Source organism: Tasmannia lanceolata, unplaced genomic scaffold (genome assembly GCF_043159265.1).
Source record: "Tasmannia lanceolata isolate RefF3 unplaced genomic scaffold, GAP_Taslan_0.1 ptg000023l, whole genome shotgun sequence".
NCBI classification, from domain to species: Eukaryota; Viridiplantae; Streptophyta; class Magnoliopsida; order Canellales; family Winteraceae; genus Tasmannia; species Tasmannia lanceolata.
The window spans coordinates 6,055,703-6,271,239 of NW_027518700.1; the positions used below are offsets into that span (position 1 = coordinate 6,055,703).

General features: G+C 39.0%; 8 protein-coding genes and 1 long non-coding RNA gene across 13 annotated transcripts; 6 read left to right on the plus strand and 3 right to left on the minus strand.

Moving 5' to 3' along the window:
• The first annotated feature begins 946 nt into the window (after nt 1-946).
• On the plus strand, nt 947-35,467 carry LOC143856129 (putative protein phosphatase 2C 11). 3 transcript variants are annotated; one of them, XM_077366214.1, is made up of 13 exons: nt 947-1,060; nt 16,681-16,776; nt 18,370-18,444; nt 18,538-18,660; nt 21,582-21,645; nt 22,035-22,143; nt 22,389-22,542; nt 23,486-23,611; nt 23,725-23,848; nt 23,931-24,007; nt 24,138-24,190; nt 34,498-34,552; nt 35,054-35,467. In XM_077366214.1, the coding sequence occupies exons 4-13, from the start codon at nt 18,544-18,546 to the stop codon at nt 35,234-35,236; spliced, it is 1,062 nt and encodes a 353-aa protein (XP_077222329.1). In that variant the 5' UTR covers nt 947-1,060; nt 16,681-16,776; nt 18,370-18,444; nt 18,538-18,543; the 3' UTR covers nt 35,237-35,467. The 3 variants fall into 3 exon arrangements, with proteins under 3 accessions (XP_077222329.1, XP_077222326.1, XP_077222327.1); XM_077366211.1 differs by lacking the exon at nt 947-1,060 and adding an exon at nt 15,419-15,679; XM_077366212.1 differs by lacking the exon at nt 947-1,060 and adding an exon at nt 15,738-15,935.
• Nucleotides 9,665-11,664, minus strand: LOC143856130 (uncharacterized). Its single transcript, XM_077366215.1, has 3 exons — nt 11,547-11,664; nt 10,478-10,565; nt 9,665-10,055 (listed from the first exon to the last, which is right to left on the minus strand). The coding sequence occupies exons 1-3, from the start codon at nt 11,598-11,600 to the stop codon at nt 9,820-9,822; spliced, it is 378 nt and encodes a 125-aa protein (XP_077222330.1). The 5' UTR covers nt 11,601-11,664; the 3' UTR covers nt 9,665-9,819.
• Nucleotides 35,468-39,194: 3,727 nt separating the features above from the next.
• On the plus strand, nt 39,195-49,552 carry LOC143855684 (uncharacterized). The gene is made up of 3 exons (XM_077365752.1): nt 39,195-39,452; nt 39,532-39,983; nt 48,530-49,552. The coding sequence occupies exons 1-3, from the start codon at nt 39,359-39,361 to the stop codon at nt 49,334-49,336; spliced, it is 1,353 nt and encodes a 450-aa protein (XP_077221867.1). The 5' UTR covers nt 39,195-39,358; the 3' UTR covers nt 49,337-49,552.
• Nucleotides 49,553-52,968: 3,416 nt separating this feature from the next.
• LOC143856543 (P-loop containing nucleoside triphosphate hydrolases superfamily protein) lies at nt 52,969-105,338 on the plus strand. Of its 2 annotated transcripts, XM_077366795.1 has the most exons (30): nt 52,969-53,236; nt 53,325-53,414; nt 55,039-55,157; nt 57,720-57,833; nt 57,933-58,014; nt 58,117-58,184; nt 58,593-58,667; nt 58,795-58,940; nt 59,292-59,394; nt 60,164-60,244; nt 60,697-60,765; nt 60,871-60,930; nt 61,027-61,188; nt 61,462-61,518; nt 65,876-66,127; nt 66,211-66,276; nt 66,356-66,541; nt 66,624-66,728; nt 88,145-88,231; nt 88,772-88,921; nt 90,160-90,273; nt 90,373-90,459; nt 90,540-90,743; nt 90,862-91,101; nt 97,455-97,661; nt 97,830-97,919; nt 98,019-98,159; nt 99,039-99,136; nt 101,540-101,618; nt 104,760-105,338. In XM_077366795.1, the coding sequence occupies exons 1-30, from the start codon at nt 53,113-53,115 to the stop codon at nt 104,997-104,999; spliced, it is 3,696 nt and encodes a 1,231-aa protein (XP_077222910.1). In that variant the 5' UTR covers nt 52,969-53,112; the 3' UTR covers nt 105,000-105,338. The 2 variants fall into 2 exon arrangements, with proteins under 2 accessions (XP_077222910.1, XP_077222911.1); XM_077366796.1 differs by lacking the exon at nt 58,593-58,667.
• A 1,941-nt stretch (nt 105,339-107,279) lies between these two features.
• On the plus strand, nt 107,280-111,647 carry LOC143856328 (APO protein 2, chloroplastic-like). Its single transcript, XM_077366521.1, has 3 exons — nt 107,280-107,692; nt 108,856-109,214; nt 110,324-111,647. Exons 1-3 carry the CDS (start codon nt 107,525-107,527, stop codon nt 111,150-111,152), a joined length of 1,356 nt encoding a protein of 451 aa, XP_077222636.1. The 5' UTR covers nt 107,280-107,524; the 3' UTR covers nt 111,153-111,647.
• Nucleotides 111,648-112,716: 1,069 nt separating this feature from the next.
• LOC143856520 (uncharacterized) lies at nt 112,717-113,222 on the plus strand. Its single transcript, XM_077366762.1, has one exon. It carries the CDS (start codon nt 112,774-112,776, stop codon nt 113,065-113,067), a length of 294 nt encoding a protein of 97 aa, XP_077222877.1. The 5' UTR covers nt 112,717-112,773; the 3' UTR covers nt 113,068-113,222.
• A 1,064-nt stretch (nt 113,223-114,286) lies between these two features.
• Nucleotides 114,287-135,981, minus strand: LOC143856094 (GDP-Man:Man(3)GlcNAc(2)-PP-Dol alpha-1,2-mannosyltransferase-like). The gene is made up of 10 exons (XM_077366150.1): nt 135,847-135,981; nt 135,355-135,700; nt 131,650-131,936; nt 124,021-124,207; nt 122,439-122,507; nt 122,150-122,343; nt 121,118-121,227; nt 120,744-121,030; nt 114,551-114,618; nt 114,287-114,505 (listed from the first exon to the last, which is right to left on the minus strand). The coding sequence occupies exons 2-8, from the start codon at nt 135,652-135,654 to the stop codon at nt 120,780-120,782; spliced, it is 1,398 nt and encodes a 465-aa protein (XP_077222265.1). The 5' UTR covers nt 135,655-135,700; nt 135,847-135,981; the 3' UTR covers nt 114,287-114,505; nt 114,551-114,618; nt 120,744-120,779.
• Nucleotides 135,982-143,107: 7,126 nt separating this feature from the next.
• On the minus strand, nt 143,108-162,581 carry LOC143856095 (uncharacterized). 2 transcript variants are annotated; one of them, XR_013238102.1, is made up of 5 exons: nt 161,809-162,581; nt 161,586-161,681; nt 151,384-151,484; nt 149,803-149,840; nt 143,108-144,306 (listed from the first exon to the last, which is right to left on the minus strand). It is a non-coding gene; the product is annotated as an uncharacterized LOC143856095 (long non-coding RNA). The 2 variants fall into 2 exon arrangements; XR_013238101.1 differs by having other exon boundaries at nt 161,586-161,689.
• A 36,701-nt stretch (nt 162,582-199,282) lies between these two features.
• Nucleotides 199,283-212,100, plus strand: LOC143856183 (transmembrane 9 superfamily member 8-like). Its single transcript, XM_077366298.1, has 7 exons — nt 199,283-199,649; nt 208,803-208,967; nt 209,065-209,174; nt 209,265-209,373; nt 209,458-209,570; nt 209,976-210,129; nt 210,285-212,100. Exons 1-7 carry the CDS (start codon nt 199,536-199,538, stop codon nt 211,440-211,442), a joined length of 1,923 nt encoding a protein of 640 aa, XP_077222413.1. The 5' UTR covers nt 199,283-199,535; the 3' UTR covers nt 211,443-212,100.
• The last annotated feature ends 3,437 nt before the right edge of the window (nt 212,101-215,537 follow it).

The window sequence follows — 215,537 nt, forward strand, 5'->3', positions numbered from 1 at the left end:
ATATGCCGCATGTGGACCAACCCTAAAAAAGAGGGACCCCAACTCCCCAAGGGGGAGTGTTAAAATATAAAAGATTAAATAACGCCATCTCAAATGGCTTAAGCTTTTGGAGTAATTGGTTGTTCCAAGGTGATCGCAGCTCAGAGTAGTCCTGATTTTTTATTTTTTTATTTTTTTTTTGAAAGATGACATATTTCATTAATATTAAAATAGAGTAGTCTTGATTATATGAATGGATATATGGTTGGAAAACTCATTCGCTTTTCTATTTTTACGAATTTTGTTATTGTTATTCTATTTTTCCCTTAGTATGGAGAAGCTGTTTTCAGTGTAGGAAGGTAAGTTGGGTTCTAATTCTCCAAAGTATTTTTATTTGGAAATATGGATCTGATTGTGATTTCTGTTTCAGGTGTTACTGGGATTTTGAAAGACTTGATTATTTGTGATAGTAAAATTCCTCAAATTGGGGAAAATAATATACCATTTCATTTGAGAATTAATTTGCAAGTAAGATTCAATTGAGACCCAAGATCTTATGATTTATCTACTATGGTATGGAAGTAAGTTACCTTTGACATAAAACTGCTGGACTTATGTATTGAAATTTCTTAATTAAGTTTGGCATTGGCCTTGACACACATTGTTATCGATGTGTTTCTCCACTTAATGCTAATCCAGAAATGATATTACCATTTCATTTGAGAATTGATATAGCTAATGACTTGTAAAGAATGCAGTGTCCTATTTGCATGTAAGATTCAATTAAGGCACAACATCTTATGAGTTCTCTACTTAACTTCAAAAGAAAACTGGGGACTTTTACAGATTGTAAATTCTTAATTTTGGCCAAGGCCTTGGCATGTGTTGGTTTCATTGTGTTTCTCCACTTCCTGCTAATCCTATTTTAAATTTTCCTTAATATGGCGACGTTGGTTATCGTGTAGGAATTATGATGTAGACCTGGTCTTTGATGGGGATGAAGACTGAGGCATAAGAAGCAAAGAGGCAAAGAGAGGGATGTACCTTGATAACTCATCGTGCTAGATCATTGGGGGGTATGGTAAGATATTGGTGTTTGTGCGGTGTATTGTATGGTGTTTGTGTGGTGTTCGTGTGATGCTATTGTATGTCATGTAGTATGGGGTTAGAGATGTAGATAGAGGAATAAGGGGTGTGCATCTTTAGTTTTCAAATATCTTTGGTGATTCTTAATTCAGAGCATGTCTCTGTTGTGCTAGTATAGTTTTCAAACTATAGTTGATGTCACAACCACTAACTAGTCTTCTTCCTTTGTTCGTAGTTCTCTGTGAACTAGAACAACAAAATCATGTAAGGTCTGCTCTTGTCCATTGAATTTAACCATCATCTTTCATAAAGGAGCAACGATCACAAAATTACTGTACTTTGTGACATTTTAAAAGCTTTGATCTTCTGATTGTTCATAGCACAAAGAGCAACAATGTCAGTTACATGAAAAAGAAGAAGAAAAAAAAAAAGCATTGTCTGATGCTCTATCTCCGCAGTTCAGTCTATGAAATACTCTTTTTTTTCCTTTCTTTTCTTCTTTCTCCTTTCATTACTTGTATTCCTGTGTTGCTGAGTTTCGAAACTAGCATTTGAACCTTGAGATCTAGCTCAGAAGATTTGTAATTTGAGAGTTTTATTCTGATTTTTCACCATCAAAGCCGGTCTACTCTTCTTTCAGCTGTAACTCTTCTTTTCGATCTCATCTAGTAGCCAAGATGACAACAGCACTTTTGACTTCACCAATTACTCATCGAGTTTCTTATCCTTGCTGAAATTTACTTTGAATCCATCCTCTATGTCACTCTGAGATAGTTGACCATTCAGAGCTTTAGTAACTCAAATCAAAGCGATCTGCAACTCTAAGAGATAATACTCTTAGAGAACTATGGAAAGAATGTTATCCTTAGTTTCCATGAACTGCTTTTTGACATTCCAAATGCCACTAACAACATTCTATGGCCACTAACAAACAGTTACTTGATCTATACAAATCATGCATAGGTCTGTTTATTCTTAATGAAAACTTGGCCTACTGCTTACTAGGAGCCAAATCCATGAGTTTTAGAACCATTCTAACCTGGAATTCTTACCTCAATTAATCTTGAAATTCAAATATGCTGTTGATTCTTAACTCCAGTCTGGAAGGTGAGGTTCTTTGAGTTCTTCCCTTGGAATTGCGTCAACTACCTTGGACAGCATCAAGTAGTTCAGGGATTTTCGTTCCATTCACACAATAAGAAGTTGAGACAATACCAGTGCTGCGGGACAATTCCTTTTTCACCATTGCTATTGTCTGAGTAAACTGCTGATTGCAAGTTGTCTGGACAACTCGATTAAGTAATCTGAGAACAAAAGTTTGCCACCACGACTTATGAACAGCCGTCTTTTACCTCGGATCAACGCTACTCTCAAATTCCAGCTACTGCCTACCGACTGAGGAAAGCCCCAATGCAAAAGCATTGAGTTTAGCTACTGCCACCGCTATTTCTTGAACCAGTCCTCTACATATGGCTCCTAAACGAGCAACTGTAGCAGATATTGAGGAAGAGTTTCCAAACTCTTCATATTCAGCACTATCCAATCCGATTCACACCTTGGCAGCTCGCCTAGAAGAGTTCCTAGCTCGTGAAGAGCAAAGGCAGCACCAACTAGGCATCATAATGGCGAGATTAGAGTAGCTGAGCATGCATTGACGATCACCATCACCTCCCCTACCGCCGGCATTTGGGGATGTTAGGGATGATGAGGAAGAAATTAGGACCCCTATGAGACGTGGTAGGGCGGGTCCCAATCTTCCAAGGCAGAATCCGCCTAATTTTGATCCTCCATTTGTTCGTCATGATCACCGGTGGGAACATAGCCTAAAGATAGAGATCCTGGAGTTCGATGGTGGGTGAGAACCCGAGGATTTATTGGATTGGGAGGCTACATTGGAGGAAACCTTGGACCTCAAGGATGTACCGGCCGATGAGGTCGTTATCTTAATGGCAACACACTTGAGAGGGCGCGCCTTGTCTTGGTGGCAAGCCGAGGAGTTCCAACAACACCAACTTGGAGAGCCATCCATTTCCACATGGGAGATGATGAGGCAGGAGCTACGGAGTGAATTTTTTCCGTATAACTTTGGCCACATGTTATACCAACACTTGCATAAGCTTGTGCAAGGGTCAAAGTCAGTAAGCGAGTACACCCAGGAATTTCGACAACTAGTAGCTCGAAACAATCTCCGGAAGACGGAAGAGCAGTTGGTGGCCCGCTGTGTGAGCGGATTGAGGATATCCATAAAAGACGCATTGGTTGGTCACTCGTTGGAGAGTGTCACTGAGGCCCAAAGTAAGGCACAAGCGATCAAGGAAGCACAATCGCGAGATTATAGCCGTCCCTCTTATGGTGGCCTTGGTAATGAGTCAAGGGAAAGATGTACGGTTGATTTTGCCCCACCTAGTACCCCTGCTCGAGCCACCACTAGCGTGCCACATGAACGCATCACAAGGTCACAGGCCACAGGCAAGCAGCCGCACCTCGACCTCAAAGTCATGGGGCCAACATTAAATGTTTTCGATGTCAGGCTATGGGACACTACTCTTTTGAGTGTCCAAAGGAAAGGAAACAATTGTATACTCATGAGGATGAGGAAGATGAGTATGATGGGATCATGGGAAGCCGGCAAATCCCTAGGAGGATATTGAAGAAGAGGAAGTTAGCACTGGCAAAGATACTAAAGGAGAGTGTTTGGTGATACGGAGAATATGCCTTGCACCAAGGCGAGAGGAAAATGGGCTTAGGCATGATATTTTCTCTACTAAGTGCTCCATTAATGGGAGGGTTTGCACCCTCATCATTGACCACGGCAGTTGTGAGAATGTTATCTCACAAACGGCGGCAGTTAAAGCCACCTCCTAAACCATACAGGCTCCTTTGGAAGAACAAGGAAAATGAGATTTGGGACCAATGTTTTGTGACGTTTGCTATTGGTGAAAAGTACCAGGATTAGATCTGGTTTGACGTCATTCCACAGGACGCGTGTCATGTCCTTGGGTGGCCCTGGCAGTATGACAGCAGCGTCCTTTATGATGGGTGAAATAATATATATTCTTTCGTTAAGGATCAGCGGAAGATAACTCTCTTACCTTAGAAAAGGGAGATCAATAAGCCATGCCTTGTGAAGCGGATCACTTACCTTTCTAGAGTAGAGTTTGAGGATTCTGTGGGGAAATCTAAAGTCATATTTGCCACTATCGACACCGCAGGCCATGTTGATACAAAAATGGTCACATTATTTCTTAAGGTAAAGAGGGCACTAAAGAGCTTCAGGATGAGTCCACAGAGTCGAGGTCCATGGAGTCTATTGAGGCACAGACTGATGCATTGGAACTATTGGCAGTGACTTGGTGACATGAAATATTATTGGCCAGGAGTCTTAGTGTTGACAACATTGGCCCCATGTGAAGGGCATTACTAAGGAAAACTACGTGTTTGACCCTGGCACCGAAGAGCCCTTCCTATCAATAAAGAAGGAAGCTTGAGGGCAAGCTTCTTCTTAAGGAGGGAGGATCATGTAGGCCTGGTCTTTGATAGGGATGAAGACTAAGGGATAAGAAGCAAAGAGGCAAAGAAAGGGATGTACCTTGATAACTCATTGTGCTAGATCGTGTGGGGGCATGGTTAGCTATTGGTGTATGTGTGATAAATTGTTGTATGGTGTTTGTGTGGTGTTAGTGTGATGCATTGTATGTCATGTAGTGTGGGGTTAGAGATGTAAATAGAGGAGGAATAAGGGGTGCTGTGGCAAGGGTCGTAGGAGGAGACCACAACCTCCATGAAGGGATGGTTGACACATGGCCATGCCATGAGTTCGGGGGGTGACATGTGGCCAAGGGGGACCACAAGACAGCTGGCCAAGAAGTTGTTGAGGTGGCATGTGGCGTGGGGACCACATGGGAGCCACCAAGGAATGACACTTGGAAGCTCATGATAAGCCGAGGACTCCTCCCTCCCTCTACTAATAGACGTCTCATTTTAGATCCATCTTTGTGAGTTGTAACATCTTGAGTAAGAGAGGGGGAGAATTTGCCTCGGAGTCGTGATCTTGTGGAGTTTTCTTTAGGGAAGGAATTCGACCAAAAGGGAATGGAAGAGTCTTTGGTTGGGTAAGACTTCTCCCTTTCTACCTTTTCTCAACTTGTTTTTCTAGTTGACGTTTTCTCCCAGTACAAGTGTTTTCAATTCCATATCCTTCTTTCATGTCTATTCTGTCATATTTCTTCCTTGCAATATTCTGTATCATTAAATTTTCAATTCATTTTCCATACCCTTCTTGCAAGTTTGTTATGTTTTCTTTCTTTCGTGCAAGTGTCCTGTTTCATTACACTTCCAATTCATTTCTTCCTAGTTATTTCCATTTACAACTGATTCGTATAGGAACCAAGGTTTTAAATTTCGGTTTCGGAATGCGTTTCAGTCCTCACCGAAACCGAAATTTCGGCGAAATCTAACGAAATCTTTCTACGGCTATTTTATAGGGTAGAGAATTTCGACCGAAATTTCGGTAATTTCAGCTGAGATTTCAGGATAATATTAAATAATCGAGATTTTTGGGTAAAATCCCTTAAATTTCGGACGAAATTTCGATCGAAAGAAAGTACCGTTTCGAGTATGGTTCATTTCGATTTCGGTCTCAACCGAAGCCTGAAATTTCGGATTTCGGTCGAAATTTAAAACCTTGATAGGAACTACCACAAGCTAGTAAGAGATTTGTTAGCTCTTAAGATCCAGTTTACATCAAATTACAACTCATCTTCATTCACTGAAAGGGAAAAAGAAAGCTAAATCAAACATCTTTTGTGATAATCAAAGGATTACACAATGCAATCAATAATCACCAGTTCACTAAAGAATGAACCACGCAGATGTAGATTTCAACCTTATCAAGAAGGATCGAGTCATCGATTCCAGATTCCAGGGATGGGCAAATGGGCAAAAACGCAAGCGGGGACTAGCAAATGAGCAAAAATGCAAAATCAGGTAGGTGGAATGGGGATTGGTTATGCTCAACCTGTGATTATTTTAATTTTAGATAGCGGAATCGGTGCCTGTGGTGCTACCAAGTCAAGCAGACTATTGCTCCCCCAATAGTCTCGCCTTCCGTCCCTGTTCAACCACAAAAACCATCGGCTAACACCGGTGATGAGGGTTTTTGGTGGCCTGATTCTGGGGTGATCTCGACAACTGTTGAGGAAGGGATCCTAACCTTATCTATATCGGGAAAGGATATGGAAGTGCGAATGGATATCTTAAAAGCGTGTCTGATCGGTAAGAGAAGGGATAACAACGGGACCCTAGATGATGACCTTTGGCAATGGGCTAAAAGATTTTGGGGCATCCCCTCCCTCACAAAACCATGTGCCCTAATAAAGATGAAGTTCTTTTCATGTTCGAATCAGTGGAATTGGCCACCGGGATTCTAAAGGGGTTTGAGGCCTGTGGAGACCAGTTGCTCTCTTTCTCCATGGCATAAGGAATTTGTTCAGGGAGCGAAATCTGGGTTAATTTTTATGGAATTCCGCTGCACGCTTGGGCTACTTCCACAGTTGAAGCTCTGGGAAAGATCTTTGGTCCAGTCCTGGAAGTAAAGATTGAAGGCAATCGTGATCACTATATGAGTTTTGTGTAGGTGAAAATCCTCACTCCTAGATGGAAGCTATCCCGGTCTTGTTCAAATCCAGATTTCGGGTGATTGTTTCACTATTGGAGTTGAAGCTCACAAATGTCTATCTAAAGAAAGCAACGAGTACCAATCAGCTCCACCTAGTGTTAACTCCCACAGTATGGCAAGCCTTGTTCCGATGAGTCTGTTGAAACCGCTGCCACTGGTTCAAGTGGCTGATTCGCCAGTGGATCGTAACTTTTTAAGACCGCCGGTGAATCCTGGGAGAGCCACGATTCGTTGACGGACTGGAGGAACCTCCGAAGGAAGACCGTTCATCTCTTGGGGCCCCACCATTCAAATTCAAAATTCAAATCCCCACAGAAAAAGAAGGGCGTTGTTCCCAAGAATCTTAATCGGCTTGGAAAACATGGTCTTTCAACTGGTCGGCATAGTGTACCTTGAATATCAATATTAAATGGCATGTCAACATCAAAAGGGGCTTTCGGTTAGGTAGGATCATCTCTAGATCAAGGATCAGAGCGAAAGAGATCAGCTAAATCTAAGTATTCTCTTGATCTGAGACCGAATTCAAAAAAGATCTTGGGCATCCTCAATAATAGGACCTCTGGGTAGCACCCCTCTGGAATGATCTTCAAGGTTCGAAATCCCAATTCCTGCTCTATATGGAAGCGGAGAGCCGATCAAGCTCTATCAGAGGACCAATTTGGGAGGACCTCCTCTGAAAATACAATCAAGAGTAAATCGGACTTTATCATAAAGCCACCTCCAAAAAGTCATTTGACGGCAAAATTGACTGAGTGGGTTTCAAAAACACCGATTTTTTCCCAATCTATTCCCAGGGCATGCGTCGCCCTTTGGTGATTGATACCTTTGAGGCTTCTCTAGTTTCTACCCCTAATGAAGCAGGATGGTGGTGGTTCTAGGTATTTGGGGGAGTAATAGGTGAAATTGAATATCACAGTATTAAAATTAGTGTTAAATTGAAAATGCTAAAATGAAAGGACTTATGGACTCTTGACGGGCCTCCTTATTATAGGAGGTGGGAATAAGGAAGATAAGGCATCCACGAATAAAGCAAGATCCGTTCGAAATATTTTTTTATGGTAAACGGCAACGTGAAGTCGGTGGCATCCTTGAATGGGATGTTAATCATGAATAGATATCTTTCTCATTAAAAGTGTCATAAAAAATAGCGGTATCTCTTTGAGATCTGTCAGAAATAATCGAAACAAGTCTCGTCCCATAAATAGTTTACAATCTAAGGGTGGGAAACTTGCTTCTCACGCTTCTGTGGTAAGAGTGGGGTAGCGCTATTGGACAGAATCGACAGTCTTTCTCTCAAAAGGTGTCTCTTGGCTTCACCTAGGAGATTCAAAAGTGTGAACTATCACTCTAAAATGGAACAACACGATACATCTTCCCTTCCCTCCTCCTCCTTGAGTCGGAAAAGGAGTTGGTCCATGGACCTCTTGGTTCTGGAGAATATTCTTTACAGAATGAAGACGATGGTTTGTGATGAAGAGAGGGCTTCTACAAATGATCCGACCCATAAGGAAATTACTAAAGATTTCCTCAAAAGACAGTGGAAATTGTTTAAGAAGGAGGCCCAATATGACGTTGAGGAGCTCTTCCGTTTATCTGGGTCATCCAATGTAAATGACACTCACTCGCCTTTGTATAAACACCCCTTCTTCATCAAAACTCTGGCCGATGAGAGGAGATTGAGGAAGATTCGAGGGGAGGATAATAAGGCAGTGGAAATTCGAAAGGTGGAAGAAAGGTTTGCTCGTAAAAAGATACTCGGAATTAAGGAAATGGAACCTGTGGATCCCTTTGACTTCACAGATGTGCTGGGCTATGAAATTAAGTATCTGTTGGGGGATTTGGAGCAGTGCTCCTCTTAGGGGAGAGTTTCCTTAGGGTTTTTTTTTTTTTTTTTGTTCATGTTTTTGTGGTGGAGGGAGGCTCTGTTTAGCTTCAAGATCTTTGGTGAAGATCTCAAAGGTTTCTTTTTGGGTGGTTTCAATCAAGGTTCTTGGGAATGATCTTCTAGGAAGATCGTAAAGATGGAACTTATGTATGGAATGGTGGGTGTAATGGGACAAGAGAATAGTTTTTTGAGCTCTTGTTTATCAGGGCCTAGAGTTATCTCCTAGGCCATCATACGATGAAGTTTTAGGGGACTCCTGGTCCCTCCTCTATGTAAATTTCGTATGAATATTAGTACAATCTGTCATTTTAAAAAAAAAAGATTTCTACCTTATCAGTAAAAGCATGGGAGAAAACTTCCTATGTGATTTTAATCTAATCATTTATTTCAGTTCTTGTCATCATATCTTATTTCAAGCTGGTGCTTCTTATTGTTGATTTCAATTGCATGATTTGACTTGAATGTACCATGTTTACAGCATTGTTGCAGCCAAAAATGTACAATAACAGATGTTAGGATTGAGAAGAGGGGGGTTGTGTCATGGACTCATGGGAGATCTAATGCGAGGCCTTTAAAATGGACAATTTAGATCAACCAAGCTCGGCTATAGTAAAAATAAAATCACTGTCAGTAGATGTCAATGATTCTTATTGTCTGATCAATTGAATCATGCAATATTGAATTTTTGGGTGGAAATATGTCATAAGCCCAAGATTATGATGGGGTGGGGTACTATTTCTCCTACCCCTTGGACAATTCACGCCCCTCAATTACCTCGCATGCCCCTTTCCTATGGGTGTCAATGGAACCCCTTCAGATCAGAACCACCTATGCCCTGGTCACGAATCACGATCACTTAATATCTATTATTGGTCCAACTTTTCAGTCCTTTTCACTGTCCCTTAGGATTCTCTTCTTTTATTTAGCGAAGAATCTATCTGAGATCAGTATCTTTGGTTTCATGTTCATCTCACCTTTTTTCGAATGGTCGAAATTTCATTAAAAAACGGACCGAGATGGTCAAGTACAAAATCAGATAAAAAGCAAAAAACAGGAATACATAAATATTCATCTCACCCTATTCTCTCACCGCTACTTACATATTAGAAGAATATTGATTACATGGGCTGTTATTTACTGATCTGATGGGCTACTTCACTATATTTTTTTTTTCCATTTTGAAGTCTAATGTCTAAGTTAAATTAGTACACTTCATTGTAGCAATGCATCTTGGGATAACTACAACAAAATACACATTTAAGAATGCAACATAGACCTTTTTCTGACCTTTTTTCTGAATCTGGTCCACGGATATTATCTTTGCTTCTCCTATTTTTCTCAACTCTTCCCAGACATGAATTACATTCATTGTGGCTACCATAGTCATTTTTTTATTCTTCAGATCAAAGGAAATACTACTTAAGATACCTGCACAACATATTACCACCATTTTATTAGATACAGTTGAGGGGTTGGAAATATCATTTCCCATCAGCCATGTTCAGGAATTTTCTAGAAAAAGTTTAGAAAAGGAAAATATTTTTAAAATTTCTCAATTTTTAACGAGATTTGCTAAGCAATTTCACAGAAAGCCATTTTGCGGCACTTCATATGAGAACAGCCACAGAGGCTCACTTTTCAGCAGATTTTGTCATATTCATTTAATTCATCTGAGGTGGTTGTTCTCTCATGCAAAGGTCAGCCGCGAAAAGGGTTTCCGCAAAATTGCCTAGCAAATCCCTTTTTTAACACTAGAAAAGATAACTTGAACCAACCCTGTACAATTTTTATATAGAGGGACCTTCAATTAATGACAATATCCATGTAAATTAAACAAATTTGATATATACCTGGTATGCCCTCAAGTGCCTCATACACTCTCTGCTTCACATCCTCGGTCGTCATGCCTGGGATGTTGAACTTAGCCTTCTTAAAAAACTTCAAAAGAAGAAAAGAAGATATTAATATTTAGTTAGCTAAATAAGATCCATACATTATAAAACAGGAGTTTTTATATGGTGTAAGCCCTTATAGTCCCTTATTTCTCAAAAAGCATTGTACGGACCGCATCATAGGATGATCCAAACCGTCCATAAGATGGAACACAACGTAAATAGGCTGTTCCCCAAAAATCATTTCCATAGGATGATCCCAACCCTCCAATCTATAGAGGAACTGCATATTACTTAGAAAAACCATTCAAAAAAATTACTTAGAAAACATTCAAGTTATGACAATATCCCTCTAAATTAAGCATAATCATGTCATTTCCCTCTAAATTGTGGAAAGAACAAAAAAATCCCAGAAAAAAAAATTCCATCTCAAATGTTTTTATTTTATTTTTGGAATCCCAACAGGGTATAAAGAAATTTTTGTTTCAACGATTTAGGAAATAAATGAGAAGGTTATGGTTAATTTGGAGGGATATTATAAATTTATAATAAATTGAAGGTCCTATTATTAAAAGTTGGGTCAATTTGTCATTTTTAGTTTCTCAAACAAATGGGAAATTTTAGAAATCTTTTTCTTTTCCAAACTTTTTCAAAAAAAATCCTGAAATCCAAAAACCAATCTTTTTCTTTACTCATTCTCACTTAATCTACAATTAAAAAAAAAAACACATTATAAAAAATCAATTACAAAAACCCATTACAAAGAATCCCAGTTTATTTTGAGCACCAAATACTTTCAGCCAAAAGAACACTGATTCAACAAAATGATTAATGGATTCAAAACCCAAGATTAAACTAAAAATTTATTCATATTCTTGAATAAAACATACCCAATCCCCTATTCCCATGTTACAAACCCTACAACTCTCAATAAAATGGTAAGAACAAATTAATAAATTGCCACCAAAACCCTAAATCTTAAACCCTGAACCCAAAATAATATCCAAAAATATCATAAAATGCAAACCTCTCGATTCATTCCTGCCTGGTTTTGCTGGTCTCCTTCTTGCTGGTTTGCCATTGCTCTCTTTTACTCTGTTTTGCTCTGTTTTGTTCTGTTTCTTCTGAGAGACAGAGGGTTAACATTTATGTCTAATAAGTCATAAATCATAATACATGATTTTGGGAAATGATATCTGCGCGACCTGTTTTGATGATGGAACGAAACACCTTGTTTTATACTTCACTAACTAGTTGCAATCCCGTGCGACTCCTACCTACATACTAGCTTAAAATACAGTGGGGGCCCACATTGTTTGGGTGATCCAAACCATTCATTTGAATGGTCCTCACAGAGATAGGGTGTCCACAAAAAATCAGATCCATAGGATCATCCCAACCCTACGATTTGTGGAGGTAAAATGGACGTGTATAAACCTTCACAAATTAGTCCATTTTTTGCCTCCATAGTTTGAATGGTTGGGATGATCCTATGGATCTGATTTTTTGTGGACACCCTATCTATGTGAGGACCATTCAAATGAATGGTTTGGATCACCCAAACAATGTGGGCCCCCACTGTATTTTAAGCTAGTGTGTAGGTAACTTACCTACACAGGTGTGTAGGAAATGTTTTCTCATATATATATATATATATATATATAAGGTAGTGTGTAGGTAACTTACCTACACAAGTGTGTAGGAATGTTCTCTCATATATATATAGAGAAAACGGTTCCTACACATATGTGTAAAGAGTTCTCTACACACTGGCTTAAAATATAATGGGGGCCCACATTGTTTGGGTGATCCAAGCCATCCATTTTAAAGGCCCTCACATAGATAGGGTGTTTACAAAAAATCAGATCCATAGGATCATCCCAACCCTACGATTTGTGGAGGTAAAATGGATGTCTTTAAACCTTTACAAATTAGTCCATTTTTTGCCTCCACAGTTCGAATGGTTAGGATGATCCTATGGATCTGATTTTTTGTGGACACCCTATCTATGTGAGGGCCTTAAAAATGAATGGTTTGGATCACCCAAATAATGTGGCCCCCACTGTATTTTAAGCTAGTGTGTAGATAACTTATCTACACATATGTGTAGGAACCGTTTTCTCATATATATATATATATATATATATATATAGAGAGAGAGAGAGAGAGAGAGAGAGAGAAAACGGTTCCTACACATATGTGTAGAGAGTTCTCTACACACTAGCTTAAAATACAGTGGGGGCCCGCATTGTTTGGGTGATCCAAGCCATCCATTTTAAAGGCCCTCACATAGATAGGGTGTTTACAAAAAATCAGATCCATAGGATCATCCCAACCCTACGATTTGTGGAGGTAAAATGGATGTCTTTAAACCTTTACAAATTAGTCCATTTTTTGCCTCCACAGTTCAAATGGTTAGGATGATCCTATGGATCTGATTTTTTGTGGACACCTTATCTATGTGAGGGCCTTAAAAATGAATGGTTTGGATCACCCAAATAATGTGGCCCCCACTGTATTTTAAGCTAGTGTGTAGATAACTTATCTACACATATGTGTAGGAACCGTTTTCTCATATATATATATATATATATATATATATATATAGGGAGCTGATATTTCCGCTCCACTTTTAGCCTAATCCACTCCAAGTTGGAGTGGATTGGTCTAAAAGTGGAGTGGAAATATCCAAAGCATAGGAGAGTTGATATTTCCGCTCCCCTTTTAGACCAATCCACTCCAAGTTGGAGTGGATTGGTCTAAAAGGGGAGCGAAAATATCAATTTCTTATATATATATATAACTGTTGGTGAGCTTAAGCGCACCATTTTTTTTGTGCGCTTAAGTTGTTATAACGCCTCACATTGGTGTGCTTAAGCGGGACCCAGCGAGACCCAAACATTTAAACAAATGGGCGGCGTTATAACAACTTAAGGGCACAAAAAAATTGGTGAGCTTAAGTGCACCAACAGTTTTCTCATATATATAACTTTATTTAATAGAGAGATTGTAATCCTTGATTTTAGGCATTTTTTTCATTCCATTTTAGGCTATTTAATCGAGAGAGATTGTAATCCTTGATTTTAGGCCTTTTTCTCATTTCATTTTAGGCTATTTAATAGAGAGAGATTGGAATCATTGATTTTACAGTAGATTTGGATAGAGATAAGATATATGATAAGGATTGCAATATTTTAGGAAAATATATTGGATGAAGAAATAATTTGATTGGATTTAGTGCCATGAAAAATAGGCAATAAATCATGCTAGAGGGATATCGATGCATAGGAAAGTTGAAAAAAAAAAAAAAAAACATTTTCCATATTAGCATTTTAAATTCTGGGTGCCACATCCCCTTAAAACGTTTTAAAATTACGTGTGGCAATGGCTATCTGAAGGCACGATTCTTACTTCTTAGCTCCCTTCCTACCAACTATTTTTATGGGACCCGTATGTCCCATGCATATGTGATTAAATCTGTAGATTCGGCCTGGGATTGCTTCTCGGGCCAAATGGCCTTGAGAACACCTTGCTTGGATTATCATAGGCCCCTGTTATAGATGGCCCACTCTCTGACAACTTTCACTCTAGTCATTGTAGTCATGGTTTTAAATTTTGACCGTTATCCAAAATTAGCAAAACCTTAAATCGTACCGGATTTTGGCCAAAATTTTGAAAATTTTGCTTTTTTATATTTCATTCAAAAATTTGAGAAATTCAACCCGAAAATATCAAATTCAACAGTTTCCCCGAATTTTCAGCCGAAATTTGGTATTTAATAATATATTATTTTTTGAGTAGAGGGTTTCTGCGCTTGAGTGCAAAAACAAGGATGGGCCCACATTGTTGGGGGGATCCAAAGCATTCATTTGGAAGGCCCTTTCGCAGATAGGGTGTCCACCAAAAATCAGCTCCATTGGATCATCTTAGGGTGTCCATTTGTGGGGTGAAAAAATGGGCAGATTAGTGGACAAACAATATTTATCCATTTTCACCCCCACAAATGGACACCCTCTGATGATCCAATGCAGCTGATTTTTTGTACACACCCCATCCATGATGGGGATTTTCAAATGAATGCTTAGGATCACTCCAACAATGCGGCCCCATCCATGATGCGCTCGAGCGCATGAACCCTTGTCTCCTATTTTTTTTAATGTTGTACCTGATTTCGGCCAAAATTTTGAAACTTTGGCCGAAATTTAGTGAGAGCCGAAACACATTCCGAAACCGAAATTAATAACCATGATTGCAGTTAGCCCTTTCCAGTTTCCACTGCGCCCCCTTCTTCTTCTATTAACTGCTCCACCCTGTGAGGGCTCTCACTCTAGTTGCCTCGTGTATCATTTTTCACAGGTCGTACCTTTCATCGGCCGCTCTCCTCTACGACTCAACGACTCAAACACGAGACGTGATGTTGGCTCTAGTACCAAATGTTAGGCACGGCCCATACACACCAACACTTTTGTCTACACTAGTCGCCTACCATGAAGATTGGTCATATCTCACAAATTACCGTAATTGTCCAATCTCGACCATTGGATCGCTAACATGTATGCACACTGAGAATAGGGACTTGCTCAATTTTGGAGATTAGTTCTTTAGAAGGCTGCTGATATTGGCATTCCCATGTTTTAATAACTGCACCTTGTCTTCTCTTCTTTAGTTGGCTTCTTGGGTAACGGTAATAACCTTTGATATTCCTTTAATCAATAAAATACAAGATGAGTTCGTGCAATCATCCAAACATGGTAGTGCCAATACCAATAGCCGTACTACGATAAATACACTCCGCTATGGCCCACTAGATCAATGATCCCATCATCCATAGAATGCCAAGTGTAATTTGGTAACCAAAGAAACTTCCCTACACCGAACAAGCTCAGATGCGAAGAAAAATCTCCCTAGAAAAGTCTTTTATCTTTTACTCGTTGTTTTTCTCCCCTTTGGATTATTTCACATTTTCCTTCCGTTTGCCCTAATTTGCTTTGGAGATTAGTTCCAAAAAAAACCCTAGACTCAAACCCTCTTTTTCTTTTTGTCCTTTTCCCCCCTGAAAATATCGGGATTTTAAGATTTTTTTAGTTACCTTGATCGATCTTGCATCGATTTCTTAGTTTATACACTGTACAATGGCCGATTTCTTGTAGTTTTTTTCTGGTTAGTTACAAAACCCTAGATCCTACTTTCTGGATTTGGAATTGGGTTGTTTTGTGTGGTTTTTATTTTGCGTGGACTAGATCTAGGGTTTGGTAATTCTTTGATCTGTATTTGTAGAGGAAATGTACACAGATTGAAAGTTTTGTGAATTTTCTCTCTGAGAAGCTCTCGGCTAGAAATTATAGTGATTTTTCGCCGCACGAAGAACCTTTTTGGATATTATCCAGGATTGTATAATTTTCCTGGATTTTACAAGGTAAAACATAAATTTTATCAACCAAAACCTGGATTTTATAATCCTGAAAAATGTACAATTCAGGTTTTAGCTTATAAAATCCAGGATTATAAAATCCTTGTATCAAATGGCTCGGAAATGTTGTTGAATTTTCTGAATTGAGCCTGTAATGATGATTCCACGAGAAGAATCACGTTGTAGAGTTTTTCTTGATATTTAACTGATGAATACTAGCTTTCTTTCAACAAGATATGTCCACTGATTTCTGAATTAATTATATAATTAAGGAATATATTTTTTAATGATAATTGTTGCTATTTTTGTTCTCCTAATGCTTGTTTTGTTTGTTTGTTTTGTTTTTGTAATTTGATTAGTCAATGATGTTCTCACCAAATTTTCTGCTTTTATTAGAAAGACTGGCGCGCTTAAATGACACAGTTCTTCAATTGCTCATGTCTCCATGTTCTTGTTATATATGTAAAATTAGAGATAAAATCATGAGCACACTTAAAATAATATTTAGTAGGCTGCCACGGTTTCGAATTAATTTAGATGTTATTGGTGCTTCTTGATTTTGTAAACTGTGTTTGTGGATATTTTCATTGCATTGGTTAACACGATATTTACTTGGATGTGCATGTAGGCTTATACTTATGCATGTATCAGTCATTTATTTGTGCTTCTAAACTTAGAAAAACATTGTCATTTATTGTGTTTAAATTATTAGTTGAATGGAATCCATATGACTAATCATTTTTTAGTATAGGTTGGCATCTATGTGCGTGGTCAAAGTCTGACGGAGTATTCATGAATGGGAGCCTTTCATATATACACCTGGACACTAGCTTTCTGAGCTTCAGAGGTTTGCCATTGACATTTTGTTTAACTGGACTCCATTGCTTTCCCATATTATATGTTGTCCCCTTTGCTATTCCCCCCCCCCTTTAATGAGCCCAAATAATCTTTCATTCATGTGCTTCTTGAGAATATTACGCCTGACATTATTCAGCATTCCCTCACTTATATCTGCTATTCCAAAAAAAAAAAAAAAAAAAAAAAAACCGTCACATAAATCTAATTTTTACCATGTTAGTTATAACTAGACTGAGTTGGTGGTAACCTAGGTGAGATATTCATGAATCAGGAATATCCTATGGTTTAGCGAACACTTTGAATTTATTGCAGACCTACATGTCGTGATGTGTCCGACATGACACCCATGTACACACGTGTCGACACTCCTTTAGACACTTCTTACGAATGCCCTACAAATTACAAACTCATTGTATCCTATTGGTCTCCCTTTCTTTAAATTGGGGACGAAAGAGAACTAGATTAAATTGAAATGCATTGTTATTTGATTATCTCATGTTTGTTTTAAATTATAGACTATGATTTGGCCGACACTTCGAATTTATTTCCGACATGCATGTCGTGTCATGTCGCGTCCGACACAACACCTGTGTCCACACGTGTCGACACTCCTTTAGACACTTTTAAGTGTACTGCTGGAAGTGTCAGAACTTTATATGTATGTATGTGTATGAGTGTGACACTATTTCTAGATTTTTAGGGGTTGCCACATCAGATACCTCATATCCGTGTCGAAACTCTGCACACTAATCCGTGTCCACAAATCATGATTATATGTTCTTTCTATTTAGCCGTGTCCCCATTTCTAAATTTTGGGAGTTCACGTCCGACACTCCGTGTCCGTGTCGACAGGCGACTATCGTGTTTGTGTCAACAAATCATAGATTATAGTTGATTAATCCTAAAGATTTATTAGTTAGTTAAATGAATATCGTATTTATATTACTGTAAATTATGATAGTTAAATACTTTTATATGTATGTAGCCGTGTCCCCATTTCTAGATTTTTAGGGGTTGCCATGTTAGAAACCTCGTATAGTCGACACACGAATCCGTGTCTACAAATCTTGATTATATATACTTTAGCCGTTCCCCCGTTTCTAAATTTTGGGGGTTTGCCATGTCTGACACTCCATGTCCTTGTCCACAAATCATAGTTATCTGTTTTCTTCACAATCTCAGTAGTTCCACTTCTGGTAGCTTGCGTACCATTTGATGGATGTAAAATGCGTCTGCAAAGAACATTATCTTTGGGTGGTGGGAGGAGAGACTGCCCCTCATTTGCTTTCGTAAGAGAACTGGAAAGTATCAGCTTCAAGCATAATTATGTTAATAGTTACCTCCATGATTTTTGCAAGAATTTTCTTAGAGTTAGCTAATGTGATTTATAGGCTATAAGCTACTTATTTTCTCATCTTCGGCCCATGTCACCACCTGTATTACTGCTGAAATATTTAGTTACGCAGTTTACTATTAGCTTTGACCACATGTTTCTATTAGCATCCTTTCAAATTTATAATCAATTTGTGGTTTTTAGTGAATGTGATATTCATTCATGTTGTGGTTGTCTTCATTTAAACAGAGGGGGCGAATTTTTCTGCAGTAGTTTTGAATAAAATTTAGCTGAATTGCCTCGCCCTCACATAAAGTTATACAGGTTTGTTACACCCTGTTATTCATTTTAATACTTTTTATGAAAATGTATTATTATGATGAATTCTAATTCTAAATTTTTTTATGCTGCTCTCAGATTGAAATGGGGATATATCTCAGTACCCCCAAAACTGAAAAGTTCTCTGAAGATGGCGAGAATGAAAAACTTAGGTATGGTTTGTCCTCTATGCAAGGGTGGCGTGCAACTATGGAAGATGCTGTGAGTACTCATTGAAACTTACATGTTCTCAACTTATTTTTTTTCCTCATTGGTGCTCATCATATTTTTTGACTTCATTGAAACTCACATGTTCTCAGCAGCTTATTTTTGCATACCTTTTCTCTGCCATTAAAACCAAAAATTGATGCTTTCTGTTCATGTGTTTAACGATGTTCTTTTTTTTCCCTCTTTTGGTTATGTAGTTACCATTTATTTAATGTTTAAAATTTCTTTTAACCATTTGTTGAGCTTCTGTTACATTCAATATGTGCTGTCAAACTTCACATTTGTTCAGTATAAAAAAGATTTTTATTGAATGTAGCATGTATAGGTGATTAATATGTGAGCCTAGAAATCTGTACTTTACGTTCTGGGTGTCATTTGATTCATTTAGATATGTTCATAATTGGGCATTCTTACTTACTATTGTTTGGAGGAGTTCACAACTCAAGAACACTTCTTTATTATTCTTTGAAGACAAATGTTAAACTTAGCTACACATTATTTCAGTTTACATGCTTATAAAGGTGAATTTTAGCAACAGAATTTAGTTTCTGTGCTCTTTTTTTTCTCTATATTTTCTCAGAAATGATCGTGATTCACTGGATAGAAATGCCTAGTTTTTTGTACCTACTTCACATGCATCTTCATTTTTCTTGTATCTTTGCATGACCATCTAGCCGAATAAAATTCCGTTAAATTGCTTTAGTCTCACGAAATTTCACGTGGTTTACTTGTCATGATGCTGTGTATAATACGAATACTAATAACAAAACATGTTTGATATTGTGATCCCTATCTTGTTAGGTCATTATAAAATCTGAAAGTTTTTGTCGTACTTTGTATCTTTTTGCATTGTGGGATGTTTAAGTTAAGCCATGAAATGTGCAGGACAAATTACGATAGATCTTTTCGAATCTAGTGATCTCTCTTTATGTTAAATATATTTGGTGAAATTCTCGATCTATATAACCTGGTGATTAGGTAAACATCTGCATATAGTTGCCAGAAATGACAAGTGGAATGGGTGCAAAACGTTGGGCAGCAGTTACATAGTTTTGAAAAGAGTTTCTGATTCATTGTTATTTTAAGTCAATTTTTTATTATAAAGAAATACTACTAAATCGTAAAATAAATGCAGAGCAAATTAGCAACAATTATAAAAATTACCATTATCTGTTTTACTTGAGACTATCTTTGCCCTCCTAATTTCGTAACTCCTCAAGCTAATATTATCAATCATTAAGAAAAAATCGTGGTGGCTGGTGCGCGTCATTGATAAAATTATTGGCACTTATAGAGGGCAAGAATTTTTTTCTTGCATATTCCTAGGAATGCTAACCAGTTAGCAGATGCTCTAGTCAAGAGTGGTGTTCAGTGGGACATCTTGGTAGTGGGGCTATCTCTTGCAGCCTTGCCCCCTTGTAATTTTTTTGGGGTTGCGATATTTTCTTTTTGTTACGGTCTGAAGGAAACTCATTATGCAATATTCATGAGTCAATCTTTTCATTTTAGAAACTGGATACTTATTGTCATACATTAATGTGTAGGATTTATATCAAGATACAATGATCATATTTTTTTTTTTTTTTGGAATGGGACGATCAGAATGTTATATAAATTTGCAATAGAAACAGAAGTTACAAAACATTTTTTTTTTAATTTTATAATTCTTACTAGCAGCACTATTTAGGTAGAGCAAGCCATAAATTGTATAGCGTTATGGAGTAGAAAGTTGGAATTTGGAAAACCAAACCGATGTCCTATAAAATAGAAATATGTCTCCTAATTCCAGGGGACATGTTCTTTAGTTTTTTTTAACGAAACATTTGAGAAACAGGTTCTAGAATGATTTTGCATGAAACAAGAATGATGGCCCAAAAGAATGCCTGGGGAACTATGGTTTTGCAAATTCGATTGATGATATAGTAACCAAGGTTTTAAATTTCGGTTTCGGTACCCATTTCGGACCCCACCGAAATCCGAAATTTGGTATTTTGGCTCGGAATTTCGGAACGAAATTGGTCCGAAATTCTGAAATTTCGGATTGAAATTCTGAAATTTCGGACGAAATTTTGTAACATTTTTTTTAATAAAAAATGGCATTTAATTGAAATTCCGGACCGAAATTCCGAAATTTCACGAAATTTCAAATTTCGGGAAATTTCGGTTTCGGTCCCCACCGAAATCCGAAATTTTGGATTTCGGTCGAAATTTAAAACCATGATAGTAACTATATGGCTCAAGTTACACTGTTACAGTGTATCATATAAAATATTGGTATCTCGTACCGTGCTTTTCCTATCTCCAAAGTAAACATCATTTCTCTTTCTTTTAATTAAGTTATCTTTCAAAAATAGAGTACAGTGTATTTTTTTTTTCCTAACAATAAAGTATATGAATGAAATCATATCGGGTTTCTGCACTTATTTATGGTTTGCCTTGAGTGAAATTAGTGATATATTATCCATTTACATCAGCGTTTAATGCCTAAATAACATAAGGGAAACATTATCTTTTACCCATCACAGGATAACAGGTAACACAAGCAACTATGCTTGCATTTTTGAGGCATGTATAATGATTTGCTTTATTTCTATACGTTATTATTTTATTGAAAAGATATCATTGCAATCTTGCTTAACTAATGTTATAGGATTCCAAATATAGCTGTTTATGTTACTCCAAATAAAGCTAACTGAAATTGTCGAATTAATACTACGTGTGAATTTGTTAATCTATTTATTACTCGAGTTTCTATTTTCCAAGAGCTTTTGATAATAATTTCCTTTTCGGTCCACTGCATTATGCTGATAAAGTGTTTCTTATTTTGATCACTATTTTCACTGATATATATCTTTTTTATTTAAGATATTTATGCCATTCCTCAAGTTTATACACTTATGTTGTGCGTTCTATAGCATGCAGCTTTACCAAATCTTGACAATTGCACGTCATTCTTTGGTGTTTACGATGGTCATGGAGGTATACACTGGATCATTTTATCTTTCTGATGTTCTCTGTGGATATTAAAATTTATTCGGGTTTTTGGCTTTTGCAATGGAGATATCCTCTTATGCTTCACTTTTTAAAGCACTGGTAGAAGTTTCTTGTGGGATTTTTTACTCGTACTACACAATGTAGCTTAATTTTATGTTCTGAACTAATTACTGTTATGGTGATCAGTGAATACTAATATGTTCAGGCTTATTTTCTGCTGATCCCTTTTTCTTTATCTCATTATTTGTCTTTGTATAGTTCTTTCCAAAGAACAGTCATTTGTATTGCCGTGTCGTAATATGTAGCAAGGGCTCATCTACATTGATTTTTTTTTAATGGTGGCCAATCTACATTGATGTTCATTTCTTTTGCAGGTAAAGTAGTTGCTAAGTTCTGTGCGAAATATCTTCATGCACAGGTCCTAAAAAATGAAGCATATTCGACTGGAGATTTAGGTGCTTCTGTACAGAAAGCTTTCTTCAGGTTACTTCATTTTGCGTATTTTGTATTTCATTTTATTCTCCATTCTTTTTTGAACAAAATGTATTGGTCCATTCTGAACCAAATGAAGAGACATTCTGGAGTTGTAAGTGAAATGAGAGGAGTTATTCTAATCAAAACGAATCCAAGCAAAATCCTTGTAATGCCCTAAAAGCAGAGCAAATAGTTCTCTGTAACTCGTAAAAGGAGGTGCAAATGCAGATATTTGCTTCTTTTTTTTCCTGCAGAATGGATGAGATGATGCGTGGACAAAGAGGCTGGAGAGAGTTAGCTATACTGGGAGATAAAATAAACAAGTTTACTGGCATGATTGAAGGTTTGATATGGTCTCCGAAGGGCGGAGAAGTTCACGACCAAGTTGATGACTGGGCTTTTGAGGAGGTAATGGCTTATTTAGAAATGCTTTAGTTATCTTGTTGCTGAGTGTCTATTACTTCCATTCGGATGTACTGGTGACATACTTTTAAGCGTTGGTAATATAATGATGTGTTTCTTGCCCTCTTAAGCACCATGCTCGAAATGCCCTTATGTCTTTATTAATGTCCTAAGTTGGCTGCTAAAATATCTTATGTAAAATAGTTAAATACCGTTATGTCTTTTTGTCATAAAAAAAATATTGCTATGTCTTTATTAGTTGATAACATGAATTTACCTTTTTCTTGTCTTAAGTTAATTCTAATTTGAAACCAACTTATGTTTTTAAAATTTTATGCATGTTTCCCGTATGCTTCTCCGTCGCTACAATATTGTTATTAATAATTTTCCTAGCATTTCTCGTTGCATTCCTCGAACAATTTATCATCACTTCCTTGTTTTTTGTTTCCCCTATTTCTTTACTGTTTTTTTATTTTTTTCTTTCCATTTGTTTTCCATATCTATTTCCTGTTCCTTTCCATCTTGGTAACTATGGTTTAGAGACTCTCTTTTTTAAATCGTTAACTGCATTCTTGTCTCCTCTTGTCCCTTCTTCAATCTTGGATTAGGAAAGAGGAATTAAGGAGCTGGCAGCAACATGGTATTTAACCTAGTAATTCTACTTGTGAGGAATTTATTTTTAAAGTAAGGCATGGTTAACAATATATTTCATTGCTCACACACAATAAAAATAGGCTTGTTTGTGCAAGGCTCAAAATTGTTAATCTGAAATTCATATAGTTTTGAAAGAGGAAAAAGGAATGCAGGTGTGTATTATTTTTATGTTGACATAAACATGCCATCCTAATAGGGTGTGCTTGCCAGATAGGTTGTAAGTTGTTTCATCTTGTTATTTAGGAAGCAAAATTTTTTCTCATCTTTGTAATTAGTCTTGTTTACATGGCTTCAGGGCCCACACTCTGATTTTTCTGGACCAACATCTGGATGTACTGCATGTGTTGCAATCATCCGTAACAACCAACTTATTGTTGCAAATGCTGGTGATTCTCGTTGTGTAATCTCAAGGAAGGGTCAGGTATATTTTTAATAACCCTTCTACATAGTTATTTGGCACGCAGTTTAAATGGTTCTACCTCTTTCCAAAAGAATATGAATGTGGAGTGCCTAATGCGGGCTTTCTTCTTACAGGCATACAACTTGTCAAGGGATCACAAGCCAGAGCTGGAGGTTGAGAAAGAAAGAATCCTAAGAGCTGGTGGTTTCATCCATGCAGGGCGAGTGAATGGAAGTTTAAACTTAGCAAGAGCAATTGGTACTTCAATCCTCTGCTTGTTATTTTTTTTAATTAACTCCTGATTTCTGAAGTTTTCTAATGCATTTCTGGGATATTGCAGGGGACATGGAATTCAAGCAGAACAAGTTTTTGTCTGCAGAAAAGCAAATCGTTACTGCAAATCCAGACATAAATATTGTACTTACTTGGTCCCTTCATCATCGATCATTTATCTTTTTATTTTCACAAGGGTTATAATTTTAAGACATCCATTTTTCCTATTCAAATTCTTTGTGATTTATCTCATATGGATTTGGTTGTGCATTAGGTCGATCTATGCGATGATGATGAGTTTGTTGTTCTTGCATGTGATGGCATTTGGTAAGCCTTCCATGTCTACTTTTCAATTCTGAACATTATTCTACCTATCGTATTTATGTTACTCATATAGGAAGCAAAGGTCACAAGCTTAAAATTTTCAACAAAAAAAAAAAAAAACATATCAGATAGTCTTTCTCCCGTAGCTAATCTGTATCAGACTCTTGTGGTTCATACTTTGTCATTAAAGATTGTCTCACTCATTCACTATAAGTTGGATTTGACTGGTACAGCATACAGATCTAGAAGATGATCTATTTTAAATCTTCTTACTTGTGCGGTAAGATGACTGACACACTGGTGATATCCTTTCACCATTCAAAAAAAAAAAAAAAAGACTGACACACTGGTTATGATGTCATTTCAAACAATAACTGATAAAAAAACTTAAAAGTGCATGATTTCGAATCATTTTGATAATAACTGAGAAAAGGTTCCAAGCAGAAATCTCGGGCACAAACCCTTGAAATGTTTATAAATGTTGAAACAATTCATAGACTTGGCGGCTCGAGGCTTACTTAATTGACTGCTTCCCAAAATTATCTGATCTCATCACTACAAAACTACCTCGTGTTTTGATAGAAGTAACCAACTGCACTGGATAGGTCGGACGTGGGTTCTTTAATCGCCATGTGACCCAATTTAAAGAAAATGAATTTTTACGGTTCATTCATTTGTAAGTTGCACCATTCAGGAAAAAAAATTCATTTGTAAGTTGCATCGGTAAATTCAATATTCACAGAAGAATTTTTGAAGAAATGTTTTTCAGCTTAGCTAACACATGCCCATAGAAAGTAATAGGAGGTTACCCCCAAGACAAATTCCCGTGACATGATATAAAAACAACAAATATTTCTCTTGGTGTCTTTGTACAGCTCCGAGGAAAATAAAATAAAATGGAATTTTTTTTCTCAATAACATTCTCCATCAAGTTAATATCTACATCACCAACCTGTAATTGCTATCCCTTAGTAAGTATATCAGCAACCTCTTTAATGGTCAGAGCATACAGGGTCTTTATCGGTTTATCCGACCTGCTCAACTTTACCTTTTACAAAGAAAAAGCTTATGACTTTATGTTTCTATGTACCACAATACAATGGGTTGAAGATATATTGTAATTTGTTGAGGTTAATTAGGCTCAGTTTTAGGTTCTTATGATCGTTGAAGATGTTCTAGTAGTTACTATCTTTGGTTCTTGAACTGTTAGCTCTATTTTTAGCTTCTGCACTAGATCCTGAAGTTTTTGCTTTCTACCATCACACATACCAAATTCTTTTTCCCAATATTACCAATTGCTAAATTTGGTCTTGTATATTTTTTTTTTTTAAAATTGACAATTTCATTGATACTGTGAAAATTACATTGGGGACCAGGGGTCCCAACTTGCATTACATAGAATCAATTAAGGGAGGCTAGGAGCATACTCCTACGCCAGTAACAAGCCCAAAAAAGATATTCAGGGTCCACCAATACAGTGAGGTCTACACTTCCATGCGCTGCTACCCTGGTGAATAACTGTTTCACTTCCCTTTCAAATTCTTCAACTACAACCCTTTATTTCTTGAGGTCCCACTCTCATCTTTTCAATAACAGGGAAAAGGCAAGGCATTCATCAAAATAGACTTGTCATCACCATCTAGATAGCCATTCAGTTTGTGTTTTTGGGAAAGTCGTCAAAACCGGAAAAACTTCCTCCATACTATGCTGGATCTGGGACTCTGGCAGGAAAAGAAGAAAAACCTCCGGAATCTTGTCCAGGAATCCTGGAGCTCTTCTCCTCGTAGGGTTTTCTTCCACCAGCCGGATACCCACCACCTTAGTCACATCCCATTTTTGCCTCCTCACAACCCTTTTTTCGAACCCAAGTAGCTTAAAGAAAGAGTGCTTGTACAACGGTGAATGGGTGTCTTTAATCAGGATAATCCCACAGAGTTTATACCCAGTGAACGGCCCGACTTGAGACTCTAGCCCGAGTAGATTCCAGACCGCACAAAGAAAGAATAGCCGTCTTCCAGAGCAAGAAGAGAATTCTCCTGGATCATCAGGAGTTGCCATTCCTCCTTTGTTAATGGTAGCCAGGAAGAAGAAGTCTTTCTTTAGGTTTGAAAGTCTCTTCAAAATATGAGGTTAAAGGTACCTTTTAATACCAAACCTAAGGCCTTGAAACATCCGCTTCTAGAAGAGAGCGCTAGAACAAAGGGAACTGAAAAGACGCGAGATGAAAGACCAACTTCCCGACTACCGAGAAGATAAGTTAATGGATGCATCCACGTACTCTTTAATTACTATAGCCTCCCTCAACCCCTAAAAATATCATATTTATGATATTTTTAGTCATGAAAATTTTCTAAAAGATTCATTAGCCAACCCCAACTAGTTTGGGGCAAAGGCTTAGTTGAGTTGAGTTGAGTTGAGTATATTTATGATATTTTCTCTAATTAGCAATTGTAAACAATACAAATTCTTAATGGAGTTTGTTCCTTTTAAATATCAAGCTATGATTTAGCCAACATTTTGAATTAATCTTTGACTTGCATGTCGACACATGTAAATGTACCGCTAGAAGTGTTAGATTTAATGTGGGATTGTGCTTCGATGTTGAATCACTCTCTAGTATTTCCCTTTGGGTGTGTTCAGTTGCCCTCTTTGGCATGGAAAGTAAAAGGAAAAGTGGTTTTCTTTCTGTCAAATTGGCTTACACGGTTGTTTAGTTGGTTTCCACGGAAACCTTGGCTGTGTGGCTTTTCTTTCATGTTGATGTGTCAAGTGATTTCGATCGACCGAGTTTCTGCTTGTGAGCAGTGGCAAGTAGTTTCTTTCGACAATCGCCTGTATCTCGACTTTTCTTCTCTCCTCTCTCTTTTGCGAAGATGGTTCTTGTTGCTGCTCGTCTCCATCTCCTTTCCTCGCTGCTGCTCGTCTCTGTGCAAGCTCGACTAAGCTCTCTCTCTCTCTCTCTCTCTGGTACAAGAGAATCCGTCAACTCCATATCCTCCCCCCCCCCCCCCGCCTCTCTATCTGCAAGAAACCCTCAAAATTGGAGGTAGAAAGAGGGAGGGCGAGATTTTCACCCTTAAGATTTAATTTCGGGGGGGGGGGGGGGGGAGGGGGAGTTCATCCTTACGAGTTTTGGGATTTTTCATCCTTTTGAGTTGGTAGTTGGGGGTTTTCTGGTGGAGTTCTATGCACGAGCTTTAAAGTACTTCCCATTATCTGTAGTTTTCCAAACAATACTGGCAGATCAAAGATTGCTGCACCGAGGAGATGTTTAATTTCAGCAAGGGATGGCTGAGAGAAGCATTCCATGTTCCATCCCTGAACGGTTATAAGATTCTTCGCCTTGATGGGCCAATGAAAGATGAAGTCTTATGTTTCATCCTTACTAGTTTGGGTTTTTCATTTGTGGGGGGTTTTTCATCCTTTTGATTAATTTTTTTCGAGGTTTTCCGCTATCAAGTAAAAAAAGTGAAACAGGGACTTTTATGCTCTTTTTTTCACAGGCATAACAACCTTGCATTCATCAGTTTTACAGTAAAATACCTTCCAAGGCTTATATTTTGGTGTTTGAATGCTGAAATTTCAGACTATAAAAACATATAAAAAAATAGCAGATTGAACCCTACCTTTTGAAATCAGTTGGTATAAACAAATTCTTGCATGATTTAAACAATCAAAAGGTATGGGAAATTGATTTATGATGTTTGGCTGCAAGTTTAGGGCTTTTCTGCTTGCGTTCGAGAACTTCTGTTTGTGGTATTGACTTAGCATGTTCTTGTTAGGATGTTATTTTATTATAGTTATTTTAGCATATTTTAGCATATTTTTTTCTACCATAGTTTCAATATTTTAGCAAGTTATTTTCTAGCATAATTTGTAGATACCATGTTTGGTTGTGATGACCAGATACATCTCTGAATCACTCGCTTATTTTACAAATTCTACCAACAACTTGGTTTATATCAGCATACTGAAATTTCTTAGATTTGCTTAGTTATGAATTAATAGTTAATTTATATCTTGATTCTTACAATGGCCTAAGTTGCGTAGTTATGGCTTTCTGTGCAACTAAAGCGTCATATAATATTTTTCTGTTTAGTTTCTGTGGGTTTCTTGGCAACTAAAATACCATATCACATGTTTTCCATTACAATTTCTTTTCCTTTCTTTTCCATTTTGCCGCATCAGTTTCCTTTCCCTTCAACGGAAAACAACTGAATGGACCCTTTAGGATATAATTGAAGAATTGGATCATGGAAAGCAAGGACTATATGCCCCCTTCGTGCCCTTTGGACACATGGGCGGCTCCTCAACCTAGGTGGATCACACTTTAACTTCGATGGGAATCACAAAATCTCCTATGTGGACGATGTTGAAGTTAGGATGGCTTGTTTTGGATGTAAAAATTCTCATGATAATATTGCTGTGGCGTATGTAGCTTATTGCGACTGGAGTCACACTATCAATTTAAAGGTTATGGCAGCCTAGAATGGCCTAAGGTTGGTTGCCCTCAAAAGCTTTGGATCCTCATTAGGTGGTTTGTGAGATTAGTCTTATCCCCCTTGGAAGCTCAGATATTATTATATTAGGGAGATGAGAAATCTACTTGCACCCTTAGAAGCAGGAGCCTTCTCTCGGGATGCCGCTCCCACCTCGGAACCTCGATTCGGCGCTCTTTAGGAAGGAGCTTCTAGGGAGCGCGACCCCAGAGAGTCGGAAACCACTCTAATAACGCTCCCAGTCTGCTTCTATTACTCTATAAGTCCCATCATCATCAACTTCCCTACGTCAAACTCCTCCAACTCTTCAAAGTACTTCATTGGAGGAAGCACAAAGGCTTGTGCATCTTCAGAAGGCACGAAGAACGAGTATACACAAATGAAGATGGTGAAGATGGTTAGAAATTAGCTTTTAGATGTACTTAAATTTTGAAAGATACGTATGAAAATGGTTAGAAACTATTATTTTTGATGTACTTGAATTTTGAAAGATATATAAAGAAAATATTGCATACACGCTCCCATGGCGCTCCCAAACTTAGACTCTTCTAGACGCCACGCTTCGCCGCCCCCACTCCCGCCTCCGCCCCCGCCCCCGTCCCCGCACCCGCTCCCGCACCCGCTCCCGCATCCGCTTTGTGCTTCTAAGCTTACACCCACCAGTGTTTACACTATCACTCACATCCATCGTGAAGGCAATAGCACGACGGGCTGTTGGCTATTTTTGGGGTGTAGTGTATTGACTCAAGGGTGTGGCATGGGATGCACATGAAGTCTAGTATTTTTCAAAAAGTACGGTGGGGGCTGATTCATAGGATGATCCAAACCGATTATTTGTTGGCCCACAATGTAAATAATCTGTACACCGTAGATAATTTCCATAGGATGATTCTAACCCTCCGATCGGTAGAGGGACTGCACATTATAGAAAGCTCTATAGATTGCACCTGTAACACCTAGTTTCACTGTTTCACTCTTTTGTAACCTTAGTTGCAATCGCTTTTCCCTTGAATTATGTGACTTGGTTAGGTCTAGAACCACATGGCTTGAATGCATTAGCATTATTAGGAGTTGACCTTAAGGGCCCGTTTGGATACCTCATGCATTTGTATTTTGATTTGGATTTGAGTTTTGGATACAAAATACATCCATCATCTTCATGAACATGTTTTAAGAGAGAGAGAGAGGGAGGGATGTCTCGCTGCTGCCGGAGCAACGTCGAGGAGCAAGCGACGGTGAAGGAAGTTGCCACAAATATTGATTTCCAAATAATGTCTCGCAGAACAGATTTCAAAATCGGAATTTTTGCACTATTGTAGCTGATTTGGAAATTTTTAGGATCTGATCCAGTTCAAAATGTCAACTAAATCCAAATCTAAATCTTGTGGGTATCCAAACGTGGCCTAAAATTTTACCCAAATCAACAACTTTTCGGACCACTGCCTATTCTGATTGGGTAGTAAACCCCCTAGTAACCGGCTGCCTCAAGTATTGCTCAATATCACTGGTCAATTGGAATGCTTGTTTAGTGTTATAGAGATGATGCTGAATCATCTCTCTTCGAATTTGGCATCATCTCTCTTCGAATTTCATCCCTTAATCTCATCTTAAAACGAGAAAGTTTTTAGGATGTCTCTTCCGTCACCTCACAACGAACATTAAGCTTTTAAACATGTTCGTGTACTGCACCACCATCATACTTCCTTGCCTAAGAATCACCAATTGATAATACAAGCACTCTAGTTGAGATCGTAATACTTCTTCTTCAAGCACATCTTCATCTCCTCTCAATTAGCAATAGGAGGCTGCCCCAAGCTTTGTATTTGGCTCCCAACACCAGTCCACCAAATCGTTTCTTACTCTAGACGCTTCATCATAGCAAACCTAACTCTTCAGTCATCTTACATCTCATACCAGCATGGTTTAAAATTCAGCCGACACGCATCAGTTTCAGCTGGCATGTGTCGACTTCTCTGGGGACTGAAGTTCAAAGTAACAAAAAACTCTATATATCCAGAAAATATTAATGCCTATTCCATTAATAAGATGATTCATTTTAAAAAGAAAAAAAACAAAGAAAAGATAGGATCATCTGGTTTCAAAACATGTGAAATTTTTATGTTTAGAATGAACCGTACTATTCCAAACAGGCACAATACTGCGTGCCACTGAATATTTTATCTTACGAAACCATTATGGAAGGCTTTCTTGCTTATGTGATGGTTTCTAGGTGTATATTGTGCTTCTTTTTTTTTTGAATGGTAGAGGTGTATATTGTGCTTATTCTAGCATTTTCGGAAGTTTCATCCTAAATCTCCATCAATTCCATAGACTTCCATTAACTTCCACGTTTTTTATAAGATTTCCATTGACTGTCATGAAGCACTTCCACTTCTGTGGGAACCATAAGTCCAAATCGTAATCGAAATTTGATTCCTTGTATATTACTCAAATTAGTGTTCTATGGCAGCAAGCCAATAAGAAAAGGGTTTATCTTCCCATTAAAATTAGAAACTTCAACCTGTAAATTTTTTGTGATGTCTCCACCAAAATCATGTTTTTCGCCTCTTTCTTCTTTCATCTTGTCACATGCACCTCTATAAGTGAAGCATGTGAAGTATTCCTTGCACTTGCAACCCAAGGATTAACTCATGGCGTGGAGGAGGTCCCTGCCCCAAAGGATTATCATTGTGAGTCACTTTTTGCTCATTATTAATGGCATTTCTAACATTCTCCTTGAGTTTCAACAGGTGGATTTTTCTAGGTGGAGGTAGACAAGCCTCAGTTGAACCCACATGTGCCTCCAAGTTGTTCATTCCTTTGCTTGTCAAAAAATCTTCCTTGAAAGGCTTGCCTTGTACGAGTAGATGTAGTGACAAACTAAGCTTTGACATGAATTTGATGTAGGATCTTAAGGAAAATGTAATAGAGGATTGGGGTTAGGTTTTTTGAAGAACTAGGTTTAATGGAATTAGCGTTTCAATGGAAAAGGACGGGGGTGCTAGGGTTTAACAAACTGGACAGGAGAAAAGGGGTTAAATGGAGGTTGGTTGGCTTAGGTGAGGATTGTTGGTCTTTTAGCATAGTTTTTGCTAAACTATGATGGACGAATGGCAGAGGATGAAGAAAAGAGTTTAGCTATATACGAAATATCTAGGGCTTGATGGGAAACGTGGTATAGAGTTGAGGAAATATGGTTTAGGTATTTACTGGTCAAATGGTATATATTTAACTAAAATAATAAAGAGTTAAAAAGAAGTTTGAAGAAAAGAGATAAAATTAGATTCATGCTAGGTCTAAGCTTTATTTCTAGGAGAAAGCTTCACATGTTCGATTAGTTTTAGAGAGATCTTAAGAGCAGCTAGAAACTTATTCATTATTCCTTGAAAGAAGCATCACATTGACTTATATAGTTTATCTCATGTTTTTGCTATGAATCTTACTCATAGAGTAAAACTATTTAAAATTATGAAAATAGACCTCAAATACCCGAAGTAACCCTAGGATAACCCTATAATATGCTTGGACACAAATTGTCAATGTAAATTAACCTGAAATCATAATGAAACTGAAGAAATATATTCCGAAACTAGAGGAAAGGCGTAGTGCTTAAAGTTAAAATACCAAAAGTCCCCTACTAGGTTAAACACGGAAACATCAAAATAAAGAACATTGGCAAGCTGGATTACCCAAGTAGTACAGCTGTTTCCCTATATTTTCATTCTTTTTTATCCCATGTAGATTACTCAACCTATCAGAGGTCCCATGTGACATGGATTATCTCCTTTGGGCCCGAATTCACAATTTTAGTATGAAGCCAGGGCCTGAGCCTGACTACTTTGTCCTTTGTTGCTCCTTTTGTATACTTGGAAGTGCTGATCCTCAAATCTTTCTCGAGAAACAAGAAACTTGATGGGAAACCGATCGACTTATCTATTGAGGTTAATCATAGCCGTAGATGAGGGGTCATTGAGTGGTCATCAAGAGTATTTAAATAGTGGGAAGCAAATTAACGTTACTATTAGGTTGAGACCAGATCTAGCACATCCTGGTGGTGTGAGCCAATTCTGTCTTGCCTTTACAGTTTTCCTCACTTAGAAGCAATTCATCAAAATTCTTCAGTATCTTAAGTCACATAGTGATGTTAATTGACAGGGCTTCGTGAAGCATTGGGCCAGAAATGAATGGGTCAAGTTTGACCAGTCCTAATTGCTTCGTCAAATTGGTTCATTGACACCTCTACTAGGTTCCCTCACATTTTGAGAGATGCTTTCCTATTGGGAGGACTGAAAAGAGGAGAGGATTCATGGTATCAGTGTCACATCAGCTTGACACTGATGCCAGCAGTGGGATTACCTTGTCAGAACTGGACAACATGCAAAGCATGCTGCTTTTATTTCCTCTTGATCATCCAGGTTTTTTTCCATGATTTTTGGGAGGAGTTTAAACCAAGATGTGATATATCTCTTTCTTTGGTTGGAGTGGAATTTGGTTTTCTTTAGCGAGGAACCGTTTCAATTTAATTATGTCTTGCCTTTAGAATTCAAGCAATTCATCAAAATTCTTCACACCTAGGTTTTCAGGGTTTTGCACCCTGAAGAAAAAGAAGAAGAACTTCATGCTAGAATTCCATTAGCAATCCCGATACATTGCACCGGAACCATAAGCATCGCACTAAGTAGTCAAGGCTTCACACCTTGGGAAGGTAGACTTGCACATCCGTGATTTGGAAGAAAGCAAGAAAAAACTGATTTTTCATTCTTTCATCCATAGCATCCATCATCATCACCATCATCTCATCATAACATAGATCCATTCAAGAAAATGCCCTGAGGTTTACAATATCTTTTTTTTTTTTGAAAGAGTGAACTAGATAGTTCTGAAACCGTAAAAAACATAACACTTTTGGACTAAAATACCCTCTGTTAAAGTATAAAAGATAAATAACTCTTTTCTCCAACAGCTTAAGCTTTTGGAGAAGTTGGTAAGCTAACATGTTATCAGAGTCAAAGGTCTTGAGTTCAAACCTCCCGGATAGCAAAATTCCATATGAGATGGTCGGCCCAAAGTGGGACTACATGTGCCACGTGTTTGCCAAGAGAGCCACACGTGCAGGGGAGTGTTAAAGTATAAAAGATAAATAACGCCATCTCCATCAGCTTAAGCTTTTGGAGTAACTGGTCGTTTCACACCCTCTAACGACTGAAAGACTGTCCACTTAAAATTTTCATAATACATGTGTGGCCTACTGAAAACGCTCATAACTCAAAGAAACCAAGTGATATTGGTTGGAAACGACCATGGTATCACTCCTATAACTTAATGACACAAAATTAGAATATGAACCCTAAGCTTATCATTTGTAAAACGAACAGTTTCGAAAGTAAGAAAGAAAATGTGCGAAAATCTTCATAGATTGGAGGTTTCGGATTGTTTAATGCAGGATCTTTTTAGTATTTAAACAGTCCATTATGAGGCCTAGCAGATTTGGATCACAGCCACTATGCCCAACCTATGTACTTTCACCATCTAGGAAAAATGGGTGCGGGCACAATATGATTATCTCTTTCAATTTCTTTTGTGAAATACTTACAATCTAACATTCAACCCAACCTCTAACTGCCTTGAATGAGTACAACTTGAGAAATATGATGAATGTTTATCTCATCTAGTTGTCACATTTGCCTTCTTAACAATGGTACTAACAATTGATTGCTTTAATTTTCTTCGTACTTCTGTTATGGAGCTGTGACTTAAATGTCAAATTTCTTAGTTTTCTTTTTAATGTTGATGTCTACATTTTTTTTACAGGGACTGCATGTCAAGCCAGCAACTAGTGGATTTCGTAAACGAGCACATAAAAGTTGTAAGTAGGCAATACCTCTCTTCAACTTGATTATTCATGTTTTATCAAATACAGGTTCCAGGATGTGTCATTTAGGGTCCGTTTGGATGCATCCAAAAGTTGGGAAAATCAAAGTAAAAATACACATTTTCATTTCCTAGCATAATTTGGTTGCCATCTACTCACATGGCAGTCCAAGGGGAGTAGAAGAAAAACAACTAAGTTGACAAATTTCAGACGAATTGGGGAATTTCGCCCATTTCATCCGAAATCCGGAACGAAATGGAAAGTATGGTCATTTTGTTCCGGAACGAAAAGTTTCGCTCATCTCAGGCTAAACGAAACAAAATTTACAACAGTGGTCTGACTTTACTCTCAAGTCAAGAGAAAAACGAAAGTAAAGAAATGGGAATCAACATTCCTTCTACTTCCATATTAGGGGCATCCAAACATGGAGGGAAAGGAAGTCTTAAAGGAACTTCTTAATTGTATTAGCATCTGATGATGAATGTATTATTACAGGAAAGCAATCTCTCCACCGTATGTGAAAGAGTATTCGATAGATGTTTGGCACCATCAACAGCTGTGGGAGAGGGATGTGACAACATGACTATGATTTTGGTGCAGTTTAAGAAACCCATAAATTCCAATTCAGGTGGGGCCGAACAGTCATCGCCATCTGCAGAAGAGACGGAATCAAATTAGTTTATACTGAATGGGAAAGAGAAATTAGTGGGGTCCTGGTTTCATGTACTTGAGCTCTGATTGATATTGTCACTGGTTTCACATTTCAGACCTGAATTCTCATCACATATATCTGTAAATTTAGGTGATTAGCATGAATGGGTATACTAGTTTTCCAAGAATTTTTCTGTTTGTGTGTAGATTTGATCAGTTTACTTGAATAAAGTGTACATAGGCCATTATTAATCCTCATTAACTAACATTTGAGTTGAAAGGATGCTTCATTACTCCATATAAGCCTTAGGCTTTTAGGAGAATCCGAATGGTGCTCCAAAATAACTATTTTGGAGTTTTAAAATGAGAAGGCTTTAAAAAGTATCATGTATAATGTGTTTTGAAAGGACTTTGTATGAGGCTTTAAAAATTATCATGTATGATGTGTTTTGAAAGGACTTTGTGTGGCCACTATGTTTCATGGAATATTTGTAGGTCCATTTACAGTTATGACAGATGAGGAACATAAAAAGCTCTTAAAAATCACCAAAGCAAAAAACCTAAGGAGATTATATATTCGCACCCCCTGTAGGATAATTCACACCCCTCCAGAGTGAATTGCCGTAAAAAAGCGTTAAAAGTCTGCCACATACCCTCCTTTTTTTACACCACTCTAAAAGGGTGCCAATTATCCCACAGGGGTTGTGAATTTATCATCCCAAAACCTATTCTATTATGTATTTTCTTTTCACTACTTTTGTTGAGAAAATCCGCTAGGCAAATCAATCCGATCGTACATAAAGTAAACGGAAAAGTAAAATAAATACAATCAAGCCAAAAGTTGTACACCAAGATTTTACGTGGTTCGGCCAAGCCTACTCCACGGGCAAGAAACACAATCTTCCATTATGAGAAAAAACAATATACAAGGATCACAATTCCACAAACTCGCAACCTTTTCCTTGCTTCTCAACACAAGACCGTACACCGAGAGTAACCCGAGAGAAAACCCTGAAACAAAACCTAAGAGAATACCTCGAGAAGAACCCGAAGAATAATCCTTTCTCTCTTTCTCCTTCTCTCTCTTTCCTTCCACCTGCGTAGAGGTAGCTGGCACACCTCACCACAAGCCCTCACTCTTGCTTCACACTGTTTGTGTAATCAAGGGCTTATATACCTTAAGTCTTCTGAAAACCCAAAGAACCGTACTTTCTAAATTTGCCACAATGCACAGTGGGAAATAAGGCAACCTTCCCAGCAATCTCCACCTTGGCTTATTACCTAGCCACCTGAAGATTATTTTGTTGATGTCACCAGTGGTTCGCTATTGCTGCAAACTACCATTAGCCTTCTGAAGTACCAGCTACGCACCCTCGATTCATCCTGGTTCCGACTCCTTTCAATTCGATCAACACGGCCAATGGACATGTGTAGCTGCCAACTTGTTGACTCACCAAGTCAACCTTAGAGACAGATCTCGATTCATCCTCGCCAACACAGGTTTTCTCATCATCTCACCATCGTCTGCAACCTGGAAACTTGTCTCTGCACTAACTACGAAAGAGAACCTACGTGTGCGCACACAATTACCTTGTTTCCAACTAGCCATCAAGATCTTCGGAACACCAGTCACCGTGACCAGACGATATAGTCTGCCACATTCCTCTCCTTTCATCAGAACCATACAACCGCGTGTGATTTTCATGGCTCCATCTGCAGTTGAAAACCTGCAACCCTTGGAGTCCAACCGGCCAAGAGATACTAGATTCTTCCGTAGCTTTGAGACATATGCCACACCACCCAAAATACGAACCACTCTATCAAACATTTTGATCTTCATTGTTCCACCTCCCGTGACGTCACAAGTAGACCCGTCACCCAAGGACACTACACCCGTCCTTGTCTCTTGGGATGTATCAAATTATTCTCTCCTAGAACATACATGAACAGAGCACCCTGAATCTAAAATTCCACTCATCATGAGAAGAAGTGTGATTACCCGTGGAGACTGTGAGAACGTCTCCAAACTCTTTACCCTACTCATCCGTTACCACCGTCGCCGTATTCGTAGCACCATTGTCCGCTTGGTGAGTTCGCTTCAGACAATCCCGCTTGATGTGGCCATATTCCTTGCAACGGTAACATTGCACGGCCTTTCCATCGACCCTGGATCTTGACCTGCCTTTTCTCGATCCGCCGTCAGAAGTTCTTCCTCTTTGACTCCCACTATGAACAACCAACCCATGCTCTTCACTTTTACCAAGAATAGTTTTCTTTTGCATCTCATTAGATAAGAGTGACCCCGTGACTTCCTCCAACTTTATCGTATTCTTACCATACAATAAAGTCCACCAAGTTATCATACAAATCAGGAAGCGAAGTAAGAAGCAAAAGGGTCTTGTCTTCTTCCTTCAACTTTTTCGTCAACCTTATGGAACTGATCCACAAGTCCGTTGAACACCGTGATGTGTTTCAAAAGATTCCCGCCTTCCTACATCTTCAGCCCGTACAATTGTTGCTTAGATACAATCGGTTGGCCAAACATTTTGACATGTAAAGCTTTTCCAACTTCTCCCATAATTTAAACCCCTCATCTTCTTCTATAATGTGAAACATAAACGTTATCTGTCATAGTCGAATTGTGCTGTCCACTTTCGACTCAATGTCTTCCCACTCGTTATTCGTCTTCTTCTCCGGCTTTCCATCATTTCCCTTCAACACCTTAGCCAATCTCCGATGAACTGGATGACCTTCACCCTCATCTGCATGTGAGAGCAGACAAACCGGCTCACTTTTCAGCAAAATTTATCGTCATTTACTGGTGTCTCATCAAAGGTGCAACTTGGGCCGGGTTCAACCCAAACCTGTCGAGTTGAACTTGATTTTTTCTCATGTTGGGTCAGACAATTCTCGGGTCGGGTTAGGGTTGATGTGTGGGCAACCTGACCCGAGGCACAACCCGATTATATAACTTTTAGCAAGAAAGCTTAAAAAGAGGATCGCTTTTGGCAATGGCACACGAAAAATATTTTATTTACTTCTATGCATTAATTTCTTTTTATTTTATGTGAGAACCAGCCTGTCTTTTCTCTACTTGTAAATGATTTATCTGACAACGCACCTTTTAGTGTAAAAGAATTATAAAAAATAGACTGATGAGAGCCGTCCCGAGTAAAAGAAAATATTTGAATATATCGCTCCATTAAATACTTTTTAGTTTTTGGGAGACCTAACAAATGTTTTCCTCCATGCACTTTTTGTCAGACAATCCATCTTTCCTTCTCTTCCACGCCTTCTAAAAGGAGCAAAACTTGGCTCCTCATCCAACCCCTCTAATAGCAAGGGGAGTGGAAGTATCAATTCCATGCTCACCTTTTGGTTTTGCAAGACTAGATACTTCCACACCCCTTGCTATTAGAGCTATTAGCAAGGGGTTGGAGCCAAGTTTTATTCTCTCTAAAGACAGCACATCAGCACTTTGTGTGAAGAAGCAAGCCGAATTCCAAATTTCTCTCTCTTTCTTCTCCCTGTTTCTTTTTTTCCCCCACAATTCGGGTTGGGTTGGATCGGGTTGAGAAAAAGGTAATCCGGGTTGGGTCCGGTTGACCTTGTTCGGGTTGAAGCTCGGGTGGGGTTAAGGTTGGAGAAATAGCCTCTCGGGTTGGGTTTGAGTTGTCCTCAACCTGACCCAACCCGACCCCTGTTGCACCCCTATCTCACATGCAACAGGCCATCTACGAAATGCCTTCTGTGATGGACACTAGCAAATCCCCTTAAATAAATAAGACAAAAATCTGAACCTATGTGGCTGTACTCTCATCCAACAACCGTTCCCTGAAATGCCTACTGTGATGGTCCCTAGCAAATCCTATTTTATAAAAGTTGGTGATATTGGCAAACTGTATGAGTCGAAGTTGAAAAGGTTTTCATAAAGTGAGGAGTGCCGTTATCAAATAAGGTACAACAGATGTCATTAAAAATCTCTCTTTTATGGTACGGTTACCTTTTCCTCTTTTAGCCACAACATCCGTGTCTTCTTCTTCGTCTTCCTTTTGTGCGAAAATTTAAAACCCTAACCCTAACCCTAAATCTCGCTTCAAAAAGACTTCAATTTCATCAGATCTCTCTCTCAAATTCCTCTCCTCTTCAATGGAATTCCGATTCAGAGCAGGCGAAGATCGAACCTCTTCGTATTTACCTTCTTCATCAGGAGATGGATTTTTCACGGCACAAGCATTACGAGGTTTGATCTAAAAAATCAATTTCTTTTTGTATGGTAAAATCCATTTCATGATTTTCGATTCGTTATTTTGATTTTTCAGCCGGAATATTTCCGAATCCTGTTCCTGGAAGAGAGGCTTTGAGAAGAGAACTCGAAAAAGAACGAATTCGAGAAGAAATAATCGCGAGAGAGATTGTGCGAAAGCGAGAACTCGAAGAGGAAGTTAGAAGGGAAATGCAATTGGAGCGAGAGATCGCAAGGCGGCATGCAGATCGGTTTTCTTTGGCTTCTTCATTGCCTTTAGAAAGGAGGGTTTTGTTGCAGCGGCGTGTATCAGAAGCTAGGGTTGATGATAGATTGTGTTTATCAGAAGCTAGGGTTGAAGATAGATTGCGTTTATCAGAAGCTAGGGTTGAAGATAGATTGCCTGTTTTGGTTCGTCATCGTCAAGTTGGAGCTTTCGAGAGATTGCCTGTTAAGGACCGACCAGAACCTTTGGAGAAGGAAGTGAAGCCGTTGATGGAGGTCAGCAAGGGGAAAGTTTTGTTCTTTGTGAGTTTCTAATCTTTTTTGTTTATTGGTTTCTTTTGCTTTATAAATGTGCATTTCTTGTAATTTGGGTTGCGGTTTCTGCATTATTTGTTAAGTTTGGGTATGTTGCTGTTTGAAGAAATGGCTGAATCTTGTGTGTGTAAAGGTGGAGGAGAGATAGGGGCTGCATCGATCTAGACAGGGACTGTACTAGCCACCTATATCGTGTGTTAAGGTAGGGAAGGTGCTGAAAGTATGAGTATGAGCAGCAGGGGCAACAAGGAACAGCAAGGTGCTGAATTCGAAGTGTACACGGCAGGACACGTGTGTCGGAAACAAATTCGAAGTGTCCGCTAAATCATAGTAAAATAGAAATATGCCCAAAATAGAACTTGGCCCCAAAATGGAAATTGGTCGAAAGAAACTACCATAAAATGGAAACTCTTCAGGGATGGATCACATCAGTTCCTTCCGTATGGGAAGAACTCAACTCTATTGAGCAAATGTTAGTGACTCTCTGAAACAGGTCCTCTTGAAGTCCTCGCAACTTAGTCTTGTCAATCTACGTGCAATTTGTTAGTATCCAATCTCGCCTACCAATAAGATATCGTTGATGTGGTCTTTGATGAGCGTCCATCGTCTTGATATCCATGATGTCGTTGATTTGGTCCTCTGTAGATGAGCTTGCTTTGAATGGTAAGGTGCTGTGGTCGTCGAGCTCCGGCTGGTCTCTATGAAACCGGTACAGGTCGGCAACGTTGAAGACATGATTAGTCATAACATCCTTATTGAGGTGCACAAATAGGCATTACGACCCAACCACTTGAGGATTCTTTAAGGTTCGAACTTCTTCCGCTTCAACTTATCCTATGCTCTAAGTGGAAACTGTCTCGTCGACATCACCAAACCTCAATACTGAATGATTGATCTCTCCGATGCTGATCAAAAGCTACTTTGTGCTTCTCGTCAGTAGCAGACAATCATTCCAACACGTCTTGTTGTACCTCCTTGATATGATGAACAAGGTCTTTGGAATGAGATCTCTGGCCTCAACATTTCACCGACCATGTTGGGAAAATGGGATACTATCCAAAAGGTGGGGAATGGGGTATCCATAGATGGTCTCAAAAGGTGATTTGCTAGTGAAACGATTGATGGAACTATTGTATGCAAATTTTGCTTGGGGCAGAGTTAAGTCTCATTGATGAGGTCTTTCGCCTGCCAAACTTCTTAGCAAATTCCCAAGGCTGTGATTGACCACTTCTTTCTATCCATCCGTCTTGGGCTCAGAAGCGTTGCTAAATTGAGGTGCACTCCCTATTTTGCTTCATAAAGTTCTCCTGAATTGACCTAAAAACCTAGTGTATAGATCAAAAGTGAATGACCCGAGGACTCTATGCAGACGTACTACCTCTCTAAAGAACAACCAAATAGGCTTTAGGGCGCAAGCACTTGAGGATTCTTTAAGGTTCGAACTGCTTCCGCCTCGACTTATCTTATTCTTTAACTTGAAACGCTCTCTACGACATCACCAAACCCCAATACTAAATTTCTGATCTCTCTGATGCTGATCAAGAGCTACTTTGTGCTTCTCGTCGGTAGCACGCAATCATTCCAACACTTCTTGCTGTACCTCCTTGATATGATGAACAAGGTCTTTGGAATGAGATCTTAGGACTTAACATTTCACCGACCAAGGTGGGAAAATGGGGTGCTATCCAAAAGGTGGAGAATGGGGTATCCGTAGATGGTGTCAAAAGGTGATTTGCTAGTGAAATGATTGATGGAACTATTGTATGCAAAATTGCAAATTTTGCTTGGGCAGAGTTAAGTTTCATTGATGAGGTCTTTCGCCCGCCAAACTTCTTAGCAAATTCCCAAGGCTGTGAATGACCACTTCGTTCTATCCATCCTTCTTGGGCTCAGAAGCGTTTCTAAATTGAAGTGCACTCCCCATTTTGCTACATAAAGTTCTCCTGAATTGACCTAAAAACCTAGTGTATAGATCAAAAGTGAATGACCTGAGGACTCTATGCAGACGTGCTACCTCTCTAAAGAACAACTCAGCAACATGTGATGTATCATAAGTTTTTTTTGACATTGTATAAAATGAGGCATTTTGAAAAGGCTATCCACAACGACGAAAACATAATCAAATTTCCTAGCTTTCTAAGGTAAACATATGACAAAGTCCATGCTAACATCATCCCATGGTCTACTAGGAATAGGTAACGGTTAATAAAGGTCCGTATTTTGGGCTTGGTCCTTGAAGGAGGAGAGTGGACTTCTTCCTATGCCTGCCTTGGGGGGACTGATTGCGACATGAAAATCCAAAAGTCTCATCCTCTTGTGCTCTCCATAATGTATTAAGTGTCTGGGATTCCACTTAAGTGCTGGGCCCTTTGTGACCACCAATAAGAAATAGTCTCTCTTAAGTTAATTTAGCTTAAGTGACTATGTTATAAAAAATAGTCTTCCTTTGTGACGACCGATAAGAAATAGTCTCTTAAGTTATTTAACTTAAGTGACTTAAGTGGTGTCTCAGGTGGGCCATGGCATGGGCATGGGTCATGGTGAAATGTGGGCCCTAGCTGAAATAAATGACCCCTACATTTAGAATAAATCAATATCAAAATTTAAAATAGAAATAATACCAAAATAGAAACCTGCCCAAAATAGAAAGTGGTCCCAAAATAGAAACTGGTCAAAAAATGGGAACTATCCTAAAATGGAAACTCCTTAGGGTTGAGTCACATCACCAGCTTGCTGCAAGGCCATAATTGACACCAACAATAAGCATCGAAATCTGAAAAGTTGTGAAAATAGCTCTGAATCCTCCACGCAAAGCATGGACAAATGATCTACAGTGTCTTTTGTCTCCATGCTTAGGACGTTTTAAACCAGGATTAGAGATTAGAGTGGTGGGTAAAAGCAAGTACAATTAAGGGGTAACCATAGTTTTAAAAATCCCCCTCGTCCGCGTCGACACCCCCCTAGTCGACTCCCTTTTACCTTGGCCGCGTTCCGCATTGAACCGCATCCCCGTTCCGTGTTTTGCCCTACAAAGTGAATAAAATCACCTTTGACTCTCCCGAATTATGACCGCGTCAACCGAGTACTTGGCCGCGTCGTGCCGAGTCGACTAGGATTTTTCGTCGGCCGCGTTCCGCATTTTTAAACGCTGGGGGGTAAGCTATAGTGGTTCTAGGTTGGGACTGTAATTGACACTAGTAAGTGGATGAATTTTTGTTCTAAGCACATATGATACTTGTTTCAAATATGAAACCCTCTATGATTTAGTACATGGTTGACAGTGAGCATTTTGTTTAGGATTGTCAACCAACAAAAGGCAATAGCCCTAGGTATGGGACCAAGAACACCACGTCACCTATAGTATACAAACACATATATCCCCACGACTTGTATTTTGGTTTGCGATCGCTGTATTTTTTCTTATCCATTTTTTTCGATTGCTATACAATGCTTGATATTTGGTTAGATTGCTATTCAAAATTACCCATTGTTGTTGGTTACTATACTCAGTGAGATTAAGATGGCAGATCCTTTCGTGCTTAATGTGTGACTTTTAAGTCACAGTTTTTTGTGGGAAAGGACAAGGAGTTAGAGGATCTTGGCTAGCATGGAGGAATTTTCCAATTTTTTTTGGGAAGCACGCTCTAATGGACTTGCCTCTTACGGGGGGCTCGGTTTACTTGGTTTGGCAATCAGGGTCAATGTGAAAGCAGATTGGACATGTTATCCTTTGCCCGAGTTGGAGCTCTTTCTTTTCTGGAGCTATTCAGATTGCACTTACCAAGCTGACTTCAGATCATTGCCCTCTTATTTTAAACCCTAATTCAGGTTCTTTGGACTTCGGATCATTGCCCTCTTCTTTTAAACCCTAATTCAGGTTCTTTGGGCCCTTCTCCGTTACTGTTTGACCTCAAGTGGTTTGGGTAGCCTAATATAAGGGAGCGATTGGGGAAGTGGTGGTCTAAAGTGGTGATTCGCCCAAAAGCTTTGATATGTCAAGTCTAAGCTTAGGCGGTGGTTGGAGGGGGAGAGAGGAGCTGAAGGCCAGAGGAAGGATATGATTCTCAGGAGGATCAACCTTGATGCTATGGATGATCCGACCCCTCTAGTCATGGAGATTCATCAGAGAGAATATCATTTAAGGAAGTCTACAACCGATCATCTTGCATGAGATTAAAGTGATGTAGAACAATCTGGGGGGAAGTCTTAGAAAGTAGGATAGAAAGTTTTAGAAATTTCCAAGAGTGCTAATTGTGTGGAAGATTTAAGCACTTAGGACCAAGACAAAGCAAGAAAAATCCAGGCATGGCCTAGGAATTTGGATTAAATCCGGTTGTTGGATTGAGTTGAATATATGATGTAACAATCCTTATGTAGGGAATAGGAAAACCCTAAAATTTAAACTCAATCTAGTTGTTGGATCTAGGACTAGGAGGGAAATGAATGGGACTGGATCTAGGGCTACCACAGTCCATGAATTAACAATGAGCAGGAAATTAGAATTAAAAGAAAGGGAGTAGTAATGCTAATAAAGAAAAAAAAGAAAGGGAGTAGTGATGCTAATAAAGATGATAGATGAGAGATCTTACTCAAACGATGGAAGGTAATTAAAGAAGATGCTGTTGGCTTCACACTAACTGTTCCAAAGGAATCACTTCAATGGATCTAAGTCTTCACACGCTAGAAAGTTCAAGGCTTCACAACTTGTGTAGGAATCACACATGAAATCCATGAGCAAGCAAAATTCTTCGTTTCATATATTTTTACCCCTATATCTTAATGTGGTACCACTCGATACCCTAATGAGGGTTTCCAAGGGTCTGGTGGGCCCTGCTTGGCGTTTCTTGGTCGATAATGGTCCCCATCATTCTTTCCTGCTTGAGGAAAACTTGACCTCTACGAATAGGATCTAGGGCGAACATTGGTCTTCAATTCTCCAAACACGCCCTACATGTTGACTTCCGTTGAATTTTGGATGTGGCTCCCATAGAACGTATGAAGAATTCAAGATCAATTCTGCTTGCGCGATGACAATTCTCAACGCAGGATCTCCCACATGCAATCCGTGAAAAAATAGAATGTAGATCCTCTCATCATAAGTACTCGGAAAGAAGTGAAGGCCTAATTTTACTTGACCCCAACGAATAGGATCTAGGTAGAACATTGATCTCCAATTCTCAAATCACTCCCTACATGTTGACTTCTGTTGAATTCTGGATGTGGCTCTCGTATAACGTATGAAGAATACATGATCAATTCCATTCCCGATGACAATTCTCAAGGCAAGAATCTCCCACATGCAATCCATGAAAAACTAGACTGTAGAGCCTCTCATCATAGGTAAACTTCTCAGAAAGAAGTGAAGGCCTATATTTCACTCCATAGGTTCATGGAGTTGAAAAGACTTTGGCCAAACATGTGCATGAATAGCCTGAATGACCTGCAATAATTGAGGCAACATCCTTGCCCTGACAGTCACATTGTCACATTTTTTGTTGAGAGAGGACAGCTTTGAACAGCACATGAGTTTCTCGCCCATTTTCATTTTCAAGGTTCCCAAACCTTGCGGTATCCATAGGTTGTTTTGTAGGGCAACAATTGCCACATTCACAATCTCCACTTCTGCAATTGATTCTTTTAGGAACCCTGGTGGTGTAGATGGCTTGGATGACTTTCGACGGTTTACCTTTTTTTCTTCCACGAGGACTTTAATTTGCTCTTCCATGTAGTCTAGTTTTCGTGCCTTCTTGAGGAGCAATCGATATCTGTTCTTTTATAATTCTTGCCGTGGAAATTCTACTCCCATAAAGACATCTCACCATAGCTCTGACACCAAGTTGATGTAGAATAATATGGGAGGAAGGCTTAGAAAATAGAAGAGAAAGTTGTAGAGAGGTTCAAGAAGGCTAATTGTAGAAGATTTAAACAATTAGGACCAAGATAATCGTGGAAAACCCAATATGGAAATAAGCACTTACGAGTCAAAAATATGAAAACTCAAACTTCTGCTTGTACTTAATTTTGAAACTGGACAGTTGTTTTGTAATTTAAATGCTAAAGTGATAGCATTTCAATTGCCATCTATATATACAAGTAAAGCTGAATGTGGGAAGCTGAGGCTGCGCCACGTGTCACCCCCATTGCATTCCAAAATTTAATAACGCATTAAGGGGATGTGGCACACCGTTTCACTCGTATTCCTCTAACGCACTGGAATTTAAAACGCCTAAAATCAGGGAATGGAAAAATCGCCAAAAATCAAGGATTGATTAAAATAATATCTCTCCACAGATTAAATCTCCTAAAATAGTAAAATACGCTTCTTCTTTTGGATTTGAAAAAAAAGGCTAAAATCAAGGAATGGAAATATCGCCTAAAATTAAGGGTCTATACACAGAACTGGCATGTATATTTTTCTCTCTCTTAAAAGAGATGATACATAGAAGTTGTGTCTGTAGATTAGATACACGCTATATTTATGGAGAGTAATGCCTATTGGACTTCTATGAATAGATACACACGAAATAAATAAATAAATTTGCAAGTCCGTAGATAGACGGAGGGTCATAGATAGTTTTTAGAATACTAATTTTTCTTCGTCCCGTGCGTCGCACGGGACTGCAACTAGTTTTGAAGGATTACCGAAATCTATACGTGTTGACCAAAGAATTCTGTTTTGGTAGGGATGGGAAAGGAAACATTTCGGTCATTCGTGAGGGTTTTGGTGGAAATTTAGAACCGTGATCTGATGTAGATTGATTGCAACCATCGATCAATGCTATAGGTTCTATTTGGTTGTTGGTATTTACCTCATAGAGTAGTGGTGTAAGTAGTCCACAGGGAGGAGTCAATTTACCTGGAACTTACCTTGTAGAATAATGCTAAGTAGTGTTTGGTTGTCAACCTCGTAGAGTGGTGGTAGGGAATGTCATTACCAATATAGAGAGAGAAGAGAGAGAGAGAGAGCATTATTCATAAGAAATCCAAGCAAAAAACCACCTTTTGTGGTTTTGGCTTGGATTTTCTAGGGATGAGACAAGGGTGACACAACAGCAGACAAGCAATAATTAACCAGAAGACATCCATGGTAGTCTATATTGGCAGCCGAACAAGGGGGGTTGCTGACGTGGCACCCAAATGCAAAGCAGAAACCCTAAGTTATTCCGGCTTTTGTGCTACCAAACACACCCCTGGAGAACCTTTCCGAGATATACAACAAGGCTTTCGAAAGAGGGAAGCTTTCATGAAGAATGAAACCGACGAGCAGAAAGCAAAAACCTTCAAAAAATTCAAAAAGAAAAAAAAACAGAAAATTCTACGTAGAAAATAAACGCAAACTCTTTGTTTATTCCAAATGCTGCATAATTGTTCCAAAACTAAACTCAATCACACACAAACTCAATGTCTGTGATTGAGTTTCTCAATGTGGTAAGATGAGTGAGAGATGATGATCACCACCCTTGGAGATTTGTGGATGCTATTTAGGAGATTATTCATGTGATTGAGGGTCATGATACACGAGAATCAACTTGTTTGGCATTCTGCCAACAGCGATGCTGACCGGCTAGCTCGCTTAGGTGTTGACAAAGATGAACTTATGAGTTTCAATTACTTTTACTCCTTGAGGATTGTGATATTTATGTTTTTCTCTAGTTTCTGTTTGCTTTTTTCATTTTGTTTGTTTCTTGATGGCTTTGTTCTTTTCATGGAGACCTCAGATTTTTTATTTTTTTTTGAAAATGTTAGCCCTATATATTAAAAAGCAAATTTAATACATTGCCATTCATACAAAACATTTTTTATATGATTTTATTGCCATTCATACAAAACTTTTTTTATATGATTTTATTGCCATTCATACAAAACTACTGACCATTCTTGTTGGCTAATTTACATTTCCTCTGCCAAGAGGCAAGGCCTATATTTGAATAATTGGCTGTTAGGTTTGCAGATATCAAAAGCAAGAGTAGCGGAGATTCTGAGACCCTGCATATCCTCTCTTTGATTGTGCTAAATATTATCGGAAAGGGGATCCTCTGAAATCGATCTTGATTGTGCCTGAAAAATAGGTGTCGGTGTAATTACAGCTTGGCCCCCTTTTAGGGGGTAAGCAGGAACCAAGCCACAGGTTCCCTTTCCCGCTTTCCTGTCTGCGTGCCAAACAGCCCCGTTGGCTTTTAGTTATTATTGGTGGTGTTGTTCCTTGATAGATTTCTATATTGATTCAATAGGATGTAGGAATCTTGTCCTTTGATCTATTTCTGCCCTAACTTGATTCACATTGCTATTGGTCTGGGGTTTCAATTCACAAGAATCCTATAGATACTGCGGGGGGAGCTGACTCCGCATTTGCCATTGTTTATTTTGTGTTGATGTTTTCTTATAGAAGACCAAGGGTGTGCCTACACAGACACCCATATTTATTGTCCCGGTTATTTTGCTCAATCTTTTATTTGTGCTTATACCTTTCAACAGATAATATTTCACGTGTGAGTGATCTTTGATGGGTTTGTACCATTTAACTTGATGTGCAGAGTAAGAATGCAACCGGTCCTAGTCTTGCTGGGACTAAGCGGAAGGCAGTGGCAGCGACATCTGGCAATGAAGCTTGGTTGCCTAGTTCGAAGAAAACCCAAAAGGAGTGGAGTTGTGCTCTCTGTCAGGTGAGTACCACTAGCAAGGAGGGTCTGAATGACCATCTTCAAGGAAAGAAACACAAGGCCAAGGAGGCAGAGCTGGGAATGAGTAATACTGGAGCAAAAAGTATGGGCAGCTCTGCTACATTTCCGAAGAAAGCTGACAAGTCCATGCTCGGAAAGAAGGGTGCGGCCACAAATAAACCAAAAGCAAACCGCAGGAAAAAACAGGAAGAAAAGCAGCAGCAAATCAAAGGTTACAAGAAAAGGTTTACGTTCTTTTGCAAACTTTGTCGAGTTAAATGCAACAGCGAGTTTATGAAGGCAGAACATTGTAATGGAAAGAGGCACATTTCCCGATTGGAAGAAGTAAAGAAAGGTGGTGGGAAAATGGACGATGTTAAAGCAGAGGCAGAAGAAGTGGTGACCAAAGAGAGAGATGAGGAAATGGAGGAAAATGTTGATGGGAATGGAGTGGAGCAGGTGGAGGAGGGTGGTGAGGAAGTGGTAGCAGCTGAAACTGATGAGCTGAAGGATGGGTCAGCAGTAGTGAAAGAGGAACAAAGTGAACAAGAAGAAGAGGAAACTGGGGCAATGATTGAGGAGGAAGTGGAATCAGGAACGGTATTGGCACCAATTGATGAAGCAGAAGAGGAAACAGGAGCACTGATTGAGGAGGAAGTAATGGAGGAGCCAGAGGACTGAGCAAGAGTTAAAATGAGGCTGAGCATGACAGGGAGGGGGTAACTTTGTTTTGTTTATCGAGGTTGAGACTCCTAGTCATATCACATCTGGTTTTGATGTTGATGCTGTGTCAGCTCAGATGTTTTGGGCTACTTGCCTGCTAGATTTGTAATGTTCATCTGGACCCTAACTAGAGACCAGAGTAAGTATTCTAAGTTATCTGAAGCATTCAGTGCATGTCTGTGTGTTTACTTATCTTAGAACATTGCTAGATTGGCCAAATGGGATTGGTGCTTGATCATTGTAAATCTACCATTAGGTATGCTACATCCCTATTGCAGATGGTTTAGTTCAGGTCAGGTGGCGATTTGTTTTCCAAGGCTAAACAAAACTCAAATCATTCAAAAAAACAGAACTCTGCAGCACATATCTACGTGACTAGTTCAGATAGTGGAGAGGGGGCATTCCTTTCGGGAACTATAACAAATTGGTTTCTTGGCGGATTGGATCCAAAAAATACAGGGGAATCACATACATGGTATTACCTCATACTTCTTGGGCCTAAACTGATGTAGTCTCTCAAAGAAGTTGGTCGTGGAGGATGACCTCCACCTAGCTAGTTAGCAGTGGCACTTGTGCCCACCATTTGTTTGTTGACTCGTAGTAGGGGCCTTTCGGCTCCCATGGGCTTATGACGTGGGTGACGACCCCCTATGTTGGTGGTGGAAATTCCACGGCGCCCAATGGCCTTGGGTGCAACTTGCGTTCAAAGACAGCAATTCACACCAACTTACCTAGTATTGAGGTGCAAGGAATCTGATTAGTGGAGACCCCCGAAAGATGTGAACTATGCTTAAGCGAGGCATCTCCTGTCTTAAGTTTAGGTTGTTTGAGTCTCTGAATCGTCGTCAATATTGAAAAATTCTTCATTTTAATGTGTAAGAGGCAAATCACAGAGCCGATCTGGCGATCTACACAAATTTGAATCAGAGGGCCAGGCCAAATGGAGGTGATTGATCAAGTTGATCTGTGCTAACGCCAGGTTACTGATTCGTGGACTCTTTGAACTCGGAGAGAGTTTTGGTGAATTTTAGGCTGGAAATTATAACTGTGGAATTTGGTTGAAGTCAAGAATCCAAGGATAGCTGGATAATCTAGGGATTTGAGAAACTTAGGTGCTAATGGCCTTGTTCGGTATTTGGATTTGATAATCCAGGGATAGCTGGATAATCACGATCTCCATGATGCATCCCTGGTTACCCTTAAATTGTTTGCTGCCTAATTAAAAGACACGTTTGAGCACACAAATTAGAAAGAAAATAAACAAAGAAAGCCTCTCTTCCTGAGTGAGTGAGTGAGAGAGAGAGATTTGGATCGGGTTGAGGCCAACGCTAGGCCAACGCTAGGCCAACGCCAAACCTGAGTTAGCATTAACCCAACCCAACCCAGCCTGAGCCTTGGGTTGAGGATGATGGTCAACCCTTACCTGATGCGCGTAGTTTACCCAACCCAGCCTGAGCCTTGGGTTGAGGATGATGGTCAACCCTTACCTGATGCGCGTAGTTTACGGGTGATTGCGACCGTAACATGTAGCGTAGGGATACTCTATTTCATTTAACAAAACAGAAATACAAGAAGAAAAAATATAACGAGAATCATGACAAATAAAAATGGGATTTGCTAGCGTCCTCGCAAAAGGCATTTCGCGGATGGTCTGTTGCATCTGACAGCAGCCAACTCATGAATGATGACAAAATCTGCTGAAAAGTGAGCCTGCGTGGCTGCTGTCACATGCAACAGACCATATGAGGAATCCCGAATACGGGCTCATGTTTCGAGGAATTACGGATTATGGGCACCTTTTAAAACAAGAATGAAACACGGGCTAATCTTCAAAATTGGGTGGTCAAAAGAACCTGATACCCTTTTGACATCGACAGAGTCTTTCTTTTTCATTACTGCCTCGTAAATTGGCGCGCTTCACGAGGCTTCTTTTGGTTCCTTTGAATGTGTATTTGAACCGACAGAACCTTGGATTCGTTTCTATCTTGGCCGTCGGAAATAACTAGAGACTGATAGATGCTTGACACGTATTAGAAAACTTTTTGGAACGTTGACAACCCAAAGTCAATCATCATTTTCTCACTTCTCTTTTGGCTTAGAACTGCAACGTTATTGAATACGTCTCTTTTGTCTTATAATCTTTTCACTTCTCTTTTGGTCCTCACTTCTCTTTTGGCTTATAACGGTAACGTTATTGAATATGTCTCTTTTGGCTTCGAACGACGACGTTATTGAATATTTTATTATTTCTCACGTCTCTTTTGGCTGAGAACGCCGCTGGATTCTATAGTACGCGGCCGGAATACTAAGGGGTACGTTGACGGAATATTAAGGGGTATGCCAATGAAAATAGGGTGTAAGCGGAAATAGGGCGTACGCTGGCGTAAATAAAGGGATACGCCTGCGGAAATAGGGTGTACACTGGTGAAAATAATAGGTACACGGCGTAAATAATGGGGTACACCAGTGTAAATATGGTGTACGCCAACAGAATTCATGGGTATGCCGGTGGAAATAATGGGTACGCTGGTATAAATAATGGGTAAGCTGGCATAAATCATGAGGACTAAAAGAGAAGGGGAAAGATTCTAAGCCAAAAGAGACATGTTCAATAACGGTACCGTTCTAAGCCAAAAGAGAAGTGAGAAAAGATAACGTCAGCGTTCCAAAAAGTATTCAATAACGTTAGCGTTCCAAAAAGTTTTCCAACACATCTCAAGCATCCATCTGTCTCTAGTTATTTCCGACGGCCAGGATAGAAACGAATCCAAGGTTCTTTCGGTTCAAATACACATTCAAACAAACTAAAAGAAGCCTCGTGAAGCGTGCCAATTTAATAGGCAGTAAAGAAAAAGTACTCTATCGATGTCAGAAGGGTATCAGGGGTCTTTTCACCACCCGATTTTGACGATTAGCCCGTGTTGCATTCTTGCTTTAAAAAGAGCCCGAAAACTACAATTTCTCGAAACATGAGCCCTCATTCCGTATTTTTCTCCAAATAAAATTAGACGACGGAGCTTGGGTCGGGTTGCCAGGGCCTCAACCCTAATCCAACCCAAAATTAAATCAGGCTGGCTTTTCCGAAGCCTACCCGAGGAAATGCCAACCCCACCTGAGCCAACATCAGGTGGAACCCGTCAGGTTCGGGTTGAGCCGGACCCATCTTTTGCAATAAAAGACAGTGGCCGAGGAAGAAAAAGGGGGCGAATATATAGCAAATGAGTCATCCAGTTATGTGGGGCCCACTGTTACTACATGACGGCCCACTGTATCGCTCTCTAAAATGTGAAAAGAGATTTGCACGGAAAACGGGATCCCGTTTTGTGAAAAAGGAACGGGAGTCGACCATTAGATCTCATGCACACTGAAAGACAAAGTAAGAGGCTCAAATCGCCGTAAAAGCAATAAATATAACCTTGAAAAAAAGCTCAAATCAACGGTGGTGTCACTCCGTTTTTATTTTACAAAACGGAATCCCGTTTTCAAAGTGTTTTTTCAAACTCCCAAAATCACACGTGCAAGATTGAAAATATCTCTCTTTCAAAATGGGTATATTCGTCATTTCAATCGCACGAAGTTCCCAGAGCGGGAAAATCATGAGAGAGAGACCTGAAAATCCCCTCTAGGAGAGTCTAGGCCGTTTTTGTGCCCTAAAAAATCCCCATCTAGGTCATTTTTGTGCCCTAATAAATCTGATCTAGGGCATTTTCTGTGCCCATTTCCTCATCCATTCAATGGAGAGAATCAACGTTGCAGTAAGAGCAAGACCTCTCTCTATTGAAGACGCAAAAACAAGCCCATGGAAAATCTCTTCCAATTCAATCTCTATTTCAAATCAGTCTACAAAATTCGAATTTGGTATTCTCCCTTTTCTCTCTATTTATCTTTCCCCTTTTTACTCAATATTTTCTTCTACAGATTTTGTTCCCTTCTCTTCATTTCGCAGATCGAATTTTCGGAGAAGATTGTAAGACCGCTGAAGTTTACGAAGCTCGAACCAAAGAGATTGTTTCCGCCGCTGTTCGTGGATTTAACGGTGCGTTGCCCTAATTTTTTAGAAGTTTGTTTTTGAGGATTTTTGTTTATTTTATCTTTCCCATTGAAAAGAAATCCGCATTGTTAGACATGTAGTCATGTTCTTATTCTAATTAGCACGACATCTATTAGGCACCCAAATTGGGCTGAGATATCTCCAAAAAGACCTTGTCGATGTAGCACCGTTAGACTCTGGTCTAGCCTAGAAATAACTCTAGAAAGACCCAACAGACATTCCAATTCCATTCCACCTTCATCATATCGGCCACTTTGCAAGATTTCTTCTTGCAAATTCGGTATAGAGATGGTTATTTGTCAGATAAGGGCTCATCGTCAATCATTCATCCTCCGATAATTGATAATATTAAGTCTAACTACTATAAGGAAACCCTCTGCGATCGAATTGGTGGATTGCACACTACGGATCCTTTACCTATGGGTAAATTTTTGGTGATCCAAGGGGACATGACTGCCATACTTCACCAAAACAACCTTACGTCACATTGCATTCGTTCCTCTCCATATCTCCAAAGACATTTGCCGAGGAGGGAACAATTTTTGTTGGGGAGATTATTGATGCTCAATCTCGCGCACTTTTTAGGCCTACTAGCCTCTTCCCAATTTATCATATTCTTCCGCTTCTTAAAGGCTTCCTTTCCATCCCACTTGAAAGTCTGCTGAATTCCCTCAATCTTCTTTACAATAGTAGGACGGATCTTGAAAATAGGCATTCAAAACCATTAAAAAAAGACATGCAATTGACTGGTAGATTGGCGGAAGTAGATTTGATAAGAGTGATTTGGCCCACAAAGGACAAATAACTCTTCATTTTCATTCTGTCCACTACCACCGGCCATAATGATAGAAGGGGGCCTGATGGCCAAAGGAAGACCAATGTAAGTTTTTGGGAGAGTATCCATCTTGCATCCAAAGGTATCAGCCATAAAAGATGATCTGAAAATTTTTATGTTGATGCCTATAAGAGAGTTTTTTGATAGATTGATATTCAACCCTGAAATAGCTTCAAACCACCTCAAAATGGCTCTTATATTCTCAACATCCTGCACTTGATTGTTAGTAACAATAATCACATCAACCACATATCGGAGATGAGAAAAAAGGAGGAAGATTATTAGCTCTTTTCACCCCATTGAAAAGTCCCTTTGCTTTGGACAACATCAAGCATCCCCAACAAAAACGAATATGAACAGAAAGGTATTTAAACTCTGTAAAGAAATTTACATTTATAAAATATTTAATATTAACAAAACTTTACACTTATAAGGTTTAAATAGCCTCGGGGCTACCCATGTTTTCCTATTATATAGTATTAACTAAAGCATTATGACTCATTACCACACCTGCTTATTGTCTTTCTTGCTTTACTGGTTAGAACGTTAGAAGGTAAACAGTTTGATGTGTTTTCTGTCACTTGTGTTAAAGGTTGATGGTTGTATTTTTATCATTTGGTGGGTTGTAATTGACATTTCTTGTGTATGTTTTTTTTACAACAATTACATAGTAAAGTAGATCTATCTTTTAGTCTTAATTTTTGTGTCCTTATCTGGAAATGTTGATTGTATCTTATATGTAACTTCTACCATCGTATTTTAATTTGCCTATAGGTACTGTTTTCGCTTATGGGCAAACTAATAGTGGGAAAACACATACAATGCGAGGATCGGTAGCTGAACCAGGGGTTATCCCTCTCGCCGTGCATGATTTATTCCACACCATACAAGAGGTAGCCATTTTGATGCTCAATAATAAGGGTAGATAGAAGTTCCATATATTTCCTTCCCACACAAAGAATATCTGCATGCATCTTTTTGTATTAATCGTGAACTGATTCTACAGAGTAAGTTGTATATTCTAAAACTTATGGACGCGAATGACACCAGATTTAGTGCGGCTGGTGGTTTTTTGAAAAATGAAAGTCAATTCTGTAATTTTGGAGGGACATGCTTAATAGTCTGCTTCGTGTCATACCATTTTTTGGTCATATAAGCTTAAAGAATATTGTTCCAATGGGCAAATAGTTCTCTTGGAAGATTGTTGTGTGTTTTTTTTTTCTCAGAGTGGGGTTCTTTTTGTTCATATTGTAGTTACTGAACCATTCAAAAAAAATAAATATTGTAGTTACTGAAACCAGTTCCTCAAAGGGATCCGGTCTTGAAACCGAATTCATAGGTTTGGAATCCATTATCAATTAAGATTCTTTACAATAAATATATGTTTATTGGTAAGAAATAATTCTCTGAAAATAAGTCCGAATTTATTGATAAGCTACCAAGCCAGCGCTAGGTATCATATATGCCCCAAAATAAGAGCCTTGAGTACTAGATGAAAGCAACTAAGGGCTAGAATCGACACATTGATTCTATTTTTTTTCCTGCAATTTTGATTTTTTTGAACCATATGCATCCATCCAAAGGTGCATGTGAGGTTCCCAAGGGATACAAATTCGCAAAAAAAAACTGTTAAAGTATAAAAAATAAATAACGCCTTTCTCCAAAAGCTTAAGCTTTTGGAGAAGTTGGTAAGTTAACATGGTATCAGAGCCAAAGGTCTCGAGTTTAAACCTCCCGGATAGCAAATATCCACATGCGATGGTCTGCCCAAAGTGGGACCACATGTGCCACGTGTTTGCCAAGTGAGCCACACGTGCAGGGGATTGTTAAAGTATAAAAGATAAATAACGCCTTTCTCCAAAAGCTTAAGCTTTTGGAGAAGTTGGTAAGTTAATAAAGACAAAACAGATGCTTTTGCTCCAATGTTTCAAACTTCTCCATTCCTTTGTTTCTGATGATTTTTTGAAGGATTGAATCCAAAGGTTCTTTAGATGCTCGTGGTTCTAAGTTAATACTAGCTAAAAGGGTTTTTGTTATAGTGTTCCTTATGATGGTCTGAGACAAGGTGCTACTTGTGATATCTTGGCTTTGGATGCATTTTATTTGGAAGTTTTTCTGGGTGTTAAATACCTTTGGATGACATGCCTGCAAGATCATATGCAGAGGCAGAATATAGCCCATTGTGTGAGATACTTGCTACAAATGCTACATATTGTTTTAGACTCACATCCTTTGTATTGCAACAACCAAAGTGCAATCAAAATCTCATTGACTTTTGTATTTCATGCTAAGCCCAAGACTAAACACACTGAGATAGATATTCACTTTGTTCATAAAAACTAAAAAGGTAGAAAGTGCAGAGGTGATACCGTGACATATATACCTAGTAAGGGTTAGGTGGCGACTATATTCATAAAGGGTCTGACTAGATTTTGTGTTTTTTTTTTAATATACATGGATTCTTCTGAATTGGATGAAGTACCCGTGTCGGATTCTAATACTTTAGGATTCATTGCGACATTTCTTAAATCTCTTTAGTCTATTTTTTTCCAATTACAACAACCGATTTACAGCATGTTTTGAGTTTTATCTATCCTAATGTTAAGTTTTTTTAATATTAAAATAAAATGTTTTTTTACTCAACCTACCCAAATTCTCAATATATACCCATGTTATCATGTTAAAGAATTAAAAGTAGCCGAATCAACGAATCCTTTTTTGGAGGTTGGCCGAATCCGACGATACCCGTGTCAGATTCCGACACTCTATATCCATACTCTAGCAACATAGTTAGAGGCTGGCTACATGTCACCATTTTCATCTACTTCGACAAGCTGACTTCAGCTGGAGGGGGTATTACCGAGAACCTTATTAGTCATCAAGGGCATTATTGTAATTATGTTGTTATTATATATAGTGTAATGTGATTAGGATTCATCAGTAGAATATATGCAACCCACACGAACTTTGTGGCCTTTCCCATTTCTCTCTTCTCCACTTCATTTTTTTAAAGCTAATGTTATCATTCAATATATATATATATATATATATATATATATATATATATATATATATATATATATATATATATATATATATATATATATGTAAAGCTAATGTTGGAAAGGTCGGAAATGGGGTGGTCTATTCAACTTCAAGGATTACCGAGAGTTCCTTTTAAACTCAAAACAATACGGTTAGGATGAAAATAACTACAAAATAGAGCTGGCAAAACGAATTGAAATGTACATAGAAAATTTATTTTTGTTCAGGTCCTACCTTCCCTGGAAATTTTCAACCAGCTTTCTTTCTTCTAACAGTAGCTTATTACATGGATAAGGGATTGTTTTATCAAATGCATTCTCAAAGGAATTTATGTTCTATGATAAACAAGATTACAAGTTTCAGAGGTTTCACTTGTGAAACTAATAGTTCTGATACTTCTGGATTATTAGGCTACCGATAGGGAATTTCTTCTGCGCATGTCCTACATGGAAATTTATAATGAGGAGATCAATGATTTGTTAGCTCCCGAGCACCGGAAATTACAGATTCATGAGAGTCTTGAGGTATTGTTTTTTGCTTCTGCAAGTCAACTTATATCCTTTACAAGTGTTGATCCCAATTCAAGTATGCTAGCTAACATGTCTTTTTTTCCCTTTTCAAAGCGAGGGATATTTGTTGCTGGGTTGAGAGAAGAAATTGTTGCATCCCCTGAGCAAGTTCTTGATTTTATGGAGTTTGGAGAATGTGCTTCTCTCCCTTTCTTTTATTTCCTATGTTTGCAGCTTCTGTTTCCAACAATTATTTTCTGGAAATTAATTTTTTCATTCATTTTTCTCAAATATGCAGCTCATCGCCACATCGGAGAGACTAACATGAACACCTACAGCAGTAGGTCACATACAATATTTCGAATGGTAGTCACCATCCCTTGGGTCTTTCCTAATTTCATGCAAGGTTTTAAATGTCAGTTTCGGTGTCGGTTTTGCCCACTACCGAAACCGAACATGTAAAATTTTGACAAAAATGTTCCTTTTTTTTTTTTTTTTTTTAATTTCCACCAAAATGCGTAAATTTTTGGTGGAAATCTCGGCCATTTCGTTGGAAATCTTTAACATTTCGATAGAATTTTTGTAAATAATGGTTAAAGACTGAAATTTCGGGGAAATCATGTAAAAATCCGATTCAATGTACTTTCGGTTTCGATCCAAACCGAAACCGAAATATTTCGGACGAAATTTTGGATTTCGGCCGAAATTTAATACTATTGTTTCATGAATATTTGATGAAACCTTCAGCTAGATCTTCCTCTACTGCAATTGCAGATAATTGAGAGTCGGGATAAAACTGAAGATGGCAATGTTGACAGTCCTTGTGATGCTGTTCGTGTATCAGTGCTTGTATGTGCTGGAGGAAAAAAACTATTTTTCTTGGCGCCCTTCCTCTAGTTTCTTCCCCCGTAGATTTCCCTTAAGTTATGTGGTTATCTTTTCTTGTTTTCTACTGATTGAACCTTACTGACACCAGAATCTAGTTGATCTGGCTGGTTCAGAACGTGCTGCAAAGACTGGTGCAGAAGGTGTTCGTTTGAAAGAGGGTTCCCACATAAATAAAAGCCTGATGACACTTGGAACTGTTATAAAAAAACTGAGTGAAGGCACAGAGATCCAGGGGTGAGTTTTCTCAATCAATCAAATACTTATCTTGAGCATGGTTTTAAATTTCAGTCCGAAATTTCGGATTTCGGTTGGGACCGAAACCAAAATTTCTCAAAATCCGAAATTTCGGATTTCCCAAATATTGTTCAGAAATTTCATAAATTTTGGCCGAAATTTTGAAAAATTGATTTTTTTTTAAAAAATTAGTATTATTCCAAAATTTCTGAAATAAAAAAATAATACTTTTTTTATTGGATTTCTTCGGGTTTTTGGCCAAAATTTCAGTTTCGGCAAGGCTGAAACCGAAATTTAAATCCATGATCTCAAGTGACTTTCTCCATCTAATGATATTCTATCCCGATGCAGTGGTCATGTGCCCTACCGAGACAGCAAGCTCACACGCATTCTGCAGCCTGCATTGGGTGGAAATGCCAATACTGCTATCATTTGTAATATTACTCTTGCACAGGTACTCCCTTTATAAACTTATGTTATCTGACGGTAATTATTAATCTCATAACAGCTGGATGCTGCTATTACAATATGACTGACATTTGCTGAATTTCTTTTTTTTTGCATAATTTTCTCTGTATAATCTTATGTTAATTTTTGTATATAATTTTTGTAATTCATGGTGCTTTTCATAGAAGATTTTGGATTGGTTTTACTTGTTCATGCTACATTCATCCTTTGCAATCAAATTATTTTGCAATCTTTTTATATGATTTATGACTGAAATATTCCCTACAGTCCAGTGCTCTGCTCTGGCTTGTTTAGCCAGTCAGGACTATGCCATTGTTTTTTATCAGAAGGAAATGTAACTTAAATGAATAAGGTCAGCTAAAGTAATGCTTCTTGTTAATAAATCAACAAAAGGAAATTAGATTTTGGTGAAGGTAGGAAGCTATCTTGATCAATTCGTAATATACTTTAATCCTGCTCTTGAAACATGTTGGATGGATTAAGGCACTAATGCACTTTCGGCCCTTATGAAATTTCTATCCTCTAAACATCTTGCTTTTAAGTTTTCATATGCCTGCTGTTACATTATAAGGGAAAAAGAAGTATATCAGGGCCTTGTATGTACTTTTTGTGAAAATATAACTTGATTTTATGCCTGCAATTTATGTGGGTGGTTTTGCCTCTGGGTTACTCTCCTTCATGCTGCATTTCTCCATACATGGTTACTGCTGCCAAGATCAACTGTGTTTCACTTGCTCACTTTCATTTGATGGCAGGTTCATGCGGATGAGACAAAAAGTAGTCTGCAGTTTGCAAGTAGAGCCTTACGAGTTACAAACTGTGCACGCGTGAATGAGGTTCCTGTCTGATTCATCTTTTATTGCTCACATTTTCCGTTTCTTTAATGCGGTATATTTTTCTGCCGTTATTTGTTTGGAGTCCTTGTTAGGCTAATAAGTTACTAGCTATGTCACTAATATCTCCGATATTTTCAAAGTATAGCGATTTTATTGCAATATTTTGATAGAACGACAAAATTCAAAATAATCCTGAGAATTTTAAAAATATAGCGATATTTTCATTTACCACAATAATATCACAATATTTTTATGATATTTTTTTATTTTTTTCTTAATTTATATATTTTTTAATAATTTTATTTTATATTTTTTCTCGATATGAACCCGAAAAAATAAAATAAAATTGTTATATCCCAAGATTTATCCTTGCCGAGAAATTCCTGAGAACGATATTTGTGACATAGGTTACTAGCACATGCACATAACTTTCGTCTACATTCCATGGACAGATTTTGACAGATGCTGCTTTGTTAAAGCGTCAAAAAACAGAGATTGAGGAGCTTCGAGCAAAATTGCTGGTTTGTCTATTTGTTCTGTTATATTTGGAATCTTTCCTTAAGGATTTGCACCAAGTTGCTAACTGGAAGTCTCAGCTTGTTATTTTCTCGTGATTTGTGTTTTAGGATTCTCATTCAGAGCATTTTGAAGAGGAGATCCTGAACCTGCGGAACACTTTGTTACAGGTCAGATATTATTTATATTTGTGATTTTATCATTGCACAAGATAATTTCTGGCTGTTCTATGAGGACAGTCTATAAAAAATGCTAATACTTTGTAGAGTGAATTGGAGAGGGAGCGGATATCTTTGGAGTTGCAAGAGGAAAAGAAAGCTCAAGCTCAACGGGAAAGGAGGCTTCAAGAGCAAGCCAAAAAGATAGAGAATTTAAGCTCAATGGTGTTATATTCAAAAAGGGATGAGAAAGACAATCATTCTAGAAAGGTTTTTACTATATTATATTAATTGATGTCTATGAGTTCCCTTATCTTGAAATGTAGAGATTTTAAATGTTGTAGGAATTAACCATGGTAAACTAAGCATGGATTGTTATTCATGCATCCTGTATCGATCACACTATTTGATTTCGTGTTCCTATGCTCTAGCTGATGTAGTAATTTGTATGTCCTTCTATTATTGTTTTTTCTAGCTGAAAGATTACGCCCTTTTTTGTATTTGATTTCTGGTGTTGCTAAAATTCACCATTTTCTTGATCAGAATAAGAGGCGCATTACGTGGTGCACAGGTGCTCTTTCAGGGGAGTCCCTTAGCGAGGTAATTGCATTGAGTGTTACAAGTAACACATCCATTACCATTCAAAAAAAAAAAAAAAAAACAAGTAATACATCCATTTTTGTTTATTTTTTTAACATATAATGAACCTTAAGGATTAACTATTGTTCTTACATTTTTTCTTTGTAAAACCATTTATTTCCTTGTGATGTACATGATGTCTAAATATATATCAAATGACTATTCTGAGCTTTAAGATTTCTAGGGTTTCTTCCTATGTGTTGTACCTTGGACTTGCAGTTCTTAATATTTTCTCTACTCCTATTTTGTCACCTGCTTTAGGAGTAGAGCTATCTACTGTTTCCCCTTGAATGTAAGCTGAGTACTATGGTTTGTGATGCGAACCAGCTTTTGATAGTGCAGTTTTGTCATATTTTATTGCTTCTCTGTGATGCAATCAGTTTCTAGAATTGTTATTGTCTTTTAGTGGCTTTACTTGGGATGGATTATCTTGCAAGACGATGATCCTTTCTTTTGAAGAAATGATTGAACTCTTGCTCATTGCTCGGAAGCATAAGCGAATTGGAGGAATCAGCTGTTTCTTCGAGCAACTTGTTTCGGTTGACATGTAAATAAATTCAAACTTTCCCTTTACTTAGCATGTAACTCCTTTAAAGTAGAAGAAGAGATGGATACTATTCAATCGAGTTTTCTAGAGTTGTCTGTCCACATGCATCGTGAAGGAAACTTCAAAGCGGACAAATTAGCAAATTTTTTCAGCCCAGTAGGAAGGAGCTTTGGTCTGAGCAGCTATGCCTGATTTGTAGTTCTTTTTTTTTTTCGTTTTGTTTTCCCCTCAGTTTTTAGCTTTTGTGGATTTGGGCCCCTGGTTGCATCCTATATGTATTCTGGCTGTGTGTCCATTAGAGTTTCATTTATTTTGTCCTTTTTCTGTTTTCCCTTTTTTCTCATGTTTCCATTTCTTTCCTTTTTCCCTTTGTGCATCTCTCTTTAATCCCATTTTGCATTAGAATACATCAATATAACATGGATGTGACTTTGCGTAGTCTCTGGTGGTATTGAGTTATAGAGTATGAATCACTCAAGTTGTCTTGGTGACTCTTGGTTTTTTCTAGCCCAATAAAAAAGATCTAAATCATAGGCCATAAACCTTTATTTATATACAAATACTGGTTTTTTATTGATAAAATCTGAATATACTGTTTGTGGTGGGATTATTTTGATCTTGAATTGTTGGAACATTAGAACTTGTACATATGGTAGTGACTAGCTGTGGGAGGAACAACCCATCTGTTTACCTAACTTAGTCTTAGTAGGTGAAAATGTTTCTTGCTAGTATGGTAATGGGCATCTAGTGATTTCTTTGTCTCATTAATGATAAAAATTATTAAATCTCTTGATGTAAGGCATCAAGAATTTTGGGGATGGAGAGTTTGGAATAACCATTCTTTAAGCTTTTGCATGTCTTTGGTGGTCAGAAAGTGTCGCTTTTGAGGATGGATTTGGAATCCTTCCATAGTTGGCCTGGAGGAAGCTATGCAGATTTAGTTTTCATTTAAGCTAGATAAATGATGTCATTTAGTTTTCAAAAATATGGCACGCTAATTTTAATAATTTTTCTTAAGGCCTTCTTTTAAGTCTTTAGGATGTTTGCAATGATTTGTGTGTAAATTATCACATCTGGAAGGGAAGAACATACTTCTGACGCTACAATAACATATTTATTGGGAGTAAAATTGACTCTACATATTATATATGGCTAAAGAGCTTTCTACTATTTACTCGTGATCCAAATAAAAGGTATAAAAATGTGTATGCATAAAGAAACAAACATTCACATGAATGGAAAGAATAAATTGATTGGGTGTGAATGGACGTAAATACCTACCATCATTTACCATCACAACGGTTCCATCGAGGTCACGTTTATTCCAACTTTTCATATTCACACTTAAATAACTACCACCATTTACCATCACAACGGTTCCATCAAGGACACATTTATTCCAACTTTTCACAAGTTGTAATTTGTGGTCTTTCTTCAAATCTAACACTCTCAAATCTTTGATTCTCTTATAATGCAATCGCTAAATAAGTTAACTTACTACAGTAAATCATATATGGACAATATTTAAAATTTCTAAGTATTGTTTTACTAAGCTTGCTATGAGGCTCTGGACTTTTTTAATATTTGCTGCTTCCCTGCTTCAATATCCAAATTCACTGTTGTTCTATCTCCTTCATGCAGCTACGAGCCTTTGAAATTCTCATACAAGTTACAAATTTTTGATTGCATAAGTTGTGAACAATGGTTCATAACCATGGTAGCCAAAAACTCCATGGGCGGGTGGGAAACTGGCTTCCCCTAAAATGCGTTTCGGAAACGTTTCCGAAACGTGATGAAAAAATTAGGTAAACTTTTCTGAAACGCATGGGAAACACATGAGAAAATTATGAGAAACTTGTATGAAACATGCGTTAAACATGTGAGAAACATATGGAAAACTCGTAGAAAATGTATGGGAAACATGTGTGAAACTTACGAAAATCGTTTTGGAACAAACACACCAACAAATTGTGGAATAGATATTAAAAAGGAATACAATAGCATATTTTGTAATAAAAAAATAAAAAAAAGAAATATTAAAAGAGAAACTTGAAATTAACAAATTTTAAATCTATAAAACCATATATTTCATTTCCCATCTTTGGTTTAGATTTAGAAAGTTTTACAACTTTGAACCATTCAAAAAAAAAAAAAAAACCATATATTTCGTGTTTTCCTTGTCTTTCATATGTTTACATAGATGTTTCTCCGTCGTTTCTTAAACATTTCTAATGTGTTTCCTAGGACCTTTTCCAATGTATTTTTCTATTGTTTTTCCATTTTTTCCTTTCCCCTCTATTTTCTCCCATGTTTCCCGTTTCCGTTTCATGTTTCGCATCCCGAATTTGTTTCCCACCCTGGTAACTATGTTCATAACATAGAATGGTTCGATGATGAAGACATGGACAACTAGGTGAAGCTGGAAATATATTTCTGGACATGATTATTTCTTTATTTTTGGAAAACTGGTTTTCTTGCTTTACTTCTGTATGAGTTTGATATAGGGCTGGCAATTTCACCCGAAAAAGCGGGGATCCGCCCCGCCCCGCCCTGTTTGGGGAGGGGATTCCCCGATTTGAAAGGGGAAGGGGAAGGGGATGGAGTTGTCCCCGCCCCGCCCCGCTAATCAATGCCATTTTTTTGTAAATTTTTAAATGTTTTTTTTAAGGAAAACTACTAGAAACTCTGTGGATCGGCTACAAGATTCCCCCAAACATAAACTTAGCTTGTCTTTTCCTTTTAATTAGCTTCTGAGAGCATTTTGGGAACTATAATAACCTTTTCACAGATGTTGAAATAATAAAGACAAGCTGAGAGCCTGAGACGCTGAGTGTATGCAATTATCAAAAAATCGTAGTGCCAACAGAATTTTAGGGTTGGTTTGCAGGTTTTAATTTTCAACAAGAAAAATTTAGCTACTAGAAATTTGTTTCATGTCAGCACTAGACTGAATTGCAGTTAAAGAAATAAGTCATTTGTTGATTTTGTTCTCTTCTCCATTCTCATTTCTCATGCTCATCTGGGGGTTAACATGCTATACAGAATGAACTAATGAACATTATTTTGCGTGTATGAGCGCCCCCTTATGGACTTTTAAAGTTCATTGTGACTACTGAAATAGTTACTTTTTGCACATTGGCTGCCTGTTAATGAAGGTAATCCTGGTGCTCATTTCCTATTTATCATTCCATAATTTATGCAGAAAATTGCTGAAAGATGAGGTCCTGTTGTTATTTATGTTTGTTGTCTCATCCATGCATTTCTGATTTTGTCCATCTATTTGTTGATCACATGAATAGAATCATAGCATTCATCACAATATTGTCTGTAATGGACGTAGAAGAAAGAAGCTCTGTTTGCTGGTTTGGTTGGGTTCCAAAGAGGTGGCGGGGCGGGGATTTTGTCCCCGAAGGATGCGGGGAGGGGAAGGGGAAGGGGAAGGGGAAGGGGATTAGATATTCCCCGCGGGAGGGGAGGGGGATTCCCCACCATCCCCGCAGAGGGGAAGGGGAAGGGGAAGGGGAAGGGGACCCCAACATCCGGCCCCGACCCGCCCCGTTGCCTGATACCATAGTTCATATCATGTGTATCTCTTTGATGCTAGAATTGGCTACAACTCATAGACTTTTACATTTTGTATCTGAATTTCTAATTCTATATTATTTAATATGAAGTTTTTTGTGTTTTCAACATTTAATAAGTTCAGTATTTTTTTTGTATGGTATAATTTCAGTAATTAGAGTAGACTAATGTGATCTTCTGGCACTTCAGGTAGCTAATGCTTCCCAGAAGAAGGCTATTGTGACAGAGGCTGTTAGAAATAAGCGAGGCATGGATTTGCCTCTTCCGTTTGAAGAACTGGTGCAAAATGAAGTTGGCATTGGTGCTAACCCTAATGCCACAAGTTTACCTGATAATTACGGAAATAATGATTCATGGGATGAGTGTAGCCTTCCTGATGCGCATGCATTATTGCATGTTACTAACAGGAGAAAAATGCCTCTCAAGAAAACAAGCTCTCTTGTACTGTATATTTATTTCTTCCTTTTATTTTCTTTTCTTTTCAATGAAAATTTCAATGCCTGAATTTCTATTTTGCCTGACAGGAAAGCAGTGAACTAGTAGAAATGCAATCAGGATATGAAGGTTTTCATTTGGATTATGAAACTCAGGTTCATGTTAGCCCTCTCTTTTAGCTATTTAATTTGGTATTTTTACTCTAATTGTTTTTAATTACTCTTTATTTTGCAGGAGACAAATAAGGATATAGATGTTGAATGCATAACAAAAAAGTTAGTGGATGCAGAATGCTATTCAGATAGGACAACTACTAATTCTTCCATTAGTCAACTAAGTGAATGTGTGGCTCATGAGGGTAAAAGATTGACTTTGCGGGAGTCTGAGGCAATTGTTGTGATTAAACAACTCCAAGATCAGGTCATTCAGTATTAAAACATGTGCTTTTCCTTGAATATACCATATAATTTTGATGTTTATAGTTTTGTTCCATTTGAAGCAGATTAAAAAATTAGAGATGGAGAAGTCTTCTATCCAGGAAAATTTGGAAAAAGTTGTTGAGTTGGCAACCGGACAACATGCATCTGCTAGAGAGAAGTACGATGAGGTAATCATGGTCTATTTTACTTTAATGTGGCTTTGCCCTCCAAGTCTGATTAAATTATGAAAGCTTCACGGATTACTTCTTGTGTTTGCTTCATAAATAAGAATGGAGTTTGACCTCTAACCTCAATGTTACCGTGTGTCATTACCACTAAGGCAAGGTTCAACTTCAAGAAGAGAATGCAACGTTTTATTCACAATCTTTGCAATGATCTTCTCCATATGTTTGGATTGATCTTATTCTTTATTCTTCATATCCATAGTCATAATATTATAGCATCTGATACAAATAGGTATTAGCCAATATATATATATATATATATATATATATATATATATATATATATATATATATATATATATATATATATATATATATATATATAGAGAGAGAGAGAGAGAGAGAGAGAGAGAGAGAGAGAGAGAGAGAGAGAGAGTTGACATTAGCACCAGTGAAGGATTTTCTATATCTATCGCAGTAAACAAGTTTTGAACTGTCTTTTCTTCATTTATTGCATTATGAACTTGATGATATAGTATTGAGGATAATCTGTATCTAGACCCACTAATGCTTGGATGTCGATGCATTGCACATGAGGGGCAGAGTTTAGGATTGTTTCCAAGAGTAATAGGTCATTTCTTACTTGCTGATCTCGCTATTGTTCCTTGAGGCTCAACTATGTTTGCTCAAATGATGTAGCTTTTCGGCTAGCTTGGATATAAAATGCTGCAGACGTAGGGACCACCCATGGTGATCCTAACTTTAATAATATGAATCTCTGAAGCTCATAAAGTTTCATGATTTCTAATTTGAATTAGATTTTGTAACTTTGTGTTAAATATTTCGTGTCGTTAGGGGTATCCTTGAGATTTCGAGCTCATGAAGTTTCATGATTTCTAAATTGCTTTAGATATTGTAACTTTGTGTTAAAGATTTCATGTAGTTAGAGGTGTACATGTAATTTCCTTTCTCTCTCCACACACACACACACACACACACACACACACACACACACACACACACACACACACATCGACAGAGAGATTTAGATATAGATTATAAAAATGGATTTGCTAGCATCCATTGCAGAAGGCATTTCGGGGATGGGCTGTTGCATGTGAGAGCATCCACACCGGCTCACTTTTCAGCAGATTTTGTCTTCATTCATGATGTGGCTGCTCATACATGCAACAGCCCATCCGTGAAATGCCTTATGCGACGGACGCTAGCAAATCCCTTATAAAAAATAGGTATCTCTCAATAGGGTGACTAAAGATTCCACATCTTGGGTGCACTTCATCTTTTACTTCCTCTTCGGTGCAGATTTTACTTGGTATCACATCAAGGCTACACAGTCTGATATTTTCCTTCTCTCTCTTTGGAAGGCAAGCATTTTATATTTCTGTTCATCTTCCTTGAGAACCCATTTTTTTTAAAGGTTCCTTGAGAACTCGTATTCTCTCTGCTCTCCCTCGTTTCATCTTTTTCTCTCTTCTCTCATTCAATTGAAAACCCTAGAGCACCTATTTCCCTCCCTCCTCTGTCTAAACCCTAGACCAAACCGATCTACCACTCTTAACACCTAAAAGATTTGAAGCCCTTTTTTTATCCATCAAATCCTATTTCAAATCTGAAACACTCATTCTTTTCTTTACTTGCAACTCGAAGCCTCTGAGCTGAGATTTAAGAATCAAACTATACTCCTCCGAGTTTCATCCCTTTGAAAAACACTCTTCACTTGTGCTTCTTATAAAACAGAAAACCTCTCTGTTCACTTTCATATTGTTTTAAGAGATAGGTCATCTTTAACCACCCACATTGGTAGTGTTTCAATTCCTTGTTTATTGTTGTTATCTGTTTCTGATGTACATGTTGTTCCCAATCTTCAATGTAAATTGTCTATTACTACTTCTCAGTTTTCCTCTTACTTTGTTTTGCACCTTATTATGCTCCTGTGAAGTAGTTGCATCTGAGAAGCTCCTCGCTTAAGGACTACGTTGTGCTGATCTTTTCTTCCTACATGATCCAATCCAACTGCTAGATCCTCTTCATTGCTTTCAGATGTAGAAGTTTTTCCTGCATTCGAGTCCTCGTCTTTTTTCCATATGGGATTTGTTGCTGCTGTAATTTGACCTTGAGCTCGGGTGGGTCCCTCTCGGTCTAGCTGTGGCAGAAGGGTGATCGGCTAGTCACTGTGTCCTGCACTCATAGATTATGATCATGTAACGACCCGAAACAATCGAGCCGCTACAAGCAAAAGAAAACCCGCTGAAAATCACCATAATTTTTTTTTTAAAAATAAACTAAATTATTACATTTTTAAACTTGCCACAACCGCAAATATTATTCAAATTTGAAACCCAAGTAAGAGTCGCAGTCTGAAAATAAACATAAGTCTTGCAAATAAAAAAATTTAAAGACAATGACATAGCACGTCATCGGAACCCAAGAACCAAACTCCACTACGCCCTCCTCTCCCCTTTCTCCTTCTAGGTCTTCTCATCAGCAAAGGCAGCATCTCCAATATTTTCATTTCCTGTGGTTTAAACAACGTAAGCAAGATTTTCCAGTAACTAAGGTCAAGTACATCAAACAATAATGGTGAGAGGTAATGTAGAAGATCCCATGAAGAATATGCTGTTAAACGAAATATGTAACTATAAAGAAATAATATAAACCATAACCGACAATAATTAAAGGAACACGCATCTTTAATGTATAAACTCTATAAATGACATGCGAAGGCTACACCCCGGGCTCATCTGGCATTTTCCCTTTTTTCTTGTTCTTTCATTTATTTCCGTCCAGGTACCCTGCCTCACGACTTATCCACTACCCCCGTCTAAAGGTAGTGGCGGTTTTGGACTTTTGATTACGGATGACAGACATCATGTCAAGCCGCCTTAGGGATTATTTCCCTTCGGTAAGATTATCAACACAAGGCTGCGCACACTGAATGTGTTGACTTTTGACCATTTTGGTCCAAGGACGACACAATGGCCTTCCTTATACCCCCATCTACATGCTCATGACAAAGCATAAAGTAATCCATTTTTTTTTTTTTAAACTACATCATGCAAATCTACATAGCGGTTGAAATCTAAAATCAAAGGAATTATCATGATAATTTAACTAAAATAACTGTTTGAGATAGGAATATAACTAGAATATCAATCTAACATTAACAAGCCCATATTGAGAGATATACAAGAATAGTCCACTGTCACTTGCCTTACACTTCTGCCGGATGAGAGAACCCACGAAGTCCTAAATAAGGATAGAGGATCGCTCAACCTGAAAGTGAGACCAACACCCGATCACACTTGATTCACACCATTTTACTATATCTAGCTTACAGAGGTTTTGGGGTGTCAATTATTTCTTTCAATGATAATTCTCATTATTACGATAATGTATTTTCAAGTGGGTTCAATTAGTGTTGAAGTTTCAGATTCAAAAGGTATACATATAGTTTAAAATTTAGAATTTATAGGTTTTAAGTCATTGCTGAAATTTCAGATTCAATGAGTTAAATTTCAGATTTAAAGAGTTCATAAAAGTGCTGAAATTTCTGTTTTAAAAGGATTCATGAAGGTGCTGAAATTTCAGTTTTAAAAGTGTTCATAAGTGCTGAAATTTTTGTTTTAAAATGGTTCATAAATGTGCTGAAATTTCAGTTTTAAAATGGTTCATAAAGGTGCTGAAATTTCAGTTTTTAAAGGGTTTACAAGTTGCTGAAATTTCAGTTTTAAAAGGGTTCATAAGTGCTGAAATTTCAGTTTTCAGTTTTAAAGGTAATATCCTATTATTTTTCTTCAATAAAACCTATAGTCGTAAATCTATAAAATTCTAGATTTACGAGAATATGAAGAGACGAAAAAAACCTAACGTTCTAAATCTTGATCAAAGAGTATAACACTATGATCCATTAATTTAAAGTTCTCAGAATTTCTTAGGTTAAGCAAATAGGGTACTTACTTGGAGCGGATTGAAGTTGGAACGGTTGGATCACCCACCTTCTTCACTTCTCCTCCTCTCCTTCTTCTTCTATTTCTCACTTTTTCTTTGCAAGGGAGAAAAGAAATGAGCTCACGTTTTTCAAGAAAGGAAAAACGTGGCCAACTCAATTGGGTTTTTTTTATTTTGATGGTTAGATTCCTTATTAATCCTCCTCTTAGGTGTCATTTCTATATTTGTTGCTAAAATTAAGTCCAAAGGATAGGTAGTTTTTGGGTTTTGGTTTTTAAAAAAGATTAAATGCAAGAGGGCCCACAAAAACTTGCGCACTCTCCTCTCCTTTTTAAGCAATTTAATCTATTTAATGAGTCCTCCCTATATTCATTAGAATCTTTGGAAGATTGCCACATCTACTACAATATTTAGGTGGACCCACCAAATCATGGGGAAAACGTAGGGTTTCTCCCAATTACTACTATTTTCCACATTTATTTCATTCCACTAAATTATTTTCATGGAAATAAAATTTTCAAGGAAAGCTTTCTATCATAATATAAATCTACATACTAAAACAAGGACCCTTGATTCGTAGATCATTCGATCTAAGATAATCGAGGGGAAAATAAAGGCCCAAATTTATGATCCGACATCGATCCAAGATGGATTGATGATCTAGGCCATTGATTGGAACAATAAGGATTAAAAATTTAGATTTTACAAAAATCACGAGGGAGATTGAAAATGGTGGTCTTTACATAGATTCAAAATCCTAGAGGTAAAGGCTGGAAAAATCCATTTATCTACAAGCATAACTTGCAAAAGACAAATCAATCTACTCTGAGAAATTTTTACCTTAGAAGAGTTCCGGAAATTTTTTCTGAACTTCCGACTCACGCTCCCAAGTAGCCTCTTCGACGCCGTGGTGACGCCAAAGCACTTTGACTAAGGGAATTGTTTTGTTCCTTAGGACTCTCTCCTCGTGCTCCAAAATGCGCACTGGCCCCTCGGAAAAGGACCAATCTCCCTGCAGCTCTATTTCGTCACCCACAAGAACGTGAGAAGGGTCGGGATGGTATAAGCGAAGCATGGACACATGAAATACATTATGCATCCGATCAAGGTTTGGAGGCAACTCCAGCTCATATGCTCGAGTTCCGACTCGCTTAGAGATACGATAAGGTCCGATGTAGCGAGGGCTTAATTTTCCTTTTCTTCCGAATCTCATCACTGCCTTGAAAGGTGAGATCTTTACAAACACTTTATCTCCCACAGCGAACTCGAGCTCTCTACGCCGCTGATCAGCATAGCTTTTCTGCCTACTCTGTGCTACCTTCAATCTGTCTCTGATTAAGGTCACCATCTCTGCAGCCTCTTGTACAATTTTTGGCCCAAGCAATTGCTTCTCTCCGACTTCTACCCAACACAACGGGGTTCTGCAAGGACGACCATACAATGCTTCGAAGGGGGCCATCTGAATGCTCTGCTGATAACTATTGTTATAGGCGAACTCAGCCAAGGGCAAGTGCTGCTCCCAGTCTCCAAAATCAAGAATGCAGGCTCTCAACAGATCTTCTATAATCCGATTTACCCTCTCCGTCTGGCCATCAGTTTGAGGGTGATAGGCAGTGCTAAAGTTCAACTTCGAACCCAAGGCCCCATGCAATTTACGCCAAAAGTTGGAGGTAAATCTGGTGTCTCTATCTGATACAATAGACGAAGGCACACCATGCAATCTGATGATTTGCTCAACATAAACCTCTGCCATCTTGTCCAAAGTCCAAGTCTTCTTCATGGGAATGAAGTGTGCGGACTTGGTAAGACGGTCTACTATCACCCAGATGCTATCAAATCCACGCTTAGATCTTGGCAATCCCATGACAAAATCCATGGACAGACTGTCCCACTTCCATTCAGGGATTTCCAAAGGTTCAAGAGTACCCCCAGGTTTCTGGTGCTCGATTTTAACCTTCTGACAAGTCAAGCATTTAGAAACATAATCAGCCACATCTCTTTTCATTCCACTCCACCAGAAGTTCCTCTTCAAGTCTTGATACATCTTAGTGCTACCCGGATGGATGGTGTAGCGAGACTTATGAGCCTCATCTAACATGCTCTTCCAAGATCAGAATTATTGCAGCGCTCAAGGCTCAGAAATTGATAAGCAAGGGTTGCGAATGCTATCTCGCTTATGTAAAAAGGGATGCGGCATTATTTGTATGATTGAAATAAATGTGGAAAATAGTAGTAATTGGGAGAAACCACGTTTTCCCATTTATGGGAAAACGTGCGTACGTTTTCCCCATGATTTGGTGGGTCCACCTAAATATTGTAGTAGATGTGGCAATCTTCCAAAGATTCTAATGAATATAGGGAGGACTCATTAAATAGATTAAATTGCTTAAAAAGGAGAGGAGAGTGCGCAAGTTTTTGTGGGCCCTCTGGCATTTAATCTTTTTTAAAAACCAAAACTCAAAAACTACCTATCCTTTGGACTTAATTTTAGCAACAAATATAGAAATGACACCTAAGAGGAGGATTAATAAGGAATCTAACCATCAAAATAAAAAAAACCCAATTGAGTTGGCCACGTTTTTCCTTTCTTGAAAAACGTGCGCTCATTTCTTTTCTCCCTTGCAAAGAAAAAGTGAGAAATAGAAGAAGAAGGAGAGGAGGAGAAGTGAAGAAGGTGGGTGATCCAACCGTTCCAATTTCAATCCGCTCCAAGTAAGTACCCTATTTGCTTAACTTAAGAAATTCTGAGAACTTTAAATTAATGGATCATAGTGTTGTACCCTTTGATCAAGATTTAGAACGTTAGGTTTTTTTCGTCTCTTCGTATTCTCGTAAATCTAGAATTTTATAGATTTACGACTATAGGTTTTATTGAAGAAAAATAATAGGATATTACCTTTAAAACTGAAAACTGAAATTTCAGCACTTATGAACCCTTTTAAAACTGAAATTTCAGCAACTTATAAACCCTTTTAAAACTGAAATTTCAGCACCTTTATGAACCCTTTTAAAACTGAAATTTCAGCACCTTTATGAACCCTTTTAAAACAAAAATTTCAGCACTTATGAACCCTTTTAAAACTGAAATTTCAGCACCTTCATGAATCATTTTAAAATGGAAATTTCAGCACTTTTATGAACTCTTTAAATCTGAAATTTAACTCATTGAATCTGAAATTTCAGCAATGACTTAAAACCTATAAATTCTAAATTTTAAACTATATGTATACCTTTTGAATCTGAAACTTCAACACTAATTGAACCCACTTGAAAATACATTATCGTAATAATGAGAATTATCATTGAAAGAAATAATTGACACCCCAAAACCTCTGTAAGCTAGATATAGTAAAATGGTGTGAATCAAGTGTGATCGGGTGTTGGTCTCACTTTCAGGTTGAGCGATCCTCTATCCTTATTTAGGACTTCGTGGGTTCTCTCATCCGGCAGAAGTGTAAGGCAAGTGACAGTGGACTATTCTTGTATATCTCTCAATATGGGCTTGTTAATGTTAGATTGATATTCTAGTTATATTCCTATCTCAAACAGTTATTTTAGTTAAATTATCATGATAATTCCTTTGATTTTAGATTTCAACCGCTATGTAGATTTGCATGATGTAGTTTAAAAAAAAAAAATGGATTACTTTATGCTTTGTCATGAGCATGTAGATGGGGGTATAAGGAAGGCCGTTGTGTCGTCCTTGGACCAAAATGGTCAAAAGTCAACACATTCAGTGTGCGCAGCCTTGTGTTGATAATCTTACCGAAGGGAAATAATCCCTAAGGCGGCTTGACATGATGTCTGTCATCCGTAATCAAAAGTCCAAAACCGCCACTACCTTTAGACGGGGGTAGTGGATAAGTCGTGAGGCAGGGTACCTGGACGGAAATAAATGAAAGAACAAGAAAAAAGGGAAAATGCCAGATGAGCCCGGGGTGTAGCCTTCGCATGTCATTTATAGAGTTTATACATTAAAGATGCGTGTTCCTTTAATTATTGTCGGTTATGGTTTATATTATTTCTTTATAGTTACATATTTCGTTTAACAGCATATTCTTCATGGGATCTTCTACATTACCTCTCACCATTATTGTTTGATGTACTTGACCTTAGTTACTGGAAAATCTTGCTTACGTTGTTTAAACCACAGGAAATGAAAATATTGGAGATGCTGCCTTTGCTGATGAGGAGACCTAGAAGGAGAAAGGGGAGAGGAGGGCGTAGTGGAGTTTGGTTCTTGGGTTCCGATGACGTGCTATGTCATTGTCTATAAATTTTTTTATTTGCAAGACTTATGTCTATTTTCAGACTGCGACTCTTACTTGGGTTTCAAATTTGAATAATATTTGCGGTTGTGGCAAGTTTAAAAATGTAATAATTTAGTTTATTTTAAAAAAAAAAAATTATGGTGATTTTCAGCTGGTTTTTCTTTTGCTTGTAGCGGCTCGATTGTTTCGGGTAATGCCCAGGGTTGGATCTCTGGGGAAACCCTTCGACACTCGAGTCAGACGTGGCAACATATGAGAGCTGAGCAAGAAGGGAAGAGCTCAGAGTCTGAGTGCTCGGTCTCGCGTACCTGGATGGTAGCATTACCCCTGAATCGAAGTGTGGGTTTCCCTTTTATAGGTGGAGGTTCCTTGTCATGGGACGGCAGGGTGGCGCCGGTATGGAGGTGAGTATGGGTCTTGTACGGTCGTACGGAGTTTGCTGGTCAACGATATGGCGGCCGACAAGAAGTCGTACGTTCCTTCGCGATATGCAGGTCTGCAGCATGGCGGTTGACGAGATGTCGTATGACCTTTGAGCGACATGGGCCAGCATCATGGCGGTTGATTGGTCATTGTACGAAGGTTCCTGGGCATTGGTATGGCCGAGAACTATGTTTGTCCACATCGCGTCGCGGCTCTTGGCTGGGGGTCTGCTGTGGGGCCTGGGCCACATGCCATCACACAATTAGAGCCCGATTTGAGCCCAACACACTGCCTCCCCACTTCCTCAAGCTGGTACGGATCACGGAAGTAGTCCTGGTCTCTTACGTACTGTGGACCCCGATCCGAGATAGAGCTTGTCTTCTCAAAGATGCAACTAAATTCTAATGAGACAGTGTGTGTCTCCTATGGGTTAATTTTCTATAAAACTAAAAAAAAAGTCCCTAAGGGATAGATTCTAAAATGACAAGGCATGTCTCCGAAGGAAAATCACCTTAATGAGACCGAGGGTGTCTCCTAATGGGGGCCAGATAACTCTCTCATTGCCCTTGCAATGAGGAAGAGAAGAACTACCATCTAATGGTGTCTAAAAGACTAAGTAAGTCTAACTAAGTAAAGAGGGGAGACTCAACAAGTCTCCAAAGGATGGGCTTGGGCTAGCGCCTTCATCGCCCTCGCACCGGTAATGATCAAAGTTTGCTTTTGCATATATATTTTTATTTTCTATGCTTGTTAGGATGTATATGAAATTGGTCCAAACAATCTGCCTGCCCATAGAATTCTCAATAACACAGAATTCGGATCATAATTCTAACTAATCAATAAAGCTTTCAATATCCACAGTAGAGGAGAATGTTCCCAACATTGCGCGGAACTCACTTTAATTCATATCACCAAACAGCCATTGAAATAGTCATAGTTTAATTACAAATGCAAACGGTGACCGAATAAAGAAAAGAACAGCAACCAATTTTGGATAGTTACTAAAACATGGTTGCGTTAAGATCAGCCCTATGTACACCATTTTACAAATCAATGAATGACCTTTTCTTGCTAGTTTTATTCAAATCAAATGACCATGTCTGCAAGCTATCGAAACACAAGGCTTTCAAGACTCACACAGGGCAAACGACTTCTGATACCCAAAATCCCTAATAAGTGGAGTGCTTGAAATATGCCATTAAGCCCAACTATCGGTAAGCCACCGAAACTGAATTCGACCATTATTTAGCTACCAAAATGATGTAGGACAGCAACTCTGCGCTGTAGGACAGCAGTTGTGCAGTAGGACAGCAGCTAGGCGGTGCGGGACATCAATTATATGGTGCAGGACAGTAACTATGCGCTGTAGGACAGCAGTTATGTGCTGTAGGACAGCAGTTATGTGCTGTAGGACAGCAGCTATGCGGTGCGGGACATCAATTATATGGTGAGGACAGTAACTATGCGCTGTAGGACAGCAGTTATGTGCTGTAGGACAGCAGCTATGCGGTGCGGGACATCAATTATATGGTGAGGACAGTAACTATGCGCTGTAGGACAGCAGTTGTGCGCTTCTAATAAGACACAACTCTTACACATAGACACCTACACACACACACACGCATACACACACATATACCTACACTCACAGATACAGAGTCACACATAAACACACACGTTCTCAAACACACAGCCACATAAGCACACACTCACCCGAGCACACATAGCATCCATTTAACCCAATTTCCAGAATAACTAGGACCAAGTGAAAGGGGAAAAGAACGACCCGGATCATATAGCAACATCAGCTACAAAACATAAAATCATTTTGAAATATTCAAAGTTGCATTTAACATTTTTAGATTAAAGAAGGACCACAGGGTATGATTTCGCCCAGACACATTCCTCACAAGCGAATCCAAATCACAATACAAACAGGCACATTATATGAACACTTGCCAACAGATTATATACAAATTCAGTAACCAACAAGCTCCTCGCTTTAGTTGGTTAACCATAGCATCAGCCCATGACTCAAACTCCTACACCTCAATACGTGAAGAACGGAATAAATGGGAATATTCAGACCCAGCAAAGAAATGAAGGAATCCAGCAAGATTAACAGTAGAAAATGCTAGGAAGAAATGCAACTGACCATCAAAAGCAACTTTCAAGAAATCACAGCAGCAAGGTCATACTATCATCTTTTTAAGCAAGAAGTAAGGACTAAAAAGCAGATAATACCTGAGTAATTGATGAAAACCAAATTGAGATTGCAAAATTCTCTGAAATTGATTCGATCTGCTACTTCTTGCGAAGATGGTGTCGGATCAAGAAATCTCCTGAGATGGAAATGATAATGGAGCTAAGGACTGCAAACCCTTCTTTACCCTCTCACGAATGTCAAACCCCTCCACTCCTCTTTTCTTCCCTATGTATTGCTTTTCCTTTTCAAATCAAAGAGCTGGGGTTAGCAATAGAGAAGGTGAGGTGAAAATGATGGTAAGGGAGAAAGATGAGCGAAGAAAACAAGGAATTGATCGGAAATTGCAGAGGTTTGCCAGATTCCGGCGAATGTCACTGGAGAGGAAGATTGCAATGGTGGCTGGCGAAATGGATTATGTGGTGGCAAGATCTAGACGGGGTGGTTTTAATGGAGGCAAAGGGCGTGGGAATGAAGATGAGAGGTGGCTGTGGAATGGGGTTTGCCGGATTCCGGTGGGATGATCAGAGATGGAGGAGAAGGTGAAGGTGGAGGGAGGAGATGGGATTGAAGTAGAAGATGATGGTCGTAGGAGAAGATTGAGAAGAAGAAGAAAATCCCCAAACCCTCTCCCTCTCTCTGTTTCTAACCAAATGGGTTTCGAAATGGGTTTAATGGTGTACCGAGAGAAGGGGGTTGGTGGTGCGGCTGAGATGGAGCCGGAGGTGGTGGATTGGGCGGAAATGGAATGGGGTTTGGGATGGAGAGATAGGCGGTGGGTGGTGGCTAGCCGGGTTTAATGGTGTCCGGCTGGGTTCCGGTGGGGTTTGCCGGAGGTGGAGATGGTAGGAGGTAGGGAGAAGAAAGTGATCGATGGTGGAGATGGTAGAGAAGTGGCTGCAAAGCCCTTTTTCCTCCCTCTTTCTCAGCTCTCTCCTCTGCTTTTCTACGAAAAATGATCTCTTCTCCCCTTTTTGAAAAATTCAGAAAAACCCTCTTTTATTTCTGAAAATCTCAGATCCAGATCTGAGATTTTCTCTCAAATTTCAGATCCAGATCTGAGATCTTCTCGCAAAATCTCCTTCTTCTCCGTTTTTTCCCTTCTCCCTCTTCCCTCTTTTCTCAACGAAAATCCAAAATTTTCTTCCTTTGATTTCTTCGTTCAATTTTTTTTACCCAAAATGGGTTAACCATATTCGCACCACTCTAATTGATTGGCGCGCCAAAAATGATGGGCGCACCAAATAGACTTGGATCTAGACAGGCTTATGCATTCCCCTGCATATGGCTTGATCAATAAACCCCTCTTTTATTCTATGGACACCCGCAGCCTGGATAAAATCGCCACCCTTTTGGATTCACACTACACTCATTGCCCTGGCTCGTTCACTAAGCGAACACGCTCGGATCTCAACGAAATTTTATGGAGACCTACGGGGGACCTTAAGCTACCTTAGGGTATAATTTGAGGTTTAATTCACGGATTTGACGAGGTCTCGCACGAACACTACGAACTTGGGTCCGGTTAAAATGGGGTGTCTACACGTACGAACAAGCTCGTCTCGGGCGCTTGGACAAATCCTCGGCAGGTGCTCGGGCATGACGCGGGCGGACAACTCTGGACTGGTCGGCCGAGGAAGGTCTTTGGTTCGCGGGGTGGTCCTTAGGATGTCTGCCTTAGGCAGTCCTGCTCGGAGCTTCCTTTGTCATTGGTCCTTGGAAAAATGGCCCGGTCGTTTGTTGGAGGCGACTCGGCTCCAAGATTTTCTTGTTATGCGCGGTCTGGTGGGAATTTTGAAAATCCCGCTATCTGGTTACATTAAATGCACATGCATGTTTCCCGTAAATTGCGTGCCTTGAGCCTCACGCGGCGGTTTTGTAATGATGGTGGGTCCAGGTGTCACTGATTGCTCCCATGAATGCGAATGATCGCGATCTGGATAGTCGGTTCAAGCGATGGAGGTCTGTAAAAGGCCTGGTTCACTTCATTTTTGCACTCTTGCCATCCCTTGATCTATTGCATGCGATCTCGCTGCCTGACCATTGTTCTCGAATCTCTGGTTCTTGTTTCGGTTCAAATCCCTCCTTTCATCTGTAGTATGTCCTCGTACCGAGAACCTAGTCTCCATTATGTCTCATACTAGTCGTACGTCTAGTTCGGGGTTCGAAACTAGGGTGGGCTCTTCAGTTCAGACCGAGGACCCATTCTCGGTTTGTCAGGCCTCAGATGAAGAGGTCAATCAAGCCTTCTGTTGCGTTTGTTCTTGCTACTAGCCGTAAGGTCGTGCGGCTTGGCTCTTCTCGCTGGGGTTTGGCAGAGGAGATATTGATCATCAGGCCGCCTCCGGGAAGCAGATGAAACTAGTGAAGAGGGCCTGCTTCAATGCCGTGGGGGAGGTCACCCTCTTAGTCGATACCGACATTAGAAGTTGAGGATGTAGTTCCATTTTCTGTCCGCGGTCAGTCTTCGTATACCCAATCCTTGTGCGTGTGACGGGAGTGGCGGCCTGGTTGTGTAAGAGGACATGTTTCGGGCCGCCTTTAAGTTCCTTGTTCATCCGTTCTTCGTGCACATTCTCAACTTCTACGGGATTAGCTCGGCTAAATTGTCTCCGAACGGTTGGTGTAGTGTGGTCGGCTTCTCTTCCTCATGTGGAAACTGAAGAGAAGGTTGTCGGTAGACGTTTTCAAGGATTCCTTCAGAAGAGCTTCCCAACGAGCCTGGGTGGTTTTATTTTCTCCATCGGACCAAGGTAAAGGTCATCGATAGGGTCCGGTCTTCCATTCATCAATGGAAAAACAAGTACATCTTCGTGTCGTTGAAGCAAAAGAAGGCGGTATGGGGGTTTGCTCGGGAATGGGAATTGTTTGATCTAAATGAGACAACGATGAATGAGGTGGTGGTGCTTGATGCCGAGGGCTTAGTAACTGTTAACAGATCTTTAGGTCTTTATTGTAATGCCCAAGGGCATACTTGTCTTTGTACTTCACTCTTTATTATTTATATTACATGAGTGAGGGGGAGAACCCTAACTCAATCGTTACTTTCTCTCTTTTCTCTACCTCTCTCAGCATGGTATCAGAGCTCTAGGGCATGGATGCCTAGGGCCATTTTTTTTTTCTTTTCTTTTCTTCTCTTTCCTTCTTTCTTCCTTTCTTTTTCTTCCCTAACCCTAACCTCAACCTCCATCTTCTCCATCAACCTCAACCTCCATCTTCTCCATCCCTAACCCTAACCATAACCCCTCCATTCTTTGCTACAGTACCCGCTACATTACTGCTACAGTAAACCGCTACAGTACCCGCTACAGTACTGCTACAGTACATCGCTACAGTATAGCGCTACAATTCCTGCTACAGTACCCTCTTTTCCCCACTCTTCCTTGCCCTAATCTGCTGCATCATAATCTCTTCTTCCTCTTTTGGGTCATAGTTATGCCCTAGATTTTCTTGTTCAGGTTGATCACTATCTTTATGGTGTTGTTCTGGATTTGTACTTACATCATTGCGATGTTTGTAGTTCGGAGTTGTCTCGACTTTGTCTTTATGTTGTGCGGCTGTCTCATGCCTCCCTTATGCATATGTTGTCCTCACGAAGCCGCGGTTTATTAGCTTGCTTATAGTCTTCATCCTTGTCTCTACTTGCTCGTTGTTAGTCCTCTTCAGTCTTCTTCCCGGTCTCTTATGGAAGATACACCTAGTATTGAGGACCCTACTATTCGTACTCCAGCTATGGCTACTATTTCTTAGCTGCGTCAGGCTACGTCGTCGTCTTTGTTTTCGGTGGATGCGTCATTCCCACCGATTACCACTTCCTGTCTTGATGGATCCAACTATTTGACTTGGAAGATTGCTTTGGAGACATATCTGAAGGCCTGACGAAAGATTTCTATTATTCGTCGTGATCCCCCTCCTGAGACTGACCCTATCTTTGATGATTGGGATGTAGATGATGCCCTTGTTCGTACACTTCTATGGCAGAGTATGACCCCTGCCATTGCTAGCACCATGATGGATCTCCCTACTGCCAGAAAGGTATGGGAGCACACTGTGGCATTATATTCTAGTGAGGGGAATCTCGCCCGTCTCTGCGACACTTACTCGCGCTGGATGGGTGGGTCACAGGCGCGGTGATTCTACAGTCCATGATTGCTACAGACAGTTTGTCTCCTATTGCCAGCAGCTGGATGCTCTTATGCCTCTCACCACTGATCTTACCACGGCAGCCAGACAGCAGGATCAGCTCCGTGTTGTTCATTTTCTTGAGGGTCTTGGACCAAAGTTCGCTCATCTTCGACAGCACATCCTTGGTCTGGTACTGTACCCACTCTTCAGGAGGTATTTTTACAAGCTCAGCAGTGTGCACTTGGCATTACTGTTCCTACTCCCGTGGATGTCTCGACTACTGCTGCTTATGGTGCCGCTGACCGCCCTTCCCGAGGAGGAGGCACTTTTGGTCGCGATCGTGGTCGCGATACTAGCCGAGGCGGACGTGGCAGCGGCCTAGAGGGTGGCCGTGGAGGTCGAGCTCGGCCCTATTGTACTCATTGTGGGCGTAAGGGTCACTATCACGATAGATGCTTTGATCTCCGTCCTGAGCTGCGTCACACTCTAGATCCTCGTCAGGGCCGTACTGCACATCTTGCCCTTCCAGGTTCGACTGCTCCTATTGATAGCCCCTCACAGACACCACTGGCTACTGAGATCGATCAGATGGTCGTCTCTCGTGCCGACTATAATGAGCTACAGCATTTCAGATCTGCCAGCCGCTCTCCTACTGCTGGTCTTGTTCAGCCAGGTAGTTCTCCTGCTTCGTTCCTCTCTACTTCTAGCTCCTGGATTATTGATTCGGGAGCATCTCATCACATGATAGGTACCCAGTCATCCTTACATGATTTTCATCATATTGTTTCACGTTCTATTACTCTTGTTGATGGGAGTACCTCTGCTATCACTGGTGTTGGCACTTGTTCCCCTTCACCAGGCATTACATTATCATCTGTGCTATGTGTCCCTAAGTCACCTTTCAGTTTACTTTCTGTTAGTCAATCAACAAAGCATCTTCATTGTTCTATCTCATTTTTTCCTTCATATTGTCTTTTTCAGGATCTCTCGACTGGGAGGACGAGTGGCTCGGGCCATGAGGTGGATGGCCTTTATTGTCTCGACTGCACTCCGTCCCATCCGAAGAAAGGCATCAAGTATGTTAAGTGACTAAGTATGTTCTTGTCTCGTCTTTGTCCTCTCTTTCTCTACCTAAGACTCTACAGGAGGCACTTGATCATCAAGGATGGCGGGCAGCTATGGATCTTGAGATGCAGGCTCTTCAGGCCAATCAGACATGGGATTTGGTCCCTCTTCCATAAGGTGCTCGCCCAGTTGGTTATCGCTGGGTTTATGCAGTCAAGCACCTTCCTGATGGCATAGTTGAGCGCCTTAAGGCTCGACTTGTTGCAAAAGGGTACACGCAGACAAAAATTCCTTCGATCCGTGTCCTGCTATCCCTTGCTGTGAATCATGGCTGGCATCTTCATCATTTGGATGTAAAGAATGCCTTTCTTCATGGTGATTTGGAGGAAGAGGTCTATATGGAGCAACCTCCTGGATATGTTGCTCAGGGGGAGAGATCTTCTCTTGTTTGCCGTTTGAGGAAATCCATTTATGGTCTCAAACAATCTCTGAGAGCCTGGTTTAGGAAGTTTAGTGCTACACTTATTCACTTTGGCATGAAGCAATGCGCAGTTGATCACTCTGTCTTCAGTTTTCAGTCTCATGCTGGTTGTGTTCTGTTGATAGTATATGTCGATGATATCATTATCACTGGTAGCGATACAGGTGGCATTCAGAGGCTCAAATCCTTCCTTTAGACAGAGTTCTCTACTAAGGATTTGGGTCGTCTTCGGTATTTCCTGGGCATTGAGGTTGCTTATTCGACTAGGGGTATCTACCTCTCACAGAGGAAGTATGTTCTGGATCTTCTTGATGAGACAGGTTGTTTGGGAGTCAAGCCTGCCTCAACTCCTATGGATCAGAATATGAAATTACTCCCTGAGGAGGGAGTCCTGTTAGAAGATCAAGGGCGATACAGACGCTTAGTTGGTAAGCTCATTTATCTTACCGTTACACGTCCAGATATTACCTTTGCATTTAACGCTGTTAGCCAGCATATGAGCTCACTTCGCACTTCACACTGGGCGGCTGTACTTCAGATATTGAGATATCTGAAGAGTTCGCCAGGTAAAGGGTTTTTATTTCAGAGGTATGGGCACCAGAGAATTGAATGATACACTGATGCAGACTGGGCAGGATCTCCGGCTAATAGGAGGTCTACTACAGGATATTGCACCTTTATTGGAGGTGATCTTGTTTCATGGAGAAGTAAGAAACAAGATGTCGTGTCTAAATCCAGTGCCGAGGCAGAATATAGAGCTATGTCTCATACGAGTGGCAAACTCATGTGGCTACGTTCCTTACTTTCAGAGATTGGATTTCCTCCTCCTTCTCCAGCTCAGTTATACTGTGACAACAAATCCGTCATTTACATTGCCACGAATCCAGTCTTCCATGAGAGGACCAAACATATTGAAGTGGATTGTCATTTCATTAGAGATTTGATTCAGCGAGGCTACATATCTCCTGTGTTTACCAGATCTACAGATCAATTAGCAGACATGTTCACGGAACCTCTAAGTAGAGCTAAGTTAGTTGATAATTGTAACAAGCTAGGAATGTTAGATATCTACATTCCAGCTTGAGGGGGAGTGTTAACAGGTCTTTAGGTCTTTATTGTAATGCCCAAGGGCATACTTGTCTTTGTACTTCACTCTTTATTATTTATATTACATGAGTGAGGGGGAGAACCCTAACTCAATCTTTTCTCTCAATCTTTACTTTCTCTCTTTTCTCTACCTCTCTCAACAGAACCTTACAAGCGATAAGTGGTGCCGGTCCAATCACCTTGGCTGAGTTCTTTGTCGAGCCCGATCTCGTCTAGGCTGGCTTGAGTCAGTCACTACTCGAATTTGTTATACTGATCAGGACTCTTCCTCCCTTGATCGAGCTAATAGTCGTCCGTCTAGATAGCGCCAAGATGGTCGTCACTGGTGCAGCTGATGCGGGACCGAGCGGGGGCCAGCTTGGTAGTCGTCCTATCTGACTTTTATTTTCGATTTTTGTTATTTTCTGCCGAACACTGATCAATCTCTTCTTTTTGTAGAATCAACCCCCATGGACATTAGGATTATGGTCGATGCTCTCAGGTCCTACGTGTAGGAGGCGTTGGAGGCAAAGAAAGAGAAGCAGGCCGCGAAGGATGCAGAGATCGGCTTGCAAATAAGGAAAGAGAAGGTGGTGGGGCAGGAGAAACAGAAAGCGAAGGATGGTAAGAAGAGGCCAGGGGATTCGACTCTTACTGACAAGAGGTCATCCAAGATCTCGAAGCTGGCCCCGTCGGCCAGGGACGCCTCTAAGGGTCTCGGCTCCGGGAGACCTATCTTACCTGGGGCGTCATGGACTCCGACCGTGAAGGGGATGTCGACGGTGCTGTCGTGTAAATTCGGCAGACCAACAGTAGCAACACCAACAATAACAGAAGTGATCAACAACAATAGCAGCATCAGGCCAACAACAACGACAACAACAATAGCAACAATGTTGACTCGAGGTTCACTAGCCCCGGGAACCATTCAACCCAGTGTGGAAGTTGACCCTAGGCGATTCCATTATAGCCAACTCCTCTCTGTGGATTTCGTCATCACCAGGGCCTGCATTTCTCGGCTTGTCAGCTTGGCAGAAAGGTGCGCCTGAATGGACGCCGAGCTGAAGAAGGCACAAGCCAACCTGAAGATGTCGGAGGCCGTGAGTGATTAGGCCTTGAGGCAGGAGAAGTCGGCTTGGGACAAACTCAAAGTGGCCAAGAAGAAGACCAAAGAGGCTGACAAGAGGGTCAACGTGGTCGAAAAGAAGGTCGTGGAGCTCGAGACAAGGGCCTCAGCCTTAGTCGAGGAAAAAGAAGAGGAGATCAAACGTCTGAAGGCCGACGTCAATGAGTACCTGAAACAAGGTTTTAAATTTTGGTTTCGGTTTCGATTTCGGTTGCCATGGAAACGGAAAAGTTTTGGTTTCGGTGGATGTTGGACTTGAAATTTTATAAAAAAGGCATAATATTAAAACCCCTTATTAAAGTAAGACGATAGAAAAATGAGTGATTACGCATGCTATTCCCTAAAATAAATGGATAAACATAAAGTTAAAGAACTTTAATAAAAAGAAAACAAAAAAGAACTCACGACTAAGAAAACAAATCTACCAAAAAAAAAAAAAATCCTAAATTTTAGGGAACAAAAGAACTCTCCCAAAGGGAGCAATGAGTCATCCACTTTTAAAAAAGAGGAAGTTACGTAACTCCCCACAAAAGGGGAAGTGGAGATCCTGAATTTGAGAGAAAATTGGTGATGTGGCAGTTGCCAACCACTTCAAGAGAATTATATAAATAGAGAGAAGATCCTTTAGCAAAGGATCGGATCTTTTGGGGAAAAAAGCTACGCGAAAGGAGAAACAGAAGAAAGAGAAGGAGAAAGGTGAGAAAAGATTTGGCTAACAATTTTTTTTTCTTCTTCATTCTTTCCTTTGCAGATTTTCTTCGGGGAAGAAGACTTTTCTCTTTCATGAGAAGGATGAAGAAAATCCCTTTAGAGTCTCTTCTAGGGACTTTCTAAAGGTTCCTTTAGTATCTCTTCCCAGAGACTCTCTAAAAGGAGAAAACCTTTCTCCTCTGGGAAAAAGCTGATAAAGATTGTTGTTTCCCCCAAAAGATAAAGATGGCGGTTCCCCCAAAAGAAAGAAGTCCTTTCTCTTTCATGAGAAAAATGGAGAAAATCCCTTTAGAGTCTCTTCCAGGGACTCTCTAAAGGTCTCTTTAGGATCTCTTCCCAGAGACTCCCTAAAGGGAGAAGGCTTTTCTCTTCCGGGAAAAAGATGATAAAGACGGCGGTTTCCCCCTCAAAAGATAAAGACGACGGTATCCCTAAAAGAAAGAAGACCTTTCTCCGTCGGGAGAAAGAAAAAAATCCCTTTAGAATATCTTTCTAGAGACTCTCTAAAAGTCCCTTTAGGATCCCAGAGACTCCTTAAATGGAGAAGACCTTTCTCTTGGAGGAGAATGACGATAAAGATGACGCCTCTCCAAAGGAAAATGAAGAAAGTTTGAGAAGATGTAGAAAGTCCCCAAGACAAAAAAATTTCATCCGAAAAGATCTGTTAACAAAATCAGATATTTCTGAAGGATAATTAATTAAAAGTTGTATTTAGATAGGGAACCTCTTGATTGATAATCAAAGGTATTTTCTTTTTTCAAGAAATGTAAATAACGGCCAATAAAGCTGGAAGTGTACGATCCCTACCAAAATTAATAAAACCTCTTCTCGCAAGAGGTATGAATGCATTTTATATGTGATTTTTTTTTTCATGCATGTAAAATTTGATGTGAACAGTGGACATCCTATAAAATGAATGAAACATATGAAAACATATGCAAATGATAGAATTTAAAGATGAAACTTCAGGAAAGGCTAGAATAAGCACAAATATGTAAATAGAAATCATTATATAAGCAATACAACCATCCATAATAGTTTGAAAACATCAAACACGGAAACACCTAATGACATGCGCTGCCTCGCATGTCAGAATAGATGACCGAGGATGCGAGGGCAGTTCGGGAGGTGGCCTCAAAATTGATGACCAGGATGCAGAACAAATACTTGAAGGTGGTGGAGGGCGAGAGGGCCGAAACGGGGAGGAAGTACTGCGAGTCTGTCGAGTGCAAGAGGTATGCTTACTAGCTCTACTTTCCCGTTTGGAATGAAGCCTTCGACTGGTGCAGGGAGCAAGTCCTGGAGCTCATTTGGAATCAAGCAACTGTTGTTAAATCATACTGCTCTTAACATTGTGTAGTGGTTTGTTTCATTTGAAGCTTCATTTTCCATAATTAATTGATTAAATCCCTGCAAAATTGTTGTTGTGTTCTTTTCATGCTTTGTTCATTCCATCATGTTCCCCACTCAATCCTAATTGGTACTATATTTTGGTGTTTTTTATTATTTTTGTCTTTTTTTTTAATAGCAATTTTTGACTGGTATGCTCTTCTTTTTAGTGGAAGTCTATTTTTATTTTGAAAGAAAAGGGCATATTACGTGGTCTACTTGTGTGTCAAAATATTTCTGGAATTTGTGGCCTTGAGCTTGCATGAATTTTGTAGTCTTTCTTGGCAGATTTTTTTTATACTATAATGTTTGAAGCTAAATCTAATTTTGGATGTTGTCATTTTTTATACAGTTGTTGCCACTGGATAAGACATATTAGAATTGCTGCATATCAAATCTATAGTTTAATCTTGATGATAGCTCTTTTTGCATAGAATATTTGAAGGCCTGTAGCAATTTGGTTTTTTGTTCTCCTTTTCGTTTTTCGAGCTGTTCAATCTCCTTTCACTTCTGTATTCTCTGACATTTTAGTTTTTTTAAATTGTTACATTTTCTTTTTCTTTATCCTAGCTCCAACAAGAGCTTCTAGATGCACGCGAGGAAGCTAGAGTGGCTCATGAGCAACTTTCTTCAAGGGCATCAATGGGATCATTTGAGGTGGATATTTTCTGCCACCTTATCTGAGTACACTTTCTATGCCATAATTTCCACTCCCACTATAATTATCTTTTTTTCCTCTTTTTTTTTTCTCATTTCTTTTCTAGAATGTTTTAAGACTTTTCGATGTGTTCAGTCAGTGTTTAAATGTCTTTTTTTTCCCATCTTTTGGGGAATCTTCCATCTTATGGGGTGTTAACTTACCAACTTCTCCCAATAGCTTAAGCTATTGGAGAAAGGCGTTATTTATCTTTTATACTTTAACAGTCCCCCGCACGTGTGGCCCCCTTGGCAAACACGTGGCACATGTGGTCCCACCTTGGGCCGACCATGGCATGTGGATTTTTGCTATACGGGAGGTTTGAACTCGAGACCTTTGCTTTGATACCATGTTAACTTACCAACTTCTCCAATAGCTTAAGCTATTGGAGAAAGGCGTTATTTATCTTTTATACTTTAACATGGGGCATTTCTGTTTCTTTGCAAATGAAATTCGTATTTTTTTAGTGGAACAGAATTCATATTTTATACATCTTTTAGGAGGTTAATGCTGATTCCTTGATCGAGCTGTCCCTGGAAGTCCAAGGAATGGAGTCGGAAATTCATCACTCAAAGAACGTTGTTGATGATATTTCTTCTCTTGTGGAAGATCTGTTTCAAAGATTTTCCCTTTTGTCAAATATATTCATGGTAAAATACTCATGAAACAGCTTTTTGTTATTATTCTGTTGTACACATATTATTGTTCTACTAATCCTTTTGATTTAGTTGTTGTACTATCAATTTATGCTACAGAAACCCTCCAAAACATTACAAAATGACTAATATGTTTATTAATAGTGCAACTTATGTTGTTTTTTTTACTTATTTTTGTTATGTCTTCTGAAACACCAAACCATACATATTTTCAATGCACCCAACTACCAGAGGTGGAGACCCCTTCTAACTCATAATGTTAAAAACTAGTAAAAAATCAAAGCCAATCAATAAGTTCTGTAGCGTAAATTTAAATTTTTTGACATTTTAGTCTTGTCCAACTGATTCGAACCTAACAACCTGTTCTTGACTGTATAAGTTATCCGTTTTTATTTTTCTTTTCATAGTTTTACTGTATCAAGACATTTTTATGATTCTATGATCTGAAATTAAGATGGATTAGGAACCAGGTATCATTCAATCATTTAAAGGTTGTTTTCACTGATCAAACATCAATATAAACTTAGAATGTACAGGAATAATATATAATTACTCTCCATTTGTGAGGTGGCTGGTCTGACATGCGACAGACCACCTGCGAAATGCCTTTTTGCGTCCATCGCAAAAGGCATTTCGCGGCTGGTCTGTCGCATGTCCGACCAGCCACCTCGTAAATGGAGACAACAGCTCAATGAAGAAAAAATGCGAAATAATATTCAGGCATAATCAGGCTTAGATCAAGTCAAATTATACACCATGAATATACTTGTAGTCTTAAGCATTAGAAAGCAAAATAGTTGGCACTTGGCAAAACAATATTTTTTAAAACTCACCTCAACATTGAAAATCACACAAATCAGATGCTCTGTCGTTTTGAGCTGCAACAAGAGAATTAATTGGAGGTTCTCTCCAAGGATTCCCTGAAAGAGTGGTGAAAATGCCTCCATCTTCCGTCCATTCCCCTTATCTTTGGTATGGTCCGGGGACAGTATTTTTGTGTGCAAGTTATAATGAAATTTCTGCATAATATCCTGGTGCATGTAATCACGAAGTTTTCAGTTTTTGGTAATACGTACATAATATTTGTATGCATTTATGTATTCATGAACATGAGCTTCTTTATACTTTTTTCCTTTGTTCCATCATGGTTATGATGATATGGCCTATTTAAACTTCCTTTGGTTTCCCATTCATGTACCAAGCTTATTTTATTGCCATTCTGAAATTTACAGGACCTCAAGTCATTGCCCTCCCAAAATACTGTACAGTTAAAGTCTATCATTAGTGACCATGAGAAGATACACAATTTTATGCGAGAGAAAGCTGTTGAACTTGAAAGGGAAAAGGTAATTGCAATAAATCTTGATATAGTGGAGTATTGTTGTTTATATTAAATGCTTAACCATTTTAGAGGTTTTACTTGCACAAAATTTGTTTGAATGCAGCTTGTCTTGTACAATCAGTCCATTGATCACCGGAAACAGATAGAGAAACTTAAGTTAGAACTACATAATTCTGAAAAGGTCTTGATGGTAAGCCACTCTTCAGTCTTTTGTCTTCATATGTCTTGAGAGGTATTTTTCTATTCTGAGGCTTTCAATTTTTGTGGTAGGATCTGCGCGAGCAGGATGATCTGGAGAAAGATGAGTTGATTTCTCAAATTGAAAACCTCCGTAAGGATATTTCATGCCTGTCATCATCTTCATTTGCCAAGGAGAAGGAAACCTTGAGAAAAGAGCTAGAAAAAACAAAGCTGAAATTGAAAGATGCAGAATTTAAGCTTAAGAACACTATTCAGGACAAAATCAAACTTGAGGTTTTGTAATTTATTGGAGTATTTTCTTTTTCCTTTTTCCATGTTTTGCTTGCTTGACCCCTTACTTGTACTGATTTAATTTATCATAATTATATGTTACCAATCCTTGCATGTCCAGAGTGAGAAAGCACATGCGGAGCGTGAGATAAAGCACTTGCATGGTCAGAGGACTCTTCTTGAACGTGACATTTGCAAGCGTGACTCACTTGCCAATAAAAGGCGTGAATCACATGTTGATAGAAGGCGTGAATCAAAGGATTTGGGCAAGGCAATGGCCCATAATGGCCTGGTTGAGCAGACACTGCAATTGAAAGAAATGGAGCTTGAAAGGGCCAATTTTGACATTGAAATTCTCTCAGTATGTCTACGATCTATCATCCTTTCTGTGACTTTCTTCAATGTTTACTTCTAATGATTTTGATATTGGCGGTTCATTTTTTTACTGAATATGTCCAATGAGGGCTTCCAATGATATCATAATGGGTGGTTTGATTATCTATAGAAGATGTCTTTGTAATTCTGTGAAGAAGTTCATGCATTTAGGAAAAGTTCATCTCGTGATATAATCATGGGAGTGAGATTTCTTGGTTATTGTTTTGGGTGTTTCATCCGGAGCCTTTGGATTATATTATGTTCTGTAAAATATTTCACTGAGTGTTTCATCCAGAGGGTTTATATGGAAATACTGTCATCCTGATAGCTTATGTAGTCGAAATGTAAAGTGATCTCTTTCAATTGTGAGCCTCTGAATAATTATTAACTTTCTTCTACTTTGATAAATGGAAACCCAAAGTTATTGGTCCCGCATCGTAAATCAATCCACAAACAGGCACGTATAAGGGAGAAAAAGGTCAGATTTAGTCTCCTTGTGAAAAGAATCAAGGAGATGATGTCCGGGACGATAGCAACTTATTCGAGAAACTAATACTGACACTTCAAACTCGACCACAACACTTTACATTCATATGTTTTCTTTCAGTAAATAAAATAATTGCTTTAGCCGGTTTCCTACGAAAAACCCCACATAGCAATTGAAAATATGATTTTTTTTTTAATTTACCGAGAAAATTGTCAAAAGTAACCTCAAAACTGATTGAAAATCACCATACTCTTGATAAATTGAGATCCTTTATCGTGTTCCTCCTTGTTGAATAACATGTATTAGGGGTAGTTTAGTCATTACTTAGTGTAGAGGGTATTGTAGTCATTGTACATCGTTGCCCTTGTTTGGGCCTATATACATCATTTACATGAGGAGCTCCCTAGTGGAGACACTCCATATCTCTACTCTTCTTCTTCTTTCTCTTTCTATCCCTAATCTCATTTCTAACATGGTATCAGAGCAAAGTTCCTAGGGAAGAAAGAAGAAGGGTTCTATCCATCACGTCATTACCTCTCTCTATCTCTCGTCTTTTTGCGTATAGCGTTGTTGTGGTTTTTCTTTTCCTCGGTTCCCTTTTGTTTTCAGAAATCTCTCTCCTCCTAAATCCTCTCCCTAAATATCTCTTTCAAATCCATCTTTTTCTCTTTGTTTTCTCTATGCGCAAACTCTCCCACGCTGTTTTGTGTGTCCGTAACCCTTGATTTCTTTTCTTTCCTTATCCAACTCCCTAAAATCTCACTCTTTCTCTTTCATTTCATCAAACTCATTTCATGTAAACCCATTTTGGGTTCTCCTCCACTCCAAATCTCTCTTTATTTTCTCTTTTCTATATCTTTTTGGCCTATGGTCTTTGTCTTCTCATCTCATCTTCAAAGTGCACCCCAATTGTTTGATGAAATGTCTCAAAGCGGTTTTGCACCTTGCTTGTCTTCTTTTCGTGGCAAGTTGAAGGCCTTCGGTCTCAACTTGAGGGGGAGTGTTGTCTTGTATTGTTTTTTGTCGTTCTCTTGTGCTTGTCTTGTTGTTGTCTTCTTGTCATCTCTTTTTTTACATTGTCTTCTATGTATTGTTTTCTGTCTTTTATGTAGTTCTTCAATGCACACACCAATTATTTGCTCAAATGTCTAAGAGAGGTGTAGTGCCTTGTTTGTCTTCGTTTCTTTGTCTTCTTCAAAGCACAGACCAAGTGTTCGATGAAATGTCCGAGAGAGGTGTAGTGCCTTGGTGGTCTTCGTTTTTCGTTGCAAGTTGAAGTATTCAACCTTCAACTTGAGGGGGAGTGTTGTCATATTTTTCTTGGAGTTATTCCTTTCTCTTGATGTTGTCTTTTCTTAGTATTGTCTTCTTAGTGGAGTGTTGTTATGTTGTTGTGTTGTCTTTTCTTGAGGGAGAGTGTTATCGACTTCTCTTTATGATCTTCGTTCATCCCCTTGGAGGTTTTTATCGTCTTCTTTATTGTCTTTACTTGTCTTGTCCGGCTCATGTAGTTTTGCCCGAGGGGGAGTGTTATTGTAGTCTCCTCACGTTCTTCGTCATGTGTCTTCTCTTTCATGTCTTCTCTGGGCGTAGTTTTACGCATTAGTTTCCGGCTTTATGCCTTATCTCTTCGTGTTTTCCGGCTTTATGCCTTATCTCTTACAGGCGACGGTTTCAGTTTTCCCGTCGATCTTATCTCTCGACGATGGTTTCCCATTGTTGGGTTGGTTATCGTATCCCTCCTTTTCCGGGCGATGGCTTCCATATCCATCGTTGACCGGCTCTCTTACAGGTGACAGTCTTTTTTCGCTGACCTCCCATTTCCGGATGATGGTTTCCCCATCGTTGGTCGGCTCTTTTTAGGCGACGATGTTCATGCCGTCGACCTTGTCTCCAGACGATGGTTTTCCCATTGTTGGTTGGTTATCTTCTCCCTCCTTTTCCGGGCGATAGCTTCCATATCCATCGTTGGCCGGGTCTATTACAAGCGACGATATTTTCTCGCCGACCTCCCTTTTTCGGACGATGGTTTCCCCATCGTTGGTCGGCTCTTTTTAGGCAATGATATTCATACCGTCGACGTAGTTTCCGGACGATGGTGTCCCCATCGTTGGTTGGTTATCCTTTTTTCTCTCTCTATCCCTTCTCTCCAGGCGACGATTTTCTCGTCGACCTTGTCTCCGATGGTTTCCCCATCGGTTGTTATCCTCTTCACTTGGCGTTGTGCTGCTTCGCCGATGTTCGCTGTGCGCACCTTTGGGGTGCTCCTTTTGCTTGATGGATCGTAGTTCCTGCCATAGTGCCTCCATTACTCTTGATATGCGGATCTGTTCGCCGACTCTCATTCAGGGGAGGCCCTGTTTGATCGCTCTGGCCGTTGTGCTACTTCAGGGGAGCTGCTCTTTTTCATGGCCACTGTTGTCCTTCTTAGTATTATGCTTTCATTATGTATTCACCACACTAGCTTGAGGAGAGTTATACCAAGCTGGATGTGTGTATGGGCTTATTGTACTTTTTTTATGTATGGTCTTTTTATGGTACTTTTTAGTTGTTGTTGTAGTTCTTTGTAGCAAGCTGGAGCTTTATAGTATGTACACTCCTGCTTGAGGGGGAGTGTTGAATAACATGTATTAGAGGTAGTTTAGTCATTACTTATAGTGCATAGGGTATTGTAATCATTGTACATTGTTGCTCTAGTTTGGGCTATATATACATCATTTACATGAGGAGCTCCCTAGTGGAGACTCCCATATCTCTACTCCTCTTCTTCTTTCTATTTCTAACCTAATCTCATTTCTAACACTCCTCAACAATCAACAACAATTTTTAATGACATCATCTTTACAGTTAGTGACATGAAGCACCTTATCGCTGCAAGATCGCCTATGACTGATATTGGATTCTCTGCCTCAAATTGAAGCTCTTGAGGAAAGATAGGCACATGCTGCACTTCAAGCTGCCAACAAATAAGATGTGCATGATTACTATTTGTAAGTCCAAGGGTTCCCATGGGTTTAATCATTCACCTTACCTTCTTGTTTTGATGCTAGCAAACTAAATTGATTAGCATTTATGGATTGATGTGTTGCTTTGAGGTGTTGTGTTATATATAGGATTTTCATGTCATATTCGCCATTACACAACTCTTCTCAACACATGACTTGTGGATCAAGAAGCAAAGGAACCAAGAGCTTGCACCTACATTGGAGACATCAACATTTGGAGATGTTCTATTCAAGGAGCTCAACATGAAGATCCCACAAGTTCCTAGCAAGTGTCAAGAAGGAGCTTGGAGTTGAACATGCCATTGATGACACCTCATGCACCTTGCAACATGCATTGGAGATTGGAGAAGAAGTCACAAGAGCCAAATCAGTTGGAGAAGTTCACTCACAAGCCAAAGAAGTCCAAGAAAGTGCGAAGGAGCAAAGACATTCCAAGAAGACCATGGTATACACTTTTAGAATGTATTTGGAGTCCTCTTGATTTTATGTTAAATGCACTTTCAAAAGGTTTTCAAATGGTTTTCATACTTAATTTTCTACATCTTTGAAAACCACCAACACGCCCAAAAATGTGTTTGAAAACCTAGGACTTAAGTCCAAAGACCATGGCCCAAACTCCCTAAGCTTTAAAGTAAAAATGGAATTTTAACCAGGGCCGGGAGACCGGGCGACCGCAGCAAGTTTGCTGGAATTCCAGCACTTGCGAAAAAATAGCGGGCCGGTCGACCGGGTCAAGCCGGGCAACCACAGATATGTCTGTTTCAAATAGAACATTCTGTCATGGGTTTGGGCGGGCGACTGCCGTGGGTCAGTCGACCGCGGATTGGTTTTTGAGCCGAATTTTTGAGCGAACAGGTAGCCCTCGCCGGACGACCGCGACGGTAAGAAATTTGAAAATAAAAAAGGCGCCCGATAAGGGCGGGCGACCGAGATAGCTCGGTCGACCGCTGCGGTCGAGCAAACTAGCTGTTGGCGCGTTATCAGTTTGACTTTTTCAAGCCAGTTATTTACAGTTTTACCCCAAACGGTCATATTTTCAAATACACTATATATATATATATATATATATATCATTAAAACCCATCTCTACAAGCTTTTGAACAATTTAGAAAGATCAAATCCCATTTTCCTTGAGCTAAAACCTTCTATCAAAAGCTAAAACCTCTTTGATCTTGCATTTGCATATTCTATCAAGAGGTACTCCATAGGCTTTACATTTTATCTTTCCTTGGAGTGTTGGTGAGCTATCAAGGTTTGTAATCCGCCTATCTAAGTGGCAAGAGAGTTTTTTTTTTTTTTTTTCTTCATTGTATTTGAGGGTCTCCTCTTCGTCCCGGTAACAAAGGTGAAGACATTGTGAGGATCTCCTCTTCGGCCCGGTAACAAAGGTGAAGACATTGTGAGGGTCTACTCTTCGGCCCGTTAAAAAAGGAGAAGACGTTGTAAGAGGGTGTGATCCCTCGCCAAGGCTTTGTGCAGAAAGGGTGTGTCCGCTTTGGAGTTGGAGAAGTCGGGTCTACGGCTTGGAGATTCGCCCGTTGAAGAATCTCATCATTTTTAGTGGAGATCCTAATGAGGTTAAACTTGGAAGAGTGGAGTAGGTCTTGTGATAGACCGAACCACTATAAATCTTGTGCCTTGTGGATTGCTTCTCTTCTCCTTCTTCTTTTGCACTTTGTGGTGATTGGTAATCTCTAACCTTTCTTGTATTTATGTTTTTATTAAAACAAGGGTTAGGGTAAATAAGCTTAAAGTAATATCTAAACCCTAAATTTCATTATCTTGATTATTTGAACAAAGGTTAGACTATAAATGCTTAATTAGTAATTTGATTTTATTAATACATTTAATTAAGCCCAAAATCTTTAATTGACCAATTCACCCCCCCTCTTGGGTTGTCACACCTGTATTTCACTATTATATACCTTGTAAGAGAAGTAATTACTAGCCACTCAACATCTTATGCTAAGTATCAGGTATACCTATGATATGTTACATATCTGGCAACAATCTTCAAAGTATTCATGCTACATATTTTCTTTCCTAGATCTTCCTTGTTCTTCTCCTTAGTAAAATTCTTCTTGCTTAGCCATTTCTTTTTATTTCTTTTTCTTTTTTATTGAATTCCGTTATCTCATTCCTTTCAAGTCTTGTGTTTTCTTATGCACTTTTTTGATGACTCTTGTTTGAAGTAGTTTGTTTAGTGGCTCTTCTATCGTGTGTCTTTATGGAAAAATGACTTTGAGAGAAGCTTTTGGTGATTATCTCTGAAGCGGTCTGAGTTATTCGAGCAGTTACACATGACAACCCACCCGCAGGCCGTAGTTGATTTCACTTGGCTAATGATGGGTTTCAGTTGCATCTTATATATTATAGCTTTTGTGCTAGTTTTTTCTTCTGTTCGGCGGTTTATGTGCTAGCTTTGGTATGGATTGCCTGTAAATTTTCCTTTTATTTTATTACACAAGGGTGCTATTTCCATTTCACTTTGATGTTATTTGCGAGGCTTAGTTTAATAATTTGGGCATATGTGGCATTTGGTCTGAATCTGATGTCAATTTTTCAATGAAGGTTGGTGATTTTGTTTTATTAATTTCACTTGCATGTTACTTTTCTACCTAAAGAGTTTTTTTCTCTTAGTTGATATTTATTTAAATGTTTAAACTTACAATCTAGTTGCAGATGCTCCTTTCTCTTCAATTCTTGCTATTGTGTACCATGCTAACTATAGTGTGGTATACTTTATCATCATCCCCATGCTCAGATAACTCTAGTATTATTTCTAAATGCAAAGGTGGACATTTATTTTTGAATTCTTTCTGACATTCCTTTCTGTTGAGCATTAAGGCAGACAACCGGAAACTAGAAGTTTGTGTATTTGAGATGGAGGCAAAGATTGCTTCCTTGGAAGAGGATTTGGTCGCTGCAACAAAAGAAAAGGAAGAAGCCTTCGTAAGAAATGAAATCGTAGCTTCTGAATTGGATACAATATCCAACAAGTTTAGCGCGGCAAACTCAGAACTGGACATGTTCCACAGAGAAGCTGCTATGATGGTATGTTGTTTCGGTTTTTGGACTGACATTCCAGTTTCACTTGGGTTTCATTAGCTTGTAAATCAACTTCTTGCAAAGGAAAAAAACCATATTTCCAACACTTACCACCACATGAACACATTCTTTTCCTTAATTTTAACTTCATCGTAAGCTTATCTTTTCTTGCAGACACAAAAGTTGAGTGAATCTGAATCATCATGCCAAAACATGGAAAGTTCTATCAATTTGTTGTCACGAGAAAGAGAAGAGATGGCAATGGTAGTCAACAACAACTTTCCACATCATGTAGGCAAATCTCCAGTTTTCTTTCCTTAATGGAAGGTATATAAACATACAGACTTTATCTTTGACCTGCAGCAACTTACTGATGCCCTTCTAGAACGGGAGGAGGAGCAGGCAATATGGCGCGCTAAAGAGAAAGCTTCCCTTCAATCCATTACTGAGAAATCAAAGTTGTTCAGTGCTGAGATTTCTATGTTATCAAAAGAAATATCAGAGGTACTTTACAAATTTATGGATGCATGCTTTTGCCTTTTCCTAGCATGTGGCTTACAGACATGCACGTATAGACAAATCGATCAATTTTGTGGTGAAATGTTTATGGATGGAAACATTTTTATTGACAATTTTTTGGTGACTGGTTTGATGTTTTTCCACTCAGTTCTCATAATATAGTACCAACTAGTCAAATGCATATGGTTATACTTTGTTCATTTTGAAATGTTCAGGGTTCAGAGCTTTTGCCGAAACTAAACGACTGTGATTACAAGCGGAATGCACTGATGGCTGACAATGCCCATCTTACCATACACACTGGCTGTGCCTTTAATGCTTTGGAATTATGTGTCAGGTCCCACCTTGGATTGCCATGGCCAGAAAAAAAATGATATTACCAGAAGATATTAACTAACTAATCAAGGGCCTGCATGTGACTGGTCTAATCAGAGTCTTTTCGAGCTATTGCCATTCTAAGTGACTCCACGAAGTGGATGGTCCAGATGAATGATTGGACGCTCAGTGTGTATGGTGAGATGGGTTTCATGTTATGATGCATTTGTTGCATTTGATCATTCATCTTTACATAATGGCTTATTTTTAATCACTCTCCACTAGAGACTTCTCAATTATATTCATGTTTGGCTTCACATTATCCTCTTTGTAAGAGATTTCCTCCGTTCTTGTATTGGGATTCACTGTGCCAACCCCAACTAGTTATGGACAAAGGTTTAGTTGAGTTGAGTTGTGCTATTTGCATTCTAATTAGTAGTTTATTATAACAAAATCCAGAATTGTGTGGTTCCTACACTTTTGCTCATACTTGTTAGTGATATCTTTAATTTCATTTCTTATTTACTCAAAATAGTATATTTTATGTAGGTGAGGTGTGAGCTAGACTCATGTAGAGAAGAATGCAGGGTCTTAGGGGGAAGATTAACCTCCTCTGAGGAAAATGCAGAATGGGAGAGAGAATGCAGGTGAGTGTCGTTATTTCCTGGTTTGCTGATATCCCTCTTATTCAACTACATGTTTTGCATGTAACCATACATTAGTTCTTTCCTTTTACTTGTTGTGGAAGAATATAATGCTCTTGATGGGGCCACTTTTTACAACTCCATTTTTGTCAAATTCTACACCAATTTTACAATTGTGCACTGTAACTCTGACCAGATTGTTCCGCTTTTATTCGTTGACAGTGATGCAGGAGCAGACCTCACGAAGAAAGCTTCAAGGAGGAGTTTTATTATTTAAGCCATGTGTTGCTTTTTTCTTGAAAAAAAAATTTGTTCGTGTCTTGTTAGGTTTAAGTTGAGCGTGGGCTAGGTTTTATTTATTTGTTTATTTTAGTGGTGGGGACCATCATTGCATTTTATAACTTAAATAAATTAAGTTTAACGGTGGGGCCATTATTACACTTTATAACTTAAATCACTTTAGTTATAAAGGTGTGGGGCCTAGCACATAAGTGAAGCTTGTGGGGCCTATCACATAAGTGAAGTTTGATTCAAATCGTCTTTATTTTTTTGTTTTTTTGTTTTGGAGGGCTAGGATTAGTATAGAATGAAGGTTTGAGATTGGTTTTAGGGTTCTTGGATTCGATTAAAGGAGGGGACTGATTTTGGACAAAACAACTTGAGAAGAAGAGAAATTTGTCATGGGTTTTCTCGCCCAAACTGCTCTTGTAGCAGGAACCACCATTTCTTGGTGTTTTTCAGCCCATCTTTTGCTTGTTTTTTGCACAGATTTCTCTTTCTATTTTTATTTACATCAGATCTTTCCAGACCTATGTTTCTTGGCTTCGTCAAATTGGTGTCAGAGCCCATTTGACTGTATAATTCTTGCACGACCAATCCCCTAATAAGCTTAATGATGAACAAGATTCCTTCTAATCCACATAGTCAGATGGATGGGTGCCAAATGATCTGCATATATGTTTCCATGTTGCAAATAAAAGATGTGTGCACATTTCAGCTTTCAGGAAATCATCATATTTTTATTTCAATGCTCCATCCTACTACTATTTTACCAATTATAGACGCTTCCAGTTTTCCATGAACAGATTTTGACCCCATTAGTAGTAGGATCCTTGCCTTGAGCTCCAAAATCCTTTAAGTTGGTCTAATTTCTTCCAAAATTTTATTGCATCTAGCTATGTAAGACTCACCATACCTACACCTCGAGCTCAAAACTGATATGGAGTTACCGTCTGGAAGGTGTTCTCCTCTACTTCCTTTGGTGTAGCTAAGTAATGCTGCATTTTATTCTCTCTCTAGCAGGTCCTTCTAATGATCTACAGCTTAGAATATTTCTTGCTTCTAGGGTTTGCTATTTTACAAGCTTTCGCAGACTATGTTTATTTTTTTTTCTTATAGTAAAACTTCATTTCAGACAACACTATCAAGCTCTATGTTACTTCGACGATGCAGACAAACTTTAACCTTGGAAGTTAATTAATAAGGTTAGTTAGTGGATTTTGAGAGGAAACTTCTCTTCAAAAGATATGTAGTAGCTAAGGAATGAGAGGCTTGTGCTCTATCACTATGTTACCAAATTCTAGTTTTCGTCCTTTTGGTATACATTTTGAATTATCAGCGGATTTCAATATGATCCATATAATCCACCACTATTAGATACAGCGTTAAACTGGTCATATTTTGCTCCTAACTCCATAAGTTACATGGCTTCACCTATATCGTTGTTGGTGCCCTTATCAATTCATTTTTCTTGGACCATTAGAAAAGCCGTATGTGAGGCAGTTGCAATGACATCACTCAAAAGTGATGTTGCTTTAACAAGGTATACCAGCATTATTATTGGAATTCATGAGGTTTGCAAGTTGATTTTGAGAGGAAGTTCCCCTTCAGGAGCCAAGTAGTCACTAGAGTAAGGACCTCTGCCACAAGACCAACAACATTGAGATTGAAAAGAAATATATTAAAGTAAATTCTAATACAAACTAGCAATGGACGTATGGACTTTATTGGTTTTAGATGCTTGGTGATTACATTTTGATTCATACGTGCTCTCTCCTTTGAATGAAATCTAGAGACTGACTCGAAATTGATTTTTAATACAAAATGATAACGGAGAAACATTGATGTACAAAATATTGCTACAGTTGGTGCACTGGATACCTACAAATGTGTTGCACATCATTAAAAAAAGAAGAAATGGAAATATTTTATTGCATCTGTATGTAACAGTGAATATCCTTTCTGGTTGGTAGTAGTGCGCATAAAGGAACTTAATTTGATTATCTTTTCATTTTTCATGTAACAATAATATATCTTTTTATTTTCATTTAGCAAGTATTATTGGCTGTGCTGATTCTTAAATTCAAGTTTCTTGCTAATCTGGTTAAATGACCTCCTCTCTTACAGCATGTCAAAGTCTTTAGAGATTGATCAACTAAGAAATGACCTAAAAGCTTTTGAAATTGAGCATGTTAAACATCACCATGTAAGTCTGGTTTCTTTTTGTTTTATTTAATAATAAGAACGTGCCATTAGTAGTATAAAAATAATAACAAGTTTGAGAAGCATTGCTGTTATTTTCTTCTTTTATGTATTTAAATTAGAAACTGAGTTGCTTTTGTTTGATCATCATCATGGACAATGTGGTTCTCAACATTCTTCGATGTAGATGCCGTTGTTTGAATAGATTGCCATTTCATTTTCATAAGCATTGTTTAGATTAAAACAAAATTGTACAATCACTTTAGCCAGTCCGAGACATCTATATATCTCTCTTTGTGCGTGTGGTGTTGAATTGTATTGATGTAATAAGCGTGTCTTATAAGGGCATTTTAGTCTTTTTGGTCTTTACTATTAATAATAGAGTCTAGGATCATGAGGTACAGCGCACACACATTTTTGCCTTTCTCCTCAAAACTCTGTCTTTCCTCCTTTGCTTTTCTCCTCTCTATTTCTCATACTAAATCTATCCAATATTTCTACTTCGTGTCTGAGTAGGTGATTGAAGACCAAAGCTTCTTGAGTCTATGAGTTCCTTCATCTTACCCTACTACTAAATGTAAGCAGTTGTACGACCAAAACCCTATACACTAGATTGAAATTGTATGTTCAGAAAGATGATGATTTAAGTGATTTTCTTGTTTTTTAAAGAGTTTTGAAGATTTCTACGATCAAACATGGTTAAAACTCATTTTTTATTCCTGAGAAAAATCAGATCTGTCAAATCTGATTATTATCTTGATGAAAGATTGTGTTTGGAGGGATTATCTGGAGCCTAATAACCCAATCCCATCTCTCCATCCCCCCTCCTATCCATGTAATCATAACCTCTAGTCCCTTTATCAGTTGCTAACAGGTATAGGTTCAGAAATGCATGGCACAATGGAGACTCCCCTATTCAGAGATCTATCAAAAATCTTGTCCCCTCACCCCTCCCTAGTCTAATCTAACTAGTGACCCATACATGGATCGAATAATACAAATGGACTTTCATGCACCCCAAACCTTTACCTGAAGGTGTTTTACTCTCCCAATCCGCCTAACCCTGCACATACTTGTCCCTATTAATTTTATGCCATATCTCTCCTCACTATCTCTCTACGGCCATTTACCCAACAATGCTTTCTTCCTCGCCCTTATTATTCCAAATCCAATGTAACCATGACACTTCGACACGCACACATTCTTTCAGTTCATAAGGTATTTAAGCTTCTTTTTGGCTCTACCTCCTTCCCATATGAGGTTTTTTTTTTTTTTGGTAAATTTTCAATTCATTTTGCCACCTTTGTGGGAATTTTATATAGGGACATAAAGTATGCCAAAAGGTCACCTTAATGAGAGTGATCCTTCCCCCGAACGATAAATACTTCTTTTACGAAGCAGCTAATTTCCTTTTATCATGACCTCTTCTGGATCCTAGAGGGATGTGTGATGTACTGCATGCCCCAAGGATAAATCCCAAATGATCAATTCCTCTTTTCTGCACCTAATGGCATTGCATATACCATCACCTCTTCATTATGCCTATTTATACCCACCAGCAAGCTCATTGAGAAATCAATTTTTAACCTTGATTTCATTTCAAACCATCTAAAATTTCTCGTCGACTTTTTTACTTCAACAATCTTGTTAAGGAAGACAAGGATGTCATCTGCGAACTGTAAATGAGATATAGGACAAGCATTTCTGCTAGGTTTTAACCATTTGATGAAGCCCCGCTCTTTCTCCCTAGATATATGAAGGCTAAGAGCTTCTGCCACCAAAAAGAAGAGATAAGGAGATAAGGGATCATCTTGTCTTATGCCTTATGAACTTGCAAAAAATCCAGCCAGGGCCTCAATCACTATGAAAGCAAACGCGTGTTGAAATACATGCATTTATCCACCCCATTTTTCACCAAACCCCATTTTTCCCTATATAAAGTCGATAAAAACTCAATCCAAATGATCATACGTTTTCTCCAAATCGATCTTGCAGATGGCAGCTTTCTCACCACTCCTTTTATTGGTTTCAATAACTTTGTAATGAGTATTCCGTCAAGGATTCGTCTACCTTTTACAAAGCCCCTTTGACTTGCATTATAATCCCCTCCATAACTTATTTCATCCTTATTGCTAATAGTTTGGGTAACATTTAATGCATTCTATGCATTAAACTGATAAGCATGATGTCCTTTAGCTCAATTGCCCATTCTGTGGATTAAGAGTAATGAAGTAGTATTCATTTCCTTTCCCAGCTTACATCTGCCTTTGGAATTCCAATAGCATGTTTTGAAATTGGGACATGGGTGACAAAGGTAGTCTTGGTTTCAGGTACGAGAAATTCTTTGGCCACGGTAGTCAGCTTGGAAGACCCAATGGTCATTTCAACAAACATTAAATCCTTCAAACCCAAAAATCAGAGAAAAATTCTCAAGGATGCTTGTAGATCCAACTATCGTTTCCTCTTCCTCGAAAATCCACCTTTTCATCAGGGTCAAATTGATTTTTGATTCAGTTGATCACCTCCTGCAATTAAATAATCATATTTTAAACATATCCACGTCTCCAAATTTTATAGTTGTTTGGTTCTTTCTATGTAAGCTTAGATAAGCATCTAATTGAAACCCAAACCCAAAAGGTATGGAGCATTGTATTACAACGAGGTCATGGTCTACTGAATTATCCGTCTGGTTTATGGGCCTTGCTCATCCAATACTTCAATTTGCATACCTATATCATACATGTATCTCCTGCCTTTACAGAACGTTAGATACCCTCACACCTCGATCCTTGTATGAGACCATGGCTTTGTCAAATTGACATGATTCAATTTTACTGGAATGATCTTGTCTTTCAGCAGTCAAATTAAAATTCTGTGAATTTTTTTGGAACTGTGAATAGATACAGGAAAAATGCACCACATTTAATCATGTCTGTTCACTTTTGACGTTGTATTTCACCAAAAAAACTAATCTGTACCTATACCCTGGCACCATAGATCCTGGATTTAAGCCAATAAGTACCCCTTTCAGTCACTTTTTATTGGAATTTGCATCAGTACTAACATTTATTTGCATATAGACTCCCTCACATGGTATTATTGCAGTAACTGTTCATCTAATATTTTTTTATATCTTGAATTACAGGTAGTGATTAACTATAATAAGGAGAAGGCAAAGCTTAGGCTGAGGCTCCGTTCGACCCAGTCAAGGTTAGATGCATTTCGAAGTAAACAGAAAGATTCATTAGATGAGATGGAGTTCATGGACAAAAAATTCAAGGAATCATCGGAAAATTTAAAAGATCAGCTGCGTTCATTTGCACACCAAGTTCTCGATCTCAAAAAGCAGCTAGTTGCAAGGAATAAATCAGACCAATGTGAATAATCATCGATTTTGTGAGCTGTGGTATGGAAATGTAAGTAGAACCTAGGACACTTATGATGGACTGTCCAATTTGAAATGGGTCGTGACCAAGGCATAGGTGGATCTATTGACATTGTTACTTGTAGCCATAAAATCTAATGGATCATCATGTATCTTTACGGAGTGCGCCAATGTACAAAATATCCTTCAAATTTTTGTTCATGAGGCTGTTTCAAAGTGCGTCACCCAAAATCAGCCCATTCACTTTAAGGTGAATGGCTGAGATTAGTCTAACTAAAAACCTGTTTTTTATTCTGCTGATTCAACAGAGGTGAAATTGACTGTTTGTTCTTTTGTCTACTCATGAGATATTATTGTAACAGATCCTAATAAAAAAATACAATCAACATGGCTTTTTGTTTGATAATTTCTTCTGTCTTCTAACCCTGTAGCCCTAAAATAATTTAAGTAGGATTAGTAGGACACAGTGATGGACAGCGTGATTTAAATTGGATTCGACGGATGATGAAATTTGCCCAAATTAGCTCTTGAGCTTGCAATTGGCTGCTGAAAATGGGTTGGATATAATCTTCAAATCGTTGAAAAACAATAATAGTCTGTAATTTTGAGATATCCATTTTGGATTTTGAGCACTGATTGTGAGCTCAAAACTAATTGTTGGACTCAAAATTAAACATCTATTTCAGTCCAATAATCAGTTTTGTACTTGCAATCCTTTTCAAAATCTAAAACAATCAGTGCCTGAAGAATAGTAAGAAAAATGCCTTTATAAAGAAGCATAGAACTCTAGGAGTGAAATGGAGAGAAGTGGAGGTTTAAGGAGGAAAATGATGATACATAAAGAAGCATGGAGTAATTAGAAAAAAAGAGACCATTAGATCATAAAATACCCAAATAAAAAGCTTAAGTTAGGGAAACCATCAATAGAAAAATAATGTAGAAAGCAAGTCCAGAGAATGGAAGAGGTGAACCTTAGGACTAATGGTAATTCCCTAAATTTATGAAAAACAGCCCTGAATCTCAAAATCATCCAGGAATAAAGCATAATTATCATTTTTTATTAATGATCTACTCAACTCAACTAAGCCTTTGTCCCAAACTAGTTGGGGTCGGCAAAAATATCATTACATCAGAAAATATCCAAATGAAGTATAAAAAGGCTAAAGTATAAGTAGCTGTGTGACTCTTTGCAGATGAGATAGATGGCATGAAATGCAGCATTGCCCCAAAACACATATTTATCACTTGCAAAGATCCCTAGTAATTATAAGGGCATGAGCAAAAGTAAATTCTACTAAAATGATGAGATTACCAAGGAAACTATAAAATAGATGACACATCATAACCATTGATGTGGCTTTAATGATCGGATGATAAGGACCATCCATACTGTGGGTCCTACTCTTTTACACTAGAAGGGGGGCTGTCCCAAGTAAAATAAAATAAAAAATGCAGGCGAATATATCATTTCCCACAGTAATATGTACATTTTTGGTGGGGTTTAGAATCAATTCCAGTCCAAAGTTGTTTCTAGATCTGGGAAGGAAAGCGGCCAAGTTCAACAATAATCAATTTTGGACTCTTAATCGATTATAAAAATCAAAATCCAAGATGTTTCTGTTACGCGGGTTATTATAGAGTGGAGAGGTTTTTTACACCATTTAACCGATCCATTGAAAACAATGATATCAATATATTGGCAAAAAAAATTGCCTTGTTATTCAGGAGATATTTAAGAAAGTCATTGTACACCTCTATGAGTCGGGTTCGGTTTTTCTTTTCTTTAAACCCGACTCTACGCAATTTCTTTAAAACCGACTCAATCGAAAAACCCGACCCAACCCAAGACCGATGATTTCTAAACCTGAACCGAGTTATTTTCGGCTCGGGTCGATGTAGGTCGCGTTTTACCAGACCGAAGTTGCAACCTGTTACAAACCCGGATCGGTTCGCAACGGTTTTGATCCTCTACTCAATTTCTTTAAAACCAACTCTACCCAATATTGGGTCGGGTTTTTCAACCTAAAACCCGAGCCAACCCAGGACCGATGATTTCTAAACCTGAACCAAGTTATTTTCGGGTCGGGTCAATGCAGGTCGCGTTTTACCAGACCCAAGTTGAACCCTAAGATTGACCCAATTTTTTTTCTGTCAACCCATGTTAACTCGGTCTATTCTCGATTCAACTCACCGAGTTTTTTATTCTTAAAATTGGCCACTAAATATCTTGTGAAAACTGAAAAATATAGAAGTGTCGATAAATAGATATTCTATCCATTGGCCTTACTGAAAAATATCAGTCCTTGTGTTTCTTTCTTTCATTTTTCTGGGTGCTTAATTTGGGCTTATTTTTTTCTTTTTCTGTTGTTCCTAAAACTTACTGGGCACCTTTTATTTTTGCAAGTTATTGCCTTGTTATTCAGTTTTGTGCTGCTTTTTTTTTTATTACTGCAAGGTGGTTTTCTTATCTGGTATTTTGTTTTGCAAATGAGTGATTCTGATAGCTTGGATTTCTGGTTTCAGTAATGGGTTCAGCTTCTGCCCAGTACCCAACTGGAATTAGTGCTCTTATGCATGGAAAATCTAGGGTTTTACCTCCCAAATTTGAGGTTCTAAGGGTTTCCAACCATTCAAAAGGGAAATCTCTGAAAACCAGCATGTGCCCAGGTTATGCTTCTATCCATTCTTCCAAGGTATGTTGAAATTTCCATTTTTAAACTTTTTTTTTTTCTGTATGTACATAATGGTTCATGAACTTTATTTCTTGTCTTTGTCTTATTGTGGGCACAAAACTTCCAATTTCAAACTTTGAATTGACAATGGTGTTCAGTTCCAGTTTTCAACCTTTACTTGATATTTTGTCAAAAATTTTGTTTGATAAACCCTTCATGTGTTAAAGAGGCACTTTTCCAAATAATTTGAAGGGACCCCTAACCTCATCTTAGCACTCCACAAATGGCTGTGGATCTGCAAACTAGAAAGAAGAGTCTTGCCTGAAATAAATGCATCTTTTCAGTGTAATTACTTTCTGACCCAATAATTTCTATTAGAATTTCAGAATGCACCACTTTGTCAATGGCTTTTGAGAAATAAAGATTGTTGGTTAGACGAATGAAACCACTTTAAACTATGCATAATGTGGAGCTTCACATGACACTGCACAGAGTCAACAATGGAAAAGTAAGGGGTAAGGGATCTCTCATCCATTGTCTGTGATCACTCTGTTAATTGGCAAGAAAGCATATCCTTGCCAATGTGAAACGCGATAACTTTTTGATTGAAACTCGTTGTCAAAAAAATGTGCGTGCCTGCGTGTATATATATTATGTATATGTATTTTATTTTATGTTATTTTTTGAATTGCATATTATGTATATGTATATATATATTGTTTGAATTTCTTTTTTTCTTTTTCTGAATGGTATTGTTTGAAATTCTTGTATGTTGTAGAGTCATATCCTAACTACACAGTTAGACTTATTGCTTTGTAAGTGATGACGATGTTTCCACTTTCTGGTTGTGTCATATTTGTATAAACTCATTAGTCTGATTTCTTGTGAAGCAAAAGATATTTCCCAACCCCAACATAAATAGTTTCCCAATTTATCATACCTCAGTAAAGTCATCCCAGCTTGATAAATTGCCCTCGTAGAATTATTCTTCTGCTTTCTCCATGGGTCTGACTCATAATATGATATACATTCTGGTGAAAATATTGATTTAGAATGTGAGAAATTGGTCCGTGTTATATTTCTCAAGAAGCTTCATGTTGTTCTCTTACATCCTAAGTATTATTGAGTTGTGCTGAAAGCCTTCACAAACTAATTAGTGAAACCTCTTTCGTCGCCTTTTGCAGCTTGATGTTAATGAATGTAAACTTTCATTGATGTTTAGACTACCCGCTCGAATTTCATGTTATCCCAATTCAAATATGTTGGTTATCAAAAGTAATTATCCCCAAAATGCGGATTTGCCTCGTTACTACTCAAAGAAGGAGAAGAAGCCATTTCCAATACCAGTAGTTGAACTCAGGCGTGCTGCGAGAGCAAGACAGAAGAGCAGCAAGGGCCAACCAAGGAAACCATTCCCACCTCCAAGAAATGGGATGCTGGTTCGGAGCCTGATACCAGTCGCGTATGAAGTGTTAAATGCAAGAGTCACCTTGATAAACTGTCTCAAGAAGCTTATGAAAGTGGTTCCAGTACACGCTTGCAAGTAATTTTCTGCCCAATTTCCTTTTATACTTTTAGCAAATGAAATCATATATGCAATTGTGAAGGAACTTCCTAGAATTTAATAATCTGATTCCACTGATCCGTTAATGGCAAAAAGTCAATGGAATGGAGTTGGTTTTACATTTTGAACAGTTGGTATTTCTGCCAATTATTTATATCTTTTTGATTTGTTAAGCTGTTCTTAAGACAGCATTGGTGTGTAGTAATTTTCTTAGAAGCAGGAATCTTCCCTCAGGGTGCCGCTCCCACCTCGGAACCTCGATTCGGCGCTCCTTGGGAAGGAGCTTCTAGGGAGCACGACTCCAAAGAGACGGGAACCGCTCTCATGACGCTCTCAGGCTGCTTCTATTACTCTATAAGTCCCACCATCACCAACTTCCTTACATTAAACTCCTCCAACTCTTCAAAGTACTTTATTGGAGCAAGTACAAAGGCTTGTGCATCTTCAGAAGGCATGAAGAACGAGTGCACGCAAGTGAAGATGGTGAAGATGGTTAGAAATTAGCTTTTAGATGTACTTAAATCTTGAAAGATACATATGAAAATGGTTAGAAACTATTAGTTTTTTATGTACTTGAATTTTGAAAGATATATAAAGAAAATATTACATACACGCTCCCATAACGCTCCCAAACTTAGCTCTTCTAGATCCCACGCTTCCCCGACTCCTCTCCCGCTCCCGCCCTCGCCCCGTACCCCACCCGCTTCGTGCTTCTAAGGTAATTTTCTCTAATATGAAGATTCTTGGAAATGCCCATCCTTGCTTTTTCAATTTCAGATGGCATTTTGAGGTTCTGACCAATGTCTTTTAGTTTTTCTATTTGACATGCCTGAAATATGATTTTCCAAAGTTTACATGCTTATGAACCATGTCGAACTGACTGAAAGCCACATCTTTAAAAGAAACCAGTTTTAATATAATCATTAGTTTCTAAAAAAACCCTACACCAGATGTTTGTGAAACCATTATCTACAATATATGCAGATATCGAATGGCCATGCATGGTTGTCGTATATTTGATAAAAAATTTCACCTTGGGGGACATCTTTGAACACTTGTGGTGACACTCTCCCAATGCATTTCTGCAGATGGTGCAACGAAATACATGTCGGGCCAGACGGGCACCCATTCAAATCTTGCAGAGGCCCAAGGGTGGAGGTACGCAAGGGTCTACATGAGTGGACGAAGGCAATCGTGGAAGATGTGCTAGTACCCATCGATTCCTACCATCTCTTTGACCGTCTTGGCAAGCGTCTTACCCACGGGGAGAGGTTCTCAATCCCCAGAGTCCCAGCACTAGTCGAGCTCTGCATCCAAGCTGGTGTCGATATGCCGGATCTCCCAACAAAGAGGAGGAGAAAGCCTGTCATATATGTTGGGAGGAGGGAGATCATTGACGCCAATGAGGACGACTTGCCAGAGTCCGAAACAGATCCCTTCAAAAAACCAATCTTAACTGAAATACCTGATTCGGGTATAGTCCCCCCAACGACTCCTGAAGAGACAGCATTGCTCTCCAAAAAAGCACTAGAAGCATGGGAAATGATGAGGGGAGGAGCCCTTAAGTTGATGAAGAAGTACTCGGTGAGGGTGTGTGGATACTGCCCTGAGGTGCATATAGGACCCAGTGGGCACAAGGCACAGAACTGTGGGGCCTACAAGCACCAACAGAGAAATGGGCAGCACGGGTGGCAGTCGGCGGTGCTTGATGATTTGATACCACCAAGGTATGTGTGGCACGTGCCGGACTTGGGGTCACCTTTAAAGAGGGAGCTAAGGCTCTTCTATGGGCAGGCCCCAGCAGTGGTGGAGATATGTGTGCAAGGGGGTGCTGTTGTTCCTGATCAGTACAAGCCAACCATGAGGTTGGATGTTGGAATCCCAAGTGATATTAGAGAAGCTGAGATGGTGATATGAATCCATGAAGTCTAAACTGTGAAGGCTTTGTTTCAAATTCTTTGTAAGAAGGAAGGCAGAAATCTGGGTCATGATATTGCATGCATATATGATTCCAAGATGAATTACTTGTAAGTGACAAATCAATATGCAAATAAACCTTTGTAAATCAAATGCTTAAGAAAGATTTGTCCCAAAACCAGCTGAGAATCTTGTTAAGAATGATCCATTTATCTATCAATTGTAAGGCCTTTGGTTCAAATACTTACAAGGAGGGAAGGCAGAAATCTAGAATGTTGAAATTCCATGCACATAATTTTCCAATATTAGAAAAGGAACAACTTGTCATTGACAAATCAATATTATTAACCCTTTGTAATTCAAATTCTCAGGAAAGATTTGGGTAAAAACTTGGTGAGAATCTTGTTATGAATGATCCACTAATTATTTGGCTGGGAAACACAAGACCTTTGTAATCTCTTGATTTAGATAAGTGATAATGCACATATTATGTCATTTTACAACTGGAAGTGAAGTACTTGAAACATCTTTTTCTTTTTTTTTATCCCTATCAATGTAAATTAAATTTGGACCCTTCATCTTGTGGGCCTCATAATTTTCAGACAGACCGACAATCACATTGACGGGCCCATCTGGTTGGATAATCAAACCAGATGGCACATTAAGAAAACCTCTTCAGATCTGAGGGTTAAGATCATCCCATGGAGATGATTTCTGGTCGAATAAATGGAGAAATTATATGGTGCCGTATTTTTTCTAAAAGTACAGTACGACCCACATCGTAGGATGATCCAAACCGTCCATTTAATGGGCCACAATGTAAATATGTTGTGCCCCAAAAATCATTACCGATCCGAACTCTCTGATCTATAGAAATTTCCGTAATGTGCAATCCCTCTATAGGTCGGAGGGTTAGGATCATCCTATGGAAATTATTTTTGGGGCACAACCTATTTACATTGTAGCTCATCAAATAAATGGTTGATCATCCTATGTGTGGGCCGTACCATACCTTTACAAAAAAAAATGGTTAGTTGGGCTCCACATCATATGATTACTCTGAATAAATGAATGGTTTGGATGATCCCATGTGAGTTCAACAGCCCTCTTTAAAAAACATACGTATAAGTTAGGGGTGCAACTCAGGTCGGGTCAACCCAAAGATCGTTTTTTTTTTTTTCCAACCAGAACCCGATCCAACCCAATTTCCAAGACAACAAGGTTCAACCCAACCCGACCTGAGTTCAACCCAAACCAACCCGAGTTTTTAAGCTTACAAAAAAATCATAAAAAATGTCGGATTTCACTCGGTCGGGTTGCCCAAACCCTCAACCCAACCCCGAACTCGAACCCGACCCTTCTTTTTTTCAGGTTGAACCCGACCCAAGTTGCACCTCTAGGACTGCAAGTACGAGTAAATGCCACGTGTCAACAGCAAAATAACTCAGACCGGGTCAAGAACAAAGCAAATGCCACGTTTCAAAAGCAGAGTAACTCGGCTTGCATGACCCCAACGTGTCTTCTCCATATTTCCACCCCTCTTATATATGAAGCAACAATACAATCAAAACCGAAAGAAAAAAAAAAAACTTACAGAGAAAGAAGAAGAAAAGAGAGAAAGATGGATGAGAAGAAGAATGCAGACACACACATGATGGGAAATGAAGAAATAAAGAAACATGGGGTGGAAGGATCAAAAAGGCCCCCTGGACATAATCCAGGGGGTGTATTACACCAGAGGAGCAACTTACCATACTCCCCTATGAAAATGGCAGTGGCTGGGTTTCTGATAGTAACCACCATTGGATATATAACTTTATACTCTAAGAAAAAGCCTGAAGCTACCGCAGGCGATGTCGCTAAGGCCACCCTCGGTCTCTCCGGCGATATCTCCGGCGATAACCGATCCAATTAAGTAGCACTTATCATTTTTTTTTCTATATCTTTACTCTCTTTTTTCTTCTCCTCTTTCGATGGTTTGATGTATGATATTTCATTTGAATTGTCTTCTTTTTGTTGTACTAATAAACCAAGTCCTTTCAAATTAAAACGAAGTGGATTTTGTAAAGAGATTTTATATGGTGTGAGCCTCTTATATGGAAACCTCTATAGATATGTAGAGGAACTGCCTATTATGGAAACCTCTATAGATCAGAGGGCTAGGATCATCCTATGGAAATGATTTTTTTTTGGGCACAACTTATTTACGTGGTAAAAGCATCTATTCTTCTGCATCTGTTTTCATGTGATTTTATATGTTGTGTGGGTGTGAGTATTTTTCAAAAATATACAGTGGGGCCAACATTTTTTTTTGAAAAGGGGATCCAGTGCATTTGTGCTGGTATGATCGCACCCAGCACAGTGGGGCCAACATTATTCTATGATCTAAATCATTCATTTTATTGTTGTCGAAAAATAATTTTTAGGATGATCCTAACCTTTCGATCTATAGAGGGAACACTTTATTAATAAGTCCCTTCAAAATTCAAATCATCTCCCTAGGATGATCCTAACCATCTGATCTGTAGAGGCAACCTTATGATCTGTAGATGAACAGGACATTATAGAAACCACTACAGATCATAGGGTTAGGATCATCCTACTGTAGTAACCTATGCGGATCAGACGGTTAGGATCATCCTATAGAGATGGTTTATTGTTGTTTTGCTTTGTCTTGCCTTTGACCATATAGGCGGGGGCATGTTATCCATTTATTTTTCTCTGTCCACTCTTCTTTGGGGTGAAATAACCATTCGGGACTTTTATTAGATTAATCCATAATTTTAAAGAGGTAGTCTTTGCTCACCCAAAATCTTATTAATTGATGGTGTAACCCTCCCAAAGCATGGACACAAATCATATTGGGAAATTACTTCAGACAGTTACTTTGAATTCATAAAGGACTATGTGGTGGGTATCAGCCCGTATAAAAATGCAACAATGCCTATAATGAACAATTCTTTGACGACACCTACTGACCTTGTGTTACATGCCTAATTGTCCTCACTGTGTCTCATCTAGTTAGAGCCGGAAGATATGTGTTGAAAGGCCTATTTATTTGACTATTGATTAATAAAAATGCTTAGAGGATGAATTTTTGGGCCTTTGTTGCGACAGAGATGACATGGGGTCCATTTGATAAAATTAATTGGCTATTTATAAAAGGGAGCTGATATTTACGCCCTTTTTAATTCTGCGGACACCCATCTTCACGCCACTAAACGGGCTAACGAAGGTAGCCATTTATACCCGAAATGCACTTTTTGAAATCACAAAAATATCCATAACAGTGATTCATATCCCATCCCTCTCTCTCTCTCTCTCTCTCTCTCTCTCTCCCAAATACAGGAGCGTCTCGCCAAAAATTCGAGCTTACAACGCCTAACTTAGAAGGTCTTTCTGGGTTTTATTCCAATAGTGTAGAAACACAAATCCTGTAATGCTGTAATAATAGCTCCTTCAAGTTCTGCCATACAACACAAAACTAAATAAGCATCTCATCTTAGCCATCTACGGAAACAAGTGTTTAAAGCATTCTCTGAACAACAATGTAAATACAACACAATAAGCTACCCAATTCTTAATGTCGAGAGGTAAGTTACAAAAATTTGCTGAAAATGTATCCCGATATCAAGAAGCTCTCGATATGAACGATTGACTTATGAGAGCATAAGCAAATCAAGATCGTATTTACAGGAGATGCAATTATTTATTGACTTCTCATAAATTCCATTGCAAATCAAGATCTACTTATGAAAATCCAACAACATTAAAATTGCACGCCATAATAATGGTACTATTTCATATAATTTTTTTCCGAGAGACAAAATATAAATAGATTGGAAGAAATTAGAAGAAATTAGAGCCCCATTGTTTAACTTGAAACATTGCCAAACACACCCTGAGCTTTCTACAGTTACCACTAATCCGATTGTGTGATTTTAGGTTTTCTTAGGAAAATAGAAAGTAAAAAGGCCGACGTTTTTTAGTAGCTGAAACACGGCATGCACTCGTAATCGGAGAAAAAGAGAACGGAAACAAATCCTATCTCTTTTCCCATTCCAGCGGGCCATGGCATTTAATCAGGCCGCCATTTCCCGCCTAGTTTGAACTCTGGATTTGGGCGAAACGTGTGGGAAAGATGGAAAATAGAGTTGGCGATTTAGATGCTTTTATGGGTATTTTGGTCATTTAAAAGACTTACTATGTGTAACAGGGTACTTTTTTTTAACCGGTGAAAAGGTTTCAAATCGGGGTGTCCGCACAATTAAAAGGGGCGTAAATATCAGCTCCCTTTATAAAATTCTCTTCACCCAAAAAATAAAGACATTACAATTTTATATGGTAAATTTTGAATTTCCATCCTAATATATGACAAGTTATAATGATTTTTGCAAAGATGATATCTCTAGATAGTAAGTAGTTAATTTTGCAATGGATGATTTAGTTCTTCTCCTTCCTTAGTGATTCCCTAGTTTTAGTACTTTTTTGTAGATTAGTCTCTCCTGCCATTTTCGTTTTGTCGAAGCACAGTCCAGTTTCTGTCTTTTGCAATGGATCCTCTCTCCTGCCATTTTCGTTTTGTCGAAGCACAGTCCAGTTTCTGCCTTTTGCAATGGATCCTCTTCCAGTTCAGGTTTCTGAATTGGTTTCCACTGCTCAAGCTCATGATCAGTTCTCTTTGCAAAGTAACACATCAAGAGGAAAGGAAGATGAAGGCTGGCCAATGCATCAAAATCCTGAACCTTCTTTTTTCCAGCATATAGAATCTCTTAAAAGGAAACACCCAAAATGAAGACTCTTGTATGTATAGCTTTAGATGCTTCGGATCACTTGGTTGACTCCTCTGCCTCTTCCAGCTTTGGATGTTAATGCTGATAATTTCAGATCCCCTGATATTTCATCCGATGAAGATTGTATCCCCAAACATTTTGCCAACCTTCGAAAGGGTTGGTCTCCAGGTCTCCAAGCTGCAACTGGTAATGAAATCCCCATTGTCAATGGAGAACCGGAGAAACTTACTTTCTCTCACAACTGGTCAAATATAAGATTGACTCAACTCCAAAGCCCAACTGGAAACTGCAGAACCTCAGAAACAGCATTATCAGTGGGGAATTTGATAGGGTCCAGGCCACCGTCCAAGAAAAGATGAAATTTCTGAAAGAAGTTGATAAAGAAATTAACCCCCAAGAGAGCTCCACCTCGTCCAAGAAGAAGAAAAAGGCTAAGAAACTCAGGAAAAAATTAAAACAAAACCTCATTGCCGAGGAGGAGGATAACCTATCTCTGCTGGATCTTATGAATAACCCTCCGTCCAACTTTCCTTTTTCAGATGAAGAGTTCTCCATTGTTGAAGAAAATACCTCTACTGAACCTAAGACCACCATTGTAGATCCCATTACCACCTTGAACCTTGAAAATTCCAGTTTTCCCTATTTATTTCAGGTTTCAAATCATAAGACCCGCTCTCCCCCTCTCTCTCCGACTGATTTAGACCTTGCATTAAATGCAGACTGCACCATCTTGGGCTCTTCTTCAGATTACTTGCAGGATCTTTACAAGAAACAGCTCTTTATCCTGTCCCACTGCAGATTCTGTTTTAATGCCCCTTGGGAAAACTACTGGAGCATTAAATGCAAAAGTGGGTCAAACTGTGAATCCAGACCCTCCAAACTGTTCCAGTGGCTTTAATGGGCAGAAAGAACCTTCCCCCCATGTAGTCCTTCATCTCGAGAAGCCCACCTCAATAGTTAGCACTGCAAATCCCTATAGCCTGTTTGGTTGCAAAAAAGAATGGAAGACGGCAGGGCTTTTGTGGTATATTCCGAAATGCCGGAAGATGTTTGGTTGCCAAATTTGAGCTCAAATTCCATTTGACTACCCAACATCAAGGGGACATCATTATTACACTTTTGCTGATGTGGCGAGATTGTCCCATCCACTAAAATTCAAATTGCAAACCTCCTTTTAGAGTTTTTATATGAAAAAAAGAGTGGAATTTGTTTGTCTTATATAATCATTGTTTTTTTCCTTTCTTTCTCTCTCTTCCCTTTCTCTTTCACCACCCATTTTGATAATGACACCCCAAATATTTCCACACATCTTCTAGCAAACAAATGCCTTACCGTTTTTTCCTTTTTGCCTTGTTTGGTTTATGAGATTTTAGTGGAAGAAGTAGTCAAAGGGGGAGGTGACAAGCATGGAAGTTGTGTAGGCTTGTCTTAGGGAGAAGAGTGGTAGTCAAAAGGAAAAAACGGTAAGGCGTTTGGTTGCTAGAAGATGTGTGGAAATATTTGGGGTGTCATTATCAAAATGGGTTGTGGAAGAGAGAGAAAGGGAAGAGAGAGAAAGAAAGGAAAAAAACAATGATTATATAAGACAAACAAATTCCCCTCTTTTTCTCATATAAAAACTCTAAAAGGGAGGTTTGCAATTTGAATTTTAGTGGAGGGGACAATTCTCGCCACATTAGCGCCACCTATGCAAAAGTGTAATAATGATGTCCCTTGATGTTGGGTAGTCAAATGGAATTTGAGCTCAAATTTGGCAACCAAACATCTTCCGGCATTTCAGGAATACCACAAAAGCCCAGCCGTCTTCCATTCTTTTTGCAACCAAAAAGGCCTGACTACCACTCTTCTCCCCAAGACAAGCCTACACAACTTCCATGCTTGTTACCTCCCCCTTTGACTACTTCTTCCACTAAAATCCTATAAACCAAACAAGGCAATTCTTCCCTCCTTGGAACCTGCAGACCAGCCCCTCAATGCAAATTCTCCCCCTGAAAATGTGAAAAGCAAACAGGTGGCCTCATCTTCAAAATCAGAAGATCCCTGTAATCAGTCTCCCAATAGCCATCTCCTCCATTCTCCTGATCTTGGGAAGCCAACAGAAAAGGCTCACTCTCAAATCTGCACTTCTTCTCATCTCAATACCCCTATTCAAAATACTTTGCTTCCGGGAATTTGTTCAAACACTCAGGCCGCTCCTGCCTCTCCAATTGCTGGGGTTGCCCCCATTCTGTCTCTCTCAAGCAGGACCACAACAGCTACTCAAAGGATGCCAGAGGGCCATGGAAGCCAAGATTCCAAATTCTATCACCCCTTGGAAGAACCTTTTTGAAGAACCCCCTACCTCTCCTACCTCAACAAGTCTTCAACGCATTAACCCTGCTGTTTCAGAGAAAGAGAATATGGAATTAACTTTTTTTTTGAAAATTCAGTAATTGAAGAATATGGAAAAAAATGGTCTAACTGCCTCGTCGGGTATTTCTTTGGGAAGAGACCCTATTTTGTCTCCCTTCGAGGCGCTCTTAGCCGCAAATGGAAGCTGCAAGGTACTCTTCAAATGTTTACCATGGACCATGGTTTCTATCTTTTTAAGTTCTCGTGTGAGGAAGATTGCTCTCGAGTCCTAGAGGAGAATGGTCAAAACTATGGGGGAAGGCCATTGATTCTTCAAAGATGGGATCCGAATATCTCTCCATGGAAAAGAAAAAGCTCATGGAAATTCCAATATGGATCAGGCTTCATTGGCTCCATCTAAAGTTTTGGAACCATCATTGCCTTAGTAGAATTGCTAGTTTGATTGGTAAGCCCCTCTACATGGACACTCAAACAGCTGAGACAGCTAGGCTGAATTATGCTAGACTATGTGTACTAGTGAGTGCTGAGCAAACCCTCCCAGATTCTATAAAGCTTCGTACCTCCTCGGGTGAGATTATTCAGCAAATAGACTATGATTGGAAACCGAGTTCCTGTTCATTTTGTAAGGATTTTAGTCACAGTACCAAAGCTTGCCACCTTCATTCAAACCATGCTCAACCTCAGCCAAAGAAAGAATGGAGACCAGTCAGCAAAATCCATTCTGAAATTGATACTGGGATTTCACCTCCATCAATATGAAGCTCCAAATCAGAATTTGGCAAGCACTTCTCCTCTTCGGACCAGCTCTAGACCATCTGTGCCTCATCATAGGAATATTATTCAATCTGGAAACAAATTCTCAGCCCTTAAAGGCCTTGATTCTGATACTCTTGAGGAGACCTCAAATTCAATAGCTCCTTCCTCTTCTGACTCTCCTTTCACAGATGGTCCATGGCAAACAGTTCAGAAAAGAAGGATAAGAAAGGGAAATCCCCAGCTTCGCTCCTTCGACCATCTCCTACATATGTGCTTCCCTCCATTTCAAGACCCACTCTAAAATTAGGATAATTTTGTGTCATTGGGTCTTGTATCGGGGTGTTTGTTTTATTCCCCATTTGGGTTGTCGTGTTTTTCTTTGGTTGTGGAGGCCACTTGCCCTCCTTTGTGCTTTTGGTTCTCATTTTGGAGTTCTTTTTTGTTTTCCATTTACTGTTGTGGGTTTGCCTTTTGGCATTTCATGCTGTATCTCTCTTTTTTATTAATATATCTAGTAGGGGTCTGCCTAACCCCAGCTTACCCATAAAAAAAAGTTATAATGATTTTTGTTATAAAGTTCTTGATGAAACATTCACAGCAAATGAATCTCAAAGTAAGAAACAGGTTTTAAATTTCGGTTTCAGTGTAAATTTCGATAGTAAGAAACTAGGTTTTAAATTTCGGTTCCAGTATAAATTTCGATTGCTGCAGAAACAGAAATTTTCGGTTTAGGTTGAAAACTTCAATGAAAATCCTGTATTATCATGAAAATGCAGAGAAAGATATGAATACAATATAATGGTAAGATGAAACTTCAGCATTGCTAGAATACGCCTAAATATTAAATACACTTAAAAACTATCACATAGGTAAGACGGTCATCCATAATGGTTTAATAAAATTGAACACCTAGTGACATGGGTTCTCAAGTATGTCTAATAATTCAGTACATACCGCATTTCAGATATAATACATACATCACATCTCACATGCAATTCATATAAATATAATTATATAATTATGTAACAGATAATATAACACTAATATAGTTACTGTTTTGATTTCGGTAAGCATTTTGATTTTGATGTATTTCAGTGGGGATGAAAACAGAAACGTTTTGATTGTTTTGTGTTGGTTTTGAAAAAGATTGAAACCATATAAAGACATGTCAAATACTTCAAACAAAATAAACTGAGAAGCTTCACAGACATCCGTTTCAGGAAAAAAATAGAGGGAGAATGTTTAGTCCCAATCAGTTTTGGACTCACGATCAGTTCTCAAAATTCAAAACAAACAGCACCTTGGTGTTTTTATTTTATATGTTAATAATAACCAAAATATTTTTTCTTCTATAATAATAAATCACCAAAATGCTTTGGTCCTTATTTGCTTTAAGTTGATTTCTTGACAACATGAATACAATAGCACTCCACTCCTTGGTACTTCTCTAACAAGTTTTAAAGGATGTTATACATTCCAAAGTGCTCTCAACAACCAATGAAAGTAGTGGTAACTAAAGTAAACAGTGCCATTATCAAAATGTGAGTGACCATCATTTGCCTATTTTTAAAGAATATCTCAACAGGAAGTCCATAAAATAATTAATAGCAGTAAATCAGTGTAATTGTTTAAATTAAAAATATTAAGTTAAAATAATATTGAAGGGAAGAAGCTATAAGGGGCAATTCACCTTCCTCTCTTCTCAAACTCCAGATTTTTCTGCACTTCATCTGTAAGCACAAGTACTGTGCATAATCGGCCAGATTGCTGCCTTAAAATCTTCATAGAACCTTTGCTCCGAAAATTTGGCGGCACGTTTTCTTGCGGCCGCAGCTATCTTAAGTCTGTCTCCCTCCGGCATACTTAAAACCTTCAGGATAGCATCTGCATATTCATCTATGTTTTGGGCGAGAAATCCTGTTTGTTGTTCATCTTCTTCTAAAACAATGTCCAATCTTGGACCCGCCGAATTATGAGCTGGGGGAGAAAAATAGCATTTTAACATCAAACCGTGGGTCTGTTTTTTTCGGAAAAATGACGAAAGTGAAATGATCAAACACTAACCAATTGGAATTGCGCCTGCTGCCATGTACTCTACGACACTAATGCCGAAATGTTCGTCTATCATGGAGTGAATGCCTGCAACAGCACCTCCCAGAAGTTGTACTAAATCCCTGCTTAAAGTGATAAAATGCCATACAAAATATAAGTTTGTAAAATGATCCGAAAAAAATAAAAATAAAAAGAGTATGCCATGTTTAATGAACATATAAAGTTGTAGATTTATATGAGGTATTGTAAAAGGAAAAGGGTCTGTAGTCTAGGTGGGACCTATGTCACAAATATCTCTGATATTTTCAATCAAAATATCGAGTTTTTTTTTTTTTTGAACGGCTAATTCAAAATATCGTGTTTAATGAACATACAAAAATATCATGTTTTTATAGCGACATTTTTGATAAAATGACAAAAAATCCAAAATAATCCTGAGATTTTAAAAATATAGTAATATTTTCATTTTTATCGTAAAATGCCGCGATAATTTCACAATATTATTCTGATATTTTTACTCTGTTTTTTTTTTTAAATATATATATGTATATATTTTTAAAATAATTTTATTTTTATCATTTTTCCTGATATAAACCTGAAAAAAAAAATAACAAAATTTAATATATCCCGAGATTTTCCCTTGCAGAGAAATTACAGAGAACGATATTTGTGACATATGCTGGGACTTTTCTAAGTCTCCCATGTCAATTGGTCGGGGTGGAACTCGGGTCAAGTTTTGAGAATTCGGGTTTAGCTTTTACCATAAAACCGGGTCGGGTCCGGGTTGATTCCAATTCATTTTTTAGCAAAAGCTCAACCCGACACGACCCAAATTGCACCCCTACCAATTGGTGGGATGAGACTCCAGTGAAATAAAACTGGACCCTCTGTATGGCGGTATGGGTTCCATTGCTTGAACCAACCGGAATGGTAGAACTACAATTCGGGTAAGTCCTGCCGGCACCTGCACTGGTTAGTGTAGAAATGGCAATTCTGCATGGTTGGGGGTAAGAAAACAAGAGAGATGGTGATAAGAAAATAGACCTGTACATCAAATCCTTGTAGAATTCCACATGTTTATCCATATTCAATTCAACAGATTTATCTTTCAATTTTTGCAATCTCTCTTGATCCTCCTTATTCCTGCAACTACCCACGAATTGGAGCTTTGGTCTAGGAGTATCGGGGTCTAGTCTCCGAACAGCAAGTGAGAATGCCTCAAGCTGAAGAGTATGTGCCTAACATAGAAACCAAGTCCACTATGATAACTTCTAACACCAAGGACTTAAAATTTACAACATTGAAGCACAAATGGCTAGCTACAAACTCCCACCTTTTCTGGACGAAATTGAGCAACAGATATAATCGTCGGGATTTCGGCTGGCCTTTCCAATGGAAGCACCTGTTCAGGACCATAGCCAGTAAAAAAACATTAGTTTGATTGAAAATTGAGGACTTCTTGTAACACTAAAAATGAGTTAACCATGTTCAAATAACAATGTACACAATTATCAAATGAAAATGCAGACACGCAGCAAAGAATAATGGCAGAGTAAGGATCAAGAGAGGAAGTATAAATTGTGATGCCATCATCTCCAAATGCATAGGGAAGATCGGATGTCCAAGAAAATGGTAGTCTTTTCGGTTTGCTACAGTTACGAGTAGGCCATCTACATTGCACGGACCACTTTAATTTCTGTCAAACTAATAATTGAATTTTTCTCACACTCAACAAGTGATACGCGTGCTATTTTCTCTCTTTTTTAAAAAACTTTTTATAATGTTCTATTTTCTTCCCAAAAGAAAAGGTACAAAAGAATACGAGAACAAGTACGCTGATAGTTCATTCAAAAAACTACGCTGAAAGTCACTTTCACCATCAATGCTAAAAGATATTTTTGGATCCAACAAAGAGCCATGTATGCAACATCAAGACCATTGTTCTTGTAGAACATCATAAGGAGACCCACATGGTCTTGGTCCCATCCCAAACGGGCATCCTGTGTGTAAGATAAAGGACTAAAAAAATAAATGGTTTAGATTTTATTTTTTTTGCGGAACCTTAGATGAGGCTTGATGGATCAAGGGCCTAGGATCATCCGATCAAGGTGTTCTCAACGGCATTTGGCTGGACTTGTGATTTCTGTTTGGATCAACGGATTTGATCACATACACGAGATACAAGTGAAGCCCAATGAGTGTCTTTTAGGAGGGAGTTTAACAGCCCCTTTTTTAGCATTTTCCCAAGAATAGTAGCCCCATTCAACTCTTTCTTCACCATAAGAACTGATCCAGTTCTTTAAAAAAAAAAAAAAGAACTGATCCAGTTGTACACAAGCCATCTTTTGTTTAAAGCAAATTACAAAAGAGCAATGACACTGTGCAGATGTTTCTTAACTAAGGCTTCCTAAAATGGTAGCTGAGCCATGTCAACACTTCTTCTAACTCGACCACTCATAAAGGGCGTGACTTGCTTGAAGATTTGAAGCAATCCAATCCATGGATAAATGTGTCCATCACCAAAATTTTCAACATGAACTATACCATAGTAGAGTCCAGAAGTTACCCCATAAGATTCCCATGGACATAAAAAATGATGAAATATCTCTACAAATCTTTTCACTTGACTACGGCCAGAATAACTGAATAAGGTTTCCTGTATGTCTTTATGTCTTTTTTTTATTATCATTACTTTTATTTTTATTTTGTGAATGACTCTCCACACAATTCATGGATGGTAAGGCTTTTGAACATGTATGGTATTGCATGTAAAGAAGGTATGGGAGCTGGCAAGCAGGGAAGATTTGGAATGAACTACTGAATATTTCTCTGTTTTGAAGGAGAGAAAAAAAACAAGAAACTAATATCCTGACTCTCAAGAAATTTCACAAAAAGAAAAACATGACACAAGATACCTGAAGGGCTGATGTATCGCAAGGAGGATAAACTCTCTTAGTACGTCTAGGAATTTTCCAGAGCTTCTCAATATGAGATCTTGTCCATGAAGAGTTCACCATAGCAAGGTGAGCACAAGAGCCCACCAACCCATACATCCAACTAAAGAACATGTAGTAGATGACCTTGCACCGAGATAGCCACATGCTGCAACAAAAGCAAGGGAGTAATAAGCTCCTACATTATTATGGATAAAATCAAGTGGGTAAATTCACTCAAGAGACCAACTTTGAAGAAAATTACCATGACTAATGTGATTATACGTGAAAAGGGAAATGAGCAGCCTAGAGCACCAGTATAATAAAAGCAACTTCAACAGTTTCATCAGCATAAATCTGATTCTGATAACTCCGAAAACATTTCATTGCATCTTAACTGGAATAGAACCCAATGGTGTTTAAAAATGCGGATGTGATGCGGAATGCAGCCGAAGAAAATCCTAGTTGACTCGGCACGATGTGGACGAGTACTCGGTTGACGTGGTCATAATTCGGGAGAGTCAGAGGAGTTTTTATTGACTCCGTAGGGCAAAACGTGGAAGGCGACGGCAAAACACGGAACGCGGCCAAGGTAAAAGGGAGTCGATGCGGACGCAGGGGGGTTTTAAAACTATGGAACCCATGGACCAGCATCATATGATGAATTAATTCCTGAAGACCAGACCTCCTTTCTTCCACATGCTCATCTAATCACAATCAAGGAGTACCACTCGAGATGATGCACGCACAGAGCTGCCATGGTGCCACCATCTCATAAATGTCGTGAATCCTTGATGAATCTGCCGTCAATGTACCAGCATACCTCATCATTAAAGACCCAATCCCAAGTGGAAAATTCACCAAAATCAACTGGACCTATGTTGTTAGAGATGGATACTGGAGCATAGGTGTTTTGTATTTCTTTTCTAACATGTTGTATCCTATGATTTAACCGACACTTGGAATTTAGTGCTGGCACGTGTCATGTCGCGTCCGACACAACACATGTGTCAACACTTCTAAATGTACTACTAAAAGTGCCAAACTTAATGTGGGCGTGTCAACACTTTTTTATACTGTGCCAAGTGTGACATTTTGTTTTATTATTGAATATTGTGTTTAACTGTTTTATTATTGAATATTGTGTTTAACTGTTTTATTATTAACTTTTCCTTTATTATAAACTCTTCTTTATCTAATATTTATTGTTATATCTCCTCCCCTAAACCTAAAAGCCTAAACAAACTCTTATTCCAATGTTATATTCACTGTATCCTATTGATCTCCCTTTCTAGATACATATTGGAGACTGAAGAGAACGAGATTAAATTAATGACTGCATTGTTATTTGATTATCTTATGTTTGTTTTAAATTATAGTTATTTAATCCTAAAGATTTAGGGAAATTTTATCAGCACTCCCGTATTTTGATGATTGCACTCCTCACTTTATTAAAAAGTATGGTATGGCCCGCACCATAGCATGATCCAAACCGTCAATTAGATGGGCCACAGCCTAGATAGGTTGTGCCCCAAAAATCAATTCCATAGGTTGATCCTAACCCTCCGATCTATAGAGGGACTGAATACTAGAGGGTTGATCCTAAACCTCCATAGATCGGAGGGTAATGATCAACATATGGAAATGAGTTTTGGAGCACAGCCTATCTAGGCTGTGGCCCATCTAATGGACGGTTTGGATCATCCTATGGTGCAGTTCATACTGTACTTTTTAATAAAGTGAGGAGAGCGATCATCAAAATACGGGAGTGCCGATAACATTTCCCAAGATTTATTAGTTTGTTAAATGAATACCGTATTTATATTGCTGCAAATTATAATAGTAATAATTAATTTTATATGTATCTATGTGTATGGGCGTGTCGGCATTTCTAGATTTTTAGGGGTTGCCATGTCAGACACTTTGTAATTTGTATCCGTGTCAAAAGTCGACACATGAATCCGTGTCCACAAATCATAGGTTGTATCTGTATTTTTTCAGTATTTTTTCTCGTATTCTCTTATTTTCCCAATTTTTTGGGGATTCTAGTATTGTATGATAAGCCTATGGCTATTTTTCTAGTCCCCATACATCTGATTCGACTCATGAATCGTACAACCCGAAGCCAAGTGTCACATGTGTGGCCTTGGAAATCCAAGAAAACTACCTGCAAAGAGGAGAAATGGTGGTCCTCTCACAAAACGTCCATATTGAAGGCTGTCTACAGCAGACCCAGCCCAAAATCAAATATCAGCGTGGAACTGAAAAAGCTTACCAATAAAAGGTGTGCGCCAGTAACATGACAAATAATAAAGAGGAAGTCTAAACTGAAGGACGCCCTTGCATAAATAAGGGAAAAGGGCGCCCCCATTGGTTGAAAGTTGTCAGAACCTTGCCTGCTGTTGGTGATTCTCCTCAAGATGAACTCAGTTCATTACTCGACCAATTGTGTTGCTTTTATTTTTTAAATGGCGATCAATTGTGTCGCTTTTCAACATTCTGAAACTGTTTGCCTCAAGTATTCTCAACCCTCTCTTGGAGTACTTTCAATCATAGTTTTAAAACTCCCCGGCGTCACCGTGGACTCCCCCGAGTTGACTCCCTTTTCCCTTGGCCGCGTTCCGCATTTTGCCACCGTTTAGAGTCAATAAAAACTCCTTTGACTCTCCTGAGTTACGACCATTTTAACCGAGTAACTCAGCCGCGTCAACTGCGTTCTTGGTCGTGTCCGCGCCAAGTCAAGAAGGATTTTTCTTGGCCGCATGTTGACTCACATCCGCATTTTTAAACACTGCTTTCAATATTGAAATCTCCAGAGTCCATCATAAGTACCCCTTTGCTATTGCTATCAAATTTAAGCTCCATAAAGCTTGGGGGAGAAGCTACAACATATCCAGTGATTTAGCTGGTAGCTGATACTCCAGGTACACCCCCCAACCAATAATGACACTCCCTTATAAAAAGCACAACTCACACAACACCCCTACAGACGGTTAGTTCCCTCACAGCACAAATGCTATATAATTACAAGGAAAGACAACTTCCACAGAGATTCAGCATAATTATTTTCTCACGATTTCTAAAACATCCGTAAGTTTGGCAGAGAGGACAAACAATCCATCATTAATAAAAAAAATACGGAGGCATTTCTTGAGCAAAAGGATAACAGGCCATTAAATGCAACACAATTGCTGACCTAAGAGTGTTTGATGCGCTAGATTTCATATTCTATGACATGACATTGGACTATGTTCATTGATGTGATATTGGACCAGATTCCAAGTTGTATGAGATAATTGTAAAAAGGAAGTAAATATTTGCCAAGATTTGTGAGTGCACATCCATGCAAAAAAGTTCATCTGTGAAACAATTCAGGAAGAGTGGTGCATGCCTTTAAAAATTGACACTACACTTCTTAGCCAACTATTATTTGTAGGATCACAGAAATAAAATAAAAAAATATGTGGCAACAATCCGACATATAACCTTGAAACAGGGTATCTACTAAATTTCATAAAATTGCACACATGAAAGAAAACATATAGACAGACATAGATAGATAAAGATCTATGTAGCATTCCTGCTCCCCTCAGGATTTGGATCTAGAGCTTCTCCGGGGTTTTTTCTCCGTCAAATCATTTTACCATCAGATTGTCCCTTGTCCTGCGACCTCGCTTCGTGTCAAAGTGTGGAGCATTCTTGATCCTACTAGGGTGTGCACGTTTGGCTGGACTGCCTTTCTAGACAAAATCCTGACGGTGGATCACTTGCACAACCACCACATGCTCATCATCAATAATTGTGCTCTATGTGTAGAGACCGGTGAGTCTGTGTATCATTTTTTCCTTCACGCGGGTTGCCAAAGAAGTGTGGAGGCAGATACTCAAGAGATTCGGCTTGGCATGGGTCTTTCCGGCTCGAATAATCCATCTCTTGGAGTGTTAGTTCTTTGCCCGTTGGTGGAAGAAAGGAAGGACACTCACAAATGTGATCTTGCTGGACACAATATGGGTTTTATGAAAGGAAAGGAACGCTCAGGTTTTTAAAGGCTCGGTGAAGAGAACGCACTTCATCTTCTAAAACGTGATCGCCCTAACCATGTCATGGGTAAAGATCCTTCCTTGCTTAAAGTTTGTCTCGGCTTTTGATCTATGGCATGGTTAGAGAGAGAATTTGTGTTCGTATAGAGAGTGCCGACACTCCAACCCCTGGATGGGCTTCCCCTCCTCCTGGTCTTTTGAAGCTCAACTTTGACGTATATAGTATGGGGAACCTAGTGCCAACTAGAGTTGGGGGCATCTTAAGAGACGAGAACGGTTCAACTAGGTGGCATTCTCTGGTGCAATTGGAATCACAGTCAAATGAATAGGAGGGAAGAGCAGTTCTTTGTGGCATAAGGATAACAGAGGAACTTGAGCAGGCTAACTATGGAGGGAAACTCCCTCAATGTTGTCCATTGGCTTGATGGGAGCCCCCCCAATCCATGGAGATTCGATCATTTTTTTGATGAGATTCTGGACCCCGTAGCAAGCTCTGTCATTGCTTTTCTGAATGTGAGGAGATCGGCTAACAGTGATGCCGATTGAATAGCTAGGATGGGTACACACACACACACACACACACACACACACACACACACACACACACAGTGTGTGTGTGTGTTTGGTTGTGCAGGATAGACTCGGAGAGTAGAAGAATTAGTCAATAGGGAGTAGAAAAGTATTGGATTTGCTTGGAACTTACCTCAGAGAATAGTGGTAACCGGTAAGTAGTGTTTGGTTGACTTTTTTTAATGGTTAGAAGTGTTTGGTTGTAAACCTCGTAGAGTAGTGGTAGGGAGTGTCATTGTCAATAGAGAGATAGAGCTAAGAGAGAAAAAGCATCATTCCCAAGAAATCCAAGCAAAATTCTACCTTTTGTAGATTTTTGGCTTGGATATCATAGGGAGGGGGCAAGGATAACACTTAACACATCACAAGACATGCAATTATTAGCCACAACTCCGAGACATACCTGAGACTTTACTGGGATGTCAATGCTATGTTGGCAACCAAACAAAGGGTTTTGCTGATGTGCCCCTCAAATGCCAAGCAAACTCCTAAGCCATCCCAGAGAGATTGGAGAGTTTGTACTTCGTCCCTCCTTGAGGGTGTCAGTGTATCATTGTCACACACTAATTCCCTTCCCTATTGTACCCTTGTAATGACCACCTTGGTCGTGGGCTCTTTTTTCTCTATTAATAAAATTTTTCATCATTCAAAAAAAAGAATCTATGTAGCACTTGTAGGTAACCTTGAAACAGGGTATATACTGAATTTCATAAATTTTCACACTCAAAGGAAAATGTCATACCGCATGGCAAACTGATATCTAAGCATCAGTACCATACCTTTAGTTATCACTTATCAATTCCCTTCCATTCCAAGTGGAATTTCCAAAACACCCCATTCCATAAAGGAAATCAGGATAAGAATTGCATAGCAATATGACATACAAAATTTTGGGTGTTCCAGGTGCTCCAGAATGTAACAGAAATTCCATTTGGAACATCTTGTACCAGACATATTCTGGACAGAACTGATTGATAAACGGTTCAGCCAATCTTTCGTGGCAGCATTTCAGAAAAATGAGGATTCTAACCACTTTGTCCCAAAGAATTATATGCCCTATAAGGCCTGAGGGGAATTTGAGATATTTCACCCTCCTCAGACGAATGGGACAGTTAAATGCATCAATATGCCCAAACTTTGGTAAAAGTGGGGTTTTTTAAATTTTCTCAACTCTATGCTGAGCTTGAAGATGACCCAGTTTTCATTAAATTTCTTAATCCTTTTCTTCTAAAAAGGCAGATCTAGGCCTATTGCTGACATCCACTGTTGCTCTCCAACCACTTCGCTTTTTTCTTTTTAAATTAAAAGGTTCCAAATGAGTTTGAGATCGTTTAGTGCAGAATCTCTCATTAATTCAATTCTTGCATATCAGATGTTGCAGCATGGGCTCATACTAAAGATATGTCAGGCAATCACAATAAAACAATATGTTTATATTGCGATGAAGTGATGTCGAGTAGAAGCATTACTCAATTTAACGAGCATTCAACAGGATTTGGTAGAGATGTGATTGTATGCAGGAAGGTATAGCCAGATGTAAACGACCAGCAAAAAGACTTTGAAGATTATATAAAGGGAACATACAAGAAACATAGGATTATTTCAAAGATTGGGAATATAAATGGTACACCTGTGCCTTTGGAGGAGGAAGTAGAAGTTGGAGTTACTGGAACCCGAGCGACCTTGAGAAAGGAAAAGGAGAAAATTGAGGAAGCGAATGGGAGTTGCGTAAAAAGAAAGGGTTTTGAGAAATTATTTTACTCCTCAAGAAGCCCGTGGAATGCATCGAAGTACTTTGGTATGGTGACAAGCGGTTAGCAAGTTTTGGTATGGGGAAAACATATCAGTTAATGCAGGTAGATCGCTAAATCAGAAGCCAACGGTAGATGATGCAATAGCTACAACTGACCCAGGTAATAAGATTTCGTCTTATTATGATTTAATGGGCAAGGTTCTGAAAAATAATGACAGGAACTGAAGGATTATCTTTCAGACATTAAACATTCTCAAGGACTCATTGATTGAGAAACCAATTGATGCTACGGCACTAAAAGGAGAGTGAGTATGTCGAGGATGGCCCGAAGGTCATGGCAGTTGGTCCATATGGAGATATAACGAAGATGAACAGTTGTTTTGAGACTTGAGAAAAATAGGATACCAGGGGTTATGTTTGTACATTTCTTTTTTGAAATGAAATGTTTGTACAATTGTAATTGCATATTTATGTTTGCTTTTAGGGTTTGTGAATTTATTAGGCTCGTCATGGGCCAATTTGATGCTAGTTTGTAGATGGTTTAAATAGTAAGTGAGCTTTGGTTGTACATTTGTTCAACAGCAAATGCTTATCTCAGGACCATGACAAGAGTTAGTATACGTCAACAATGAGTGTGTCTATATTGCTATACAAATAAAAATACATATATTAGGTCCATGCAGAATTTATGAAGTGATCGTATAAAAGGATACTTAATAAAATAGGTGGAAGAAAGTGTCCTATCACAATCAAGAAAAATGACAGCTTGCAATTAGAGTGCCATTATTATATAGTGAACGATTCCAATTAAACATCAATTTGTAAGTAAATTTGTTGTGTAGCACATACAACAAACTAAAAACAAACTCGTAAACACGTAACTGCAAATAAATTACAATAAGAGAATCACCCATGTCAAAAAAAACTTTCAGAGAGAGAGAGAGAATCAACCACATCGATATTGAAAAAACTCCATGTTAAACAACATAACTGTAACAAGGACGTGCATTTGCCAAGCTCATTAGCTCATATCGATGCACAAGCTCATACATGAATGCTTCAAAGAAAGTCACACAACAGATTTTCTTCAATAGCCAACTAATATTTGTTGTATACGGCAAATAGTAATTAGTTAGTCTAGATATACTGGGCCAATGCAACAATTTTAAAGCGATAAGTTAGAAGGGGAATTTAGTGGATTTCATAATACACAAAAAAGGAAATATTTATCATGGTCTGGGAGCATGCCTGCCTGAAATTAGAGCATCATTGTTGTACATTGAACTACGTTGATGAACACGAGAAATCATATCTAAGCTGATTGTTGGGTAGTGTGTATAGCAAATAACTTTGCACCCAAACATCCGGGCAAGCGGATATGTAAAAGCATAGCCACTGCTGTCAAAATAAAATGAAGGGGTAAATTTGCAAAGAGCCTCCCATGAGAGATAAACTGAACCAAAGCTTTGTCCAACCATAGTGAAACGGGGATAAGTGCCTTCCTCAATCCACTTCCTCTTATACAAGTGCACAACCTGATTATTATGGTATGGTATAAGAGCGTAATGAGATGGTAGGCAACAACACAAAAGTAAATAGAAAAGAGTCAAACAACATTATGACTACTAATGGTGAGATAAATATACATGCTGGTTATCACCATTCAAAAAAACTATACATGCTAATGATTTTTTTATTGAGCTGTGAACCTTGAAACACCCACTCCATCTTTGAGGAGGGCAAGGATCGATTGAAATGAAGGAAATATTTTCAAGAGCAATGAAATCAACAAAATGTGAATAATACACAAACATCAGTTCAATGGTGTATTATGTTTTTTTTTTTTTTTAATAAATCAACAGTGTATTATGTTTGTTCAACAAATTTTTCAGTCCAGCATAAATGGAGTAGATTTTCAGGGAAAGCACCTTCCATTAGTTATTAGTGGCCAACTTTAATCATTTATCCACTGCCATTAGATAGTAGTACAAGTGAAGTCTCATGCTGATGTGGATTGTAGGCCCTCTTCCTCCACTACTCTTCTCTTTCCCTTCTCTTCTTCTCTTCCTCTTCTTCTTCTCTTTTCCCCTCTTTCTTCTACTTCTCCTGATTGTAGGCCCTCTTCCTCCACTACTATTCTCTTTCCCTTCTTCTGTTCTTCTCTTCCTCGTCTTCTCTTTTCCCCTCTTTCTTCTACTTCTACTTCTCCTCTCCTGGGTCACATCACATGCTAACTTTATTTTTTATCAGCTAAGATACATCCACTCCAAAATGAAATCATACATTAGTTCATTCCTTGGTTCTAAATGTCGTATGAAACAGACATGAAAATATGTGTGGACCTTTTCTAACTATGATAGTTCGTGATCAAAGATACTTCATTACCTTTATTGATGATTTTCTCACTATGGCTATGTGTATCTCATTAATGAAAAGTAGGAAGCCCTTGATATGTTTAAAATCTATAAGGCCGAAGTTGAAAATCAACTCAATTTTAAATTTTTTTTTTAAAATCAACTCAATTTTAAATTTTTTTAAAAAAATCAACTTGATTTAAAGACTAAAATTGTGAGGACCGATAGAGGAGAGTCTCAAGGCGAGCCGCAATATAGGGATTTTCGCCTTATATATGCAAGAGAACGGTAGTGTCGCTCAGTACACGATGTCAGGTACACCTGAGCAGAATCATACTCTTATGGATATGGTGAGAAGCATGATGTGTACGCCATCCTCGCCTGAATTCCTATGGGGAGAGGCCTTAGAGCGCATCCTAAATCGGGTTCCTAGTAAGGCGGTGGCTAAGACACTTATGAATTATGGGTCAATAGTATTTACACATATGGTGTTGTTTACCGAGGCTAAAGTTTATAATCCCCGAATAAGGAAATTAGACCCTAAAACGATTAGTTGCTATTTCATTGGTTATCATGAGAGGTCTAAGGGATTTAGCCATTTAGGTATTATTTTCCTGGTAATAGTGGTTGTATCATAAAGACTAGATTTTACCCTAAAATTATTAGCTGTCAGCTTATTGATTTTTTGAGAGGTCTAAGGGATTTAGGTTCATAGAGACTAGATATGCCGAATTTTTCGAGAATGATGACCTTAGTGAGAGCATTGTGCCTAGGAAAGTCACCTTTGAGGAGAACCGGATATGATCCCAATACTGATTATCGAAGAGAAGGTGGTGCTTATATCTGTCACTGAGGACACGATTGTACCTGAAGACGCACTTGCCATAGTACCCCACATCGAGGAGAGCCCAGTGGATAATCCTATTCAGCAACCTTTGCGTAGTCGGCCATTTCCGATGACTACGAAATCTACCTGGTATGAGAGAGAAATAAATGCGATCTCATCTCTTTTCATCAAGCCATAACAAGTGATCAATCGGCTCAGTGGCTTGAGGCCATGAAAGAAAAGTTGCTCTCAATGGAAAGGAACCAAGTTTGGAAACTCAACGAGTTAAGAAGCCTTTGAAGATCCACTATGGAAATTCCGCTGCAGTTTTCTTTTGAAAGAACAACAAATCAGACGACGGGTAGAAGCATATTGGTTTAGAGTAATGGAAACGGTTTAGGATTAGTTAGTGTCTATTGAACACATAAGTACCGCACTTGTGTTAGCAAATCCCATAACAAAAGGCCTACCACCTAAACTCTTTAAGGGATATGTAGGGTGCATAGGGTTGGTGGATAAGACTGGTTATGTTGATTAGTGGGAGTCTGCATGGGGATTTATAGACATTTGTAATGGGATCGCTCTGAGTTTGATCCTAATAAATAAATGTTATCTATTGCTCTATTATTGTTTTTTTGCACATGAATGGATGATATAAAGAAGCCGGATGTCGATAAAGACATATAATAGACCATAAAGACTCATTAATATTGGTAAGGATACTGACTCTGTTACCGTGGGGAGGTCATTGGATTGAACTAATAGTCCAATGATTGCATGATCCGTTGTTAGCACACTCATTGAATGGGATATTTGTAAACGTGTTACATATAGTGAATGTCAATCGTACGGTATAAGAATATAAAGCCCATGCAGGGTAAGCGGGAGAATGTTAGAAGTTTCTAATATTGTAGCATTGTATTAGGCTATTTTTTAATTGGAAAGAGCACACGGTTTTGGAAGTTTCTTGGGCTCAAAGTTTTGACTCATGCATGTTGCTAAAGTTAATCCCAAGAAGGAAATGAAATTGCTAAGTTTGGAAAGCTTAATGGGAATTTTCTTCACTAATTTATATAAGGCCTCCGTCCCTCTCCCATCACCCATGCTTTGCATCTCTAATTAAGAGAGAATTCACATCTAAAGGAAAAGGGTTACCTATTGGTGGAGTGAGTGTAAATGGAGTGAAGAGGGGCGTTTTCCGAGTCGTCTTCAAGCTCAAGAAAGGAAAGTGGTTCTTCATCAGACTGATGTAAGTAAGCAACAGCAATGGAACAGGTATAAATCTTTCTCTCTCACGAAAGTTTAGTTTTCTCGAATTTGAATGCCAAAGATTCAAGGGATCGTTTCATGTAAGGTTAATTTAATAGACGATATCAACAAAATTAACAAAAACCCATCTCCATAAAAAGCCCAAGGTGAGCAAAATCCAAACAGGGCGTGCTTATGAATCGTCTAGTCATCATCACGGTTTACAAGATTTCCACCAAATTTTACAAGATTTTGGCCGAAATTTCCACCGAAACCGAAATATTTCGATTTCTATGCTGGCCGAAACCGACACCAAAATTTAAAACATTGGGAATTATAAAGAAAAGCAATTAAAACAAAACCTATAAACCTCAAAACATCCATAAGACTTAAATAAATAAATAACCAACCTAAAAACAACCCAGTTAAAAATCATTCAATCATAATACATGTAAAAAGACAAAAAAAAAAAACACACACAATTTACAAAAGAATATGAACAGATAGATGACCTTATCAAAATACCTGAGGTGGGTAAGGAAGCTGGACGCCAAATCGATCGAGCGCTCGAGCCATCAGACTCTCCGGCGAGGCGTGATCTCCGGTATAGACCACACAATCGAGATTAGGGTTTTCTTCTTGGATAGCTTTTACGGCGCACCATAGCACCCTCTCTCCCCCTCCACCATCGTTCGTGTACGGGTGGAAAAACCCAACGGCTATTTTTCTGTTCTTCCTTGCTCTGATCACTGAAACTGATATGAAGGTTAAAATTAGGGCACAAACGGCAGATATCAACTGCGTAAAGAGAACCCAAATCTTCATATGGCTGCAGAATTTTTCTTCCTTTTTTTTTTCGCTTCTTGTCTTTCTACGGGAAAAGAAAAAAAAACATGTGAGGCAAGAAGAAGAAAAAATCCTGCTTTTACAACTGAGAAGAAGACTAAAGAAAATTAAATGAAATTCAGGAAAAGGAGGTGGATGTTAGCATCACTCGCGCGAGCTAAAGAAACCAACCCGAAACTCTAAAAATGTCAACCCAGACCAGACCCAACCAGACTCTCAGCCCAATGAAGGCTAACCCAACCCAAAAAATATATAATATCTCAACCCGAACCCGACCCAATTTCCCAATTCGGGTCGGCTTGGATTGGCTTGACCCGTCTACGGTGATATCTTTCCCATTAGATTTTTATGTTCTAACAAATCAAAACAATAAAATGGTGAATTTTATTTATTTTTTCACAAAAGTCGGGTTTTGATCATGGTTTTAAATTTCGACCGAAATTTCATATTTCGGTGAGAACCAAATTCCTGAAATTTTTGGCAAATTCATCGAAATTTCAATTGAACTTTTGTCCCAAAAATCTGGGATTTCATGCGTTAATACCAATTTCCCCGCGGGATTTTGGCTGAAATTTCGGTTTCAGATAAGTCCGAAACTTTAGCCGAAAACGAAATTTAAAACCATGGTTTTGATACAGGTTGGGTCAACCCGACACCTCAACCCAACCCAAACTCAACCTGACTCAAACCCATCCCGACCCTTGATTTTTTCGGGTTGAACCTGACCCGAGTTGCACCCACTACAAATGGGTTCGGTTTGGTCATAAATTATATGATGGAGGTTATATGGTGTAAGCCCATTTAGCCCAGTACTTTTCAAAAAAGTATCGTATGGCTTACACCATAGGATGATCCAAACCATCCAACGTAAAGAAGTTGTGCCCAAAAACTCAGTTACATATAATGATCTCAACCCCCACCTTCCTCCGCGGTCTATGCTCCGTTTGGTTGCCAGTTAAATTTTTGTCCCAGGAAGAGTTAGTTAAATTTTGGTCCCATCCCATGTTTGGTTGCCTTTTAGCACTAGGTTTATTTTAATCACACTCTTGTAATGATTGCTTGTGGGGTGAATTTTTTAATCCCACTTTTGTAATGATTGCCTTTTCATCCCATCCCAAGATAACCTCAGGAACAAAAATAAACTCAGGAACCAAAAATAAGCTTGAGAAGAATTTTTTTTTCTACCCAACAGTTCAAGCAACCAAACAAAGGTTTTTTTTTTCCCACCATAATCCAGTCAACCAAACATGGGATTTTTCTTTTACCAGGATACTTCTAGGACTCTTTTTTTCCCACCTATCTCCCAGGGTATTTTTTTCTCCCACATAACTCTCAGGAACAAAAAAAACCCGGCAACCAAACAGAGTTGGAAATATGCAATTCCTCTCTAGATCGGAGAGCTAAGACCATCCTTTAAAAATGATATTTCGGGCACAACCTATTTGCCTTGTGGCCGTTCAAATGGACAGTTTAGATCTACGTTCTTCTAAAAAATACTGGACTATATGGGCTTAGAACCATATATGAAACTCTTATATGATGCGTGGCCGTATAAACCCGTATTTTTCAAAAAGTAAGGTAAGGGCCACTTCATATGATAATCCAAACCGTCCATATGTTGTGAGTTGTGACACAACATTAATATGTTGTGCCCCAATAATCATTTCCATTGGGTGATCCTGACCTACCGATATGTAGAGGAACTGCACAATATGGAAACTACTATAGATTTGGAGGGTTAGGATCATCCGATGGGAATGATTTTTTGGGCACGGCCTATTTATGTTGTGGCCAAACAAATGGACTGTGGGGCACAACCTATTTATGTTGTGGCACAACAAATGGGCGATTTGGATCATCTTATGATGTGGGTCATGCTCTACTTTTTGAAAAATAGGGTTTATACGTATAAAATCTCTGTTTTCTTAAGGAAAACAGCTAGTGATGGGCATGTGTGCAAACGACAGAAATACCCCTTGTAGAGGAATAAATTCTCAAATAATAGTTGAAATAACCAACGGCTGTAGGCGACAGCCAACCAGGGACCGGAGTCTTTGCCCGGCCAATACGTAGTGGTGCAAGTAACTTGGGCAAATGAATTGGAATCATCCCTTACCCGACCCCATTTTATGGTAAAATCTCAACCTGAATTCCCAAAAATCCCCCCAAACCCGATCCGATTTCAATAGGTGGAAGATCGCTTCTATATTCTTTGCCAAAATATATCTCTATTTTGGAAAGGAAAATGATATGGAGACTGATGTGGACGAAAATAACCACCCAATCGGAGAACTCCACGTGTCAAAGGGCCCTAGGTGTAAAAAGGGTAGTGAAGTAATTTCCCAAGTCAACACAAAGCCCCGGCAAAAAGCGGTATTTACGGACCATTGCCACCCGCTCGAGGGCAATATGGTAATCATACCACAAGGTAAATTACATATTAGCCCAAACACCGTCAACCACTATAAATAGGGGTAAAACCCAGAAGGTAAGGGGGACACTACTGTTTCAATTGGGTTTTCCTTATCTGTTGTTGTCACTGACTTAAGTATCGAGGGGCCTTCGCAGAGTATCCCCTCTGCGTTGGTATTTTAATCGTTCTCTCGTGTGTGTAGGACAAGTAGCGAGGACAGATCAAGATCATCCATCTATTCTTCACCTCCAGCTCAGACATAACCAAATTTGGACCGCAAGAGAGACCTAGACGGGACTTACATTGAGAATATGCCATGTGTTAAAGAAAAAATTACTTTTAGATGATTTCTCTAAACTTAAGGGATTGCTCACGTCACTAGTGATGTTGTGGCGTGAAACAATTTGTTACTTCCCCTTTTAGGTCCTACTCTCAGTTTCCTTAGCATTGCTCTTTTGGAAAATATTTTTTTACCAAAATCTTGGATATGCGGATTTTAGAATCCAGGTTTTAGTTTGAAAACAATGTAAAAGAGGGTCATGATCAAACTACTGGTATGCTGTCCTGGCAGCGTTTCTTGGATTTTTTAAGTAAGAAAAACAGGTTGTAGAAATCTCTACCGTAGCGATTTCTGAAACCTGGAAACATGGGACAATTGCCAGCTCTCTTGCTGTCCGAAAGAAGAGCTAGAAATCAAAAACCGACTGCTGCTCTCTTTCTTCTCTTGTCTACCAACTAAGGTTTTAAATTTCAGTTTCGGAATGCATTTCGGTCCTCACCGAAAACAAAATTTCAGCCGAAATTAGACGAAATCAATAAACGCTTATTTTTTCTCCCAAATTAATTTCGATAAATTTCGGGATAATATCACATAATTATCAAAAAATCCAGATTTTGGGTTGAAATCCCTTTAATTTTGGACCGAAATTTCAGGATAATGAAATTTCGACCTAAAATTTGGAATTTCGGTCGAAATAAAGTAACGTTTCGACTTTACCCGATTTCGATTTTTCGATTTCGTCATCAACGGAAACCCGAAATTTCGGATTTCGGTGCAAATTTAAAACCTTGCTCCCAACTACAATTTTGAGGAAATTCAGGATTCTAAAATATGCGATGCGCGGATTTTAGAATCCTAGATTTCTTCAAAATTGTAGCTAAGATACAAGAGAAGAACAGGACCAACCGTCGTTTTTTATTCGTTTTTTACTTCTCGCCCTTCTTTCCGACAGCAAAAGAGTAGCAGATCCTGCCATATTTTCAGGTTTTAAAAATCTCAAGATACAAGAGAGATTTTTAAAACATGAAGTTCTCACTTAAAATCCAAGAAACGCTGTCAGGACATGATACAGCTGCTTCATCATGAAACTGCCCCCCGGTATTTGCCAAATTTATTGAAGAATTTCAATAAACAGGCAGCAATCATATCAGGTCAAACTAATCACTTTTGTATCCACACATGGACGTGCATATATGATCGAGGCCTACAAAAATAAACATTTCAGCTCTTGTTGGCAGAACCTTAAGAGGGCTAATGGATCGAAGGGCTATGACAACCCGATCAAGGATCAATGGAAATGGGCTCGACTTTGTCGTTGCTGACCCAATCACGTCATTGTGGCACATGTGTGTGCTGCTCGGGTGGGGGGACGGCCCAAACCATAGGATGATCCAAACCGTCCATTTGATGTGCCACATCGTAAATAGTTTGCGACCCAAAATGTCATTTCCATAGGATGATCCTAGCCCTTCGATCTAAAGAGAAACGGCATATTATTGAAACCCTCTATAGATTGGGGGTTGCGATCATCCCATGGAAATGATTTTTGGGGCACAACCTATTTACATTGAGGCCCATCAAATGGATGGTTTGGATCATCCTATGGTGTGGGTCATACAGTCCATTTTGAAAAATACTTTGATGGGCCCAATAAAAGAGGCCTTTCCTGAAAATCATCTCTAGCTACATTGTAATATATTTGGAAGTTCAAGTATTCTTTTAAAAATAAAGTAGGGTCCACCTTGTTCAAATATAGAAACCAATCAATTGGTAGGTCCCAACGTAAATATGTCGTACAAGGAAAATCATCTCCATTCGATGATACTAACTCTTCAATCTATAGAGATTTCTGATAGGATCATCCGATGGAGCTGATTTTGGGGGCCTAGTAAGTAGTAACATTAAGGCCCAATTATAGGCCCCACCTGTATTTTTCAAAATGAAATGTACGGTCCACACCATAGGATGATCCAAGCCATCCATGTGATGGGCCCCAACGTAGATAGGTTGTGTCCCCAAAATCATTTACATAGGATGATCCTAACCCTCCGATCTAAAGAGAGATAATTTTTTGGGGCACAACCTATCTATGATGTGGCCCATCAAATGGACAGTTTGGATCATCCTATGGTGTGGGCCGTACGATTCATTTTGAAAAACATGGGTGGGGCCTACCTTGCTAAAGGATTTAAATAAATTAATTGTTGGGCCCACCTACCGTTCATGTTGTGAGAGAGAGGTTTGAATAGTATTGTGCTGGTTGTGGCTGCTAGTTGCACAGGTGGAGCTAGGGGTGCAACTTGGGTTGGGCTCAACCCGAACCCGACGGGTTCAACCCGATGTTGGGTTGGGTTGGGAAAAGCTGACCCAATTTCATTTCGGGTTGGGTTAGGGTTGAGGCCTTGGCAACCCGACCCAATCCGAACCCGACCTCCATCCTCTAATCTTATCTCTACTTGCTTTGAGTTATTGCATATTTCTGTTTGGCCCTAGGTGAAGCCGACCCCAACCCGACAACCCGACTCGATTTCGGGTTAGATGGGGGTTGGGTTAGGGTTGAGAGATTTATAGACGTACAGGTTGGGATAGGGTTGACCATCCTCAACCTGAAGCTCAGGTTGGTTTGGGTTAGGGTTGAGGGAATGCTATCTCAGGTTGGGATAGGGTTGGCCTACACCCAATCCGACCCGACCTGAATTGCACCCCTACTTTTTAAAATGTAAATTTCGATTGTTTTTTCACTCCTCCTAGTACCCACAGATAAAATAACTTCCCCCCTTGCTCCACGGAACCAATCACCCCAAACTTGGTATGAACACAGACACCGTATAGCGATATTATTGTGGAAATTACCGATATAGCTCTCGTTGAGGAAATAAATACTGTGGTCAAACGAAGTAGGAGACACAGTTGGGCTTCTAGGTGTAGCTGGTATCGACGGATCCACTTCATATGGAATTCACCTATGTCTTGACCATGTCATGATAGCCATCCCTTCAGATCCCTTGTCAGTCCTGTTGGCCAGGGGTTCCACGTGAAAGCAAAAAGATCCCACATCAGAAAAGTAATAGATGTGGTTGGGCTTAATAAGGACTCCGAGGACGGAAAAATCCCTTGGGGAAGATCCGAGTAAGCTTAGTATGCCTCCGAGGATAGAAAAACCCCTCGGGGAAGATCTCGTAGTTCCCAGGTTCCTACCACGTGGAGGGTGAGATTGTCCACGTTACTTCCACTTGGAGTGGGAGATTGTTAGGAGTTCCACGTGAAAGCAAAAAGATCCCACATCGAAAAAGTAAAAAATGTGGATGAGCTTAATAAGTACTCGGGCACCCTCCCCTTAACGGCTAGCTTTTAAGGGCAAGTTCTTACCATGTCCCAACAAGTCCAAACCATTATGAGTCTAGATCACACGATCCATTTCAAATCGGACTCATCCATTGGAGTGTCCTAGTTGTCCTACTTACAATTAAGGATTTAGGGTGACGGAAGATAAGAGAGAGGGAGAGAGAGAGAGAGAGAGAGAGAGATCTAACCAAATAATAGTACAACCATTCTCATTTTGATTTGGGTTTTTTAATGTTACGAAAATACCCGTCATGAATAAACATACGAGTGAAAATATAAGGTGTATTCTTGTACATGGTACCCTCCATTTGCCCTCCATGGGATTTTGTGGCTATGTCTTGGTCACATAAATCTCAAATTATTTCGGAACAAGGATATGGATCCAGTAGACACTATTTGAATCCAGCTATTGTATATTAACTTTTCCATCAATATTCGGATGCTTTGGGCCTATCGGACCGTCTGGGTCCATTGAGAACCCTATCGAGATATATATTTTCTTTGGGTGGAAAATACACATATAGATACCCTTCGATGTATGTATGGTATGTCCCAAGGCATGCATGACCTTACCCATGTGATGCAGGCATGCGCATTTAGCCACCCACATGTTATAAAAAGTTATACTTGATTAATAAAAATAGGCAAAGCCATGTGCTGATGATGTCTTGGGATGGTTTTTTGATGATCTCCATAAGCAAAATGTTTTAAAAATGAACATCGAAAGGTATTTAATTTGTTCATTAGACTTTCAAAAACTCACAGAGGCTCGTCTAGTCTTTTAAGGAGCTGTTCGTGACAACCTATGGTGAGGGCCCCACCGATTATTGGCCCAAAATTATGTAATAGCAACCCGGAACTGCTCCACAAACAGCCTTCATGATAATTGATTATCCATGGAGATTTTTCACGTAGAATAATGTGAATTAAGGATTTCCATGAATTTCTTGCACAATTTATCATTGATTCAGGAGAAAGAATCGTGAGCATTTGAATTGGTAGCAACATAAGTGCAGTAGAGAAAGTTTGAGATCAGATTTTTTCTTTTTTCTTTTTTCGAATCTCCGAAACTCAAAAGAAGAGAAAAAAGAAGAAGTGATGCTACAAGGAGAGTTGAGTCCCGGCTGGTTTGAAGTAAGCTAGCTACAGATTCATTTTAGAGTGTAATTAGCAATTCAGATCCACGAAACAAAAACTACGAGAGCCGCAAAAACCCAAATCCAGACCTCCGATCCCCGCCGAAGAACCATTTCGCCGGCAGAATTTTGATTCTCGGATGCGGATGGAGACGGTGCTAGAAGCGGCTGGACAAGTACAGAGACTTTCATGCCACCGTAACAAAAGTTAGGGCAGATAAAATAATACCTCTTGGCCTCGTCGAGTAAAATGAAATCCTTGCCGGAGCTCCAGTTTCCGACCGATCCGTAGGTCGTGCAGTTGAGATAGTCCGTCTCGTTTACTTGGAAGACATTGTAACTGTCCTTCTTGTATCTGAAGGCTGATCGAGAAGAAAATGGGATGGAGGTTGAATCTAGAGAATTTTAGGCCATGTTTGGATGGCGAGAATTTTTTGGAAAAGTTTGGAAAGGAAAAATATCTCTACAAAATTTTAAATTTTTTACACGCGAAAATAGATAATTGGAATAAACCTGTTCAAATTTTATTTAGAGAGACTTACAATTTATGATAAGGGATTTGCTAGGGACCATCGCAGAAGGCATTTCGTGGAACGGCTGTTGCATGAGATTGCAACCCCACGTTGGCTCAGATTTTGTCTTATTTATTTAATTCGTCTGAGGTGACTGCACTCTCATGCAACAGCCATTCTCCGAAATGCCTTTTGCAGTGGTCCTGAACAATTCCGTCCAAATTAAGCATAAGCATATCATTTTCATCTAAATTGTGCAAAGAAAAAAAATTTCCACCAGAAATTGTGGGTTTCAATTTGAGGGGGGGGTGCAAATTTTTAGTGGTGACACTGGGGCACGTCTGGCCCCGGGAATTTTTTTTCATGACAAATCAGTGAGTGGAGTGATGAGATAGGGAGGGCGTTAAAAATCCGGTAACAAGAATCCTGAAACCAGTGTGGAGGTTGCTAAAAACAAGGAAACAGAAAACTCTACTCAAAATAGGATCGACTGTTTCTTGGTTTTTAGCCACTTAGACACTAGTTTTAGGATTTTTGTTCCCGGGTTTTTAGCCATTTCACTCGCCCTACCCCCTATCTCACCACTATGGAGTCACCGATTTATCATGAAAAAAGTTTCATAGTAGCCAAACGTGCCCTCTAGAAAACATACAATAACTTTTACATTTCCACACAAGGCCATGTCTAGCATCCATGATTTTTTATTTTTTTTTATGATAAATTAGTAATTTTTTTATATTTGCAATCTAAACAGGGTGTTGGGGTTTTAGCTTTTGTTAGGGTTAGGGTTTTGGGACTTACAGATGAGATCGCCAACGTAGAAAGTGCTGTTGTTTGCCCAGTCAGTGTAGTTGGTTGTAGGATTCCAGCCGAGATCTCTGCCGACGATGTGATCCCTAGCAGTGGTGATGCCGGCGGTGGCGAAGATGATGAAGAGAAAGAGAACTGAGGACATTTTAACCGTGAGAGAGAGAGAGAGAGATAGAGAGAGCTTGAACAATAATAAACTTTTCACTCAAAACTCCAAGACAAAAAGGGGCCTTAAAACATGGTTCAATGGAGGATTGAGAGTCTTCAATGGGTTTCTCAACGTCATACATGTGGGCTCACATGCTTTAGTGGACTAGTGAGATTCTTCCTGAAATTACTTTTTTTTAATGTCTTCTTCCTGAAACTTTTGGGTTCTCGTATGAACTAGATATAGCCTGATTTGACCATTGTTGCAGGCAAAAACAATCACAAACACTAACAAATGAATTGAATTGACTTGAACCAGACACTATTTCAAATTTTCAACGTAGAAACTTTGCCCGGATTCCGAAAATAAATAGAAGAAGAAGTGTTACCTTGAGGAAATTAAGGAAGATATTCAAATATTTTTTCTGAAGTTAGTTTACAATTTACAATTCATGGGCATGGTTTTGTCTTACTTCCCCATCCACTATTTGTTTAGTTGCTTAGTAACTAGGATTCGAATATAGAGTTTTGTACCCACGGTTGGTATGACTAGGAAAGAGAGTTTTATATATGGGTGAGAGAGAGAGTATACAGTGGAGGTTTTATGTGCGTAGGTAGAGACAAGGTGTAAAATTTCGGTTTCGGTACCAGTTTCGGACCATGAAATTTCAAAATTTCGGCCGAAATCTGGTACATTCGGTCGAAATTTCGGTTAAATGTTAAATTAATTAAAAAAAAAACAGATTTTATGGGTCAAATTTCGGAAAAACTGAAATTTCGGCCGAAATAAATGACCATTTCGGTTTTTAGTGGTTTCAGTGTCGGTCTAATTTCGGATTTCGGTCAGAATTTAAAACCGTAGAGAGAAACAAGGGAAGTGTGTTTTCTTCTTAATTTTCTCTTGTGTTTCTTTTGTGTACTACCTTAATTAAGAGAGAATGACCTTAATTAAGAGAGAATGGGCCCCTGGGTAATCCTTTGTAATCCTTGTATTTTGCTTTCTCATATAGTGAAGATTGGGCATCTTGTGATTTGTCTATTTCTACTATTTTGTTTCTTTACACATGATCGGATCCGATAATTTTGCCCCACAGATTTCCCAACTGTTTGAATAACCAAATCTGTGTTTTGGAGTTTTTTCACAAAGTTTGAACTGCAAACATGTCTTTGTTGAAGCTCACAAAGGCTAAAATGTTAAAAGGCATTTATGATATCCAATATTGAGACATAGCTCAATGCTTTCAGCTTTAGGTCTTTACAGTAGATAGAGATGCTCTCTCAAGGGCAAGGCACTCTAGGAATTGGCATATCCAATGCTTTCTATATGAATTAGGGGGATTAATGCCACTCAAATACTAATTGTCCGCTAATAATGTTCCTAGTTTGATAATCTCCTCCATAATCTCCCTCTGTTGTGGGTGAGGCGACCGGGTGTAGATGGCTTAAAGCAGCCACATAACACATGTTGGGATTTCGAGGTGAACAAGCAGATGTGCAACAAGTTGACTCATGTCTTGGTTCTACATAACCTAAGGGAGCATATGAACAAGTTTCATCTTTGGTGTCTTTTCCTACTTTAGGTAGGAAGTGTAGCACTCCCTTTGATCTAGGTTTCCTAGCTAGTATGTGACACAAATGAGGCTGAGGTTAGTGCTCTACTCTAGGGATTTAAATGGTATGAACAACACAACTTTGGTCCTCTTATTGTAGAGGGGGACTCGGCAAATACTATTGCTTGGGTAAGAACAAAAACTGTGGTCCATGGCTTTTTGCTTGTAAGATTGATGAAATCCGGGATCTCATACGTAGCATTCGCCCCCAAATCAACCATATGCGAAGATCTGCAAATGGCATGGCGGATGAATTGTCGAAGGCTGGTGTGGATCGCGAGTCTATCGTTGTTGGGGTGGCCGGTGCCGGGGTGGGATTGGAATGCTAATTTGGGGATTGGAATGCTAATTTGGGGATTGGAAATTATTACCCCTTTATCATTGTATTGGGATTTGACTGTGTAATCGGGGACATCTTGTCCCCTCTGCCCATTTTGGCTTAATGAAATAAATTAATTGTTAATTACCTTTTCATAAAAAAAAGGTTTCCTAGCTAGTATGACTAAAATAGAAAGATGAGGGAGGGGGTTAGGTTTCCTAGTTAGTCTAGGGCTGGGAGTAGATTAAGTGTGTGTTTCCTAGTTTGGAGAGAGAGAGAGAGAGAGAGAGAGAGAGAGAGAGAGAGAGAGAGAGAGAGAGAGAGAGAGAGAGAGAGAGAGAGAGAGAGAGAGAGCTTCTTCTTAGGTTTTCTTGTATGGTGAGAAATTGGGAGAGGCCGAGTCTTTGTTTTTCTCATTTGTGTGTATGATCTTGGTTGAGGAGAGGGGTTTGGATTAGTCTGTTATAATTCTTGTATTGTTTTAGCTTTCTCATAGTGGAAGATCGTGTTCTCCCTCTCAGATATAGTTATCTTGGCGGAACAACATATATCTTGTATGTGTATCTTTGCATCTATTTCTTTGCCTGCGGTTGGATCAGATTCTGCCTCTCAAAAATGTGCTGCTTCTTAGAGTGCTCTTAATGACTGGAGGAAGGTCATTAGATATTGGACTGTTGTAAAAATCATCAAGGTTGTGGTTGGATTGATCGCTTTGATTGGAGGCGTTGAAGGAAGGCGAAAGGGGTAACAAGTTAGTATGCTTGGTTGATGTGTAAATTGAGATTGTATGGTCTGTAAATAGTGTGGGGTGTTGGTATGGGTTAGAGTTTGCTGAGATGGATTGTATCAGCATGCATAGATTTTTAGTAGGCTTTGATGGATCTAGTTTGGGACGAAGGTGATCTTCATGGGGTGTGAACAAGACGAGACCCTATGCCCGCACATTATGTTGGCCCTGATCTCACTGATTTCCATCTCTTAACGATCGCACAGTTGGTAGAATTCTGCCGTTCACTACTTGCACTTAGAGTAAAATGTAAAGGATCTCGGAGGTTGAAATTCTATGAGATCGCTCCGACGCTTTGATTAGAAAAATGTGCCACAAGATAGAATATATGATAGAAATATGAACAAAAAGCACAGATTAAACTAGGAATTGAAACCTTTTACCAATCAGATCTCGTTGGCGGAGAAAGGAGGAGGAGGAGAGAGCTCACGCCGGAGAAAAGTTCAGTGCTATTCTCTGGGTTTGGAAAGTGTTTTCCTTCTCTTCCCCTCATTCGAGGGGGGGAGTCCTTATTTAAAGGGGATCATATTCAATAGCCTAGTGTGAGGCCTATGGTCTGCTTCCTATTGGTCTGAAAGTAGAAACAACTATATAGGGTGTATACATTGGTCGAACCCTATGTCTTAACCACGTGATCATGAGATCCGATCTCTAACAACTTTGGATGACGTGGCAAAGGAGATCATGGAGTTCGTTATCCGGAGAAAATGAGAGGTGATGCGATGAGGAGCGTTAGATGATCTCATGACACGTGTCTAAATCTGAAGGGTGAATCCCAATTTTACCCCTAACAGGCCCCAATTGGATGAATCGATTATGCAATGTTGTGATCATAAGAGCAAGGTAAGGGAGCTTGGGAGATACACGGCCAAAGGCCCGTATGGAGCTCCACTAAATCACAAATGTAATACCAAAATAAAAAGAGAAAACTGTTGGTGAGCTTAAGCGCACCATTTTTTTGGTGCGCTTAAGTTGTTATAACGCCTCCCATTGGTGCGCTTAAGCGGGACCCAAACGTTTAAACGAATGGGAGGCGTTATAACAACTTAAGCACACCAATATATATATATATATATATATATATATATATATATATATATATATATATATATATATATATATATATATATATATATATATAGAGGAAAGTGTTTAAGCTCACCAAACTTATGGTGAGCTTAAGCGCCCCAATCACATGGGTCTCACATTTTCTGTGGTGATCCAAACCATTCATTTGCAAGGCCCTATCATAGATAGGGTGTGTACCAAAAATCAGCTTCATAGGATCATCCTAACCCCTCCATTTGTGGAGGACAAAAATGGGCAGATTTGTGGACAAATAATGTCTGTCCATTTTGACCTACACAAATGGATGGGTTAGGATGATCCTATGGAGCTGATTTTTGGTACACACGCCTTGCAAATGAATGGTTTGGATCACCACAGAAAATGTGGGACCCATGTGATTGGGCGCTTAAGCTCACCAACACTTTCCTCATATATATATATATATATATATATATATATATATATATATATATATATATATATATATATATATATATATATATATATAGGGGAAAGTGATTGTGAGCGGCCCCTCATATAAGTTTATATGAGATGACCGCTAAAAACATGGTGGGCCCACATTTTTTGGGTGATCCGAACCGGTCATTTGATAGGCCCTGACATAGATAGGGGGTGCCCAAAAAATCAGATCCATAGGATCATCCCAACCCTTCGTAATGTGGAGGTGAAAGAGGGGAAATTGGACGGGTAAGTGGGCAAATTTATACCCGCCCATTTCCCCGCTTTCACCTCCATAGTTCTAAGGGTTGGGATGGTCCTATGGAGTAGATTTTTTGGGCACCCCCTATCTATGTCAGGGCCTATCAAATGACCGGTTCGGATCACCCAAAAAATGTGAGCCCACCATGTTTTTAGCGGTCACTTATATGAGAGGCCGCTCACAATCACTTTCCCCGTAAATATATATATGAGAGAACAGTTCCTACACATATGTGTAGATAAGTTATCTACACACTAGCTTAAAATACAGTGGGGGCCACATTATTTGGGTGATCCAAACCATTCATTTTTAAGGCCCTCACATAGATAGGGTGTCCACAAAAAATAAGATCCATAGGATCATCCTAACCATTCGAACTGTGGAGGCAAAAAATGGACTAATTTGTGAAGGTTTAAAGACATCCATTTTACCTCCACAGATCGTAGGGTTGGGATGATCCTATGGATCTGATTTTTTGTAGACACCCTATCTATGTGAGGGCCTTTAAAATGGATGGCTTGGATCACCCAAACAATGTGGGCCCCCACTGTATTTTAAGCTAGTGTGTAGAGAACTCTCTACACATATGTGTAGGAACCGTTTTCTCATATGAAAAGAACACTTTTCATTCAATACTTTAATTGTCAAAAACCAACTCCTTTTCTATTACATTCTTGTATATATAAGAACTAGTAAAAATCCCCGTGCGATGCACGGGCCGACAAAGAACTGTACGGACCACGTCATAGGTTGATCGAGTTTGACATTACAAAAAAAATTCACAAATTTGTAACAAAAACATAAGCAAAGATCGAATCAAATTATCATATCAGCAAAGAGAAATGGAAATGAAGATTATTGAATTATGTGGGAGGCGTGTTTTATTTGCAGAAATTTCTGCTATGCTATCCCTTGAAAAGATTTCCAGAGATCATAACCTATTAAATCAATGGTATCAAATTAAAACCAAGCCACTTACCAATTATCGACTTGAATAAGAGAAACTTCAACTAAATCCTGAAATCAGCCCAGGAAAAAATAAAACAGATCAATTTGGGGAAATCAACCCAGGAAAATATCAAACAGACATATATTACCTCATAACATTGATCCACTATTAAAGCAATAAAAAGAAAAAGAAGAAATAATTGTTCATGGTTTTCTACTCTCTGAAGGCCTCTTGAGAAGCCACTATTAATCATTTCTAAAACAATTGTAACCATCATTAGCAAATCCTCAGATTTAACTTCTAAACTGTGTGCATATATAAGATGAAAGCAAAAAATTTGTAGGATGCATCCAAAGATACCATTAAACTTTTCTGGTCAGACAACTACTGAAAAGTAAATGAATGGATTCTTCTTAAATTACGTATTCCCTTTTTAAAATGCAAAGGGCTATCTAATAGGCTACAGTACAAAACACGATCATAATTATAATCTTCTTAGAAAATTTATTTGGGAAAAATGAATGACAAAAAAGATTCAATTAAAAGATTTAATTTATAGAATCAATTAAAAGATTCAAGTAGCAAAATTTGTTTGCAGATCACAGTAAGCAGTAAAAACATTATACTTTTTTTTGGTAGGTAAGCTGCGATTAAACCTCCGACCTCTGGGTTGAAGAACAAAGCCTTGACCATTGAAGAACAGAGCCTTGAAATTAAACTTATGCCAATTATGAAGAAAAGAAGCTAAACCTGTGGTAACGGCATTGTGTTTCGCTAAAATTTTCAAAATAATCAAATATCCTTTTTAAAATAAGGGAAAAAATGTAAAGATGAACATACAACAGCTTAACTTGTGCTAATGAGCATATACATCAAAAGACAGCCAACAGATATAATGCATTCCAAATACAATATAGAATCCAAGAATATGAGTTAAAGAAACAAAGGAGGAACATAAATAACAACAGATCCGCAACCTCCTTTACAACCCCGGCACAACTCTTCATCTTCAAAACTCTGAAAGTGTTTGAGCGTCAAGTGTGATGATGGTTGATTTGAAGTAGGTTTTATAAAATTCAATAAACATAAAATAGGGTTTAGATAGTAAGCCAATTTGTATTAGATTTTAATACTTAGGTTAAACATTTTGAAAGTTTCAGTTGTACTCCATATAAATAAGGATGAAAGATAAACTTCATACATGTGTTGTACACTTTTCATAAAATTTATGTTTGTCAGTACATAACTGATTACTATATTGAAAACTGCCTTTAATTTTGAGTCCAAGAATCAGTTTTGGACTCAAAATTGATTCTTAAAATCCAAAATAAACGGCCTTTGGATTTTGAGAAATGATTAGGGATCCTATTTGAGAACTGATTATTTGACACAAAATTAAACATAAATTAGATTCAAACAATCTGGTTTGGACTCATAATCGGTTCTCAAAATCCAAAACAAATTGGGCCCAAATTGAAAATAATAATATCAAAAGTTGATTCCATTTGTAGATGCTAAAAAACCTAAAATTCTGTTTTTATTAATTAGCATGGATTGATTCAATGGAAAAAATCCTAACCAAAATGATGAACAGAGAGGGAGAAAGAAAACCTGGAAAAAAAACTTGAGCTTCTTCTAGCTCACATCCACAAAAGCCAGGTCATCTTCCTACTGTGGTCCTCTCTCTCTCTCTCTCATCTTTTTCACTCCACCTGCAATAAAAATTGAGGGAGTAAATATATTTTCAAAAACCCAAAACACTATATACAAAACCCAAACTCAATACCCTGATTAAATGCAAAACCCAAAATGGACGTGTGTATATCTCATACGTGTAGTAGGTGGGAATATCTGTAGCATTATGGACGTGTATATCTCATTTCCTTTTGTCTTCTGTGGTAGGTGGAAATCAACATGGACGTGTATATCTCATTTCCTTTTGTCTTCTGCTGAATATCTGTAGTAGGTGGGAAAAAGGTGGGAAAAAGGAAGATAAACTATAAAGGGCCTTATGGTCACCATTTTACCCTTGACTGTAGAGATATTAGATGAGATGAAGTATAATATTAAAGGGCCTTATGGTAAATAAATGAAACATGGACGTGTAAATCTCACAGAATTTTGAAAATATTCAAAAAATTCTCTAATTTCTCTTCTGCTATAATATATAATAGTAAAAAACCCGTGCGATGCACTGGCCGACAAAGAACTGTACGGACCACGTCATAGGTTGATCCAAACCGTCCATGTGATGGAACGCAACATAAATAGGTTGTGCCCCAAAAATCATTTCCATAGGCCGATCCTAGCCCTCCAATCTATAGATGTTTCCATAATTCCTCTTATCTTAAATCGGATGGTCAAGATCACCCTATAGTTTTTTAATTAAAAAACCATAAACGGGGGGGGGGGGTAAGATCGAAATTATATGGCTTTAATGGGTGCCTTTGTTAAAAGCATAAATGAGGGGGTAGGATTGAAATTATATGATTTTTTGGGTGCCTTTGTTAAAAGCATAAAGGGGGGGTAGGATTGAAATTATATGAGTTGAATGGGTGCATTTGTACAAAAAAGTCAAAAAATGTGAGGTGTAATTCTCACGTAATTTTCAAAAAAATCGAAAAAACTCTCCTCTTTTCATCCCAGCTTATTGTATTAGATAGATATCTAATTTCTCTTCTGCTATAATATATATATATATATATATATATATAGGGTAAAGTGGTTGTGAGCGGCCCCTCATATAAGCTTATATGAGGTGACCGCTAAAAACATGGTGGGCCCACATTTTTTGGGTGATCCGAGCCGGTCATTTGATAGGCCCTGACATAGATAGGGGGTGCCCAAAAAATCAGATCCATAGGATCATCCCAACCCTTCATACTGTGGAGGTGAAAGAGGGGAAATTGGACGGGTAAGTGGGCAAATTTATACTCGCCCATTTTCCCCGCTTTCACCTCCATAGTTCTAAGGATTGGGATGGTCCTATGGAGTAGATTTTTTGGGCACCCCCTATCTATGTCAGGGCCTATCAAATGACCGGTTCGGATCACCCAAAAAATGTGGGCCCACCATGTTTTTAGTGGTCATTTATATGAGGGGCCGCTCACAATCACTTTCCCCATAAATATATATATGAGAGAACAGTTCCTACACATATGTGTAGATAAGTTATCTACACACTAGCTTAAAATACAGTGGGGGCCACATTATGTGGGTGATCCAAACCATTCATTTTTAAGGCCCTCACATAGATAGGGTGTCTATAAAAAATAAGATCCATAGGATCATCCTAACCATTCGAATTGTGGAGGCAAAAAATGGACTAATTTGTGAAGGTTTAAAGACATCCATTTTACCTCCACAAATCGTAGGGTTGGGATGATCCTATGGATCTGATTTTTGTAGACACCCTATCTATGTGAGGGCCTTTAAAATGGATGGCTTGGATCACCCAAACAATGTGGGCCCCCACTGTATTTTAAGCTAGTGTGTAGAGAACTCTCTACACATATGTGTAGGAACCGTTTTCTCATATATAGGAGGAAAGTGTCTCTAGTCTCTCCCCTAGATAAGCTTATCTACTCCTCCCTTTAAAAAAACATAGTGGGCCCACGCTGTTTGGATGATCCAAAACATTCATTTGATAGGTCCTAACATAGATAGGGTGTGCCCAAAAAATCAGCACCAAAGGGTCATCCTAGAACTTCGTTTTGTGGGGCCTTGTGGTACCCAGAATGGACACATATAAACGTCCACGTTTATATGCATCCATTTTGGACACGGTGTGCCCCACAAAACGAAGTTCTAGGATGACCCTTTGGTGCTGATTTTTTGGGCACACCCTATCTATGTTAGGACCTATCGAATGAATGCTTTGGATCATCCAAACAGTGTGGGCCCACTGTGTTTTTTTAAAGGGAGGAGTAGATAAGCTTATCTAGGGGAGAGACTAGAGACACTTTCCTCATCTATATATATATATATATATATATATATATATATATATATATATAGAGAGAGAGAGAGAGAGAGAGAGAGAGAGAACAGTTCCTACACATATGTGTAGATAAGTTATCTACACACTAGCTTAAAATACAGTGGGGGCCACATTATTTGGGTGATCCAAACCATTCATTTTTAAGGCCCTCACATAGATAGGGTGTCCACAAAAAATCAGATCCATAGGATCATCCTAACCATTCGAACTGTGGAGGCAAAAAATGGACTAATTTGTGAAGGTTTAAAGACATCCATTTTACCTCCACAAATCGTAGGGTTGGGATGATCCTATGGATCTGATTTTTTGTAGACACCCTATCTATGTGAGGGCCTTTAAAATGGATGGCTTGGATCACCCAAACAATGTGGGCCCCCACTGTATTTTAAGCTAGTGTGTAGAGAACTCTCTACACATGTGTAGGAACCGTTTTCTCATATGAAAAGAACACTTTTCATTCAATACTTTAATTGTCAAAAACCAACTCCTTTTCTATTACATTCTTGTATGTATAAGAATTGGTTCCTATTACAATTGTAATTGTAAATAGGAAAGAAAGACAAAATAAACAAGTGCCCGTCCACCACTTGTGCTACATGGAAACAACACATAAAAGAAAGGAATCTTGCTAATATAACTTAGCTAGTTTCTATGGTAGCTAAAGAAATGTCTATACCGTAATAGCTAAACAAAGAAACTTCTTATTTTCAACTATGTAAAAGTAGAAACTAGAATAAAAGAAATGAAATCTTCCCAATCCTCCTAACAATTTTAGCTACTTGCCAATTTTTAAATGACAACCAAGTAAAAAGGCAAGAGATGCCTTGTTGGGTAATTTATAATTGGCATTAGCTAAATTCACTTTGGTTTAATTTTGGAATATTTCCTAATTTCCATGAGCTGATTTAGGAAGCATTTCTAAACCAAAATTTTGAAACATGCTACCTGATTAGAAACTTTTTTCAAAATTGAAACCATGGCAAGAATCGACGAGGACTGTTGATCTAGCGAGATGCTCTTGCGTCACTAATCAACATAGGAAATCACCATTTGATTCTTTGATAATCTAAAGAGACATAAAGACACTAGGTAACTCAAAAGACTCTCTATATCTTCCACACACAATAACTTCCTAGAAAACTAGGATGACTTTTAAAAAAACCATACAAATATTATTTCGATTTACAACTTCCAACACCCCTCCTTAAATCAAAATTCCAAACAATTTCTAATCTTAACTAATTTGATCATCGTCTTCACTTGATGAAATCTTCCATCTTCAGCATAGCAATTTCTCCTTCAAGCAATTTGATGTGATTCTTCAAATCTGTTGCGCATTCTCTTTCTTCTATTAGGTGACGATTAGTAGCATCCACGAAGACGAATGGGTAGCATTCCGGCAAGAAATGAAAGGCGACATGTGCAGCATTTTCTCAAGCTTCTTTTTTTGTGCTTTCCACCTTTCCAAAAAATTTATTGAAAATTCCATGCTTTCCAACTTCAACCGAGACTTTGAAAATGGGTTTGTGGTCCCGTCCTCCTTTCCAAACAGCATAAACGGGAGGTTTCAGCTTCAACTTTTCCGAAGCTTCCATTAGAAATGCCTTGAACAAAGCTTTCAGGACATTGGTCCATGGTGCATCAAATATCATAAACGTTTTCCTTTTGGCCAACAGGATAAAAAGAAATTTGTTCTTTTTCCCAACACTCACCAGGACAATAAGAGAAATTTGTTCTCTTTCTCGTAACACAAAAGAGGACACTTGTCCTTTCAATCTTGAAAATAAGAGAAGAGTATCGTTCTCTTTCTCACGCCATAAATTTTGCACCACCCAATCAAATGGAAACACCACAAGTAGATATAGAGATCGTTCTCTATTCTAACATAAATCCTTAAACAAAACTTCTCCGTTAAACCTTTTAAAATTTTGGACCATAATCATCCTAAAAACCTTTAAAATTGGTAATCTTTCCAACCCAAACACTTGAAAAATACTTGAAAATTTAGATCTTGAAAAACAGTCCACTTTGACATATCTCCACTCTTTTGACAATAACTCTTTGTAGAAAACTCCGATCGACGATCTGTTTTTTTGTTCGAAACTAGATTCAAAAATCTTCAAATTGGTATATTACAAGCTACATTTTGACTGAAAAAAGTTACTTGGAAAAATAGAATAAAAATGTACAAAAATCTTAGAATGGTTTTTCAACACAACACACCCTAAGCTCTGATACCACTTGTTGGTTTCGCCCTCTAGCTCTGATACAACCTGTTGGACCCAATTACATGGATCGATTATGGTGTTGTGATCATAAGAGCAAGGTAAGGGAGCTTGGGACATACACAGCCAAAGGGCACGTGTAGAGCTCCAACCAAAAAAAACAAGTGTAACACCAAAATAAGAACTCTTATATATATATATATATATATATATATATATATATATATATATATATATATATCAAAACACACAAGAGATCACTATACATGTTCTCCCTTAAGCCTTGACCCTTGAAGCTTCTCTCTAAACTTTCCCTTGAAGTTCTTAAGCTTACCATCTTTACATAAAGACTCCAATACTTATAGACTCAAGACACGCTTAAAAATAGCAAATACATTAACCACAAAGTTGTAGTTCCCATGAGTCATCTAGGAATACTAATCAACAACATAGGAAATCACCATTTGACTCTTTGATAATCCAACTAGAACTAGACATAAAAATTCTAGGAAACTCAAAAGATTCTTTATATTTTCCACATACCATAACTTCCTAGAAGACTTTCTAGGATGACTTTTCAAAAAACCATACAAATATTAATTTTGATTAACAACTTCCAACATTGTGATCCCCTACATATCTTCCATTTCTCAAAATTAAACACTGAAGGTCACACAATGTTGGAATCCTCTGTAATCATCTCTGAATGATATGCAATGGATGGAACTTTGCAAGATGACTCGAATGCCTCTGCCCAAGATTACTAAGGAGGTGAAATCCTCTTTTACCTGGACTCTGATGCTAGCTGATGCAAGACCGTTGGGCAACAGTACAAAATGAAGATCATATAAGGAGCAACTAAATCAGCTCATGGGGATTTAAAAAACTCATACCACAGTTTTGGAGGAAAAACACCAATACAACACATGAAAGAGGGATGTTCCAAAAATTTACTTTACTCAAATCTCTCTCTTTCTTTCATCATGTCATTACATTATATAGATGGCCTAAACCCAAAAGAAAAGAAACTATAGATGCTATATTAAGACCTAAACAATTAATCAACACAAATAACAATTAGAAACATAACTAAAATAATCCTAAAATAGAAATTCTGTAGACATGTAACATGCCTGTAAATCATCAATTCATCAAAAATCACATCCAAATCAGGTGATATTGGGCTTGTTAGATAGGAAATCGAAAAACCTTTCTAATGGTACCAAAATCAAACCAAATGGACAATATTTGATGCATAAAATTAAGATACAAATAAAATGACAAAAAATGAAAATTGAAGCAGTAGAGACTTGTTCTCTGTTGCACGTTCCCTAAACAATACCAGGAATATTTATGTGCCATTATTGGATTTGCCCACAAGTTAATCATAATGTCATGTTAATTAAACCAAGTCACTGAGAAAATTCAAAACATATAGTACATAGTAAGAGGATATGGTGATAAAATAGTGCATTAATTGCTACCACATATATCTAACTACTCAACTTCAGGCTTTTATATATAGGGGTTAAGTTCCACAAGTTGATAATATATATACATTTACATATCAAGCATAGTGGTTAACTATGTATATATAATGGTTATGTATATATGGTAAATATGTATGAAATAGTGCATTGCTATTATATATCTAGAAGCTACTACATATCCAACTAGCGGACTTCAAAATTGTATATATTGTGGTTAGTTCCATGAGTTGCTAATCTTGATACATGTAGATACAAATCATAATGCTTAATTGTGTAGAAGCTAGGAAGTGAACATTTCCAGTCAAATGTATTTCGTTGTCTACTTGGTGGCAAAAAATGTAACAATAACGAGAGAGAGAGAGAGAGAGAGAGAGAGAGAGAGAGAGAGAGAGAGAGAGAGAGAGAGAGAGAGAGAGAGAGGAAATGGAAAAGGAAGATGAATCATTAATCAAATTTTCATCTTTCCCTTTCCCATTAAGGTTTTTACCAAACTAATTTGATGTTACGATCATTTGAGGCTGTTGCAGGAGGGGTTCTAAAGAAAACAAGAAAGCCTTGCTATGGAACATGGAATTTCGGATACAACACAATCTCCATCAAGAGGGTTATTTGGATTCTCCATGTAGAGACAACCACAATCAAATGGTTTATTACTCTTATCAATCGGAAATTACAAGATTGTTTTGATGATGTGGAGAAATTCCATAGTACAAGTGCTCACGGGCTGTAAATAGTTCCGAGTTTTAACTTCGAATACCTAAATTGGTGAAGTTTCCAAATAGACTAGCACGGGATCCATTGAGTCCCATCCTTAAAAACTAAGTGATGCAAAAGGAGTTGGCGAGCAAGCTGAAGGACTAACACCCATGATTTAATCGAATCTTTTTTACACAAATAAATGGAATGCTATAGGTTCGATCTAGACTAATGTGAAATTTCAACACGTTTTTTTTACCATGTCAAGTGTGGCTTTCTGTTTGATTATTAGTTATTGTGTTTACCTCTTTTGTTATTTAACTCTTCTTTAACTAATATTTGTTGTTATATCACCTCGTCTAAATCTAGAATCCTAAACAAACTCTTATTGCAATATTATATTCATTGTATCCTATTGTGTTCACACACACACTTTCTGTTTAAGATGTGCCCTTGCTTATAAATTTTGGAGGCCTGCCATACCTAACCCTCTGTGTCCTTGTCTAACACGCAACACTCGTGTCCGTGTCCGTGTCCACAGTTACTCCAAAAGCGCTTTCGGAATGGCCAAACCCATAAGAGGGGCCACATGTGCAACGTGTAGGCCAACCCTAAAAAAGAGGGGCCACGCGCCGGCCGGGGGGGGGGGGGGTGTGTTAAAGTATAAAAGAATAAATAACGCCTTCTCCAACAGAGCCGAAACATCAAGAGAAGTAAGGCTACAACTCGGGTCCGGCGGGTCGGGTTTTGGAGAACCCAACCCTACCCGAGAAATATCTCGGGTCGGGTCGGGTCGGGTTTTTTTCCGGAAAACCCACGATTCCCAAACCCGGCCCTACCCATGATAAATCTCGGGTCGGGTCGGGTTTTTTCACGTTGACGCAAATTTTTAAGGAAAATTCTTGTTTGGCAAGCCAACTCAACTCATAGAAGCAGAAATTACACTCACATTACACTTGAATCAAACAATGATGTAATTACACTCACATCACACTTGAATCAAACAATGCTGTAATCAAACAATGCTGTAATTACAATCAAACAATGCTGAATCAAACACTTGAATCAACTCAACTCATAGAAGCAGAAATTACACTCACATACAGTAACAGTGGCTGATTTTTTGGGCACACCATATCTATGTCAGGACCCATCAAATGAACGCTTTGGATCATCCAAATAATGTGGGCCCCTACCCGAATCCAAACACTACCAAAAAATCATCCAAATAATGTGGGCCCACATTATTTGGATGATCCAAAGCGTTCATTTGATGGGTCCTGACATAGATATGGTGTGCCCAAAAAATCAGCTCCATCGGATCATCCTAACCCTTCAATCTATGGACGAACCTTCAGCTGAGGGGGCAAACCTTAAACAAATTGAAACTACAGGGGTGTATTTGTCACGTTTTAAACTATAGGGGTGGAAGTGGATGTGTCAGAAACTAGAGGGGGTGTAAATGTAATTATCCCTTTAACTTTTAACTAACAATATAAAAAAATGTACATACTATAACTTATGTAACTCGGGTCGGGTCGGGCCCCTTCAAACCCGGCTCGACCCGAGATTCATGCGGGCTTTTGAATGCTGAACCCGGCTCGACCCGAAACCCATGAAACCTGAACCCGACCTAGGCTATTTTCGGGTCGGGTCGATGCGGGTCGGGTAAAACCCGGCTCGAGTTGCAGCCCTAAAGAGAAGATATACCTCAACATTGCATTTCCATCATTGAAACATTAAGTGGCTGAGGGGTGCAATTTTTCTAAAATAAAAAGTAAATTTTCACCTTATCCTACAACAGCCTCTGTGGTCATTGGCAACTACCCCAAATGCAATTTTCCCCTCATCCTCCAAACAACCCCCTATGAGTCATCGGCAGCTAGATCAAATGCTTAAGAATACAACAAACTCAACATTGTATTTCCATCATTGACACATATTAAGTGGCTTAGGGGTGCAATTTTTCTGAAATGCAGTTTCCCCCTCATCCTCCAAACAGCCCCTTTGGGTCATTGGCAACTAGCTAGCCCAAATGCTTAAGCCTACAACATCTGGTACATGTGAAAAAATCATCCATTCAATTTTCTTCTCTAACTGGATAACAAACCACTCCTGCATACAAAGAACTTAAATAGGCAGATTAGTTAGACTCGACGCATTATGTAGAGAAGATGGTGTGTTAACCTTCTCATACTCTAAAACATCACCTAAGACCAGTCACATAAGTTTTTCCAATCACTCCGGAGTCCAATTTTTATTACCTCATGGCATTGAGTCCACTTCTCATTATGTGATAATGTTAAAAGAGTTTAAAAATAGCACAAAACAGAAGTTTCCTCCCAAATTCAAAATACAATGGCAGTAAACAATTTTCTGAATCACTTGTACCAGATACTTACTTACCAGATGCATACTTATTGTATGGCTAAAACCAATTAGTTACATGTAGCTGAAGAGGAAACTTGTTACTTGACTTTGTTATATACAATAGAAAACCAAAGGTAAAAAAGTAACTAAGCTAGAACAAACTGCACCGGCAAACAAGCTTGATCTAGAAACGAACTTTGACCTCAACAAGCTTGTAGAGAGCAACAATCTAAGAACCTTGGACAAGCCAAGTATTCTAGCAAAGCTGGTGCCAATGGTATGAGCAAATCATAACTAAGTCATCCCATCAATGGCAAAACCCAGCTGCAAGCTTGAACTTTAACCCTAATCATGGTGTAGCATAAAAGTCTTGCTTCTGTAAACCTTAATTTGGAAATTTCTCCTTCTCTAGTAAATTTTTGCACTTAATCCAAGAGAAAGAAAATAAGCCAAATTGAAGTAGCACCTTTTTATCAGAAGAAGTCATGGGCATAAGTTCCCAATTGAATGCATATATATGAGTGTAATCAAAATTTCACTGATTGAGATGCACTCAAAGCTTTCCGGAAAAAAACTAGTTTGTGAATGGAATTCAAGATCCCCCACTTTAACATTACAACCACATCAATCAAGAAAGCAAGTGCTAAGAGAAAAAAAAACATCTTCATGGATATCGAAAGAAGAGCCATGAATAGTCTTAATCATAAACGAAAAATCCCAACATAGAAAGCTTATTAGAGGCCAATAGGTAGTTAATTTTGTTCAATAAACCAAAGCACATTCATTTGATTTCAGATCTCAGGTTATGTAAACAAACGTATCTAGGCTAAGAACCCAATAAGGAAGTCCCACTTTAGCCAAGAAATGTCTGAAGAACAAAACTAACAACATAAAATAAAATGCTATTCAGAAGAATTAACAAGGGTCAGATGTGTGAATACTAAGAAAACTAAAAAAAATGAAGAACTTTCAATCTTCTCCACTACCAAATTAATACGAGTATATCCATGGATGTAGAGTTAAGAGTATTACCATGTGGGTTTTACAATAACCAAAGTTCCTTCAGAAAGAAGTAGAGGTCACCTCTTCTCCAGCAAAACCCATTTCCATAAGGGTTTGATCTACCTCCTGCATCACTTAAAACCCATTTTCATAACATCAAAACAAAACCCAGAAAAAAACATACTGAAAATAATAATAATAATAAAAAAAAACTAGGGTTTCATTCATATGCGATTGGAATAATTTTTAACACCTGAAAAGCCTTTTGCAAGCCGACTACAAGAGCACAGATTCCGGCCCATCGACAACGATCTCCAGGAGAACCTCATCAGATGCACATGAAATTAAAAAAAAAAAAAAAAAACAAGTAAATTAATTTACTGTAGAGAAACAAACAAACCCCAAGAGCTTCAACCAATCAATACGGTTTTGCGTTAAATTCTCAATCATCAAAAGTCACGTTTCCATTAAAACAAGAAGAGACCCATTACTGTTTCTCAATATAAAAATTAAATAAAACCCACAAAAAATATCGTAGAGAGGAAGAAAATCATGCACCATTTTTTCCTAATGAGATCTTCTAAAGAAGAAAAAAGGATTAGCAAAGATGTTTTGATAAGAATAAGAGATAAGGTTTAAAGCTAACCAAGGTAAACTTAATCCATATTTTTACCTTCTTTTCTTTTTTTCTTTTTTCTTTTTTTTTTGTAGTTTTTCGGTGTTCACAATAAGAAAGAGAGACTCAATCCAAACCCTACCGGAGAAAAAAGATTCCGACAGAAAGAGAGTGAGCACACACCCTCAATAGCATACTCCTTATACCAATTAAAGAGTCTGTGCTCACTCTCTTCTGTCAGATTCCTCCCCTTTCCATCTTACATAAATTCATGAGAAAAAAAAGAAGAAATACAAAGATACTTCCCATAAGAAAATAATTCACCAACAAAAATCCAGCAGAGTCTTCAGATCCATAACCTAACACATACCCATTTTCAGAAACTTTGTAGAGAACCCTGAAATGCAAGGACTAGAATTAGGGCTTTTGTAGATGATAAAAAAAAAAAAAAAAAAAACTTCAGAACTCTCTCTCTCTCTCTCACACACACACTTTCTCTCTCCTCCATGCAATGATCACACGTGTCACTCAAACGTTTCTTTGCCTGCCACGCGTGATGAGAGAGAAAAAGACAATGGTAAATTCGCTCCCATGTGGGATAATTCGCACCCACTTCAAATGAGGGTATGTTGTAGACGTAAACGCTTTTTAACATAAGTTTAGTTACAGTGGCGCGAATTATCCTACAGCAGGTGCGAATTTAAGAACTCTCTCTTTCTAAAATATATTTTCTGTTACAAGAGGACGAGAGACAAGTTGCACGGAACTCTTCGGGAAAAGAAAGAATTGTGTCAATATTAGATAGGATTTTGACTTTTTTTTATGTGGGTCCACCTTTTTTACATACTAACCCTTTGATTTAGCGCGTAAAGTTTTCTAACCGTTGGATTTTGAGAGGTGGGTACTTTTTTTTGTGGCTAGGGTTTTTGTAGAGTTATTTAGATAGGACTGCGTGAAACCAGGGGACATGATAAAGACTCTTTTTATTGTTAAAGACACACCCCTTTTCTTTATTTTATTGTTAAACTCTCTTTCAATAGTGGCGGGGACCAACTAGAAAATGTACTAATGATAAGTATTATAATAAAAAGTGTCTTAGAATGGGTTGTCTTGGGTTCTTAATTTATGAAGAAGGGAAACACTTTCTGGGTTAATTTTTTAGATAAATACCATCTCCACCTGCTACCAAAAGATGGTCCCCGGTCATCGGAAAACATATCTAGATTGAGTTTTAGTAGGGGTGCAACTTGGGTCGGGTTGGGTTGAGCTTTTGCGTAAAAATGAATTGGAATCAACCCGAACCCAACTCAATTTTAAGGTAAAAGCTCAACCTAAATTCCCAAAAATCGACCTGAGTTGCACCCCTAAGTTTTAGATCTGTTTTATGGTGACTAGGGCCATCTATTGCCATCCAAACCTTCATCCTAAGCTGTATTAACTGGGCACAAATTCGGTGGCACCGTTGCGTTAAGATTTACCTCAAAGCTATGGGTATTTCAGTCATTTTAGTTGACATATGATTTAGTCCCAACAATTAAACTCTCATTTCTTGTCTTTTCTCCCAAATGTAGCTTTCAAAACTTCCCGCGTTACTGTGTTCCCTCTAGTTGACTCTTTTCTACCTTGGCCGCGTTCTTGTTCAACTCTGTGTTTTACCCTTTAAGGTCTATCAAACCTCATTTGACTATCCCAAGTTAAGACCGTGTCAACAGAGTACTCGACTGCGCCGTGTTGAGTCAACTAGGAACTGGGATTTCTTTTCTTGTCTCCGGATCTTCTTGCGCCAACATACATCCGAGAGACGTATCCGTGTTTGAAAGATACATGAGAAAAGGCCGTCCTAGGACTGGTCATTTTGATAACAACTCTATAAAAAAGGAGATTGTTTCACCTCTGTTGTAACTAAGCAAGTTGTCTATCAATCAGTCTTTCCCTTTTTCGTGAATGATAGAGATTAAAAAAACATGTTTTTTTAATAACATTAATCTTAGTCCTTCCCCAAAAAAGTAAAAGGCTGATTCGGGCGTGAGGGAGGTGACCCCATATTGAAAGTGACTATTTACATAATCGTTCTCTTAATTTATACACACATACACATTTATAATAGAATATGGCTCTGATTAGTTACTTGTTTATTGTTTTGAGTATACAGTAATATGTTAATAAGAATATGGCTCTTTCTCTATCCTGCATGGCCCTGTACCATCTAGGCACATGATTCCATGTGCCTCTTCGCTAAAGCAAATACTTAAAAAGGGATGGGCTGTCTAGCCCAGGTTCTGCCACGTGTACATAATCAAATTCGTTAATAAAAACGGCAATCATATGTCCAGTTAAATGCCATTGAGAATATTATGATCAGATAATGCTTCATTATCATGTCAGTTGCTCTATATGATGTTCATTTTAGGGTTTGATCGAGAAATGCCCTCAATACCATTGGATTTGTAGACATTTATCTTATGTGTGAGATGCCCGATCAGGATGGGAGAAAAACCATGTCAGTTGCTCTATATGATGTTCTACAAGATGAAAGGTCTTGATTTCGCATGCATGCCCTCAACAGAACCTAAACATTGCATTTTACCATGAGAAAAGTACGGAATGCGGGCTGATGTTTAGTGAAATTACGGATTACGGGCACCTTTTAAAACAAGAACCAAAAAAGAGCTAAGCTTCGAAATCGGGTGAGAAAAAGACCCTAATACCCTTCTGACACCATCAGGACTCCTCGTATGTTGGTCCTCATCATTCTCTTTGTCATTATTTTACTAGTTTCTTCCGAGGGAAAACCCCTCGTATTTAATGCAAGTCATCCCCATTTACGTTTGGCACACTGCACGAGGTTTCGTTGGGTTCGTCTGAATGTATATCTGAACCACCAGAAGCGTGGGTTCATTTGGATCCTAGCCATTGGAAATTATTGTAGACGGAAGGATGCTTGACACGTCGTAAATAAACTTTTCAGAATGGTGGCGCCTTTTTTATAGCTAGTTTGGTTTGGATTTGAAATTTCTGTTTGAACCCAGAGTCCCTTCGGTTCGTTTAAATCTTGGCCATCGCTAATATGCATAGATGGACAGATCAACGACACATGGACATAGAATGGAACGATGGCGTCCTTTACTAATACCGCCATGTTGAACCTTGCCTAAAATTTATGGTGACGTTATGTCCCTGTGTCCCAACCCTTACATAGTGATGAACAAAACATTTCGGTGAGGTCTCCAGAGCCTTTACGCCGGCTTACCTAATAGTCATGCCAGCGTAACGTACGTTAACGCCGGCGTACCCACTATGTAAGCCGGCCAACTTAAACTAATGCCGGCGTATCTAGTAAACGTCGGCGTACCAGGTGTGATACGGTGGCGTACCCTTACTGAAGGCCGGCTTGTTTCGGCGATGGAGGTGAAATTTACCCAGTTAATCACTATCTTCTGATTTCTTTCCGCCTTTATCCAGGTAATGAATCTGGTTTGGTTTTTTAACCATTCAGTTATCTAGAGAACCAATTTGGTACTTAGTGGAGTTTACCCAGTAAATTGTGTTATGGTCAGAGAAAGATACTTGATGTGTGATGTAACCAGAATATAATATCAAATGGATTTGGCCTTGACGACATGAACGGAACAAAGAAGATGTTATGATTAATCAATTATCTATACAAGAATAGGTTTGGACAATTAGTCATCTACTACTACACAGCTTCTAACAGTCAGCCTTCCAAACATTTATAATCAACATCTCTACTCCCTACATCTTATTTGGGTGATCCAAACCATTCATTTTTAAGGCCCTCACATAGATAGGGTGTCCACAAAAAATCAGATCCATAGGATCATCCTAACCATTCGAACTATGGAGGCAAAATCAGATCCATAAGACATCCATTTTACAAATCGTAGGGTTGGGATGATCCTATGTAACTGATTTTTTGTAGACACCATATCTATGTGAGGGCCTTTAAATTGGATGGCTTGGATCACCCAAACAATGTGGGCCCCCACTGTATTTTAAGCTAGTGTGTAGAGAACTCTCTACACATATGTGTAGGAACCGTTTTCTCATATATATATATATATATATATATATATATATATGAGAATAGTGTTCCTGGGCTTAACCTCAGGAAAGTTACCTGCGGTGGCATGTTATATTCATTCCCATTGGATGAAAGATGTGGGCCCACGTGCCCTACAAAACTGAAAACGAAAATACAAAAAAGACAGTCGAACCCTTCTCTTTTCTACGTTTTAAAAGAAATTGACATTCTTGTCCCCCCTCAAAACGTAAGTCTAGGAATATAGGGTTTTTTAAACTTCTCTTCTCTGCCTTCTCTCTCTCTCTGCCAAAACGAGATTCCAATCTAAGGGTTTTTGTTCAACGAGAAAATCCAACAAGGTTTCTGCCTCTTCTTCAACCCAAAAAGGTCAGTCCCCTCTTTCTTTACTCTATTTTGTTTTTTTTCCTCTTTTTTTGTTTTTTCCCCTCTTGGGTTGGGTTTTTTGCTTCCCTAGTGAAAGATCATTTGTTTTTACCTCATTATCGCTTGAGGAAAGGGTTCTACTCTAAAGCCTGAATCTGTTGAAGAAGAAGGGCTTTGGATAGTAGGTTTTTAAGCTCTCTCTCTCTCTGAACTCTTAATTTAAGATCACAGTCAAATCATTACGAATGGCATGTTTTGCCATTATATATGAAAAAATCAGCTAATATTTGCTTACTCAGTGTAGGCAAAGAGGCAGAGGCTTGGGAAGTGAGGAGAGCACACGAGGGGGTTGGACAGCTGGGAAAACAAAATCTTACTTTAAACCGAGTTTTTTTTTCTTTGTTTACCAACTTCACCACATATGTGATAATCTGCCTACATTGGAAGATGTTTTGTTTTTTTGGCTTTGAAATATTTTTAAGCAATTTAAATGTCTGAATCTAAGATGTCTACTATTATCCACCTTATGATTATGGCATTTGGATTGATTTTTGAATAGTTATTGATGTCTGGAATTTGTTCTGTACAGTCAAAGTAGTTGTTTTGCTCATGAATTATAGGATTGTGAGGCTCAAATGGACACAAGGGTTATAGTTATATTTCTTGATTTTCATGGTTTTTTGTGATTGAAAAGCATGTTTTATAGACTCAAGGGTTATACTTCTTGATTTTCTTGGTGTTTTGTGACTGAAATCTTGCTATATAGCAGAGTATGCCTATTTTTTATTGTTATTATATCTCATACTTTCATCTACTGTACCTTTTCCCTCATGAACTATAGGATTGTGAGGCCTAACTGGACACACAGGTTATACTTTTTTATTTTTATGGTGTTTTGTGAGTGAAAGCTTGCTATATAGCAGAGCATGACTACTGTTTTATTGTTATTTCATCTCATACTTTCATCTATTTTTATTTGTTTCCTTTATAACATTATGTATTTAATATTAGGGGAAAGTGATTGTGAACGGCCCCTCATATAAGCTTATATGACGTGACCGTTAAAAACATGGTGGGCCCACATTTTTGGGGTGACCCGAACCAGTTATTTGATAGGCCATGACATAGATAGGGGGTGCCCAAAAAATCAGCTTCATAGGATCATCCCCAACCCTTCGAACTGTGGAGGTGAAAGAGGGGAAAATGGGCGGGTATAAATTTGCCCACTTACCGTCCATTTTCCCCTCTTTCACCTCCACAGTACGAAGGGTTGAGCTGATCCTATGGAGCTGATTTTTTGGGCACCCCTTATCTACGTCAGGGCCAATCAAATGACCGGTTCAGATCACCCCAAAAATGTGGGCCCACCATGTTTTTAGCGGTCACCTCATATAAGCTTATATGAGGGGCCGCTCACAATCACTTTCCCCTTAATATTAATTTTCCTTTTTTCACCTATCATAGTTATCCATTTGCCTAATGGTAGATGGCATGCCCTGTTGTTTGCCTATGATTTCTTATTTGTAATTTGAATGAAAATAGAATTCCAGTTTGTAGGTTTTGGTCAATGGAGCTTATTCATATAATTATCTTTCAGATGTTAATTGTTTAGATTGGAAGTATGAAAAAGAAAGTGATGGAATCTTGAACAGGGTTTTATGTGAGGTTTTGATGTTTTGCAAGTGTCTGTTTAGGCTTGCTCATGGAATTGTTTTTCCTTTCCAGATTTTATTTGAGTGGGGCCAGAGAACTTTAGGTTCATTCTTTTAATTGAAATCTTGTGTGTTTTGTTGTGTTAAGGTACCTAAAATGGTTGATTCTTCATCACATGCTGTGGGTTTCATAGCGAAGATGTTGGTGCTACGTCCTCAGCTTTTGTCGATGAAACTGTGTCGCAATCTTGCGGCTTAACAATCAGTGACGTAGATGCAAATAGGTTAATTTTGGTTGATGGGGGTGAAGATAATGTAGTAGATGTTGACGGTGATGGGAATGACGAGGAGACTGTAGAGAATAAGCTTTTTCTTGGCCAGGTATTTGACAGTAGTAAGGATGCATATCACTGTTATAATGCGTATGGTTTGGCTAAAGGTTTTTTAGTACGAAAATCTAGTACAACCACGCCAAGGGTAACACAAGAAGTGATTTCTAGGAAATATGTATGTGACAAGGAGGGAAAGAAAGATCCAAATGACAAGCGAAGTGCTGGTAAGGAAGTAAAGGAACGTCGCATTGTCAAAGTTGGTGTTGAAGCGAGGATGGTTATAAAATTAAGAGATAAGAAGTGGTTAGTAACAACCTTTGAAGACAAACATTGCCATGAACTTACCTCTCCTCTTAGAAGATCCCTGCATCGTTCTCATAACCAACTCCATAAGACATAGACTGTTAAGAATTTGATAGATTCTTTCCATGGCATAGGGATGATGCCTGCTGGTATTGTAAAGAGTGTTAATGCAGTATCTGATAGAGACCTAGGTGTTCTCTCAGCGAACCAGGTGCAATCCCATTTGAAAGTAAAGAGGAAGAGCAATATGGGCCAAGACGCTGTCAATGTGGCCAACCATTTCCAGCAGAAACGTGCAGAAGACCCAGAATTCTTTTTTTCTATGGAGTTAGACGTAGATGGGACGATGAGGTCCATGTTCTGGGCAGATGCAAGGGCAAGGGATTCTTACATTAACTCACATTTTAAAACCATGTGAGTTAATGTTTATTTCTGCCTTTAGATGCATATAATGGAGGAGATGAGTACAAGGGAGGAGGGGGAGGAAGATGAAGAAGAAGATATTGCATCCTGATATTGCTCATTTAGCTAGGTATGTGATATTGCTCTAGTTATGTGATATTGCTCTTCTGTACCATTGTTTTAAAAAAAATCAAAATAGAGTTTTGTTTTCCTTCTCTGATTGCTACTTTGTTTTGGATTTTGAGAACCATTGATTTATGCTCAAATTTATGTTTAGTCGTTGTTTGTACTAAAAAAAATAACATATTGTTTACTCCAAAACTGATTATTAAGTTGAACAATGTAAATTTGAGTCCATTATTTGATTTCTGTTTAGTCCCTGTATGTTTTAGAATTTGAGAACCATTGATATGTACAACCTGTTGATTAGAGAGTAATAATATTTTTCCTGGTTTTTTTCTGGATGCAGGTAGTACAAGTGGCATGGAAAGGATGATGAAGCTCCAAGGCTGCTTGAGGGTTGGATTTGAAGGCTCCTTGAAGGCTATCTGAAGGCTATTTCAATGAAAATTACTCGGATTAGTGGATTAGCAAGTTGTTTTGTATACTTTAGAGTAGAGAGAATCCAATTTGTACATCTTTTGACATTCTGTAATTGAACTTTCAACAGGTTTTATGTTTTATACAGTTTGAACTCAATGAGAGTATTTTAGATATATTTGTCTACCCTGTGTTTTTGTCGAACTCAATGAGAGTATTTTAGATATATTTGTCTACCCTGTGTTTTTGTCTTTACATGCTTAGTTGACTACCCTTCAAGAGGGTATCTTAGTTTTTGAAGATATCTTGTGTAAAAGACAATGTGATTTCATTAGTAGAATAGTGAAGACAGATTATGGAGTTTCCTATGTGAAATTGATGGTGTATGTACTAGTTCAGCTGAGAAAAAATCATTGTTCCTAATTATTGACAAAATCATTCGCAGAGACAAGGTGAAAGAAGAGCCTGCTGGACTATGGTGAAGAAAAGCAATATTGAGGGACTCAATTTGATCCCATAAATCTTGCTTAGGGGCTAATGAATAGCTTGGAAAGGGTAGAGAACGGGGCAAGCAAGGAAACAACAGATTAGACTGTGATCATTCAATGCACAGACAGCTGGTGTGGAACTAGACACTCAAATGAAATTTCAAAGTTCCAAGATGCTAAATTTCAAAGCTCTCTTTTGAAAAGAAACATCGGGTGCTCCATGGTTGGTGTAATGAAGATTTTCATGGTAAATACTTTGAGTTTCTATAAGTCTCATGTACATCCATAAAAGGAGGAGCTAAACCCAATCTAACATGTATACTTCTTAAAAGTAACTATATACCTTCAATGCACCAGTTGTGTATGACAAAAGTAAGCACTCAATTCTAGACTTCTTGTCAACTTAAGTCAATTGTAGAAGGGCATGAACTATACTGGAAGACTCGATTATGCACTTAAAAAATGTTGGGTAAAGTTCCTGAGAGTAAATTACATGAAGGAAAACGCACCTTACATGAAGGAAAATATGGAAGAAACTAATGAATGGGCCCAATTTTATTATCAATGTGTGTAACGGATCAAATATCATTTGAGATTGTGCCAACCAATTACAGTTAAGATAATCTGTTCTTTCTATTTCCATTTGTTCTTTCCATGCTAATCCTGCATAATTTCTTTACACTTATCAGGACTTTTGAAGTTTGAACTCTACCATAAAGCATCACACCCAATGCTTAGACTGACTCAGCACTAAATGGTTATCTAGAAACCAATCAATGAATTTTTTTCCCCTAGAATACACAAATAATCAGTGGGTGAGACAAAGTTAAGGATCTTGGTGGATTCGAACCACCATCCTCTTGAGAAAAATTGGGGTCATGCCCTCTCTCCCAAGTGCTCTACCATTTGAGCTAAAGATCCACTTTTTGTCGACATCTTAAGTACCTTGAACCCAATTGTATCAATGAAGGGGGATTATTGTATCATTTTGAAAATCAATCCTTGAAATAGGACTTCTTTTGTTGTTTCCATCGGATGGGGGGTTTTGTCATTTTCATCACTGTATTGCTTCCCAAAGCATATATAGTCATGTTTTCAAAGACTGAGCTTATCAAGCTCGGCTGCCTGTTGGAATTTGAAGATGATGCGGTTGAGTTCTTGCTGATTTTCTGGTACTAATTCTTGACAATGAAAATTGTGGTTTCAGCAAACACATGAAAAATTCAGCAAATAATGCCAATCAACAATTTACCAAAAGCTAACCAAATCAAAACAAACCCTAGAGGGAAAAAAAAAAAAAAAAACCCTAGAGTAACAATTTGGTTTTCACAACCCAAATAATCAAATGAAAGGAGAACAATGTTGTTCGAACCCTAATAATCTGGTTTTCACAACCCAAAGAAAAAAAATCGGGTTTTCGTCCAGATTATTAGGGTTCGAACCATATGGTTTTCACAACCCAAAAAAAAAATCAAAGAAGATGGTAGGAACCCTAATATTCTGAACCATATGGTTTTCACAACCCCAAAAAGAAAAAATAAAAAAAAACCATATGGAACCCTAATAATCTGAACCATATGGTTTTCAAAACCCAAAAAAAAAAAAAAAATTATAGAAGATGGTTGGAACCTAATAATCTGAACCATATGGTTTTCACAACCCAAAAAAAGAAAAATCAAAGAAGATGATTTGATTAGGGTTCTATTAGGGTTTTCAACAATTTGCAGATTTGCGTAGAAGCAACGAACTTTACAATCTCCCACTCCACACGGCGGCAAATAATGCCAATCAACAATTTACCAAAAGCCAACCAAATCAAAACAAACCAAGGAAAAAATGAAAAAAAAACCCAACCCGAGAGGGGAAAAAATGAAAACAGAGGGAAAAAAAACAAAATAGAGTAAAGAAAGAGGGGACTGACCTTTTTGGGTTGAAGAAGAGGCAGAAACCTCGTTGGGTTTCTCGTTGAACAAAAACCCTTAGATTGGAATCTCGTTTTGGGAGAGAGAGAGAGAGACAGAGAGAGAGAGAGAGAGAGAGAGAGAGAGAGAGAGAAGCAGAGAAGAGAAGTTTAAAAAACCTTATATTCCTAGACTTCGGTTTTGAGGGGGGGCAAGAATGTCAATTTCTTTTAAAACGTAGAAAAGAGAAGGGTTCGACTGTCTTTTTTGTATTTTTGTTTTTAGCTTTGTAGCGCATGTGGGCCCACATCTTTCAGCCAATGGGAATGAATATAACATGCCACCGCAGGTAACTTTCCTGAGGTTAAGCGCAGGAACACTATTCTCTCTCTCTCTCTCTCTCTCTCTCTCTCTCTCTCTATATATATATATATATATATATATATATATAGGGAAATGTGAGCGTACTCGGTCGAGTAGATAAGCTTATCTACTCGGTCGGGTTAAAAATAGTGGGGGCCCAAATTTTTTGGGTGATCCAAACCATTCATTTGAAAGGCTCTTACCTAGATATGGTGTCCACAAGAAATCAGCCTCATAGGATCATCCTAACTGTGGACCCGCGATCCGAGACGGGCGTGGAGGACGGGCCCCCGCGCGAGTCTCTCTAGATCGTCCACGTGAAGGAGAGCCCCCCCCAAGGAACTCTCGAAAGAGTGCCCCTCACAGCATGAGCGGCGATGTAAAGTGAGATACCTCTCGATTCGGGGACTAGCCCAGATTCGAGGCGTATCTTAAACAAAGAAGAGTCGCCATCCAAGGAAGTGGGCCCTGGATCCCATGCTGTGCTCTGTTGCAACGGATAACCAGAGATATAAAATAGGGTTCGTGCCTGATGACGAATGGGGAAGGGATTAGGCGCCCCCAATTCGCCCAAGTGCTAGCACCTGGTCTCTTATGCCATTTATTATTAATTTTGAAGAGTTTTGGGCGAAAATCATGCGAAATGAGAACGAATATCTCCGAGATAACGTCTAGCTAATCATGCATGTCTCGGAGATGAATAAGAAGCACACACAAAAGAAATGAAAGATATGTCGCCTAAGAATAGCTAGGTTATGAGTGCCATGCCTAATTGGTGTCTAAGTTCTGGTGGACAAGCACATGCATGCTACAGCTAAAGGTATAGGATCTGTACATAAAAATAAGAAAACACAGCAAAACACACAACACAACACGACTCGACACATGACCCGACACGACAAACCCTAGACTCTAATGCAATACTTGACTCGGACCAGGATGGCCATCCATCCTAGCTGCACTACGTATCCCGGCCTCGGGAAGAATCAGAGCCAACGTAGTTCGGTGCCCTATTCTAAACTACGATGCCTAAAACTCTAGGACCGCTATCCTAGACTCGATCCACTAGACTCGACTGATGTTTAAAGCTTTTTGTGCGATTGCTTAAATTCAAGTGGATTGTAATTTTTAGGACTCTATATGCCCTAACTAATGCAAGTTGATTAGCCTTAAGCTAATGCAGGTGGGCCCTATATCCTATGTGTATCTAGGCTGTGCATTCTAAGGAAAACCATGGGTTGACTATATGCTTCCTAGTCTAGCCATCGGTTCGACTAAATGTCTAACCGATCGACTTGAGGCCTCCTAACTCTAGGGACACTCACACGACAGGACACACCATATCAATACAAATCAGGACCGACTCCTAACTCTAAAACACCCTAAATATCTAGGACAGACTCCTAACTCTAGGGGAAGATCTTTTTTGAAAAGGTTTTGAAGTTTTTTGTATTTTTGGAAATATTTGAAATGTTTATTTTTTAAAGGTTTGGAGATTTTTGTATTTTTCTGGATTTTTGAAAATGTTTATTTTTAAAGGTTTGAAAGCTTATGGAAGTTTTGAAGTTTTTTGTATTTTTGGGAATATTTGAAATGTTTATTTTTAAAGGTTTGGCTGGACCTGGGATGTGAACCCCAAGCTGCACTACGTACCCTGTTGAAAGGGATCAAGCCAACGTAGTTCGGACTGAATTCCTAACTACTCTGCAAATGACTCAAGATTTTTTGAGATTTTTGATTTTTAAAATGTTTTTGGATTTTGAATTGTTTTTGAGATGTTTTTGAATTTGCAAGTGTTTTTGGAATGTTTTTGTTGTTTTCAAGTGTTTTTGGAATGTTTTTGTTGTTTTCAAGTATTTTTGAAATGTTTTTGTTGTTTTTTTGACACCAGAGAATAAAATCCTATCATCATAAGGGTAGGGAGACTTCTGGAATCCCGCAAAGGTTGGACAGCATCCTATGCTTTGCGGGGGAACGAACAGGAAAATAACTCGGCAAGGGTTGGACAGCATCCTATATCTTGCAGGAGCGGGTAAAGATCACGATTTGATGAGAGGATGGACGGAATCCTAACCCCTATGATGACAGGAAAAATTCCTGGACTGACTGTAGGACTGACTCCTGTGCTGAAGACTGTTATAATTACTATTTATAATTACTATACAAGATTACTATTCAAAAATACTATTCATAATTACTATTTATAGGTACTATTCAAAACTACTATTCATAATTACTATTCATAAGTACTATTCAAAACTACTATTCATAATTACTATTCATAAGTACTATTCAAAACTACTATTCATAATTACTATTTATAAGTACTATTCAAAACTACTATTCATAGTAGGACCCGCTGATGTGGGACCCGCTGATGTGGGACCCGCTGATGTGTGTGAAATCTTCTAGGATGTTAATTGGTAAAAGTATTGGAGTTGGTTGAATGTATTTACCGAAATAGCCCAATCCCTTTTTAGTAAGACCCGCATAGAAATATGCCACTGACGTGGGTAAAGCTAAAGCAACAGTAGTATTTATATCATTCGTGGGTGCAGCTAACTCCCCATGAGGTAACTGTATGATTTTCCGAGGTAAAAGAGCACCTGACCAGTTAGAAACAAAAATAAATAGGAACATAGTTCCAATAAAAGGAACCCAAGGACCATAATCTTCTCCAATCTGAGTTTTGCTCAAGTCTCGAATGAATTCAAGTACATATTCGAAGAAATTCTGACTGTTAGTTGGAATGGTTTGTGGGTTCCGAACAGCTATAGTGGCTGAACCTAATAAGATAGCAATTACGACCCAAGAAGTGATGCCCTAGTTAGCTAGCACGCTCCCAATGGCATAGAGAGAGGAACGGAAAAGGACTGTGACGGTACGGAGCAAACGTAGGCACTCAATTCACGCCCTAGTGCACCAGTAGCAAGGAGGAGGCAAGAGGGGGAGTTTAGTTAGCTAGTAGCAACCGGGGGAGATTCTAGAGCCAGGGACCACGCAAACGGGGCAAACAGAGGCTCGGAAAGAGATAGGGACTGGTACTAAGCTAACGGGGGCAAGCAGGCAGACGGAGGAGAGTCAAGAGAGAGAGGCGCTGAAACAGATAGGGCAGGAAGTTCAAGAGCCAGAGACCAAGCAAACGGAGGAGATTCAAGAGACTAAGGATCTTCAATAGTCCTGTATGCCTATCCACTATAAGCAGGATTCCAGGCATGATTTTCCTTACGGTACGGTAACCCCATGCAACAAATCGAGCTCGAGTGTTCATGCTAGCTTTCAGAGTCGCTCTCTGCTGTGGGACCCGCCGATGTGGGACCCACTGCGGGACCCGCTGGGACCCGCTGTGGGACCCGTTGTGGGACCCGCTTGTGGGACCCGCTGTGGGACTCGCTGTGGGACCCGCGGATGTGGGACCCGCTGTGGGACCCACTGATGTGGGACCCGCGGATGTGGGACCCGCTGTGGGACCCGCTGATGTGGGACCCGCTGTGGGACCCACTGATATGGGACCCGCTGTGGGACCCACTGATATGGGACCCGCTGTAGGACCTACTGATGTGGGACCCGCTGTGGGACCCGTGTAGTGCAAAGAATGAATAATTAAAAAATAAAAAAAAATGAACTTACGCCACAAGAGATCCAGGAAGGTGTTGACAGAGTCGTGCTTGTGTGGGGCCCGCTGATGTGGGGCCCGCTGGAGGTGGGGTGGAGGAGATGGGGATGCCGGTGGAGCTCCGGTGGTTGGTTGGGAGGATGCCGGAGAAGGTGGCCGGAATCCGGTTGGGTTGCCGGAGGAGAAGACCCTTCCTCTCTCTCTCTGCAGATCTCTGTCTCTCTCTCCCTCTCTCTGCAGATCTCCCTCTCTCTCTCCCTCTCTATCTCTCTACCTCTCTCTGCAGATCTCTCTCTCTCTCTACAGATCTCTCTCTCTCTCTCCCTTTCTCTGCAGATCTCTCTCTCTCTCTACAGATCTCTCTCTCTCTCTCCCTTTCTCTGCAGATCTCTCTCTCTCTACAGATCTCTCTCTCTCTCTCTCCCTTTCTCTGCAGATCTCTCTCTGGTCCCTGTTTCGAAGTCGGTTTTTTTTTTTTATCATGGCTGATGGTGAGGTGGGAGAAGAAAAAAAAAGGGAGGGAGGGGCCCATGATGGAGATGGGTTTTGACCCTTCTCCATCTCTTCGTTCTCCTTTTTAAAAAAAAAAAACAAATCCCTTTAAAGATGTTGAAAAGGGAGGTGTGAGACGGAAAAAAAGGGAGGGAGGGGCCCATGATGGAGATGGGTTTTGACCCTTCTCCATCTCTTCGTTCTTTTTATTTTTAAAAAAAGAAAATCCTACCCCCTTTTTCTCACCCTGATTCTTTTTTTTTTTTTAATTTTTATAAGGGAAAATGATATGTTTACCGCCCTACAACCATTGCTTTGATAATTCACCCCACTACAACCCAGCTTTGATTATCGCACATACTTCGCCTGTCTTTTTCTTCATTTTTTTGCCCGATTGCCCTGAAATTTTGCCGGGGGACTCTCGAGAATACTAACAACCTCTTGGGGAGTTTGTACTCACAAATACGCACAATAAGATGCTCCAAGACTCAAACCTTCTTCTCATTTTGGGCTCAGTCCCCAGGAATTTGCGGAGATTAATTTTGGGATGTCTTGGGACTCGAAATTTGGGAATTTTATTGGATATTCAATTTTGGGGACTTTAGGGCCTTGTCAAAATGGGGTGTCTACAGATGCCCCTCTTTGGCAGAGCGTGCTTGTCGCGCGAATGTCAAAGCTGAACAGACAACACATTTTGACTGGCCCAAAATCAGAGGGTTTTTTTTTTTTTTGGATTTTTTGTTTTTTGTTTTTTTTTTTTTTTTTTTGGATTTTTGAAAATGATACTCACAAAGATAACATGGTGAAATAGCCTTTCACCGGACTCTGACTCCACAAATGCGGGTGAGATAGCCTCTCTTGAACTCGTAACTCAAAAATGGATATATGGATGAGATAGCCTCTCTTGCAAAACTTTAAAGGATTGATTTGGCTGCGAGAGAGCCGGGAAAGATATTGGTTTGGTAGCGATTGAACCAGAAGCCGAGAATTGACTTGACTGCGAATGAGTCGGAAGGTCAAAATTTGCTTGGTTGCGAGCGAACCGAAAAGCGAAGGGTTGACTTGACTGCAAAGGAGCCAAAATCAGGGATACTGGCCTAGTTGCGAATGAACTATAAAGTGAGGGATTGACTCGACTGCGAATGAGTCAGAGTCAGGGAGATTAGCTTGATTGCGAATGAATCAAGAAATCAGCAAGAAACTTGGCAGCGAATGAGCCGAAGAGTCTAAGATTTTAGCTTGGTTGCGAATGAACCAAAAGGCTGGAATTTGGTTTTAGCTGTGAATGAGTTAAGAATTGAAAGATTGACTCGACTGCGAAGGAGTCGAAGTCCGGGAGATTATCTTGATTGCGAATGAATCAAGAAATCAGCGAGAACTTTGGCAGCGAACGTGCCGAAGAGTCTAAGATTTGGACCCGATTGCGAATGAACCAAAAAGGCCGGAATGATGACTTGGTTGCGAACGAACTGAAGTCAAAGAGATTAATTTGACTGCGAATGAGTCAAGAGTTTAGAAAATAGACCTGACTGCGAATGAGTTGGAAGCCTAAGATTTTGACTTGGTTGCGAATGAACCAAAAGGTCGAAAATACGAGCTAGACTGCGAATGAGTCAAAACTCAAAGGATTGACCTGGTTGCGAATGAACCGAAAGGTCAAAGATATGCAAACCTGAATTGGGATCTGAGAAGATAGCATCTTGGCAGATGAACAGGGCGGAATGATTAGACAGTTATCATAATCAAACCTATGACCTGGTTGCGAATGAACCGAAAGGTCGAGGATATGAGCGAGACTGCGAATGAGTCAAGACTCAAAGGATTGACCTGGCTGCGAATGAACCGAAAGGTCGAAGATAAGCAAACCTGAATTGGGATCTGAGAAGATAGCATCTTGGCAGATGAACAGGGCGGAATGATTAGACAGTTATCATGATCAAACCTATGACCTGGTTGCGAATGAACCGAAAGGTCGAGGATATGAGCGAGACTGCGAATGAGTCAAAACTCAAAGGATTGACCTGGGTGCGAATGAACCGAAAGGTCGAAGATATGCAAACCTGAATTGAGATCTGAGAAGATAGCATCTTGGCAGATGAACAGGGCGGAATGATTAGACAGTTATCATGATCAAACCTATGACCTGGTTGCGAATGAACCGAAAGGTCGAGGATATGAGCGAGACTGCGAATGAGTCAAAACTCAAAGGATTGACCTGGGTGCGAATGAACCGAAAGGTCGAAGATATGCAAACCTGAATTGGGATCTGAGAAGATAGCATCTTGGCAGATGATCAGGGCGGAATGATTAGACAGTTATCATGATCAAACCTAAATTGGGATCTGGGAAGATAGCATCTTGACAGATCAACAGGGCGGAATGATTAGACAGTTATCATGATCAAACCTAAATTGGGATCTGGGAAGATAGCATCTTGACAGATCACCATGGCGGAATGATTAGACAGTTATCATGATCAAACCTAAATTGGGATCTGGGAAGATAGCATCTTGACAGATCAACACGGCGGAATGATTAGACAGCTATCATGATCAAACCTAAATTTGGATCTGGGAAGATAGCATCTTGACAGATCACCATGGCGGAATGATTAGACAGTTATCATGATCAAACCGAAATTGGGATCTGGGAAGATAGCATCTTGACAGATCAACATGGCGGAATGATTAGACAGTTATCATGATCAAACCTAAATTGGGATCTGGGAAGATAGCATCTTGACAGATCAACACGGCGGAATGATTAGACAGCTATCATGATCAAACCTAAATTGGGATCTGGGAAGATAGCATCTTGACAGATCAACACGGCGGAATGATTAGACAGCTATCATGATCAAACCTAAATTGGGATCTGGGAAGATAGCATCTTGACAGATCAACACGGCGGAATGATTAGACAGTTATCATGATCAAACCTAAATTGGGATCTGGGAAGATAGCATCTTGACAGATCACCACGGCGGAATGATTAGACAGTTATCATGATCAAACCTAAATTGGGATCTGGGAAGATAGCATCTTGACAGATCAACACGGCGGAATGATTAGACAGTTATCATGATCAAACCTAAATTGGGATCTGAGAAGACAGCATCTAGGCAGATCAACAAAGCGGTATAATTAGACAATCATCATGATCAAACCACTCTAGGAACCAAGAACACGAAACTCAAGAAGGAACAATTTTGATTCAAGAAATCGAGATTGTGATCGAGTCCATTACAAGATTGATCGTCTCTTGCCGAGAGCGTTAGGAGTGTGCGATCTCTGTTGAGAACCAGACACAGGTAACTTGCTGAGGTTTTGAGTATTGACCATTTTTTCTGAGAGAACTGAATTTTGCCGGGGATTGAAGGCTGCGCGAGCAAATTCTAGACTCCACTGAGGAAATTGATTTTCTGGGGAAGTTGACCTTTCAGAGAGTGCACTTGTCTGAGAAGTTTGAAGTTTGGCTCGAGATATACTCGTACATCTCTTATCTCAACTTACTGAAGACATTGGCACTGATTGCCTTTTGTGCTTGATATCTTTTATGACGCAAGTCATAAAAGATGCCCCTAGTATATTGTGTTTCCATGACAGGAGTTTTAAGGAGGCAGGACAATGATGGTTGAAGAAAAGATGCTTTATTTCATGAAGGCTCAAGGATGCAAAGTTCTTTTGTATGGAGAGAATAGGACAATAACCATGATGGCTGAGTCTGAAAATCCCTTCTTTCGCATTGCTCACTTTTGGAGGCTTAAGGTCTCTGGTAGGTTTGAACAAGATGTCTCCCGCCCCTTCTGATACCTAAACCAGGATTTACTCTGAATTTTCTTCGCATTTTGGATGACACGCTCCCATTCTTCCAGCATCTGACAGTTTGGACTTCGCAAGGAGAGGGAACACAAATATGAAGGAGGAACAGATTTCCAAGGACTCAATCAAAGAAGATTCTCATTGTTCCAAGGACTCGACTCGCTTTTGACTCACTCTTGGATCTGATGTGTCATTTTTTAAGGGTATGGCTTAGCCACTCTTAGAGTATTTCGAAGACCGTGTCAAGATGCACAACTCTCCTTTTTCGGTGTTTATGTCATGGTTATTATCCCTTTTGGATTGCTCGGTTTCGATGCCCTCAGTTTAGAGGAATGTTAAAGTAAGCTTGCTGGCACTACTTGGACTCCGAGATTTTACCCTGGTTGAAGACTGTTTCTCCACCTCAATGATTCACTTTTTGCTGGAAGTCATTGCCATTGACCAGATTGCCTTTTCAGGTTTTCAATCTGACGGACCGCTTGCCCTAACTTTTGCCTGGTTCGCCCTTTCGGGTTTTCAATCCAGCGGGCTCGATACCCTAACTTTTGCCTAAGCTGACTTTTCAGTTGTCAACTTAGCGGGTGAATGACCCTAAATTTTGCCTAGACCGCCCTCCCGGGTTTTCAGCCTAGCGGGTCTTCAGATTCCATCGTTTTTTTGTTCTTGACTTTGAACCTCTGCTTGTTCACCAGAAGGACTTTCTAAGTGGGCTGGGGTTCAAAACGGTTGGATATTTCTTTTGGATTTCAAAGTTTCGACTAGACTTGGATTGGCCAGGTTGCCTAAGTACCCCAACAATGGAGGATCAGGTTCGAGTGGTTCGCTGAGGTTTGGAACAGAATGATTTGGCTTTTAAGCTCAAAGGTTGAAAGGGAATAATTTGACTTTTATCCCAAAGGTTGAAAGTGAATAATTTGACTTTTATCCCAAAGGTTGAAAGGGAATAATTTGACTTTTATCCCAAAGGTTGAAAGGGAATAATTTGATTTTTATCCCAAAGGTTGACCGAACCTGAATTGATCAGGTTGCCTACGTACCCCCGAAGAGTTGGGGATCAGGTCAGACGTAGTTCGGGCCGAAATGCCCCTAATTTGCGGGTGTTTGAAAAGAATGTTTGATTTTGTTGAGGCTCGAAGGTGTTCGCAAAAGGATTTTTTTTTGAATTTGGGATTTTTGGCGTTTAAGGCTCAGGCGTCCAAGGATGGCCTTCTGATGTTTTGGCATACAAGCTTCTTGAATGGCTAAGGTTCAATGGCTTTGAACTTTTTTCCTTTCTCTTTTTTTTTTGAGGAGTCTGGCGGCATTTCCTGGCAAGACTTCATCTGCACTGTGCAAGCTAGACTGATTGAATTCCCACTTTTTCTTTGGGATCTCGCACTGATATTCGGGATTCTACGGCTCTGGGTCTTCTATGAATGCTGAAGATGATTTTGAAATTTTCAATCCATTTATCGACTCTGCTTCCTGCGATTCTGACGTTCTTGAGGAGTTGACGTGGGGCATGCTCCCTTCTCCTTTCTTCTCTGGATTCTATCTTATTTTTCTTTGTTCATTCTGATTTTTATTTTTTTGCTTGGATGTGGGGAATGCCCCTACGCCTGGAATGCTTTAACTTGAAATTCCATCGCAATGTATAGCCCAAGTATTCTTTTTGGGGTTCATGCTCTATGCTCATGACTTTGTTGTCTGAAAGTCTTCTCTCAATTTTTCATTCACTGCATTTGATGTTTGGTATTCTTCATTTGAATTTTTTTGCTTTTTTGACCTGTCTGAAGCCGAGGGTGACTCACATTGAACGATGCCAAGGCACGCTTCTGGTTTATCCTCATATGACCAAGCAACACTTCTTTGAACCCTCTAAATAGGTTTATCGATTCTTTGCGCTCTTCGGGAGATTTTGCCAATCCTTACTTCCCGAGTTTCGGATTTCGATACCACTATCCACGGTATCGATTTCATCTGCAAGTGGCTTTGCTCGACGCTCTTCCTCTCGTTTGATTATCTTTCAAATCACGAGGAGAATTTCATCGGCATCCTCGTCCGAGGAGGGTGTCTTTAGTTATTTTAAACATTAGATCCAAGAGTGAATCATAAAACATTGAAGATATTGAAATCAAACTTTATTGAATTGAAAACTTTCAAGTACATCAATAGTTCTCAACACGCCTCAGTGGGCTCTTCATCAGACTTGACAGAAAATAAAACACCGACTCTAAATGAAAAAGACTGACAAACAGGACACCCCCTTCTTCTTCTTTTTCTTTTTTTTTTGACATTGACACTATGACTCACCAACCTTCAACACAAGAGTTGGTATACACTCGATAGAAGTTAAATCTTGAAACATGACATTTGGAACACCTCACTTGAAACACGACACTTGGACGCGGACAAGGACTAGGCACTGAAGTTCAGAAGTACACGTCTTTCTCCATGATGTTGTCGGCTAGTGGTTTCGGTCCTGGTATAGGAATCTCGGAAGAGGTGGTCCCATGTAGTTCTGTCGACCTGGCCCAAACTGCCCCTGAAAACCTGCTGGTGGCATCATGCTCTCTGCCCTGACATTCTTCGGAGGCTCACATTCTGACATTTTTTCTTTCCCTTTTGATGCATCCCTCTGCTTTGATGCAGCATAAACAGAGGTGGTGGAACCGTTGAAGGGTTGAATAGGTCTAACCGGTGCATAATTCATGAAAGCACAGAGTTCAGGAAGAAGGGAAGAGTCTTCATCTATCTCGTCCTGAATTTTGTGTTTCAATGCCAGGCACTTTTCTGTTGTATGACCAATACCTCTATGGTACTCGCAATACTGATCTCTTCTCCAGTGCTTGGGGAGTGGGTTAGGAATAAGCTTCGGATCTAAAAGTGTCAAACGACCTTCGCTGACCCATTTCTTCATGATAACTTCCTGAGAACATGGTAGCTGAGCACATTCCCTCCTCAGTCTCTGACCCATCCTCTCTTCCACTGCTATGATTGGCTTCTTAAAAGGTTGACGATAGGGTTCAACATTCTGAACTTCACTGGGAACAAATACAGGCTTCGTCCCACTATGCAAATCAACATATCTGTCAAGAATTAAACTCTGAACTGATGTTTCTTCTGTCATAGTACCCATATCGGCAAACTGCTTAGGAGCTGAATCACATCCGGTAGACAGATATCGTATCTGAGTTTTCATCTCCTTCACTTCTTCAGTTAACATGGACATCTGACCAAAGAGTTTAACCATCCAGTTTTCCATTCGGATGAGGGCCGACCTTTCAAAAGATTCCTCCATTGGTCGAAAGTTTGATGGAACAGGTGGCATTTCTGAGATAGGACGAATAAGGGATGCATGATCCAATAATGGTTCATCTGTAGAGATAGCTCCTACCATCGGTAAAGGGCTAACTGATCTTTGCACTGGTTTTTTGGTAGCCCCGGGTTCTCCAACAACTACCTTACCATCCTTGATAAGTTTTAGGATCTTATGCTTCAAGGCTTGGCAACTGTTGGTTGAATGTCCATGAACTCGATGATACTCACAGAAGTCTCGTTCATAAAAGTTGCTAGGAAGAGGATTTGGAGGAGGAGAAGGTTCAGGAAGTTCAAGTTTACCCACTTCGACCAATCCTCTCAAAGCTTTTTCAAAATTCTTCGGCAATGGAGGAATCTCTTTACCTGGTTTCTGAATAGGCTTATTTCTTTTCTGAGCCACCTTCTTGAAAGGTTGACGGGAGGTCTCCACATTACTGACTTCTTCAGCTGCTACCATAGTCCTCTTTCCGTCTCTAACATCAGTTGAGGTCCTTGTCTTTAGGCCTTTAGCCAGTGCATCCTCTACTTGGATTCCCGTCTTGATGAGATAGTTGAAATCGAGAAAGTATTGGATAGCCATATGATGGTAATACGGTGGAGACAGATTTTTCACCACAATTTTAATCTGATCTTCATCGGACAATCTGTGGGTCATCTGAGCAGCTTTTCTCCTCCATCTTCGGATGAAGGAAGTGAAAGTTTCATTATGCCCCTGTTTCAACATTTTCAGATCCCTTTTGGTTACCTCTATCCCTTCCTCCATGGAAAATTGATCCACAAACTTGTTAGCAATGTCTTCTAAGGTTCGGATCTCTTCAGACTTCAGACTCAAAAACCATTTCTTTGCAGTTCTGACTAGAGATCGAGGGAATACGAGGGCAATCTGCTCTGGAGAAAGTCCATGTTGCTGTAGAAGAGGAATGACAGATTTCAGATGACTGGTGGGGCATCCCGTCCCATCATACTTGTCAAGATCAGGTACTGTGAACTTAGGAGGAAGAACAACTCCCGGGACTATCATGAAGTCGGACATGCTCAACTTCTTAGGGCCTTGGAACTTCATGCTTTCCATTTCTCGGGTTAGCTTATCCAACCTATCTGTTATCGCTCTGCCCTCATTGGCTCTCTCCAGATGAGGGAGACAATTATCTTCTGCATACTGCTCATCCTCGACATCGTCTTCGACATTCAAAACAGCAAGCCTGGCCATTGCAGGAGGTGGGGGAGGTATAAGTGGAATTTGCCGGGGTACAGGTTCTTCAGAAGCAGAACCTCTATCACTTTTCAGACGGACTATCTCCTCACTCATACTATTCATCTGTTGGAGCATAGACTTCATCAACTCATTCATCTCGGCCAGAGTATTTCCAGATTCAGCCATAGGTTCTGGTGTGGGTTGAATAGAAATAGGTACTGCAAATGAGTGAGGTCAATAAGGTCAGACTCTCGCCATGGAATCGACAAACAATAGAGTTCAATATAGGGCAATCAAATGAAAATCCCATATACAAGCTGAGACAAAAGATGATACGAGTATATCCTCCCATGGATAAAATCCGGCAGCATAACATCTATGCAAGGAAATGTGGTAAGATAAGCACATAGAGTTTGTGAGCAAGTCTAAAGGATAATGACCAAACCCAAGGTATCTGAAAGAAAATCGGCAGCATGACGGCTATACTAGGAGGGTCTCAGCAACTAAACATGAAGAGTATGCCGTCATGGTCAAGATAAAGCAGGGCTCTCAGCAAGAACACACACTCCGGTAATGATGATGGCAAGATAGACTCATAATCGACATGCGGAGTGATCTGATCAGGATCGATCAAATGATCAGGCTTACGGAAAACAGATCATGACTAAAAGAGCCAAGAATCTGATGATAATCCACAGAATGGATAGATGGGGAAAAATTGATTAGATTAGAAGGAAACCTAACTAAGAAGCAAGCCCTAATCTAATAATAAATATATACATATATATACATCCTAACCAGGGGCACCAACCCTAGTCTAATCTAGCGCAGCCAAGAAAATCTTGACCCAGAAGTGTCTGTGAGTGTACTAGATAACGCGGCGGGTAACCACGGTGTGACTTACCCTTCTACACTACATGGGTAGGCTGACTTCTATCCTAGGCTTACATATGCTGGTCGCACATGTTCGTCCTATATGAGTACATATATATAGTGTCCTAGCAAGGGTTCCCTAATTTTGGTTCTAAAGGGAGAAACTAATATATATACATAATATAATGAAATAAAAGTAGGGCCCGGGCATTTCTGCAGGGTACTATGCTTATGACCATACCCTTGATGTATAACGCCAGCACACCCAGCATTATACAAAGTATGTTCATTGCTCATCGGCTGCTGTAGAACACCAGCACACCCAGTGTCTACGGCTGCAGCTCCGGCGCATAGCTCGGAAATAGATACAACGGTTCCCATCTGGTACGCGTCATATCTATTCCCTGAGGCCAATAATGAAAATGATGAAAGAAATAAAGAATATGACAATGTATGATGTGCGATGTGTGAATCCCTTGTTTTATTTACGCGCCTACTTGGTGCCCCTGGATTTCTAACGATAAAGTTCCCATTTAACTCGATTTTGGCCCAAATTTCCTCAAAATTAGTAACAATGGCATTTTTACAGAGTTAGGCAATATTTCAAGAAATCCCCAGCAGAGTCGCCAGTCTGTGGACCCCGATCCGGGACGGGCGTGGAGGACGGGCCCCCGCGCGAGTCTCTCTGTATCGTCCACGTGAAGGAGAGCCCCCCCCAAGGAACTCTCGAAAGAGTGCCCCTCACAGCATGAGCGGCGATGTAAAGTGAGATACCTCTCGATTCGGGGACTAGCCCAGATTCGAGGCGTATCTTAAACAAAGAAGAGTCGCCATCCAAGGAAGTGGGCCCTGGATCCCATGCTGTGCTCTGTTGCAACGGATAACCAGAGATATAAAATAGGGTTCGTGCCTGATGACGAATGGGGAAGGGATTAGGCGCCCCCAATTCGCCCAAGTGCTAGCACCTGGTCTCTTATGCCATTTATTATTAATTTTGAAGAGTTTTGGGCGAAAATCATGCGAAATGAGAACGAATATCTCCGAGATAACGTCTAGCTAATCATGCATGTCTCGGAGATGAATAAGAAGCACACACAAAAGAAATGAAAGATATGTCGCCTAAGAATAGCTAGGTTATGAGTGCCATGCCTAATTGGTGTCTAAGTTCTGGTGGACAAGCACATGCATGCTACAGCTAAAGGTATAGGATCTGTACATAAAAATAAGAAAACACAGCAAAACACACAACACAACACGACTCGACACATGACCCGACACGACAAACCCTAGACTCTAATGCAATACTTGACTCGGACCAGGATGGCCATCCATCCTAGCTGCACTACGTATCCCGGCCTCGGGAAGAATCAGAGCCAACGTAGTTCGGTGCCCTATTCTAAACTACGATGCCTAAAACTCTAGGACCGCTATCCTAGACTCGATCCACTAGACTCGACTGATGTTTAAAGCTTTTTGTGCGATTGCTTAAATTCAAGTGGATTGTAATTTTTAGGACTCTATATGCCCTAACTAATGCAAGTTGATTAGCCTTAAGCTAATGCAGGTGGGCCCTATATCCTATGTGTATCTAGGCTGTGCATTCTAAGGAAAACCATGGGTTGACTATATGCTTCCTAGTCTAGCCATCGGTTCGACTAAATGTCTAACCGATCGACTTGAGGCCTCCTAACTCTAGGGACACTCACACGACAGGACACACCATATCAATACAAATCAGGACCGACTCCTAACTCTAAAACACCCTAAATATCTAGGACAGACTCCTAACTCTAGGGGAAGATCTTTTTTGAAAAGGTTTTGAAGTTTTTTGTATTTTTGGAAATATTTGAAATGTTTATTTTTTAAAGGTTTGGAGATTTTTGTATTTTTCTGGATTTTTGAAAATGTTTATTTTTAAAGGTTTGAAAGCTTATGGAAGTTTTGAAGTTTTTTGTATTTTTGGGAATATTTGAAATGTTTATTTTTAAAGGTTTGGCTGGACCTGGGATGTGAACCCCAAGCTGCACTACGTACCCTGTTGAAAGGGATCAAGCCAACGTAGTTCGGACTGAATTCCTAACTACTCTGCAAATGACTCAAGATTTTTTGAGATTTTTGATTTTTAAAATGTTTTTGGATTTTGAATTGTTTTTGAGATGTTTTTGAATTTGCAAGTGTTTTTGGAATGTTTTTGTTGTTTTCAAGTGTTTTTGGAATGTTTTTGTTGTTTTCAAGTTTTTTGAAATGTTTTTGTTGTTTTTTTGACACCAGAGAATAAAATCCTATCATCATAAGGGTAGGGAGACTTCTGGAATCCCGCAAAGGTTGGACAGCATCCTATGCTTTGCGGGGGAACGAACAGGAAAATAACTCGGCAAGGGTTGGACAGCATCCTATATCTTGCAGGAGCGGGTAAAGATCACGATTTGATGAGAGGATGGACGGAATCCTAACCCCTATGATGACAGGAAAAATTCCTGGACTGACTGTAGGACTGACTCCTGTGCTGAAGACTGTTATAATTACTATTTATAATTACTATACAAGATTACTATTCAAAAATATTATTCATAATTACTATTTATAGGTACTATTCAAAACTACTATTCATAATTACTATTCATAAGTACTATTCAAAACTACTATTCATAATTACTATTCATAAGTACTATTCAAAACTACTATTCATAATTACTATTTATAAGTACTATTCAAAACTACTATTCATAGTAGGACCCGCTGATGTGGGACCCGCTGATGTGGGACCCGCTGTTGTGGGACCCGCTGTGGGACCCGCCGATGTGGGACCCACTGCGGGACCCGCTGGGACCCGCTGTGGGACCCGTTGTGGGACCCGCTGTGGGACTCGCTGTGGGACCCGCGGATGTGGGACCCGCTGTGGGACCCACTGATGTGGGACCCGCGGATGTGGGACCCGCTGTGGGACCCGCTGATGTGGGACCCGCTGTGGGACCCACTGATATGGGACCCGCTGTAGGACCTACTGATGTGGGACCCGCTGTGGGACCCGTGTAGTGCAAAGAATGAATAATTAAAAAATAAAAAAAAATGAACTTACGCCACAAGAGATCCAGGAAGGTGTTGACAGAGTCGTGCTTGTGTGGGGCCCGCTGATGTGGGGCCCGCTGGAGGTGGGGTGGAGGAGATGGGGATGCCGGTGGAGCTCCGGTGGTTGGTTGGGAGGATGCCGGAGAAGGTAGCCGGAATCCGGTTGGGTTGCCGGAGGAGAAGACCCTTCCTCTCTCTCTCTGCAGATCTCTGTCTCTCTCTCCCTCTCTCTGCAGATCTCCCTCTCTCTCTCCCTCTCTATCTCTCTACCTCTCTCTGCAGATCTCTCTCTCTCTACAGATCTCTCTCTCTCTCTCCCTTTCTCTGCAGATCTCTCTCTCTCTCTCTACAGATCTCTCTCTCTCTCCCTTTCTCTGCAGATCTCTCTCTCTCTACAGATCTCTCTCTCTCTCTCCCTTTCTCTGCAGATCTCTCTCTGGTCCCTGTTTCGAAGTCGGTTTTTTTTTTTTATCATGGCTGATGGTGAGGTGGGAGAAGAAAAAAAAAGGGAGGGAGGGGCCCATGATGGAGATGGGTTTTGACCCTTCTCCATCTCTTCGTTCTCCTTTTTTTAAAAAAAAAACAAATCCCTTTAAAGATGTTGAAAAGGGAGGTGTGAGACGGAAAAAAAGGGAGGGAGGGGCCCATGATGGAGATGGGTTTTGACCATTCTCCATCTCTTCGTTCTTTTTATTTTTAAAAAAAGAAAATCCTACCCCCTTTTTCTCATCCTGATTCTTTTTTTTTTTTAATTTTTATAAGGGAAAATGATATGTTTACCGCCCTACAACCATTGCTTTGATAATTCACCCCACTACAACCCAGCTTTGATTATCGCACATACTTCGCCTGTCTTTTTCTTCATTTTTTTGCCCGATTGCCCTGAAATTTTGCCGGGGGACTCTCGAGAATACTAACAACCTCTTGGGGAGTTTGTACTCACAAATACGCACAATAAGATGCTCCAAGACTCAAACCTTCTTCTCATTTTGGGCTCAGTCCCCAGGAATTTGCGGAGATTAATTTTGGGATGTCTTGGGACTCGAAATTTGGGAATTTTATTGGATATTCAATTTTGGGGACTTTAGGGCCTTGTCAAAATGGGGTGTCTACACTAACCCATCCAACAGTGGAGGGAAAAATGGGCAGATTTGTGAACAAACTGTGTTTGTCCATTTTTCCCTCCACATTTGGATGGGTTAGGATGATCCTATGTGGCTGATTTTTTGTGGACACCCTATCTAGGTATGGGCCTTTCAAATGAATGGTTTGGATCACCAAAAAATGTGGGCCCCCACTGTTTTTAACCCGACCGAGTACGCTCACTTATCTACACCACTTATCTACACATATGTGTAGGAACCGTTTTCTCTCTCTCTCTCTCTCTCTATATATATATATATATATATATATATATATATATGATGAATAAGATTGTGCGGTCGATCGCACCTAAGCTTAGGTGCGGTCGAGGGCCCAAACACATGGGTCCGACATTTTTTGTGCTGATCAAAACCATTCATTTGCAAGGCCCCATCATAGATAGGGTGTGTACAAAAAATCAGGTCCATTAGATCATCCTAACCCCTCCAAAAGTGGAGGGCAAAAATGGGCATATTTGTGGCAAACGGTGTCTGTCCATTTTTCCCTCCACTTTTGGATGGGTTAGGATGATCCTATGGAGCTGATTTTTTGTACATACCCCATCTATGCAAGGGCCTTTCAAATGAATGCTTTGGATCATCCTAACAAAGTGGGCCACATGAGTTTGGGGCCCTCGAGTGCACCTAAGCTTGGTGCGGTCGACCGCACACTCCTTTTCCTATATATATATATATATATATATATATATATAACTTACAAGAAATCTCTACAGTCCTTCTCCCATGAACCTTTACACTTGAAGCTTCTCTTTAAGCTTAAAATCTCTACACAAATCACTTTACGCTTACACACACAAGACACTCCTAAAATAGCAAATATATTAAACACTTTGTTGTAGTCTTCAGAGTCCTTTAGGAATCCTAAGGAACATCATAAGAAATCTACATTGACTCGATAATCTAGCCTCGACATGACTGTAGAAAACACAAAAGACTCTTACATTTTCCACACAAAATGTCACACCCACAAACCGTGTTCACGGCTTAGGGTCACGACAACGCCGTATACTTGCAATGAGAGCTCTACAAGTATACAAGGCTAGTGAAACAAAATATCAGATCCGTGGAAAATCAATTCTAGAATAATAAAGGTCATACAGAAAGGAAAATAATCAAATCTCATGCTCTCACTCACCTTCTCTACCCAAATTAAACAAATTAACATAGTCTTATACAAAGGTTCACATCATACTCACTGTCTAACTAATCAAAAGAAATTAATAAGGTCTCCAAAGCTATGTGTGGACCCCGATCCGAGAGAGGCGCGGGACAGGGCCCACACTAGTCTCATTGGATCATCCACGTGAATGGAGAGCTCTACCAAAGAACTCTCGAAAGAAGTGTACCTCTCATAGCATGAGTGGCGATAAAAGGTGAGATACCTCTCGATTCGGGGACTGGCCCAGATTCGAGGCGTACCTTAAACAAAGAAGAGTCGTCATCCAAGGAAGTGGGCCCAGGATCCCATACTATGCTCTGTTGCAACGGATAACCAGAGATATAAAAGAAGGTTCGTGCCTGGTTACGAATTTGGAAGGTCCGAAGAGCACCTCGTCCGCCCAAGTGCAAGCACCTGGTCTCTTATGCCATTTATTATTGATTTTGAAGAATTTTGGGCGAAAGTCATGTGAAATGGGAACACATATCTCCGAGAAAGCGTCTATCTAATCATGCGTGTCTCGGAGATGAATAATAAGCACACACGGAAGAGATGGAAGAAGTGTCACCAAAGAATAGCTAGGTTATTAATGTCATACCTAATTGGTGTCTGAGTTCTGGTGTGCAAACGCATGCATGCTACAGCTAATGGTATAGGATATGTACATGAAAGTAAGAAAACACAGCAAAACACAGAACACAAATCAACTATATACATGACTGGACAAGACGAATCCTAAAACTCTAATGCAGGACTTGACTCAGACCAAGATGACCGTCCATCCCAGCTGCTCTACGTATCGAGGCCTCGGGAAGAATCGGAGTCAACATAGTTCGATGACCTATTCTAAACTACAATGCCTAACCATCTAGAACCGTTATCCTAGACTCAATCCACTAGACTCAACTGATTTTTAAAGCTTTTTGTACGATTGCTTAAATTAAAGTGAATTGTAATTTTTAGGACTCTTTATATGCCCTAACTAATGCAAGTTGATTAGCCTTAAGCTAATGCAGGTGGGCCTTACATCCTATGTGTAACTAGGCTATGCATCCTAAAGAAAACCATGGGCTGACTATATGCTTCTTAGTCTAGCCATCGGTTCGACTAAATGTCTAACCGATCAACTTGAGGCCTCCTAACTCTAGGGACACTCACACGACAAGACATACCATATCAATACAAATCAGGACAGCTTCCTAACTCTAAAACACCCCAAACAGCTAGGACAGACTCCTAACTCTAGGGGAAGATCTTTTTGAAAAGGTTTTGAAGATTTTTGTATTTTTGGAAGGTTTGAAACGTTTATTTTTAAAGGTTTGGCTGGACTTGGGATATGAATCCCAACCTGCACTACGTACCTCGCGGAAGAGGATCAAGCCAACGTAGTTCGGAACAGAATTCCTAACTACTCTCCTAATGACTCAAGATTTTTGAGACTTTTGGTTTTTAGATGTTTTTGAATTTTCAAGTGTTTTTTACTCAAGGGGGCAAAATCCTATCACCATAAGGGTAGGATAGACTCCTGATATCCCGCAAAGGTTGGACAGCATCCTATGCTTTGTGGAGGAAAAAGACAGAATCACGACTCTGCAAGAGTTGGACAGCATCCTATACCTTGCGAGAGTGGATAAAAATCACATGATTTGATGAGGGGTTGGAAAGAATCCTAACCCCTATGATGATAGGACTGACTCCTGAAAGAATGACTGACTCTCTAGCTAAGGATAGACTCCAATGCTAATGGAAAGACTCTCAAACAAATGACTCTAAGAGAGGTGCTAATGAGACATGGCATGTCTCCTAGGGAAGAAGAGATAAAGAAGGGCGCTAGTGAGACTGGGCAAGTTTCCTAAACACCGAGGAGGGCTCCAAGTATCCTTATCATTGCCCATGCAATGATGAAAGGATTAGGACAACTACCATACCAAGTTGGTCTCCAACTAAGAAGGGATTTTCTAATGATGAGGCTAAGCAAGCCTCCTACGTGCGACTCACTAATGAGACAAAGCCTGTCTCTTAAAGAGTATGACTCTCTGTTAAGACATAGCTTGTCTCCCTAAAGGGTATTGACTATCTGCTGAGACATAGCTTGTCTCCTTAAAGGGTGTTGACTAGCTGAGACATAGTTTGTCTCCTTAAAGGGTGGGCTCGAGATGTCTCTTTCATTGCCCTTGCAATGAAGAACTAAAGGTTTCAGAGTATCTAAAAGACTGAGGATTCTTTACCTAAATAAGAGGAAAGAAGAGGGGAGAGGGTACTATCATGATCCCATAAATCCCTATAAGGATGGGCTTGGGCTATCGCCTTCATCGCCCTTGCAATGAATAGGCTACTGATGTGCAAGGGTATACATCTAAAAAGACTGGACAAGTCTTCTAAATGAGGGGAATGCTATCGAAACTAGGTAAGTCCCCTAAGGATGGGCTTGGGCTATCGCCTTCATCACCCCTGCGATGAATAGGATAGATCTAGTGACTTGAAGCTATCTTTATAAAAGACAAAAGGAACAGGGATACTACATGGACCAAGTAGGTATCCCTAAAAGATGGGCTTGAGATAACTCCTTCATCGCCCTTGCAATAGCAAATAAACCTACTTAAGAGAAAATATAAAACAATGCCTACAATTATCAAAGCATTTATAATTTCAGTATCATAATTTTTCACTTTTAACTATTGATATGTACATCACTTTTAACTCAATAGCTAAGCATAACTCAATTTTTTAAAGAAAAATCATATAGGTGTCATTATTGTCCTAAAACAAGTATTGTACAGACATACAAATGAGAATTAAGTGTTTACAAATGATATATAATCCAAACCTTAAGACAGAACCATGCCAATTCAATAATCCACAGATGTATTTCGCTCTACCATTAACAATATGCTATATTGATAAAAACAAAATAAAGGTAAATGTCATGATTTGCCAATATGTCCATAACCTATTACCTGACGGAAGCAACTCAAATAAGAATCAACAACAGAAAACATCAATTGCACTACTCAACCTGACATCCTTTTCTATACCAAACACCATAAGCCAATCGTAAAAAATCATTAAAGCTAGTCAAAGCAATGAAAAGAGCGGCAACTAAGATTCAATCATCAGGTTATAGATGAGTAGATACCATTTCTACTTAGGCTTGTATTTTCAGAGATCAATGAAATGCACGAATCTATATAATAGTTCTGCATTAGTGTTACCCAATCAACAACTTCACACTCCTTTTTCATGGCTTTAGGTATGAAATCCTGTTTGGGTAAGGGCTGCCCCTGTCTTGATTGACTCACACAAACAATACCTCTATAGTCCTACTTAGTAAGCTAAAATGTTCAAGACACCCATCAGTACATGACATAACCATACAATCTTGAGAAATGAAAGAGAAATAGAATTACCTCAATCTGTTAAAGAAATTCAATGAGAATTACAAATGTGTAATCTGAACCAAATTGTACCGTGTGAAAATACGTGGAATATAACAACCAAATCACACAACTTTTCCTTCTCTTGTGTGTGCAATAATGGTGGCTGGTGATGATTTGAAACAAGGATGAGAACTCATATATTTGACGCAAGGCATGGTATCATTTGAAACAAAGAGGGATCACATCATGAATAACTCTCATGCCTCCATGTGGCCATCCCCATTAGCTTATTTTAATGGATGATCGAATGCTATAATAGTTTCCCCAAACAAGTTAAGAGAAGAGTATGACCACAATCAGCTCAGAAAACAATTGAAACATGATAACATTCATATTCACAGGTTAAAGCACAAATATAGATACTATATATAAAACATCATCACTAACGGAGCAATAAAAAATAAGAAGACCAAATCAGTTTTCTCAATGGGTTAGAAATTGGTTACCCTAACTCAATTTCAAAGTTAAAGCTATTGAAACGACAGAATCAACATACATATACTTAGATCAAATATCATTCACATAATGATCACAACAACAACAAAAATCCAAATGTAGAAGAATCAATTATCAAGACATGATTTCTAAAGTCTAAATTGTTAGAAAACAAATCTGAGAAGCATACACTTAGATTTACACCAGTCAACAAAAGAATTCTTAAGATTCAGAATAATACCTGAGTGAGACAAGAATAATTCTTTTTGTCAATGTAATTTCCTCGTCTTTTTTTATTTATTTATTTCACTTTGAGCATAATCAGTAAAACAAAGGAGGCATATTGCAGAGATTTTTTTAATCTTTGTCTACCTATTCAGATTCGCTCAAATCTCTCAATTTTCCACTGATTATTTAAAATCTACACTCTGAGAAGGTGAAATTGATCGGAAAAATTCGCCAGAGAAGAAAGGGTAGGAAAAACAAAGTGATTTGTGGAAAGGAGTTGGCCGGAGCTTTGATCGGAGCTCCGGTAAGGCCGATCGGAAAAGAAGCAAGGATGGGGTTAGGACTTTTAAAATAGAATTTGTGAGCTCTGATCTATGATCCGTATCTCAAAATTAGATTTAGAGAGGCTAAGAAATGATTCAAAGTGAATCTCTAGGAATTTTTAGAGAAGAACAAGGGTAGATCTAGGTGTTTTAGAGCAAGGGAAACAAGTTCTAATGGAGATTGAAGATAGATTTAGATTGAATATAAAGCAAGAGAGTAGAAAGAACCTGATCAGATCATGATCGGAATCCGGCGGAATTTAAGCCGGAGAAGAAGAATTACAGAGGGGTTAGGGTTTTAAAGGTTAAATCCATGGTTTTTGAAGCTTAGCAAGGGTTAGATCGAGATTAGATCTGAAGCTGGTAGAGGAGCAAAACAAATGTAATGTTGATGCCGGCCGGAGCTCTTGATCTTGCAAGAATTTGATTGGAGAAGAAGAAGAGAAATGAAAGGTTCGGACATGAGGGAATGATAGATCGCAGGCTTTATAAGAAACAAGAATGGAGAAATAGCATGAAAGTAGTCTTGCCTTGCCGGAGCTTTGGCGATCCCACCGGAAAAGATTGATCGGAGAAGAAAGCTACCAAAACACCTTTTTCTCTCTCTGCTCCTCTCTAAAAAAAAAGAAAAACCCTTTTTTTTTTTTTACAAATGAGGCTAAAATGCTATTTATAAGTGATTTGAGTGTTTGATATTGGCACTACCAACATTGATGGGCGCACTATTGACGGAAAAATTGATGGGCGCACCATCCAATCGTGTCTTATTCGAAATCTGCTTTGCACTGTTCCAGGATAATTCACCCCCCTTTTCTGGTTTACACTACGGTTCTCTCTCGGCTCGTTCGCTAGGCAAATGTGCTCGGATTTCGACGAAATTTTATGGGGACCTAGCTGGGACCCTAACCTACCTTGAGGTGAAATTTGGAGTTTTAAAACATTGGTTTGCTTAGGTTTTGCTCAAACATGGGAGGTTTAGGGTACGGTCAAAATGGGGTGTCTACACTATGCCTCTGCTTCCTCGTTCACATCACGAGGATCAAAATCTGAAAATGTTAAAAACCACATTCAGCTAAAGCCTAGTCCACATCTCTCACTTTTTAGGTGCGGGATCTTTGCTTTTGCAAGGAAACCCCAACAATCTCCCCCTCCACGCAGAAGCAAGATGGATAATCTCACCCCTCCACGAGGCGGCAATGGCGGAACTACGAGATCTTCTTTGAGGAAATTTCACCGTCCTCAAAGGGTTCACCTAGGTTAGCAAGATCTCCTCGAAAAATTTTCTCCATCCTCGAGGGTACACCACGATTACGGGTTACCACGACCTCGCTCCGACACCACTTGTTAGGACCTGGGTAGAACTGACCCTTAAAAGCTAGCCGTTGAGGCATGAGAAAAACATGGCATGCAGATACTTGTTGCAACTATCTACACGAGGAGGGCGGTTTTGCTTTTATCAGCAAAACACACACAGTTCTTCAAAGAGTGGAGGAAAAAAACCCTATTGTCCTTTCTGATACCATCAGACCTCCTCGGATTTTGTGGAAGGTAGTACACCTCAGTCATTCTCTTTGATTGGGTTCAAATTATTTAAAAGTTGGGGTCAAATGACTAACCAGCCAGGTCGACCCGTGAATAATGTTGTCGTCCTTATATTGAAGACCAAGAAGGGATCGACCACCTTAATAAACAACGGATCGATTAGGAGTTTAAGCGGGTCAAGTAAAAGAAATGTTGTCAGTATTAGATCTAGGGTTCTCATTAGCGGGTCCATAGGTATGAACAGATGGACTACCGTATTCAACCCGGTACTAGTGGAAAAGACGTTGCCGGTATGTTAAATAATGTTACAGGGTCGACTAGTGAATAACATTGCCGTCCTTACATTGAAGACCAAGAAGGGATCGACCACTTTAATAAACAACGGATCGATTAGGAGTTTAAGCGGGTCAAGTAAAAAAAAATGTTGCCGGTATTGGATCTAGGGTTCTCGTTAGTGGGTCCATATATAGGAACCGATGGACTACCATTTTCAACCTGGCACTAGTGGAAAAGACACTGCTGGTATGTTAAATAACGTTGTCATTCTACTATTATTTCACTTGGGAGCAAAGCAAAAAGTATATATTTTTTAATTATTTTAAGGAACGGATCGACTACCTTAATCAACGAAGGGTCGATCACGAGCTATTGGGGTAATTAGAAAACATTGTCATTTTGGATCTAGGATTTCCGTCAGTGGGCCATTTGAAGGAAAAAAATAGTAGAACGGCAATGTTAAAATGCATTTCGTTTTTTAAAGGAACGGCATGCATTTTAAATAGTGGCAACGTAGAATGGATACATTGCCCATTTACTACCAAGTGAAACAATAGTAGAACGGCAACGTTATTTAACATACCGGCAGTCTTTCCCACTATTTTTTCAATCCGCCAGCGTTGCCATTCTACTATTTCTCCTTCAATCCACCAGCGTCACGGGAACGTTGCCGTTCTACTATGTTGAATAACGACAACGTTCTACTTTAAAATGCATGTCATTCGGGAGCAAAGCGAAAGATGTTAAAATGTATGCCGTTCCGTCAGCGTCTCATACAATAATGGGGGACATGATATTTATTTTCCCAAGAAGAAATATTAAAATACACTGCCGATATATTAAATAAGATGCATACATTTTAAATAACGGCAACGTTGCCCATTTGCTCCCGAGTGAAACAATAGTAGAACGGCAACGTTATTTAACATACCGGCACCATCTTTTCCACTTTTGTTTTTCCAATTCGGTAGCGTTGCGGTTCTACTTTTTTCCCTTCATTCCGCTAGCGTTTCAAGAACGTTGCAATTCTACTATGTTGAATAACGGCAACGTTCTACTTTAAAATGCATGTCACTTGGGAAGGAAGCAAAAAATGTTAAAATGCATACCGTTCCTTCAATCCATCAGCGTCTCGTATAATAGAGGGAGACGCAATATGCATTTTCTCAACAAGAAATATTTAAATATTGAAGAAGGGAGGCTTCAAAACGAATGGTTGAGGTGTACTCTATCAGGACGACTCCGATGGTGTTAGAAAGGGCAATAGGGTTTTTTTTTTCCTCCACTTTTTGAAGAATTGTGTGTGTTTTGCTGATAAGAGCAAAATTGCCCTCCTCGTGTAGATAGTTGCAATAAATATCCGGATGCCATGTTTTTCTCTTGAGGGAGGGTGCCGAAGTCCTTATAAGCAAGGTTTTAAATTTCGATTTCGGTTATAATTTCGGTCCTCACCGAAACCGAAATTTCGGCCAAAATTCTATAAAGATATAAAAAATTAATATTTTATCGAAAATTTTGCCGAAATTGCCAAAATTTCAACCCAAATTTCAGCAATTTCGGAATGTTTTGGCCGAAATTTAAAACCATGATTATAAAGTTATAAGCCCATCCACATCTCTCTCACTTTTCGGATGTGGGATCTTTCATTTTGAGTGGAACTCCCACCAAGGTCCAACAACTAAACTAAACTAAACTAAACTAAACATGTTTTGTAGTTGACCCTAAGGGCAAGACAATGAATTTATTTGAGATCCGGGGGTATTTTTTCAATTTCCCCTTCGAAAGGAAGCAACACAGCCCCATCTCGATATGAAGTGTCTCCCTCATTTTTGGTGAAGGTCTTCTCTTTCCTATGTATAAAAACTCTATAAACCATATAAAATAGAAGAAATATAAAAATAGAACAGGGGAGAGAAGGAGCTCGATCTCAATTTTCCCTCTTCTTCTCATTTCTATTTCCCCTCAGATCTGTACTCTTCAAACCCAAACCCTAACCCTAACCCTAACCCTGTCTCTCTCTCTCTCTCTATGGCGATTCGTAAATCTCTCTCATTTCATCTTTGGATCTCCGCTCTCCTCCTTCTCTTCATCCATGGAGATTGCTTCTACCTCCCTGGCGTTGCTCCAGAGGATTTCGCAAAGGTTAGTTTTTAATATGAATTTTCACCTCTTTTTTTTTCGTATTCCTCGAGTTTTTAGATGTTTCTGTTGTGCCCTAGGGCAAGATCGTGTGGAGTTTTTTATATGTGTTTTTGTCTTTTTTTTTAACTCTCCGAGTTTTTAGATGTTTCTGCTGTGCCCTAGGGCAAGATCGTGTGAATTTCGGTGCTTTATTTGCTTGATCTTAGTCAGATCCTCTACGATATTGACCTAAGAAATGGAAATTTTGGATTTTTTGCTTCTAATTTCATAAAATGGCTGCTGGTTTGTCTGTATTGGCTTTGTTGTTTTGGATCGAGGTATTGATTTTTTGTTTTTCGTGATTTCTTGGATGAAGCTTTTTGAATTTGCGGATTTATTGTTAATTTTGGAAGATTATGAGAGTTTGTTAAGTAGATTCAGGTGGAAGAATTCTGACTATGATTGGTTGATTATTTTTATGTTTTGGTTGGGATTTTGGTTTTGTGGTTTATATTTGTTGGCGGGTTTTCAAGTTCTTTGAACGGGGTTTATATTTTGTTATATTGTTGTGACCATGTTTTTCTATTAAATTTGTAGTCCCAAGTTTAAATGCTTCCATATTTAGGACCAGTTGCTCTCAGTAGTGAAATTCAATGTCCTTTGTGCAGAATACATGTGTATCATTGCATTCTTGTTCTCATATGTGTGTATGGGCGTGAGCTTGTGTTCTATAGCCAGATAATATAGAAAGACTACTATAGGAAAGAGAGTTTCCGAGAAATGGACATGAAGCCCAGAAGACAGCATTAGATGTTGGGTCTTGTGACTGTTGTCATTGAGATCTGTTGGGGGGTTGGAAATTTGGAAGTTAAAATCATTTTCAATACTGTTTGAGACAGATATATCATTTTGTCTTCAACAATATACACTGATAGAATGTTGTTTTGGGTCAGATGCACATGTCTAGTTTGAGATGAAATGTGTCAGGGTATAAAAAATTGCACCCTTGAGACCTAAATAACCACTTTTCATTGAGTCACCTAATTATAGTTGTACACTTTTAGATTTAGTCGTAGTAATTAATTCCATTCCAATGGGCATTTCGTTTTGTTCATTGGAATGAGACATTCTGGTCTTTTGTCCAATCTAAAAAAGACGATTAGACCAGAGGTTTTTTTTTTTTTAAATAGTAAAAAATTCAAAGAAATGAGTTCTAAAAAGTGTGAAAATGAGGTGTTTGATGTGTTTATAACTCTCTCATTTGCTCCCGAAGCAACATTTCATCATTGTATACTATTTGATGTGTTTCGCCCTGCTTTATTTTTTGTACTGGTTTTGTTATTAGTACGATATGTTTCATCCGTACTGGGCAAAACGAGACGGATTTCCTAACTAAGTTTGGGAGAGTTAATAGACATCAAATGCCCTTCAACTGACTATAAAACCATCGTTAAAATAGGAGTAAAAAGAGAAAACCCAAAATTTGACAAAAAAACATTTCTTGACTTTTTTTGCAGTTTTTGGAACAAACTAAAACTGAAAGAAACAGAGTGTAGAACATTTCGCTTAACATTCTGTTTCATTTTTTCATTATGGAACAGAACGTTCTTTCCGTTCCAGACTAAATAAAACAAAATTGTTATTTATGTCTGTACCCGTAGTTTCAAAATTCGGGGCAAACTAAAACAGAACGAAACCTATGATTTGTGGACATGGACACGAGTCTCGCGTGTCGACATGGACATGGAGTGTCGGACACAGCAAACCCCAAAAATTTAGAAACGGGGACACTGCTAAAATACACAGTATATATAATCATGATTTGTAGATACAGATTCATGTGTCAAGTTTCGATGAGTTGTCAGACATGGCAACATCTAAAAATCTAGAAATAGTGACACGTACATACATATAAAATTTCTGATTAATATCATAATTCGTAACAATATAAATATGGTATTCATTTAACAAACTATTAAATCTTAGAATTAATCTACTATAATCTAAAATAAATATGAGATAATCAAATAATAACGCATTCATCAATTTAGTCCATTTATATTCCATTTCCAATATACAACGAAAAAGGGAGACCATTATGATACAATGAATATAGTATTAGAATAAGAGTTGTTTAGGGTTTTAGGTTTATGGGAGAGGATGTAACATCAAATATTAGTGAAAGAAGAGTTTCTCAACTCAACTCAACTAAGCCTTTGTCCCAAACTAGTTGGGGTTTGATGAAGAAGGTGAAAAGATCTACCTGGCTCAAATTGACTAAGTCTAATCCTGACACTAGTTGGGTCCGTCTACATGGATCGATTTCTTCCATTCTATCCTATCCAAGGTCACGTTCTCTGTTATATTCCTAGCCCTCAAGTCTTTCCTCACTGTTCCTACACAAGTTGTTTTCGGTCTGCCCCTACCTCTTTTTATTCCACCAACTTGGCACGAGTCACTTCTTCTCATTGGAGCATCCAAAGGCCTACGTTGGATATGCCCAAACCATCTTAAACGGTGCTCTCTCATCTATCCTCAATTGGTGCCACCCCCACCTTTTTACGGATGTCTTCAATTTTAATTCGACTAACCTTGTGTGGCCGCACATTGATCTAAGCATTCGCATCTCCGCTACACTCATCTTATCCACATGCTGCTTCTTGGTGGCCCAACATTCTAAGCCGTAGAGCATGGTTGGCCTCACAACTGTCTTATAAAACTTTCCCCTCAACTTGGTAGGTATTTTACGATCGCACATAACTCCTGAAAAGAAGAGTTTATAATAAAGATTTAATAATAAAAGAGGTAAACAAAATATTCATTAGTAAAACAGAATGTCACACTTGACACTGTAAAAAAATGTGTCCACACACCCACATTGAGTCTAATACTTCTAGCTGTAGTTTTGAAAATGTCCAAAGGAGTGTCAACAAATATGTAAAAATGCCGGATCTTTTACACATTTGGTTCATTTAATTGTTCTTATATTTTTTTAACAATTTCTGATTTTTTTTCTTTATATATATATATATATATATATATGAGGAAAGTGTTTCTACTCGGTCCCCTAGATAAGCTTATCTACTCCTCCCTTTAAAAAAATACAGTGGGCCCACGCTGTTTGGATGATCCAAAGCATTCATTTGATAGGTCTTAACATAGATAGGGTGTGCCCAAAAAATCAGCACCAAAGGGTCATCCTAGCCCTTCGTTTTGTAGTGCCTTGTGGTGCCCAGAATGGACACATATAAACGTCCACGTTTATATGCGTCCATTTTGGACACGGTGTGCCCAACAAAACGAAGGGCTAGGATGACCCTTTGGTGCTGATTTTTTGGGCACACCCTATCTATGTTAAGACCTATCAAATGAATGCTTTGGATCATCCAAACAGCGTGGGCCCACTGTATTTTTTTAAAGGGAGGAGTAGATAAGCTTATCTAGGGGACCGAGTAGAAACACTTTCCTCTATATATATATATATATATATATATATATATATATATATATATTTTAATTTAAAATAAGTTAACTGTGGATGCTTTTTTTATATATATTTTTAACTATTAAAATTTTTTTGATCGTCGTAGCGGAATGAATGAAACAACGACCGAAATACTGAAATTTTCCGTTCCAGTAGCTAAAATGAAACGACAAACGAAACAAAATTCATAACTAAGGTCCCATTGCTTTGGCTTATCACCAACAAGGCATCTCATGAGATCGAGTGGGGTTGCACGTTCACAGCCACACCATATTCTCCCCTCATTGGCTCTCTCATTTGGTGAATCTTGTAGTCTACTTGGTCAGATCGACTTTCCGGCTATGTCACCGCTTCTCTTGTGCCCTTTTACGCGAGGTTTGAGGTCGATGCACATATCTACCTGTGAGATTCATTGCTTATGAATTTCAGCCATTTGGACTTGAATTATGATTCACCGACACCCTTTGGCCTTAAACCTTTACCTTTGCCTATTCCACACCATGCTTACCCTATGTAAGAGGTTAGTTTGGGCTCTAGACATATTACATTCCTTATTTTCAGGTTGTGTTCAAACCAACTACTTATTGTTGCCACGTTTATATTTTATCGCTGTTTGATGGATACTTAAGTTGCAATGAATTGTTGAGCAGAATTTTAGACTTATTGTTTAATTATCCCAAGTTTTAGATCAAACTAAATTTCCTGGCACGAATTTATTAATTCCCTCAATGCCTAATCTATAGTTGGGACTGATTTGTATTTTGTACTAATCTACTGGGAGATCAACACATTAAGCCCCAAAAGGTTCTTCCGAATATCCCACGAACTCACTGTTTGTACCAAATATATATGGATTGGCCATAGAATATTTTGGCTATTTTGGCCTGAAACAACCATAATATTTCCATGACTCTCATGGGACTCGACCTCTAACTTAAGAAAAATGATTATGAAAGAATGACTAGAAATTCTTTTTCAATTCTATTTTGTGTGTACGTATACCTACATGGCAGTAGGAATGTATAAAAGATTAAATAACGCCCTCTCCAACAGTTAAAATTCGTGCTCGACCTCAAAAATTCTCAAACCCACATCCAGTGCATCCAATCCTCCATTTGTAATCTGTGAACTATTACCTCGTCTATCTAAGCGCATCATAGATTAAATCTTTCTATCGTTATTTTAAATAGAACATTGTCAGATAAGGCCCATCTCAATTGATTCTAATTTCTTCCACCGCTCCAACAACATCCTTGCTTTTGCATTATCGAGCAAATTCAAGCCTTCATAATAATCTCTTCAACATATTCAAATTACTACTGAGATGGAAGTAAATAAAGTCCTTATCTGCTACTTCATTCCCCTTGGGACTCTCCAATAATGTTGAGGATTTCTCTAAAGCCGCAAACTTCTCCTTAACGTTTAGGCTTCTCAAACCAACTGCATTCACCTCTACGTGTGCCGAATCACTGTCATTAGCTCTGTCCTATCAACTGTATTCCAGCGTCATATCTTTTTAGAGATATCGTAGGCAGTTTTCCTATTGGGATTAGTATAACCAGTTCTTTCCCATTGCCTCACTCCTCAAATTTCTCTCATACCTCCTCCTCAACCCCCTCTCAAAAATCTCTCTCATTCTACACGAAAATGAGGACCCCAAATCCCCACGAGAACCCTCGGACGAAACCCACAACAGATCTTCCCAAAAATCCAACTCCGATTCCGAGGAGTCCGAATCATCTTAAAAAAAGCCCGATAGTCACGACCACAACACAAAGCCAATCAAGTCCAAGAAACCTACTCCGTCAAACCCTGCCGCCTCACTGAGTCCACATAAGCGTTTCGGTTAGTCTAACCAGAATGACATGGATTCAAAGAGAAGGCGCAGGGGTTCAAATCAGTGCGTTGGAGAAGAGAGTGAGTTGGAGAGATCTCCCACTGACTTATTTATTTATATTAAGTGAGAATAAGGTACAAAGGCAACTATGCCCTTAGACATTATACATATATTCTAACACAGAGATTCAATAAGGACGACGCCAAGAAGCAGTTTTAGAGGGTGTGGATTTAAGAATATGAGAGCGCAATATTTCTCCAATCCAACCGTCGACAAGGATGGTTTCCATGGCTTTATCAAGGAATCTATGCATGTCAAATTTAGTAAAGGAAAAATGACCGCCAAGATATTTCAGTTGAAGAGGAAGTATGAGAACAATTTGAAGAGGCAATGGGAAAAGAACTGAATTTCACTAATCCCCATAGGAAAATTATCTGCGATATCTCTAAAAAGATATGGGGTAGTAATACAGTTGATAGGGCAAAAGCTAATGAGAGTGATTCGGCACACATAGAGGTGAATGCAGGTTGTCTGAGAAGCCTAAACGGTAAGAAGTCTGCGGCTTCAGAGAAATCTTCTACATTATTGGAAGGCCCCAAGGGAAATGAAGTAGTAAATAAAGACTTTCTTGACATCTATCTCAGTAGTAATTTAAAGATGTCATATGTTGAAGAGAGCATTATGAAAAAAAGGCTTGCATTTGCTTGACAATGCAAAAGCTAGGATGTTAGAGGAACGATGGAATCGATTGAGATGGGCCTTATCCGACAACGTTCCATTTTTATTAACGATCAGAAGGATTTAATCTATGATGTGCTTAGATCATTGAGTTAATGGTCTAGAGATTACAAATGTAGTTTTTTGATGCATTAGATATGAGTTTGGGAATTTTTGTGGTCGAGCCCGAATTTTTTATTACTATTTTTTTGCTTAATTTGGATAGAGTTCGTAATGGGCTGATTTGGTTATTGTAAATATGTGTTTGCTGTGGGTGGAGAATTTGTGTTGAGCCCCCTCTATACTCTATCTTTGTCATTTCTTTCTCTGTCATAGTTGTGTTTTTTGGCGTTTGTGCTCATATGCAAAATGCACACCATTTGTTTGATGAGATGTTTGAGAGAGGTGTGGTGCCTTGAAATTATTCTTGCCGCTGCAAGTTGATTGCATTAAGCCAAATGATGTTCCGTGGATGGAGTGTTGTGTCGTTGGCAGCTTTGGGTTGATGTAGGTGCGCCCCTTTTTTTTGTTGGTGGTTGGTTGGTTGGTTGGTTGTTGGTTTGTTGGTAACAAGTGGTATCAGAGCCGTCCATCCTGTGCCATGGCTACGTCTTTGAAGCTTTTAGAATCCCTTCTCTATGATTTTCGACAAATCAAAGTGCTTGTTTTGAAAATGATAGAAGAGCAACGGCGATTTGTGGAAGGTTTGAAAAAAAAATCAGCATGGTGTTCGAGGAAATACGCAAAGATGAAGGCTGAATCTTTAAAATTTTAATGTCGAGGCAGAGGTAAAAATGACAATTGATGATTATGAAAAATCGTATTTCTTTTCATCTTTGATCACAAAAGATTTCGAAAGTGAGATTTGAAAGATCATGATTGTTATTTATGAAGAACATGAAAGCCTGATGTCAATTTTATTGTTCAACCAAAGTATACCCAATAGGATTTGGGACCCAGTGGACTACAATATTTTCTCTAGGACAGGGTCGTTTCTAAGGGGATGTAGTTTAGGGTTGTGGGGTTTGTTATTTGTGATGTGTCTTGTTAGTGGGCAAATGGGCTTGTGATGTGCACATGCCTTCTTGCTTGTATTTATGTAGCAACCGAAATGAAAAGAATAGATTTTTTCAGCAAATGAGACTTTGTTTTTAAGGAGAGTCATGTCTCCTCTCGAATTGAGCCGTCGAGAGGTCCGGTTGCCTTGAATCAACCTCTCATCCCATCTTTTCTATCTCTTGTTTTGTTTATTTGTGTTACGGCCAATTAGGCACGCAACAAGTGGTGTCAGAACAAAAGGTCCTGAATTAAATCCTCCTTGATATTAAAAATCCACATGCAATGGTTAACCCAAAAAAGTGGGGCCACATGTGACACGTGTAGGCCAACTTTAAAAAGAGGGTCCACACGTGAGGGGGAGTCTTAAAGTATAAAAGATTCAATAATGCCTTCTCCAACAGCTTAAGCTTTTGGAGTAATTCGTTGTTTCACAGGAATGAACTAAAAACTCATTTATCAGTGGGTTTAAACCATGGTTTTAAATTTCAACCGAAATCCGAAATTTTGGACCGAAATTTCTGATTTCGGTCAGCACTGAAACTGAAATTTGGAATACACGAAACGGTACTTTATTTCGGTCGAAATTTCATTTTTATATTTCAACCCAAAAATCTTGATTTTTAATTATATAATATTTTCCTGAAATTTCGGCCGAAATTTGGTATTATAAATATATTATTATTTTTCATTGGTATATCGGATTTCGGCCGAAATTTTGAAATATCGGTTCCGAAACGCATTCAGAAACCGAAATTTGAAACCATGGTTTTAACTATGAAGAATGTGGATTAAGGCTTGGATTGACAATTTGGGCTGTACATCCACTCTAAATTTGGAGGATTCACTCTTGAATTACATTTTTTAGTTGAAGATGCATTTAACAAATTTTAAGTATTTCTGATAGCATTGTATGGACATGGGTCTCTGATGTAATTATGGTAAGATATTAATAATATTTTAATAATTCTTACAATTTTGGCTTCAGCTTTTTTATTTTGTTTTTTATTTGATTTTCTTAAAATGAATGAAAAATCATATCATATATGCGTGGACTTTGCGCTAGATCCATGCATCTATGACATTGATGATTGGACCAGTAAATATATTGCACTATTTCTCATGTGTTAGTGTTTTAATATTTTGTTTTTCCTTAAAAAAAAAAAAGAAACACGCAAGAACATATCAGATGCATGAATTAGGGGATTGAGTCACGAATGTTTTTCCAGGAACCAAGTCACATCTCAAAAGTCAAAATGAAATGGTTTCAGCCCGCATGAGTCATACCCCATTTTGAGTTATTAACAGTGAGATGCTAATGAAGAAACATAACTGGTTTTGGTGGCTACTGAGCTGCAGCCTTCTTTTTTTATTTTTTTTAGAATGATGAAGAGGCAATTTTATTAAGAAAGCAAAGGACAGAACAAGATCTCTATTGAGACGGTCAAAGGAAGGATACACGAAAGGGCAACCAAAAAAAAAGGAATGAACACAACCCTCGAGGGGGGGATGATAAAAAAGCAACTGCGAGCCTCTATCATCCCCATCACGATTCAAAATGTTTTTCTCCTCATTGGTCGAGTGGTGAACGTGGTGAAACAGAACCGAGTGCCCCTCCACAGTATCTAATACCTCCTCAGTGGAGTCTCCATTATATGTGTGCTGTGTCCTTTGTTTTATGATCTCCGTGCTTTGAATCATAGTCGGTGTTATTCACAACTGTTTATCTTGGAAGATTATTAATTTTCTTATTTCCATTTTTTATAGGGAAAATTGAAAAATAAAATGTCTAAGATTCTATATAACATATTAATTTTAAGAAAAAAAATTGAAAAACTAAAACTACCAGGAAATATCATTTCACGGTAAAAAAATTTTAAAAATGATAATATCACAAATTTTTTTTTTTTTAAATCTTGAGATAATTTCAGGCTTTTTATCATTTTTCTCAAAATATCGAAGAAAATCGGGATATTTGGAGGTTAAGCTTCTGACTATGCTTTGAATCTTAGATTGAGTCATCTAATTACCTACGGGACTCATTGCGTGGTACTACTGTAACTGGGTTTTGATGCTGCAGGGAGCTTTACTACAGGTGAAAGTGAACAAACTGTCCTCTACTAAGACACAACTTCCATATTCCTTTTATTCTCTTCCTTTTTGTCGTCCGGAGGCCATAGTTGACAGTGCAGAGAATCTTGGGGAAGTTCTTCGTGGAGATCGTATTGAAAATTCACCATTTGTGGTCTGCTACATTTTCTCAGATAAACTACTATTCTTGATATTCTTTTCATAATTACATGGGGGTCATTGTGTTTCTGAACAGATTTTTTCTGTTGCAGTTTCGAATGAGGGAACCTCAGATGTGTAATATTGTCTGCAAGACAACACTCGATGCGAAAGCTGCAAAGGACTTTAAGGAAAAGATAGAAGATGAATATCGGGTCAACATGTAAGACACAGATGTTTGTGATCCTTGTTAGAGAAATCACATGTGACTATGACTCATATTTGTTTAATAGATCCGCATGGCATTTTGCAGGATCCTGGATAATCTTCCTTTGGTTGTTCCTATAAAAAGACAGGAGCAGGAATCTGCTACATTTTATCAGCATGGCTTTCACGTTGGCCTCAAAGGCCAATATACCGGAGTAAAGACATGTTCATAAGCACCCAGTGCACTATAATTTTTCTACTTAATGATTGTTATGTGACAAATACTCTTTTTTTTGCAGAACAAGGACGAGAAGCATTTTATCCATAACCATCTATCTTTTCTTATTAAGTATCACCAGGATGCACAAACAGACTCTGCAAGGATAGTGGGATTTGAGGTCAAACCCTTCAGGTCACTCCTAACCTATCTTGCAATATGAGACCTGCATTACTAGATGTTCATTTCGTGCCGATTTCCCTGTGTGAAACTACCAATTACTCCAAAAGCTTAAGCTGTTAGAGATGGAGTTATTTAATCTTTTATACTTCAACACTCCCCCTCACGTGTGGCCCCTCTTTTTAGGGTTGACCTACACGTAGCACATGTGGCCCCTCTTTTGGGTTTGCCATTGTGGATTTTTTTTAATATCAAGGGGTATTGAACTCAGGCAACTTGCTTTGATACCATGTGAAACTACCAATTACTCCAAAAGCTTAAGCTGTTAGAGATGACGTTATTTAATCTTTTGTACTTAAACATCCTGGTCCGTCCCAACTTATGTCTTGTTAAAGAAAGTCCTTTTTTTTATTGGTCCAGTGTGAAACATGAATACGATGGAGAATGGATGAATGAGAAGACTCGCTTGACAACCTGTGACCCCCATGCAAAACGTCTGGTACTAAATTCTGATTCTCCACAAGAGGTCAAAGATAAGGAGGACATTATATTCACATATGATGTCCAGTTTAAGGTAAGACTCTCACACCTGTATTCCTGGTAACCTTAATCCCAATAATTGGAATTAGTATTTAACCAGTTAATTGCTTATGCTTTAAACTCCCCAAAATGTTTTTATTCCTAACCATGGATGGTAGTTTATTTCTCATTGTTACTCCCACTTTGCAGGCGAGCGATGTAAAATGGGCATCTCGTTGGGATACCTATCTCCTAATGTCAGATGATCAAATCCATTGGTTCTCTATTGTCAATTCTTTGATGATTGTTCTTTTCCTCTCGGGCATGGTGGCTATGATCATGCTGCGAACATTGTACCGGGACATTTCCAAGTACAACCAGCTGGAAACCCAAGAAGAAGCCCAAGAAGAGACGGGATGGAAACTAGTCCATGGGGATGTTTTCAGGCAGCCAGCAAACTCGGATTTATTGTGTGTGTATGCCGGAACAGGTGTCCAGTTCTTCGGGATGATACTAGTCACCATGATATTTGCTGCCCTTGGCTTTCTCTCCCCCTCAAACCGAGGTGGATTAATGACCGCCATGCTCTTACTTTGGGCCTTCATGGGCCTGTTTGCCGGCTACTCTTCAGCCCGTCTCTACAAGATGTTTAAGGGGACAGAATGGAAGAAAATCACCCTTAAAACTGCATTCACGTTCCCAGCTATAGTCTTTGCCATTTTCTTTGTCCTGAATGCTCTCATCTGGGGGGAGAAATCTTCAGGTGCGGTGCCGTTTGGGACCATGTTTACCTTGGTTTTTCTCTGGTTTGGGATCTCAGTCCCGCTCGTGTTTGTGGGTAGTTATATTGGGTTCAAAAAACCAGTGATTGAAGATCCTGTGAAGACGAACAAAATCCCTAGGCAGATTCCAGAACAGGCTTGGTACATGAACCCAATCTTCTCAATACTGATCGGAGGGATACTTCCATTTGGAGCTGTTTTCATAGAGCTTTTCTTTATCCTCACTTCAATATGGTTACACCAGTTCTACTACATATTCGGCTTCCTCTTCATTGTCTTCCTCATCCTCATTGTCACCTGCGCTGAGATAACAATTGTGCTATGTTATTTCCAGCTATGCAGTGAGGATTACCTGTGGTGGTGGAGGGCATATTTGACATCGGGGTCTTCTGCACTCTATCTCTTCCTCTATGCGGCTTTCTATTTCTTTACAAAGCTCGAGATAACCAAACCTGTGTCAGGGGTGTTGTACTTCGGCTATATGCTGATTGTCTCATATGCATTCTTTGTTCTGACTGGCACGATCGGTTTCTATGCGTGCTTCTGGTTCACGAGGCTCATTTATTCATCGGTGAAGATCGATTGATAGTGTGATTTGATCAACTGCTGGTTTCTTGTATGAGAAAGCGGGTTCCACAAACAGGTTATTTTCAACTTCCACATTTGGCTTGCATTTTGAATGTGTTATTTATTCTGTTAGAGAAATTGGTACACATTCCTGATGCAGGTTCTTAGGATTAGTTTCTTTGCCTTTGGTATTTCTTTCCTTTTCCTTTTTTTGATATTCTGGAAAACATATGAGGGGTTAGCAATTCATTTATCCTCAATTGCTTGTTTTAAGAATGGTGGGGTCCTTGTACTCTTATTTTATGTTATGCTCCCGGGAGAATAGAAAGAAAACCCTTCAAATTCTTGCAAGGTGTGTATTCTTTTATAAGGTAAGGTGCTCGTGCATATGGAAAGCGCCACAACATAGCAGCCAAACAGATCACATAATTTCATTTGTTGCTATTATAAGTGTTGTTGAAATCATATTATGGGAAAGATATTCTCAGCTCACTTGAATTACTACTTGGTCCCTATTGCCTCTGCACATGACACATGTATAATGATTGAAATTGTACCCTAACTAGGACCAACTGTGGATGGGATATTGCCCAAACAAATATTTCAGTTGTTAGAACAACTCTTATATGTTTGTGGGCTTTTTTTTGCTGAATATGAAGTGTTGATGTTCTTCTTTATTTCAATTATTATAAGACTGGATTAGTTGTATGTTCTCTTTCTGATATGGGTTTGAGAAAGTATATTGTTGACAGCAGTGGGCTGGATTCATGGTTACCCGCCAGATCAATGGACCCTATTATGTAGACATTGCACATGTAGCCTAGAGTTGACCATTATGATTTTCTTGGAGCGAAAATAAGGTTTCACCTAAATCATCAAATCTGTAGGTTAGGTATGTAAACTTCCATATGGAAGGCAAGAGTTACCTCCGAACCCTTTTTAAAGCTTATTATCTAATGCGGGTGCTTAAGAGGGAAGAAGAAGAAAAATAGAAATCAAGAACACAACAAGAGAAGAAGAAGAAAATGGGAGCAATGCTCAACCCAATTGATATTCCATCAATTACATAAGTTTATCAACATCAAAAATCCCCTCTAAAGATGGTTTCTAACTCTTTAAATAAAAGAAAACCAAAGCAAATTCGTTCAAGCTCTTCCACCAACTAGCTTAGGGACTAACATAAAATTAATTGCATTGGAACTCACTAACTTTGACTGTTTTGGGAACACACAGACACAGTTTACTAAAACTGCCATAACTTTCTACCCTGTTGTCCAATTTTCGAGCACAAATATTTGTTGGAAAGATCTCAAAGAGACCTACAACTTTGTAGTTTACTACTTTCAATAATTCTGCCATTTAGAGGTCCAAAAAAGAGGTTCAAAAACAGGCCAACAACATTAATGAGGGACTGCACTTTGGAACTCCACCAAAACCACATAGGCATGACATGGCTGCCATGTTGGCACTGCGTCATTATCTCCGGGTGAGAAAGAACTTGCCCACAAGTTCTCATCAAGCTCTCCATGATAAGTTGTCAAGTCTTTAACATTGAAGTTGGGTGAGTATTGATATTTGGAGGGAGCTCAACCTTGAATGCATTATCCCCAATTTTCTTAAGCACTTGAAAATGGGCATCCATAAGATCTTGAAATTTGCTTAACTTCATTGGTTCAAGAAAACTCGCCCTCGAACCTTGAATTATCGAAAAATGATCATCAATTGAAACTTCCCAAGATCAAACTCCGCTTCATAATCTCCATGAAGAAGTGATAATTTGTCTAGATTTTGAACATGTTTTAATATATAAATATCAACTGTGAGCTTCAATGTGGGATTGAATAAAAATGGATCGATGTAATTGGATGAAAAAATTGATGTAATATTTTTTCATTCACCCATCACTTCAATATCCATCGGTTCACCTAATATGCAATCGAATCCAATTTCTTTGGTGATGAATTCATTGAATTGCCGTTGAAGTTCCTCGTACTCCTCGTTAGTTTCAACAACAAGTAGAGCATCGAATTTACCATTATTATTGGTCTCTTGATCAAATTCGTTCTTTGAAAGAAAAAAGTTACTCTCATACCCTATCTTGAACCATGCAATCTGATACGGCTTTGGATGTTGTTCGATTTTGAGCTTGTGCTTGTTCACCATTTTATGAGATACGATGTTCTCACAACTCCTACCATCGATCACAATGGAGCAAACCTTGTCATGAGATTCGCATCGAGTCTTGAAAATATTGGAACGAACCCAATCATCATCGGATTCAACCTTTGGTGTAGCAAGTGCTCTTTGGATCACCAAACTTTCGCCTTCTTTGGGTTCAATTTCTTCATTTTGTATGCCATCTTCCTCATCACATATGGGTTGATTTGAATAGTCAATAAGATCCTCATCATATATGGGCTGATTTGAATCATCAACAAGATTCTCATCATTTTCTTCATCACCGAAAGCAACTACTTGCCTCATTGGACAATCTTTGAAACGATGGCCAACTTGACCACACTTGAAACAAGCATTTGAATTGTTGGGACGGTTGAGATGATTTCCAACTTGATGTGTAGGGGCTGATTTTGTAGAATTTTTGTTGAAATATTCGGACATTGACTTTGTACCTCCACCATGTGAAGATTCACCTTTAGAAGAAGGATAGAGACTACTAACATCCACATACTTTTTAGCACTACGACGAGAAAGTTTAGCCTCCACCATCAAGGCTAGTTGATAAGCATCATTGGCACTCAATGATCGGTGCATTTCCACCTTATCACGAATGGAAAACTTCAAACCATCAACATACCTTGCCACAAGTTGATCTTCACCCTCTTGAATATCATTACGAGCCATGAGTTTGTAGAATTCTTTGGTGTAATCCAACACACTCTTGGATTCTTGGCGTAGGTTGTTGAATTGAGAAAAGATAATTTGGAAAAATTCCAACAGAAGAAATTTCTCCTTAAGCCTTGACTTCATTTTGTCCTAAGAAGAAATTTTACGCTTTCCTTTCCGGATTCTCATTTCTTGAACTTTATCCCACCATATTGAAGCGAAGCCACGAAGCCTTGTAGCCACAAGCTTGACACGTTGGCTTTCGGGTGTTTCCTTGTAATCAAAGAACTTCTCAATGGCACTAAGCCATTCAAGAAACTCTTCGGGTTGTAGACGACCATGAAACTCCGGCAAGTCAATCTTGACGGTGTCGAAATCACGATAGAACCTTCCTAACCTAGCCTCCTCACGAGTATTGGCGAAGGGATTCACATCGGATTCATCACTAGACCCTCCACGGCTTGATCCACCACGCTCACTACGAGCTTCTCGGCGTTCAAGACATATGGTAAGTTGTTCAACTTGTCTTTGAAGCGCTTGAAGTTCATCATCTCTCAAATCTTCTATCATTTGGTTACCACGCCTTCCTTGACCTCTTCGTGCCGCCATGAAAATCAAATCGTAGCTAGCCCAAGAGAGTAACGTTGGCTTAATACCAGATAATGCGGGTGCTTACGAGGGAAGAAGAAGAAAAATAGAAATCAAGAACACAACAAGAGAAGAAGAAGAAAATGGGAGCAATGCTCAACCCAATTGATATTCCATCAATTACATAAGTTTATCAACATCAAAAATCCCCTCTAAAGATGGTTTCTAACTCTTTAAATGAAAGAAAATCAAAGCAAATTCGTTCAAGCTCCTCCACTAGCTAGCTTAGGGACTAACATAACATTAATTGCATTGGAACTCACTAACTTTGACTGTTTTGGGAACACACAGACACAGTCTACTAAAACTGCCATAACTTTCTACCCTCTTGTCTAATTTTCGAGCACAAATACTTGTTGGAAAGATCTCAAAGAGACCTACAACTTTGTAGTTTACTACTTTCCATAATTCTGCCATTTAGAGGTCCAAAAAAAAAGGTTCAAAAACAGGCCAGCAACATTAATGAGAGACTGCACTTTGGAACTCCACCAAAACCACCTAGGCATGACATGACTACCATGTTGGCACTGCATCATTATCTCATAATAAAAACCTGAACTCATACTTTTTTCCAAGCCAACTAAAATTCTTCCACAAAGATTATCATGATTAAACTTTCTAT

Excerpts from the sequence above, each read along its gene's own strand:
- LOC143856130 (XM_077366215.1), bottom strand. The coding sequence starts at position 11,600 with ATGGCAAACCAGCAAGAAGGAGACCAGCAAAACCAGGCAGGAATGAAT. Across the intron at positions 10,566-11,546 it reads AGGCAGGAATGAATCGAGAG|TTTTTTAAGAAGGCTAAGTT; the intron begins GTTTGCATTTTA and ends CTTCTTTTGAAG. Across the intron at positions 10,056-10,477 it reads GGCACTTGAGGGCATACCAG|GTATCTTAAGTAGTATTTCC; the intron begins GTATATATCAAA and ends TATGTTGTGCAG.
- LOC143856129 (XM_077366214.1), top strand. The coding sequence starts at position 18,544 with ATGGGGATATATCTCAGTACCCCCAAAACTGAAAAGTTCTCTGAAGAT. Across the intron at positions 21,646-22,034 it reads TGTTTACGATGGTCATGGAG|GTAAAGTAGTTGCTAAGTTC; the intron begins GTATACACTGGA and ends TTTCTTTTGCAG. Across the intron at positions 22,543-23,485 it reads ATGACTGGGCTTTTGAGGAG|GGCCCACACTCTGATTTTTC; the intron begins GTAATGGCTTAT and ends ACATGGCTTCAG.
- LOC143855684 (XM_077365752.1), top strand. The coding sequence starts at position 39,359 with ATGGAATTCCGATTCAGAGCAGGCGAAGATCGAACCTCTTCGTATTTA. Across the intron at positions 39,453-39,531 it reads CACGGCACAAGCATTACGAG|CCGGAATATTTCCGAATCCT; the intron begins GTTTGATCTAAA and ends TTGATTTTTCAG. Across the intron at positions 39,984-48,529 it reads AGGGGAAAGTTTTGTTCTTT|AGTAAGAATGCAACCGGTCC; the intron begins GTGAGTTTCTAA and ends CTTGATGTGCAG.
- LOC143856543 (XM_077366795.1), top strand. The coding sequence starts at position 53,113 with ATGGAGAGAATCAACGTTGCAGTAAGAGCAAGACCTCTCTCTATTGAA. Across the intron at positions 55,158-57,719 it reads TATTCCACACCATACAAGAG|GCTACCGATAGGGAATTTCT; the intron begins GTAGCCATTTTG and ends CTGGATTATTAG. Across the intron at positions 97,662-97,829 it reads ACAGAGAAGCTGCTATGATG|ACACAAAAGTTGAGTGAATC; the intron begins GTATGTTGTTTC and ends CTTTTCTTGCAG.
- LOC143856328 (XM_077366521.1), top strand. The coding sequence starts at position 107,525 with ATGGGTTCAGCTTCTGCCCAGTACCCAACTGGAATTAGTGCTCTTATG. Across the intron at positions 107,693-108,855 it reads CTTCTATCCATTCTTCCAAG|CTTGATGTTAATGAATGTAA; the intron begins GTATGTTGAAAT and ends CGCCTTTTGCAG. Across the intron at positions 109,215-110,323 it reads GTTCCAGTACACGCTTGCAA|ATGGTGCAACGAAATACATG; the intron begins GTAATTTTCTGC and ends GCATTTCTGCAG.
- LOC143856520 (XM_077366762.1), top strand. The coding sequence starts at position 112,774 with ATGGATGAGAAGAAGAATGCAGACACACACATGATGGGAAATGAAGAA.
- LOC143856094 (XM_077366150.1), bottom strand. The coding sequence starts at position 135,654 with ATGAAGATTTGGGTTCTCTTTACGCAGTTGATATCTGCCGTTTGTGCC. Across the intron at positions 122,344-122,438 it reads CTCAATTTCGTCCAGAAAAG|GCACATACTCTTCAGCTTGA; the intron begins GTGGGAGTTTGT and ends TTTCTATGTTAG. Across the intron at positions 121,031-121,117 it reads AGCAGGCGCAATTCCAATTG|CTCATAATTCGGCGGGTCCA; the intron begins GTTAGTGTTTGA and ends TTTCTCCCCCAG.
- LOC143856183 (XM_077366298.1), top strand. The coding sequence starts at position 199,536 with ATGGCGATTCGTAAATCTCTCTCATTTCATCTTTGGATCTCCGCTCTC. Across the intron at positions 208,968-209,064 it reads TTGAAAATTCACCATTTGTG|TTTCGAATGAGGGAACCTCA; the intron begins GTCTGCTACATT and ends TTTCTGTTGCAG. Across the intron at positions 209,374-209,457 it reads TCAAAGGCCAATATACCGGA|AACAAGGACGAGAAGCATTT; the intron begins GTAAAGACATGT and ends TTTTTTTTGCAG.